Source organism: Cupressus sempervirens, chromosome 5, assembly GCF_028749045.1.
Source record: "Cupressus sempervirens isolate cs-2001-9-10 chromosome 5, ASM2874904v1, whole genome shotgun sequence".
In the NCBI taxonomy this organism is placed as follows: Eukaryota; Viridiplantae; Streptophyta; class Pinopsida; order Cupressales; family Cupressaceae; genus Cupressus; species Cupressus sempervirens.
The window spans coordinates 395,801,361-396,089,718 of NC_143122.1; the positions used below are offsets into that span (position 1 = coordinate 395,801,361).

Consider the following 288,358-nt stretch of genomic DNA (forward strand, 5'->3'; position numbering starts at 1 on the left):
ACATATTCAATCCTCACTTCTTTATCTTGCACTAACTCTATCAAGTAATGATACTTGATCTCAATATGCTTTATCTTTGTATACATTACAAGATTCTTTGAAATATTTATAGCACTTATGTTGTCACAATAGATCACTATAGGTTTAGTAATCTCTTCCTTCATACTTTTTAACAATTGTTTAATCCATACAATGTTTCAACAATTCACTACTATAACAACATACTCAGCTTCTACTGTAGATTATGAAATGCAGTTCTACATTTTTCTCGTCTATGAAATCAACCTCTTTTTTAGAAAGAAAGTGCTTCCATTAGTGTATTTTATGTCATCAACATTACCAACCCAATCAAAATATGTGTATACTTTCATCTCAAACTTTTCATTCTTCTTGTACCATAGTCCATAGTCTTATGTGCCTTTCAGATATCTCATTATTCTTTTCACATTCATCATGCGACTCTACTTAGGATTAGTAGAAAATATTGAAACTATTCCAATTGCTAATGCAGTTTGCTATGAATAACATCTTACAATTTTCCAATCATTGATATATACAATGTCTAATTTACTTCTGTAGAATAACATTCTTTGAAATTTTATGTCCATTGGCCATAGGTGTTCCAACTCGTCTTGAATCTTCCATACCAAATTTTTTTAGTATCTCCTTGATATACTTTGATTATGTAATGTATATTCCTCCTTTATTTTAATAGACTTGTAAACCAAAAAATAATTTAATCTCTCCAAACATTGAAATTTCAAACCCTTTCTTCATTTCATTTGTACAAGTTTTACACAATTAATCTTGTCCTCCAAATATGATATCATCAACAAAAATTTCAGCTAGCAATATCTTGTTCTCATATTCACTCTTCAACTACAGATTGTTGTTATCATTAGTTTTTGCAAAACCAATCCTTACCAAATAAATATGTAACCATTCATACCATGCTCTAAGGGATTACTTCAAATGATACAAAGCTTTGTGTAACTTACATACCATGTTTCTCTTGCTAGGCTCAACAAATTCTTTAGGTTTTTCAATGTAGACTTCTTCTTCCAGTATCCCATTTAGAAATGCAGACTCCACATCTAGTTGATAAACTTTGAAACCTTTGTAAGCAACATATGCAAGAAAATTTCTTACTCCTTCCAACCTTGCAACTGGAGAAAAAGTATCTCCATCGTCAATCCCTTCTTCTTATGGATATCCCTTACAATCTAGTCTTGCCTTGTTCCCTGTGGTTTCACCTTTCTCATTCATCTTGTTTCTAAATGCCCACTTTATTCCAGGCACATTCTCATTCTTTGGTCTACGTACTAGTGTCCATGTCTTGTTCTTTTCAATTTGATCAATTTACTCATTCATAGCTCTTATCCAACCTTCATTTCCAAGTGCATGCTTAACTATTATAGGTTCAAACTCACACAAAAAACATGTATCATTCTTCAATCTATTTCTTGTCATAACTCCTAAATCTTTATGTCCAATGATTTGATCTGGCGTATGATGTCTTCTTACTTCTTGTGGTAGTTTATCTGTTTATGTATGTTCAATCTCTTCATGTCCCTCTTGTTGAATTATAGGTTCATCCATTTGATAGTCGACAATCACTACCTATTGCTCGGCTTCAATAGTTTGACACTTGACATGTTGCTAGTGCTCAATAAAACTCCTTTGTTGAGACTCAACAATGTCCTCAATCTACATCACTTCAGTTGGTCTCTTGGGTTTAGGAATGGTACAAGGTTTTTCTTCATAGACATATACAAAATTTCTCTAATCTTCATGTTCCTTCTTGAATTCCTCTTCATTATTTTTTGCAAATTCATCAACTCTAACATTTGCACTTTCCACAATCTTGTTAGTGTTAGAATTCAAATACTTATATGCCTTACTCTTTGTGGAATATCCTAGAAATCTACCTTCATCACTTTTTGCATCAAGTTTTTCTTTCCTATTATCTTTCAGAATATAAATTTTTCTTCCAAAAACTTTGAAGTAATTCATATTAGGTGCATGACCATACCAAAGTTCAAAAGGTGTTTTATCAGTAGCTTTCTTGACTTGTACCCGATTTAAGGTATAAACAACAATACTTACAGCTTCTCTCTAGAATTTTTGTGAGATACTCTTTTCCTTCATTAATGTTCTTACACAATCCATGATAGAACTATTCCTTCTTTCAGCTATACCATTATGTGGTGGAGTTCTAGGTGCATACATCTTCCTTATGATACCTCTATCATTATAAAATATGTTGAATTATTCAAATACAAATTCTTGTCCTCTGTCAAATCTCAAGCATTTCAAACTCTTACCCATTTCATCCTCAACTCTAGCCAAATACCACTTGAAAATTTCAAAAGCATTACATTTTTCTTTGAGCAACATTATAGTTATCATCCTAGAGTAGTCATCAACAAATATGATAAAGTACTTATCACCATAGTAGTGTTGTACTCCAAAATGGACCACATTGACAATTTTTACACATCACTTTATCAGGTTTACTCAACTTTGGAAATCCTCTTATTCTCTTCTTCTTAATAATCTCAACAAGATTATCAAAGTTCACATGACACACCCTCCTATGCCATAGTGAAGCATCTTCAAATTGTGCAAACAAACAAGTTTCATTAGATAGGTTTAAATAGAACAAGATACCTCTTTTTTTCTCTCCACTTCGAATTATTTCACCAATAACATCATATATCTTTGCTTTCCTATTTAGAAACTCAACCTGAATTGATCGACTATGCCGCACTCAACATGTTATATTTCAGACCTTCAACCCATTATGCATTACCACATTTGATCTTATCATTTAGTACAATCAATCCTTTTCCTTTCACATAACATGGTCCATCATTTCCAAACTTGACACTACTTCCTCTATAATATAATAGCTTATAAAACTTACATGTATCACTAGTCATTTTATGTGAACATCCACTATCAATTATCCATCTATCATTCTTTTTTATATGTGAGATTAAAGAATTTTTCTCATACATTTCATCATCAAATTCATCTTTCACAACAACATAGACAAAAATTTCATCATTTTCATTAGTATCACTATCAACAATTTCTTCAACAATGTAACAAAATTTCTTACCTTTTCCCTTGTAGTCTCTATTTCCTTAGTTGTCTTTGTTGTCTCTCCTTCCTTGGTATTTACTGTCCTTCCTTTCATTTTTTTCTTCTTTGTCAGGACACCTTGCTGCAATATGACCAACCTTGTTACATGTAAACCAAATAATAAGGAGTTTACCTTTGTATTTGCACTTTCTTCTTGCTATCCTTTTAGCTAATAATGTCTCAAGTTCATCAAGTTCATCATCTGATTCACTATCACTGTTCAAATGCTTTCTTTTCTTCTTTCCTCTAGATTCATCAAGAGTTAGTTTTTCTTTGAAAACACTTCCCACATTAGTAGGTGTGTAATTATCAAAATTAGCAAAATCAAAATCTATGAGTCTACCAAATAGACTATCCAATGATAGATCATTACCAGGTGTACATCTAAGTTCTTGTATAGTAGAAAATCAAATAACATAGATAGGAAGTAAAGTTCTCAATACCTTGTTGATCATTGTTTCCTTAGATATGATACCACTAACACTCCTGGTTGCATTCATCACTTCTTTGATTCTCCCAACATATTGTACCATATTTTCACCTTCCTTCATCTTCATGTCATCAAATTTTCCTCTTAAAATTTCTTCCTTGGCTCTCAACACATTTGTGTCTCATCCATGAATTAATGCCAACTTGTTTCATACTTGCTTTGCATTTTCATAGTCTTTCACTTCTTCAAATTCAAAATAGCTTAGGGAGGATGCAACTTCAATCATCATTTGCTTATGCTCCTGCTTCTCTTTCATTTTCTCGACTGTCATAGGTTTAGGAACTTCAATAAACTCATTCTCCAGATAGTAAAGTGCATAATCCCCAATACCAGATGCATGCAACTATATTAGCCTCTACCATGCTAAGAAATTCTCCTTTCTCAACTTGGGTACCTCTCTCTTATACATATTGATCTTTAGCTTTAAGTCATTCAAACTTTTCACACAAGCACCAATGCTTTGATACCAATTGTTAGAATATTTAGAATAACTGAGAGGGGGGGAGGGGTGAATCCGTTATCATTAGGTCCAAATGTATTTAATTGAAAAAAAAAACAACTATAGCAAACTTAATCAAACTCATGAATAACATAGCAAATAAATATGTCCATCACCATTCAACTTATTCATTTCATTTTAGCTCCCTATTCAATATGTGCCGACTAGCAGAATAATATCACAATTAATAATAAAATTCAAAATTAAAACAATAAGTAGCATAAACACATAGAAAACATCTACACAAATGTTTGACACCAGTATTAATGTGGAAATCCAATTTGGGAAAAACCACCAAGTAAATGCTACCAATTTTTACTCTTCTAAAGTTAGCTCTGTAGGAGTCAACCTTGTTAAAGGTTACAAAAAACATTGTTAGGTGTGACCTTGTCAAAGCATTTAAATCACCCTATTAGGAGTGGCCTTGTTAGAGGATTTTAGAGCATTTCCTTAGAATGTCATCTTGTTGAAGGATTTACAAATGACTGTTGGGTCAACCTTAATCAAAAGGATTTTACTATTGCCACAATGATTAGAAAGTAAAAGCTAGGTTTGATCTGATAACATACAACTCACTTTGCAAATCCAAATCTCCATTCATCTCAATCTTGGTTCATTGAATAGACTCCATCTCTCTCAAAAACTTAGATCTTCTTGATAGCTCTTCAAGCAATCTCCCACATCACAAACTTCATACTTCTCTTTTGCAAGTCTATTCTCCACTTGTCGACAAATTCCAATCTAACAACCAACCTAAAACATCTCATATGCCTCCTTAAATAGGTAGCTTATATCCTTTTCCTCTTAAACATAATTGTAGATCTTAGGGTTACAATTAGATACAACAGATTTAATGAATCTAGCCATCTTATGTTCTTCTTCTTCCTTCTTGAAATTCCCAGAAGTTTCCTCAAATATTATCCTTTGATCACAAAACTAATCCTTTTCATGTATTAAATAATCTAACTCATCAATTGTTATCATCAACATATTTTGATTATTTAGAGAATTCAACTATTTTGGCTAGAAATCTTGATTCTTTCTCAAACTATTAGTTTGCTGACATTCAGTCATAACGACATTTTGTTGCTTGGTCATCGCTAGATCACTAGGTCATCACTAAATTGTCTTGCTTAGTTTACATTGTACAACTCAGTCGTTAGTGTCACTCAGCATTCTCTGTCACTCAAGATTATCTATCATCCAACCAATACTAATACTCAACCAACATTGTTCTGCTCGACAATTCTTAAGTTCATTAATCATTTTCTTTATATACTCAATTGCTTCACACATAATCTTTCTTCCTTTCCTACTGTAATGAATGAAAAACACATCAACTTGTCCAGTATTAACTTATAAAGTTCCCATTGTAATTCCATCATACTTTCACATCTCAACTCAACCTTTCATTAGGTCATCTCATGATCTCTTCTTTTCAAATCCTCTTCATCAATCAAATGATATGGAACTCTACATTGTTAGTAAATGTCTTACTAGTAAGGTTTGACATCAATGAAAATATAAAAATTGTTCCAGGTTTGTATTTCCAACAGTAGATGTGTGTCAACATTATCATATTTTAATCCAAGTCCAATAATTCCACACAAATATCTTATGATATGTTTTGCTGCGACAAGATGTATTTTCCTTGGATCAGACATGAACTAATTGAGAGTGTTTGTAGCATAACAAACGTATGGCTTGATATTCACCAAATACATTAAAGATCCAATTATCTGACTATAGAGAGTAGGATATGATAACTCTAACTTAGAGGATGCATCTTTTAACATATTATATATTTTTTTTCCACAGGTGTAGATATAGGTTTGCAATCCATTATTTCAAATCTACTTAGATTCTCTTCTTTCTATACTTCTAGTCTTGGGAAGTAATGCAGAAGACCAGGTCCTTCATATCAAAGTCATATGCAAGATCTTGTTTACATTTCACAATGGGATGATCTTCACCTAATATTAGTAAATCATCAACATAAAGAATGAGGATTAACATATTACCATGTTTTACCTTGAAGTAGAGGTTAGGATCTACTTCATTTTCCGATAATACTAACTTAGAGAGATAACTATTGATCCTTTAATATCAGGCTCTAGGGGCTTGTTTGTCATGACCCCTCCTAAACAGAATCTTATAATTAGATAAAATATAATAATTCATATACTCTTACTCACAAAAAGAATAATAATGATAAACTATATAGATCAATACTTATGATTTATTTATTATATTACCATAATAATATAATTTATAATAAAAATCTTATTTAATTATTTATATTATTCCTAAATTAATATTATTCATAATAATAATAATAATATATAAACATTATTAGTCATATAAATCAATAAGTACATAAATTGGATAGCATACATATTTTAATAAAGTCTAACCGATGAGATTTACATATAGATATCTAAATATAAATTAAAAAAGCACAAAATAAACTAACCAAAAACTAAACTATATATATCCATATCTAACTAATACGATAGACTATATACCATTAAATCGACACGCCCATTCAAATCGGTATACACATGGATATAAAGGCAAGGTGGCAGTATGACTTGGGGGGATAGGGAATCACAGCAATGACTACACAACCAATTATTTCGACTAGCTAGGTAGGCCATGGCCCCCATCCTTATGCCATAACATCATCCCATCCAGCCTCCTATGTGCATTCGGCAACTGTACTCTAACAGATATTGACAATCGCGACTCATGCGCTCTGTGCTCTGCTCCTCTGATTTGACATGGACACGTACAACTTAACTTCTCCCCCTTCCTTCTCTGTGTGGGAGGATAGACTACGTTACCACTATTCTCTATATTGAATGTGTTTTACTACTTATATTGCTTGTTTGTTTAGACATCAGTATCAAATAGAAAGTAGGGCATTTTTTATTGTATTCCCTCTCCAATAGTTTTATTAAGCAAGTATGAGTTATGGGCTCATTGGTTTCTTTTAATTGGAGGAGATATTTTTATATTGAAATAATGTAAATAATAGTGTAATAACTATTTTGAAAAAAGATAACAAAGATTGCCATTAGTCCAAGATCCATTGCTAATAATAAATCAGTAGAGTATTTTTCTGCATGATAAACAGGGATTGTAATTTTGGAAGTTAATTTTAAAACCTTTTTATGATTTCTAATGTTTTCTATATCAATTTTTTTTGTTAATTTAAAATTATATTTAATAAAAATGAATAAAATAGATTATAGATAAATTAAAAAGTCAATCTAATAGATCAATGGACTATAGTTTGAATTTTTGTGATTTTTTAATTAATTTTTGTTGTGAATTACAATAAAAATATTAGTGATATCTAATGTGGATGTGTTTTAGTTAATTTTAATAAGAAAATCAAGCTAATTCTTTTCCTGGGCAACTATGTCAAAAGTTGCTCAATATGTCAAAAGTTGTTAGGGGTGGTCAACTAAGGTATTTAGGTAGCTAATAGGTCCTACAAATTTTAAGTAGGGTCCTAGAATAGTCCTAGATGGACTCATTTGATCAAAAGATGTAAAGAGCAAAAATTGCTCAAGAGTTGCAAAGTTGCTTAAGCAACTTTTGAAATTTTTGCAAAAAGTTGCAAATGGAGGTTTGAGAATTTGTAACTACCCATGCTTGGGTATTTGAGCATGGGAAGCATAATTTGGAAGGTTATAATGTTTCCATTCAGATTACACACATGTGAGCCTGTTATACAGACTGTTGCAACATTTTTCACTATTTTGCAGAGCTTTAATGCCCTAGTATGGTTATGTACAGATTGGGATAGATGATCCGACTTCTGCATATTGTAGAGTATTGTTTCATCTTTCTTTTTCATATTCAAACTTATTTTAAAATTGTTAGGTTAGAAAGTTGTGGAATTTTCTTGGTGACTGGTCCGTAATTCACATTCATAGGGCTGCTACCACAATAATGGCTCTAACTTGATAAACCACAGTGGAAAATGTTTGAAACCTTGTGGGATGATAGGTTAGACTTTGTAAATAATTTTTTTTCTTTGTTTCACATTTTTATGATTGGTTTCCAAGCTATGGAGTGATGCCCTAGGCTAACTGTTGGGAGTAGGTGAGGTAGGACAACAAGAAGAAGTTGTTGCAAACCATGCCCATGATCTGACATGGCCAATTTAGTGGAATAGTTAGAAGCCTATTGGTAACCAAATTTGATCTTTTGATTTTGACTCTTAAATAACCTGAAGTTCTGAACAATATCTAATTACAAAAGTTGAAAAGCCATCTGTAAATGAACATGCTTTTCTCTGAATTGATAGGTAAAACTCTCTATGATTGATTTTCAATGAATTATGTTTATTCTTGCCATCTAATTGGGGGTGTGTTCTTAACCTGAGAACAATAGAGGTATAACCAAGCTAGACTTAGATAAGATCTAACTCAGGTGAATAGAATTTTTAAATAATCTATTTGGTTTTATGCATCCACACATCTTATGAACTCACAAAACTTTTCCTACGAGCTAAACTACAAGAACTTAGATCTATACTTTAATTGTTAAATTGATAACACTTAAAATTCCTCTCAGAATGAACAATAACAATACTTATCACGTTCATTCATTTTATTACAAATAGGGGACGTAAAACTCCATTTCTTCCTCATTCCAATCCAAACCATAATAGAAAGATACAAACTTCAACTAACACCAACTGGAACATAAAATAATCAATATAAAATACTCTCGATTGTCTACAACAAAAAGTATTTCACACCAAAAAGTTTGCTGACCTTCTATTCATCATTCAACTTCCTACATATAGGGTTTGAGAGATGACCATTACAATAGGAACTTATTCGGTTCATCTTCTAAAAATGAAAAATGGCAAGATGCCAATTTGTCACATTACAAAATTTACAAAATTTGCAAAAGAAAGTGAAAAAGGAGGCATCATTTGAATCACTTGGACTTCTTCCCCTTTTCAGCTTTCGCCCTATATGCCTTGGTAGCAACTATAATTGGAACTAGCTCCTCATGACTAGGCATGTGTACATTAGTGAATCTCAAGAGCCACTTTGAGTGCTCTCAAGCCAACTCCTTCACAACATTTAACTGATTTGGCAATTCTTCCATAGCCATGTGTACGCATCCACCAAGTGTTTGCAACTCTGCCACTCTATTTTGACTAATTATATGTTGATATAGAAAACATTAGAAATCATAAAAACATTTTAAAATTAACTTCCAAAATTACAATCCCTATTTATCATGTAGAAAAATACTCTACCGATTTATTATTAGCAATGGATCTTGGACTAATGGCAATCTTTGTTATCTTTTTTCAAAGTAGTTATTATACTATTATTTACATTATTTCAATATAAAAATATCTCCTCCAATTAAAAGAAACCAATGAGCCCAGAACTCGTACTTGCTTAATAAAATTATTGGAGAGGGAATACAATAAAAAATGCCTACTTTCTATTTGATACTGATGTCTGAACAAACAAGCAATATAAGTAGTAAAACACATTCAATATAGAGAATAGTGGTAACGTAGTCTGTCCTCCCACACATAGAGAAGGAAGGGGGAGAAGTTAATCTGTATGCGTCCATGTCAAATCAGAGGAGCAGAGCATAGAGGGCATGAGTCACGATTGTCAATATCTGTTAGAGTACAGTTGCCAGATGCACATAGGAGGTCGGATGGGATGATGTGATGGCATAAGGATGGGGGCCATGGCATACCCAGCTAGTTGAAATAATTGGCTGGGTAGCCGTTGTCGAGAATCACATTCAACAAGCTTTCATCGAATTCATATTTTGTCAGGGCCCTTATCAAAGTCAACCACAGGATCTCATTGGATACAAAGATACACGAAAGGAAGATATAGTGTAGAAAAAGGGTAATGAAAGACATAGTGGAAGAAAGACATTCACCGAACCATTTAGTGAAGAATTGGATTAAAAATACATAACGTGGAAGGAGCATAGGAATCAGCATCCAAAATTGTGGAGGAGGATCTTCTTCATTACGTTAGTACAACAGGGTAAACTCCAGAGCACGAGTTACATAGGACGTTCATCAAAGCATACAAAAAGGTACAAACAAATACCATGTATTAATAAAGGTTACATGCATAACAATAAGGCAATAAAGTTGTATGAACCTCAAGAGTATTCGACAATCTCCAAGGAAGCCCACATGAGTGTGAATAGACATGAGTAGAATTAAGGATAAAAGGGGTACTTTATTTATTAAAGGAATTGGATGGTCAAGTAAGTTCAAATTACTAATAAAATCATAGATTGTATTTATCATTTGTGAGATAATACACATAGACCCCTACATTATTAAGAGATGCATACATATTTTTAAGAGGAGCATAACAATAGATATACTTCATTATATATATATATATATATATTGAAGAATCTATATATAATTGTGGACCTCTTCCAAACTCAAGGGATAAATCATGAACGTTGCCTAGTACGAATTGTTTATAAGATCTATGTTAAACCATAAATTGGAAATTTAAAGTGACCAACAAGGTAAATCCAAAAAGGGGACATTACATTGTTTGAGGCCATAGAGTGTATTCTCCAATTTGCAATCAAGAGAAGTTCTATCATGAATAATAAACTCTTCAAGTTTAGTAGTAGACTGTGAAATGCAACTTTCCATTCATAGTCTACTGCTAAATACAACACATTCATCATTAGTAGTAGACTGTGAAATGCAAATTTTCTTTTTTCTTATCCATGTCACCACATTTTCTCTTAAGAACAAAGCTCCTCCATTTGTGTTTCTTCTATCGTCCATATTTCCTCCCCAATCAACATCAGTATACACTTTCAATTTGAAGTCTCCATTCTTTCTATACCATAAGCTTTAAACCCCAGTTCCTTTCAAATATCTAAATATTCTCTTCACAATAGTCATATGTGACTCTTTGGGATTAGAAGAAAATATTTTCACAATACCAACATGAGCAATATCAAGTCTACTATGTATCACATATTGTAGCTTACCAATCATTGATCTATACAGTGTCACATTTACCTTGGCAGAGTCATCTTCCTTTGATAATTTGTATCTAGTTATGATTGGTGTACCAACTAGTCTTGAGTCTTCCATCCCAAAAGTTTTTAGGATCTCCTTAATGTGCTTTGACTTTGTTATGTATATCCCATCCTTGGTTTTTTGAACTTTTAATCCAATGAAGAACTTGATCTTGCTTATCATTGACATTTCAACATTTCATCAACAAATGATCTACACATTAGCTCGTTTCCTCCAAATATAATATCATCAACAAAGATTTCAGCTATTAGTACTTTATCCTCAAATTCACTTTTCAAGTACAAGTTACTATTCTCACTAGTTCGAATGAAACCTATCCTTATTAGATATGAGTGGAGTCTTTCATACCATGTTCAGAGTGCCTGTTTCAAACCATACAATGCCTTGTGGAATTTACATACCATGTTTTTTTCATTTTTATCAACAAATCCTTCTGGTTACTCAATTTATACCTCTTCTTCTTGTATTCCATTCAAAATTTGTAGACTTAATATCCGTTTGATAAACTTTGAATCCTTTATAAGAAACATATGAAAGTAGAATTTTTACACGTTCTAGCCTAGCAACAGGAGAAAATTTCTCACCATGATCAATGCTTTCCTTCTGTGCATATCTTTTACACACTAGTCTTTCTTTTTTTCTTATCACATCTCCATTCTCATTCAACTTATTCTTGAAAATACATTTAGTACCAATAACATTTTAATCCTTAGGTCTTAGTACCAACGACCAAGTGTTGTTCTTTCCAATCTGATGAATCTCTTCCTTCATTGCATGAATCCAATCTTCATTATCTAGTGCATCCTTAACTAATCTAGGCTTGAATTAAGAAATCAAACATGGATTGTCTCTTAGCTTACTTCTTGTCATGAATCATGCATCTTTATTTCCAATTATTTGGTTTGATGAATGGTTCCTTTTGACATACTTTGCTAAGACAGGCTTGGTTCTTTGTTGTTCAAAATTTTCTTGACTTGGTGGGGTTTCAATTGGTTCCTCGATTTTAACCTATTGTAGCTTGGGTAATAGGAAACCTTTCCTAAACATATACAAATCTTTGATAATCTTTAGGTTCCTTTTTTCTACCTTCTTCATTTTCATCTACAAACTCATCAACCCTTACATTTTCACTTCCCATGATTTTATTCAAATATTTATAAGCTTTTCTCTTTGTGGAGTATCCTAGAAATATTCCTTTATCACCTTTAGAATCAAACTTTCCATTCCTAACAAATTTTAGTGTGTAACACCTACTTTCAAAGATTTTAAAGTAAGTAATATTAGGCATATGCCCATACCAAAGTTCACAAGGAGTCTTATTTGTACATTTCTTCAGCTGTACTTAGTTGAGAGTCTAAACAACACTAATGGCTTCTCTCCAAAATATTTGTGCAACCTTCATCTCAATTAGCAATGTTCTAGCACAACCAACTATAGATCTATTCCTTCTTTCATCTATGCCATTCTATTGTGGAGTTTTTGGCACAAATAGTTTTCTTTTAATTCAATTTTCATTGTAGAACATAGTAAATTCATCAAAATTGAATTCACCTCCTCTATTAGATCTTAAGAACTTCATTTGCTTACTTGTTTCCTTTGCAACTCTTTCCTTATACCATTTAAACATTTGGAATGCATCATATTTTTCCTTCAAAAATATTATAGACATCATCCCAGAGTAGTCATCAATAGAAAAATGAAATACAAATCATCGTAATAGATTTGCATTCTCATAGGACCACAGAGATCAATATGAACCAACTCAAGTATATCACTAGATGAATAAGACTTTATTGAAAAACTTGATTTAGTCAACATACCAATCTAACATTCCTTACACATAACTTTGTAAAACCTTTAATAACATTACTAAACATCTTCATTTCTTGATTCACTTCTTTCAATAAGACATGCATTTGTAGAAAAGTTCAGATATAATAAGTTACCTTTAGATTGACTACCGGTACCAATCAAATCTCTAGTAGTATCATAGATTTCCACCTTTTGGTTTAGAAATTACAGTCAATGACCTTGTGTTATTCAGTTACGACACACTAAAAAAATTAAAAATTAGTCCTTGAACTCGATAAGAATTTATCTCACATAATCTTTTCATTCAGAATAATGAATCCTTTTCCTTTGACAAAATATGGAACATCATTTTCAAGTTTAACACATCCTCCATCATATTCTTCTATGTTTTCAAACTTCTCAACATCACCAGTTATATGATGTGAACAACCACTATCAGTAATCCATGTATCAATTTTATCAACTTGAGAAATACAAGATTTTTCATCTTCACACCTTTCCTCTTCTAAATCATCCTTTATAGAAACATAGACTGCTTCCTTGATTTCTTCTAGGTCATTAGATTCATCATCAATTTGACCTTCCTCAACTAGGTAACACGATTTATTTCCTTTGTCCTTGTTGTCTCTGAATTCTCGGTATCAGTTTTCTCTTTTGTCCTTATCATCCTATCATTGTTAGGACACCTAAACACAATACAACCAATATTGTTGCAATTAAAATATTTTAGAGGAATTTTACCTTTACACTTTCCTTTTCCTCTCGATAACCTTTTTGCCTACAGTGCTACCATTTCTTCTTGTTCTTTCTCCTTTAATAGTATGGTGTCATAGCTACTTCTACTAGAACCATGGTAAACTCTTTTACATTCTTTCCTTGAACTAACAATTTTTGGAGATGTCTTCAAAGCCACTTTTATCTTTGGTACACTATTATCAAAATTATTAAGCTCAAATGTAGTCAACCTACCAATCAAAGCATGACATCATTGCAAGTTATGGATCTCAATTCTTGAATAGAAGATACTCCAATGGTGGATATAGGTAAGAGAGTTCTATGAATTTTTCTTACCACATCTTATTTACTTATGATTCCATCAAATCCTTTGATAATACTAACCACTTCCTTCATTCCGTTAATGTTTTCTACAATATTCTCACCTTCTTGCATTTTTATTTCATCAAACTTTCCTCTGAGACTCTCATCCTTTACCCTTAGTACATTCCAATTACCTCCATAAACAAGTGCAAGTTTCTCCTACATCTCCTTTGTTGTAGCACAATCCTTGATATCATCATATTCAACATCAGTCATAGAAGAAGCTATCTCAATCATTAAGGTGTTGTATTCTAGCTTTTCCTTCATCTGCTCAATTGTCATAAGTCCAAGTGGTGGTGAAGTATAGTGATAATCTAGGTAGTATAATGCATAGTATCCAACTCCAGATAGATATAGCCTTATCCTTCTTTTCCATGAGAAGAAGTGTTCCTTGTTTAACTTGGGTACCTCTCTCTTATACATCTTCAAATCTTTAGCTCAAGTCTTTTTTAACTTTTACCTCTAAGAACCAAATTCTCTGATACCAATTGTTGGATAATTGAGGTGGGGGGGATAATTGAGGTGGGGGTTGTGAATCAGTTACCTCAGGTCCCTCAAAATATTTTTCACCTTATAAAACTTATCAACAAATTATCCTTCCTAATCAAATTCAACATGTAACCGACCAACAACAATTTACAACTTTAAACATATGAAAACATGAAATAGCATGAAACACATCCAAGCACACACTAACACCAATATTTAATGTGGAAAGCCAATTCGGGGAAAAAATGCTGCCGAAATTATCAAATAAATTAACTCTTCTAAAGTGAGATCGGTTAAGAGTCAACCTCGTTAAAGGTTACAAAGAAATTTGTTAAATATGACCCTGTTAGGGAATTTTCACCAAAGATTAGCTAGATCTTTCACTCCTCAATGAGTGGCTTTATTAAAGGACTTAGTAAATTTGTTAGAATGACACCTTAAAAAGGATTTACAAATAGGATTTTTATATCCACTCGGTTAAGATATTTTATGCTATAATGGTTGGAAAGTAACAGTGAAATGATACTACCTTTGCCTATTTAGATCTCCTTTCTACTCTTTACTCTTCTTCAAACTCTTCCTTGCTCTTTCCTTCACACTTTACTTGGCCTATGTTCTTCTTGGTGACTCTTTTTTCTTTGTTCGGTTATCACCAACTATCAACAACATCAATATTCTTTCTCATTCTCTATATAGGTGTTGTTTTTCCTCTTAATCGTATTCATTAGGGTTTCCCTAATTTCTTCCCATCCATTTGATCACATCTCAACTTACATACAATGTATTTGGCGCTTGAAAAAATATTTTATGTATCGTGCCAGTTGTATTTCACCTTGGAACTTGAGCTTTTCCTAGATTACAAACCTCTCCTTGAATCTGTTTCATATGATCTTACCTAACCAACTTCATCCATAGAATTCACTAACAAACTTGTTTCCTTCCTTAGAATATTCTAGATTAATCCAAATTCTCCCTCAATTCATCTCACAATTGATTTGATCAAAACTATTTATCTTTATCAACATGTGTTCTTCTTTCATCGAATAATCTCATTTTCTTGGTTAACACTGTTTACTTGGTTCACATTTCCTTGTTCGGTAACACTTTCTTTCTCAATAACACTTTCTTGCTCAGTAACACTATCAAAAACTTGGTTCTTTTATTATATATTTGGTAACCTTCATGGAACTATTCCTTTTCTTATCTTTTCACTTCACAACTTCAATCCTTTCTTACCAACCAATATTTTTGATGTGTACATCTTCCTAACTCTTCATCAAATCATGTAAAATGATCAAACCAATATTACCTTGTCAAAGACTAATTCATCAATTGCCCATTTAAATGCATACATCTTCTGTCTTTAAAACCATTTCTTTTCTCAACTCCACATCCTTCAGATGATTTGACAACTTACATAAATCAAGTCAACAGTCTTGACATCAATGAAATAACAACAATTGATCCAATTTTCCTAGATTCCTTTTAGTAGTCGGTTAACTAACCTTGTCTATCATCAACATGATTTTGGGTATCGATATCAAATGTAGTAACATAAAGAATATATTAAAGTATTTGTATGCTCACCAATAGAATATCCATAAAGATAGGAAAATTATGGAGTCCGGGGGATTTTAAGTTGAACAACATTGTCAATATCATAAAAGGCATCCTTGTGGCCCTTGGAAATTGCTCTTTAGTCGGAGGTGTTAGATTCATATATCTTATAACTTCCTTGAACAGGGGCGTGGAAGTAGAGTCAAAACATCAGGTTTGCAAACACAAAATTTCTATAGAATATTATTATAACTAATATAGTCCAGTAGTTTGGTTCTTATTGAGATGACCATTATTATTCAATTGTCTTCAATTAATATGAATACTTGAAATTCTAATCACTAAACTATTAGTAAGCTGTCTTTATGATTTTCCTCAAGGTAGTATCTGTCCAACATGATTTTTTCATGAACGTAATCAATCATGAGCATAAAGACTTAAGGAAAAAATAGGAAATTATAGGTTACCACTCACTAGAAAAAGCTCTATTGACGTCTGAAGCCCTAAACATAAGTCCATTTTTTTACCTTATGTGAGTAATAAAGGAAATATGGGAATGGAAACAAACATACAAACAATAGAAACTTATGATAAATTTTAAATGTACATTCAAAGATAATTAAAAAAAATCTAAACATGTAATGATTCTCACCAAGAGCCAATGAAATATTCAAACATTTTGCATGCTTGCATGCTTAATATAGCTAAGACAGGGAAAATATAGATGACTCTAACAACAAAACCCAAATCCTATATGTAATATATCAATGTGAATGCAATAAGGGTTCCATATACCACCACCAATCAATTTACATTATTTCCTTAATGGTGGGAAAAATCAAGAATAAAAAGGGTATTTTCAACAGAAAAAGAAACTATCAATTGATAAAAATATTAGCAAAGCCAAGTAGAAGACATTTTAATTTTGTGTTATTATTATTTTTCTTTTTCTACTATTAATTCATAATTGCTGATTTGGATTTTTTGAGTTGACGAGGCTTGGGTCTTAAACACCAACCCATACATATTAGGATGCCAAAGCTTAAAGCTTGGCAATAGGAAAATTTCCATTTTGGTCTAATCTCTCATTTCCAATAAAAACTTAAAAGTGACTTCCTACTAGGAAATTGGTCACAGTGAACTGACTCCAATAGGTTTCCACTTTGTACAAGTTTAGAAAACCCAATGCATAATCCTATATTGCTTAGACCATTATAAATGTGGGGCATTAATGGCTTGCATCTTCTTTTATAGTTTTGGTATCCAAAGGTTGACTACTAAACCCCTCATTATTTTGCTTCAAATTTATATGTTCAACACAGGGAGAGTTATTTCTCATACCTTCGCTATTGGGAGGCAATTCCATCTCAATATTATTTTTTCCAACCTTAAGATTGATGGAGTGTCCAGTAACATTTTTCTCATCAGTGAAGGTAGAGTCCAATTTGCATTCATTTCCTTTAAGATTAACATATCCAATGCATGAATACTTATGCTTATCTGAGTATTGATAGGAATTAATTTAATTTCATCTTCATTCTGTTCAACCTTAACATGACAAGTGCACTTAGGCTCCATATTCATTTCTTTGTCATCGATATGCAACTCTCTTTGACTTCTATCATCTTCAAGCTCAACATTTTCTACTTGCCAATCCTTGATCACATATTGAAGGTACCAAATCATTCTCAATTTCTTTACTCTTGGCATGTGTAGGCATAAAAGGTTCCCTGTTTAAAACTTTTTTAGCATATATATCACATTCCTTAGGGGTTGTGTAGTTTTCTCTTGGTGACACTTTTAAGGTAGGTTGTCTGAAGAAGTCAATGAAACAACATATAAAGACTTCGGAATATTTGAATTCAAATAAAGAAAAACAACAAAAACACAATGAGATTTAACCCTTAAGTGGAAGGTCCCTTGTCATCTCGACATATAAGCGAAATATTGTCATGTACAATTAAGAGGAATTAAAACACAATAGCAAAGAGAGGAATTGATTTTTTATCATTGCAACAAAACATCGTATACCTCTAGTGAACATGAGGCTAAGTTAAGACGATCAATATTGATATTTGTGCTAGATTAGTTATCTTGGTTAAGCCATGAGTAGATGATTTATCACCAAAATATGTGTGGAAGGGCGGTATTTTTTTCCACATTGAAATTTCACAAGGATTATGGATTTAACTCATATCCTTGGCATTGCTAAAACCTACCAATTTGAAAATAAAAATGAAAATGCCATCATTCTATTAGTGCAATTTAAGATTCTAACCTAAACTTACAGATCTTAATAATGTGTCTTAAGCTCATCGCCTATAACTTCACCCAAATTTTAGGGCTTGGAAAAAAAACCTTGAATAATATAAATTTTGAAATAATGATTTAAAAATTATCTGAAAAAAATGCAACGATGTATTGCTAATGACTTCTTGGTTGTGATGTAGCATAAATGAGGAGGGTTTTTCAAGATTCTAAGCTCATTTTCACTAAATTTCCTCCTTGAACAAGTAGTGATGTAAAATGAATGATAATTTTGATAGCTTTCCTTTTAGGCAAAGAAAAATTCAAGTTTGAAGAACGAGCTTGAAAATTCACCTATGTGTTTAGTTTGCCACTTCATTGATTTGTGTCTTAATAGCCGAATTGAATTCCATCTACATCTAAACATTGAGCATGAATGAATTCAAACTAGAGATCAGAAAAATGGGGAATCCTAACAACATAAAATGATACAAATTTTAGTTTAAATGGTTGAAAAACACCTACAAAAGCTGCAAAACAATGGTCGTAAAAATATTCATAAAAATTGTATTGAAAAATCTTCCAAACCATAATTTGCCAAAAATCTTAATACTATCACAAAACAACAAAAATATCATCTTTTTAGTTGGAAGCCATTGTTTGGACAAGCATATTAATTACGCCGAGAGGCCTTCTATACAATGGCAGCACAAATGCCCAGCACGGGAATATGCCAAGATTCCTTGTCAATAAAAAAGAATTGGGAGCAGTTACAAACTTCCAAATTAAATATTAAAAAAGAATTCCCGAAATAATAGCTGGCCGAAATAATAGGAAGCCAAATGGAGGCCGAAATAATAGGCTCGAAAAAGTAGGGCCCGAAAAAGTAGGACCCGAAAAAATAGGGCCCGAAAAAATAGGGGCGAAATAATTTCAATATGATTTTTTTTTTGTTAAATATAATTTTGCATGCACATTCATGCTTTTTTTTTGCGGGGAGTGGGGGAATTTGAAACAAATTCGTGGAATGTGAAGAGACGTCTGTTGGGGGATATGAGGAGCCTCTCAGAAGTTATAAAACCAAGGCTCCTCATTTCATTTTCATTTTATGTTTTTGCAGGAAGGAAGAGGTGGAGGTTATTGGAGGATTAGATTGGAGTTTTTGAATAGGAGTAAATTGAAGTTTTGGAGTAACATTTTTGCAGGTGAGATTTCTATTTTTTATTTACATTTTCATTTAGATTTAGATGTAGAAGTAAATTGAAATTCAAAATTAGTTATAATATTCTACTTTGATTTATATTTCAATTTTAATTAATTTCATTTAGATTTAGAATTCTGTTCATATGACCGAAATTGAGGCCACTGGAGGACCTGTGCAGAGTTTTTCGTGGAGATAAGCATGTGGGTACTGAATCAAGGCACATTAGGCCTCTTGGAGATGTAATTGCGGTGACTTCCATGGCTTTTTGAATCGAATAGGGAAATCTAAACAATCTCAGATCTGAAATTCTTTTTTTCCTTTTCAGCCGAAGACAAAACAAAGATTGCTTGCAAGAAATTTTGCAGAGTTTAAGATTTGATTGCTTATGGCCGACTATTCTTGGTAACTGATATTTCTATTGTATATTCCCGTGCCCAGCACGGGAAGTTTTAATCTATACAATTTATTTTGTGCATTTAGTGCACAAACTAAAGAATGCATATGCAATCAATTTTTTTATCAATCTTTATGATAGCTTTTCTTTAAAAATAGAAAATAGAAATTATTCTTTTATGTATGTAGAAAAAAATTAGAAAGATTTTATGTATGTAAAAAATTAAAAGAATTCTATATACATCTAGATTTATTGAAAAGAATTCTATTTACATCTAGATATTTTGATTGAAATAACCATAATGTAAAAACAAAATATAAAATAGAAATGTTAATATATGTATGTAGAAAAAATTAGAAAGATTGCATGCATCTAAAAAAATTCTATTTACATCTAGATTTTTTTAGAATGGAAAAAAATGGATAATAGAAATATCAGTTGCATGCTTGTAGAAATAAATTAGAAAAACATGTATCTAGAAATTAAAAAGATTCTATATGTGTCTAATTTTTAGATTTTACTTTATTCTAAACTAATTATTGATGGATATATATTTTAAAAATATTTATGTAGTTTAAAGTTTAGATTTTAATTAATTTGTATGCAAATAGGAAAAAGAATAAATATTTTATATATATGTAGATTAATTTCTATTTTTAAAATTTACAAGTAAATGAGTACTTTATTCATTTAAAGTAAACAAGTTTTTAAGTAATATATTTTTATTTTAGAAATATATTAATCATAATGTTCATTTATTATTACTTATTTAATATACTTACTCTCAAATCTAAGACAATAGAAATGATATTTTATTAACTTTGAAGTAGGGAAGTGTTAAGCAAGTTCGTTTACAAAAATACCAAAAATATATTTGGTCTTTGATCAAATTGGAGTTAATATTAGAAATATAAATATGATCATTAACAATTAAGCTAAATTCAGTTCAAAACAATAATGTTATTTAAATTTAAATTAATTTTTTTGAAAAGAATTCTATTTACATCTAGATATTTTGATTGAAATAACCATAATGTAAAAACAAAATATAAAATAGAAATGTTAATATATGTATGTAGAAAAAATTAGAAAGATTGCATGCATCTAAAAAAATTCTATTTACATCTAGATTTTTTTAGAATGGAAAAAAAATGGATAATAGAAATATCAGTTGCATGTTTGTAGAAATAAATTAGAAAAACATGTATATAGAAATTAAAAAGATTCTATATGTGTCTAATTTTTAGATTTTACTTTATTCTAAACTATTTATTGATGGATATATATTTTAAAAATATTTATGTAGTTTAAAGTTTAGATTTTAATTAATTTGTATGCAAATAGGAAAAAGAATAAATATTTTATATATATGTAGATTAATTTCTATTTTTAAAATTTACAAGTAAATGAGTACTTTATTCATTTAAAGTAAACAAGTTTTTAAGTAATATATTTTTATTTTAGAAATATATTAATCATAATGTTCATTTATTATTACTTATTTAATATACTTACTCTCAAATCTAATACAATAGAAATGATATTTTATTAACTTTGAAATAGGGAAGTGTTAAGCAAGTTCGTTTACAAAAATACCAAAAATATATTTGGTCTTTGATCAAATTGGAGTTAATATTAGAAATATAAATATGATCATTAACAATTAAGCTAAATTCAATTCAAAACAATAATATTATTTAAATTTAAATAAAATAAGCCATGTTTACTTTGAAACATCAAACAACTAATTAACTAATACAATAATTAAAATAAATGAATCTATTATGACATAGAAAAATATTTTCGAAGTATAATTTCTTTGTTTTTGAATCAATATGAGTTTTTTTTTTCTACTTGAAAAGATAAACCATCCTAATTGTCATCCTTAGTTAACCCTAACAACAACCCCTACCTTAGCCCTAACCCCAACAATGATGTACAATATAACTATAATCCAACATTAAACTATAATTATAGCACTAAAACATATCCCTATTGATATAACGAAAATCTCAGTCCAAATCATAATCTAAACCAAAAACCTACACACTAATATTGGTTATAGTCCTAACCCTAAAATCTAACCCTTAACCATAATGTAAAAAAAAACTCCAAAATATTGATCAAGATCCTAAACCTACCTATATGGATAACTATGATATTAAACTCTAAATCCAGTCCCAAGGTCCTAACCATGGTGTAAACCTATAACCGAACTCTTAAAAAATTTACTAATCCCTGATCCTAATCACATTCCCAACTTTAAACTTGAACCATAAACCATAGTTGTAACCATAATCATAAACTTAAACAAAACCCTAACCCTAAAGGTACAATCATAAAATTAATCATAGCTTAGACCCTAATCCTAGCACAAACCACAATCATGACCAAATATAAATCTTCACCTTACCCCTAATCATAATTTCAATGTTAACCCTAACATTAGTTTCAATCCTACCATGATATGAACCCTAATATAGACTTCACCTTGATCCTCACCCTAATCTTAAGTCTAATTAAACCCTGACTAAAACCTAATCTAAATGATATATCTAACTATAATCCTAACTGTAATTATCATACAACCCAATGCTAACCCTCATGTATATTTAATCCCTAATCTTAACTCTAAATATTCTATAAACTCTAGAATTGACCTTGATTCTAACCATAACCCTAAAATCTAAATTGTAACCATAGCACGAAAGGTGGGGACCCCCGCTACATGGCACAATTCTGGGTCTTGGAGCCTTGCAAAAGCACTACAGAGTGAGGAAATGTCATAAAGGTGACATGTAGTAGCATGATGCAATTTTGGGCTTTAGAGCATTGCAGAAACAATGCAGCTTAAGGAGGCGCTAGAATGAAGACTCATGGAAAGAAGAGGAAAGACATTCATGTCGCTGGCAAAAAACTATGAAAAGAGATAACATGATGTCTTAACCTCCCACAAAAAATGCAAGGTTGATCCCAAGGGGGAATTTGGTTTCCCCAAAAATGAATGATGGTCATCGATGAAGGTCTTCCTCTCGAAATAGATGGCATAGATGCATCGTGAATCCTCACCAATGAAGGATTAAGTCGCAACCGTCGATGTAGATTCTCCCCTCAAAAAGGATGACTGAGATGCAACAAGGTAACTCCTCCCAATGAAGGATTAAGTCACATTCGTCGATCAAGATTGGCTTTATTTCCAATGGATGACTAAGATGTAGTGAAGAGATTCCTCCCAACAAACGAAGCAGATAGCACAAAAGGTGTGAACCCCCTCCATGTGGCACAATTTTGGGTCTTAAAGACTCATGAAAGCATTGTGGAGTGAGGAAATGTTGGAAAGGCAATGCGTGGTAGCATGATGCAATTTTGGGCTTCAGAGAATTGAAGAAATAATGTAGCATGACGATGCATCAGAATGGAGATGCATGGCAACATCTTGTGCAATTCTAGGCTTTAGAGTGTTTCAAAGACACTAGCATATAAAGAAACGTTAGAATGGGAATGCATGGCAACATCTTGCACTTTTGGGAAGATGGGAAGATAGCTCGCGAAGAAATAAGAGTTATCGAATCTCGCAGCATGAATCAACCCGACCAAGAAAAAATGATCCAGCGTGGTCAATGAAGAAACCAAGCCAACACAAAATGTTAGCCGCCAACTTTAGCGATGTTAACCCTCTGCAAAGAACCTATCCCATTTAAGGTCTCTCAGATCAGACATTAGTGATGGGTTGAATAGGGGGAAAAAATAGCACACAATGCCCTCCTAAATGAAATTCTAAATGTAACACTAATAAGCACAGTCCTACTTCTTTCCCTAACCTTATCCATGAGCATGGGAATATACATATTATTATATAGGGCACCTTATATAATAATAAATATAATCTAAAATCCCAACCCTTACTCCCCTCCTAACTATAACTGTGACCATAAGAAAACTTCTAAATATAACCCTTCCTCTAACTCTAACCCTAACCCTAACCCTAACTATAATTGTAACCCTATCCCTACCACTAACTGTAACCCTGAATCTAACTCTACCATAATTGGACTTTAACCCTAACTATAACTATAACCCTAAACCTAACTCTAACCTTAACCGTAACCATAACCGTAACCCAAAACCTAACCCTAATCGTAGCTAGGATTCTAATACTTTGTCTACCCCTAACTCAAACTATAGCCCTAACTATACCTCAAACTCTAACTGTAACTCATATTCTAACCCTAAACCTAACCCTAACCTTGACCCTAACCCTAACCCTAAGCCTAAGCCTAACCCTTTGTCTACCCCTATCTCTAACCCTAACCCTAACCCTAACCCTACCCCTAACTCTAACCCTAAATCTAACTCTTTCTGTAAATCTAACTCTACCATAATTAGACTCTAACCCTAACCCTAACTTTAATCCTGACTGAAACCCTAACCCTAACCCTAACTCTAACCTTAACCATGACTCAATCCCCTTACCCTAACCTTAACATTGATATAACTCTCTCTATATATAACCCTAACTCTAAATATAAACCTAACCCTAACCCTAACCCTAACCCTAAATCTAACTCTAACCCTAACTGTAAGCGTAACCCTACCCCTACCGATAACTCTAACTGTAAATCTAACTCTACCATAATTAGATTTTAATTTTAACCCTAACCCTAACTCTAACCCTAACCCTAACTCTAACATTAACCCAACTGTAAAATTAACTCTATTGGTAACTCAAACCCTAAAACTAACCCTAATTCTAACCCTAACTCTAACTCTAGCTCTAGCTCTAACCCTAACTCTAACCATAACTCAAACTCAAACCCTAAACCTAACCCTAATCCTAACCCAAATTATAATGCTCTATCTACCCCTAACTCAAACTATAACCCTAACCCTAACTCAAACTCTAACCTTAACTCATACTCTAACCCTAAACCTGACCCTAGCCCTAACCCTAACCTAGAACCTTACCCTAACCCTAACTCTAACCCTATCTATAACCCTAATCCTAACCCTAACTCTAATCCTAATCTTAACCCTAATTCTAATCCTAACACTAACCTTAACCCTACCCCTAACTCTAACCATAAATCTAACTCTACCATAATTAGAATCTAACCCTAACCCTAACCTTAACCCTAGCTCAAACCCTTACCCTAACTTTTTCCCTAACCATATATCTACATATGACTATAACATTTTACATTACAATATCCCAAAAATAAAATATATATTTTTATCTAAATTAAACTCCTTATATTAAATTTAAAATAATATTTGACTCAAACCTTAACCGTAACCCTAACCTTAACCATGAGCATTACTCTAACCCTAACCTTAACCATAAACATAACTCTACACCTAACTCTAACCCTAATTCTAACTCTACCATAATTGGACTCTAATCCTATCCCTAACCCTAACTATAAGCATAACTCTAACCCTAGCCTTAACCATGAGCATAACTCTAACGTTAGCCTTACTATAACCCTAACACTAACCCTAATCATAACCATAACCATAACTCTAACCCTAACCTTAACCATGACCATAACATTAACCCTAACCTTAACCATAAACATAACTCTAATCTAAACCATAACCATAACTCTAACAATAACCATAACCATAACTCTATCCCTAACCTTAACCATAGCTCAAACCCTAACCCTAACTCCAACCCTAACTCTAATGCTAACCCTAACCCTAATTCTATCCCTAAGGTTAACATTAACTATAATGGTAACTTTGTCCCTAACCATATATCTATGTATGACTATAACATTTTACATTACAATATCCCAAAAATAAAAAATATATTTTTAATCTATATTAAACTCCTTATATTAAATTTTTAAAAATATTTTGAAGCATAATTTTATACTAACTTCATACAACTCTAATTAAAAATTAATTAACAATTTTATAGTAACCTTATCAAAATAAAAAATAAAAAGTAAATATTTTTCCTATTGCGGCGCGACTGCCACTAGCTATATATACCTCTATATATATTACGCCGAGAGTAATCGTTCTCGAGGCGCCTATTTTTATTTTCATTAATCCCAACCTCGATTAAAATAACTTTGGGATTAAATAAAAATAGGCGCCTCGAGAACGATTACTCTCGGCGTAATATATATAGAGGTATATATAGCTAGTTATTGTTTTCCCATCATGCAACTAACTTGATACACATGTATGCAAAAATGTGGCAATATAGAGAAACCATGTGGATTTCTTATGGAATGACACTTGTGGAGATTTGAAGAGGCATGATGCCACGTCTCTTTTTTTTTACTAATTCTCAAGCTAAAAAAAAAAAGACTATAGAAAAAAGCCCAGAGCCAATAAGAAAGAAGAAATAAAAATATCAAATTTCAGTTCAATAGAAAAAATGCTCAAACTATAGACTAAGTGAAATAATTTAAAGTTTACATATATTTCAAGAGTCCAAATAATACTTAAAAAAAGCTACTAAAAATTATAGTCTCTCACAAAAAAAAATTGAGATAACTTAACTCCCAACCATAATTTTTAATTTTATATCATTAAAGTATAATCCTTAAGTTTTGAAAAGATTAATATATTTAGACATGTTATTTTTATATCATTAAAGTATAATTGATCAATTTTGAAAAGATTTATATATATATTTAGAAATGATGTTTCCTTTCACCAATACATACTCAAAGTGACTTCTATTTCATTATTTTATTATCTCTAAAATGGAGAATACACAGGAAAACTTCAAAAATTGATCTTTATCAGCCTTTTCAATTTGATTTGATTGTTGTTTCCAAGTCCAGCTCAAAAATCGATTTGCCCGATCTGTGCCTACAACTAGAAGAGTCGACGTAGAAAAATAAAATCTGAAAATAGGTTGACTAGATCCACTCTGGCCCTGTTGGCCCCTTTAACTGCCTAGTCTGATGGATCCATATACTACACACATCAGCAGTAAAATTTACACCATCTCTCACGGTGCTCTATCCTTTTACTTAGATTCACATAATCCATTAATATCCTGCAGTCTCCTCTCTTAATTCACGAGGTCTCAAAATTGTCATTCAAATTGAGATATGATTTGTGCTCAATGAGTCACAACTGTTTTTGTCATGTATTATGTTTTATGATCTTATGCATCTCTTTCATCGGCATTCTGATGATGGACACACAGGGTGATTTGAAAAGTTGATGTTAAAAACTTCACACACAATCTAAACCAGAAACTATTTAAAAAAATGCATCATCCCATATCACCAATAGTCTTTGCATGAACACAATCCATCCTTGAAATGATGGAAGCGATTATTATCTCTTATAACAATTTCTCTCTGAACAACCTTTGAGATAAACTTGGCAGCTTCATGACAATCACCACATACACAAAGATTCTTGATGATTCGGATGGGTGTCCCATCAGGTGTACTCATGAGCCCAAATGCAATGGCCATTCTCTCACTATGTGTGTAAAGAGAGTTTTCCTTCTGCCCTTGCTCTACATCATGTAACACAGATTCTGTGTTGGGTTCATACCCTGCCTCTTTCATCTCAGCAACAAGTTTCTCTAAAGTCTTGTAGATCTCTTCTGCCTCTGGATGTGATCTGTCTCCGGCAACAAAAGCATGCACCTTGTTCTTGATAACAACACAACTACGTGCTGGTTCTTTTATCACTCCTCTTTGTTTCATTCTGTTCCACACATTTTCTGCCTCATCCCACCTGCCAGCCTTGGCATAGATGTTTGAAAGGAGCACATAACCTGCCGAGTCGTGTGGTTTTAGTTCAATAACATGTTCAGCTGCAACTTCTCCTAGTTCCATATTACCATGTACCCTACAAGAACCAAGTAGAGTCTGCCATACTAAAGCGTCAGGTTTAATTGGCATTCTCTCAATAAGGTTCTTTGCCTCTTCCAAACATCCATTACGCCCATAGAGGTCTACCATGCAAACATAGTGTTCCATTCTTGGAGTGATGGCATAATCATGAATCATGGATTCAAAGTAATGGTAACCTTTCTCAACTAGGCCAACATGACTACATGCGGAGAGTACTCCAACAAAGGTTATATGGTTTGGCTTGATACCCGCCTGTAGCATTTGATCAAACAGTTGGATTGCCTTCTCGGCAATACCATGCTTTGCATATCCTGTGATCATTGCTGTCCATGAGATTATATTGGGGTTTGATATGCTGTCAAAGGCATTCCATGCGGCCTCTATGCTTCCACACTTGCTGTACATGTCAATGACAGCATTCTCCACACATGAATCCTGTTCAAATCCCATTTGTATGATTTGGGCATGGATCTGCATCCCCTGTTCTATAGCTGCTATGCCAGCACATGCACTTAAGATACTAGCAAATGCAAAATTGTCTGGTTTCACTCCTTCCCACTGCATTTCACAAACAAGTTCCAGGGCCTCATTAGCAAGCATATTTTGACCATACCCTACAACCATTGTACTCCACGAAATGTGATCTCGGTTTGGCATTTTGTCGAACACACGGAATGCATCGTCTATGCATTTGCATTTAGCATACATATCAACAAGTGCATTTGCTGCAAAAACAGAGAACTCAAATCCAGTCTTTATCAAACAGGCATGAAGTTGCATACCTTCTTCCAAACTCATTCTGCCCGCACATGCTGCGAGAACACTTGTGAATGTAAAATGGTTTGCATTCGTGCCTTCCTCTTGCATTTTAACATACAGCTTCAAGGCTTTCTCTCCTTGATCTGCCTGGGCATATCCTGCAATCATAGTAGTCCATGAAATGAGGTCATGTTTGGCCATTTTGTTAAACACTTTGAATGCATTCTCAATACTATCACATTTTGCATACATGTCAACGAGTACACTCCCTAGAATAACATCCAACTCAACCCCAATTTTCACAACATAACCATGCACTTGCCTTCCCTGTTCGATGCTGCCATGGCTAATGCAACCGCGAAGAACACTGACAAAAACATACCGATTTAACTCCACATTTCCTCCTTGCATGTATCTAAAAAGGTCAAAAGCTTGCTTTATTTTTCCGTGTTGAACATACCCAGCAATCATAGAATTCCAGGATACCGCACTTCTTTGAGGCATTTTGTCAAACACTTGACGCGCGTCAGCCAGAGTTTCACTTTTTGAGTACATGTTAACAAGATTGTTATCAGAAAATATGTTTGACTTTAAGCCTGTTTTAATCATGTGTGCATGTACCAATTTTCCCTCTGCTCTGGATTTTTTAATTACACAACCTTTCAATAAATCTGCATAAGTAGCTTCTTCTAAACACATGCCTGATCTATTCATAACATACAATGCCTCTTTCAATCTGCCATGACTGCAGAGTTTTACAATATCTTCGTTGATTTCAATGAATGCTGTGTTGGGTTCAAAACATTTTATATGTTTCTGTGTAATACGGCTTTTAACATCAATGAAAAACTTTCTTCTATGATGCCCACTAAAAACTTGCATCATCTTTCCTCTGAGCTACTTGAAATCTTCGTAAGAAGAAAACATCGGTTTAAGGTTTTTTACAGCCATTTAAAAAAATGGGCATTCGTTTGTCATTGACATTTTACAAGATTGATCAAAGTGTTTTGAAATTTTGAGAAGCATGATTTAGATAAATAAGAAATTAAATAGCATTTTTCAATTAAAATGGTTGATGAATTAACCCATGCCATCGCGTTGGAGCGAAAATAATAATCACTGAACCGAATAAATATTTATCAGACATGATGAAATACTTCATATTTTAGAATAGATAGAGACGAAAAAACGTCTGGCAGAGGTAAACTGAAGTTGTGAAATATGTTCAATGAATGTCAGTTTTTTTAATATACAGTATCGTTTCTTGTTGTGAATGTACATACTAAGAATTCTTTTTTCTTTTTTAAGTCTATGTTAATGCTTTTTTATTCAACACTACGAAAGAGAATTGGATATTCAATTAATTTTTTCTTATTTGAAAGTGGTATATTTTGTATGAATTTGACTGGTGATACTATTATCTCTTAATTTTTTTTCTTATACCATTCTTCATTCATCATCTTATGTGGAATATATGGGCCCAACAATTGAAAATCTAAAGTTCGAACTATTGAAATTTAATTTGTATATAATTATATTGAATCCCTTCTTATATCTATTCTAAACAAATACATCTTATGGTATTTAAGACCATTCGTTTACTGCTTTGAAAAACGCTAAAGAATCTGTTGTGTGCTTCAAGAATTCAATTTGTTAAAAAGATGAAAAACATCACAACACATTATCATGATATTTTATGAATACATATCATTCTAAGTTGATTGCATGTTTGACTATTGTCTTTAATCCTTACTCAAAGTTGTAAATTTGGTGCTTTAGGGGTGTGACTAAGGAGAACTAAACCCTCACAATTAATAAAACAGATTCTCAAAGATGTTCTTAAAAAAAAGTCATCTTCAAGAGTATTGGCATAACTGATGCAATAATGGTGACTAAGGTTTGTTACAGGCTTGATGATAGGAAGATCAATTGTTATGTTGTCATTGATGACAACTTGGTTATTTGCATGTTGACTATGTTCTTGACATATTTGCTTGGTAGGTAGTGTTTGATGTTGCAGTTTATTTACAATATAAATTTGTTGATGTGGTCATAAAGTTTGGTAACATAATGTTTGTAGTGATGTTTTGTATGATTGCACATGTTTATGAGAAAGTTGGATTGCAATTGATTTATGTGTAACAAGACAATTTGGAAGCAAAATGAAGAACACATAGTGGTAGTCAATGAATGATTTGAATGAGTGACTAAATCCTCATTGATTAAAGTGATGTGGTCATATTATATTTATCTTGACTTGTTTATCTATGATATTATATGATCTCCGCAAGAATGGAATACTACAACATGTATGATTTGCATATAGAAGATCGATGAGTGAAGAACAAAAAAATGTTTGAGAAAGCATGAACAAGTGATGCCAAATCAATGAGCGTTCATGATTTGATTGGTTGCAGTGGATGTTCGAGATTCCCAATTTCCATGATGACATGGTTGGATGATCTTTTGTAATATTTGATTACTGCAATGATTGTTTTTTGAAGGCAATGGGTGTGCTTTGAGGAAGTTAACAAATGACTAATTGTTTATGTATTTGATTGATGTGTGTTAGAATCTATGGCTAACAATGACTAACAACAAGAACAAAGAAGCCCAACAAAACTGTGCATCAACACCAAAAAACATAATTAACTAAGACCATAAGCCTTAATACAAACAACAAGAAAATACAACAAAGAGAAAGCAAAAGGACAACATTATGACAACTACATGGTCTTCAGTACATTAGCAACCTGATCAACAAGGATATTCATGTTAACTGCAGAGGCCTTCAAATCATCCATTTCTTTGGCTTCCATGACCTCAGTCTTCTTAGAGTTAGCCCTCGTTCGTTTGCTAGGGTCGTGGTCCTCTTTCAAGTCCTTCAAGATGGAGCAACTCTGGTCAACAAGTTTCTTAACCGCCTTCTCAGTGTTGACCACTTTGTTATCCATGTCAGCTAGCCTTTTCTACAGATTCTTCATTATTTTGTTCGATAGCTTTGTTATTGGCTTCCAAGGGTGGTATTCTCTTCATAAGATTATTAACCTCTTCTGCATTACCAATCACCTCAAAAAGTCTATCGAAATACTGACCAAGAGTTTTCTCACCTCTAGTGGTCCTGCTTAGTTGATTAAACTCTCTCCTAATGTCCTGCATTTTCTCCTTCATTCTATTGATATCCCTTTTCATCAGACTCGAACTACCAATGATACCCTTCCAATACCCTTGTTTGCCGTAGTCCTTGTTATGAACCAAGTAATCTTCATCACTTTCCATATTGTCTCTTTTAGTATCCTCCTTAAAACCTTTGTCATTAGCCTTCCTTGAGAAAACACATTCTTACCTTTCCGCTCCATCCTATTTTTTAGTGGTTCATCATCAGAGGGAATGTTTAAAATGCTATAAGTTTTCTTCTCCTTTCTTCTGGTAGCAATACCAAAATTGCCTATGGTTTTCTTCCCTATATCCTCCTCCAGCTCCTCCTTAGACATTGTTTCCATCTTAGAGTCCACCTCCTTAGTCTTCTTTTTCTTTATAGACGAGCTCCTAGGAGCTAGCCTTTTTCTCTTCTTAACCTCCATCTCATCTTCCTCCTCCTCTATATCCTCATCTTGTTCACTCCCCTCAGTATCACACTCCAAATTTTTCTTACTAAAACAGTGTTTGTCCACTTTCTTAGCTTTAAGAAGATTCATAACCAGAACCATCAAGCCCTCATAACAAGCATGGTCACCCTCGAGATTGTTCTGTATAACTAAAATAGTGTTACCCAATGACTGCCTGAGGTAGAAGGGGAGATTAAGTCTAACACTATGCCTAAAATGGTTAACAACCATAAAATGATGCCCACAAATCATAGTAAAATGACCCTCCAGGGTTAGGTATTCAATCACCACAAACATGACAAACCTCCAAGGATGAGAAATGGAACCAGGGCTAAAATAAGCATTGGAATTTTTAACCAACCTGTTACGCTCCTTAGTCATCTCTGCAAACTCTTCAACAACATGATCAGACAACTTCTTATCCCTGTAGAAGTTGATACCCTCCATATCAAGACCAGTAGCTTCCACTATAATGTCCTCTGCGACATCCATTCACTAGTTTCCCACCAAAATACTACCATCCTTCCAGGTCTTAATAAATTGGTGAGAAATGGAAGGATTGCTTCCCTTTAACTTCTTGATGAAGCTCGTAAATTAACCCTATTCCAAAATATCCCAAATATCCATCTTCTTCTTCCATTCCTTATAGCTTGCAAGCTCAACCCTCTTTCTTTCTACCAATCGTAATAGAACTAGACACTTTAGGGATTGTTGTTCAAGCAGGAATGCTCGTAAATCATGAATTGAGGTGGTTGTGCTTTATTATGTAATGAAATATATAAATAGGGATGTAAGATGAAATCCTAATTGTAGATTTTGGATGAGAGGATTCTAGACAAGTGTAATTGTAGAAGTGATTGTGTACTAGTGTATTGTTGAGTTGAGTTGGATCTAATCAAGTAGAGGAGTGTTGTTATTCATAGATCATTGTACTTGTTGATCCCTAATAGTTTCTTTAAGAAAATAACATAGCTGGGTAGATCCTATCAGGTCTATCTTGTAAATCCTTTAAACTTGGGTTTAAATCACCTTGTAAGGTTGATCTTAATAGATGAAAGCTTCTAATAGTGTTGAGGTAAATCTTTTAACTGAGTAGCTCCTAACAAGGTATGTTAATAACCAGATGTTTTTGTTAAGTTCCTAACAAGGCCAAGCCTTTAACATGGCGCATTTCAAAATACCCCATATTCATGTGTACCAACCCCCATTGTGGTTTTCCCTTTATTCTTAGGGTTCCATGAGAAAAAACATTGGTGTCATCTTTGCATTTGTGTGGATGGTTGTTTAAGTTGATTTCTCGTTAATGTCTTTTATTTGAAATCTCAAGTTCATGGTGAATTGATGAGAAGTGATAGGGCTTTTAGGTCTCTAACTCAAAATGTGATGAACTCCATGTTTTACCTTCTTGTCCTAATGACACGAAAAGGCTTCAAATGAACCAAATCTTAAACCAGGCTTAACCAAAGGTTCTAAATGCTTTAGGATATTTGCTCCAATATAGCTTGAAGTGATTCAATAGGTTTTAGAACCCTATTCCTTAGTTTTGATAGCAAACTCCAACTTTCTCTTATAAGGTCTAATAGCCCACAATTAGCCCTTCTGAAGCTATTTTTGGCCACATTTTCAAAATGTTTTCAAATAAATTGACAACAATTACATTTTAGACACAAAATATTAAAAACTTGGGTACTCTTATTTTGGACTATATCCTATTGTTCCAAACTTGACATTATTTTAAAGTACAAAAACACCCTCTTTTACAAAGGAACCACTTTAAATACTTATCCCCAATCTATAAAACTTTGTACAGTATTGTATTTCATCCCAAATCAAAAGATTCCACAATTAATTTCAACCCAAAACATCAGTTTGTATGAAAGCCCTAAAACCCTCACCAAAACACTAAAAAAATAAGGATTTTTCAATATAGTGTCATACTGATGCTTCCAAACTCAAATGAAGGATCCTATACCTTTTCCTTGATCATGAAAAAAATTCTCCAATCATCAAAACATGGTCTTGTCAAAGTAGATCCTCTGTTTCTATAGGCGAGCCACCAAAATCACACCCTTTCCTTCACCAGACTTATGGGACACTGAGGAGTCCCATATAGTAGCAGTGAAAACGATACTGAGATCTCTTAAAGAGGCTTCATACTATGGTTTATGATATACTCAAAATAATGATTTCTCTTTGAGAGTATTCACTGATGTAGATTGGGAAGGAAATATTGATGACAAAAAGAGCACAAGTGGAGGTGCTCTCTTTCTTCATGAAAGATTGGTGTCTTGGACAAGCAATAAGAAAAAATGCATATCACAATCCACAAGTGTGACAGAATATGTGGTAGAAACAAAATATTACACTCATATTTATTGGATGGTCTTAAGGAAAAGGTAACTAGTTCGATAACTATTTACTGTGATAATACTAGTGCAATAAATATTTCTAAAAATCCTATTATGCATTCAAAGACTGAACATCTCAATCAAATATCATTTCTTTAAAGATAAAGTACAGGAGGAGGTAAAGGTGGAACACATACCAACCAAGGAGAAACTCCCATATATATTCACAAAGTCATTGCCTAAGGATACTTTTGAGTATCTAAGAGGTAGAGTAGGAGTCATTCCCCTGCTTGATCACAAGTAAGATATTGTTGATGGAATCAATCAAATGAGGGTAATTCATATAATAATGATCGGGTTGATGTTATGGGGACTACTCCTTAGGGGGAGAAGTCTACAAGAGATGGTGCTTTTGCAACACCTTTGGCATTGTTGTTAAGATGGGGAGAATAAATAAAAAAGACAACAATTGCTTCAGGGAAAGAGAATTAGTAAATGGTAAGGGAAAAAAAAAAATAAGTAAGAACAATGATGTAAAAGTTAAGGGGGGTCAATTAAGATCAAGGATGCTATTAATTATTATGGTGTTTTTCTCAATTCCAAAGGGGAATATTTTTGGTATAGTTGATGCAGTGATGATGACTACATTTTGCTACAAGTTTGATTATAAGATCAAGATAAACTAATTTGTTGTCCTTGATGTCTACTTGGTTATATTCTTACTGGTTTTGTTCTTGATAGACTGCTAGGTAGTATTTGATGTTTAAGTCTATTTGTAGTAAGAATTTTTTGTTGTGGTCATAAATTTTGGCAAAGGATTGAATCCTTGTTAATTAAAGTGATGTGGTCATAGTATGTTTATCTTGACATGTTTGTCTATTGTGATATTGCTATTAGGATTTAAATGTGTATTTTTTGAGTCTAACTCATTGACCCATATTTCATGAGTAGTGATTCAACACGAATCCATCTCTTGTGAGAATAAATGGAACACTTAGCACTCATCGGATCTAGGCGATGCTCACAAATATGAAGCCTTGGAACTTCTCGGGAAGTCATCCATCCCAATACTACATCTTGAGCTCACTTAACTACAAAGTCTCCTCCATGGTTAAACCCACTCTTCTTGCAACCTCATTTGCAAAACCTTTACCAAGTGTTGTGCCTTATGAACCATTCATTAGAAATCCCCTTGAGCTCATCAATTAATAAGTAGTAGATAATTTCCACATCAAGCCAAATTGTGATATTGCTATTAGGATTTAATTGTGTAGTTTTTTAGTCAAACTTATTGACCCATATTTCACGAGTAGTGATTCAACATGAATCCATCTCTTATGAGAATAAATAGAATACTTAGCACTCATTGGATCTAGGTGATGCTCACAGAGGTGAAGCATCGAGACTTCCTAAGAGGTCACTATCCCAGTACTACTCCATCTTGAGTGTGCTTAACTACAAAGTTTCCTCCATGGTTAAACCCACCTTGCTTGCAACCCCATTTGAAAATCGTTCACCAAGCATTGTGCCTTATGAACCATTCATTAGAAATCCCCTAAGCTCATCAATTGATAAGTAGGAGACTGTTAAACTCATTGACCCATATTTTATGAGTAGTGATTCAACATGAATCCATCTCTCATGAGAATAAATAGAACAACATTGAGACTTCTTGGGAGGCCACCCATCCTAGTACTACTCTAACTTGAGCACATTTAACTATGAAGTTTTCCTCCATGTTTAAGCCCACTCTGCTTGCAACCCCATTTGCAAAACCTTCGCCAAGTGTTGTGCCTTATGAACCTCTCATTAGAAATCCCCTTGAGCTCATCAATTGATAAGTAGGAGATAATTTCCACAACAAGTCAAATTCTGATATTGCTATCAAGATTTAGTTGTGTAGTTTTTGAGTCAATTGATATTATATGATCATTTCCATAATGGACTACCACAACATGCAAGTTTTGGATGTCGAAGATTGATGAGTAAAGAGTAATAAAATGTGTTAGCAAGCATGAACATGTGATACCCGATCAATGAGCGGTCATGATTGAATTGGTTCCAACGGGTGCTCATGATTCTCAGTTGTCATGCTGATGCAACTAGATGAGTTTTCATAATTTTTGATTACTTCAATGATTGAGGTAAAATGATTTTGGTGGTTACGTCACACATTGGAGAAATCAACAAATGACTGATTGTTTATGTATTTGATCAACATGTGATGGATTATATGGATGAATCATGAATGAAATCAATTATTGTACAAGTGTAATACATTTTAGAGTTTTTTGTTTGAGCGAGAATGATTGTAAATCATGAATCAAGGTGATTGTTCTCCATTATGTAATGAAATGTTTAAATAGCAATGTAAGATGAAATCCTAAATGTAGATCATGGGTGGAAGGATTGCGATCAAGTGTAGTTATAGAAGTGACTATGTATTGGTATATTGTTGAGATGAATCACATTTGATCAAGCAGAGGAATGCTACTATCCATAAATCATTGTGCTTGCTATTCCCTAATAGTTTCTACATGAAAATGCATAGTTGTGTAGATCCTAACATATCATTATTGTAAATCCTTTAATAGGGTGACTCATTAAATTGGGTTTAAATCCCTTTATAGGGCAAGTCCTAATAAATCAAAGATTCTAATAGGGTTGAGTTAAATCCATTAACCGAGAAGCTCCTAACATGTTTTGTTCTTAACTAGACATTGTTGTAAGATCCTAATAGGGCCAAGCCTTTAACTAGGTGTATTTCAAAAGAGTGCATATTGGTGGGTACAAAATCCCATTGTGGTTTTTCCCTTCATCCCAGGATTTGTACAAAAAATAATACTAGGGTCATCTTTTCATTTGTGTGGATGGTTGTTTAAGTTGGTTTCTTGTTGATGATTTCATTTGCGAATTTATGTTCATGGTAAATGATATCAATTAATTTGTGAATTTTGGTTAAAACCTATAGATCTAATAGATTAATGATTCACCCTTGAATGTTAGATTGGGGAGTGGTTATGATTTAATTGGTTGAAGTGGATGTTCATAATCCCTAGTTGTCATTATGATATGCCTAAATAATTTGTTGTAATATTTAATTACTTTGATCAAGGTGAGCTACTTTTTGAAGGGTTTGGGTACACATTTGAGAAGCCAACAAATGACTAGCTATTTATGCATTTGATCAATGTGTAATGGAATGTATGGCCAACTCATGTATGAAATCAATTGTTGTAGAAGTGTAAAACATTTTAGGGTTTTTTCTTTTAGTGAGAATGATTGTAAATCATGAATGCAATTTACAAATAGGGATGTAGGATGAAATCCTAAGTGTAGATTGTGGGTGAGAGGATTGCGGTCAAGTGTAGTTATAGAAGTTACTGTGTATTGGTGTATTGTTGAGATGAATCAAATTGAATCAAGAAGAGGAACATTGCTATCCATAGATAATTGTACTTGTTATTCCATAACAATTTCTACAAGAAAATCACATAGCTAGGAAGGACCTAATAAATCTTTGTTGTAAATCCTTTAACATGGTGACTTATTAACTTTGGTTTGAACCCCTTTATAGGGTACATCCTAACGTATCAAAGTTTGTAATAGGGTTGAGGTAAATCCCTTAATCGAATGACTCCTAGTAGGGATTGTTCTTAATGAGACATTGATGTAAGCTCCTAATAGGGTTGCACCTTTAATCAGGCGCATTTCAAAAGAGTGCATATTCGTGGGTGCAAACTCCCATTGTAGTTTTTCCTTGTTCCTAGGATTTCCACAAGAAAAAATATTAGTGTCATCTTTGCATTTGTAAGGATGGGTGTTTAAGTTGGTTTCTTGTTGATGCTTTCATTGCAAGACTATTATGTTCATGGTGAATGATATCAGTTAAGTTGTGAAGTTTGGTTTTAACCTATGGATCTGATAGAGCATGGATTCAACCTCCCATATGCCAAATTAATGACTAATCATGATTTAATTGGTTGTAATAAATGTTCTTGATTCCCAGTTGTCATGGTGATGTCCCTAGATGATTTCTTATAATATTTGATTACTTAAATGATCGAGGTAAACTAATGTTGTAAGGTTTTGGGTGGGCATTGGAGAAGTAAACAAATGACTAATTATTTATGTATTTGATAAATGTGTGATGGAATGTATGGTCAACTCATGTATGTAATCAATTATTGTATGAGAGTAATATATTTTAGGGTTTTTTTTGTTTGAGTGAGAATGATTATAGATGATGAATCAAGGCGGTTGTGCCCTATTAATTAATGAAATGTACAAATAGTGATGTAGGATGAGATCCTAATTGTACATTATGAGTGAAATAATTGCAGTCAAGTGCAGTTATAGAACTGACTATGTATTGGTATATTGCTGAGATGAATTGGATATGATGTAGCAGAGGAGTATTTCTATCAATTGATCATTGTACTTGTTATTTCATAATAGTTTCTACAAGAAAATCCCATAGCTAGGTAGATCCTAACATACATTTCTGGTAAATCCTTTAACAGGGTGACTCATTACCTTGGGTTTAAACCCCTTTACAAAATAAGTTCTAACTAGTCAATGCTTCTAGTAGGGATGAGGTGAATCCCTTAATTGTGTGGCTCCTAACAGGTTGGTTCTTAACCATACATTACTGTAAGCTTCTAATAGGGCCAAGCATTCAATCAGGTGCATTTCAAAAGTGTGCATATTTGTGGGCACCATCTCCTATTGTATTTTTTCCTTATTCCTAGGATTTTCACAAGAAAAAATACTAGTGTCATCTTTGCATTTGTGTGGATGGTTTTTTTAGTGGGTTTCTTGTTGATGCTTTCATTTGTAAGTTTATGTTCGTGGTGAATAATATCAGTTAAGTGGTGAAGTTTGATTTTAACCTATAGATTTGACGGATTGTCAATCACCCCCACCCCCATTTGCAGATCAAAGAGCGGTCGTGATTTAATTGGTTGCAGAGGATCATGATTCTTGGTTGTCACGATGATGTGCCTATAAGATGATTTTTCCTAATATTTGATTACTTCAATGATTGAGGTGAACTGATGGTGGAAGGTTTTGGGTACACATCTGGGAAGTCAACAAATGACTAACTATTTATGTATCTGATCAATGTGCGATGGAATGCATGGATGACTCATGTATGAAATTGATTGTTGTAGAAGTGTAATACGTTTTAGGGTTTTTTGTTTGAGCAAGAATGATTGTAAATCATGAATCAAGGTGGTTGTGCCCTAATGTAATGAAATGTATATATAAGGATGTAGGATGAAATTTTAAGTGTAGATTGTGGGTGAAAAGATTGTGGTCAAGTGTAGTTATAAAAGTGACTGTATTGGTGTATTGTTGAGATGAATAGGATTTGATCAAATAGAGAGGTGCTTCTCCACATAAATAATTGTACTTGTTATTCCCTAACATTTTCTACAAGAAAATCCCATAGAAGGGTAGATCCTAACATATCTTTCTTGTAAATCCTTTAATAGGGTGACTCATTAACTTGGGGTTAAACTCCTTTATAGGGGAAGTCCTAATATATCAAAGCTTATAATAGGGCCAAGGTAAATCCCTTAACCAAGTGGCTCCTAACATGGTTTTTTCTTTACCAAACATTATTGTAAGCTCCTAATAGGGCCAATCCTTTAACCAAGTGCATTTCAAAAGAGTACATATTCGTGGGTACCAACTCCTATTTTAGTTTTCCTCTTATTCCTAGGGTTTCCACAAGAAAAAATATGAGTGTCATCTTTGTATTTGTATGGATGATTCTTTAAGTTGGTTTCTTGTTGATGATTCTTTAAGTTGGTTTCTTGTTGATGATTTCATTTGCAAGTTTATTATGTTCATGGGGAATGATATTAGTTAAGTTGTGAAGTTTGGTTTCAACCTATAGATATGATAGATTACTGATTCACAACACCCTAGATGTCAAATCGATGAGAGGTAGTGATTTGATTGGTTGCAGTGGATGTTCATGATTCCAAGTTGTCATGATGATGTGCCTAGATGATTTTCCATAATATCTAATTACTTCAATGATCGAGGTGAACTATTTTTTGAAGGTTTTGGGTGTGCCTTGGAGAAGTTAACATATGACTAACTGTTTATTTATTTGATAAATGTGCGATGGAATGTATGGTTTACTCATGTATGAAATCAAATGGTGTAGAAGTGTAATACATTTTAGGGTTTTTTGCTTTAGACAGAATGATTTTAAATCACGAATGAAGGTGGTTGTGCCATATAATGTAATGAAACATATAAATATGAATGTAGGATGAGATCCTAAGTGTAGATTGTAGGTGAAAGGAGTGTACTTTTTATTCCCTAATAGTTTCTGCAAGAAAAACCCATCGCTAAATTGATAGTAACATATCTTTCTTGTAAATCCTTTAATAGGGTGACTCATTAACTTGGGTTTAAACCCCTTTATAGGGTAAGTCCTAACCAATCAAAGCTTCTAACAAGGTTGCGGTAAATCCCTTAATTGAGTGGCCCCTAAAAGGTTTTCTCTTAACTAGACATTGTTGTAAGCTCCTAATAGGGCCAAGCCTTTAACCCAATGCATTTCAAAAGAGTGCATATTCATGGGTAAAAACTCCCACTATGGTTTTTACCATATTCCTAGGATTTCTACAAGAAAAAAATACTATTGGCATCTTTGCATTTCTGTGGATGGTTGTTTAAGTTGGTTTCTTGATGATGCTTTCATTTGCAAGTAGATTTCAATAACATACATTTTTCTAGATCAAACCCACAAGTTATTATTCAAGTTTGCACTTGCACAATTAATCGAGACACGACATACTCAATTATGAATACAATTTTCAATGAAAGATCCCTTTGATGTAACATCACACAACCTTTTGGTATGTAATATTTTGATTTAACTTTTACCACATTGATTTGTGGATACCAACTTTTCCAAAATATGATGATAAAGGTGACTCATTACTACAATTAATATACTTTTGAGTTATTTGACTTCCTTATTCTCAAGTTTTAAGTTAATTGACTCCCTTATTTTCAAGATTATATCACTCACCAAATCATTTTCTATTGGCTTGTGAGGACATACACACATGAATTATTTATAATTGCATGCTTTTATCACTTCTTTAATAGATTTAGGCTAATGTTTCCATAAAGCATATTCATTATAATACTGAAACTATGATGTATTGACTCAATGACACACAAGCAAGCAACACGAGTGAATTATAGATTACACATTGTGATTTCAATTGTTAGCTATTAACATCTTAAAAGATGATAAACTTCAAATCATATTTTATTGATGGTTTACTTCAGCTCTTTAGCAACCCCCATCATTCCTTTTAAATTAATGTAAATTTTGAGTGTACTTTATTTAGGAGATCCTCATTGATATCAAGGGTTCTAGCACTTTATCTTATGCTCACAGGTTAATATTATTGTTATGTTGAATTAGAGAACTAACAAGGATGTGCTTAATCATGATTATGTATAGTCAAATGAATTATTTGTAGAGGCCATTACATTAGAGAAGACTACATACGTTGTATTGTAGTATTTCTTTTTCTTTTTCACTTTATTTTATTTTACTAAACTTGGGTGCTCAAGGAATGCTCAAAATGGTGTTTGTGCTTGATTGCCCTACATTTTGAAAATGTGTGAATATAGTAGACATAGTTTTTATTACTATATTTTCAATAAAGTTTCTTTTGTGCAGCCTATTTATCTAGATGCCAAAAACATATGATTATTCATGTGCTCCATTATTAACTGATTGTTGCTCTAGATTCATATAGGTTCAACCACAATTTCCATTTAGTGTTTTGTCTATTTTTTTAATTTTGTAGAAGCGTGTACTTTTCAACTTGTGAATTGGGAATCACTAAATTCCATGGTGGGTATTATTTTTTTCCCTCCCTGTCTTTATATCTTGGTGATTCCTTTAATTTGTCTTAAAGGATTTGTAAGTGTTAATGAGTTCTTTTTAGATTGACAATTCAATTTGTTTTTCCATCATAAATGTGTACTATTATATTGCCTAATATTATTCATAGGCTCTTCTTAGTCTTTTGATCTTAGGTTATCTTTGAACATGTTATTTAGAAGCCTTGTCATGGTTCAAGTTAAGATCTTACATCATTAATATTTATTTCGAGTGAATAAAGCATGACGTTATTTTTATTATTAACATATGTATTTTTTCATGCTACTTTAAACTCTTATTGGATAAGCAACCAATGTTGTTCTATTGGGCCATTGACTTGTACAATAACTCTTGAATAGTATTCATATCCTCTTGCCTTGATTTTGGATTGTGTATTGTCATTATAAACTATTCCTTAAATTATTCCATGACTATTGTTCTATGACTGGCAACTTGTTATTGTTTTTCATGAACGTATTGTAATGGCTAATATTATCTGTAGTTGACAACATTTTCAACATATTTCCTTTGACATCTGATAAAAAATTGTGGTCAAACTTAATATACTCATCAAAAGGTCTTACATTATCACTTCATGGTGTTTGAGCATTTACCTTCTCACACATTCATCATTCCAATCCTTTGGCATAAATTTTATAGATGTTTGTGTCATTGTCATGTTGTTATCCTTATTCTCTATAGAATTTTGATTATGATTGATTACAATTATCATAAGCTTAATGTTTATAATCTACGTGATTGTCCTTTTGGGATGATTGTGCCTCCAATCATAATCATTCTTGACAATGACAACTGGTATATAAAATATTTTCTATTCATTGTCTATCAAGATGTTTGCTACTACAAAGGATGTTTAATATTTTCAAGTTCAACAACCTCCTTATTGTCTTTACTTATGTCTTGTCATTGTCATTTTATTGTGAATCTCAAAATTTCTTATGTTACTCGTTTGTATCGTCACAAGGTTATAAATGCATTGTGATACTATCCACTATTCCTTAATATGTATAGGGTCAACATTATGTATTTATCCCACATTTTCTTTTATTGTTATTCATAAGGGTACACAGTCTAAACTTATCTAGATATCAACTAGCATTGTTATAGCAAATTTGTAAACAAAACTTCATACTCCATTGTTTCATGCACTCCATATTAGACCCATAAATCATTATCCTCATCAATAGTGATCATTACTATCATGTGATGAATCATTTGTCTCTATCAATTTTGATTTACTTTTTACCACATTAAAACATAATGCTTTCATTTCTTGGACTATAGTAATCCCTAGGGCATTAAGAACCCTCGTCACTTGTCATTGTTATTTGGTCATTATCACTTATAAGCACTAGTATATCATATGATCATTGTACCATTTGATCTATATCTTTCTTGGTTTGACTTTATGAATCCCTTCTAAGAACTTCAAATCTCTTTGATTAAATTGCATTCATTGTTTTATATTTACCCTGTAGGATGGCATGATTAAACCTCTCATACCAATTATAATGACCCGTAGGATTTACCTAGATTTAATCTTGAAAGATTAATTCCAACTTAAGATCAAAATTGTATTATCTATATTAACTTGTAATAAAAATGCCAACTATAACATCCCTCTCAGAAGATTTTGCATTTAGGGTTTGTAAACACCATTTATCACTAGAAACTTATTTTAGGGGATTCCATGATAACATTTAAAACTATATATATTGATCACCAATATTTGATTCAATACAACATATAAGTAAGTAGTATTTGATCAAAGCATATTCCTATATTCAATTGTACTAGGAACTCTAGTGGCATACTTGGGAAGACCTTAAGGTCGAGGTGGATCCTTGATTCTCATCACTCGTTGCCCACAAATACGACAAGACTTGAGGTCAACTACATCCTTCAATCCACTACTCATTCGTTTCTTACGCTACAAGCATGGCATAACCTTCAATCCACCCATCTCTATGAGGCATACTTGATAGGACGCTCAAGCCTATGAGCATGATTGGATTTTGATCCTCTACATCCATTGGCCCATGAGCATGGCAAGATCTCTTATCCATCCATCTATAGTTTCTCTTAAATGAGAGAATAGTAATGATGACTGAACTTCTTTATACTTTATTAGTGAAAGGGTCACCACCTTTGATAAGAATTGAGTCAACATTTGTTCTTGCTATCTTTTAAGAATACTAAAAACTTATTTTCCCAAATTGATCTTCCAATGTGAGGAAGTCACACCTCTTCATCATATTTTTTCTTCTGCAAGAATCACAACTTTTACAATTGCCACCCTTTGATGGAGAACAAGACTTCATAACTCTAACTCTTAAAAAGAAATAACCTTATTTTTTGTCCATTCATTTTTGCTTCCATTACTCTTTTGTATTTTAATTTTATTATAACTTGTTATTAAATCCTATTTCAAAGCTATTCACACCATTTTTTCTTCTTTCTAACCATTTAGTATAATTACTGACCTATACATGTTTATTATTAAAATTGATATCACATAGCAAGTGACAATTGTTCGTATCCTCGAGTTCATATGTATTTATTCCTAAGTACCATTTTGTCTAAAGCCTAAAAGTTTGAATGCCTTTGTCTATGTTGTAGCCCTTAGGCATTTGTTTTAATAACCATTAATTTCAATTTGTTTGAAATTAAGTTTAAGTCTATATGTTGTTATCAGTGTTATGGGACTCTAACTTGTGTTTGACTTAAAAAGTCAAAATTGGGCCCAGACTTGGACTCAACTAGGATTCAAACAATCAAAAAACCCATGAAATTCAAAGATTTTTTTCATGCATCTTTTAGTCAATTAACATCAATTACACAATAATTGAGATAAATAGAAGCTACTTAACACACATACACACTTTTGCATAGATCACATAAGTATAAAAGCGAATTTCTGAAGGAAAAATACACAATAACATAGTATCAAGTTAAACATAGTGTCACTATTAAATGTCTACAATATTCATGGATTATGAAATCCAAGGGATCAAAATTTCAAAACATATATGAAAATAACAACTAGAGAGTAGAAGACTAAGGCTCGTAATAACCTATGTCCTAGGAATACACCTAAGATAAGTCATGGAAGACTCTAGAGCCAACCTCTCTCCTTGTGTTTGAGGCTGAACCTCAAGGGGTATCCTCATCCTCGTCTCCATCCTCACCCACATAATTTTCATCATCAAACTCAAATCTATCACTCCTAGCCTCAAGGTCCTGCACTTGGTCTCCTTGTGTTGTAGCCTCCTCAACTACTCTCGCTATTGCCTTTGCCTCCTAATCCACCTGATCAACCCACTCCACATCTTCATCACTGAAGACGAGATCAACAATCTATGTGTTCCACTTTGCATGTGGATCAATAGTCTCTAATACAATCTGTGATATATCAATGCCCTAAATTGTTCTATGGTGAAGGCAAAGGTTGTAGTGAACAAAAACAAGATCATTCAATTTTTGCACAAACAATGGCAATGCAATTTTGTAGAAACCTCCTCCAAATGCTTCCTTTAGCTCCTCTCAATACATAAGTGCAAGCTACAAAGTTGCTCAAACAATCAACAATCGATATGGGAAAGCCAACCGGTTTGCTAATTTCTCTCTCAAAATCCCAATACTTTTCCCTAACTCTTTTCTCTCTATCACAAGCATTAGCAAAGGATGGAATGCCATTTTTAGGTCAAATAGATGTTATACAAAGCACAAACAATTCACTCAACTCTTTTATTTTATCATTTTTTGCACTTTATGAGTCCTACTGTAGAGAGTCTAGAGTTTGGGACTAGGCGAGTCAAGAGTCCCTGGACTCGAAAAGTCCATGGTGACTCTATGGAGTCTGAGGCTAGAGGCAATTTTCCTCATTTTGATGGACTCTCGCTCGGACTCAGCAAGTCTTGCTCTGGCTCGCAGAGCTCAAGAACTATGGTTTTTTATATTTTAATACTATGAAAATTATATTCTCTTTTTTCTGTTTTAGTTTTTAAAAAAAGACAATTATTTACTACAGTTCTCAAGATTCTTTTGATCTTGTCACGTTGAAATAACTTTGTTTCTATTACTTTGATGATCTATTTACAATTCATTGTAATTCCCTATTATTCAATTTATCTTTATGACATCCATTCATGGGCTTGCCCATATTATTTGGAAGTTCTCATTTCCATTGCAAACTCTCCTCTCCATGATAACTCTTTGATTTATGAGTGATTAAGACTGTTTATTGAAGAATTTAAGCATGATAGACTTCTATAGCATATTAGTTGTTCCCTTGTTATATTGACTATCTTTAAATTAATCTTAGAAACCTTACATGTAGAGTTGAAAGCAGGTTTTATGATTTCATATACAGCATGTCGGTATCCAGAAAGATAGCCAGAACTGACTTTTTTTAACCTAGGAATTCAGCTAACACTAACATTAATAAAATCACTTTAAATGGTCAATATAAATAAGTTATTATATATCCTTATTTTTAATTAAGGAAAATTGTATGAAATTTGCAGTTCGACCAAGTGGTCCTTACAATATCACACACTAGCTATTGTTATTACTTGGACATTCAGTGAAAACTACCTTTAATCAATCTCTTTAAATGATAAATATAAATAGGTTATTATTCATCCTTATTTGTAATTAAATAAAAATTTATGAAATTCGCTATTAGACCAAGTCAGTTCTTACTATATCACACTACCATTGTGCCAAAGGAATTTGAAATTAGAAATGCATGACGATAAAGATCTGAAAAAATGTTCTTTTAAAGAATTATTTTGTAGGAGCATACCAAAACTTGAATAATAACAAGTAAACACTACAAAGGTCAAAATTGTATTCGAGATATGCAAAATATCATTGTGGCATCTTGACACTTTTGTTTCGTTCTACATTACATATGCCCTCAGCTGCGATCAAGAAAGGAGCTGAAGCTGATTGCAAATATGGTGACTTGTCTATATAGGTAGAACGGTTGTTACCGTTCCAGTATAAAATAAGTCTGTTTGTGCAAGCATGGGACCAACTCTCACCTGCAAAAAATTGAAAATAGACTCAGAGATCAGTATGGATATAAAAATCAGAAAGATTTCTTTAATGCGAGGAAAAGCATGAATGTCTGAACTTGTGACAGTTGTTAATCCTATATCCAAAGCTGTTTTACATGATGAAAGCAAACTGTTTAGCTTCTGCTGATTTAAATCGCACTTGAGGGATTTCCTTCTGTAATAAATTACACATGCACCATATATAGCTTAAGCATATATTTCCTGAAGTTTCAAAGGACATCTCTCTCTCTCTCTCTCTCTCTCTCTCTCTCTCTCTATATATATATATATATATATATATATATATATATGGGGAAATGTTGGAGTTTGACAATCAGATGATTGCATTGCATATGTATAAGAAATGGGCATATAGTACAAAGGCCACTAAAATTCTACTGCAATAATTATATGTATCTAAAAAGCCTGTTTGGAAGAGAGTTGATTGCATTTCTAATCCTATCTTGTATTTTTCTTCCCCTTAACCTTCCGCTGTATATATGCAAGAAATGCCATTGAGAATCAATGACAATAAAAAGAGATTTTTGGAGATTTCATTACACAATGCTACTGAAATATTCAAACAATTAGCAAAGGGTTGGCCTTAGCAGGTCAAAAATTGGTTTCACTTCTCACTCTGGAGACTAAGTTATAACCCCAAAGTGACATCTAAAGCGAAAATCTAAGTTTCAATTCTTGGACTAACATTGTTGACTTCTAATATTGACATCTTAGTTATAATGTAATCTTAATATCCGAATGACTTAGTCTTCTCATGTTGGTCCCATGTTGACATATCAAAGTATCTCTTTGTTGGGGATATAACTTTGGGAGATATTTTTCTCCCAATTTCTGAGGTAGTCATCTCTGTGTTGCTGTTATTCCTCCTATGTGATAAGTTTTTTTGTTATGTATTCTACTGATGTCATTTCAACTCAACAGCCACTCTTCTCTCCTTTTTTGGCAGACATTACAAGTAATTGATGAGTATTTATTATGATAAGTCATCATCATTGTAACTGCAGATGTTTCAAATGTCTTTCGGCAGACACATCTGACATATTTTGTAACAGCAGGTCTGGACAATGAAGAGTCCTACTCTTCATGAGGAAGAGAACTTGATAAGTGGGCATTTGATTGGGATATTAAAGCTTGATATTCTTTGAAAGTGAGATGACATGTAATATTATTTATTGCCTTAGAGACATTAATATTAAATGTGAAGATGGTCTTGATCTGTGCATGAACAGTAAAAGAGGTGCTATTATTTCTCATTGTAAGTCAGACTTCTGATTATTCATTAATGAAGCTCTATATTTGTGGCTGGGCTTTTCTCCCTCGAGTAGGAGGGCCCAGGGTAAACATTGTGTTCATTGTCTTTTGTATTGCTTTTTTTCTGATTACTTTCATTTTTTATCGTAAAAACTAACGTAGTATCAGAGCATATATGATCCGAGATCTTAAGAATTTATAATCCCAGTTGGGAAGATTATATTTCCAAGACTTGGTCTTATTTCTGTTGTCCCCGTGGGTGTGAATATTTTTGGGCTTGTCTAGATAATATTGTTTGGGATAACTTGTGTTGGCCACTGGCATAAATACATAAATACTAATGAAGGGAAGATAAATATTTTAATGACCCAATTAGCTTCATGAAGGCATCGATATTTCAGATTGTGCAAAAGGAAAAGAACAGTATCATGTTTTCCATGTGGGTCTCGATCAAGATTAATTCGCCCACTAAGATTTGCGTATCTTACTGTGAATCGCCAAAGGGATAGGATTGAATAGCATAGTGGGCTTGCGGGCCTGATAGTCAATCCTATAAGGGGTAGGATTAAATAGTCTAGCGTGGTTGAATAGTAAAAGGAGATGAAAAGGAGGTCTAGGTGAGCGAAGTGTAGGATAACTATGAATGGGAACAACACCTAAACCATTTTTATGTGTGTGATGAGGAGGATTAATAGGGAACTTTATGCCATGTTCACTAATACCAAGGTCTGAACCCTTATAACCTTGTCTAAAGGTAAGATTATAGCCACTAGTATAAGTCATTCTGAGGGTGGATGAAGAAAGTGATTGATCTTGAGATGAATGGGTATATGTAGTATATGGAGGAATAGTAGAAGGAATTGGTTTATTTGTGGGAGATAATGGAGGAGATGGCTCATCTAGAAAGTGTTGGCTAGTCGGATCATGTGATGAGCCCTCCTGGCTCTCAACTCAAACTCCAATAAACTCTTAAGTCTTATTGTGTTATTTTAGTTTTTTAGAGAAAAGTTCATAGACAAAAGAGAAGGGGCATAGCATATAAAAGCTTATAAACTGAAATACAGAGCAATTTCCTATAGAATGGAAATGCAAAAGACATTAATTTATTGAAACAATGAGATCATGAATGATAAACATACCAAAATGTTTCCAGTATTTTTATTTAAATCAGTAAGCCAGCTCGCCTGCCAAGAATGCTGATAACTGACAGTAAAGGATGCCTGGCCTCCAGATTTAGATTCTCCTGCCTCAAAAACTGGATACAAGTCTCTGAAAATACTAGATGACGAGGATGGAAGTCAAAAGGCAACTAAAAGGAAGGTGTTTCAACCAAACCCTTCACACGCCTCTGTAGAATGCACATTTCCCACTGCAAGTCATACGACCAAGAAGAAGAATGAGTAATAACCTTGCTGAAAGCCATTGATCTGAAGAAGAAGGCACCACAAGGAAGAAACCCCTTTCTTATTGCAATCAACAATAAATCTTTATATAATACTCTGTCTGAATCATGTAGAACCTTTGAATGAAGCTCTCAACTACACTAATTTGATTGATCTTTTACAATCTCAAGAGTGCTCAACACTGAAGAGGTATCGTTCTCCAATGGACCAAAAAAATGCTCAAAACCCTATCATAGGAGAAGCACAAGAAGAAGCCAAAGGCAAAGTCAAAATATTGAAAGATGAATTTCTCATTGCCCAAGATGCCCATAAATGCTCAAAAGGCACAACTTCCAAGAAAAATACACTACTTTTGATATTTAAATCTTTTAAATTATAATTTAAGTCACCTTCAATAGTTTTTTACTTAAAATAAGTGGGCACACTTTATTAATTTAAGTGATTAAATATTAAATCACTTTTAGAGAATATTTAAGTGATTTAAAAAGTATAAAGCCAATTTGACTTTATAATAAAATATTAAGTTAATAAATAACTTAAATCACTCAAATAGCCATAACTTCCACAAATCTTCATAGAATCCCGTGCCGTCAGAAGCTGTTGACTCCTAAACTGCTAACGCCTACTGTGAACCAACACAGGGCTCTGAACACGAGAACGATCCAACTCTCTAGAAAGTAGCACTGACCCTCTAACCAATCCAACTAGCCCACAAGGGTCCAATAAAAGGGCTAACACACTTTTCCTGAGAACTGACTAGAGCGGGGACATCACAGTCCGCCCTCCTCGAATTTGCTTGTCCACAAGCAAACTCAAAGCCGGATGCTGAAGAATACTATCACTCTCCCAAGTAGCATCCTCTGCTGGTAGATCTTTCCACTTTACCAAGTATTCCCTAATAACCCACCTCCGAAGATGTTTCTCTTTGGAATCCAAAATGGCCTCAGGTATCAAAATCAATTCCCCCTCATCATCCAGGGGTGGTAAATCAATAAAAGGAGTGAACTGTGGTCCCAATGCCTTTTTGAGGCGTGAAACGTGGAACACATTGTGAACCTTACTGTCGACTGGAAGATCTAACTCATAAGCCACTTAACCGACACGTCTAAGAACCCTGAATGGTCCATTGTATCATGGCTTAAGTTTCTCGGCGTCCTTACAAAGAGTGGACTGCCTATAAGGCTGGATCATCAAATACACCAAATCATTGATCTCAAAAGATCTCTCCACTCGCCTTTGATTAGCATATTGTTTTTGCTGATTTTGAGCTTTCTGAATATTCTCCCTAAGTGTTCTCATAATGTCTTGATTCTCTTGCAACAAATCACTAGCACTGGGTACCCTACTGTCACTCAGCAATAAATCTAGAAAGCTCAGAGCATCATATCCATATAATGTTCGGTATGGTGTCATCTGAATACTCATGTGATGAGTGGTATCATAGCAATACTCACATAGGTATAACCACTTCACCCATGCCTTCTGCTGTCCTAAACTGTAATTCCTCAAGTATCCGTCCACCCATTTGTTGACTATCTTTGTCTGCCCATAAGTCTGTGGGTGGTAGTTGGTGCTTAGAGTGAGTTCTATCCTGCAAAGTTTGAATAACTCCTACCAGAAGTTACTCAAAAATCAGCTATCCCTGTCATTGACTATACTCCGAGGCAATCCATGCAATCTGAATACCTCACGGAAAAACAAGTCCGTCACCTAAGTAGCTGTGTGTGTAGTAGTGATTTAGAAAAAATGTGCATACTTCGTTAATCGATCTACTACCACATAAATGTTGTCTTTCCCTTGAGCTTTTGGCAAGCCCGTGATGAAGTCCATAGACAAGCATTCCCACTTCCTCTTAGGAATAGGAAGCGGCTGAAGTAAACTTGCAGGGTATGTATGTTTTTGCTTGTTTTGTTGACAAACAAGGCATTCCCTAACATACTGGAGAACAAATGATTTGAGACCCTTCCAATAGAATCTCTCCCATACCTTCCTATAGGTCTTAAAGTAATCGGGATGTCTTGCCATCGGTGAATCATTGAATGATCTCAATACTCTGCCCCTCATCTCAAAACCTGGGACAAGAAATATCCTCCCTTTGTAAATGATAAGATCATCCACAAGTGAGTATCTGTCGTCCTATACTGTGCCATCCACTATGCTAGAAGCCCACAGATTCTTAACATATTCTGCTACTATCATGTGTCTCCAGTCCTCTATAATCAATGAAATGGAGCTCAAGTGAGGATGGCGAGATAAAGCATCAGCAACCACATTCTAAGTGCCCTTGACATAGGTAATGTCAAAATCATAGGACTGAAGTTTGTTGATCCATTTCTGTTGCCTTTCCTTCAAATCTCGATGTCGAAGAAAATGTTTCAAACTATTGGGATCGGTTTTCACACTAAATTTACTACCAATCAAGTATTGCCTGAATTTGGCCATGGCATGCATGATGGCCAACATTTCCTTATCATAGATACTGAAACTCGGTTCAAGACCTCTGAGCTTCTTGCTTTCAAAAGCTATAGGGTGTCGATTCTGCATGATAACTGCACCAATACCCTCACCATTGGCATCACAATGTAACTCAAATGGCCTGGCAAAATTCAGGAAAGCCAATACTAGACAAGTAGTCATAAGAAGTTTAAACTTCTCAAAGCATGCTTGTGCAAGAGGTGTCCACACAAAGGCTCCCTTTTTAGTCAAATCAGTTAGTGGCACAGCATGTCGCAAGAATCCACTAACAAACCAACGATAGAAGGCACACAATCCTACAAACCCTCTAAGTTGTGTCAACGTTACAGATGTAGGCCAATTGATGATGACTCGAATTTTTTCTGGATCCATGTTGACTCCCTCTCTAATGATAATGTGACCCAGATACAAAAGCCCAGCCATGCCCAGAGCACACATGGACTCCTTGGCGTACAAGGACTCCCTGTCAAGTATACTTAATACCCCATCCAAGTGAACAATGTGTTCCTCCCATGATTTGCTATAAATTGGGATGTCATCGAACAACACCAAAACAAATTTCCTCAAGAGAGGATGGAAAACCCTATTCATAGTAGACTGAAATGTAGCTGGAGCATTGGTTAAGCCGAATGGCATAACCAAGAAATCAGTGTCCACAGTGACACTTGAATGCGGTTTTCTCAATATCGTCCTCTCTGACCCTAATCTGATGGTAACTAGTCCTCAAATCAATCTTCGAGAAATAACAAGCTCCATGAAGCTCATCTATCAACTCATCTATCCGCGGAATAGGATACCTATTCTTAATAGTCTTCCTATTAAGCATCCTGTAGTCAATACACATCCTAAGTGTACCATCCTTTTTCTTCACCAAAACAATTGATGAAATAAAGGGTGACTTACTCGGCCTAATGTGCCCCATAGCTAAAAGTAACTTAATGGTTTTCTCAATCTCATCTTTTAAACATTTCGGGTGCCGGTAAGGAGTGATCATAATAGGTTTCATGCCCTTATCCAGCTCAACGATGTGCTCAATACCTCTATTAGGAGGTCTACCTGGTGGAATAACACTGAAAACCTTTGCATGTTTGATTCAGAGTTCCTGTAGATCCGGATGGTAGGGAGGAGCTTGCTGCTCTAATTGTGAAGGCATTAATTTGCACTCAGCAGCCCATTCTACCATATCATGTTGAATCAAATGTTTCATTCTCTGGAGTGAAATTTCTTTTAGATTGCCGGCCTTGATGGCTTTAAGAACATGATTTGTGCCATCAATTTTGAATTTCATCCTCTCATGTTCACAACATAAAAATCTACCTTAAACTCAAAATCGTTAAGTTTCAATGGTAAATCAGGAATCATCCTCTCACAGGTGAGAGTGTGACCATCGACAACCTTCACTCGAATGCCTTCAAACTGCTGAGTTTGAATTCCCCTTTTCTCCACTAACCATGAATCAATAAAGTTGTGGGTTGCACTTGTGTCCAACAGAGATATGACTCTTTGACCTGCTAGAATCCCATGGAGCCTGAAAGAACCTTCTCTCTGCATGCTAGACATATGAGCTTCCTGTAGCTCACTTTCTACTACAATTTCTACCCCATTTTCTGATTTTTCTTCATCTGTGTCATAAATAGCAGCTTGCTGATCAGAAAAATCAGTCAACGTTTCTCCCTCAAAAAACCATTCCATGTGCCTGTTTTGCCCTTTAGGCTTGAGGGGGCAGTCATGATTTAAGTCATATGGACCTTTATAGTAAAAACAGAGCTTCCTTCTACATAGATCATTCATTGTGTCCCGATCTAATGGAGCTGCAAATCTTTTCTTTTGATCAGCATTATCAGCCTTCTTTGAATCAGATTTGTTCTCAGTGTAGGAGGAAGAAGGTTTGGTGCCAGATTGCTTACGAGGTGTAGTGAGCTTCATATTGCAAGCTTTCCTCATGGTCTCTTGTAAGGTAGGTGGATCAAATGCTTTTATCCAAACCTTTCATGGGCTCAAAAAGACCCTCAATAAACAATATTATCAGTTTTCTCTCTGAAATGGCTGTCACCATTACGTATAGTCTTTGGAACTCTCCAGTGTATGATTCCAAGCTACCCATTTGTTTTAACTGTGCTGGATCCCTGAAGAACAGTTCAGGATCACGTTTATCAAACCTTTCTACCAATCTATCAGTAAACTCCTGGTATGAGGTAATCTAGTCATGGTGAAGAGTAACCATGCCATGAATCCACCAGTCATGTGCCACCCCATCAAGGTGTAGGGCTGCAAATCTAATAGCATCTTCCTCTGCAATAGGACGTAGTGTCAAGAATGTATCCAATTTACTCACCCAGGCACGTGCTGTAACTCTGCCACTGCCATCATAGTTTGCTAAGTTTAGCTTATTGGTAGCTTGTCATAGATCATTATGTTTGTATATAGGCCCCTTGTCATTCTTGTTCTTGGTGTGTTCTCTTTTCTGACTCAAAGTTAAGATGATCTTTAACTCGTGGAGGCATTGCATCCCATTCATCATGCATAGCTAGGATGTTGTCAGCAAAGGTTCCTTCACCACCTTCTTCCACCTCCTCTTCCTCCTCAGCGTCATTTCTGACAAAAGTAGGGCATGGATCAATATACCTACGATGCTCTCCATGTATGCTACCTTCCTGATCTTGATCAATATTTGGCCTCCTCGAAATTGTCAAGTTTTGCACATTGGTGCTAAGTTGCTGAAGGATGTTTGCCACCTGTTCTTCACCAACCACCATTCTCCTCAGTACTTCTCTAACATCCCTGTCTTTGTCATTAAGACGAGTATCATCATTCCTTTCAGCCATATTATCAAAATCAAAATCCTCTTCCTATTTGTACAATGGAGGTGCCTGAAAAGGTGCAAAAGTATTTCACTGATTTTTGGGACCCCTGTGTGTGTAGTGCCTGTCAAACCTATTCTGGTATGGCCAAATAGAATTGTTTTTCCCACAAGCTAGCAAGATTAATAGGCTTTGATACCACTGTGATGAACCTTGCTGGCTCTCAACTCAAACTCCAGTAAACTCTTAAGTCTTACTGTGTTATTTTAGTTTTTTAGAGAAAAGTTCATAGACAAAAGAGAAGGGGCATAGCACATAAAAGCTTATAAACTGAAATACAGAGCAATTTCCTATAGAATGGAAATGCATAAGACATTATTTTATTGAAACAATGAGATCATGAATGATAAACATACTAGAATGTTTCCAGTTTTTTTATTTAAAATAGTAAGCCAGCTCGCTTGCCAAGAATGCTGAAAACTGATAGTAAAGGATGCCTAGCCTCTAGATTTAGGTTCTCCTACCTCGAAACTGGATACAAGTCTCTGAAAATACTAGATGCCAAGGATGTAAGTTAAAAGGCAACCAAAAGGAAGGCATTTCAACCAAACCCTTCACACGCCTCTGTAGAATGCACAATTCCCACTACAAGTCATACGGCCAAGAAGAAGAATGAGTAATAACCTTGTTGGAAGCCGCTGATCTGAAGAAGGCACCACAAGGAAGAAACCTTTTCTTATTGCAATCAATAATAAATCCTTATATAATACTCTGTCTGAATCATGTAGAACCTTTGAATGAAGCTCTCAACTACATTGATTCAATTGATCTTTCACAATCTCAAGAGTGCTCAATACTGAAGAGGTATCATTCTCCAATGGACAAAAAAAATGCTCAAAACCCTATCACAGGAGAAGCAAAGGAAGAAGCCAAAGGCAAAGTCAAAATATTCAAAGATGAATTTCTCATTGCCCAAAATGCCCATATATGCTCAAAAGGCACGACTTCCAAGAAAAATACGCCACTTTTGATATTTAGATCTTTTAAATTATAATTTAAGTCACTTTCAATAGTTTTTGACTTAAATAATGTGGACGCACTTTATTAATTTAAGTGATTAAATATTAAATCACTTTTAGAGAATATTTAAGTGATTTAAAAAGTATAAAGTCAATTTGACTTTAAAATAAAATATTAAGTTAATAAATAACTTAAATCACTCAAATAGCCATAACTTCCACAAATCTTCATAGAATCCCGTGTCGTCAAAAGCTATCGACTCCTAAACTGCTAATGCCTGCTGTGAACCAACACAGAGCTCTGAACACGAGAATGATCCAACTCTCCAGAAAGTACCACTGACCCTCTAACCAATCCAGCTAGCCCACAAGGGTCCAATAAAAGGGCTAACACACTATTCCCGAGAACTGACTAGAGCGAGGACATCACAGATCATGAATAATACTTTGAAGATGTTGGAAGGTTGGAGACTGTGATGTCCCCATTTTGGCAAGTAATTTAAATAATAATAATAAATATTTTATATAAAGTAATATTAATAAATAATATTAAAATAATAATATTATGCTATAAGTAATATTATAATAATTATATTATGTCATATTATAATAGTAATATGAATGAAATAATAAATAATGATAAAGACGCGCTTTAATATAGCAATACTATATTAGTAAAAGTATTATAATAATATTATAAGTAATACTATTATAATCCTATAATACTTTATAATCATATTAGACTTATAAATTCAATATTATATTATAATCATATAATAATGTCATATTATGTATAACGTATTATGATATAATCAATGAAATAATAATAATACAATATAATGATATTATGATTACTAAGATATATTTCAATGTAACAATACTATATTAATAATGAATTATAATAATGTATAGTTGATATATTATTAAATTAATATATATTACAATATAATTATTAATATAATATAATTATTATTATGAAAAGATGTGTCTTTTACTATTAAAATGTATATATGTGGAATAGTAACTTTGAAAGGGTATCATACGGAATCAGATAGAAATTATCCAAACCATTCGAAGAAAAATAGGGCAAAATAATTTATAGAAAAGGAAAGACATAGATAAATGATGGACCTCCAATTTGGGTTCATTACAGAGACGTTGAGGTGATTGATCATGAATATTTGGCATGGAATTAGGAGCATTAGGCATACGATTAGGAGCATCATTAACAAAATCTCTTATGCAATCTAGGTTGTGAATAAGGAAACCACGTGAAATGCTAATGATAATCTTGAAATATACCTTTTTGGGAAACCTTGAATCAGTTGATCTCATCACTATATGCAAGAAAACCATTTAAGGGCATGAACATCATGAAATGAAAGAAACTCTCATACACATAATAAATATAATAAAGAGAAGTAAGAAGGAAAGTGACTAGAATGATTGAACACCAAGCTATTTTAGAGAACTCCATGTTAATAAACACAAAACTAATTCCTACCTATATATATATGCTCATAGAAAAGGAATGAAGATCTAAAATACAATTGTTTTTGTAATTTTTCTCTTTGTATAATGCAAAATGTGAGTTGACGCTAAAAATTAAGAAGTTAAGCAGTAAATGAATTATTTTTTGTGATTTTTGATATAATTGAAATGAATGCAAGGTCTAACTAGGTTATGCAAAATAGTTGAAATGAATGCAAGATCCAACTACCAATTCAAGAAGGTGTCAAAAGCATGAAAGGTTCACCAAATGTAAAGGAGAAAATAGTGGTCTCTTCCACCCTTACAATTGGGAATCAAGAGGAAGAGATCAAACCCACAAAGTAGATGTGGCTAAAGCCACTAAGGGAAAAGGGCTAAAGCATGGGACTTCAACTTTGCAAGTTTGGTGGTTTCCTTGGCATTAATCCCCAAGTATGAAGATATGTGTGAATCTAATATAGAAAAGGAGACGTAGGGGTTAGAGATTGGAGTGTGTGCACCTTTAAAATCAATGGACGAAAAAGGCCAGATGACTAATTTGCTGCTGATCAAAAGCTAAAAGTGACCTAATTTCTGCTCTTAAGCCTCCAGAAATTGCGAAATCTGAAATGGGTTGGCATCTATTTCTGATGCTAGATAGGGATGACTTCAACCTTGACCCAGGGATAGAGACGACCTCGTCCCTTACTTAGACCAAGAACTGATGCTAAAATCCCCATATCCACACTTCAGACTGTCAAATTTGCAACTAGTCTGACCTCACCCCTTACCTTGGAATGTCGTATCTCAGAATAAAAATACAGATCTAGAAAGTGCTTCAGTGATAGCCCTTGAATATGTGCTTGAAACTTTGCTCTGAGCCTACACTTGCACAAAATAGAGGAGGGAAATTGATTGGTAAGGAGGGGCTTGCCTCGGTCGAACCCCAATTGAGGAATCAACCTTAAATTGAGAGAAATTGATAAAGGAATGCTAACATGTAGTAAAAGTAAATATAACAATGTAGAATATCATAGCAATGCTGATGCGATTAAGTTTAATATGTGATCAACTATGTTAATGCAATAGTCTTAACACAGAAATAAAAAAAGAAGTTGTGTAAGAAAAAACCTCATGTAATATATGTTTGCAATATGCCTCAATGATGAATGCTTGGGCGAATGTAGATCTCCTCTTTAATGACCAAAGCTAGATCTAGAAGAGAAACACATGATGGAGGATGAAGATCTTGAATACTTAGATGAAGAATGCCTTGATTGCTTGAAACTCCTTGAATACACTTGATTGGTTTCTTGTTTTGGAACTCCTTGAATGCACTTTGAGAGCTTGAACATGGATAGCATGTGTGTGTAGAAGGTTACCAAATGAGGATAGAAGGCCTTCTTTTATAGAGATTTCAAAGAAAACCTTGAGAAGGGCTAACTTAGGAAGGTGGGAAGAGCAATATTTGACATAGTGCCTAGAATTTATTTAGGAAAATGACCTTCATAAAGAGTGACCTTGTCTCTTACCCTAGGAGAGGAACGAGATTGTCAATGACTTGGAGTTGAAAGGGCCCAGAAATGGGCTTTGGATCCAAGAAATATTGTAAAATCAAGGAAAATGGTGGTATATGCAGCAAAACGGTCAGAAATGCATTTAAAACATTAATTATGCAATTGGGGGAACTAAATGGGAAGCCATGCATAGAAATCAATGTCATCATTTACCATCTTAAAATCGGTAGCTCAAGGATTGGGTGAACCACATTAAATCTTTATGTCTTCAATTCATTTATGTGTGCTTTATTCCTTTGTGATATTGGTTATATTTACATGTAATTGTTATTTTTGTTTCACTAATCTTAACAAGCAGTGTCAAAGCCCAGTTGTTTCAATTAGTCTCTGCAAGAAAGTCTCACGGTTAAGTGAGTCTCACAATTGAGTGGGAGCAATGATAGACAAGGGTAAGATAAATGTTGAGAAGGTTAATGGGCAGAACTTTTAGTTATGAAATATGCAAATAGAGGATTATAATTTATCTTTATCAGAAGGATTTGTGGCGACCATTAGGAGGAAAATCCAAGAGAGACCCAAATATGACTGACAAGGACTGGGATATTTTGGATAGAAAGGCACTTGGAAGTATTCGTTTATACCTAGTACAATTGGTGGCATTTAATATTACAAAAGCGAAGACAACTAAAGATTTGATGGAAATCCTAGCAAAGTTGTATGAAAAGCCTTTGGCTTTGAACATGGTATCTCTTATGAAGCATTTATTTAATATGAAGATGGTAGGTAGGTTTGTTGCTGATCATTTGGGTGAGTTTAATAAGTTTACCAGTCAATTATCTTTCATAAATGTCAATTTTGATGAAGAAATTAGGGCTCTCTTGATTCTTTGTTCTTTACCTATAAGATGGAATGGCTTGGCAATGGCAATGAATAACTTTGTTTCTAGTTCTAATGCCCTAATATTTGATGATGTTATTGTTGTTATTATGAATGAGGAAACTAGTAGGAAAAGTTCAAGTGGCTACATTAGGAAGTGACTTGAATGCACAAAGCAGAGGTAGAATGAATGAGAAAGGAAACAACTCTGGAAATCATGGAAAATAACAGGAAAGAGGTCTCAATTTAGAGGACCAAGAGATTGTTGGTACTGTGGGAAACCAAGACATAAGAAGAAAGATTGTTGGTTCCAAAAGAACAATTAAGGAGACAAACAAGAAGGAAAAAAAGAGACAAACAAGAAAGAAAAAAGGAGGCAAATGTGGTAAGTAATAGATTCTAAGAGGATGTTTGCTTCTTTCCTTGGAATATGTTGATGATTTATTTGCTTTAGATTCAGGGGCTTCATTTCATGCTACACCCCATAGAAGTTATTTTGTTGATTATGTCAAAGAAGATTTTGGGCTTGTTTATTTGGGAGAAAATGAACGTTGTCAAATTGTCGGAAGGGGAAGGATTAAGAGTAAGTTGCATAATGGGAATCATTGGCTACTACAAGAGGTAAGACATGCTCCAAGGCTAAGTAATTTAATTTTACCAAGGCAGTTGGGTGATGAGGTTGGACAATTACTTTTAATGATAAAAATTAGAAGGTTTCAAAAGGTTCCTTATTAGTAGCAAAAGGTGTGAAAGTACGCACCTTATATCTTTGTACAACTCATATTGTTTCTTCTACTTTAATTGTTTCAGAGAAAATTCAATGTTCGAGAATAGCTGCAATAGGTGAGCAGGAAGAACATCAAATGGTTGGTGTAGATTTTGAAACAACACTATGACATAACAAACTTGGGCACATGATTGAAAAGGTATAAAATTACTTCATTCAAAGAATGTTTTACGAGGTCTAAAATGTGCCAATATGGATTTCTATGAAAGTTGTATTGATGGAAAACAGAAGAGAGTTTCCTGAAGGGTGTGAAGGAAAAAATAAATAAGAAACTAGAGCTTGTGCATACAGATGTATGGAGACCAACTCAGGTATCTTCCCTTGGTGCCTCACTATATTATGTTACATGCATTGACAATGCAACTAAGAAAGTATGCATTTATTTCCTTAGACAAAAATCAGATGTATTTGAAACTTTTAAGAAATGGAAAAGTTTGGTTGAGAATGAGACTAGTAAAAGACAAATGTTTCATTTCTAATAATGGTGGTGAGTATTATAGCAAAGAGTTTGAAGATTATTGTTTCTCTAATGGTGTTTGCATGTAGAACATAGTTCCAAGGACTCCACGAGAAAATGGAGTGGCTAAACACATGAACAAGACAATAATGGAGCACACAAGGAGTATGCGGTTGTATGTTGGGCTACTTTTAAACATGCGAGCAAAGGATGTTAATACTATTGTATATCTAATCAATAGGGGTCCGTCTACTCCTTTGGGTTGTGGTATTCCAGAGGAAGCATGGACAAGTAAGAAGATGAGTTATTTTCTCAAAACTTTCGTTTATAAAGCATTTGCACATATAGATTCTGAACATAGAACCAACCCGAAAGCTAAATCTAAGAAATGTATATTTGTTGGATATGGTATTGATGAATTTGGTTATAGACTTTAGAATTTTGAAAATCATAAAATTGTAAGAAGTGTTGTATAAAGATTTGTTTAGTGACATTAAAAGAAAGAAAATGATTATGTTGGATGATACTTTAAAGGATAATATTCCAACAATCCCTCATACTCCGCAACGACAACAACAACCACAAACCCCAGCGAATGTTAGACTGTCAACAAGGCTAAGTAGACCTCCACAAAGATATTCTCTTCGTAGTGCCTCTCCCATTTGATTTTTGTATGTCATCTTGAGGGATGCAACCTTGATGATCTTGCTTGGTGAGTGATCATGATTGGGACCATGAGTGGTCTACACCCTTGAGGTGATTTGATTTATGTTACTGTATCAGTTACTTTGATTATGCTTATGGCTGATTTTGAGATTATGATATGTTAGATGGTTCACTGAGGTTTGTGCCAGTGGTTACCAGAATTGATGTGGTATCATGATGTTGTTCCGTGATTACCCTGAGATGTGTGCAGAGATTGCACTGTGTATTACTATCTTGCTACACTAGACTAGATTCCTGTAGTAGTGGTTGGTCATGTTTATGACTATGTTCGCTTATGTGTTTTAAAGTGCTTGTTTATGTTGTATAATCAACCATTATTAAATGCTTAAATGATTAGAAATGAATTGTCCATGTTAGATTTCTATGTTGTTTAGTTGATCATATCTGCATGGTGATGTTTTCTTTTGATATGACAGTATAGTTTTTGAGGATATCTGGTTATCTGGTATTTGGACATATCTTTGATTATGTTAGATGTTGATTTAATGTTATGGTTATTTACTTCATTCTTGCATTGCTATGCTTTATGCGAACGTAAGTGATATAAATAGATTATTTCAGTATAATTGAATAAATAGTTATATTAAGTGATTTAATGCATTTATTGCTCCGGCTATGTTATTATATGCAATTGCACTTCATCATGTTGTTTAGTGTGCAGGATTTATATCCTTGGTAATGGCACCTGGAGTTAGTGATTCAACTATTCATATTTTACCAATGTCATCCCTGTATGGTTGACGTATCATTTTAATTGTTTAATTAATCCTTTCAGTGATTATTAAATCCAAACTCATTTGCATTATGTGATTAGACCCGTGAGTGTGTTTGTGCATTTACAGGTTCGCATTGTCGCGAAGGTAGTTAAGGAAATTTTATGATTTTTGGGGTTTTCGGGCTTTATTTTATTTAACTTTAATTTCTGGCAACTTTGCCATAGATGAATTCCTATTACTAGGAATAGTCTGTTTTCGTTTGGGTGGATTTGGGGTTTAACTAGGTTGGTTGGTTATTTACCCTAATCAATTATTCACTTGAAAAGTGAATAAGTATCTAAAAATGAATTTAATTCCTCACTTCTCACTTTAAAATTAGAAAGTTTGAGAGCAAAACCCAAAATCCTCTTCATGAGGATTTACTGTTCTATTCATTGTGGGAGCTACGGGCATGGGATTGTTGCAAGGATGGTCTCGTTGGATCCAACTCGGGGAGACCTTGGTTTGCCACGACTTTCGGCAACTTCTGCAAGATATTTATTTTATCCGACTGGTTTTTGTTTTTGCCCCTTTTATTGTCAGGTAGGGTTCTCCTGTTTTATTGTTTCAGCTCCATTTTTGCTTTTGTTTTTGGTAGTCATTTGTTAGAAGGTTGAGAACTAGTGTTCCCCTCCGTTTCTGTATGCTAGTTCTACCCGATTGGGCGGGTATGAACATTTCCCTGTTTTCCAGGATGAGGGTTTGGGTTTTTGCACCGTTATGCTGGCCATTTTTGCATACAGACTCCAAACCCAAATTTTATTTGATATTTGTGGTTTTTGTGCCCTACCAACAAATAGGTTTTAATTTCCAAGTTTTTGAGTTTTGAGGTTTTTACCTCGATTTGTGTGCCACTCAATTTTCTCGAGTTTTCTTGGCATGATGTTGGTCATGGACTTGGATTATCTGTAGGATGTCAGTCAAACCTTTATTGTATCTTTTTATGTTTGCATTAGGATGCATGTTGCATCTGTACTCTTGACGTTGTGTTCGGTTGAGTGATTTTATACGTGGTGTTATTGTTTCTTTTGGACCTTTGTTGTTATTTCATGGACACTAGGATTCGTGTAGAATCCATACTCCCAGATTGAGGTTGATTGAGTGTGTTCATGATGTTTGGTCTTATTGCATCATTGGGATTCGTGTAGAATCCATACTCCCAAATTGAGACCGATTGAGTGAGTTCATGATGTATGGTTTTATTGTTCTTTGGGATTTGTGTAGAATCCGTCCTCCCGAGTCTGTTTTTGGTTGAGTGTTTTCTTTGCATCGTGTTCTCATCCAGTCCTTGTGTTATGATCTTCGTCATGGTGGTGTGCCACACACGAGTACGTGCGTGTACATTTGTCGGGTGATTTGCAAGGCCCAAACTTCCGTGGTACTTTTGAGAGTATGATCATTGGGGTTGGGTTGGGAATATGCATGCCTACGGGCACTCATCGTTGGATGAGCATGGGTAGGGTAGGCTAACATATGGAGAGGGTCTCTACCTTCGCAACCCGGTGACTACTTCCCGCGGGTTTGCGTGCAGAGACTTTAAGTGAAAACTAAATAAAACATTGTGTCATAATAAATTTAAGCTAATAAAATGTGTGAACACCTGATTAAATTCGAGGACATATTGTGTGAGCCTTTCGTTGAAGAGCTGAATCAACATGCTTGTCGATGCCAAGGGACTCTCCATGATGTCAGCCCCTACTTAGTAGCCCATAAAATGTCTAACTAGGACCTATTCTATTTTGCATTGTCTTAGGTTCTTGGTTCTGTCATCATTATTGCTTGGCGTGAGTGATAGCCATGGATGTTTGCTTTGAGTATTTGTGGTTGGATCATTATCTCCATCAACATGGTGGGAGTGGACCTACGGGTTTCATGTGGTTGGGAGGTGTAGCTACCTTCACCACTACTAAGGACAGGTGTATAGTGATGGTCTCTTGTCTTGGTGCGGCCGTTGCTAGATGTTTTCACTTGATACTTCGGGTTCCGGAGTATGCTTTCTTGTGATTTATGCTTTCATTGGAATGCTTGGATATCATGTTTAGATGATGTTAGTTTATTTGATGCATTCCTATATTATGATGTTTAGCATATGATTAGATGATGTTATTCGCTTAGTTGGAGTATCTATTGCTTATTGGATTAGCATGCTAGATTTCATGTTCTTATGATGTTATTACACTTTAGTAGTGACACCCTCATAAGACAGCTCCAACAATCTAGTTGTTAGTTTGGAATGTTATGTGCGAGGGATGGCTAGGACTTTCGAGGCCTCATGATGCTATTATAGTTGGGAGGAACTGCGCATGGGTTCTGTTATTTTGATACAGTGCGATGTTGCTTTCTACATTTCCTTCTTATGATGTTCAGTTTATGAACCATGTATAATGCAATGTTTCTTTCCGCATGTTCTTTCTTATGCTGTTATGGTTTGGATGTTAGAGTTGTTTGTTCTCTTTTGTGCTCTCAAGTGATCATTCCTTCATTTACATGGATCCGATACTCCCCGGTGTGGAGGCTTTCATGTTTTTATGCTTTTTTAATCTTGCCTTGTGTTGCGCTATTGTGTTTTCTCGCATGGGAAGGATAGTTTCTCGTGCGAGAATGTACTTTATCGCACGAAGAAATAGAGCGATACTCGCGCAAAGTGTTGAGTATCCTTGCGCGGCTGGCTGCGAATCCTTGCGCAACAAGCTGATAATCCTCGCGCACAATAATGTATATCCTCGCTCGGACTAATGCACTTTCTTGCGCGTAGTGATGTAAAGTCTTGCGCGAGACTTGAGACCAGTGCACTTCCTCGCACGAGAAACAAGGAGCAATTAGGCTTGGCTGAGGAAGTTTTGAAAGTTGGTTTTGGACTCGTTATTGGATTTCACACCTTTCTAGTTCAAAACAGTCTTTCTATGGGGTTTATAATATAAGTATTATACTTAAGATATATATTAATATATACGACGATTCATTTGAGATAGGTTCCAGACCTCTCTAAGTTAAGATAAAGATTCTAAGAAATTTCAAGGTTTCAGAAATTCAGACTTAGCCAAATTTCAAGGCTTCAAGATTTTAGACTTAGCTGAATTTAAGGAGTCAACATTTAACTTTCAGCATGGTGTTTAGGAGATGAGTGGTGGTCACTTTGTGCCCCGTCTTCTGCATGACCACTATTGGTCTCTGCATAATATTCTTGATTATGTTATGTTTAGTGGATATGGACTTGTTTGTTTAACCATGTTAGGAGCTTTTACTTGGAGTTTGGAAGAGGATGTCTCCTTGGTTGATCTCATGATTCATGTGGTCTTTGGTTTGTAAGTCGTGGTTTTGTGCTTGCAGATCTTTGGAAGTGTTTGTAAGACTTCCACTAGTGTAGGTGAACATGTGAGTTTAGCCATTTTCTCTATTCTCGTCACCTTGTCCTGGTGTTTCTTTATTGCACCTGGTTACTTTATATTGTTGTTAAGTAACTTATCTTAAGAAAAAAAATTATTCAGTGCATTGTTTATCCTTATATTCCAAGGATCTCCGGGCAGGGCATTACACTCTCTCGTTGAACTCAATTTTATTAACAAATGTTAGTGAACTAGAAAGATATAATGTTGTGTAGGTGGATACAAGAATCAATAGGAGTTTGCAATGACAGAAGGAATGGACTTATTGCTGAAAAATCAGACTTGGGATTTATGTAAGTTATCTGTACATAAAGGGGCTTTACAAAATAAATGGGTTCACAAGCTAACAGAAGAGAATGGAGGTACGAAAAGATTAAAAGCCACGTTAGTTGTAAATGGACTTGCACACATTAAAAAACAATGATTTTGATGAGATCTTTTCTTCAGTTGTTAAAATGACTTCTATTCACATTGTTCTAACTTCTAACCATTGTGGCTATTGAAGATTTGCATTTGCAACAGCTTGATGTTAAAACATTTTTTCTTCATGGTAATTGGATAAAAAATATATATATATATATATGGAGCAACCATAGGGATTTAAGGTCAAATGTAAGGAAAATTTAGTGTGCAGATTAAAGAAAATTTTGTATGGCTTGAAGCAAGCGCATCGGCAATAGTATATTAAATTTGACAATTTTATGAATGAGCATGGATACAGTCGGTGTCATTCAAATCGTTGTGTTTATTTTAAGAGGTTGGATGATGAAAACTATATTGTTTTATGTTTATATGTTAATGATATGTTTGTAGTTGGGTCTAACATGGATTACATCAAGGGAATAGTTAGCACATTCATTTGCTATGAAGGATTTGGGCTCAACAAAACAAATCCTTGGTATGAAGATTCACAGAGATAGGAAAAATAGAAAATTGACATATCTCAAGTTGATTATATTGAGGTGTTGCAGCATTTCTATATGGCGAATGTCAAAGCTGTTAGCAAATCTATTCCTAGTCATTTGAAATCGACTAAGGAGATGTGCCCAAAGACACATGAAGAGAAGGATAAAACGTCCAAGTTACCTTATGCTTCAGCTATAAGAAGTTTAACATATGTCACAGTATGCACTAGGCCAGAAATTGTACATGTTGTGATAGCCATTAGTAAGTATATGAGTCATCATGGAATTGAGCATTAGAATGCAGTCAAATGGATTCTCAGATATTTGAAAGGTACATCCACTAAATGTTCACATGTTGGGGGCTCTACTACTTATTTACAAGGTTATGTTGACTCAGATTTGACAGGGCATCTAGATAACAAGAATTGTACTACAAGATATGTATTTATTGTTGCTGGGAGAGCAATGAGTTGGATTTCTTGGTTACAAAAGGTGAATGGTTCATCCACTATAGAGGCAGAGTAGTGGATAGTTAAGAATTTAATTTCTGCTAGGTTGAATTTCTTGATTGTAATGTCCCCTTATCAGGTTAGTCAAGATTGATACTCATCTAATCAATCGTAATGTTCATAATAGTCATTCAGTTATCAAATGATGTTATTATTTGGCTTAAGGACTGGAAGTCATAGACGTTATCCAAGTTGCCTAGACACCATCCAAGCACTCCCTCAAAGTTTACAGGTCCAAGTCCGTTTCATGAAGATTTATGGAACACTATCCCTACCCTTGATTGGGATAAGATCCGAAGACCGTCATCCCTATGGCCATCTTAAGGTACACTATCTCCTGTACTTCCTTAAGGGACGTCACTTGGAATATACCGTCATCCCTATGGCCGTCTTCATGCCTATTCAGACATGTTTATTTAATTAATTTGGTTTGTTATAATAATAATATTTTAAGGTATAGATAAGATAGGACTTAATTAAGGTAGGGTTATTGACTTATAATTATGAGTTTATAAATTGATGCTTATTCATTAGTTTATACTCATCCATTTAATATTTCAATATTTATTAATATTATTTATTTAACTACTTAATTGACATTTAATCAGGACATACAAATTATTAATTGTCTAATAATCAATTAGCCATTCTATTCTTTATTTCAAATAAGGATATTGATTATGATGATTTAACATTGTCATATGGTGTCATCCACAAATCGTTATAGAAAATTATTCAGCATAGAAATACGATGCAGGAGATTTTTTTTAAAGCTTCAATTTGCTCATCTTGCAGTTTTCTGTAGGTGCATGTCTGTCAAATGAGATCAAGGAGGCATAACCAGATCCAGAGCACAAGTTTCCATGGTAGGATGCCTAGGTTTGATAATTTGATTACCAACCCACACAAAGTTTGCACTAACAAGGATTGAACTTGTGCCATTCATGTGATGAACTTACTAGTTTGAGATTAAACAGCATGCACCATCTTATCAGAACTAATTGCATGATAGATTGCCTGCAATTCACTACACTAACAACATCCTAGGAAGGTTTCTAAGTTCTTTTATTCTGTATGTAATGGAACAGTAATGCTAATAAAACAGGAAGTTTTGATGATGAAAACTACTTATATTCTTCCATGTGATATCCATTCTTCTTTTAAGTTTATCCATCAAGAGTGATGAATTTACAAAAAACCTTACCATGGCTTATATCAAATTCTATACTTAGAAATTAGCATATCTCTCTTTTTGGCACAAAGACAATCTGTAAGAACAGAATTACCTAAAGCGGGAGCTAGTTGGAATGAACCTCCACTAACTTTCATTGTCACTTGATTCATTAGAACAACCTGCAAAAAAAGAAGAAAATCTATTTGTTATTCTGCTGAAGGATACAAATTTATGCAAAAACAGAATGAAAGATATTATACAAAAATAACACTCTCTCATTACTCAGGTTGATGGAATACCTACATTCAACCAAGAAGGATGCAGTTGATAGATCACTCTTAGTCCAACGGGAAAATGAAAACAATGATTATTTTGGTTTCCTGCTGAAGGATATAAATTTAACAAAACAAGAATGAAAGATGTTATACAAAAAAAACCATTCTCTCATTCCTCAGATTGATAGAATATCTACATACTCCTGAGAAGGAAGCATTTGGTAGATCATTCTTAGCCCAATGGGAAAATGAAACTGATAAATCATAATTATAAAGGGACTAGGAATTGCTTCCAACAACGAAGCCAAAGGCTGTTAAAAGATATCAAGAAGAGATCTATTGTATGGTATTACACCTCGACCATCAAGTTCATCGAAGATATTAAAAAATCTCCAAACAACAAAAGATTTTGCAGAAATGAATCAAGAATAAGCGAGGAGACCAAAGAAAGTTTAACTTAATTGCATTCTCTATAAACCTAAGCAAGATAGCTGATAAAATGAATAGCAAATGGTTAGTACAATAGGCCGAATAAACAGAAATTTAACTTTTAAGCATGCAAACAGGACAAGGCGCAGGATACACATCTAGGGAGATATGACAGTGGCTAAAAGATCCTCTTGTTCTACAGACAGAGAGAAGTCAATATGTTTAAAAAAGATTGAACCGGGCATAGAAAATCCCTCCTGATTTTCGAAACAGGAAGAATATCTTCATGTCAGGAGCTAAGATACTTTGCTATGTGTAAATGAAAACAAGTGAAACCTCAGAGGTGAGCAGAAATAGACTGATCCTCAAAAACATGACAGAATATCAGTCACAGCTCCTACAAATAGGGAGGGTTTGAATCAAAGAAAAAACCCATCAAAACAACAGGAGATCTGAGAGACATGTTGTAACCCAAGGGAGACAAAAGGAAGGTTTGCAATGGTAGCAAAGCAAGTTGGAGAGCAGGTTCCCTTGCCAAAGGAGGCTCAAAAATGATAACAAGGAATGCATCCATAGCAACACCTAAAGATACTCTGGATTTTGCTCCAGTATCAGATGAATCCCATGATTCACCTTTAGGTGTTGCTATGGATGCATTCTCCAGTTGAATTGGAGAATACATCCATAGCAAGACCTAAAGGTGAATCATGGGATTCATCTAATACTGAATTGGAGAATACATCCATAGCAACACCTAACAGTGAATCATGGTATTCATCTAATACTGGAGCCAAATCTGGAGTATCTTGCAGCGAGAACTTCAAGGGGACATGAAGCAAGAGTTGATGACTCATTTGATTTCCTTGCTTGATGACTTGAGTCAACTTGAATTGATTGAGATTCAACCCTTTTGACCTCAAGTAATCTTGAATCTTTTCCTCCTTTGATGGAAAGCTTGCACAAAGTTTGAGCATGAGGCTCAAATGTAGATGAGGATGTGTCATCTTTAGCTTTACTTTTAATTTCTGATCTCAAACCAATCAGACCAGCAGGATCAAAATCTTACTCAGGGTTTATTTTGATGCATTAGAGACCCCTTCTCTCCATCCGGGTATTGCTATTAGCAAGAATAGACTGGAACCTATCCCAAATGGAGGTTTTTTCTTTGCATGACCACGTAGGAAGAAGAATGGGTAACTTCTCCATGTCATGCTGAAAATATTCAGGATTTAGAATTTGATCATCGTCTTCAAAACTAGGAGGAATTGATGCCAAGTTGAAATCAACAGTCTTCTTTGCAGTCAACCGAGTATAATCCATACGTCGTATATCCACCTCGGTATGTACATCAATCCAAAGATCTTCTAGATGATGTATGTGCAAGAACTGCTTCCTCATCTTCTCATGCAACCCTCTCCAATCAAAACAACTCCCGGCTGCAAACTTTTTTAGTGTGATCCTTTGGAGTTCAAACTCCATGTTCTTTGCTTTAGGCGCAATGTCTATTGAGTATTCTCCAATCTTCGAGATGAGATTCCCACTCTAGGCTGATGCAAACTAGATTGATAGCTCTGGACTTCCATAAGTTGCCTTGCTAACTCCATGAGTATGATTTCATCGGTAGGGTAACTTGGTAGTGTGTATGGCCCTCCCTTGAAGCATCTAACTCATAGATATGTGAAGTTGGGGAACTATGAAAACATGCAACTATAGTCATTTACCTTGTTCCATGCTTCATCAGATACTTGCCTATTAGGAAGCTCCTTATCAAACAAGCACATAAAATGCCCAAAGAAGGCATCATGAACCCTTCTGAAGTGTATCCGACTTTGCTTTAAAGGTAGTTGCTTATAGTATTCCCACACATGAACTATAGACCTGTTATGTCTTGTTGATAAACCAAAAAAGGTGCCCAGAGCAGCAGAAATGTATACCATGTAGGAGTTCATGTTGAACACACCAATAGATAGTACATTCACCAATTGTTCACATATTGAGTCACTCACCAATTCAGCCCTAAACACATTCTTTTTTTACCGTATTATGAGTGAGATGTATTTACACATCCAAGTCAAAGGTGTTTGATCCTTGAGCCTTGCCACACGACTGAGAAGTGTGATGAGGTCATTGATTACTTCCTTAAAATCACATCTGTACACTCCTTTGACTCGCCATCTGACAAGATTTGACCTCTTGGTACAATAAGGTGTATCTTCATTTCGTCGTTCCATAGCCTTCTTCCTGGTGATATTTGTAACAACTGGAGTATAAGGAACATGAAATATACAATCAATAGTCTCAGGATCGAGACTAATGATAGTATTTCCATCTTGGTCTTTGACGGTTCGTGAAGCTGCATCAAAGTGTCTTATACATGCAACAATGAATTTTGGTTCATGTGCTGCCAAGGGAAAAGTGGATAGAAATGAATATGATTCTGCTTAATCCACGCCATATCTTTAGTAGCTGCAACATCAACTCTTGCAAGGAAGTCTTCAACGTTCATATGAGAAATATCAGTATCCCATATTCCATCACAATATGAGGTTACTTGTGATGAAGGGATAGAGTTATGATATTAATCGTATTGGTACTTCATCTTCTTTCTGTCTTTGCCCTTTGCTGGAGTAGATTCTCTTGACATTGAAAAATGGTACGCTTGAACAACTATTTCATGAAATCCCATAAAATGAGAACGTCTTAATGTAAAGGATCCATAGCAAGATTTTGACAGATTTTGGAAAAGGTGTGAACGGGCAAAATGAATGGAATGAACAAATGGGTCAAGGTTAGAATGGCTAAATAATGAGTAAAATAATCTAAAATAGGTTTTTTAGGATGAATTACATATGCGAACAGCAAGCTTAGATTTAAGTGAGCAAGGAGAAAAATGAATAACACATTGTGCACCTCGCGTTTTAAGAAGTGCAAACTATGAAATTCTATCCGGCAAGCATATGGGAAAGACTTCAACTATAGGGCAGCCATATGGAGGCACATGAAATGCGTAATGGTGGGTTTTTAACTTGCATTCACATGTAAGGGAAAAACAATCTTATCTTTCTTTTTTGGGAACGAGATTTTACACCCAGCTGCATATGCATGTAAGATGAGACCTTACATATGCAACTTTGGAGAAGAACACGAAAGATAGAAGGAACAACTTCAAATGCACAACCAAATCTAAAAATGGAAGTGACAATGACTTGCAAAAACATTCAGCAAATATATACAAATGCCTTAGAGAAAATAACCAAGGAAAATTACCTTAACTCCACCAAAAATGAGAAAGACAAATCCTTGTCCAAATCTTGAGAAAATCTGAAAAAAATCCAAGTGATTTTCAGATTTTAGATTTGTCCAAAGCCAAGACTTAAATGGATTTCAAAATCTTCATAACATGGTTCGAATTTGGACATGTGGATATGGTTAGAGAAATGCAATGGCCAAAATGTGGAACAACCTTTGACCTAGCAACTTCAAATGCAAAGGCATATAAAAACGGCACCTAGGGCATCAAAATAACTTCCAAAATAATGAAAAACAAGCTTGGAAATGAAAACCCTTACCCTAGAAAGCTTTTTGATGAGATTTGATACAAAAACACCTTGAAATGGAGCATCCATGCAATGAAAACCATGCCCAAAACGGGTTGTTTTGCCCAAACGCATGTGTTGAGAATACATGCAAAAGCTTCTAAAATCGCCGCCTATAGTCTTGCAGGATTTAAACACACTTTAGAAAGGCATTAACATGCTAAGAAATGCATGTATTTCTCCAAAAAATCGCCATCTATAAAAGATAAGGCGTTTTCAAAGCAAAACACATGTATTGGATATCATAGCATATTACAAACATATGCATTTCCTTTCAAAAAGCCGCTCGGCCCTAGATAGAAGAAAAACGGCTTTTAGAAGGGTAAAACCATGTTTCAAAAGACATGTAGATGTAACAAAAATCGTCGTTCAAGACAAAACACGTTCTTAGTGACTTGTGACATGTAATGAAGAAAATGCATTCCCTTTAGGAATTGCCACTCTTAGCATTATAATGATAAAGGCATTTGAAGAAGGCAAATACATGTGTTTTATAACATTTGTAATGGCAAAGAAAATCGCTACCATGAGCTATTATAATGATACCTTCATTTGATGCGTTTTTGAAAGTAATAAACATGTTTTAATGCATATATAATAGGGTAAGAAATTGCCACCCATAAGTTTTTGACCTATGACTTAGTGTATAATGCACTTTTGAGATGTATTGTCATATTTCAAAAATATGCCTTAGAGGAAAAAATCACCACTTTCCCTTTGATAGGGAAATGTAAGTCAAAAACGCATTTCTCAATGGCATTTACGTGTGTTTATAAAACATATGCATTTGCCTCAAAAATCATCACTTATGCTTGTAGACATAAACGAAAGCATCAAAAACCTATGCATTTGGGTCCAAAATCACCACTTTGGCTTAAAATGAATAAATAATTCATTTTAATTCTTCATTTATATGCAAATGATTTTCAAAAACCCACTTTTAATAGTAATTTAAAAACACATGCATTTAGAAATGAACTTTAAATACAATTACATATGCAATCGCATTCAAAAAACACACTTTTAATGATGTTGGGATTTAGAATTTATTGAAAGTGGATTTTCATGGAGTATTTTGCATGTGGATATATGCAAGATGAAATAAAAATCCCACTTATACACTTAAGTTGTCTTATGCAATTATATTTAATATTTAACTATAGTTGTAATAAAGTAACATGAAAAATAACCTTGAAATAAGCTATTTTCATAAAACATAAAAAACTATGGTCAAATCAACTCAAAATGAGTTGAAAATTTTAAATGGGCTATAAAATCCACTTTGAATTTCAAATATAACTTTACATCATGTAATTATTAATAAAAACCCACTTTTATGAGGTTTTTAATAAAAATATGTAGGTTAACCTGAAAAATGCCACTTTTTCCCTTATAACTTGAGCTAGATAACTCCGATTTGGACCTAACTTAGCTTGAATCAAGTGGAATTCCAAGGGCTCTTCACCTAAGGCAAAAACAAGACCAGAAACTATTTACAACATGAATAAAAATTAAAGAAAAGACACTAAAGTTTATCAAAAATTGAGTTTTTGTAATGTGAGAAAGAGAACTCTTACCAATAAACAATTGAGGATAATCTCGATGGAAAACTTTCAAAAGAACACATAAAAACAACTGCATAAAGAACAATTCAAATAAATTGTTTTCATGATACCTTATAAATGCGTTAATCAAAGAGGATGCACCTATGAATCCATGGGAAAATTGCGTAGGGTTGCCTCAATTTTGTGATGTCAAAATTGAGAACATTATTCCCGAGCCAAGTTGTTAAAGTTAGTAGGTAGTTACCAATAGTTGATAACCTTAACCAATGTCCATCTACTATTTATATGTTATTGTTCATACTCAGGGACCTCATTGAAGATATTGTACTTATTGCTTATCTGACAATATCTTCTGAATATGTTCCAAGTTACTTATATTCCTCTGTTTTTGCAAATCTATATTTTTGTTTACTCGGTAATCTTGCAAGTAGAATAAGCAAGTAAACATTTGGCATCATTACCAATTCAAACTTTGGCATATCATAACTCACAAGCAAGAACCATCATCGAGATGGGGCAGCCCATTGATGAACTAGTACAAGCCAATGACAGATGAGAGGATCGACTTGTTAGAGCTCTCAAGATCTATAAGTAAAAAATAGAAATACTCACAAACAATAAGCAAATAATCAACCTAAATGATATTAGACAACATCAATAGGTCATCCTAGGAAGTCGTTAATTACAAACTAGTTATGTAATGACTCTATTTATACAAATGCCCCTCCTTAATTGCAACTTAGGAAACAATGTATATAAAGATGTAATGTCCCCAATTTAGCATGATCATGATAGTGGATGAATTTAGCCTATTATGGGGTCCTTGTAAGTTTATACTAACGATTAGAGGACCCTGTTGAGGGTTATGGCTTTGTTTGGTAGGAATTACTATTTATAGTAAGTCAATGGATGGTTCTCATGAGTTAGAGTGAAACAATGCTCTCAGTTTCTTTTTTTGGCTTCTAGTTTGGACTCCAAGAATCTTGGAGGGAATGTATATTTTTAGTAACTCCCCCTGTTAGGTTCATCCATCCTCTTTCTTCATTAGGATCACTCATGTGCTATCAGATTTCAATTTTGATGCTTCTTCGGTCATTTTTGCAAGATGGGTGAATTATGATTATTATTTAATTAAATACATTGAGTTTGCTATTTTTGTTGGTATTGTATATTGGCCACCTCAGTATCATAGCTCATTGGAACTGGGTTGAAAACTTTTGAAACTTGGGCATAGGAAACAATGACCTTGTGTTTCAAAATATCATTATATGGTTGAAAAGATCATTTTTGGGGCCAAAGGGAATTAATAAATTGTATTATTCAAATATGTGCCTAAGTATAAAGCAAATAACTTTTGAGTGAAAGGTGTCTTGAAGAAGTCGTCTTTATTAATTATAAAAGAAATGTTCTGTGAGAAAGGAATTCATTCTATTGCTTATGTTATTTTGATAACTTTGTGTTTGGAGAACAGATTGAAACAAGGGTTTCAACATTATTGGAGAATTGTGAATTCTTCACCATTTCAGCACTTTGAATCTATGAAAACACCAGGTGAATTGTGCTCTATTTGCTAAGTATTGGTATGAGATTTATCTAAGGATTAAATGGTGTTGTTGTATACCATTCAATCAATTATCTAACCGTGTTTTAAAGGGGGTTTGGAATGAGTTCCATAGTGTTGAATTTGTTGTACAATTCATGAAATCAAACGCCATTTTGTGGAGTTTAATACCTGTTGCAACTAAATCATAACTTGCAATCTCCTTATTAGGGCAGCATTGAGGGTTTTATTAGTAGTGTTTGATCCATAGTCACACTGCCTTAGGTAGGGGATAGGGGGATGACGGAACGGGTGAGGAAGTTTCTGGGACAAGGGATAGAGGGGCCTTAATTTATTTAGTAATTTACTATACATATGGTAATTAAAATGCTAGTTATGAAAAGATGTATTGCAATATAAGATATAGAGATAAAGAGTAAATGCTAGAACATTGCATTCATTTGGAACATCGAACATTGAACATAAATAGTCGAGTCAGCAAATAGTCAACACCGAGACGTCCCTCCATCCTCGGTAGAGGTGGTAGAATCTGGTGGCGCTGATAGGGACAAGGGAACAGAGTCCCTAAGTCCCTAGTGTGTCCCCATCTCTGGGACGTGGGGCAAAAAGGGGTAAACTTCTGCTATAAGTGTTTGGAGTTCAAGAAAATGTGATTTCCAAATCTGCAACATTAATCATCTAGAATCAAGCTTTAATTAAATTGAATTTCTTAAGTGTCTTGAATTGTAGTAATTGGAAATATGGATCATTGCAATTGGAATTAATGTGTTGGCATTTCACATCTGTTTTAATTTTGTGTTTAGTTTTATGAGCATTTCTAAATATACTAAAAACAAAATAGTGACTTCTACAAGAGAGTTACAACACAAAGATGATGATGATGGGTCCCAACTACTAGCCATGTTAGCCACCCATGTACAATGCAAGTCTCCCATAAAGTGGTGAAAGGTATAAAACCTTGCGGGGAAATACTACCCTCCAAAAGAGAGATGATGCAAAACATGCATGAAATGATCCCCCAAGGGAAAGATAAAAGAGAAACTATGAATTGCACCCAAAACATGATGCTCAAATGCTCCATGTGTTATTTATTGTGAAGAACCTTTGAATGCTCTTGATTAAGCATCTCTGATTTCATATGCAATAGTTGATGAATGATGATGGAGATGAAAAATCTATACTAAAAGTTGAGAATCTTGAACCTTATGTTTATCCATTGCATTAGAAGATTCTAAACTTGATGGAGACTCTATTCTCGATTTCGTAATCCCATCATTCTCAAGAACATGAATTAGGTGATGAATCCTTTTATGCATACATATGTTCTCATTATGTCCCGACTCCTTGCAAAAGGCACATTTCAATTTTTTTTCTAGGTTTTACCTTGATTTGAATGAGTGTCTTAATTGGAGCGTTTTTTGTCTTCCTTACTTTCCTTTATTGATATTTGAGTTTCTCGCCTATGTTTGAAGCCTTTTGTTTAGCAATTCCTACATTGAGGGTTTGAACTTCGAGGTTTAATGGTCTTTAAGGTGCTTGTCTGAATTAACTTATCTCGCTCCCTTATTAAGCCTACAATGAAATTATTCAAATATGACATTTTTCGTTAGGCTCCAAGAGCTTATTGGAATAAAAGCTAGATACAAAAGTCATAATAGTCAGGATTTAGTCTTGAAGGACAAGTTGATCATGTTTCTTTTCTATGCCACATTCTTTATGTTACAACCTCAATGATATGAATTTTTCCAAATAGTCCTTAGGGTGTCAAAGTTCCTTAGACTAAAACTTAAGAGTTTATTAATGGCCGAGTTTAAACCATTAATGTCAACCTATTTTGCTTTGGACTCCTCTTTATTAATGTGCTTCTTAGAAATGAAAATTTTCATTCTTCTAAAAACTTTAGATCTTTGCAAGTGTACCCTCATTCTCTTGCTCTTTCTAACTCTTCTAATCCCAATCCTCATTGAATGACAAATAATGTTTGATCACATAAGGAAGAGTATCATACTCTACCAAAGCATTCATGAATTCATTGATAATCTATTGAGTGGTAGAACTAGTTTCATCACCATGTGTTTGATAACCCTGTGCATTTTTTGATCAAATTCATCTGCAAATTGTAACGTCGGATAGGTGTGACCTAGGTACCCTTTGCTCTATCCCTTATTTGATAGCTTAAGGTTCTTCAAGGTCTTGCTATATCTCTAGAACATCCCCTAAATGCTCTTAAGAACTCACTTTCTCATCTACTCTAGGCCACCTATCAGGAGTGTTTTGCATTCTTCCTCCACCATGCACTAAATTGCTCAAAACCATGTATAACCTCTATGAGACTTACAAGAGCATTGCAGGGGTGTGGAGGTCTTCACATACACCTCATAAGCTTCCTTGAGGTTCAATTTGACTTGATCAAGAGATCTTTTTCCTACCAATTTCACAAAAACCCCTAATTAGGCCTAGTAGCCTTTTAGCCCCAATCACATCTCCAAATTAAATTTTCACGGTTCAATTCCACAAATCCCCAAAAGATCCTCCAAACAAAGTTAACTTCTAGTTACCCTTTTGGATTCTTCACGAGATTTTACCAATCCCACTTTCTGACATTATCTTTACATGCCTGCACTGGAATGTGAGGGTTCTTTAAGGGTTTCAAGGGTTATACTGGTAAACAGTTTCATTTCCTCCAAAACCTTAGTAAATGGATTCAAAGACACTTGATTCTCAACATGTGCCTTACTCAAACATTATCTTGACTCGATCAATCAAGAAATTACACTTTTGATTCCACTGCTTAGTTTGGCTTCTATCAAAAACATGATATAGTACACCCCCCCTACTTTCATTCCACCAAGGGTCGTACAATTTCAATGGTGGAAAATGAAATGGGAGACCATTTTTCACAGATCACTCAGTTCAGGCTAGTAATTGACAAAGAACTTGAGGAATTTATTGGACACACCAAAACTTAGAAACTAAACACACCACTTTGTACAGAGATGGAAGATGATCTAATCTTCTTATTTACAATAAGAAAAGAAGCATTTCAATGCATTAGACCATCGACGCTTAAGTTGCGATGGAAAATGGTTATCAAAATCTTCTTGTTCATTCATTCAACTTCTGCATCTAGTAATCCAACCACACAAAATGAACATGGAGGGCTTAAAAACACCTATGCTTACTATTCTAACTGATTCTTAGGCATTGGTAACTACCTAGGCAATTTTCTCCATGACTTGCAAAAATTTGTCACCCGATAGCCAAAAGTTGCAAAGTTGTCAATGACAACTTTTGCAACAATTGTGCAACTTTTCAATTTTCATGCTTCCTTGCAATCTAATGGTGTAGAATGGTGTAACCTATTCTAATGTTATGTAGACCAAAAACAAACCCTCCTACCACTTGGACACTCACTTTGACTATTAGGCCCAATTTGGCAACATTGACAAGATTTTGCCCTTACAAGCAACTTTTGACCAAACTTGGCATTATCAACCCAAGGACATCAAAAACAACCTAACACACACTTGGACTCCTTTATGAGCCCTTATTACATGTTTGGCTCAACCATGAGTCATCAAGCCAAAACTTGACTAGGGTTAACATCACATGTATCATGGCATTTAATTTTCTTCCCATCCTGATATACAACTACTGAATGCAAAAAGAGACCATTGCCCATTAAGCTGGCAGGAAAAATACTCCATACCATTGTCATTACAAATAACCATCCCTGATTTATTCTTGAAATGTATGATGCAAGATATAAACTAATGAAGAGCAACATGTTCATTGTTAGCTTTAGACACATGCATGATAATAAACCCACATATGCAAATGTTCACAATAATGAACTAGATGAAGTGGGGGTTTGTCACCATTGTCACTCAATACATTAGCATAAATAAGAAAAGGAAATCACAACTAACTAGATGAAGTGGGGGTTTGTCGCCATCGTCACTCAGGTACGTTGTCATAAAAAATATCATAGCATTACCAGAGTAAGTCCTTCACATCAAGCATATAATAACCCAATGACATGATCAAAGAGATTTGATAAACAAATTGAAATCAGATTCTTGAAATTAGTGTCAGACCTGTTCATAAACCAAATAATGCATATTCAGTCCTTCAAAGAAGTGGCAAACTCATTCCCGCTCCACAAGAAAGAACTACTACAAATGCCAAAAAAAATCCAAACTGTTCTTTATCATAGACCAACCATTTGCAATGTAACGACACCTCAAGGAACAGACTGCAAACCTTTGATAATGCAGATTTCAGTTCAGTCTGAAACCCCAAGACGAGGAAATGTAGGCCTTCTTGTAGAGACAGTTTTGTCTTAAAAATCAGTTTTTGGACAAATGCTATAAATGAATAGTAGAAAGAGATTGGCCAGCTATGGTAAATAACATCACCCAAAATGATATCTCTATCAACAACTGAGTTACAAGCATAGTTCTGATTTTATGTTATTCTAAAATAAGGCACACCAACACTCAGAAAAAACTCCTATGCTCTAACAATCTCAAGAACCACTTCAAAAAAGGCACACAACACATCAACCCACAAAACCTACATCAAAATCCTATAAATAACATCATCTTCCTCAAACCCGTAATCACCCACAAAGCTAAAATAACAGTAAAATCTTTATCAACAAATAGCAACCAGCTAGGGTCAGTCTCTCAGCACTGAAACTAGAAAGAAAAGAAAAGGGTTTTTGTCGTCAACCAATAAAAGAACTCCTTGAGCTGATTCCAAAAGCATACTAGTCCTCATAATATTCAAAATACCAATGAGATCCCCAATCTCCCTTTTGTTGTTGGCAATTAATGTTCACATGCATTATAATAATAATGTGGTGCTTAAGGTAAAAGTAATATTGTTGGGAAGGTGATATGCATAAGATGTGAAAGAGTAATTTCCGGAGGCATAAACCATCTCAAATAAAACCTTGCAGGCATTAGGAAACATGATCCAAATCCATTTGACAAAGCAACAAAAGAAATAAAAAGATTTATTGAAACCCTACTTGCAGCTGAGGAAGAGAAAAAATTGAATAGGAAGAGGGGAAGATTAGCTATGACAGAAGCCATAGATTTAACTCAAGGTGTTCCTATTGATCTTGAAGAAGCAACCCTTGAGAAGATAGTGGACTTTCTTCGTGACCCATAGATCCACAAACAGAGTGTCCCCTCTTTTACCGGTTTCATTTCATCTATTAGAATACCTAGTTCTTTTGCCAAGGAACACACCTAGAGCACAACGAATATTAGAGGCGATTGGATGGAACAAGGAGTACATGAGAAAACTGATACTGCATGTGCAAATTTTTGGTATTTCAATAATATCCCAATAATTGTGGTTGAGAGTCCCTACTAGTTGAATTTGGTCACCTTAATGACACATTTGGGAAAAGGGTACAAGGCCCCTTCTCGCAAGGATTTGAGTGGAAGGTTAGTAAATAATTAGAATCCACTTGAGTTCATTTTTATATTTTAATTGTTATTTCTTGTTTATTAAATCGAAATTGTGTACTGAGACTTGATTTCACTTTGATTTTGTAGATTACTTGTAAATGTGATCGATAGAGCAAGAGAAGTGGTGGGAGAATGAAAAAAAAAGAGTGGAGGAAATATGGCTGCACTATTCGATCTGATGGATGGACAGATGGGAAATTATTTATTTTTTGGTTGCTTGCAAAGATAATGCAGTGTTTTGGAAATCTGTTGATGCCTCCAATAAGGTGAAAATGCACACAAATTGGCATTAATGTTAGAGGATGTTGTCATGGAGGTGGGAGTAAAGAATGTCATGCAAATCATCCCTAATAATGAGGTAACATATGTGACAGCAAGTAATTTCATTTTTTTTATGTTGCATATGATTATCATTAAACATTAATAAGTGATAATTATTATTTAATTTAGCTTTGATATAAAATATGGAAAGTTGAAAACTAATTATTGAATTTTTACTAATATGTCAGGTAGAATCCTCCAAGAGAAGCACCCCACTCTTTTTTGGACACCTTGTGCAACACATGTCCTTGACCTTCTTTTGAAAGACATAGGAAAACTTGATTGGCTGACTACAATTGTGGAAGATGCAAGGCGAATCACCAAGTATATCTATAATCACCTTGGGTTCTAAATTTGTTGAGACATTTCACTAAAGGGAAAGATTTGGTGAGACCCGATGTCACAAGGTTTGCAATGGTTTTCTTGAGTATTATCTAAACAATGTCTCCTTTGAAACAAACATTTGTGAGTCCACCACGGCTTGACTCACCTTATTCAAAGAAGTATGAAGCAGAGAGGTTATGGCACACATAGTCTTTTACCAAAAAAATTTGGACATGGCTACTAAGATCGTGAAGGTAACTTCAAAACATTAAATTTTTAATTATTCTTGATTCAAGTCTTTCATTATGAATTTGTAACTCACTACATTAGTAAACTCATTAATTAATCTTTTTGTAAACTTAGTTAATGGGTAAACCCCTAGTGGGATGTCTTTATGAAGTCATGGATAGGGCCAAAGATTCTATTAGAAATTACCACAAGGGGAATAGACTCAAATTTGATCCCATTTGGGAAATAATTGATCCTTTTTCTTATTTCCTATGTTTTCTAAATTTTAGATTTTTTTTAAAATCATTTTTTCATCATTTTAAAATTTCAATGTATATATCATTTCCTTGACAATCCCACTTTTTGGGCAAAAGCAATGATTAAAATTTTTGCTTATCTTTAAAAAAGACCAGTAAATTATATGTGGAGTGGCAAAGTTGAGGATCTGCAAGCTGTAGAATGTTACTTCATAGAATCAGAATATCAATAGCCAGAACTTTCGACTGCTTCTCTTTTTTATTATAAATAAGAGTTTTACAAGAACAATTCGGATTATAGAACACCCTATTAGGACTCTTGAAATAGATAAATAGGCTTATCTGTTTACCCAGACAGATATACTTACAGCGTTATCATATTTTACAGCTAGTTTCATTAGCTTCTGTGCCATTCCACCAAGAAGACGAGTCCTGAGAGCCAAATCTTCAAATTCTTGCCGAAAATGGAAGGTTACACTGTCGACTATTATGATCTTGACCTGCAAAATAGAAACAGAATATCAAACACATAATAGAAATGCTCTAAAACCAGAGATCTGTCTGACCTTTGAAGTACAGCCTAGTACAGAAGCTTTTAAACAACACAAGCCATGAGAATTTCCATATCTGGACAGAGAATATTGATGTTGATGTTGTAAAAAAAAGCTCTATTGATGACCTACAAATTTCTACTTCAAGGCATAAGCCTAGGATAAAAAAGTAACATTATTCATTATCTTTGCCTTCACAAAGTTAACCATCCCAAAAAATTCAGTGGGTCATACAAGATTGTTTTACAGCCTATAACAAGTCCCTGCAAGAGGAACCTCTAATTTATTTAGTTCGTGTATGGATCACATGTAAAAACATTTCCGTATGACATTCCATAAAGGAAACATGAGCATTACGAACATACTGTACAGACTGAATTGTTTTTCAGAGTGCCCTTTTACCTTTCTATGCCTTATGATTAATGGTAACCTAGGTTGCCACTTTGCCAAATCTACCCTTTTCCATGATCAGTAATTTGACCACACTTCTGCTTGCGAATCAGTTAAGACTGCAAACTTTACCTTTAAAGTCACAAGTTTTTCAGAAGCACCAAATGAGATGGTGCAAAATAAACAATGTTATATTCCTCAACTACAGAAGTAAAATATGTTCTGCATAAACATAGCATTGCCAAGTCAAGAACAAGATTGATCAATAATTACTGTAGGTGACAAAAAGTGTAACAACAGTTTGGGCATCACAAGACAGAAAGTGGGGCAATGCCACTGAATGCGGAACAAGAACCTGCTGGATATCTTATAATCTATTATAGCATTTCTTGAGTTGATTTTATAATCATCAGAAGACCATAGAAGATCTCAAGGCACTATAAGGCTTACGTGATTTGGCTAAAACAATTAGGAAATGGTAGTTGATGACTTCACACTTAAGGTTTCCTTCAAAATGCCGCAAAATGGCTTTAAATATTTATTTAAAAGTTAACTGTTCTAACGTCTGTGGGATAGCTCAAGATGTTTTCAAGTTTACTTCGAAATGGTTCCCCAAAGAAAATAGTTTAAGGCCATTCCTTGCTACATTCTATGGCAGAACATCATTTTATTGCTAATGATGCATCACAACTAATCCTATTATAAATAACTATCCAACCAACCAATAGACACATGCATAGTAGTAGTGGCCCTTGTTAAAATATCTTGTCATTGATGCGAAATAAGAAATAGACTGAAACAATATTTTATTTATTTGATCACAGTTATAAAACAGATAATCAGAAGTATAAAAATTGCAGAGTTTGTATGTATGTATGCATGTATGTATGTATGTATGCAGACGAACCCATACAAATCAAAATGGAAAAAAATCATAAATCCATGAACCAGGTCCTCGTATCCAAATCCGTCCCTGAACCCAAGTTTGAAATTAATTAGCAGCAATACCTAATATAAATCAAATCATTTTATTAAGTTGACTTTCTTGCCTGCACTGCAAACAGTATGTTGATCGGATTATTTCTTGTCATGGTTGTCTACGGACAGGATAGAATACCTGAATTTCATGGCTAGAACATTCGTTTTGACATCATTTTGCATAACTTTCAGAACTTTACAATTGGGCTGCCTAGGTGACGATCAAAACTCTTGAAGGATTCCTCTTCAGATTTCTTGAATGAAACCTTTCACAACATTTGTTTCAAATCAATGTAGAAGAAAAGGACATTATTCTTAGTCCCTCATTTTTCTTTACCAGTTTCTGATCAAAACTTCAATATTGAGCTGCCTGCAACAAAATATTCTTGATCGAGACTTTTGATCGAATTGTTTCAGGTTGATAATGAAGACTGTCATTTATAATAAATATATATATAAACTTTGCATTGGGATTCTATAGTTTAGAAGACTGCCTTGTAATATTATAAACATTTATAAGCTTTGGAAAGAAGTTCAGTTTCTCAGATAAAAAGCTACGATGGCAGGAAATTGGGCAGTAGTTGACAGTTGTGATTATAACTCCATAACTGATTGCAGTTAGCGACTCATTTGATGCCTTCTATATATAGATTCTTTCATTTGATTGATGAGAGATGTGTGTGTGTGAAAGTGTAGTGTTTGGGAGTGTAACATTGCAAAGATATCTCAAGTTTAGAACATCTTTAGAAAGAGAATTAAAGTGTGAAGGGTCAAATGCAAATTTGGAAGAAGTTTTGAATATTAACAATCTTTTGTAAGCATCGGTGATGATAACAAAAGGATTTCTGGGATTTGGAAATACTGTGAAAAGCATGTTTGTTGTAGTCTAATACAGCCTTGAGGAGGAAAGGTTAACTTGTTTTCAAAGCCTGATAATTAGATATGACAGTGAAGGTGATTAGATTTTCTTGCTCTCAAACTTGTAACCAGATCTTTGATTTTGCTCCTTCCAATTTGTTCTAAGATTGCTGACAAGTCATGTTTTAGAATTCCCTGATAGCACAGAGAAGTTTTACAGATTTATGTGAATTAGTCTTACAGAATTTATTGCAGTTCACATATCTGAAGTCTGTTCAAAATAAATACTTGTGCATTCATATTGTTAAGAGAAATTTCAGAAACTGTGGAAGAGTTGGTGCTCCTTTAAGGGATTTGCCGATTCCTTGGGTTGTGTTGTGAACTTTTCACACCATCACTCCATTGCAAATGGGGACCCCCTCTTTTGCTTGTGATTGTTAGGTTCGGTATATTTTGACATTGCATTATGCAATTTTGAGCTTTAAAAAAAGGAGTGTAAAAAAACTAGATGGCCAAGTTGTGATTTTAAAGTGGGAACTTTAACGAGTTTGTCGCAGTCATGTTATAATAGGTTGAACATAAATCGTAAGTGTACTTAAATTTCAGGTAGTCAATTAGTTCAAAATTCAATGTCAAATCAACTCCATGCATAAGGGCCTTAGAATCCTTACAAAAAATTGTTTTTCACAATCAAGATGGCCAAAATCCTAAGGAAAAACAATTTTTCTTTATAAAAATACACAGAATTTGGACTATACCTGAATTTCCCTTCGTATTTTGGTCAAGATCCGGACTATACATGAATTTCCCTTCATATTTTGGTCAAAATCCGGACTATACATAAATTTCCCGTCATAATTTGATCAAAATCTGGACTATACAAGAATTTCCATTCATATTTTGATCAAAATCCGGACTATGCATGAATTTCCCTTCATATTTTAGTCAAAATCTGAACTATAAATGAATTTCCTTTCATATTTTGGTCGAAATTCAGACTATACATGAAATTCCCTTCATATTTCGATCAAAATCCGGACTATACATGAATCTCCCTTCATATTTTAATCAAAACCCGGACTATACACGAATTTCCCCTTTACATTTTTGCATTTTCAGAAAAAATAAGTGTTGGATGTTAAAATCAAAGCATACCATGAATTTCCATGACTTTGCATAATGTTTGTTTGAAAATTTTCTAATAGTGAAAACCCAGACAAGGGGTGATTCTCCCTCAAGTACGAGCTTGAAACTTTTCAAAGTCTGGAAATTGTCCAAATTAGGGTCATTTTTCCCTTGGAGAAAGTTTGGAACTTGGCAATTTTTCCAAGTCTGGAAATTGTCCAAACTAGGGTCATTTTGCCGGTGGAGAAAGTTTGGAACTCGGAAATTCTTGTAACTCTGGAAATTGTCTAGACTAGGGCCATTTTCCCCACAAGATAGAGTGGAACATGAAAAAAAATTAAGTCTAGAAATTGTCCAGACAAGGATCATTTTCCCCTAGGCAGCAAGTATGGACTCCAAAAAAATTCGAAGTGTCAAATTTGTCCTAACACGAGTCAATTTTCCCTTGGAGATGAGTATGAAATGTGAAATTTCTTCCAAGTGTTGTAAATGTCCGGAGTCCGGACTAGGGTGTTTTGTCCCTCAAGAGAAGTTTGGATAAAAGGATTATTTCAAGTGTGGGAATTGTCCCCTAGGGTCAAACTTCCCTCTAGGAGCTATTCTGTTAAAAAATTCTGAGTACCAAGGTTGTCCCAACTTGGATTGATTTTTCCCTTTGAAGGTATGAGACTAACGAAAAAAAAAATTAAGCATGAAAATAATTGTCCTTACTTTGATGATTTTCCCACATTGCATGGATGGATTTAAAATGTAAATGCTTGTTTGGATGAATGAAGAATATGGACTTCGCCGAATTTGTAGAGTCCCACCATGGATAGATTTTCCTCTATTCTACAATATTTCATTAATTTAATTAGAATGTGTGAGGAAATTAATACAATAAAGTTAGAAGCTTCTAGAGAGGAGACTTTCTTTTATCCCACACTGCCTATGGAAAGCAAATAAGAGGCAAAAACAAGTATAAAAAGAAGGGAGCTGCTGTTATAAACATAAATATTTCTGGAAAACAAAGGCAAGACAAGCTGAAATCTGAAGCAAGACTCCATAAAGGGCACTTTCTCCCTTGAATGGCTCCACTGGCTCCAACTTCTCCTTCCATCCATGGCCGATTGCAGACATTCAGGCAACTTTTCTAAGGTATTGGAAGACATTTAAGGGGGCAAGAGCAAGGAATTTCCAGTCAACATCCGCAGACTCCTCAAAGTGGACGATTTATTTTTGGAAATCATAGAAATTCATTAAGAGCCCAAACTGCCATGCACTTGTTCTAAACCAACTTGCATCCTTAGACATCAATTTGGAAACCATTTGAGGGCCAAATCAGAGGTATGCAGACCCAGATCTGCAAATTACACGTACAGGGGTGATTTCCTTTAAAATCTACAGTAAATTTTCAGCCCTTCCAGCTCATAAATTTGACATTGTTGGGTATTCCCGAGGTTATTAGGCATCAAAACATTAAGTTTGATACTTGGATTCATACACAAAGGAACATTTGCTGGTATGTCTTCAGACATTTCAAGGTTGGCTTTAATGGTAAACATGGTTTTAATGCATGATTAATTGGTTCATCATTCATTAATGAATCCATGGACATGTTTATGATTACTTTTAATCATCGGGATCATCTTAAGAGGTATTGAAATGAAATTGCAGACTTTGTAATGTCCCCTTCTTGGGACATTAGAAAATTTAAAGACATATTCATATAATATTAAAATTGACTATGAAAGCGTGGATTAAAATTATAAAAGGTCAATTTAATATTATAAAGTGGGCTAAAAGTGACAAGGAGAGATAAGACAAAAAGACAGGGAAGGAGTCAACGAGTCACATCTTTGGGGATTAAAAAGGAGAGAGACTCATTCATTCAGCATGCTTGGTTTATGATTCAAATTTCAGTTTCTCTCTTGTGAAAGCTATTTGGAAAGCTTAAGCTTTCATCCAACAGGAGGACAAAAACCCTCATGCCAAGAGACAGTGGACGCAAACCCATCGTTCGTGGAGACGTCACTTCAGGTGTCTCGCATGTGCTTACAGGTTCTTTTCTACTGGTTTATATTGTTGGTTCATAATGCATCTGTCTATGTTTATGTTCTGAAAATTGTCATGAGTTAGAAACCGCGTAAATATCTATTGGGGATATTTCAGTGGTATCAAAGCTGGTCTTCCTACTAGCTTGTGTGGTTTTCTAAGTAATAGATTTAAAAGAATTGGCAGCTTCTAGTTTTTATCTGGTTTGAGAAGACAATTTTATTGCCGTAGGAAGGATTGAAATATTCTGGGAACAATTTCAAAGACCGAGAAATAACAAGTCACTAGGTGAAACATTGAGGGGTGCAGACACAATCTTCTCATCGAGCCTTAATAATTGTTGATTTCATGTAATGGAATTAATCAAGAAATCTTAATCACCGAAAATAATTGATGGGCCAATTTATATTGGGAAGGACTTAATTTTGTACACATGAATTTGTTTCCATAAGCCGTCAACTTTTTTGTTCATGGCAATAGCAATAACAGACACAATAAACTACAGGGCAAGAGTTAGGGTTTCCCTTTTGTGTCATTAGAAGTGATTTTTGGATGCGCTGTCAATAATTTGTTGGGAGGTTATCAACACAGGAAGTGGAAACTATTCAAATCATCTATATAAATTTTCAAAGCTTTTTGAAGCACAGAGTTTGGAGATTGAAATTATTTAGCAATTTTTTTGAATGAGATATAAGGAACCTGATGAATTTGGAATCTCCAAGTGACAACCATCTTGCAATATAACAAAGACTTTTGAAGCGTCGGGTATTCAATAGTGATTACAAACTTAAGAATTCACGTCAAGATTTTATCTAGGGTCGTGAATGAAATAGTTAGACTTTATTCAGGGGCAGTATTTGTAGCGAGATTTGTTAGCACCAATATAATATTATTGCAATGACGTTTTGAGTCCAATGTCGAGAGTTGTAATGCTTCTAGTAAGAAAGACAAGTTTGTAAGGAACAATCATGGGAGGTGTGTTGAGAGACATGTGTCAGTGGTAAACAAGAACAATAGAACACTCAGGAAACTACAGTGAGGGGGTCTTGCATATCTTCAATTGTTGTGGAAAGACTAGGTGATTGGTGTAATCATCTGTGTGCACAAACCAATTCAAGTAGTCATTGCACCTTCCAGCAATCATCGAAGTTGTTTGGGATTGTATAACGGGAAGGGGAACAAATTTTACATACACAGGACTAATGCAAATAGTTTTTCAAAGACAAATAAACATTTATAATCCGCAGTGAAAGAAGTCTGAAGACACCAATCTTGAGGGGGCATTATTTGCTATTGCGGTTATTGATTCCTATAAGAAGATTTCTAAACATGACATTTCGTCTCCCTATATTGTATTTGCTGAAAGGCTGAGTGTTACGTCCCAAATTTTGCCCTAAATTTTAATTTGATCATAACTATTGGTCTAACGAATTATCTCCTCCCTGATCATGTGAAACGAGTTAGTTAATTATATACGTTGTATCAACTGTCAACAAATTATTTCTCTTCTTGATCATGTGAACCGAGTTAGTTATTTATATATGTTGTACCAACTGTTAACGGATTTTTCCTTTTCATAATTGTGTGAAGTGAGTTAGTTATTTATAGACGTTGATGAAATGATCAGTAACCTATAACTAATGTTAGATGACTAGCAGTTGTTTTAATTGAATTAGCGATCAATATATTTTTGAATTAATGTTTTGCTTCGGTGATTGCAAGAGAAGACTAAAGAGAGGGGAAGCATTGCTAAACGAGATCATCAGAATGGGATGGTCGTTTGGTTCAGTCATCAAGATCGGCAAGTATGACCTAAGACTTCCTTGGAAAGGATACAAAGACTTGACCACAGGTTACATTACGGGACCGCATGAGCTATTAGAAAAACAATATATTAAAAACATAAAATAATCTAAATTGAATATAATTCATACCTTTAGAGGTTTATTATTGAACTTTCTTATTTTATCATTATTATAAACACTTAAATACGAACACATTTATATAAAAATGAAATGGCACCAATAAATTATAATAATATAATCTAATGATGTCACCTCATCAATATACATACGTGGACGTATATAAGAGCATATAATAAAAATAAAATAAAATTTAAAAACTCTTCACTCCTTATTCCTTTTCTCTCTTTATTTCTCTCCTTTTAAATTTGAATTTATGATGCATTCGAATGGCCTTCTTGATAACCAATGGTAGCTGAGCAGTCACGGCCGACTATTAAATGGAATATCATGAACCGTTTTGGACACAACTTTCTTTCCTTCTATATTGCCTTTACCTCTCTTTCCATCTACGGCGTCTCCTTAACAAGCTGAGTGAGAATGTTCTCAGAACGATAATTATTTCGAAGTTCTAAATCCCGATTCAATCCTTTCTCCCTTTAATCTATCAACGATAGAAATACAGAGCAAAGAATATACAGTAGGTGATCAATATTTCCGACCGCAGAAGGAAGAATCTGTTTCTATTACAAGTCATGTGATTTCTTTGCTGAGTTCAAACTGTTTTTAGTCAGCTTTCATTTCTTTCTTTCTTGAATATTACACCAAGAAGTCAGCACTCTATGTAGTACGTTTGCCATTAATTATTTTGTTGCTGCTGTATAATTTAAACATTGGACTGAAAGAATGTGTATTATATAAAACATAACTTCCATCCTTAGTTGGAATTACATACAGACTGATATCTTGCTTTTCTGATTTTTTCTATCAAGTAACCTTGAGATTGTTTCAATCATGGATTCAAAAGATTGATAGCTTAATTGAATTTCATGAGTCAATGTTCATGCCTGTGTTATCACCATTTTGCCGAACATTCTTCAGAGGTGTAAAAAAAAATATCATAATGCTCAAACACCGAGGAATTCACCGGCAAAGAAGCCATGAAGGGTGAAGAGGTGTAAATATAATAAAATGGTTATAATCTTTCAAGCGCCTAGGATTCACCAGCAAAGAAGCCATGAATGGTGAAGAGGTGGAGATAACCTGCAAGAACCAAGAATGGAACCAAATAACTGTGTAATGAAAACACATAATAGCTCATGCATGTCCTAATAGTGAAATCTGTTGTCAAGTCGAGTGGTGGAGATCGGGTTTACAAACCCAAATTGAAATCCTTGGCCAAGGTAGTTATAGGCATATGTGCCAATCATGAGATCTTTTTGTTTGTCCATAGACATCAGTTATATAGGTATAACTAATGGGGCACTCAAACCACTAGGTAGTTCAAATGGCTGGACTTAAGAACATCCCAAGTCCGATCCCAATGTAGGGAGGGTTGTTCTATTAAGATAGGATGAGTGGGGATAAGTATGGTCCGAGGTTGGGAGGTTAAGTCTATGTCAATGCTTCTCCTCTCACCAATGTCAAGGCTTGAACAACATGATGAAGGGATTCCTCCATTATTTCTGTATGTTTCTTTTTGCACTTTTACCTTTAAATCCATAGAAGAATAAATAGATAGTTTAGTTTTCTAATAGCATAAATTAAGTGAATTATATTAGTTGATATAGAAGATAGTCGTTACTTTATTTGAACATGTTATCAGTTAGTAATGGTTAAGATGTTAGCAATGTATTCTTTTATTTATTTCGTTATATAAGTTGAATATGAATTACAAGTTAGAATAGAAAATAGTTATTTAATCCTAGTTTAATCTAGTTAATGGAAGTCATAATCATGTGAAATCGAAACAGTTACTTATTAAATCAGATTATTAGGTGTTTTAAATTGATTATGAAAATCTATTTGTTAACTATGGTACCAAAGCGCTGGGTTTGACACTGAACCTAGGGCACCCTACCTTCTTTGAACCCTGAAAGATTTTGGACTGACTGTACAAGATGCAAGTACGTAAAACACCTCGCAAGAAGACTCTACACCCCATCTTTCCCTATCTCATTAAAAACATGAAAAAATATGACCACACCTATTGTTCCATACCCTGAGACAACGAAAATCTGAACCAGGCAATTCAACAGATGAAGAAAGGGAGGGTCAAGTGGACTCCTGCTAGCAAAGCAACATATATGTTGGTAAACAGATTTGTTCTTTCAAATTATAACTCTTAAATGCCCAACTTGGAACAATATCTGATTACAAACAGTTGAAAAGCCACTTGTGGATAAGTTGGCTTCTCTTTGAATTGGTAGGTACAACTCCCTAAAATAGATTTGCAATGAATTATGTTTTCTTCCTAAATTAATTTGGGGGTATGTTCTTGACCCAAGAACAGAAGACGTATAACCAAGCTAGACCTAAATAGAATCTAACTCAGGCGAATAGAAGTTTCTGAATACCAAAACAGTTTATGCATTCATACATCTTATGAATTCATAAAACTTATCTAAATAATAGTTAATACTGAACTAAGCGAATTTGAATCTGAATTGTGATTAATAAATTGAAAAATACTGAAGGGATTTCCCTTTGAATGAAAAATAACAACACCTATTACATTCATTCGTTGCTTCAAAATAGGGGAGGTGAAACTCTGTTTTTCCCTCGTTCCAACTCAAACAAAAGAGAAAACGTAAACTAAATATAACAGCAATTGGAATAGAAAATGATTGACATAAAATACCATTCAATTGTCTCTGTAATAGAAAGTATTTCACACCAAAAATTTGCCGACCCTTCATTAATCTTTCAATTTCATACATATAGAGTTTTGAGATGACTGTTACAATGCAATCTCAATCGGTTCATCTTCTGAAAATGACAAATGGCAAGATGCTAGTTTGTCGTATTACAAAATTACAAAGTAAACGAAAAGGGGGCGTAATATGAATCATTTAGACTTCTTCCCCTTTTCTGTTATCGCCCTATATGCCTTAGCAGCAACTATTATTGGAATTAGCTCTTCATGCCTAGGTGCATGGATATTGGTATACCTTAAGAGCCATTTAGAGTGCTCTCTAGCCAATTCCTTCACAGCATTCGATTGATTTGGCAGTTCCTGTTTGGCCATATGTATACATCCATTGAGAGCCTGTAGTTCGGTGATCCTGCCTTGACTATGGAAGTTTATATCTGACAAAGTATCCAAGAATTTGGAAAAGTTCTCCTTCATGACATTGACTCCAATAAGTGCTTTTCCTTGGCCACTAGCTTGAGAGTCTGTATGTAATCCCTTCATAAGTTCAAATCCTCTATCCTGTGTCTTCTTCACCTTTTCCTCTGTTTCTTTGAGCCCTTTTTTTGCAGACTGGATCATCTCAGTTTTAAATTGCATGCTTTGAAGCCACTCGAACAGAGGCTCATCTCCCTTTGGTGAGATTTAAGCTTCCACCGCTTCTTTGGCCTTCATTTGGATGATCATCTTCAAGAGGGAGATGCAATCTTCACATTTCACCCTTTCTCTAGCCAAAGTATTGCTATTTGATATAATGTTATCTTTTTCTATTCCCAATCTTAAGATAACATTACCAATCTGCTCCACGATGGTGACTCCTTCCGATTTGAGTTTCTCGATCCATTCTTTACCAATCTGGCCATAATGCCTATCTACTTGGAGCTGGGAAATGAGGGCTTGCACTTCAACTACAGTAGGACTCTAGATCACAAACACACCAGAGATAGTTGCTAGCGGAGTGACTAGTTGCCTGATGAATTTGTTCAATTCTTCTATCTCGGCTTTCATCCTGATCTTTGACAACTTAAGACTTTCTAATTGTCCTTCTATTACTTTATTACTTGACCTCCACAAGCCAACTTTTGTGTCATGTCTGGCCTCTCCAAGATCAATTGAATGCAGAGTGAAATCATCAAGCGTCATGTCTTCGATTCTCCCTCCTTTGTTTGGCTTGGCTATTTCCATTGTCAAGTGCCCTATTTTCGGATCTTGCCCAAGTATTGACAAAGTCTTTTGCTTCTTAACTTTTGTCAACGTAGTCCCAGAAAGAACTGCGAGAGATACCGTATCTTTTGTGGAAACACTTTCATCCTTTCTCTTTCTCTTCCTTTCCAAAGTATCTTCCAACCAAAAATATGTTCCTATCACTTTGGAAGCTGTTCCAAGTGATTCAATACTGAACATCTTTTTCTTAACTGGAGTTATTGTTATAGCAGTTGAAGAGAAAGAATTTTTCGAATCTTTAGAGATGAACTTGGTAGAAGTCTGGCCCTTCTCCATTTCTGAAGTTTTCTTCGCCGCATCATCTGACTCAGTAGACTCGCTGCTGCTACTCTTTCCATTCCCTAAGTCTACTATCTGTATAGGGGAACCACTTGGCCTCAGAAGCGAAGCACTTACTAAAGGGACAGGGCTATGATGAGGAGATGGAATTGGAGTGGTATGAGGGGAAGGAACCAGGGTAGTGTGAGGAGATGGAACTGGAGTAGTATGAGGGGATAGGATTGGAGTGGAGGCACGATGCTTTGGCTCTTCCGTCTTCTTCTCTTCAGTACTAGCCTGGGTTCCTATGATTGGGAGAATAACCATCATGATAGGTCTTAGCTATAGGGACATTCTTGTCCGGAGGTTGATCGCCTCCACCTAAAGGTTGAGCTGGCCCTTGAGTGGAAGCTATGGTCACACCTGGTGTAGCACTCTGAGATGAAGTAGGCATTGCAGCTGCTGGAGAAGCTTGGGTGGCTACACTTTTACTCCGGCTCTTCTTGGTTGTCCACTCAACCCATTTCCCTATTCTCTTGATGATCCTAGCCATCATGATATCAAGATTCTCTTCCACATCTACATATGGCTCAAAACTGATGGGAATCCAGCTTAACTTAGTCAAATAGGTATTGCTATACATATTTTGACCATCATCCTCTAATCCTTCAACATTGAGATCAATACCATATGTCTTTACTTGTCCCACCGTGAGCCTGGGGAAAGCATGATCTCGGCTCTCCAACTCATCTTTGCAATCTGCCCAATAATCTTCTACAGTGGTGACATGCTTGATCACACTCCCAATTTGTAGCACCTCTCTTGCATATCCATTTGGATCGAACATGGGTCTCACAACCTCATATTCTTCCAACTTGTACTTAGTCTCGAATGCCTTGAGCATGTTTTTGGCATCAGATCGAGACTCACAACTGTAAGCTCCAACCTTCATAGGGAATTCATACCCTTTCTTCCTCAAGCTTGCGCTCAACACGTTCACCTAGATCGCTTGCCTCACAATCTCTATTAGCACAATCAGATCGCTTGGGTATCTGGGAAACTTCAAAGAAAATCCGTCGAAAGCTGCAAGATGTAAATACGAAAAGGATGAGAACTGAATAAAATAGCTACCAGACTAACTGATGGCCGCCATTGCCTCTGGGCTAAACCTCCTCTCTGGGCCTCCTTGGAGTTCCCTGCAAATCCTCATTGTAAACGAGTCATTAACTCTGACATATTCTGCATAGCTATTCTGTAATTGCGAGCATGGATAAAATTCATAACTTTTCACATCATCAGGGAAGTTCTCTATTCTGGGAAGGCCTGGCCACAATTGTAGAGAAGCTAACATATAAATCAGGAAAGAAGACATGTAGAAGGTATTGTAAAACTTTGCGGCACTGAGGGCTCTAGATAGATGTTCACTTACCTCATATGCCCAATCAACATAATGTGTATTTGAACAGATGATTTGTACCAAAAAGAAATGTTGTTCAACAAAATTGAGTGCTTCTACCTCACCTTTCAATCAATGTAAAAGAACCAAAATGTCTACGACCTTGGGCTTGAGATCGGTGCCGAATAAAGTCTTAGGAACCTTACTTTTAGCTCCCCGTGGCTTTTGGAACCAAGACCTCATGATTTCTTTTCGCCACACCATTTTCTTCAAAGAGAACTTGGACATAGCTCCTCCTATGGTCAACTCTAAAAATTCTTCTCGCTCTGGAACTCGGAGGCAATTTACTACAGTTTGTCTGTCAATCGAGATTAAAACTGTATGGTCAGGCAACAAAATTTGTCTAGTGTCCAGATTGTAGTGATTTATACATTTGACAATCAGCTTGAGAGCGTGAACTGTCACTAGAAATCCAACTGCTTCCACTAGCCTGCTTCCTCGGAGTTTCTCTATTATTGGGTAAATTGGCTCCATCCTCAGCCTCCTTGCATGTCGAAGAAACGAAGTGAGGTGTCTATAACATTCTGTAATGTTGACTTAGTTCCATTCAGCCCATCGAAACCAGCGACTCTAGTTGCCATCTTATCTGAGATAGAAGTGAATTGAAACCTTACAACTGAAAGCGGTGCAAAGAGTAGGATTTGCAAGTATATTAGCTTTGAAAATGCTATACAATTCAACAACATAACAGTTCAATAAAGAAAGCGGTAATTTGAAAATTTGTTATGTTTCTCTCTATATAGAAATCTTAATTCACCCATTAATCTTCAAGATCCGCGCCACACGAGTGAATTAAAGCATAAATCCGTTGGATTATTAAATGTGGGAGTTTCTGACGGATTTTTCCATGTCATTTCACTGTTTCCATTAACTTTCTTTTATTACACAGTTACTTTCCTGTTTTTCACCAAGTTCCGGAGAATTAAGAACGGAGTACTCCGTAAGGAAATATCCGCTCAGTCAGATTCTGCTCGAAATACCTTTCCAAATGTGATTAACTCGTTTCCATTGCCACTTTTAAGTATCTTGTGATCAATTTGTGTGGCCGACATGCTTGTAGAGTTGATTTCTTATTGGATGCGAAAAATCGCCTTCATGGGTTGGAAACCCACTGAGGAGAAGGGGATTTCCATTTTTCCACCCTTGCCTTTATTTTCACTTTATCCTTTAAGTCAATGTGTCTCTAAGTTTCGGAAAATCTCAAAAGGGCTGCAAAAATGGAAAAGGGACCCACTTACTTGCTTTTCTCTCTCACAAATGCCTTTATTGGAAAACTAGCTTCATGGGTTTAAAGCCCGCCGTGGAGAAGCTACTTTGGAGTTTTTCACTAAATGTGATTCTGAGCACTATAATGAATCCCGAGTGACTCCCAAGGCGGAATACTGTAATATAGGGACGATCTATCCATAAAACAACTCATTTCCTTCTTGCTTTAGCCTGTAAACCTCATTTATTGATCTCTACGAAAACTAACCTTCATGGGTCGAAAATTCGCCGAGGAGAAGGCAATGTTGGATTTTCCGCAAGCTTCATTTTCTTTATGTGCAAACTATGACAAGCCGTGAACAAGTTCACCTTTGGAAATAACTTGGTGAAAATCATTATAAAACAAAAGAATCTCCATCGAATTAGGTTCTAGACTACCCACAAACTCACAACAACAAGGAAAACCAACCCGGTTATGTAATGCGGGAGAAGAGAAAAGGTGAAAAACCCGATGGAGAAACTTTTCACTTGAGGGAAAAGAACTAGACTTGGACATACCCGGACCAATCTAAGACACAAGATCATTTTCCACTTTGCAAAATGGGTACAGGATGAAAAGTGGGGCAACAATATAGAAACAAGCTGATCCAAAACTAGAACGCTCAGCAAAGCAATCCTCTTTTATAGTTTCATAGATCCTGGATGGTGCGGGGTATGTACCAATTTGAACAAAAAATAAGTGTTGCAAAGCAAGACTAAATGTTATTTTGATGTAAACATCCTCAATAGAGGAAATTTTGTAAATAAGGTTGCTCTAAGTGAAGCAACGAAGTTTGAGTTAAATTAAGCTATTTGCAATTCATGTGCTTGCAAGACTTCTTCTTTTTGTAAAAATGTCTTCTTCCTTCACTTGACTGACACAATTGTAAATTAACAGGTGGGAACTATAAACATAAAATGAACAGCAACAAGAACATTGTAGGTCAAGACATAATTCGTGAGAACACCCAATCTTCTAACGATTTGTTACTTCAGATCTTGCAAGAAACGCAACTGAAGTTAGAAAACATGGAAAGGAGGATGAATGAAATGGCAGCCCAAATGGGGCAGAACCACAAGGAAACTCAATCCTCACCACCTTCTAGAGCGGAGACAGAATTCTCTGAGCATAACAAAACCTCCTCTCCCAACCAATCAGAAAACAAAAGAAGAAAGAAATAGTGGCTGATTTGTCAACAGACGTTAAGAAAATAAAACCACCCAAGTTTTTTGGTTCTAAATCTGGGGAGGAAGCAAAAGCTTGGTTAATTGAGATGGAACAGTACTTTGAAATTAGGAATTTCTTTGAAACCTCAAAAGCAAAATGGGGAATATCTCTATGAGCATTTGTGGCACCATCTAGGTCTGCAAATATTCAACATAATCCTTGAGAACGATACCTCTCAAGAGATTGCATTACTGAGAAAGTGAAAGACCTTCTGAAGGGTTGCACATTGGATGTGAGGACTTGTGCTTCATTTATTCATCGAGAAGATCATTTTGGGAGCAATTTGGAAGGAAATTAGGGCATTTTTGAGGAGTATTTGACAGGGCCTGTTATGCAATGGAGAGACACATTTTTGCTCATAACTACCAATCGGCTGGGAGTCTGATTTTATAATTTTGGGAGGGCATTCTTCTAACCTAGGCGCCCCTTTTCTTGGCATTTTCGGCAGCTAAAACCGCAACATTTATTTTTGTTAGAAGCCGTATAGTTAGTACAGGTAGGGCTGTACCTGCTGGTCGTACAGGGACTGGTTTGGGAGCAGTTACGGGCTGCAGCACTGTTGTTTCATCATCAGCATTCGACCACAGCATTTTGGCAATAATCAAGTTACATTTTGATTGCACTTGATTATAAAAATTGCACCTGTTATATTCAAATATAAGGGTCTGAAAATTCAGTCACTGTGTAATAATCTTTGCACAAATACAGTCATTTTGTATTCAGTTAGAACCTATTGTGTGAGACAAGGAAATCCTAATCAGTTCATTCAATAAGGACTCTTAGCGTTGCATATTTTGTAATGGTTCAAGTGAAAAAAATCTGAAGCTGTAATTGACATCTATACTGAATGCATATATATTGGTACTGTTATTTGCATCATTGTAATGTGTGGATTTGGCATCAACAATTTCTACAATCAGTTATTTACTAACAGCAGTAGAGTTGCGTGCATGCTAAGTGTTTGATGGAATTTTCATAGTACATATCCAGTTTTATTCTTCAGCAGTACAGTCCAGATTGTATGCCAAGTGTTTGACAAAATTCCATACTTCAGCATTGGTAAGTCCTAGTGGCTTTTTAGCAAGGGTCCTTACACATTGGAAGGGGCGACAGTCAAATATCGACACAAGGACAGTTGAGCAACTTTTAGAGGCATCATTGATCATCTTGATTCTTTCTACACATAGGGGAAGTATCTCATATGTACCTATGATATTGTTTCTTCCAAAGGGGAGGAACATTATTCAGCATTCATGGATCAGCTTCTACATTGAAGTAGCTATCACTGAAGAACTACCTTGTCTCCTTTCTTCTTATGGGGTTTTGTCTTTTTCATACTTTTCTTTTGTATATACTTGATGTATGTCGTAATGGGGATGTCCTGATTACTCCATCCATCCATGCATCTTGATTTTTCATCTCTTTTTTTGGGGGAGAGTTTTTCCCATGAGGTTTTCTCTCTTTCTCCGCTTTAAGAGAGATTGCATTGCATTATGTACATGGGTACCTAACATGGCCTAGTAGTCGAGACCCATCTTGCATTTCATCCGAGTGTTCATAAGCTTAAGTGCATTCCCCTAAATTGCACTTAAGGAGGGGTGTTGTGTAAATAAGTATTTACTTATTACACTTTACTTAAGTTTACTTAGGTCAATGCATTATTTTATTATTTCTTAGGTGAGACACTTAGGAGTTTGCGTACTCTTATGAGTTGTCATGTTGACAACATTGGAGTAAGCAACTCTAATTCAGCACATGGTGTCTACAACACTGGAGTTTGCATAATTTACTAACTTGTCATATAGACAACACAGTTATTCGCACTCCTATTTTAGCACATGGTGTCTACAACATTATTTTGCATACTACACCTTTGTAGGCTTATCCTCTCATCATCACACTTACTCCTATGCGTAATGGAGGATAACCCACACCTGGTGGACATGTGTCTGGTTGTATGACTTATCATGTTGCTAACTTCTAGGCATTCTAGAAGCATTCCAGAGGCCTTTATATACAGGCACTCCTAGTATACTTTGATACATTGAATTGAATATCATATCGTTATTCTGATCATACTCTTTTAGTCTACTGTTGTGCTTGTGCTTGAGTTCATTGGTCTTGGCTGATTTTGCCCTAAGGAAAATTCTTACAAAGTGATGGATTAATACCCTAACACCAAGATGCTCAGTGGTTGGATAGTGGTGTCCCAAGCCTAATCCCAAGTAGGGAGGGTCTTTCTCAGTAGAGATTGTGTGGGGATACTTAAGGGTCCGCATTTGAGAGGTTAAGCCCTTAACAATACTTCTCCTTTCCACCAAATGCCAAGGCTTACACAAGACGAAGATATGATTTGCATTCAAATATCTTCTAGTAACAGATAGTTTACTTTTATGAATTTAAAATTGCAAGTTGAAGATATGATAAATGGTTAATACCGTTTAATCGATTATTTCTTTTCAATCGTTTTGTTATAGTTGTTGGTTCTCTTCCAGCTGAACATGTAAGTAGTTGTAAAACTATCTTGATTTTAAAAGAAATTATCTTTATTAGTAGAAAAAGATTTCTCTTTCCATTTAGTAGTGATTAGTTATGAAGGAAGCTATATATATTGCATTTGTTGGTTCAATGCTCTTTCAATTGTTGGTTAAGGCCAATGTAACCCAAATACTGGGGTATGTCGAGATGGGAGGACATCGGGACGAGTTCCCAGGACGGGGAGAGAATGGGCCTTATTTTCGGGACAGTGGGGGGACGACCAAGGGACGATGACAAGGGGAGGACGAGGCAAGGAGGGTTGTTGTATAGTATGAATATAAAACTTGAAATGCTTATTATGAAATCATGTTTCAGTAGAACATACCAGTCAGATCTATGAGATTTCCACAATCCATGCATATGAGTTCTAGTTTATGGGTTCGATTGTGTGCAGTTTTTTTAATCATCAACGTTTCGGATCATACTACATGATCCATCATCAGGATGCTAGAGAACATGAAGAACAAAAAATGATAAGATGCAGATGTAGCAAACTCCTAAAAAGGGGGGGGGGGGGGGGGGGTAGCTAGGTTGAGAGTACCAAGGGTGACAAGACACAAATTTACTGAGTGAGAGCTGCACCTCTAAAAAAAAAAAAATAATGAAAAATAAAAAGTCAAAACTAATAAGAAGAACAAGTAGATAAGGTGAAAATAAATAAATAAATAAATATCTTAAAACTATCATGATATATATATATATATATATATATATATATATATATATATATGCATAAACCCGAATAAAATAAAGAAAATTGAAAAGGAACCAGGTACAAAAACAAGGAATATATATACCTATTTACATTTCTTGTAGTTTGCTAAGATATATATATATATATATATATAAAAGCAAATGCGAGAAACTATGCAGGACGACAAAAAAATAATAATAATAATAATAATGATGAAAAAGAGAAGAAAATTAATAAGGGAATAAGGAGCCAGAGAATAAACACCCGAATCTACAAAAATGTAGATGGGTAAAAGAAAAGACTAAATAATAAGTAATAAATTATATAAATATAAATATATATGTAGGTGCTAGACCCAAAAAACAAAAAACAACAATTAAAAATAAAAATAAAAATAAAAAGGGGGGTAAATACAACCGGAGAAAACTAGAAAAAACAAAAATTATATATATCTATAAATGGGCGAGACCTAATAGAAAATATTGATAAAATAAAAAGGAAAAAACTCACTAGAAATAGCAATTAAAACAATAAGGAAATAAATCTGCGAGAGAAACCAAGCCAAACAAGACAATAAAGCGCCGAGAGGTGACCTACAGAAACATAAAAGGGGGGGGGGTAGTTGGTAAGGGGGAGAAACAAGATGATTAAAAAAACTACACACAATCGAACCCAGAAACTAGAACTCAAAACATACCAAATTAAAATACTTGAACATATCAAAATTGCAACATGAACTAGAACAAATGAACATTCAACATAGTAACATATTACATACCGAATAGTAACATTAAAAAAAAAATTCAAATAGAAATCCAAGTACCCATTCCAGCGGAAGCATGGTTGCGAAATGATGGAACTAGGGGTACTTGGGTGCGCAAGTACCTGGTGCAGGGACGTCTCGGGGACAAGTACTTCGGGATTTCGGAGGTGGGTGCGAGTCCCTGTGTTACACTGGTTAAGGCAATTCAATTTATTTGGTATAATCGTTGATCTCTTTTATATGGACATGTAAAATACTTGTTATAACTGCCTTCCCATTCTCATCAATAGGAAAGATAACTGTGCTCAATGTCCTCAATAGATATTGTGTAGCCGACGGGTTGATGTCGTCGGTAAATATTGTGTAGCCAATGGGTAGATTAGCATATAGTCGTTAATTGTTATGTAGCTAACAGACCCTTCAAGAAAGTTCTTCGGAAAATATATGTACCCCATCCGAGATCATTGTAATTATCATTGTAAGCATTATGTAATCTCTTTGGTATATCCGAATAATAAAAGGGGTATATTGTCTGTAATATGTATGCATAAATCTATTTACCCCATACGGTAAACATTTGGCGCCATCGCCCAATGGACCTAGAACAAAGGCAAAACAATGAAGACTAATGCTGAATCAGCTTAACAAGGATAGAAATAAGATAAACAGAAAAGATGGAATACACACTGCACAAGAAAATTTAATTTTGGCACAATAGGCCGAGCACAAACGGAGGTTTCAGCAAATTGCCGACGAACACCGAAGCACCGAAGAATTGTTAGAAGAGACTCTATAGCTGTTGGATTTGGTGGAAGAAGCAAGGGAGGAATTTCTAAACCTATATACGCCGAGGGAAGAAAATCCAGACGGAAGGGAATTAACTCGCACGGCTTGGAGTGTTGAGGGAGCACGAGCGTGGAGTGAACTCTTCGTCCACGATACACTTCCAGAATGGACAACTTCGCTTAACGAAGACCCTTCTTCACCAAAAAACATAGCTGTTGGAAGTAAAATGACTGTCCAAAATAGCACCGGTGTTGGAGTGCAGAACGCTGGTGTGGGAGTACAAAGTGTCGGTGTTGGAGTGCAAAGTGCCGGTGTCGGAGTGCAAAGCGTCGGTGTGGGAGTGCAGAGCGCCAGTGTTCGAATACAAAACAGCGCCTATACACAAAATCTAGTAATAATGGCAGAACCAAAGGAGAAATTGTCAAAGTTTGATTGTGGAACGGCCGATCATCTGACTCAGATGACGCGTCTTCAGAAGAAGATAGCAGTGATGAAGAAAAGGGCAGCAAGAAGGTCCAAGCTCTCCAGAAGGATATGCTCCGAATGATGAAAGAATTTAAGAATATGCAGAAAGAGGCAAAGGGAAACGAGCTATGTGGCACAGAATGTAAGACAGAAAGTCACACAAAGGGATCCTGTCTGAAGAGCAAGTTCTATGAGATCTGTAAAATTATGGGACATTCCTTAAAAGAATGCCCCTTCAATATGAAAACAAGAGGACCTCAACAAGTGCTTCTAACATAGGAGGCTTCCGCGTCAGGAGGGAGCGGAAACACCAGCAATGAGGGTGCCACATAAGGAGGGTACAAAAGTAATAGAAAAGGGCAAAACAACAATACCAACAACAATGCCAACAATAATAATGGGACCCGCAGCCGAATTCAGTACGATGCGAATGGTCGCCCGATAGTTCAATGCCAAGCATGCAATTTGTGAGGCCACTTTGCCCGAAACTGTACATCGGCAAACGCACCAAAGTTGTTATGCAAATGGTGCAATCTTGGAGATCATGAAGATACCAAGTGCCCGAAGTCAGGAGTGAATTTGATCACCATCGAGACGGACAAAGAGGAGGTTCTAGCAATCACACGGAAACAAGCAAAACTATACTCAGACCTGACGGAAGAAAAGAAGAGATTGGAAGAAGTGTGGACGAAAATTGAGAAGGTAACGCAGGCAGAGAAAGCACACTTTAAGGACACTACTGGTACCTCAGCAAGGAACTGCACAGAACAAAACATCATACGACAAATATTACGAACTGAAGTACCAGTCAAAATAAATGATCTACTACTCTCAATGCCTCAACTCCGATCGGCACTCACAAACATCGCTCCAACTGCTAAATTACCAGGAGAACAAGGAAAAGAGAAGGAAAGTGGAGCAAGTACAGAGGACCCAATGCTGCTAGCCCTTACATCTGGACGACATCCAGCGGTCATCGAGATGAGAATTTTGGGAACTATTCTAATAGACACAATTGTGGACAAAGGGTCCGGCGTGAATGTGTTACTGAAGGATACCTGGAAGAGGTTGGGACAGCCGATGTTGTGGGCACCTACATTCCAATTGCTAACAGCGGATCAACACGGCATTAAACCTCTCAGTGTTCTATTGGCACAACCAATAACTATTGGAACACAGTCATTCCTACTCGCTTTCATCATCATTTAGCTAAAAAGGAGAGGATATGATGTCATTCTAGGCCATGGATGGCTCGTACAAGCAAACATTAAGCATGATTGAAAGAAGAATACACTATCACTAGAAAGCAAAGGGCGAAAATTCATTATTGATTTACACACACAATTGGTAGGCGAAGAAGCTCTATCATCTGATTCCGAAGAAGAGGATAAAGGAAGGCAACGAATGGAACCGGATCTAGAAGTAGTCCTACAGTTGGAAGGTGGGTCAATGGACGATGATTTGGATTCAATGAATGGATTAATTTACTGGCAGATGGAGGATTATGAGCTATTTTAGAGCTGCAACATACTAACGATAGAGGAAGGGCACAACAGAGACGGATTTCTAAAAGAATTCATGAAAATAAAAGAAGGGGACACAATGCTGGATGAAACACTTGCACATGAATTTAGTGAGGGAAACCAGATAAAATATGATGAAGCCAAAGTACAAACCATGAATTTAGAAGATGAGACCGAACCTAAAAACATACTGGTGGGGGATAACTGGAATCCAGTACCAAAAGTAGCGGCATTTAAAATTGGAATACAGAGATGTATTCACATGGACATATAAGGATTTGAAAGGAGTTCCGCTAGAGCTGTATGTTCATCACATTCCGCTGGTCGAAGTTGCAATGCCCGTACATAAGCGACCTTACAAGATGAATAAAAATTATGCGACGTGGGTTACAAAAGAAATTAATCGAATGTTGGAGGCATGTATTATCTTTAAGGTTCAAACAAGTGAATGGGTGTCACCCATAGTCATATCCCTGAAGAAGGATACCACCCAAATCAAGATATGTGTCGACTTCAGATGTCTCAATGCAGTAATGATCAAGGACCCCTTTCCAATACCATTCACAGACAGCATATTAGAGGAGGTAGCTAGACATGAAATTTATTCATTTATGGACAGGTTCTCGGGATATAATCAAATTTGCATAGCAGAAAAGGACAAGTTGAAAACGACGTTTGTGGTAAAAGACAGGGTGTATGCATACAACAAATGTCATTCGGCCTGTGCAATGTGCCGGCGACGTTCCAAAGAATCGTACTGCACATATTTGACAAAATGTCCGTCGAAAATTTCAAAGCATTCCTGGATGACTGGTCTATATTCAGCACCAAAGACAAACATCTGGCGGCGTTGGGCGAATGCATGGAAAGATGTCGAAGGGTGTGCCTCGCTTTAAATCCAAAGAAATGCAAATTTTAATTGGTCCCACGGAGAAAATTACTCGGACATATAGTCTGCAAGGAGGGATTGAAAACAGATCCAAACAAAATCAGAGCGATAATGGAAATGCAACCATCTACAAATGTAACAGAGGTAAAGTCATTCCTAGGACACATAGGATATTACAAAAGATTCATCAAAAAATTTGCCAAAGTATCATACCAACTGGACAAGTTAACATGCAAAGGGGAACCATTCAAATGGGAGAAAGAACAGGATGAGTCATTTGAAGGGTTGAAGGTACAATTGGCCACAGTACCTATCTTGGTGTACTCGGATTGGAACAAGGAATTTTATGTTCACATAGATGCATTCAACTATGCAATAGGAGCAACTCTAGCGTAGACAGGTAACCACGGGCTAGATCACCCGATGTATTTTGCCAGTCGACTACTGTCAAAAGAAAAACAGAACTACAGTACAACAGAACGAGAAGCCCTAGGAATGGTCTATGCAGTGCAGAAGTTCCGAGATTACTTGTTGGCAACACCATTCATGTTTTATGTAGACCATCAGGCTCTGTTGTACCTAGTGAATAAACCTGTCATCCAAGGAAGAATCAGTCAATGGCTACTTTTGTTGCAGGAATTCACCTTCAATATCATTGTACGGCCCGAGAAGCATCATGTCAATGCAAACCATCTGTCACGAGTTAAAACAAGTGAACCAACGAACGGCAGCATGAATGATGATTTCCCTGATGCACAGTTATTTCAAATTGCAGTACTGCCAAAATGGTACACGAGTATTGGGGAGTACCTTTCCATGGGACAGCCACCGAGGGAGATGCCAAAGAATGAAAGACGGAAATAGGTATTAAGGAGCCGTACATTTCAATTAATTAATGGATTATTGTACAAAATGGGGTCGGATCACATCCTGCGATGGTGTGTGTTGCAAGAGGAAATACCAAAAGTATTGAAGGAAGCGCATGAGGGACCAACAGGAGGACATATGGGACCTAACACCACGGCAAGGAAGATATTACTGTTAGGACTGTGGTGGCCAACAGTGTACAACGACCGGCGGGAATGGGTTGTCGGTTGTGATACTTGCTAGAGGGCTAGAAAGCCGCTAAAGAGAGACTTCATGCTGTTGCACCCCTCACATGCGCAGGAATTATTCGAACAATGGGGATTGGATTTTGTGGGACCCCTGAAACTAAGCCGAACGCACCGATGTCGATATATAGTTGTAACTACAGAATACTTGACGAAGTGAGTGGAAGCATGGGCCCTACCGAATAACTCAGTAGTCAGTACAGCAAAATTCATCTGTGAACAAATAATCACTTGGTACGGGATTCCACTTCAGATAACGAGTGACCATGGATGGCATTTTGTCAATCACGTCATTAAATTGTTAACAATGGAATTCAAGATATATCGTTCTCTATCAAGCCCGTACTACCCACGAGCAAACGGATAGGCTGAGGCTACGAACAAGATCCTGGTAGCAATCATCTACAAGTCATGTGCGGTCAAAGATGAAGACTGGGAGGAAAAACTACCCTCTGTCCTCTGGGCATACCACACGGCATACAAGGTGACAAGGGGACACACCGTTCCAGTTGATGTTCGGACAGGAGGCAGTGGTACCAACAGAATTCATGATACTGAGTCTAAGGATCGCGCAGGAGAATAAGTTAGGCGACATGGAAAGCCTAAGGGAAAGGTTGCATAATTTGAACAAACTCGAGGAGAAGCGACTATTGGCACAATGGGCCACGGAGGTGACACAGAACAGGCGCAAGACATGGCATGATAAACACCTGAAACTGAACAAGTTCCAACCAAGACAACTAGTGTTGAAGTATGATGGACGAAACGAAATCAAACCGGGAAAGTTTAAAGTCAAATGGGTCAAGCCATACCAAATTCGGGAAGTGATAACAGAGCAATAAAGTTGTGGACCTTGGACAGGTTGAGATTCCTAGGCCCGTCAATGGATCGAAGCTAAAAATTTACCAGGAGCAACAACGAGACGAAGTAAGTAATAATCGCCCTACCAAGCCAAATTGAATAAAGAAATATTTTTTTTTAAATTGAAAAGTGCAAGTGCGTCCCAGGGATGGGGTGTTTCGCGGACTGTTCCGCGAACACAAAGTGTCTCGCGGTCGCGTGGCCACGGGCACAAAGTGTCCCATGGACGCGTGTCCGCAAACACCTCTTCCCGCAGAAAGGACCCACGGGTTATGCCTCACAAAAGTCCGCGGCTCTTGTTTAAAAGCCTACGGCTATGTCTTCACAACTTATCTCTTCCACTCCGCGGCTTACGTTTTCCACTCTCGCAGCCTCTGTTTATCTCCGCGGATGTGTTTTAGATTCCCGCGGATTGCATTCTAAATCTCCACGGATGTGCATCTGGCTATGCTTTAAACTCTCTGTGGGATGGGCTCTCGACTGTGTTTTAAATCTCCATGGGATATATGAGCTTCCATTCAGGCTGAATTTATGAAGGGCATGCAGCAACTGTGCATTTGTAAATATATCGAGGCATATTATCTGCAAAGTTAAAAGCGATAGGAGGAGAAACTCTACATTATAAAGGGAAAGCAAGAAGCCGTTATTATGGAATCCGCAGGGAAAAGGAAGCAGTGGAAGAACTAGTTGAAGACAAATATGGAGAAAAATGCCAGAGTATTGGCTTCTGAAATTCAAGTTGCAGGGCCATCAACAGCCAGTAGTAAGAAGCAAAAAGTAAAGGCTGACCTCTCACACCTCACGGTTTATTTTGAGGGACTAAATGGCAGCGAGTGTCGAAAATAGTGGCAAGAAACTCCGAACACAGAGGTAATCAAACAAATCTTGGTACGAGCACAAGTGCATTGGGCCATACAACTTCCAGTATTTTCTATTCGATTGTTTGAAACGGTTCTGCGAACCATGATAGAATCATACAATAGAAACAGCAGAACCAGTACATTTTTGTACAAGAAGCACCACATGACAATTCCTTTCAAACCGAAGGATTTCACTAGGATTTTTGGCATCCCTAGCCAAGGAGGTCAGAAAGTGGAGATTAAGAAACACAAGCTATCACAAGAACAGAAAGAATATTGGGTGAAATTATTAAGCCGCGATCTTATGCCAGAGGAAATGGAGTCAGTGGTTAAGGGTGCTAAGTGCAGAGGGCTTCGGAGAGATTTTATTCGGGAGGGCCACTGAAGATGTATCATGGATGTCATCAAAAGCAAGTTGACAAGGGCAAGTCGGGTGTCGAATATAGCTTTGCCGCAAATTGCATTCATGAACGGCATCATGAATGCCACAGTGCACGATTGGGCCAAGGTCCTCGCCGACATGATGGAGGTGTTTATGACACTAGCACCGAACGTTCTTGATGTTGTACCATGTCATTGGGTTGTTCTTGGAGGCAACAGTTAATCAGGTACCACTTGATGATTTTGAAGTTCCACCAAGGGAAAAGTTGGCACCAGGAGAGCCTCCAATATTCTATTGGAGACATTTGGACACGGGTGGAACAACAGCCAAGCAGAAGAAGGTATTCCAAGGATTGGAGGCATACGGAGACACGGACAGCAGACAGGAGGACACTTCAGAGAGTAGGGCCGAGTCCGACGAAGAAAGTACTTCTGCGGAAGTTGGTAACCACGCAGCGGGTAGCGAGTCCACATTCTTCACCCCTCCTCAGTTGCCAACTTCGGCACACTTGACCACCACCACTTCACTCATTCCTTCGTTTGGCCAACGTCATGCACCGGTCATTATGACTCCACCAACGATGGCAAATGTCCCACGGGCAATGGCAGATGTTGTCCCACGGACAGCGATAGATGTTGTTTTCCCAACGGCCACGGCAGATGTTGTTTCTCCTATGGCCACGACCGAGGGCATGCCTTCCTAGAGTTGTTCACCAGGCCCTGTTGCACCAATTACCAGCGCCAGAGCCCAAACCTCATATTCTATTAGATGTGATTGGCTCTGATGTTGTGGTCACTATTTCGTCCTCCTTGTTGGCGAATGCGCAGCCAGCACAGTTAGTTCAGCTAGCACAACAAGATGAGAGCATTGAGCCGACACAGACAGAGCAGCCCGAGAAGATGGAGATGATGGACGGAGTGAGCGCATTCCTGCGGCAGCAGTTCCGACTCATTCCTGCAGAGGTCAGTCCGTCCATTCAGTCCCCAAGGCATGGAGGGGTCTCTCCAAGACCAACTGCCGTATCGGAGCCACAGGAGGTGGCAGTTCCACAGTCCGAGGATGCACCCAGGGAGAAGGCGACACTAGACGTGGACATGGTTACTGCAGGAGTGGCAGAGATGGATAGTGATGGAGAGTGGACGATGAACAATGTGGCGAAGCAGGATGAGGATAGATGCAAGGACTACCTTAGAGCCATACAGGTGGCGTTGAAGAAAGGACACACCATTGCATTACAAGCTTTGACTCGTCAAAGAGAGTTGCATTTGATCTGGACTTATATTCGGGGAGTTTGTCCTCAGGGATTTCGCTCCTGCTTTGAGGACAAGGGTTGGCCAGTAGTTGAGACACCAGAGATGTTGGCCGATTGGGCCACTAAGCCTAAGTTGGAACCATGCAACACTCCGATGGAGAAGTTGGCGCACGAGATAGTGGGGTTGTATAAAGAAGTCTATTATGCTCATAGGCGTGCAAAGGCGGACAGGGCATCAAAAAAGATCATAGCTGAGTGATCTCTGACAGTAGAGAGGGAGACTAAAGAACAGTTGACTGTGGACTTGGCCAACCAGTAGGTAGCGTGAGCAGCGGAGCGTGCAACACTTTTGCAGGATAAGGAAGCAGCCGAGCAGGAATTGCAAATAGATAAGGCCTAGGCTATGGACGCAGTGCTTCTTTTGAAGGAAGCCATAGAGGTTAATACGCAAACTCAGAAGGACTTGCGCATCCAAATAGATCAAGTATACAAATTGCGTCGGCGACAAAACTCTTCAGGGACGCAACCTCCTCTCTAGTATATATTATTTCTATATTGTATGTTGTTGTCTCCTATTTTGTTAGTTCTAAAGTCGCCAGGAGACCACTTTTCTTTTTGGGGGAATGATGTCGTCGGTAGATATTGTGTAGCCGACAGGTTGATGTCGTCGATAAATATTGTGTAGCCAACGAGTAGATTAGCATATAGTCATTAATTGTTATGTGGCCAACGGCCCCTTCAGGAAAGTTCTTTGAAAAGTATATGTACCACATCCGAGATCATTGTAATCATCATTGTAAGCATTATGTAATCTCTTTGGCATATGCGAATAATAAAAGGAGTATTGTTGTTACATGTTCTTGTTTATTGTCTGTATGCATTAATCTATTTACCCCATACGGTAAACACTCAATGACATGTTAGTTGTTATTTAAGGTTGGGAAAAAATGGATGTTACATATGGTATCAGAGCTCTGGGTTCGACACTAAACCTTGAGCCCAACACTATTTCAGGAAAGCTAAAAAGGTAATGTTGAATGAGACAGGATGAGTATTTACTTTGCATAACTAAATATTTTACAATATAAGTTGGAAAGTAATGACAGAGATGATCCAGGATAACCAAGAAGGGATGAGATGAGTGGTGTAGTCTATATGAACTGGACAGATGGATAAACCTAGGAAAAATCAGAAAGATGAATAAGAACTATGAAAAATAGAATAATTGGAATATAGTATGTTTGTCAAGTCAAGTGGTGAGTATCGGGCACATTATGTCCATATAAATCCCTAGCCAAGGTAGGTTTAGTGGCATGCTTGTTGATATGATCACTAGAGGTCAGGTTGCTAGCAGTTGGCAAATAGGTTAGCGGAAGGTATCCAAGACCTAGCTAACTACCTAGTTGACACTCTAACACCAAGATGCTTAGGTGCCAAGACCAGATGGTATACATGTGCCTTATCCCAAGTAGGGAGGGCCATTCTCTAAAGAGAATGAGTGAGGATAACACTACGTCCAGATGCGTAGATTTGCACAATACAGACCAATTTCTACTTCTCTTGGTGCGATGTGATCTAAACCTTGTAAGTAACTAGTTATTTCTTTCTGTTGCATGTTTATCTCAATTTCACCATTATACTTTATGCAATTACAATCCTATTCAATTGAAATGGCAGTTAAGATTTTGTTATCCATTTTTGGACTTAAATTGAAAATTGTGAACCATGATTTTGATATAATGTCCCCATCTTTTTAGGCCCTCAATAGAGTTCTTAGATTTTCATTCTTCGAAGGCTAAGTGAAGGAATAAGGAGAAATTGATTAAATTAGTTTCTTATAAAGTCATTAAATAAATTTAAATTTAAAGGTGACTTTATAATTAATTAATTTAATTAAAAGTGAATAAAGTTAATTAAATTAAAAGAATCTTCTAGGAGGAATTAAATATTATTTTATTTGTTCTAGAAGGAGGTCCATCTATTGGAGGAAAAGAATAAATAGGAAGGGCAGCCTTATTGTTAAGCATCGAATGTGTTGCTTTCTACTCTTCCAAATAACTTGTGGAGCCAAGGCTTTCTGCAATTGCTACATTGATTGTTGGGAACGAGCACTCTCATTGATTTGCATAACTGATGTGGTGAAATATCTTCAAAAGGGTTGCAGTTGTTGAAGACAAATCAGTCTTTTCATTGTACCGAATTTGTGGCCTAGGGCCAGATTTGTGGAGTAAGGAATGAGTTGGATATTGCTATAGTAACTCTGCTGCAGTGACGCTGCTACAGTACCACTGCTACAATGACTTTTCTACAATACCACTGCTACAATGACTTTGCTACAGTGTCCTCACTATAGTAACTTGCTACATTGATTTGCTACAGTAACTTGCTATAGTGATTTGTTACAGTATCGTCGCTATAGTAACCTGCTACAGTAATTCACTAAAGTGACATTGCTACTACAAGAACTTGCTACAATAAAAATCCAGATTTCCTTGAGTAGTTTTCCAGGTTTCTATATATTTCATTTATATTGCATGGAGGATAGATTTGAATATTATAGGGCATGTGAAGAATTTAGAAATCATTTGTAATCTGATTTATATCAGAGTTTTACATTAGAATTGTTGCCCTAATGTCTTATTGATGTAGATGCATATTTTCTCATTTATAGTCAATGCTCTATGTTTCAAAAAAATACAAAAACATTTGTTGTTGGTTGTTTGGAGTTTTGCAAGTGTATCAATTAAAGTTTGGCATTTAAAAAGAAATCATAATTTAGATCTGCAATATATATATACGAAATTCTCAAGTTAGCAATCACGAAATAAAAATCAGAATTGCACAAGATATTACTGTGGTATCAGAGCTTGCTTGTAAACTGTTTGACGAAATGTAAAACAACTAAATTAAAGAAGAATTTAGTGTTTCATGAAGTTATAACCGGTTGGGGTTACTACATTTGAGATTTCTTTTGATCTTGAAAGTGATGATCTCTTCTAATGATGATTAAAAGGCAAGAAGGCCATACATCACATTTTGTGTCCTTCAATAGCTGATGATGTAAGGTTCATCAGTGAAAACATTAAGGATATTAAGGGATGTATAGATGAAGCGAAGGAAGTATATATTACTTGTGTAAATTCAGTAAAGAATGTGCAAGATGTAGATAAGGGTATCAAGGAGGAAGAAGATAATCAAGAAAAAATTGCAGTATTTTTTGGTATATCTAAGCAGAATGTTACAGACTTTGACAAAGTTGCGAGCAAGACATTTGACAAGATCAGTGTGCTTCAGCAAGAAAGAGATAGGAAAATACAAAGATTTTCAATTTTGCAAAGTCTACTTACACCTAAAACGGAGATCATGCAGGAGTTAGATCTGTTGGAGACCTCAAATAAATCTTATGAAGTATTTAGGCCTACAGACCTACATATAGCTGTATGCACTTTGTGAAGATATACAAGTTGCAGAGAACTTGAAGAAGTCATGGGATACTGACTTTGCATCTCTCAAGACAAATTTCGCAAATGTATTAAGTAGTATGCTTTTGGTTGGACAATTTTGCTATGTATATAACACTTTTTGGATTCTCGCCTTTGCCACTGATGTCAAAGAGGGTGTAATATAGTAGCAGTGAAAAATGAGAAATCATGTAGCATGATATAAGGAGATACTATACAGATAAAGATTTTGAGTGAGTTTTTGATTTGTCATTGACAGCCATTTTCCACCAAGTGTTGCCAGAGTGCCAAAGGGGGAGATTGTTGGCAAGTGATCAAGTATTAAGACTTAGATGTTGTCATTGATGACAACTAAGATAGTAGGAATGATCATCTGACTTAAGATTCAGTTTTCGACATGTTCTGGTTATGAAATATGTCTAAGTATTATGCAGGAAACAGTGAACAGTCAGAACATTTTTGGAATATCCCTCCTCTAATGATGAAATTTGATATTTTGATATCCCTAAATGATTGATTGAAAAAATGGAATCAGATATTTCGATTAGACATCAATTGTGAAATTCCCCATCTAGAATAAAGTATTTGATAAATAGATTCATAGAATATATTTACTTTTCTATAACTAAATAGTAATTTAAATATAATTAGTCATTTAATAAAATATAAGTTCATAAAAAATAAACTAATTCTTAAACATGCATAAAGTGAATTAATAGGAGAAGACATGCTAAGGGGACACGTCCCATTAAGGGGGTATGGATATTATATATACCACGTAGACCCGAGAGGGAAAGATACCAAAAAAGCATATGACCAATCATTTTTTAAAAGGGCGACTGCTCATTTTTGGTCAAGGCCATTATAACATGAGGAATATAGACCGAAAAAGAGGAAGTTATTCAAAATAAACTAAGCCATTCGATGATGACATGGAAAGGTAACATCCTACTATTTCATGCATTAATTAATGAAATGGGAGATAGCCATTAAATTGAAAGAAATCGTAAAAAGGAAAAATTGTCTTTGTTAACTTGTATAAGATAAATACTCAAACTGCCATTCATAAAGGTTGTCCTATGTGGATTTAAAAGGAAGGATACAAGTAAAGTAAGGAGCACAATATTAATGCTAAAAACGGCTGAAATTGTACGGGGGGGCTTAATTTGACCATGGAGGAGTAAAAAAGGTTTTGGGGTGTATATAATTAACACTCAAAATCAAGTTATATATTGATGTGCATATTATATGTTTATGACAATATTAATAATATTGCATATCAAAATGAATAAATAATGTTTATATGAATAGAGTTAAATCTTTGTGTTGTTACTTTTGAGAATTGGATCAATATTATTAAATATAAGTATTATTATCATCATTATAAATGACTAATTATTTGTAATATTATTATACTCTTGTATTTAAGGGGGGATTCTAGGATGTAATCAAGGAGAGGCTCAAGTAAATTCCAACCACTCGGATGTATCCCAATAGAGGGTGGGGATCAACATTTCATAAATCTTTGTGAAACAGACTTGGACATGTAAACTTTGAGGGAAAACCCATTGAGGGTTGATGTTTAAGCAACTTGATTACACCTAAAGTCTCCTTCTTAAAGCTAAAAGTAATCTCCAACAATATTATTATCTGACTTGTTGACTATATAAGTATCAATCATGACGATCCCCAAAAAGGGGTTGTTACAATTTTTGACAGTGAGCTTAGTAGAATAATCAGTAGTTTCCACAGTTTTGGATGATGGTAATATAAGGTTGCATATGCTCCAGATATGTTCACTTATGATCAGATAATGTTTGGCACAAGTTTTGGATGGAAAATATCTTGACTAGCTGAGATCATAGTATTCAGATAAGTCTTGGTAATCGATCAAATTGGCCTAAGGAATTGAATTGTTTTACCAATTCAATTACTTAGCATTGTAGGGATGACATTCTAGATGTTAATCCTAGGATATCAGATTTTAACAATGATACCCAGGTGCGCACACCCAGATCAAAAACCCCACTCACTGGGTGTGTGTATGTCCCTGACGCGGGTACTTCGCGTACCTGAGTAATCCCACCGCAGCCAAATGTTGGCCAAAATGTTGTCACACAATAGCCACACCGGTCGAAGCACCCAGGTGGGACGTGGGGATGTGGGTGCATCCAAGGTGCGAGGGTGCGGGGGTGCGTACTCGGGTGCGGGCGGGGTGTGCCCAAAGTGCGCAAAGGGTGCGGTGACGTGTTGCATGAAAAGTTAGAAAACAAAACTTTTTTGCTTTTCTTTTTTTATTGTTTTTTTAAGCATGGGAACATTATTTATTCATATTTGAACAATGAATTTTGAATCTTTCATCTTTGTAATTTGATAATCTGATAGTCAATGGTTGACTTACAAGGTACATAGTACTATTTATGGTTTATATTTTTCATTTTTCATTATCATTACTATGTTTAAAAGTTTTGGTATTTATACTTTCACTAAGTTCAATGGTCATTGGTAATGGTTATGAAGTTTCAAGTTTGAACTTATGGTTCATGAATCGTATTTCAATTTTCTATATTCAACTATATTTGGTATGTTATATTCAAGTATCATTTCATAATTAGTGTTTTCAGTCATATATGTATACTATGCAACAACACCCCCTCCCCCCCCCCCGCCCCTCCCTTCCTCCGCACCTCATTGCCACACCCCCGCCATCCCCAAATTGAGGCCTTTTTTTTCCTGCATTGGAAACTCATCCCAACGTCCCCCTGCACCACCACACCCCCGCGCCAATGTAACATTTGATTTTAATAACTAGGTTTGGTTATTGTGCCACATGTTTTGTGAAGACGATTTTTGTTAGCTGATTGGGAAAATAATTTGGAATAGTATAAAGCAAAGATAGTTTTTGGAATGCAAGCATGGGATATGATATGCGAGCTTGGTATGTGATATACTAATGATGCTATGATGCGATATTGATGGTCAAAGGCAAACCTTGATGATTGATCAGATCAGATGTGAGCTACATTGTGGACTAATCAGGCATTGTGATGTCAAAACAGTCAAATTGGTATTGTAACTATTATCTTTTGTATTTTGGACAGCAAGTCCTCATTGGGCAGTGAGCTCCCATTATAATGCATTGTTTTCTACATCGTTCAATTCATTTTGTAATTATTAGAATATATATGATTTATTGGTCCTATCTCACATACATTATTAGAACATATATGGTTTATGGGCCCTATCATGCATACATCATTTGCTAAAAAGAACTAGAAAATAGGAACAATTAACTTCAAACTTCGATTTTCTTATAGAACTGTACAAAACAGATTGTAACATTTTTCTTGAATGATAAATCTTTTAATGATTGTTGGAGTTTGCAAGCTACTTCCAAGTCTATATAGAAAATGGTTCCCTGAAGTAAATGATTAATGGCCATCTCTTGCTACTTGGGATGGATGATAAAATGATCTCTAATTACAGATCTCTTGTTAATCATGCGACAAAGAAAGTCTTAATGCAAGCACATACTGAACAGATCAACTACAGACGTATGAGATTTCTAATAATACATCATTTGTTAATCATGCATCGCAACAAGTCTCAATGCAATATGCTTCTATTATATTCATAAAGCCTATAACATGAAAATGGAATGCTGACTCCCACATTGTTGCTCACTTAAATGCATACACAATACTATCCCCAACAATATAAAAAACATTATGTTTGTCACATTAACTATCAAATTCACATCTCATTATTCATAACCAACAAACTATTACCAAAAGTTGCTTTTAAACCCACTTTGTAGGACAATTGAGAAAAATAATATGTTTGTACAATACAAAGAAATTGTACGGTCAAGAGCTATTATTTAAGATGTAATTAGGGATCCAAGCCTTGTTAGAGAGAGTGTTAGATGGCATAGCAAATAGTGGACTAAACATCAGTTGGTTTATTTAGTATTAAAAGGATTTAGTCCACATATATTATGAAATATTGAATCATGGGACTTCTAGTTGAGACACGACATCTCGTGCACGCTTCTATAAATACCTATGTAAGCTGAGATGACATCTAAACTCGTGTTATTCAGTAATCAAAACCCAAAGCTGCTGAAAATGTGAGTTGTTCGAACAAGGTTGCATAAAATCAACAGCCATGTTTCTGAGTACCTTAACATTGATAGATAATTTGAATTTAAAATCACTAAATTTCAAGCAAAATTACTAAAATGGTTAGGTAATTCTTTGGCACTCAACACTTATAACCACCACAAGAAGATGATAGTCAAATAACCTTAACTTAATTTACAAAGTCCAAAATTAATAAAATTCTTGATTACTTGTGTTAATAGTTGTGCACTGTCAATAAAAGACTGGTCTTCATTTTCCAACTATGCAGTTAAGGATGGCTTCAGCTTGGAGCTTATACTGATGATTTTTTACCTCTTTATGCTCTTCAATAAACTTATTCATGTGATTTACTGCAGCAATTTGTTCAGTGTAGTTGCAAACACGAAAATAGAAGATGTTGGATAAGAAGTCATCAATGTGTAGTTTTCCGTGATCTTCTTCCTTCCTTTCACTAGAGCAAGACATGCCTTTTAGTTTCTGTATGCAAGCTTCTGCGATCTGAATAACACGCTCAACCATAAAGCTCCCTTCTGTGTCTGTCATTGCCAAACTCATTAAGAATTAGTTTATGTTTCCACAATTTTAGAAAGAAGTTCAACATATATGCTATGCACAAAAACAAATGTCCTCTTTAGAAATCAACCAGAACATTACCAATGTAAACTGCTTGCCCACCAAGCCCTCCATACACTTTAGGAATCTGCACATTGATTGCAAGTTGAATCCTGCAAGCATTATCATCAGCTTTGCCTATGGGCATGGAACCAACACTCATACAGAAAATTTCAGATAGCATGGATCTTGCAGTTCAAAAGAACAAGATTTAGTACCCAAGCTGTGTTTTACCGATACCTGGTACACCACCTATCAAGGATAAATCAAATCAAATCATGAGGCTTAAAGAAATTTTAAAACTCCTCCTCAAGTTCAGTACATTCTAAATCATCACTAGAGACATGAAGCAGATTTCATCAAACACTTTCTAATGGGAATCTTGATTATTTGCTTCCATTCATTCAATTCCAAAAATAATTAATTTTAGAGAAGAGAACATTAATAAGTGAATAGAAAAAGAGCTTAGATCAAAATATGGTTAATCTTACCAACTTCAGTAACTTCCTTGAATTTGATGCCCCCGTCCAGTATCAAATCTAAATCCTCACAGGATGTAGTAATGTGCTTCATGGTTTTTTCTTCACAAAGTAAATCCCATGCAGTCTTTGCACCTGCCAAACATGACAATCAAGTTTAGAGTGCTTACATCTCCTATTGAATTGAATTAATCATGTAATATGACTCATTTGAGTGACTTTCTAGGTTCAGCAAGAAAGAAGAGAAATGCCACAAGATATGTGTGTGTGATTAGAAAGCCATATACAACACTGTTTGTTGGACTAGCACTTATGTGACTGGTTTCCCCCATCATTTTTGGTTAACTAGTGAAGCAGTTCTTTTTTAATCTGACAAGGGAATTCTAAAGTCGATATATATTAGCTATGGTGGTAGTAAGATATTCACCTGAGATACCCCCCATCAATTGAGGTGGTTGAGGAATTCTAAAATTTTCTTTTACATTTTTCCCCCCTTTCCGTAATAATGTATTCATGCCTGAGACCCCAATCAATTAAGGCATTTGGGAGAACCATATCCCCTATCTCTATGATTATCTGTGGAACATCATCTTTTACCAATGCTACTGCATCCCACTCCTATATTGACTGATGCATTGGTGGTTGTGTTGGTTGTGTTCAAGCCAACTGTGTTAAACAATATATAAGTATTTGAATGGTAGACTGTGATCTCATGGCACCTGTTGCATTGGATTGTCTTTCTTCTTTTTCTTCAGATTTTAACTTTTATTGTATGGTCATCAAGATCTTGTATCAAGTGGTGAAGCAATTATATATCACTACAGCTAACTTTTTATATTCCTAACAGCTTGTATGATATCTGGAAAGTATCATTTCACAACATGCATGTCGAGCTTTGTTTTCTTGGCTGCCATAGTAACAAGTAACAAATATTATTCATCTTCCTATTGTTCACTTCCAACTATATTTTATGACTTTAGGAGCAACCATCATATAATTGTTACTAACTTATTAGGACCATGTTTCAAATAAGATTGACACTTGTGTTAATACAATGGGATCTACTAGTTTAGCTTTTTTATCCCTCTTAATTGATTTTTCTGGACCTAACTTTTGCTACTACTATAGTTTGATGATCTCAGATTTATTTGATCCTAGAGCCTCTCCTAGGTGGTGTTTTTGCAATGTCCCCTTTGGGACTATTAAGATCTTGGGGACTATTCGCATATGATTCAAGTTGCAGATGATTTCTTTCTCAAAAAACTTACTTTGATAATACTTGGAATGATGATAATGATGCTGCATGATTGCATTGATGATAGATGGTGATGTACTTGATACTATGATGTTAAAGGATATATAAGATAAAGTATTATTGCCATCTTGCTATATTAATTTAGATTTATGAAAGGATGTTCTTTGATCTTAAATTGAGCAATATGGATCATACAATTGTAATGTACCCTGATAAGAACAAACAGCAATAGACACTTCTCTTGTTCACTTGAGGATACAGTTCTTTCAGATAACCCTAAATCTCCTTCTATGAGGACAGTGTTCTATTTGAAAGAGTTCTTGATCTTCTCTAAAAGCGACATAGAGAAGTAATGACTCCAATATCTCACTAGAAGAAAATCTTACATAAGATCATGAGCACATAAATAATCTCATACAATTTGGTGTACTTGCTAACATTTCAATTTCAAGAATGAACAAATGTATTACAAGTATATTCTGTAATGTCCCCATCTTTTTAGCATTTCAATGGAGTTCTTACCCTTTACATTCTTCGAAGGCTAAGTGGAGAAATAAGGAGAAATTGATTAAATTAATTTCTTATAAAGTCATTAAATAAATTAAAATTAAAAGGTGACTTTATATTTAATTAATTTAATTAGAAGTGACTAAAGTTAAATTAATTAATTAAAAGAATCTTCTATAAGGAGGAATTTAATATTATTTTATTTCTTCTAGAAGGAGGTCCATCTATTGGACGAAAAGAATAAATAGGGAGGGCAGCTTCATTGTTGAGCATCGAATGTGTTGCCATCTCCTCTTCCGGATAGCTTGTGGAGCCAAGGGTTTCTACTGTTGTTATATTGATCGTTGGGAATGAACACCCCCATTGATTTGCATAACTGAGGTGGTGAAATATCTTCTGAAGGGTTGTGATTGTTGGAGAAGACAGATCAGTCTTTTCATTGTGCCAAATTTGTGGCCTAGGGCCAAATTTGTGGAGTAAGGAATAAGTTGAATATTGCTACAGTAACTTGCTACAGTGTTGTCGCTACAGTAACTTGCTATAGTGACACTGCTACAGTATCGTCGCTATAGTAATTTGCTACAGGGAATTCATATTTTTGGAGCAATTCTAAGTTTTTATCTACTACATTTTGCATTGTTTGAGAGTAGATATTTAGGGCATTGGTAGGGTTTGTAAAATCTGTTGTAATCTGATTTATATCAAAGTTTTATATCAGAATTTGTTGCCCTAATGTCTTATTGATGTAGATGCATATTTTCCTATTTCTAATAAATGTTATTCAAAAACAATTGCATCTTCATTGTTAGATGTTTGGTGTGTTCTTTGCAAGCATATTTATTAAATTTTGGCATTTAGAAAGCAATCAGAATTTAGATATGCAATATACCTTTTGCTTGCGAAGTGTTTGACGAAATGTCAAACAATTGAATTAGAGAGGACTTTGTGTTTGACGAAGTTATAACCTGTTGGGGTTATTACATTGGTATCAAAGTTAAATACTGTCATCCTGAGGGTTCAGCAATCACATACAGCCACCTTTGTGTTGGCTCTCAAAGATTTTACACTCGTAGGCGAGATTTGTTTGATAGGGAACAAGATTTTGACAGGCAGCCAGACACCATGGGTGACAAGCAAGAGCGTAGCCCACCAAGAGACAATAGTAATGAGGATCAAGAAACAAGAGAACTGTTCAAAGCAATGGTTACAGGACAAGAGCGGATGGCCCAGGCTTTGCAGGCACTCACCACCATGGTTGAGCGCATGAACCCACAGGATAGACAGAATCAAGAACAAGGGGATAACAGGAGTGCAGTGGGATCACCCAGAGCTCATACAACTCTTTCCAAAATAGCAGACATGCCCACACGTACTACCTTTTTTAGAGAGGAACCAGTATAGGAGCCAGCAGAGGAAGCTAAGGATGGGACATTTGCAGATATCCTTATGGTTGCTAATGATGAATGGGAATTATTAGCACCGCAGGTATGAGAGAGAATGACTTTTGAGAGGTTTGTGAACCAATGAAGAGAACACTACCGTGCAGTCAGACAAAATAGGAGACCTCATGGCAAGGATAATGAATTAAAGCATGCTACAAAAAAGCTTTCCTTGACTACCTTTGATGGGAGTAGCAAAATGACAACACAAGCTTGGTACCTTCTTAGTACTGAGACCCATGCCAGAAGTGGAGGCAATAAAATATGCTATGCTACATTTAGAGGGAGCTGCACATGATTGGTGGTACCATGGGATGGTTACCCTTCAACATAAGCAAGTGACTTCATATCAAGACTTCGTGGACAGGTTGGTAGAGAGGTTTGATAAGAAGGATCCAGAAGTCTACTTCAGGGAGTTGGCATTGTTGAGACAGACAGGCGGATTGGAGTATTTCATGTGATTTTCAAAGGCTATCTGTTATGGTGTCAGATATATCAAATAAGAGATTGGATGTTTTGTTCACTGAGGGATTATCCGAACCACTAAAGGGTTGGGTAAAAGCCTTTGATCCATTCAATTTGCAAGAAGCGATTAAGAAGGCTAGAAGTATGGAACAAGCAGCCCCAGTAAATACATTTCAATCAAAGGGTGCATCATCTAGCAAAGACAAACCATTCTTCAAAAAACTTGAGAGGAATGAAACGAAGACTAAAAATAAAGATAAGTCATTTGCTCCTTTGGTTAGAGAGACATTGAATGATTTAAGGAAGCAAAATCTCTGTTTTTATTGCAAAGGACCCTATGATATAAACCATCACTATCCTTTGAGGCCGAAGGGGAAAGCAAATAGGGTTATGTGGGCTTATTATGAGGATTCTGATTCTGAAAATGCAGATCAGCAATCAAAAAATGAGGAATCAATTGAAGAAAAGGAAAGCACAGATGATATTGGTGATGAGAAGACTGAGGGTAGACTTAAGGAGGCCCGTCTCACTTGTGTACAACAAGAGGGATCATTCAGGATGAGAGGGGTATTGGTTGTTCAGTGAGTTATTGCTTTGCTTGATACAAGTGCTACTCACAATTTTACTGATTTCAAATTGATTGAGAGGCATGGGATACAGACAGAGCAGTTTGAGGGTCTGAGAGTGAGGATAGCTGATGGCTACATCCTCAAATGTGACAGGAAGGTTTACAAGTCTGCCCTAAAGATTCACAACTTTGATTTCAAAGCACTGATACAGATTTAGTTATTGGCATAACTTGGTTACATGATATAGGGGAGTTCACTCTCAATTTGAGAGATATGGAGATGCGGTTTCAATCAAAAGGGAAGACCCATATACTTAAGGTCATCCATGACAATGGGTTTAGGATGATGTCTTGCAGACGCATGGAGAGCTTGTTGAGACATGACCAAGTTGAGTGGTCAACCCGTTGCACTTTAATGCCATCACAAGGGCAACAAAAACAAAATATCACTCAAACATACAGGAATTGAGAATTAAGCACTATAAGGTTTTCAGTGAAATACCACCAGGTAGACCTCCAGATAGAGGTATCGAGCACAATATTGAGTTAGAGGAGGGTGCTAAACCCATCATGATCACACCCTAAATACATCCAAAGAGATTGAAGGATGAGATCAAGAAAACCATCAAGGAACTACTTGCTATGGGGCACATTAAACCACGTAAGTTGTCTTTCGTTTCTTCTATGGTCTTGGTGAAAAAGGATGGTACTCTTAGGATGTGCATAGATTACAAGGTCCTGAACAAGAAGACTATCAAAAATAGGTATCTTGTCCCACAGATTGATGAGTTATTAGATGAGCTACACGGAGCATGTTTCTTCTCCAAAATTGATTTGAGATCAAGCTATCATCAGATCCGAGTCTGAGAGCAGGATATAGAGAAGACGGCATTCATGTGTCATTGTTGCCATTTTGAGTTTATAGTTATGCCATTTGGGCTAGCTAATGCTCCAACTACTTTTCAATCCACAATGAACAGGGTCTTTCAGCATTAATTGAGGAAATTTGTATTAGTCTTCTTTGATGACATCCTAGTGTATAGTAGGACATGGGATGAGCATGTGCAACACTTGGACACCATGTTGAGCATTCTGCGCAGAGAGTCCTTGTATGCAAAAGAATCGAAGTGCGATTTAGGATTATCAGAGTTATTATATCTAGGTCAAATTATCAGTACTCAAGGAGTACACATCAATCTTGAAAAAATTCGTGCTATTATTGAGTGGCCCACTCCAATGAACCTGACACAGTTGAGAGGATTTTTGGGGTTGTGTGGCTTCTACAGGAGATTTGTTAGTAGATATTCCAGGCATGCAGCAACTTGAATGGACTCGATGAGAAAGGGAGCTTTCTTATGGACTCTTGAGGCACGGGAATCTTTTGATAAATTCAAGGAGTTGATGACTTCTTGTCCAGTGCTAGCATTACCAGATCTTAGCAAACCTTTTGAGTTGCATTGTGATGCATCTAGCGAAGGTGTTGGAGCGGTGCTTATGCAGGACAAGCACCTGATTGCTTATGAGAGTAGGAAGCTCACAAGGCCTGAGAGGAGCTTCAGCATTTATGATAAGGAAATGTTGGCCATAATGCATGCTTTGGCCAAATTCAGGCAGTATTTAGTGGGTACAAAATTCAGCATAAAAACCGACCACAATAGCCTACAACATTTCCTGGGCCAGTGAGATCTTAATGACAGGCAGTGGAAATGGGTAAGTAAATTATAGGCATATGATTTTGATATTACCTATTTCAAGGGGACACAGAATGTAGTAGCAGATGCCTTGTCATGAAGACCCCACTTGAGCTTGATGACAAATATATCAGAGGATTGGAGACATTTGATCATTGCAGAGTATGCAACGGATACATGGGCATTGGGATCCATAGATGGATCAATCCAGAATAGTGATTTCACCCTTGTGAATGAGCTCATCATTTACAAAGGGCGCATTTATTTGGTGCCAGAGTCAAAGGTGAGGAGGATGGTGTTGAGAGTTTATCATGACTCACCTATAGAAGGACATCCAGGTTTTTACAAAACCTACTAGCAGATTCGTGAGCATTTTTCTTGGAAAGGGCTCAAAGCTGAGGTATTGCAATATGTTAGCGAGTGTCCTACTTGTCAATAGAATTAATAGGAGCACTCTTACCCAGTCGGCTTACTTAAGCCACTTCCGATTCCTGACAGGAAGTGGGAGTGTTTGTCCATAGACTTCATTATAGGACTACCGAGAGCCTAGGGCAAAGATTGTATATATGTTGTTGTCGATTGGCTCACAAAGTTTGCCGACTTCTTCCCAATCACTGCTACGCAGGTGGTAGATTTATTCTTCAGAGAGGTATTCAGGTTGCATGGCTTACCTTGGAGCATCGTCAGCGACAGGGACAATAGGTTTATGAGTCACTTCTGGCAAAAGTTGTTCAGATTGTGCAGGACAGAGCTTACTCCGAGTACTAGCTACCACCCCCAGACAGATGGTCAGACGGAGATAGTAAACAAATGGGTGGAGGGATATCTCCGAAATTACATAGCAGGGCAACATAAGGCTTGTGTTAAGTGGATATATCTATGTGAATATTGTTATAATTCCACTTATCACATGTCTATCCAGATGTCACCATTCATGACATTATATGGATATGAGGCACCCAGCTTCATGGATCTGTTGCTATCAGATAGTAGAGTACCCAGTGCTAAAGACTTATTACAGGAGAGCTAGGACATTGTAAAGGCTCTTAACGATAATATCACTAAGGCATAGAATCAACAGAAGAAATATGTTGATTAGAAGAGGATTGAGCGAACTTTTCAGGTAGGTGATATGGTATATTTGATGCTGCGGCCTTACCGCCAATCCACTTTCAAGAAGAGTGGTGCCAAAAAACTTAAGCCACGTTATTATGGGCCTTTTAGGGTGACCAGAAAAGTTGGAGAGGTGGCTTACGAGTTGGATTTGCTGGCACAAAGCAAAGTCCATAATGTTTTTCATGTATCACGTCTCAAGAAGGCATTAGGACACCATATTGTTCCTTCTACAGTGCTTCCACCCTTGGACGATGAGGGGAAATTGATTTTAGTACCAAAGGCTATCATTGAGTTCAGTGAGAGGAATTTGAGGAGACATACTATCAGGGAGTACTTGGTGAAGTGGAAGGACTTGCCAGTAGAGGATGCCACTTGGGAGAGTGAAGAAATTTTGCAACATCCAGAGTTGAGATTGCTTGGGGACAAGCAATTTCAAGAGGGGCGGACTGTAATGTCCCCATCTTTTTAGCATCTCAGTGGAGTTCTTAGCTTTCACATTCTCTGGAAGCTAAGTAGAGAAATAAGGAGAAATTGATTAAATTAATTTCTTATAAAGTCACTAAATAAATTAAAATTAAAAGGTGACTTTATATTTAATTAATTTAATTGAAAGTGACTAAAGTTAAATAAATAAATTAAAAGAATCTTCTAGAAGGAGGAATTTAATATTATTTTATTTCTTCTAGAAAGAGGTCCATCTATTAGAGGAAAAGAATAAATAGGTAGGGCAGCCTCATTGTTGACCATCGAATGTGTTGCCGTCTCCTCTTTCGAATAGCTTGTGGAGCCAAGGGTTTGTACAGGTGTTACATTGATCATTGGGAACAAACACTTCCATTGATTTGCATAACTCAGATGGTGAAATATCTTCCGAAGGGTTGTGACTGTTGGAGAAGACAAATCAGTCTTTTCATTATGCCAAATTTGTGGAGTAAGGAATAAGCTGGATATTGCTACAGTAACTTGCTACATTAGTGCTACTACAGTGTCGTCACTACAGTAACTTGCTACAGTATCGTCGCTATAGTGTTTTGCTACAGGAAAATTCATATTTTTGGAGCAATTCCAAGTTTTTATTTACTACATTTTGCATTGTTTGAGAGTAAATATTTAGGGCATTAGTAGGATTTGTAAAATCTGTTGTAATCTGATTTATATCAGAGTTTTATATCAGAATTTGTTTCCCTAATGTCTTTTTGATGTAGATGCATATTTTCCTATTTGTAATCAGTGTTATTCAAAAAAATTGCATCTTCATTGTTAGATGTTTGGTGTGTTCTTCGCAAGCATATTTATTAAAGTTTGGCATTTAGAAAGCAATCAGAATTTAGATATGCAATATATCTCTTGCTTGCAAAGTGTTTGACGAAATGTCAAACAACTGAATTAGAGAGGACTTTGTGTTTGACGAAGTTATAACCTGTTGGGGTTATTACAGATTGATCCAAAATGTATAGGAGACTTTGAGGTATTGTAATGTCCCCTTCTCCACACTAGGCTTTTTGGCACCTTGTTGGTCTATCTTTCCATCCAGATAGGCTAACGACATTTATTTTGAGGATGCTAGCCAATCACAAAATTCTATTTGGTTTCGTTGAGGAGATATTTAAGTTGTGACGCTTCCTATAGTTAAGTCACTTTATTTTATAAAGTTACTTTATGACTTAAAGTCATTTTATAACAAAAGTAACTTAAGTGACTAAAAGAAAAAAAAAACTTTTATCCCACATTGCCTAATTGTTTGTATTTCCCCTCATATCGAGGTTATAAAAGCAAAGAGCTACATTGAGATTCACACTATGAAATATAATATTATGCAAATGAAAGGTTGCTTAAATGTGACTGGTTGCTTTGAGGATGAGACCCCTTAAGGCAATGTGAGGAGTTGGATGTAACTCCAGCCTCTCATCTTAGACTTTACTCATCTTCAGAAGGTGGAGTGCATTACGGACATCACCATTACGTGGAATCTGCTTCTAAGAAGTAAGATATTGGCAAGTAGTAACAGTTGTGTATTCTGTAACAAATGGAGAGTTAGCTTGAATCGATTTTCAGTTCAAGGCAGATGTGACCAATGTAGAGGCAAGAAACTCACAGCAGTATTAGCATCCACGTGAGTAGCTAACAGCAGCATGGCATTCATTAGACAGATACTCACCATTATTGCAGCATTAGGGGACCAACAGTACTAACGCTTGAAGGAAGGAAGTTGTTTAATGTGTGTGGATACTCCATTCAGCAGAGAGCACAGTATAGACTGGGTGCGTTGAGTTACAAGTTGATCCAATAAATAAGATTGACAAATGAGTGTCAACACACTTAACCATTTTCACCATACATGTCGAGTACACAATGGGAGTCGAGCCAGAATTTCTTTATGTGCCGAGTCATAGATAGTGCCGAGCAAACTACAGTTGATGCCGAGCAGAACACATTTCAGTATATGCCGAGCTATATAGAATTCAACATGTGTCGAGTAGATCAGAAGACAGTGTGTGCCGAGCATTGTGAAGTTAATAGGAGCCGAGTGATTCAGGAATCAGTAGGAGCCAAGTAACGCAAGAATTCTATAGGAGCCGAGTAACACAGGAAACACAGTGGATGCCAAGCAAATCCAGAATAGATGGTGTCGAGCATTAGTATTACTTTATGAGCCGAGCGATGCAGGATTAGCATAAGAGTTTGTGCCAATACAAACCAAGATGTAAAACGATTATGCATGACTCATGACAGGATAAGGAGATAAGATCGAATCCTTTCATTTACCTATGCAATCCTCATGCAGCCAATCAGAAAATTGGAGTTGCATGCAGCCAATGGGTGAATTTCTAGGGTTTGAGAGGGAACATTTTATCCAAGGATGCATAACGATCCACTTATCTTTATAAGGGAGTCCTGACGCCATTGAAAGAGAGTTGAAGAGAAGAAGGAATAAAAGAGCCTTTTAATAAGGTCGTTGCAGAGCTTTGGTGTTAAAGAGATTAAGTGGAAAGGACAGTAGTTAGACATTCAGTTGATCAGAACAAAGCAAGGGATACGAACGAATATCAGATCTCAGGAGATCAAGATCAAGGAAAGTAGATCAAGCGCCTATATTCAGCAATCAAGGATTGTAAGCTATCAAGTTTATTATACCTAATACTCTTTAGTCATTGTATTAGAAAGGAAACCCTATGTTGATAGGTTAGCTTAACAGCTATGTTGTAGATCCTTTAAAAAGGTGATTAAATCCTTTAACAGGGTAACACTTCATGTAAAGTGTTTGTGAATCTTTTAACCAGGTCACTATTGACACAGTGTAAAGCCTTTAACAGGGCAAACCATCAGAAGTGGTTGAAATTAATTGCTGCAGTAATTTTGTGGGTATCATCCCCACCCCAATTTTACCTTCTTATTCCTGGAGGGTTTCTGGGTCACCAAAATCTTAAGTGTTATGTGGTGATGCATGATTGTTTCTCATGATTGTTTAATGTTTATATGCATGCATGTCAATTTCAGTTATATGTTATTAAGGGTATAAAAAGTGGATAAAAAGCCAGTACTTCTGATTTACCCCCCCTCTCAGAAGATCTCTTCCCATTAAGACATTCCAACAGTTTAATGTGTGCGGATACTCCATTCAGCAGAGAGCACAGTATAGACTGGGTGTGTTGAGTTACAGCAGGTTGCGAGCAGTGGTGAAAGGTAGGGCAGTAATCTATCGGGCACTCATAGCTATCCTAAGGTGTGCTGGCAACCACTTTCAGCAGTCCAATATCCCACGGCAGCCAAGTCTTACCTGTACGTGCATCACCGGCAATAATTATCAGGCACCCAACCACGTCACTGCAATACCAGGTTCCCTTGATTAATTTGTCTTGTAACTTGTTAGATACTATTATGGTTTTAAACATCTGAATGTGATCATAGGATCTTTCTATGCCATTACAAGTCTACTAGTAAATATTGACATGGAAGAGTAATATACATAGTTTAATATTCTGTTATTGCTGAAGTTATCTATCCAAGTATCCCTACTTTGTGTGTCACCATTGCTAAATTTTGGAAGGGTATACAAAGAACTGGGTTTGGATTCTCACAGGTATATAATGTTCTCCCTTATCAAAGAGTTGAATAATAATGACTCTTATTGAAGTGATATATTGGTCAAGAGTAATGATATTATTCTTTGATATCCCTTTATTATGAATGCAAGCTTATCGATTAAGATCAACAGATGTTGCTAAGGTTTCTTAGTGTACATACAATGGGATTTTATTATAAAACAGAGTATATATTGTCCGTAATCTCTTCTATATGCAAATTACATTGCCGCTGATCAACCCACTCTGTTCATTTATCTGACAGAGTATTTGTAATTGTGACAATCTGGTTTTATGAAGTCGTCGTTTTTCATATGTATGTCCTGAAGCTTTACGTGACACTAGATCATTGTCTCTGATTGCTTGCTCTTAATCTTATGTCATCTGCTCTCAGTCAGCAGTGGACTATTTCCACTTGAATTTTATTAATTCTGTATTGAATATTTTATTTGATTGAACTAAAACTGAATTGAGTTAATAACAGAAGCAATCACTATTTCCAAAATCTAATATTATCATCATGTAATCTGCAATTAAATGGTGTCGCCTCTGATAATAGTTTTCTTTTAAATTATGTCCCATGATTTGATTAAATAACTTCTTAGTCTGGACATTCTAGTTGATATTAAATGCCTATTTTCTCCAAAATTGGTACACTGATCGAGTGAGATCTCCCCTTTTATAGCTATGAGGAGATTCAAGTGTGGGTGGCACTCTTCAACATATCACCACTCTTTCAGATCAATATAAATATCACAGTTACTACTTTAATTAACTAATTAATTATTATTTAATTAGTGCACTCCATGTTAAGGCTTATACTCTCGAGTCTCGTTCTGTGGCAGACAAGTATTGGTTAATATAAAGATGTATTAAATCTGCATTAAATATCAAAGGCTTGATGCCAAAAAGTAATATCGTAAATCACTTTGTGACTCTATGGAGCAGGTTGATGATTACTTAAAATTTTAATTGTTATTTATTTTTCTTTTAGTATCATTATTCATGAGATAATAATAGATTAATAATAAAGTTTGATGGCGGAGCACAGGAGGAGACTAGGGTTTCATACCAATGGCAGCAGGCAGCGATGGCAGGTGGGGAGGGTAGCTCGAAATGGGTTGTGGCGACCTTGGAAACCCCCCCACAACCAGTATGGTTCGTGGGGAGATTTTCTAGATCGGAACCAGAGTGGAGAGAATCGACGAAAGTTTGTGAAGCACCAGAACTGGAATGAGATTTCGAAAAAATCCAAAGGAACGCGATAGGGAATAACTGGAAATGGGCAAGGGGGAATGATGAACATCCTTTGACAAATGTTTCACTCACAAAAGACACCTTGGTCACAATGGATAATAAGGCAATCAATATCCGAATAGATACGGACGAATGGATGGTCACAGTCAATATGCTAAGGGAGAGGGCTTTCTTCATGAAGTGGGGAGGAGGATGGCCATCTCTACCTAAAATAAGAAAGTGGGTAGACGATAGTTGGGGACCCTATCAAAACCCTAACTAATGGTTTCTTTCTGATCACTATGGTTTGAAAACATGACTAAACAAAGTTTATGTATAATGGGCCTTTCCTGATGGATAGAGTAGGCTTCTTTATCGAAGATTGGGTCCCTAACTTTAACCCTAAACAAACAAAGGTGGAAGAGGTCCCCATCTAGATCAGCTTGTACAATCTCCCCCCATGAATATTGGAACAGTGGGATTTTTAAGAAGATAGGTGACAAGCTAGGGAAGTTTATCAATGCTGATGAAGCAATAGAACAAAAAGATTTTAGCCAATACGCTAGAATTTGCATTATGTGGAAGCCACATCCGCTGCTTCCACATGCAATTGAGATTCAAACGGCTGAAGGATATTGGTGGCAAGCAATAGAGCTTGAGGAAGCAATTAGTTGATGTAGAAGCTGTAAAGAATGGGGACATGCGACCGAGGATTGCATAGTGAAGAACAAAGGCAAGGAAAAGGTAGCGGAAGAGTTGAGAAATTTTACAGTTTCTAGGGACCAAGGTCCTTCTAAAACTTGGGAAAGGGAGGCTCCCATGACCGATGCAGTAAATGGAGAAAAGAGCATGGACATTGAGCTAGATAACGCAACTAAGATTTGTCCGGGGAAGGAAGATGATAGAAGGCCTAGCACAAAAGGCTCGGTGTTACCTAACAGGAACCCTTCTCAAGAAATGCAACAAGCTTTGAACTTGGGGACAGTAGTTTTGGAAGTAGAGGAAGATCTTCAAAGGGTCTTGGAGGGTAGGGTGTTATATCCCAATTTTTGACCTAATTTGAAATATAGCTGTTGAGGTTCACATGTAGTCAGATGGCAGTTTAATTTGTTATAATCTGGCAAAATGGTAAGATGGTTAATCGTTATGATTTCAAGTGAAGATGACATGTTAGTTGATCGTTTATCATGAATTCATGGAATTGAGAAGATGGTTAATCATTATGATTAATTATGATAATATAATTTAACTGGGAAGAACTTCCTTGCAGAAAACACATCAAAGGGGTGGAAGCATAGTCAGAAAGGAATTAGGCACAGGAGCATCGCCATCACTAGGCAAATAGGTTGAGGATCTAGCGACTTGAAACAGGATATATCTATGGGATCCGCATGAACTATTAAATAATAATTTAAAACGTAAAATAATTTAATTAAAATAATGTAATTGAATTATAAAACGTACCTCAAAGGACTTTAATTGATTTTTCACCATATTATTATAATATATATGTATATACATACATATTTATATATATATAAATGAAATGGCACCATTATATTCTAATAAGATAATAAAATGATGTCATCACATTAATATATTTACATATACGTATGTAAATATAACTTATAATAATATTCAAATTATAACCTTCCAACTTTCTTTCCATACTTTTTATTCTTTCCTTGTTTATAACCGATTAAACACTTGGCGATTTGTATTTGCATATAATCTTTTATGTTTGGAAGCCAAGAAGTCACGGCTAGTTGTTTATAATGAAAGTCGTAAAGGAGTCGAGAGAATATATATATTTTTGCTATGTTTTTTTCCTTTCAAGATTTATTATTGCCTCCCAAATCATTCTACCTTCATTAATTTTTCTCTAGAGTCGGGTTAGACAAGGGATGCAAGAACTCTCATTCCCGTTTTTTTTTTCAATCAAAATCTTCTTTATTATTGGCGGCTCAATTCCTAATCAGGACTCTGCTTCAAGTCTGTGTACACTGTTATTATTGCTGGAGCCATGAGAAGAGGTAGGGATGCTTTTCAAAGCCACCGATTACTCTACTTTGGCTATGTCTTCCAATATTCAATTCCGTCTTTCCATAACTCTCATTCTTATATTTCACATGCCAACTTTCTCTGCTGGAACGAATCTGCACTCTACTCACAATTTCATTCCAATCGGACATACTGCTGAAAATTCGTAGAGTTATATGAAGCCGTGTGTAGTTGATGGATATTATACTCTCACCCAAACTTGTCTCTGATCAAGCAATTCGTTTTATGCACCCTACCATACAAGTATTTCTGCCTGAGACTAATAGATCATATGCATTATGGTAACGTCCTCAAGCAACTGGAATGAAACTGATTTCAAATCACTTTGCAAGATTTCAGGTGACATCAAATTCATATCAGGTCTTGAGTTACCTGTCTAATGTTTTTTTTGGAATTCAATAGCAATCGGCTAGGCATAGGAATCTCTCTACTTTATGACTGTATTCACGATATTTATCTTGCTGAATAATCCTTGTGAATTATAATGATTTTCCTTCTTATTTTCAAAGTATTCAGATTCATCATAATGAAGTTGGATAGTATCTCTTTAAGAAGAGTTTCCAAGTGTAACTGGAACCACAGTATGGATTATTATATCACTGGATATTAGAATCAATTCTGTAATCTTTAAAAGATCATAATCATGTAATCACCAAATGTGATAAGTTGAAATATATATTAATTATGGAACAGTTGAGAATCATCAGAAATAACCAGTTGTTCTGAAAATTCTGAACACCTAGGACACACCCGACAATATAGCCAAGGAAATCGGTGATGAGGTGAGAGAAAGGAATCTGCAATAACATGAAAACAATATCAGTTTTGACATGACAATGTTTATCATTTTTAATATGAATTATTTATTAGTTCATGCTTGATCCTGTTATTGTAACTCCTGTTGTCAAGTCTAGTGGTATGGTTAGATATCGAAATGCTCAGTAGATGGCAGATGCTCCAAGTCCAATTCTGAGTAGGGAGGGCCTTTCTCATTAAAGACTATGTGGGGATAAAGTTGAGGTCCAAGGTTGGGTGGTAAAGCCCCTGACAATGATTCACCTCTCCCCAAGATGTCAGTCATGAGTTAGACAGAGATAAGCTATGCAGTCAATTGTTTAACGGAAACAGTTAAGTAATCAGAAGGAAAGGAATCTGAAGCCCTAATTGATTAAGTGACAGCTGGAACCCTACATGATACAATGGTATCGGAAGCCCTAATTGAATCCGTGGTATTGGAAGCCCTAATTGAGTCCGTGGTATCAGAAGCCCTAATTGAATCAGTGGTAGTGGAAGCCCTAAGTGATATAGCGGTTTTAGAAGCCCTAAATGAACTGATGGTAAATGACGGCTTAATTTTATACAGTGGTATGTGATGCCCTAATTTAAAATATAGTGGTATTTAATTGTAATTATCATAGCAGTTTGTAGATGATAGTCATCATATGAAATTGTATAGTGTATTTGTGGACTAACCCGGGTGGTTGCAGAAGCATCCCTAGTTTGATTTCGATCTCAATTTTCCGAGGTTTGTGGTTTTCAATTTTTGTAGTAATTTCATTTGTTGGTATTTCAAGTTTTTAGTTAAGAAATTTTGTCTAACTAATTTTAATGGTAAATCTTATTCGCATGAACATGAATGATATAACTGTCTTCCTACGAAATGAAATAGTACCTGTATTTCTTCGAGTATGGTATTTGTTAATTTAGACCCGAGAAAACCAGAAGTTACGTAGGGCAGATGTTAACAAGGAAGCAGAGAATGTATCTCAAATGGAGGTTGTGGAGAAAGTAAACCTGTTGGAGTCAAGAGAAACAGAGTGTTATAAGCATCATGGTCCAGAGAATAGGGGATCATACTCTTTTACTTCTCCCTCAAGGTTGTTCGTACCCTTTTTGGGAGATTTACCGGAAATTCAAGAGTTGTTGGAAGAAGGAGAATTTGCTGACATGGATGAGATTGGGCTCTCAGAATAGTGCACAATCTCTCAATCAAAGATTAAGAAGAACAAGACACAAGGGGGATCACAGAAAAGAGGCAGAAAATCAACTCAAAGATTGCTAGAGGATGCTGGTAACATGAAGGGTCAAACCCATTTGAGATCCGGAAGGGACATAGTCTCTCCTGGACAGCCATGAAGTTCCTTACATGGAATGTTATGGGTTGCAATGCCCTTGACAAAAAACGTTTGATCAAGAGAGCTCTTGATCAAGTGAAAGTGGAAGCAGTATGTATTCAAGAAACGAAGATAGAAGTAGAGGAAGTAGCAAAGGTTTTAAGAGTTAGACAAAGGTGGTCAGGCTTCTTTGTGGAGGCAGTAGGGGCGTCGAGAGATTTGGGAATTTTGTGGAACCCAAGACTCCTTTAAGGTGAGCCCTTAATTAAGAAGAGGAACTGGCAAGCTCTTCGTTTCTCTTCATTCACAAATAAACTTTCGACAGTCTTGATTAATGTGTATAAACCCACCAAACAGATGAGAAAAAGGTTGTTTGGGAGGAGATTGCCCTTTTTGTGGCTACTTTGGGGAATGAATTTCGAATGGTAGTAGGAGATTTCAATGCTACTCTTAGTATGGCGGATAAACGAGGGGGTGCCTGTACCCTTGGTTTAGTTCAAGCTGACTTTCAAATCTTTGTACAACACAATCAACTTTGGGAAGTTCCTGCCAAAGGGGGCCACATTACGTGGGCAAATAGGAGAAAAGGTTTTTCTCATATAGCTAAGAAACTGGATAGGATTCTTTTAGCAGGTGAATGGCAATCATTACCAATCATTTTCGAAGGAAGAATTTTAGGGTTGTCAGGTTCAGTCCACTTTCCTATGTCTCTAGTGGTTCAGCAAGATGGGATCCCTATCAGGTGTCCTTTTAAATTTGAAAAGAAGTGGTTTAGGGAGGAGGGTTTTCAAGTGAAGGTGGTTGACTGCTAGAACAATGCGCCTGGGGTGGAAGGTAATGTTGCCTTTTAGTTTTTTTCAAAACTAAGATATCTCAAGGAAAAATTTAAGGAGTGGAACTAAGTCCACTTTGGTAATATTTTCAAGACAAGAGTAGAGCTTGAGGCAGATTTGGCAGCTTTGAATAACAAGGTTTCGGAGCAAGGGATGGATGGAGTTGATTATTAAACAGAACAAGACTTGATGGGCAAGTACTTGGAAATCTTGAAGAGGGAGGAGGTTTATTTCAAACAGAAATCCAGAGAGAATTGGTTGAGTGCTGGAGACAAGAATACAAAAATATTTCACAGCTCGATGAAGATTAGGCGTAGTCTAAATTGCATTCTTTCAATTGAGGATAAGAATAGGGTACTAATGGAAGACATGGATAACATAAATAGGGAAGCAGTGGAATTTTTCTCAAATCTTCAGGAGGAACAAGTGTAGAGGAAGGATGCTTAGAATAAGGTCTTGGGGGTTATCCCATGCATTGTCTCAGAAAAGGACAACAGGATGTTGATGGAGACTATCAAGATGAGTGAACTTAAGGCAGCTTTGTTTGGTTTGGGTGGAGATAAGGTACCAGGGCCAGATGGTTTCCAGGCTTTCTTTTATCAAAAATTTTGGGAAATGCTTAAGGTGGAGTTATTGACTGTGGTGGAGGAGTCGAGAAGGGAGGGATTCATCTTGAAAGAATTCAACAACACACTAATAGCACTCATCCCAAAGAAAGGACATCCATCAAGTTATGATGATTTTAGACCTATTTCTCTTTGTAATACAATGTACAAAATCATTACAAAGATAGCTGCAAATAGGTTGAAAGTTTTATTAGATTCCATTATCTCGCCAGAACAAAGTGGTTTTACTCCCAACCAAAGTATAGTTGACCGCATCATAGTGGCTCATGAAATGATACATTCTGCCAGTAAGAGCAAGGAATGGAAAATTATGCTTAAATTAGATATCTTTAAAGCATATGACAGAGTTGATAGGATCTTTATGTTGGAAGTGTTGAGCAGATTTGGTTTTGGGGAAAGATGGCTAAAATGGATCAAAAGCATGATCTCGGATTTCAGAGCATCTGTTTTAGTCAATGGCAGTCCACAAGGTTTCTTCAGCACTAGTCAGGGAATCAGATAGGGTGACCCAATTTCACCTTTTTTGTTTATTATTCTGGCGGAGGTTCTGGGCAGATCAATTTCTCAAAAGAGAAGTGGTGGATCTTGGAAGGGCATTCTAATTGCGAATGGGATTGCAACTACCACTCACTTTCAATTTGCGGATGGTACCTGTTTCTTTGGTATGGCCTCGATGGCGGAGGCAAATGTGATTAAACAAGTCCTAAATGATTACAGTTTAGCCTCGAGACAGTCAGTCAACTAGGGCAAATCAGAAATATACTTTTTCAACACAGAACTGGGGTCGCAAAGGACTATTGTTGGTTTCTTTGGGGTGAGAATTGGGAGGCTCCCAAGTAGATTTCTTGGAACTCTTCTGTTTGGAGGAACAGGCAAGGGTCCAATTTGGAAAGAGTTGGTGGATGATTGCAAAAAAACAATGGATAGCTGGAAAGGATAGTAACTTAGGCTGGTGGGGAGGATAACTATGCTTCAAGCTGTCATATCAACGATGCTGATCTATTCCACGTCTTTTTTCAAAAATTCCCAAGAAAGATGTTCAATTGACCCAATGTTGTATGTGGAAGTTCTTGTGGAATGGATCACAAGAGGGAGATAAAATACCTCTGATGGCATGGTCACAAGTGTGTCGATCGAAAGGTGGAGGAGGGGCGAGGGTGAAGGACCAGATGCTCTTTAATATGGCTCTAGTGGCCAAACTAGTCTAGCAGATTTTTAGTGTTGGTAATCAGCATTGGGTTAAGATATTAAGAGCAAAATATCTAGATAATTTGGAGGATGAACGCATTTTGACTATTGCTGACCCTCTTCGCAGTTTGGCTATTTGAAATTTCCTGCTAAGCTGCAGGGAGTTGATCACAAATCATTTGACCTAGAAGATTGGGAATAGAGAAAAGGAAAACTTCTAGCATGATTCATGGGATGGATGTCAGAAGCTGGAAAGCTGAGGGGTTTCTCAATGTTTGATTGAATCGATGCAGCAGATATGGGGCACCCAAGTAAAAGATTACATTGATGTGCAGCCTGCTGATAAGGGTTGTCCAAGGAAATGGAAGGACCCATCTTCCCTTGCTCTGAGCAATGAGAATAAGGAACAGATGAAGCAAATCCTTATGGATCGAGAGTTGGTTGCTTCCATTACAGAGGACTAGCTTATTTGGTGCAAGTCCAAAAGTGGAAAATATTCAATCAAGATTGGATATCAACTACTAGAAGGGAATCATAACAAAGTGGACTGGGAGTGGAACCTATGTTGGGATAGAGAGTGTCTACCAAAGGCAAGAGTTTTCACATGGCTAGTAAGCAATGGCAAAATCCTAACATGAGAAAGACTTAAAAGAATGGCTTTTTAGGGACCTTTTAGATGCCCTCTGTCCAAGGATGCAGAAGAAACAATTGATCACCTCTTGCTCCACTATAGTTTTTCCCAAGAGGCATGGACGATGGTTAGATCAAAACTGGGATGGGCAAGCCCATTGACGGAAACTTTAAAAGGTTGGCTGGAAGCTTAGCCGGAAAAGAAGAAAGGACATGTCTTTGGAGCAGCATGAGGCATAATACCGTCAACAACACTCTGGGAGCTGTGGAAGGAAAGGAATAGGAGAGTGTTTCAAGATAAGGTAGAGTGTGTAAGTCTCTTTGGAAAGAGGTTAGAGAGAGTCATAGCAGAAGTTATTTCATCTACAACCCCAGCTTCAAGCTCGCAAAATCCATCATTTACGAGACCAAATGCTCGATTGCAAACTAAGTTCCCAACTATTAAATTTCGGCCTATTAATGGACCTTCAAGGGTTAATCCTCAACAAAGAAAAGAAATGTGTTGTTGGCAACCACCAGAGGAAGGGTGGATAAAAATAAATTTTGATGGGGCTACTCGAGGAAATGCGGGGACATCAAGGTGTGGATGTATCACATGAGATGACAAAGGTAATTCAATAGATTTTGTGGCCAAAAGATTAAGGGATGGAACCAACAATGTGGCAAAATGTGAAACAGCTAAAGAGGCTCTAGTGCTCGAAGTTAAATTGGGTATCAATCGAGTGCATCTAGAAGGAGATTCAGAGATTATTATTAATGGGATCAAGAAAGGAAGATTGGAGTCTTGGCATCTTGACAAGGACATTAGCCAGATAAAGTGTCTACTAAAGGAGTTCAAGGACTTCAAGATTTCCCATGTTTACGGGAAGCAAATAAGGTGGCAGATAGGGTGGCCAACTTGGGAGCGAATGTCTTTATTTGGAACCAGAATGAAATTTTCGAAGACTTTAGGCTTTTCAATTTAGACTAAGGATGGTGTGATATAAGTGGCATTATGATCGTCAGCTTCCCCTTTGATGGAGTAACTCCCAATTATTTAATTTAACGCCCGGTATAAAGGACACTCATGAGGAAGTAATCCCCTGCGCGTAACAAAGGATCCGCACTCATTAAACTCTCGAAGTAAGGGCTTCGAGATCTTTCGAGGGTGAGTTTTTAAGAAGGGCGGGGTCTCTTTTTTGGCAAGGAAATTTGCAGAGTTTTCAAAGATGGAAGCCACCTTCACTTTGGAATCTAATAACAAGACACAGGCATACGAAGGAAAGATCTCAGCGAAACATCCGCAGAATTTATTTCTTTTCGACAATGAGGTATTTATGAGTGGCATTGTGGAGATGTTCGGCCCGGAGTACTTGGACACCTACTAGAGGAGGAGGTCCAACCTGGATATAGTGTCCCTCTTTGTGGCACTGGCACTGCAAGTTGGAGAGACAAAAGAGGAAGTATGCAAGGTCATTGCAATGTATTTGGACACGCAATGCTTGCTAGGAGTAGACGAGGTTATTGACAAAGTCGTGCTCGGTGTAGAGCTGGAAATGGGGTAGGAACCGTGGAGGTTGATTGGGGACGGAGATTCGTTGCTACAATCTTTGGTTGTTTGGTCTTCTGCAACTCCCCAAGGGGTACACTTGCCAAAAGCAACAGAAGGATGGAGGAAGGTGGTTAATTTTTTGTAGGAGAAGATTTGGGTGTCGGATGATGTGAAAAAGGGTTTTACAAAGACAACACCAAGAAAAAGTGTGTGACTACCTGGAGAACCGATGAGTCGCCAGCTGGAAAGAGAAGGACACAAGGCTGTTGGGGAGTCCACAAGAGCAAGAATGTGGGTCGATGTGTCTATGGCAGAGGAAGCAGGCACAAGTGGAACTGGCGAAAAGAGGAGATCAATGGAGGACGACCGTTCCATCCCGAATTTCACAAAGGAGGATGCTGCAAATTGGTTCAAGATTTGAGCAGGCCGAGACTTTTTTGGATGTCTGGTAGCTTCTCTAGAACATGCAATTACCTTTTGTAGTGGGATGGGTTTTGTTAGTAGGTGTTAATGCCTTCCTTATGTATGTATAAACTTTTATGTCAAGGGGGGAGTGTATTGGAGGACTTTTTTTTAGTGGCCACTTAACACTATGGAAAACTATTGTAAACATCATCTTTTTATAATCAATACAAAAAACATGTTGCCTATCAAAAAAAATAATAGATTAATAATAATATTTGATTATATACATGTATATATTATCATATTGTATATAACATTTTATTTATTTATTATGAATTATTAATTTATTATTATACTTATTAATTCTAATTCTCGAAAAGGGGACATTACATGTTTTGTCAACCTTCAAGATGCCCTGGATCAATTGCCAATCCACTTAAACTACTTGAGCATGCAAACTGAAATAACATGTCCTACGCAAAGAATTTTAGTCAACCCAAACTCACATTTGGATTTATTAGGATACAAGGATTACTGCTCCAAAATCCCAAGCAACACATCCAGGTTCTAAAACGTTCCTCCCATTTCTTGCTATAAATTAATTTATCATTGTAATGACCCCTTTTTAGCTCACCATAGTTTGTGGTTTGAATTAAACTATCAATGGCCCTCATAGGCTAGGTACAACATTTGGGGGGTCTCAATTGGCAAAACCGAAGGCCAAATCCCATTTTAGTGGACAAGAGAGTTCAAGATTGTTCTTCATTTGGTTCAGTTTGGCACACTTACTATCATCGTAAGTGTCTATTTTAAGAAAAACAACATTTCTATCTTTAGTAGAGCACCTGAACATGTTGTGTTTTAGTATTGAGATTTGGCATCGTGGGATTGAGCAGTTATTCAAGGACTTACTATTTGTAGCAAGTTAGTTTCGTGCAATTTTTATATTTAGTAGAGCACCTGGACTAGCCTCAATTGTAGTATTGACCTTTGGCATCTTTGTTGATGAGGTATTCACGGATTTACTAATTATAGCAGGTCAGAGGTTGATAGATGACCGTTACTATTTTTAGTAACACAATTGGGTGCACAACAGACGTATGGTTAACTCTTAGGTTCAAACGGAATTGAGAAATTAAGATTATTTGTAGAGCTATATTATTTTGATTATTAATAAAGTGATTACTTTATTAATAATTATTTATAAAGTTAAAAATTCACTTTATATTCAATGAGGCCATGACCCTTTATTGAAGTGACTTAAAGTGCAATTAATGGACTATATTTTGAAGGCCAAAATATTAAAGTATTTTATAATGTCAATGTGCACTCAAGTTATATTATTTTAATGATATTGAACTGCATTAATAATTCATAAATATAAGCACCCAAGTTTGAAATTTTACTATTAAGTCTTATTAAAAACTTAAAAGTGAATTTAAATGTTATCAAGCAGATTGGAGTTATAAAAGCACATCAAAAAACAAATCAACCTCATTTTGATGATCATTTGACTATTGGGAATTTGTGACTATGGAAGAAAAACCAAGGGTTTCAGCCATTTTTATGTTTTAAAGAATGAAAACTCTTCGTTGTAATTGCAATCTTGAGGCTGTGAGATCAGCTGAATCATTTTCATAGTGTGAACTTCATCCAAGAGCCCAATCTGAGCATAAAGTGCAAAATTGTGCAAGGGTTTCAAGCATTTTTAAAGTTTCATTTTATAAAGTCAATCTGCACCCGAGTTATATTATTTTCAATGATATTGAAGTACATTAGTAATTCATGAACATGAGCACCCAGGTTTGAAAATTTATTATAAAGTCTTATTAAAAACTTCAGAGTGGATTTAAATGTTATTAAAGAGATTGGACTTATAAAAGCAGGTCAAAAAAGAAATCAACCTCATTTTGATGATCACTTGACTATTCTTTTGGGAATTTGTGACTATGGAAGAGAAACCAAGGGTTTCAGACATTTTTATGTTTTGAAGAATGAAAACTCTTTGTTGTAATTGCAATCTTGAGGCTGTGAGATCAGCTGAATCATTGTCTTCATGTGAGCTTCATCCAAGAGCTCAATCTGAGCATAAAGAGCAGATTTGTGTAAGGGTTTGAAGCATTTTTAAAGTTTCATCTAATGCAGACCTGTAGCTTCATTATTACAGCCATTATTGATCAGATCCTAAGATATTCATTTGTTGTTGTTATTCATCTTTTCAGAGGGTTTCAAGGCATGTTTGCCTGTGAGTTCATTAATTGTAACCGGGTTATATTATGGGTATAGTTGATTAGGATAATAGGGAATATTTATGAACTGGATTCTTGATATTTTGTGAAAATAACAAGTATCGAAGCTGATGTAAAAATCTGGAATGAAACAGCAAGTTTGGCCAGAAACGGATAACAACTTCCAAATCCTCCTGCGATGGTGTGGATTAGTTAGGGACATTAACCAAGATTGGTTTTTCAATTATCTCAGGGCATTCAGCTATCAACCATTGCTGCACGTAGATTATAGTGACCTGAACATGCTTGCCTTTATTCTTCCGAATCTGAATAAGTCCAGTAAAAGGAAAAGATCAGATGACCATCGATCAGGACCAGACAATCATGACAATGAGGAAGATTCTAAAGGAAATATCATAGTGGTTAAGCGACCAGAGTAATTCTTTCCTCCAAGCTTTTTCTCAAGGTCAGTTTTGGTAGTTTTGTCAGGGATCGACAAATGTGTAAGATTATGTTCTGTCTGTAGCATGTTTATAAAGTATGTGTAGCTAAACTCTGTAATATTTCTAGGGCATTTATACGTTGTGATTGATATTATATGTACATTCTGTCTATAGATGTGGGTGGGTTCCCCCATTTTTTGATCAAATTAGGTTTATGTACAAAGTCTAGATACAGTCTAGATCGCTATGCTACAAATGTATCCAATGTAACTATACAGAAAGTATTAATAAAACTTTGACTTTTGTATTGTGATCAATGTGTTTTGTGATGAGAGGAAATTAAATTAAATCCTTCTAGATTGGTAATCATTAAATTGACATCTGGTAATTAATTGCCAAAACAGAGTCTTAATTTTTGCATAAAATTGGAGGATATCTTAGATATAAATTGCACAAATGGAACTTTTTTGGATTAGATCATGAAAACATCCAACCTTGATCAATCAAACAGCTTCATTACAATAAATATAAATTAAAATAGGTCATCGGTACAGCTACTCATCTATAATATTATTTGATAAAAATTTAACAAAGTGACCATATGCAGCAAAATTTTGAAGATGTAGTAAGGACGCATCTCACAGCAATAAGATATTGATTAGTTGACCACGATTAATTAGGCATAAATATATTAACTAATTCCAATGAAGGTTTTGCATGCTAAGATGTTTCTTCTACTTACAGTTAATTTGATTATTATGTTTGGCCTTCCTCCTTGGTAAGTTAAGGTATCTAGTATTCAGATTGTCTGGATGGGATAACTTATATTTATGGACATCTCTGCATCCCCATCCAAAATTAAGACTAAGCTTAGCAAGCTAGGTTAATCTTTTCTCTTCAGCCACTGATATGAACATTAGTTTTGAGTATTTTTCGATTTTTTCAGGAGCTTTCAGAATTGTCCGGATTTGGCTTCCAATGGGTGTCAATATGTCATAATTATGGATTAAATTAGCTCCTAATTTGGCTGAATTTATGAAACCTTAAATGACATGTCTTCAGAACTAATAAGAAAGCAAAAGCATTGAACTTAATGCCAATTTATATAGGAAATTAACAATCAAAATACTAGTAAGTAGATAAAGTAACTCAATAAATACTAAGTTTAATGCATCTCCTTTACAGAAATCAAATAGAGTAACTCAGTAAACAGACAAAATCAGAATACTTTAATCAACAACAGCATACAGAAAGACTAAAACTACTCAGAATTAAGCTTTCATGAAATTAAAAACAACAATCAAGGATAATCAATAGACGGTATTAGAGGTCACAATTAGAAACAGAAATCTAAATTTAAAATTTAAGGAATTCAATCTATACGGTGACAAGTCTTGAAATCTGTTTTACAGAAAATTTGCATAAATATCCATTCTTCTTAGCCCATTCAATGATGCAAGGATTTCCATTAAAACCAAGCAAAGGAAATTACAATTAATCTAATATGATATGGTCAGAATAATGAAAATCAGACATTCCAAGAATCTCCTCGATCAGAGGTGAAATTAATCTTCTAAAATAAAGTAAAGGGCTTTAAATATTGGATAAATCCACTAATAAAATTGCTACCAGAGGATCAATCTTCAATTATAATCCCTACTAATGTTCTTTATGGTCATGGTAAACAATACATGATACTTTTACAATCTACATATCCAGAAGCATGAACAAATGTTTTTTGTTTTCAACTTGGTATAATTACTATCAAAGATCTTAGCCGAAAGAAAAATGCAGGTTCAAGATTTGCAGATATGGAAATCAGCTTTGTCAATTATGAGTATACGAAGTAGAAGGGAAATATGAAAGTGACCAAAAGCAAGATGGAAAGCTGCGATCCAGATATTATATTAATTAAGCTTGGAGATGATTTCTCAAAATAAATAGGTGTAGTTTCATATATGAAATAATGATGCATAAAATATGGACGCATTTGTAAGAAAAGGTATGCCTTCTCCAAGACCTCTGTAAAGAAACAGAGGTAAATGTATTATTAAGTAAACAGGACATTAGCATCCCGGGCAAGACTGGGGGTTTTCTTCCCCGTTCTTTTTCCCCCAGTGCCCGCACTTTGAACAGGGAATAATAAACAATGTAAATTATATAAAATTAATGAAATATTGGTTGATGCCTTTTACCAATCAAAAAAATAATCTGGAATTTTCATGTGTGTATTTTCAACGCAATTTCAGTTTTAAGTTGGAAAATTATTATTTGAATATCTTTTATTTGATACATTATATTCCCATATCAAACATTGCAAATATACCACTCATTCACCAAAACAATCACAAACAAGATGAAAAAAATTGTACTCACAAGAATCTGCCTGCAGGGGGCTCTTACAATCATCAAAATACTAGAGCAAAGTTTTGGAGCTTATTACTAATATGTGATTCATGCATGATTTAAAACTGGCAATAGCATTGTTGACATTAAATGGCATAAGAGGAAGTTCAAGTGTCTGCGGTAGCAATGGAAAGTTGTTTTGGGTATATCTTCAGAGATTAAAATTTGATGATAGCTGAATCTCAAGTCAATTTTAGAAAAATACACTAATCCATGCAGTTCATATTAGCTCATCAACTTTGGGAATTGGATACCTGATCTTAATAGTACTCTTGTTCAGTGTTTTGTAATTGACATACATCCCTATCTTGCCATCTTTTTTCTTCATTGTGGTTACTAAACATAAAACATTAAAAATGGACTAGATGTGATATAATGTTCCTTGCTGCTAACAATTCCTTCATTGCCTTTTCTATTTCTTCTTTGCTCATTTGCGGATTATAGACTTAGCCCCTATCTCCAACTCTATCATGTACTGAAATGTATTGTCCCCACTTTCTAGTTCTCTTGTAGGCAGACGGTGTTGGTTTTCTAGGCTGGTGTCAGCAGAATCAAAGGGGCATTTCAATGTTGCCACTTTGTTCAAATGGTTATAATAAGGGTAACACCCTTTTCTAGAGCTTTTTTTAATTTCTCTTATGCTTACTAATTTCAATAAGTCGGTGATGAGAACTGGCAAAGTCAATTGCTATTTTTAGTAATATTAATTATGTTAGTTTTGATGCTTATCTTGGGATGTGATATAGTCTGGAGTCGTTAAATTCAATAGCGATGTTATTGATTTATAAAGCTAAATTAAATATTTAAATTTATCATTATTTTAAATTATTTTATAAGGGACTATGGAAGGCCAAATATTTAAAATAACGTGTATAGTTTCGGAAAAAAAAAGAGAAAAAACATTCCAAAAAAAAAAGGAAAAAGCAGTTGAAAGCTATTAAAGGAGGATCAGGGCTCTAATTTTAGGTTGTTGAAGATTTGGATATTGTTATGCTTCTAATTTTTGAAGGAGTTGCAACTTCTTTTTCTTGGTTGTAAGGACAAAACCCCTAGCAAACATCATTTCTCACATTGTTGACAGAGAGAATTTGGGAAATTACTTATTGATTTCATACGAAGATCATAGTTGTGTTTCATGGGTGAATGGATTCTCCATTCTCCGTTACTTTGAGGTTTGCGACAAAAATCTACTATTCAGGAGGCAATTTGAGTATAGTTTGATCTGATTCTTTATGCTATTTCAATTTGAGAGTTTTGAGTTAATCATCTAGGGTTTTGATTGATATTTCTTATTGATTTCCCACTTATTAATATGTGTTTGATGACCACACCAACCAAAATAAAATATTAAAGTATCTTTTCTTTTCTTGAGCAAAATCATGTATATGCTAAGATTGTGAAACATCATACAATTGACAACAAAGTTCTTTTATGTCAGCACTTGACTATGGAAAATCTCAATGGTCGATATGATATTTAGGTATTGCGAGGGGACTTACATACTCGCTCTCAAGATGAATTAGACAATACTGGCTATAGGAAGTATTCAAAAGATATGCCAATGAAAGTTTTTTTTTTTTGTGGGGGGTGGGGGGGGGCGGAAGGAGGGTTCAAGAAATATAACAATTTCTCGCTGAAATGAAGAATTATATTTGAATAAAAAATGGCACTTGGATTTTCCAAATTAAATCAAAGTAATCCAATAGGTAGTCTAATATGTAAAATAGGGTACGACTAAAATCCACTGAAACTGCACAAGCCAAGTAGGGAAAATCTTCCACCTCCAAAATGGCGGAGAGAGGAGAACTCCAACTGGCTTCCACCTCCAAAATGGCGGAGAGAGAACTCCAACTGGAATTCACAATCACAATGAACAAATTAAGTCGCATACCTACAACAACTAACCTAACAAACATATATACCCCATTGGAGGAAAATTCCCAAGGGAGAAACTGTTAGGATTAAACCTCAAACAAAAATAACAATTACATGAAAATATAAACAATATCAGAAAATAATAGATCACACAGAAAAGAACACAACTAGAAATCTAGCTCACGGCTGCCCCACCAACAGTAAATACATAACATGTACTACTCCGCCTAGTATCAATATCCCCTGCCAAATCTGAGTCAACATAGCCCTGTAAGTCAGTAATAGAGCCCCCAAAGTGTAAACACTTACTGGATGTTCCTCTCAAATATCTGAAAATCCATTTGACTGCTTTCCAATACTCAATTCCTGGATGACTCATATACCTGCTAATGACTCCCACTACATTATTTGGCCTTGTACATACCATAGCATACACAAGCTTTCTACAGCTGAAGCATTGGGTACCTTGGACATCATATCCTCCTCTTCTTGTGGCTTGGGACACATCTTCTTAGTCAACTTCAAATGACCAAGTAAAGGTGTGCTGACAACTTTAGCATTCTCCATAGAGAAACATTGCAACACCTCAACATAATCAGCCTGAGATAGCATCAATTTCTTGTTCTTCCTATCTCTGCAAATCTTCATACCAAGGATTTGTTTTGCTGCCCCCAAATCCTTCATAGCAAATGCATGTGCTAACTGTCATTTCAATCCCTTAATGTGATCCATGTTAGACCCAGCTACAAGCATATCATCAACATATAAACATAAAATAATGTAGCTATCATCATCCAACCTCTTAAAATAAACACAATGATTTGAATGACACCTACTATATCCATGCTCATGCATAAAACTATCAAATTTCAGATACCATTGCCGAGGTGCTTGCTTCAAGCCATATAAACTTTTCTTCAATCTGCACACTAAGTTCTCCTTACCTTTGACCTCAAAAACCTGTGGCTGAGCCATATATATCTCTTCATCCAAATCACCATGAAGGTTGTTTTAACATCAAGCTGCTCCAAATGCAAATCTTCAATAGCCACAATACTTAAAACAGTCAAAATAGAAGTCATTTTAACAACAGGAGAGAATATCTCATCAAAATCAATGCTTTTTTTTTGTGCAAATCCTTTTACAACTAACCTGGCTTTAAATCATTTTTTACCTCCATCCTCTTCTTTCAATCTATAAACCCACTTATTTTGTAAAGCCCTTTTACCTGCAGGCAATTTGGATAAATCTCAAGTCTTATTTTTCAGCAAAGAGTCCATTTCATCTTTCATTGCAGACTCCCATAGAATCTTAGTATCCATCTACACAACTTCATCATAACATTCAGGTTCACTAGCATCAATTAGTAGAATAGAATACAAAGAGGGAGAAAATCTTTCAGGAGGTCTAATTAGCCTTGTTGACCGTTTAACATTCACTGGTGTGTGTGGTATTTGTTGTTGCGGTTGTTGCACATCATGAGGAATTGCTAGAACATCATCTTTTGGAGTATCATCCAGCACTACATAATCATCTTCTTTCTTCTCATGTTGCTGCAACAGATCTTTGTACAACACTTTCTCATCAAATATGACATCCCTGCTTCTTACAATTTTACGATTTTCAAAATCCCGAAGCCTATAACCAAATTCATTAATGTCATATCCAACAAATACACATTTCTTTGACTTAGCTACCAACTTGGTTCTATTTTCAAAATCTATATGGGCAAATGCTTCACAACCGAAGGTTCTAAGAAAAGAATAACTCATCTTCTTACCAGTCCATGCTTCCTCTTGAATACCACAACCCAAAAGAGTAGAGGGACCTCTATTAATCAAATATAAAGCAGTATTGACAGCCTCCTCTCACATGTGTAAGGGCAACCTCATGCTCCTTACACACTCTATTATAGTCCTGTTCATGCATTCAGCCACTCTATTTTCTTGTGGAGTCCTTGGAACAATTTTTTGTCTACGAATACCATTTGTGGAGCAATAATTTTCAAATTCATGGCTGCAATACTCACCACCATTATCAGATCTGGGACATTTTAATTTCTTACTAGTCTCATTTTCAACCAAGCATTTCCATTTCTTAAAAGTTTGAAATACATCAGATTTTTGTCTAAGGAAATAAATCCATACTTTTCTAGTTGCATCATCAATAAATGTAACATAATAATGAGAGCCACCAAGGGAAGATACCTAAGCTGGTCCCCATACATCTGTATACACAAGCTCTAATTTTTCCCTTTTATTTTCCTTCCCAGTCTTCACAAAACTCACTTTCTTTTGTTTTCCATACACACAATTTTCACAGAAATCCATATTAACACATTTCAGACTTGGTAAAACTAGCTTTTAATGAAGTACTTTCATACCTTTCTCACTCATGTGCCCGAGTCTGTTGTGCCACAGCACTATATCAGAATCTACAACAGCTATTTGTTCTCCCTGCTCAACTGCAGCAACTGTTCTTAAACATTCATGTTTTCTCTGAAACAATTAAAATAGAAGGAACAATATGACCTGTACAAAGATATAAGGTGTCTACTTTCACACCTTATGCTACTACAAGGGAACCTTTTGAAACCTTTCAATTTTTATCATTAAAAGTAACTACACAACCCTCATCACCGAGTTGTCCTGCTGAAATTAAATTCCTACTCAACCTTAGATCATATCTTACCTCATGTAGTAGCCAATGATTCTCATTCTACAACTTAATCTTAACTTTTCCCTTTCCAACAATCTGACAGGATTCATTAACCCCCAAATAAACAAGCCCAAAATCCCCTTGGACATAATCAATGAAATAACCCCTATGAGGTGTAGCATGAAATGAAGCACCAGAATCTCAAATCCATGAATCATCAACACTTTCTAAAGAAAAAAGCAAAGCATACTCTTCGGATTTGTTACTTACCACATTTGTCTCTTTGTCTCCATCTTACTTTTCTCCTTCATTTTCCTTTCGAGTCCAACAATCTTTCTTCTTATGCCCTAGTTTCCCACAGTACCAGCAGTCATTTGGTCCTCTCAATTGAAACCTCTTTCTTTTTTACTTTACTCTTGATTTCTCACGATTTTTAGAATTACTTCCTCTTTTAGTCGTTCTGCCTCTGCGTTGTGCGTTCAAAGCACTTCCTAATGTAAATCCACCTGAGGATTTCCTACAAGTTTCCTCACTCAAAATAACACAGATCACATCATACTTTTAGAGTATTAGATCCAGAAATGGAATTACTCATAGCCATTACCAAGTCATTCTAGCTTTCAGGCAAAGAGCACAAAATCAAGAGAGCCCTAATTTCTTCATCAAAATTAATACCCACAGAAGATAACTGACTAGTAACAGTATTAAACTCATTTAAATGATCTGCAACAGATCCACCTTCTGCCGTTTTCATATTAAATAAACGCCTCATGAGAAATACCTTGTTTGAAGCGAAGGACTTTTCATACAATTTCGCTAAGGTTTCCATCAACTCTTCCGTCATCTTTGCTTTTGTAATATTAAATACCACCAATGGTGCCACACATAATCGAATACTTCCAAGTGCCTTTCTATCTAAAAGATCCCAATCATCATTTGTCATAGATCTCCGAATTCTTGGTTTTTCCTTCCAACGGATTCCATAAATCCTTCCGATAAAGATAGTCTTCCATTTGCATCTTACATAATTGAAAGTTTTGCCCAGTAAACTTGTCAACCCTTAGCTTACCCTCGTCTTCCATCGCTCCCACTCAACTGTGAGACTCCCACTCAACCATGAGACTTCCTTGCAAAGGATAATAGAAAAACAACTAGGCTCTGATACCACTTGTTAGGAATAAATCTCAGACAGAAATAACAATTACATGCAAATATAAACAATATCAAAAAATAATAGATCACACAGAAAAGAACACAAGAAACCAAGATTTAGTGTGGTTCACCCAAACCTTGGGCTACATCCACCAAACAACAAGTCTAATATTATTATGATCTAGTGATTACAACCTGATTACAATCCGTAATCTAGCTCAATACGGCCGCAAGAAGCAATTGTACTCATCACACTTTATGAAACAATCCCTAACCCTAAGCCCTTTTATACAAGTATTTTTGCCACTTTAGGGTTAAAACTAGTTACAACATGTCGGCCATGAATTGCCAAATATAAGCAATAGCCAATTGCCGAATAGTAGCCCAAAAAAAAAGATTATGAAGTATGTACAATACTTCCTAGATCAATTACCACAAACTAACAAAAACAACATACCGACACATGACACGGCAAATATCTACACTTACAAAAAATTTAAGATGGGCCCAAAATATACATTAATCAATCGAGACCCCAAATAAAAGTTATTATTTTATTTTTATTTTATTTAATGACCAATCCCAAAAATTGCTTGCCCTCAAGCAATTGCAAATTCAATTCTGTGAAACCTTTTGTAATTAGCCTCTTTAATTTGAAATTAGTCACAAAGTAGATCTTATCACTTTGGTAAATGATATCATCAATCACTTTGTATCTATCATCCGGTATATAGCTATCCATCAGCTAACATGCAAAAGTGTTTTTGGAGTACTCGACCAATAGATGGGCTCGTCAATCATTCAAGGAATAGAGTAAAGTGTTGATTGTCACATTTTTACTTGCCTTCGAAGTGTCAAAGTTACATTCTAGGGTCATATTTTGTTAAAAAATCGATTCCATCTTCTTGATTATGACTTCCCTCAATCCTCTATTTGACATCCCTCTTAGTAGCACCTTTTTGCCATCTGTCTCAAATGTAAAGTCCATCCTCTTGAAACTTTGGCTAAATTGATCAAGGGTCTCCATCCACTAGATGCCCAATATGATATCTATGTCAACCAAATCTATGACGAAGAAATCATTTGTTAGGCTATAGTGTCCCATGGTAATATTGAGTCGTGGAATCACATGAGTGTAGGATAACAAAGTTCCTCCCGCAACCTTAACCTCAAATCCTCCAATCTCTACTGTGTGCAAAGCCTTATTAGCAACCAATGATGAATCGATGAAATTTAGTGTGGTGCCACTATCAATCATGATTGTGACTAGTTTTCTATGAACTATGTCATGGACACTGAAGATACTACTTCCAATCATCGTAGTGAGGGTAGCAATAATCCCCCTTTTTGTAAGAGTGTGGTGATTCTCTCTACTTCAATAGTTTTGTCACCTTGCCTTTGGGAGGCTGGACCTTATTCGTCCTTGTCAGGTAACACCTCTCAATGTGGTAAATCTTTCTCTTGCCAAAACAGCAGTGGCCCAGTCCCCATGACTCCTTACAAGTGAAGCAAAGTTTCTTCCCTCGAAGCTCTTGTTGGGAGTCTTCATCCAACGAAGGCTTTTTTTTGAATTGGCTCCTTGTATGTCTTCTTGTGGAGGAGATATCGGAGTGGCTATGTGGGTTTCGGAAGAAGATACGACCATGTCACACACCTTCTTAATATCTTCCTTGAGTGTGCGCGAGTTGAACCCTTTGATCCAACCTCTCAAAGTTTCCCTCAACCCATCCATAAATAACATGATCTAGTGCCTCTCTGAAGTACTAATAGACTTTGGAACTCTGTGATGTAATTGTCTACCATACCAATTTGCCTTATTTGCGCCAAATCTTTAAAGCTTAGTCTAGGGCCCTTCCCGTCGAAATAGTCGATGAGTCTCTCAATGAACTCAGCATAAGAGGTCACTTGGTCGTGGCCGAAAGTGACCAATCGGTGGTGCCACCATTCATGCACCACTCCTTCCAGACAGAGTGCAAGGAACTTGATTGCTTCTTCTTCAGTGATCGGGTTGAGCTGAAAATAGTTGTTCGCCTTCAAAACCCATGCCTTTGCGATGATTGCTCCAGATCCATCAAATGGTAATAAGTTCACTCTTTTGATCTTTCTCCTGAGGTCATCATTAAAATAACCATGATTTCCCCCGCCTAAATATCTCATTCTCAGATAAGCATAGTCTTTTTAGGATATATCACCTTCCATATTAGCATTCCTCCAATTTTCTCGAAGTTCTTGCATTTCTTGGAAGGTGATCTCTTGTTGTCTGTGTGATGCTCCCGTCCTTGGAGAGAAGTTTGGTACCGAAGGTCGAGAGCGAGAGGGTGAGGGCTTGTCCTTACCATAACAAAGTTGTCGCTATGCCCATTTAGTTCTTTGATTGCTTTTCCCTCAGCCAATTTTTGTAACCTTTCTTGCATTAGTCATTAAGTTTCATTGATATGGATTTGTTTTTAGGCGAGATCTCTTAGAAGATTCATGACTTATGTCATAGGATATTATGGATCCCCCATTCTACTAACGAAGTGATCTTGCCTTCTTCTTCGAGTATAAATTTGCATTCACTTCTACAACCTGGCAGAATCACTGGCTTTGAAACCACTATAATGCGATGCAGGAGCATCTATAAAAATGCACAACAAGAGGCTCCATGAGAATGAAAGACTTTATTTTTAAATGTATTTTAAACATTTGATTCAATATGTAAGGTTAAATAAAGCCATTTGTAATAGATTGTCAAAGTTGTCTAGTATGGTCAAATTATGTAAATAAACCCATGAAAGGGTAAAATGTCATTTATATTTCATTTTATTATGTTAGTAAAGGTTTTATAAAGTTTTATATGTCATTTGTAGGAAAATACAAAAATTGTCAAATATGTAAGTAAATATTGTCATAAAATGTGACAATATGAAAAAGATGATGTAAGAGAGAAGGTGAAAGGTCATAAGAGGTATCTAATAGGTTAGAGGAATTGAAAATGCATTAAGATATCATGTAATGGTCGTGATTTATAGATTTGAATGGTTGGTAAACTTCTTGAGGAGAATAGAAATGAAAGGAGGTTTTGTTTTGCAAGTTTTATGTTAATTTTGTGTGTAATTTTCCAGAAACACGACTATTGTTTCTATTGGTACGAATTCATATGAAAAGATACAGACCTGAAACTTATATTTTTGTAAAGGTATTTGAGTTATCTTTATTTTCGTTTTAGTTTGGTCTAATTTCATTGTGATTTGAAGAAGTTATGAGCAATTGAGTGCAGATTGGTCTGAACCTGATTTTTATGTAAGCAGTTTTGGAAGAAGAGTAATAACTTTTACTCTAGCAATCATTTTGAGCTATAAATTTGGAAGAATGTGTTTAACTAATATATACACTCTCTCATAAAAGGAATTAGTTTTATCTCTTCATTTGTGAAAGTTATCAATGGTTCTTTGGAGAGTTTATATTCTATCCTAGATGATTAAGTTGGTTAAAGTTCCCTAATTGCCTCTTGAGTAGTAATCCCAAAAGAGATGTTTAAAAGGTGTATCTCTGCATCATAATGTTACTGATGACACTCAAAACATGAAGCTGGGTGCACCAAAATTTGTTCATACGGCGAGGCTTTGATGTCGCACGTAACTGGCCAAATGATCGTACGGCTAGCTGAAATGATGTACAGCATAGACAAAATAATCGTATGACAAAATAATTGCAAATCTGTGAACTGGAGATGGTTTTCTTTCATTTATATACATGCAGACCATGTCGTACAGCCCCAAGGCTTTAAACAAACCCTCCCAGCTGGGGTGTTGGATATGGGAATAGAAGATCAGTACATATAATTCAGTTTTGGGGAACTGTAATGTCCCCATTTTAGTAGTTGACCAAGTGTGTGTGCGTTAGCCTTGTTCTACATGGTCCCGAGGGCTAACGAAGGGTTTAATGGGATCCTGGAGTGTTTTGGCCTAGTCATTTCTAGTTTGGGCCAAAACGAAGTTGATTTACTCAGTTTCAGGCATACTTACTATTTTTAGTAAGTCAGCAGGACACAGTGCAGGTCAATTTTGGTGATTGGATTTGATACTCCTCGGTGAGAGCTTTCCGATGAGCTATCACTCGCATTATTTGGAATCCGATTGCTAATACATTTTAATGCCTGAAGTTTTATTAAAGTAATGTCTAATTTAATTGTAAACTATTAAAGTGTTACTTTAATATTTATTTTATGGGGATGTGTACCCAAGAGAGACATAAGGGGTATTTTAATATATGTTTTATATACTACACATATTTTATCCCACATTGCCCATATGAGTTGAACGGACCCTTGGAAATAGAATAAAAGGAAGCATTTGTGGCTTCAATAACTAGGTTGAATATGAGAATAAATTGGTGTGTGAGTTGCAGCTCTGTCCTTGGAATTTGAGGACGTCTATCCTCTCTTGTAACATTCTAAACGTCATTCCCTTGGGGTTTGGCCTTTGGAATTCTTTGTTATTGGCTTCATTATCAGGCAATTTAGTTGCATTTCCAACTACAGGCAGATTTGGTATTTTGCTCATATCTTCTTCACTACTTTTCCGACACTTATGCCGCTTTGAGGGAATGATATTACGAAGGTAATGGACTGATTGAAGGACAAAGCATTGTAGCAGCAAGTTCAAAAGCATGGGCTGGAGTATTATGTCAATACTGCTGAAGTAATTAGTGAGTTGATAAATCTGCCATGTATTTGGTTTTATGAATTCTGAAAATAACATTTTATTAGCAACAGTTCATTTCCACTTTGCATATTATTGTAGTTTCTTTCTTGTTTATGTTGTATGATACCAATTCCATGCACAAAACACAACAAACAAATAAACATTTGATTTCCGAAGTTATAAGGGGTTTAAAACATTAAACGGAAAAATAAGAGGTTGAATGCAAACTGTTTGACAAAATTCCTTTCAGCAAATTGGTTTAGTTTTTTGGGACATCCAGGGGTGCCCATTATAGTGGTATCAGAGCTATAAGTCTTGCCATCCTGTGGAGGTCTTATAGGGAATTTGGAACAGCCGGATAGAGGGAAAAGTGTTTGACAAAATGTCAAAACACTAAAATCAGAAATAAAAAAAAACATAGGCTAAGCATTTATGTTTGAGCATGCGACAAGGGCCTTATAATTTCTGCGATACCAGAGCAAGACAAAATAGGATTTCAGACTTGCAAAGCAAACAGTCTAGTACATCCGTGCAGGGGGACATTGAATCCAGCCATACAGACACAGAGGAGATATTCTTTGATCAGGACAACAATATGGGTGATCTAGATGACAGGAATACAGGATTAGGCGGAGGCGGGAATGCCGGTCCAGATCAGGAGGAGGTAATGTTCAAACAATTACTGGATACATTAGAGCAGGGGCAGCGTATGCAGCAGGAGCAGAATAGGCGAATGGAGATGATGTTGCAGCTCATGGCTAGACATATGGGTGTCAATATTAATCCAGGTGATGCCAACAACAGAAACAATAGCAATGAGGGAAACAATAACAATGGGGGAAACAATAACCCTGGAGGCCAAGGCAACAACAATGGTCTTGAGAATAACATTAATGGTAATAATGGACACGGCAACAATGGGAATGAGGCTGATAACTTTAGACACGTTGCACGCCCAGCGCGGACTGCGAGCTCGAGACCTCTTCTACCCACCTTCCCACCCAGAGATCCGGTTCAACCAATAAACGAACCGCAGATTACCGAGTTACAGGATCAGTTCAGGAGGGACTGGGAGGCTAGTGGACTGGAGTTTCAGGCGGATATTTCCCTCAGAGATTATATGGACTTGAGGATGAGACACATGCTTAGAGCAGGAGGGAGGAATCAAAACCTTGAGCTGAGAAAGAAAGTTGGAAAACTTTCCTTACCTTATTATGATGCTTCAGGGAAGATGACTGCACAAGCTTGGGTGCAGAAGATAGATACATACTTGCAGCTAAATCCTATGCCTGAGGAGGAGGCTATCAAGTATGCGGCTATGCACTTGGATGGCGTTGCACATGAATCGTGGCATCATGGCATGGTGACTTTGGGGCATAATCAGATTACATCCTATGAGGAATTCACTGAAACATTGATTGAGAGATTTGACACTAGGGATCCCGAGTTACATTTCAAGGAACTAGCACAGTTAAAACAGTCAGGTTTTGTGGATGCTTACATTGCCGAGTTTCAGCGCTTGTCTGTACTTGTTACTGATATCTCTCCTAGGAGATTGGTGGTGTTATTTTGTGATGGTCTTGCTGATCCATTACAAGGTTGGGTGAAGGGACATGATCCACTCATCTTAGCTGAAGCAACTAAAAAGGCACGAGATTTAGCCCCTTTGGTATATAAAGGAAAAAACCATTCAACAGATTCTTCCTACCACAAGGAGAAAAACAAAAAACCGTTTCAGAAAGAGTATAGCAAACCCAAAGAAGGATCAAAAGGACTAGACAATGAAACTTTGAATGAACTTCGAAAGAAGAAGCTATGCTTCCATTGTAGAGAGCCTTGGGACTTATCTCATAAATGTTCTCTCAAGGCTAAGGCAAATCAAATGGAGTATTTTTCAGCAGAAGATTCAGAGTCAGAGGGGAGGATCAGCACTCCGATTCAGATGAGGGTAACACTATAGAGGAGAGCAGCATTCCTGAGGATGATAGATCGTTGGCACGCTTGACAAGGGCCCAAAAGGCAATCACATTTAACGTCAGAGGTATTATCCAGGGGCAGAAAGTGATATCTCTTATTAACACTGGGGCTACACATAACTTCATAGATGCACAGTTGGTAGCCAGGAGAGGGTTACAGACAGAGGAGCATGATGGGTTTAGAGTCATGGTGGCTAACGGTGATAAATTATTATGCACTCGGAAGATATCTAATCGTCACATCAGGTTTGGAGATGGCTACGAGTTGAAGGATGAGTTCTATGTTGTGGACATGGGAGATTATGATGTCATCCTCGGCATGACATGGATGGCTTCACTAGTGGAGTTCACACTCAACCTAGCGAAATTGGAGATGAGATTCCAGCATGAGGGCAGAACTGTGGTACTTAGAGGTCTTTCAGATGGAGGTTGCAGAGTAGTGTCCTTGAGGAGAATGCAGAGACTTTTTCGTCATGATGACATAGAGTGGGCGGCAGAGTGCTACATTATGCCAACTTCACCAGAGCCACAAGAAAAGAGTCATCCACTAGATATCCAGAAGATACTTGATAGACACGCTAAAGTATTTAGCGATATTCCTCATGGGGTTCCTCCTGACAGAGGGATGGAACATGTTATTGAGCTCGAGGAGGGAGCCAAACCAGTTATGATTACTCCCTATCGTCATCCTAAGAAACACAAGGATGAGATAGAGAAGGCGATTAAGGATTTGTTGGAGATGGGGCATATCAGGCCCAGTAAAAGCCCCTTTGCTTCAGCAGTAGTATTGGTAAAGAAGAAGGATGGGACGATGCGCATGTGCATCGATTACAGGGCACTGAATAAGAAAACAATTAAAAACAGGTATCCCATTCCTAGGATTGATGAGCTGATTGATGAGTTGCATGGGGCATGCTTCTTCACCAAAATTGATTTGCGATTTGGATACCATCAGATCAGGATGAGAGCAAAGGACATTGAGAAAACAGCCTTCCAATGTCACTATGGCCACTTTGAGTTCATGGTTATGCCTTTTGGTCTAACCAATGCACCCGCTACATTTCAAAGTTGTATGAACCAGGTATTCAGGAAGCAGCTGAGGAGATTTGTCTTGATCTTCTTTGATGACATCTTGGTCTTCAGTAAGACCTAGGAGGAGTACTTACATCATCTAGAGGTGTTATCTATTCTGGAGAGAGAGTCATTGTATGCCAAGGAATCTAAATGTGAGTTTGGCATGACTGAGCTCCTTTACCTTGGGCATATCATTAGTGCAGATGGCGTTCGGGTTAATCCCAGAAAGATTAGAGCTATTGTAGAGTGGCCTACTCCCACAAACCTTACACAACTTAAGGGATTCTTTGGTTTATGTGGTTTTTATAGGAGGTTTGTTAAGGGATTCTCACAAATTGCTACACCCTTGACAAATCTTACCAGGAAAGGAGCCTTCGTGTGGACAGGGGCAGCACAGAGGTGTTTTGAGCATTTCAAGCAGGTAATGTCTTCATGTCCAGTTCTAGCTCTACCGGATTTCACGAAGCCTTTTGAGCTTCATTGTGATGCATCAGGTGATGGGATTGGAGCAGTATTGATGCAGGAGAAGCATCCCATTGCATTCGAGAGTAGGAAGCTCCGGGGAGTTGAGAAGAGTTATTCTGTCTATGACCGAGAGATATTGGCCATAATGCATGCATTGGCCAAATTTCGATCATATTTGGTAGGTGGACATTTTGTGATCAAGACTGATCACAACAGTATTAAATACTTCATGAGCCAACATGATCTTAATGACTGGCAACAAAAATGGGTGACTAAATTGTAGGCTTATGATTTTGACATAGAGTTTGTCAAAGGTAAGAAAAATGTGGTGGCTGATACCTTGTCTCGGAGACCTCACTTATGTGCTCTGGCAGAGATTTCAAGAGGTTGGAGAGATCGGATTATAGCAGAATATGTCGGAGATGCTTGGGCTTCTGGATTGATTTCAGGTACCATATAGGATGATCACTATGAGGTGATAGATGGATTGATCAGAGTTCAGGACAGGGTTTATTTGATTCCATCATCACATTTGAGAGAGGCGATACTGAAGGCATTTCATGATGCACCCACAGTTGGACATCAGGGGGTCTTCAAGACCTACAGGCAGATTCGAAAGCAGTTTTCATGGAAAGGGCTCAAAGATGATGTTCAGAGGTATGTCAGGGAGTGTGTGGTTTGTCAATAGAATAAGGGAGAGCACACATTTCTTGCAGGTTTATTACAGCCCTTGCCCATTCCTGATAGGAAATGGGAAAGTATTTCGATGGACTTCATCACTGGTTTACCACGAATGCAAGGAAGAGATTGCATCTATGTGGTGGTGGACCGTTTGACGAAGTTTGCTCACTTCTTTGCTATTCCGTCCACTTACACAACAGCACAGGTGGCAGATCTTTTCTTTAGAGAGATATTCAGGTTACATGGACTTCCCAGATATATTGTCAGCGACTGGGATAGTAAGTTTATGAGTGTTTTTTGGCAAGAGTTGTTTAGGTTGTGTGGTAGAGATCTTACACCTAGCACTAGTTATCATCCACAAATAGATGGGCAAACAGAGATTGTGAATAAATGGGTGGAAGGATATTTGAAGAACTATGTAACTGCACAACAAAAGGCTTGGATCAGATGGTTGCATATGGGAGAGTATTGTTATAACACCACTTATCATATGTCCATCAAGATGACTCCTTTCATGGCACTCTATGGTTATGAAGCACCTAGCTTCATGGATTTAGTTTTGGGGGATAGTAGAGTGCCCAAAGCCAAAAACTTATTGCAGGATAGTCAGGACATCCTGAAAGTGCTCAAAGAGAATATACAACAAGCCCAAAATCAACAAAAATTGTATGCTGATCAACACCGAATAGAGCGTAGCTTCGAGGTAGGGGATATGGTTTACTTGAGGCTACAACCATATAGACAGTCATCGCTCAAGAAGAGCGGAGCTGAAAAGTTGAAACCTAGATTTTATGGTCCCTACAGGGTGATTCGCAAAGTGGGCAAAATCGCCTATGAGCTTGAGCTTCCAGAAGGCAATCGAGTGCACAATGTGTTTCATGTGTCTAGGCTTAAGAAAGCCATTGGTCATAATGTAGTGCCTTCTGCAGATTTACCCCCTTTGGATGAGAAGGGGAAGCTTGTGTTAGTACCGGAGGCTATTCTGGACACCAGAGAGAGGAAGCTTAGAAACAGGATAGTGAAGGGTATTTGGTCAGATGGAGAGACCTGCCGGAGGAAGATTCTACATGGGAGAGTGAGCTGGTTATTCAGTAGGCTGGACTGAGATTGCTTGAGGACAAGCAATTTCAAGGGGGGCGGACTATAATGTCCCCATTTTAGCAGTTGACCAAGTGTGTCTGCGTTAGCCTTGTTCTACATGGTCCCGAGGGCTAACGAAGGGTTTAATGAGATCCTAGAGTGTTTTGGCCTAGTCATTTCCAGTTTGGGCCAAAACAAAGTTGATTTACTCAGTTTCAGGCATACTTACTATTTTTAGTAAGTCAGCAGGACACAAAGCAGGTCAATTTTGGTGATTGGATTTGATACTCCTCGGTGAGAGCTTTCCGATGAGCTATCACTCACATTATTCGGAGTCCAATTGCTAATACATTTTAATGCCTGAAGTTTTATTAAAGTAACATCTAATTTAATTGTAAACTATTAAAGTGTTACTTTAATATTTATTTTATGGGGATGTGTTCCCAAGGGAGACATAAGGGGTATTTTAATATATGTTTTATATACTACACGTCTTTTATCCAACATTGCCCATATGAGTTGAGCGAACCCTTGGAAATAGAATAAAAGGAAGCATTTGTGGCTTCATTAGCCAGGTTGAATATGAGAAGAAATTGGTGTGTGAGTTGCAGCTCTGTTCTTGGCATCTGAGGACGTCTATCCTCTCTTGTAACATTCTAGACGTCATTCCCTTGGGGTTTGGCCTTTGGAATTCTTTGTTATTGGCTTTATTATCAGGCAATTTAGTTGCATTTCCAGCTACAGACAGATTTGGTATTTTGCTCATATCTTCTTCACTACTTTTCCGACACTTATGCCGCTTTGAGAGAATGATATTACGAAGGTAGTGGACTGATTGAAGGACAAAGCACTGTAGCAGCAAGTTCAAAAGCATGGGCTGGAGTATTATGTCAATACTGCTGAAGTAATTAGTGAGTTGATAAATCTACCATGTATTTGGTTTTATGAATTCTGAAAATAACATTTTATTAGCAGCAGTTCATTTCCACTTTGCATATTATTGTAGTTTCTTTCTTGTTTATGTTGTATGATACCAATTCCATGCACAAAACACAACAAACAAATAAACGTTTGATTTCCGGAGTTATAAGGGGTTTAAAACATTAAACGGAGAAATAAGAGGTTGAATGCAAACTGTTTGACAAAATTCCTTTCAGCAAATTGCTTTAGTTTTTTGGGACATCCAGGGGTGCCCATTACAGGAACATTATCAGTCATTTCTTATCTATAGGATACAACAGAAAATTACGAGGAAGAGAAATTAGATTAGCTTCAGCCATAAAGAGCCCTAGATGGCAGTTCTTGTTAGAAGCAATTTATATAAAATTCAGAGTTTGTGGAATAGTATCAGCACTTAGCATTGCCAGAGGAGAAAATCAGAAGTTTCCTGGAGTTGTTATGAAATCTGTGAATGCTGCCATACAGATCTGAACTGTATGTTTAACTTAGTGTGGTTATATTTGTTCATTTTCCAGTCAAGTTCAATTTTCCATTTCTTGGCATTTGGTTTTGTTGGGAGTCACTTTAGCATTTTTGTTTACCATACAGGGTAAACGGATAATTATCTCATTAATATATTAGAATGTAACAATGAACAAAGACTTTATTCATATAAGCAGAGATGCACTTCCAATTACAATGACGATTCGTAAGTCACTCGAACGATGTACATATACTTCTCGAAGGGGTCACTCAACTGTCAAGCAACCTTTCAGATACCAACTCAACCCGTCGGCTACAATATAGTTTTTTCCGACAACATCATCCCTCCCAAACAATAAAGTCGTCTTTGGACGAAAAAATAGAGACAACTTACACATCAAAATTCAAAATATAACTCAAACTACTAATTACATCAAGACTAATAACAAACTAAGAAGAAGAGGGATGCATCCCTGGTGTGGTAGATGTCTTCTGTGCCCTCACCTCATTCAGTTGCGCCCGCAATTCATGCACCTGTTGCGTTCAAGCGTCCAAATTCAGTTTGACCTGCATCTGTAGTTCAAGTGCCCTCTTCATCATGTCGGTTATCTTCCAAAGCTCTACCTCCTTTGTCTCTGATTCTTTCTTCGCATCCCCCAACTGGGCTACAACTGCTGCCTTCTCAGCAATGAGTATTGTGCTCTCCTTTTCCTAAGTTGTCTGCTTGGTGGCCAAACTCGCTTCCACTGAGGCTGGTCTGGTAGTTGTCTCCTCTCGAACCCTTGTTGTTGCTGCCTGATCCACCTCACTCTTGTGCATAGCATAGTACGCCTCCCAATATACCTTTACCATCTCTCGCATGAGCTGCTCAATCCTGTTCTCCACCATAGGGTCCTGAGTATTCCACTCTTGTTGCATTTCTAAGGTCTCTATGTTTGGCCATCCCTTCGCCTCAAAACATACTCCGAAGGCTGCAGGACAACCAATCCGCATAAATGCAAAGACCTGTTCTAACTCCCGTATCACCAACTCCAAGGCACGTCTCTATGCCGAGACTACTACTCATCTACCTCAAGTCAATACATCTGCTAAGTATGTCTTGACATCCTCCTCCTCTATCGTTGTCAAAGGATCAAATGGTGTGGTGTACTCTATGGCCATTGTTGTCTCCACCACCTCCAACATCCTCTCAACCGTGCTCTTTGTCTAAGGTGGGGGTGGCGATGGCTCTATTGGGACAGTGGGATGACTCTTTGCTAGGGCTAGAGGGTCTGTCGCCTCAAGTATATATCTTGTGGGTGAGATAGTGACAAGTGTCATCATTACCAGTCGGATGCTAAATCTTCTACCCAAATAACCACTCAGGTCCTGCTCACTTAAGTCCTCAACTTCAGCATCCTCACTTGAGGCCAATAATGTATCGTCTATCATCTCCACTGCATTAGATCCCACTACATCTAAGTGAACTCTAGGTGTCCTTGAACCCTCAGCCACTTCTGCCTGTGTAGTTACCTCCATCACTACCTCCTATGTCTCTACCTCATCATTGGATATAACTACAACTGTATGTGTCTCAGCCCCTATCTCTGGTAGAACTACGACTGTCGCTGGCAAAGTCTCTCGTTCAACTTAAGGCTCAACAACCCTTGGAGGTGTTAATGCTGGTCAGACTAATAGTCAAGATGTTGGTTGCGCTACTGGTCTGGCTGCTACAGTGACTGGGGTCATAACCACAAGCTGCCTAAACTATCCAAATCCCGGAATGTGAACGTCTGTTGGGACTAAGTGAGTGAGATGTAGCTACGAGGGACCTCAAGAATAATAGTGGTGGTGATGTGATAACCTCAACTGTCCAATGGCCTTCTGCCCTCCTAGAGTATCAAGGTGCTTCCACTGCATGATGGGAGGATCCCCTAATTCTATCAGACCTAGCTTGATCTCCAATCTATCATTAGGTATCATCTGCGTAGTGGCATCGAGAAATAGACCAATCGCGTGGTGTGGCATATAGAATGTTTTGCGCTGCAGTGTTATGAACTCATTCATGCGCTCAACCAATAAAGATGCCCAATCATATACTCTTCCATTCATGATGTCATTCATCATGATCACCTATAAAAATGAGATATTTGATGCCCTACTTGATCCAATGAGTCTACTTTTTACTAGGTCCATCAAACAACGCCAGTGCTCTTCCTATACATCGGATTTCTTCAATCCTCTTCCCTTCGAAGTTATCCATTAAAGCTTCGCTTTCTGCCTGAGGCCGTTTACCACATACTAGTTCTACGAGCTGCACCTTCACTTCCCGACTTAGTTTCTCTGGCTTGTTGTTAATTTTTCTCCCTCCCTACGCATGACCAGGTATGCCGAACACCCTAGTGCAGTCTACTGCTCTAAAAGATATCACGAGGTTCTGTCCCAAATAAGAAAATGAACTTGTTCGAGAGAATCGATCATAGGTTTCTAGCATGGTGCGGAGAAAACCCTCAAAATCGTGAATGCAGAACACGGGCATCCGCAACGCCCATTCCACATGTGTCCTTTGTATGCTTTCCTTTGCAAAATGGTCATTCAAGGCCTCCTGCCACCACTTCCTACACTCCGACCTGTTCAAACCCTCAAACATCACATTCTGAGGTGTAAGGTGCGTAGTTGCAGCCAGCTGTACTTGTGCCCTTGAATTCGTTTTGCCTGTACTTTCTACAATACGCACTCCCAATGGTAAAGCCTATAGGTTCCTGTTCATTTTGCTACTTGTTGAAACTTCTTCTAATTTTTTCTTCCTAGCCCTCCTCCCTACACTCTCCATGACTGTCCTTTTGTTTGCAAAAAACGGTTTTTGAAATAGTTTCACAACTACCGTACCTAAGTCTACCAATCTTCTACGTGAGTACAATCATACGATAGGGTTACAATATGGTACTATGGCACTTTGCCTTAGCGTGTACTTCTCCTAGTCTGTACGATGTTCGTACGGTAGTGATTTGTATTCCTTCTATGCTTGTACGATGCTTTCTCACTTTTGCTCTCTCAATCAGCCATGCGATGTCTTGTGTTGTGTATGGGTGGTACGATTTCCATGGTGGCCATACTATATTTGCAACGGTGGTGTTTTCCAGCTTTTTTTTGGGTTGTATGGTGCTCTGAAAAGGCAGTGTTGTATCCTAATTCGATTTTGTGTAAATCGTACAACTTCAAAATTTAACAAAGCAAACTCTAGACCACACTTCTAACTATATGGTAGTTTATGTTTAGACAACTTTATTTTTCCCACAGTCGTACAGTAGTCAAAGCCGTACGAGAGTTTATGTTTAGTCCAAGTTCTATTTTCCCATGACCGTACGGTAGTCTGCATCTAGTTCTATCTTCTGGCTCTCCATGGTCGTACGGTGACTCGCTTAGTACAGGCCTACACTAATCTCTACTAAGTCCATACATCATACAGTATAACTCTATTCTCCCTAAGAAGTTCGTACACCGTGCGTATAACCCCTTCTCTCTGTGAAGCTTGTACGCCATACGGTATAACTCCTTTTTCCTGAATAGTTTGTATGTAGTTTGTACGATAAACAGCTACAATGAGCTTTCTCCTCAGTCCGTGCGGTGTGCTTGCCTATCCTTACACAAAATATACAGTATGTTTATTGCTCCTTACACTGGTCGTACGGTATTTGGGTTCTCATTTTATCTCTTTCCTCTTGTTCTCTTCTCCATATAATTATTATAATTAACTACATTTTATTTACTAATTTTATATATATATATTTATTTATTACTACTATTTATTATAATTTTATACTACCTTTGAGTTATTCATTTGGGGAAATCTCCTTTTCTCCCATAAACTTTTTCCTTTCATAGCAGATTTTTAATTTTGACTCGTTCACTGCATCCGTCACCTCATTTCCGTCCAGCGTCCATAGCTTTATTGCTTCATTATCGCCTAATTCACGAATTTTATATGGCCCTACCCATTTCACCTTGAATTTGCCCAGTTTGATTTCATTGTGCCCATTATATTCTAAAACTAATTGGCCTGGCTGGAACTTGTTTAGTTTCAAGTGTTTGTCGTGTCATACCTTGCGTTTGTATCATGAAACTTCAATAGCCCATTGTGCTTGTAATCGTCGTTTGTCAAGTTTATTCAAGTTGTGCAATCTTTCCCTAAGACATTCCATATCTCCCAATTTGTTTTTGATTGCTATTCGCAGACTTTGTACCATGAACTTTGTTCGTACTACGTGTTGAAGATGGTAGCTGCAATGGAGATCTTTATCTCTGAAAATATGAACGTTATTACCATTATTGTTACGTTTAGCTAAAAAGGACACTTATGTTTAATTGTAATATTAAATGTAAACGACACGTGTCATTAACAGACATTGAGGCATGAATATTTGATGACTTGTAATTTACTATAAGAGTTATGGGAATCTCAAGAGAGCTTCGGTTATCATGTGAAGAGTCTCTTCTATTGTTATATATTTGCATCATGCAAGGGATATTGTACACTCGAACATTTCATTATCAATAAAAATATATTTCTGTTGTGTGGCTCGGTTTTTCCCTTCATTCTCGAAGGGTTTTCCCAGGATATATCTGGTGTTCTTTGTTTCAATTTTGTCTCTTTTATTGCTGGTTATCTTCATGAATTTCTGGGCTTTAGATTTAACATGGTATCAGAGCACGGTTCTCTTGATATCAGCAATAGGGAATCTTTCTCTTATATTTGGGGTTCAATCTGGGTTGTGATCTATTTATTTCGTCTTCTAAGTGATCTGTGAAGGAACCAAAATGGTTGTTGCTTCAACAACAATGATGATGTCTTCGACAAGTCCTCGTTGCGCCTCACAGAACAAGATCTCTTCTTCCGCAAGGAATGCAACAGTGAAGGTGGGTGCTCCGGGTAGTGTTGGTGTCAAGTCAAAGAAATCATCACCTACCTGCAAGGGAGTTCAAGTTAATGGAAACGCTCATTCAGGTGTGAAGATCAATGGCACCAAAGTCAATGGTATTGCCCTAGATAGCTTAAACATGAAGAATAATATCGGGTTGAAGGATTTTGTAGAAGAAGAAAGCCCTGCTAAAAGCAAGATCAATATGCTCCCAAATTGGAGTGTCCTCCTTGCAGCTATTGCTACTATAATATTAGCAGCTGAAAAACAGTGTACAGATTTTGATTGTAAGCCGAGGAAACCGGACATGTTCGGTGATGTTTTTAAGCTCAGGAGGGGATGGGTTTGGCACTACCATTAAGATGAGCCGAAGAAATCTTATGTGGGTTGTTGCTCACATGCAAATTCAAGCGGAAAGCTATCCCTCCTAAGATAATGGAGGATGTGCACAATGTAGTGAGAAGGGATTACTGGTGTACAGGGCAGGCAACAGCATAGTGATAATAAATACGAGATCCATGCAACTAGTGAGCATATTGCCCTTTGTCTCCACTTTCTTCTTCTCCCTGCCCCCTTAGTCACTCATTGGATGAATTTCGAGTCGAAGAAGGGGAAGCTGGACATCCAGGATGTGTGTTGGGGGAGATGCACGGGAAGCTGGTTTTTGATGGAAATTCACGGGCCATCACCCTTGGCCATTTGGAACACGTAGAGCACTCTCTACGTCTGAAAATATGATGTGGCTCTTCATATTCTTGTTTCTATCCACTTTGATGCTTTTGATTTCAGGTACCTTTGTGTCCTTGAACTCAAACGCTTTCTTCTTTCTATCAAGATCGCAGGTAACAAACATTCTTGCCAACCACTTCTTCAGATTCTTGACTGTTGAGAATCTTAGTCAATTATAAGCTTACCTCATGATGCCAATGGTTATGAGCTTGTCATTACGGCATATTAATAGACCAATCGATTTCTTTAATTTTGTGACCTGACTCAATTAAATCACATGGTGCAAATGAGCCTGAAAGTTCATTTCTAAATCGAAGAATGATTGGGGTCTGTGGAAAAAGAAAAGGTTATTTGTCAGGTATTGCATAGGAGTTGCAGGACAGCAAAGCCATGAAAGTTTTTTTATCTCCAGCTCGTCAACATGATGTTGTGTTGTAACGGCAGTAGGAAAGTCGTAGAATTTTTCAACACACATAGGCTTAGTAAGCGAAGGAGTGTCTAGGACTTCTCAACACGTAGGAGGCATTTGTTCTACTCATGGCACCCACTCTTAATGTCAAAGGAAGTTTTATTCTTATTTTTTTATATGTCTTGTCAGTTACGAGTATAGACGAAAGGATCTCCATTTTGTTTGAGAATAGTGGTGGAGTTTATCTTTTCGTGGGCTCCAGCTCTGCCAAAAATAAGAGCATCATATGCAATCATAAAGGATGAAGCCATAATCACTAGCTTTAATGCCAAAAGAAGGGGAAAAGAGAGAGAGAGAGATAAGTATCCTATTATTTTTTTAAATAGTGGTTACCTTTTAGTATTTATAAATGTTGATTATAAATTTTGATTGATCTTTTATCTCTCATCGTTGCAGGATACAACGAGAGAGGCAATAGGTTTCTTTAATTAAGAGGGAGATGTTGAGTCTTAGAGGGAGCTTTTAGCTTCAGAGGGAGGCTTCATAATTAAAAGGGAGTGCCTTTGGAATTCCCTTCATTCTTATATATGCTTGTGATGCTTATGATATTTGTGAAATTTGAGACTTAAATGGAACTAAGTCTTATTTTGTTATGTTTTTTATATTCTTGTGTGAATATATAAGATTTTAAGATCAGCTATAATAACTCTTTCACTATGCGATAGTGAATGTCATGTTGAGAGAGTCCATAATGTCATCACGTTGAGATAGTCCATGAACATCATGTTGAGAGAGTCCATGATGTCATCGTGTTGAGAGATTTCGTGATGGGAGTTGGATGTCATGTTGAGTGATTCCATGAATGTGATTAATTGTTACAAGGTTTCATGTTGAGTGATTCCATGAATGTGATTATTTGTTACCAATGTTTCATGTTGAGTGATTCCATGAATGCAATCAATTGTTACACGGTTTTCATGTTCAGGGTTTCATGTTGAGTGATTCCATGAATGCAATCAATTATTACAGGGTTTTTCATGTTGAGTGATTCCATGAATATGATTAATTGTTACAAGTTTTCATGAATCTTATAGGATATATGGGATGAGATTTTATCATTAGCATTTTGGTTGCAGTTTTCTGTGCTAAAGATTTCTCTCTGGCTAAGGAGTGTTGAAGATGGTAGCTGCAATAGAGATCTCTGTCTCTGGAAATATGAACATTATTACCATTATTGTTACGTTCAGCTGAAAAGGACACTTATGTTTAATTGTAATATTAAATGTAAATGACATGTGTCATTAACATGCATTGAGGCATGAATATTCGATGAGTTGTAATTAACTATAGGAGTTATGGAAACCTCAAGAGACCTTCGGTTATCATGTGAAGAGTCTCTTCTATTGTTATATATTTGCATCATGCAAAGGATATTGTACACTTAAACATTTCATTACCAATAAAGATATATTTATGTTGTGTGGCTAGGTTTTTCCCTTCATTCTGGAAGGGTTTTCCCAAGATATTTCTGGTGTTCTTTGTTTCAGTTTTGTCTCTTTTATTGCTGGTTATCTTCATGAATTTATGAGCTTTAGATTTAACACTACGGCATCCTAACCATACATCAGCTGGAACGGAGTGTCCTGTGGTGACTTTGTACGAGGTACGATATGCTCATAATGTTGATGGCAGCATTTCCTCCCAATCCTCACCTTCAACTGTGCAAGACTTGTAGATTACTGCAACCAAGATTTTGTTTGTGGCTTCCACTTGTCCGTTTTCTCTAAGATAGTACAGGCTCGATAGAGAATCGTATATTTTGTACCCTGTGGTTAGTAGCTGGATGACGTGATTGACAAAATGTCCCCCACGGTCGCTTGTCAACTGTATTGGGATCTCGTAACTTATGATGATCTGCTCGTAGATGAATCTTGTCGTGCTCACTGCAGAGTTGTCTAGTAGGGCCTGCGCCTCTACCCACTTAGTAAGGTACTCCGTAGCGACAACAATGTACTAGCATCTCCTGGTTTTTCTCACCTTGAGGGGTCCGACAAAGTCCACCCCACAACATTCGAATAATTCTTACATGTGTAAAGGGTTCAGAGGCATGAAATCCCTCTTCAGTGACTTCCCAACCCTCTAACATGTATCACATGCAACGACCCATTAATTGGCGTCATTGTGCACAGTTGGCCACCATAACCCTGCCAGAAGTATCTTTCGTGTAGTTGTATCTACCCCATATGTCCTCCTATGAGTCCATGTGCTTCCTTCAATACCTTTGGGACTTCTTCATCTAGAACACATCTTCGTAAAATCTGGCCGAGTCCCATCTTATACAACCCATTAATCAATTGGAACATTTGACTTCTCAACACTAGTTTCCTCCTTTCGCTTGGCAACATTTCCCTAGGAAATTGCCCCGTCGAAAGATATTCCCCGATACTTGGGTACCAAGATGGTAGTATGGCAATCTGGAATAGTTGTGCATCAAGAAAATTGTCGTTGACTCTCTCCAGAGGTTCTCCTAATTTGATCCTTGATAAATGATCCGCACTTACATGGCTTTTCACAAGCCCTACCACAATTTTAAATGTAAACTCGTGCAACAATAGTAGCCATATGCTTATCCAACCTTGGACGATTGATTTGTTCACGAGATATAACAGAGCTTGATGATCTACGTAAAACACAAATGGACTCGCCAATAGACAATGTCTAAACTTCTGCATGATGTACACCATTCCGAGAGCCTCCCCCTTTGTTGTACTATAATTCTTTTCTGCTTTAGACAAAAGTCTACTTGCAAAGTACACCGGATGGTCCAATCTATAATCACCTGTCTGTGCCAAAGTTGCTCCAATTGCATAGTTCGATGCATCGACATGTACATGGAACTCCTTGTCCCAGTTCGGATAAGCCAGGATAGGTGTTGTGGCTAATCGTATTGAGTCCCTCAAAGGCTTCATTATACTTTGTTGCCCATTTGTATGGTTCTCCCTTGCAAGTTAGTTTGTCGAGCAAGTAAGATATTTTGGCAAAGTTCTTAATGAATGTTTGGTAATATCCTGTGTCCCAGGAATGATTTTACCTCAGTCACATCTGTCGAAGGTGGCATTTCCAAGATTACCCGGACTTTGTCAAGATCCGTCTTTAATCCTGCTTTGCATACGATGTGTCCCAATAGTTTCCCTTGTAGTACCATAAATCTGTACTTCTTCAGGTTTAGTGCTAGTCTTGCTCATCTACAGCATTCCATGAATTCTCTGAGTATGATCAGATGCTTGTCCTCCGCACTGAAAACCGACCAATCATCCAAAAATACTTTTAAGTTTCCGATTGACATCTTGTCAAAGATGTGCAAGATAATTCTTTGAAACGTTGCCAGAGCATTGCATAGACCAAACGACATTCTGTTATAGGCATATACCCCATCTTCTACTATGAAGGTTGTTTTGAACCAATCTTCTTCTGCGATGGATATCTGATTATATCCAGAAAATCCATCCATGAATGAATAATTTTGATGCCCCGCAACTTCTTCCAAAATACTGTCAATGAACGGTATCGGAAACAGGTCCTTAATCGTTACCGCATTCAAAAATCGAAATTCTACACATATACTTATCTGAGTGATATATTTTTTCAAAGATATCATTAATGGGAATACCCACTCACTCGTCTGTACCCTAAAAATAATGCTTGCTTCAAGCATCTGATTAGTCTCATCTGTAACCCGTGCAGCATAATTTTTGTTCCTCTAGTACGGTTGCTTCTATACAGGTACTGCTCCTATCATGGGATATGATGGACACATAATTCCGACAGTACCCCTTTCAAGTCTTTATACGTCCATGCAAAAATATCCTTATATTCCATAAATATTTTAAACATTGCTGCTTTCAGAACTAGATTCCAGTCATCCCCTACACATGTTTTTTCAGGTTAGCCTTGTCCCCTAAGTTCATTGTTTTCACTGTGGGTTCTTTGTATTTAATAGGCTTTTCCTCACTAAATACATGTGCAGGTGTTTCATCTATCTATGCCTCTCCTTTCACGTCTTTATATTCCTTTGGGAATTCGTTTTCCTCTCCTTTATTACCTTCCTCAACCCCTAACATGTGACAACTCGGAAAAAGCTCATAGTCCTCCATTTCCCAATGGAGAAGGTCGTTCACTGAATCCAAGTCGTCATCGTTGGACCCTCCCAATTTAGGATTCCTTCTTCGTTGGGTTTCATTCGTTTATTCCCCTCATCATCCCCTTCGTATTCAAAATCTGACGATGTTGCCTCCTCTTCTAACATCTGTGTATGTAGGTCAATTACAAAATCTACAACCTCCTCCATCCATGAACAGGGTGTTCTTTTTCCAGTCATGTTTTACTTTTGTCTGTACTAGCCAGCCCCTTCCTAGGATGGCGTTGTACCCTTTTCTTTTAAATGGTATAACCACGAAGTCAAGTAAGAACGGTTGTGTCCCGATTGTTACATGTTGTGCCATTAGAGCTCCTAAAGGTTTAATCCTATCTTGATTGACGGTGACCAATTGAAATTTAGGTGGTCATAACGTAGGTTGCCCAACTTCTTCCATGTTTCTTCTAGCAGTATGTTCAATCTTGACACTCCATCTACAATGGTGTCCATGAGGATGGTTTCGAGAATACCCATCTCTACTACTGTTGGGTGTCTTCCTATGGTGAGCGCAAGTAGCATTAGGTCCATCGCAGTCGTTTTGCTTCCACCTTATGCGTCTTTTCCTGGCTCTTCCATTGCCTTAGGGACAGGTGTCATGTTTAGGATTGCAGTCCAAAACTGAGGCATTACAAGAAGAAAGTCATTCAGCTTCATCGGAACCTCAGCTTGCATTACCTATCGTATGATATTTTGTTCTGCTTGGTTCCTCCTTGAGGTGCTGGTAGATTCCTTTGTCTGCAATTTGTCAACCTCCATTTCTTTTTCTAATTCTGCTCACGCTTGCTGCAAACTCTTCTTTTCCCCTTCTGGATCTAGATACGTTGTCTTCTTCGTTTGCGCGTGAGTGATGGCTAATGTCTCCTCATCACATGTTGTTTCTATACTTAACAAGTTCACCCCGGGTTTAGGGCATTTTGAATCCTCATGGTCTCCAGGACCACACCATCTACACAATAGCTGTGGTGTTCCCTTCGTTCTACAATCTCTAGCGAACTGGCCCTAAAGGTTGCACGCACGACATTGTATCATCGGCCGTCCACTTGAATCATATTGTATTCGACTATGGCCCCCGTTATTGTTGTTATTATTGTTGTCGCCTCATCTGTGCCAGTTGTTGTTTCAGTACCCTCCTGAGGTTGCCACATCATTGTTCGTATTTGTTCCCCAAGGTGGATGCTTCCTGCATCAGTAATACTTGTTGGTGTCCCTTCATTTTCATATTGAATGGGCACCCCTTAGTAGAATGTCCCGCAATTTTGCAGATACCACAAAATTGTTTCTTAGGGCAGGAGTGTAATGTTCCTGTCATAAAATAAATTATTATTCAAACTATTGTTAATGGGCCAATTGATTTAGTAATATCTCGGACCCATTTTTATTTTTGGTTCTGTAGGTATGTGTAGTCGTTGGCTATCTTTGTACACCCTCGGAAAGTTTTCATCGACGGGTATTTAAGCACAGCTTACAAGTAGTCGTAGATATGCAATTTGGTTTATTTCTTTGTACTACAAATTCCTGTTGGGATTCTCTGTTGTTCACCATTTTGGAAGTGAAAGATCTTCCCTACTTGGCTCACGTGGTTTCGATGGGATTCAACCTTCACCCTATTCCATTGCATGTAATACTTCGCTCAGATCTGGCAAATCGGAGCACCATTTGGTGGAAAATATAAATTGAAGGACCATATGTGTTCAATCTTCATTCTTATTTGGATTTATTTCATGAATTCGGCTCTACAAGTTCTTGGTTGCAGGGCTAAGCTTTTCACTTCTATCCACACACCATCCGTCACCCTAACTTAGCACAACTCGCAATACATCTGCCCGTGCACCATCACCATACCATATGACCATATGGGCCTACCATACGGCCACTCACCCCTGTTGTCTCCACCGTACGGCAGTCATTCAATTCACCATTGTACGGATTGCCTCATTAGTTGTATAGCCTACACCACTAACCGTACGACCTTCTTGTGTGCCTAGTTTGATACTGTACAGCCTGTACTACTCTATCGTACAACCTAGTACTTCATCATCGTACAACCTTATCAATTCCCCCCACATACACATTTTCACCTACCGGATCATTAGACGCGATTTCTAAGGTGATTACTAGACAAGAACATTACAGTGGTATCAGAGCTTCAATCCTGCCAACCTGTAGATAGTGAATAAGAGTTTATAGCCAAAAGAGAAGAACCTATTTGGTTAATAGAATGGTTGTTGAACTGAAACCCACAGCTATCGAACTTGTGACACTACTAAGAAAACTTGTGAGGAATCAAGCACAGATCAATGATACTTAGCAACTCATGGAAGAAACTCTCAAGAAATTGGCAGACAATAAAATATCCGGTGAACAAAATAGTCACAATGCTGACTCGATGTCGGGTAAAGCAAACCCTTGTCCAGCACACTCTCGACCTTCCGTGTTGTCTTTTCCCCCACGGACGGAGGCACCACACAGATGGAAGTAGACAACCTTTAAGGAAGTGCAAGAACAGTTGAGAGAAGACTGGAAGAATGCAATTTGGAGTAAGATATATCCTACAAAGATTACACAAAACTGAGAATAAAATATTCAGAAGGCGGAAAACAAGGATATTTTAACGATGATCTGAGGAGGAAGTTAAGTAAATCTGTCACCATTTGACAGATGCGGATCTATATCTATGCAAGTGTGCGTAATGAAGGTCAATACTTACTTCCAACTTAATCCAATGCCAGAAGAAGAAGCAATTAAATTTGCGGCATTACATTTGGAGGGAGTACCGCATGAATGGTGGCACCACGGCACCTTCACATTGGGGCATGACCAAATAAACACCAATGTAGAATTAAGGGAGAGATTGATAGATTGATTTGATGGTAAAGATTTGGAACTCAATTTCAAAGACTTGGCACAATTGAGGCAAACTAGATCGGTTGACCAGTACATTGCGAGATTTTAGGGACTCTGTTTTGGTCATGGACATTTCCAAAAGAAGACGAATAGTGCTCTTCATGGACAGACTAACAGAACCACTAAAGAGGGTTGGGTAAAAGGTTTCGATCAGGAAACCCTGTCGGAAGCCGTTAAGAAGGCTCAGAATATGGCATCATCATCGACATCATCCTCTCGAGGGTACTCACATTCCAAATCGCCAATGTTTTCGAGGGACAGAAATAATAAACCTCTGTCGAAAAAGCCGTCGCTAGACGAAGCAACCCAACAAGAGCTCCGAAGGAAGAAACTATGTTTCAACTGCAAGGGACCATGGGAACTTGGGCACAAATGCCTCGGGAAAAGAAAAATTCACTACATTGAAGTCATGTCCGATGATGAGGACAAACTGGAAGATGTACCCTCCAAAGAAAACTATTCCCAAGAGGACACCAAAATGGTCAGTCTGAACCATACGAAGAGAATCACAACTTTGGTATGGTGTAGAGGAACTATTGCCTTAGCCGGGAGCCCAAGGTGTACGATGTTTCATGTACGGGAAACCCTTCAAGGACAAAAAGTCATGGTGATGCTCGATAGCGGAGCCACTCTAAACTTCATAAACCCCTCTTTGGTGAAACATAGAGGTCTATCTACTCAGTCACACGTAAGATTCCAAGTCAAAGTTGCCGGAGGGACTCTTCTGCCTAGCACACACCTTGTTCCTTAGCTAGGTATCACAATGGAAAATCACAAGGTGACAGAGGATTTCTTCATAGTGGACCTAGATGATATGGAGGTTATTCTGGGCATACAGTGGATGGAGACACTTGATGAACACACTCAGAGCTTCAAATGAATGGACTTCACTTTTGTTGTCAATGGGAAGAAAGTTGTTCTCTGCGGAATGGTCAACGAGGGACCGAAGGAATTTTTAGCACATTGGATGGAAGCAATCTTTCGATGTGATGACATTGCTTGGGCTGCACACTGTTTTGTCTCGGCAAAACCTGTAAAAGGGCAACGGACACCTCCCTAGGATGACGATCTTCAAAATATCTTGAGTGCTCATGATGAAGTTTTTACGGACATTCCTCAAGCATACCTCCCCATCGCAGGTATGAACATACAATCGAGTTGGAAGCGGGCGCCAAGCTAGTCATAACTACACCCTACTGCCATCCCAAGAAATTTGAAGATGAGATCAAAAAGACAATTCAGGAACTACTTGAGAAAGGATGGATCTGTCCCAATTCTAACCCATTTGCATCATCAGTGGTATTGGTTAAAAAGAAGGACAGGACGATGTGCATGTGTGTGGACTTCGGTGCATTTTACAAAAAGACGATAAAAAATAGGTACCCTATTCTGAGGATCGATGAGTTGTTGGATGAATTACATGGCGCAATTTATTTTTCAAAAATAGATCTTCGTTTTGGATACCATCACATCCGCATGAGGGAAGATGTGGAGAAGACGACTTTTTGCTGTCACTATGGGCATTATGAGTTCCTAGTCATGTCATTCAGATTAACGAATGCATCCATTACATTCCAATAATGCATGAATCGCATTTTCAACAAACAATTGCGTAAGTACTTACTAGTATTTTTCGATGATATCCTTATTTATAGCAAGACATGGGAAGAGCACCTGAAGCATCTGGATGAAGTCCTAAGGATCATGAAGGATCAATCTTTGTTCGCCAAGCGATCCAAGTGTGAATTTCGTATGACAGAAATAGTATACCTGGGGCACTTTGCCAGTAAATATGGAGTACAGGTTCATCAGGAGAAGATTTAAGCTATCATTGATTGCCCCCACCCCAAAATCACTCTTTGAGTTGAGGATTTTTTTGACTGTGCAGTTATTACCGGAGGTTTGTAAAAAGATTCTCCCAGCTCAGTGCACCATTAATAGATCTGACAAAGAAGGGTTCCTTCCAATAAAATGAAAAGGCGCAACTCACTTTTGATAAATTAAAATAAGTAATGAGCACTTGTCCCGTACTATCCTTACCTGATTTCACTCGACCTTTATTTCTGGAGTGCGACGCATCTAGAGAAGGCATTGGCAAGGTACTGATGCAAGTTAGACAACCCATAGCCTATGAGAGTCAGAAGCTTACACAAACCGAGCACTTATATTCCATTTATGGCAGAGATGTTGGCCATCGTAGATGCACTGACCAAGTTCCCGGAGTATCTAGTGGGTGCCAAGTTTGTCATTCGTATGGATCACAATAGTTTGAGATATTTTTTGGAGCAACGGGATTTGAACAAAAGGCAACAAAAAAGGGTAAGCAAGGTTCAGGCTTTTGATTTTGACATTGAATATGTGACGGGAAAGAATAATGTGGTTGCAAATGCTTTGTTTAGGAAACCCGCCATCTGCTTACTAAGCCAAATTTCAGCAGACTGGAAAGCACATTTATTGGTGGAATATTTCAAAAACACATTTGTCTGTGAACTAATGGATGGCAACACCCAGGATGATCGATACAAAGTGGTGGATGACATCATTTACTATAAGGTAGGTGCCAAGTTTGTCGTTCGTACGGATCACAATAGTTTGAGATTTTTTTGGAGCAACGAGATTTGAACAAAAGGCAACAAAAAAGGGTAAGCAAAGTTCAGGCTTTTGATTTTGACATTGAATATGTGAAGGGAAAGAACAATGTGGTTGCAGATGCTTTGCCCAAGAAACCCGCCATCTACTTATTGAGCCAAATTTCAGCGGACTGGAAAACACATTTGTTGGTGGAATATTTCAAAAACACATTTGCCTGTGAGCTAATGGATGGCAACACCCAGGATGATCGATACAAAGTGGTGGATGACATCATTTACTATAAGAATCGGATATACTTAGTGCCGAAATCCAAACTGAAGCAAAAAATCTTGAAGGAGGTACACGACTCACCCTTGGCGGGACACTCAGGTTTCCTCAAAACTTACAGACGTCTCAGAGAGAGGTTTTCATGGAAAAGTCTTAAAGGAGACGTATTGCAGTATGTAAGAGAGTGTGCGGTCTGTCAACAAAACAAATCCTAACATACTCTACCCGTCAGGTTACTGCAAACTCTGCCTATTCCATAACAAAAGTGGGAAAGCATATCGATGGACTTCATTACTGGACTTCCCAAGGTCAACGGAAAGGATTGTATCTTCGTGGTGGTTGACAAACTTATGATGTACGCACATTTCTTCACCATCCTATCAAATTATCAAGTCGCACAGGTAGACGATCTATTTTTCAAAGAATTCTTTTGTCTACATGGGTTACCCTGAAACATTGTTAGTGATCGAGATGGACGACTTATCAATATCTTCTGGACAGAACTGTTTCAGCTGGCAGGAACAAAATTGTCGCCAAGTACTAGTTACCACTCTTAAATGGACAGACAAACGAAGATTGTAAACAAGTGGCTCGAAAGCTACCTTCGGAACTGCATTTCGACACAACGAGTGTGGGTGAAATGGATGCACATAGGGGGATATTGTTATAATACCACTTATCACATGTCCATTGGGATGGCACCTTTCAATGCACTATACAAGTACGAACCCTTTTCATTCATCAACATAGTCTTGGGTAACAATCATGCACCGAGGGCAAGGGACCGGCTTCAGGAGGAACATGACATCTTGAGATGCTTGAAGGAAAACTTACAACAAGCGCAGAATCAACAAAGATGTACACCGACAAACACCAAATCTAGAGAAGTTTTGAAGTGGGAGCCTTGCTATATCTCAAACTTCAACCATACCAGCAATCCTCATTGAAGGAAAAGGGGAAAGGAAAATAAAGCCACGATTTTATGGCCCCTATCGAGTAATTCGTCACATCAGTGTAGTTGCCTATGAGCTGGAACTTCCAGAGGGGAATCATATTCATAACATTTTTCGTGTCTCCAACCTTAAGAAAGTCGTGGGACAAAACATCATGATAGCTACAAACCTTCTACCACTCAATGAAGAAGAAAAGCTCATATTGGAACCGGTCGAGATCATCGAAGTACGTGAGAAGACCTTGCAGAACTGCACGGTGAAGGAATATTTGGTACGATGGAAGCACTTGCCATTGGACGACGTGACATGGGAGGGCGAGAACACTATAGCATCTGACATTGCATTTGCTCGAGGAAAAGAAAAATTTGGGATGGGAGGACTAGAATGCTCCCATCATTAAGTAAATTATTCATCAAACTATTGTTAATGGGCTGATTGATTTAGTATATCTCAAACCCATTTTTGTTTTTGTTTCCATAGGTATGTGTAGCCATCGGCTGTCTCTGTATACCCTCGGAAAGTTTTCACCGACGGGTATTTAAGCACGGCTTGTAGGTAGTCGTAGGTATGCAATTTGGTTTTTTTGTATGTACTGTGAATTCTCGTTGAAATTCTCTGTTCACCATTTTAGAAGTGAAAGATCTTCCCTGCTTGGCTCACACGATCTCGGTGGGATTCAACCCTCACACTATTCCGTTGCGTGTAATACTTCACTCAGATCTGGCAAATCAAAGCACCATCTGGTGGCAAATATAAATTGAAGGATCATATGTGTTCAATCTTAATTCTTATTTTGATTTATTTCATGAGTTTGGATCTATAAGTTTTTGGTTGCAAAGCTTACCTTTCCCATTCTATCCGCACACCATCCGTCATTGTGGCTTAGCACAACTCGCAATACATCTGCCTGTGCATCATCACCATACCGTACGGCCATCTAGGCCTACCATACGACCATTCACCCCTATTGTCTCCACCGTATGGCAATCATTCTCTTCACCACCATACGAACTGCCTTAGCAGCCATACAGCCTACACCAACGACTATACGGCCTTCTTGTGTGGTTGGTCTAATACCGTACGGCTTGTACTACTCTACCGTACGGCCTAGTGCTTCATCACCGCACGACCTTATCAGTTCCCCCCACACACATTTTCACCTCCGAAATCATCAGACGCGATTTCTAAGGTGATTACCAGATAGGAACATTACAAGGAGTCCTTCGTGTGGCCCTCCTCTTTGCAATCCGTACACCATAGTTCCTCTTCTCTTGCTTGGCCAGGATTCTTTTCCATGTTTTTGAACTCCATCATACGTAACATGTCCTTCTGTAGTGCTCGAACCTTTTTACTTAATTCCTCGTCGTTGTTGCTTTCAAAAGATGAATCTTCTAAGTTCGAGGATCTATTTTTCTTCTTTTTGTTTGTTATCTGTTCATCTCCAAGTCCACTGCTCGGTTATATTCATTGATGTATGATGTCGAAGGTACAATTTTCACCTTTTTCCTCAGTGTCTGTCATAGCCCTTCGATGAACCACCTTTTCTTCAACCCGTCCGCCAATTGGCTTTCCATTTTTTCTACTGGCTCTTTCAGCCTTCTTGCATATACATGGATTGTTTCATTCTATCCTTGCTTGGTATTGTAGATTTCCACTACTACCTCGTTATCATCCCTGAGTAGTCGAAACTCTGCCATAAATTATTTCTTAACATCCAGCCATGAAGTTAACTTCTATGGATTGGGATTTGAAAACCAATCAATCGCTTCACAGCATAAAGTAGCCAAGAATTGTCGGACCTAGTCATCTTGGTCTGTTACGTCATTCGCAACCCAGATTGTTTCACATGTTTTACAATGTCGAACTAGATCGATTGTTCCATTGCCATTAAATTTCGGCAGTTTTTCCTTTGGTCCTTCCATTATTAATTTCTTCTGAATTTGTGGTTTTTGTTGTGCACCCGCATTGTTCTACGTACCCACGTTGTTCTGAGTACCTGCATTGTTCTGCACAACCGCGCTACTTTGGACAACCGCTCTACTCGATGTGAAGAGATTTTCTTCAAGAAAAGTTGTTCAATTCTATACTTGTATTCGTTTGTCAGGTGTATCGGGAACGAAGAGTTCACCCCACACTCGTGCTCCGTCGTCACCTCGAGCCGTGCGGGTTCCTTCCCTTTCGTTTGGATTCTCTACCTTTGGCGTATACAAGTTTAAGAACTCCTCCCTTGTCTCTTCTACCAAATTCAATCTCTGTCGTGTTTCTTCAAGCAAGTCCTCGGCACTCCTCGGTCTACTAGGCGAATGCACTCCATCGGTCAATGCTCCTTCAGCTCCTCGGTGCCAATCGACAAGCTGAAACTTTTGTCTTCGCTCCACCTATTGTGTTAGAATTAATGCTTCTTGTGTTGTGCGTATATCATCCTTGTCTTATATTTTATTCCTATCTTTATTGAGCAAATTCTGAATTAATCTTCATAACACCTCTTTTGTACTAGGTCCGACCGGCAACGGCGTCAAATGTTTACTGTACAAAGTAAATGAATACTTATCGCATTAATAGACTAAAATGTAACACAGAACAGAAACTTTATTCATATAAGCAGAGACGCACTTCCAATTACAATGATGATTCGTAAGTCATTCGAACAATGTACATATACTGCCTGAAGGGGTGACTCAACTGTCACACAACCTTTCGAATACCAACTCAACCCGTCGGCTACAATATAGTTTTTTTCGACAACAATTTTGTAACGTTTTGGCATTGTATTTCATCATACAAAAAACACAAAAAGTCCTAAAACCCAAAATTTCAGAAAAAATCAGAAATTGCAAAGGGCACACCAGGGGTACCTATTACATTAAATGAGCTTTTGGGTCTAACTTATTACTATAGATACATAAAAAATTCATTCAGTTGTCATCTTATCAATTTCAATTTTGAGTGAATTCATTATTTAATCATTCATTATTCCATTATCATAATCTTGTCATTCACTAAAAATCATTACATTATTCATCTCATTAATACATTAATAAATAATATATAGTCTAATCCTATTAATTCATCAATTCATTTAAAAGAGATATCATTCTTCACTTATTATTGTAAAAATATCTTAATTATAAATCCTCTTACACTTATCATTTCCCATTTACCACTCACCTATCTCCTTACCATTTTTCCTCCTATACCACTAATCTTATATTATCCTACATTCACCCTAATATGGGATTCCCTCCCGGGGACATCTATTTAAGCACACCTCCTCTCATCCTTTTGTATCCATTGTTGGATGCATCTATTCGTATTCTGCATCCGTGTAATGTCCCCTTCTCCGTGCTAGACCTAATGGCGCCTTGTTGGTCTTTCCATCCAAATAGGCTAACGACATTTTTTTTTGAGGATGCTAGCCAGTCACAAGAGTCTATTTGGTTTCATTGGGGGAGATATTTAAGTAAGAACTCCTAAGGTTAAGTCACTTTATTTTATTAAGTTACTTTATCATTTAAAGTCACTTTATGACAAAAGTAACTTAAGTGACTAAAAGACGAAATTGGCTTTTATCCCACATTGCTTAGTTGTTTGCATCTTCCCTCACATCGAGGTTATAAAAGCAAGGAGCCACATTGGGATTCACACCATGAAATATATTATTATTCAAATTATAAAAAGTTGCTTAAATGTGACTGGTATAATCTTGAGGATGAAACCCCTTGAGATATTGGAGAAGCTGGACATAGCCCCAACAGATCATCGAAAGCTTGCTCACCACTAAGCATGGAGTAAGGTAGGAGGGATTTCATCATAGTTGGACGGCAGTCAAAGTAAGTCATTGTTATATATAATAAGCAGAGATTCAGGGGTCAACATATGGTAGCATAAGTTAGCCTACAAGGCCTGGAAGCAGCCTTCATCGATACCAACGTAGCAGGAGATTATATCGGCAAGTATATGTCCAGGCAAGCAGCCGACTCACCATGCAGAGGCAGGGAGGCATGAGTAACTGGCATCATCACCATAGGGAGAAAGTGGTGAAGGTAACTCGACTGTCTCAGTCTGCGGGTGGCTTAACCGGAGCACGGCTCAACGTGGCCATCAGTATCTATCACAGGTAGTAGAGGGGAATTCATTACAGACCGCCACGAGTCTAGACCAAGCTAACAAAATACAGACCGATCCCAGTCTGGAGCGGGTGAAGAAGCAGAACATACTCAGTGTCACCAGGTGCTTTATTAAACGTTTATGTTATTTGTGTAAATCATCCAAACTTCTAAGTCAGTCCAGTTACATATTAATGAATGATACTGCTGAATGTCTTGTATGGAATATAGCTCGGGTAGATGGAACTGTGGTTAAATGTAATTGAATATTAAATGAAAATCTCCAAGTCCCTTTGAATGATTTATGCTATTACCTTGTTATTCACATGTATTGCGGCAGAGTTAAGGTTGTCATTGTAAACTGTGATCGTCATTTCTAACAGCAGTTCTGATTTTGATTAGAGGATATTCTTCTGTTATATGAATTGGATTATTCAAGTTCTCATAATGTTTAGGTTAAAAATATATCATATTGCTGCATTACAGGGTATGGTTTCTTACAATCCGTTATTTGCATCCACTTTTAATTTTATCCATTATCATTTGCATTCTAGCTTAGCATCCATTCTAGTGATTTAGTGATCTTGGCTTTTTACCTTGTTTGCATTCTAATTCTAGTCCAATCTTGCAATTATATCCATCTTTGCATCTCTCTCCATCTTTTGATCATTCATCTCTCGAATCTTTGTTCTTCATAGCTTCTCCTGCATGTGCTTCTGAAAGCATCCATTACTAAGCACAAAACCTTGACAGATAGAAGGGCAATGGAGTGAGGTTTTTTTGAAAGAATGTGTGTTTATTTATTTGATTTATGTTTTGCATGTGTTTTTATCTAGAATGCCTCCATTGTTGCATATTCAAAGGGTTTGAAAAAAATAATTCCCAATTTCCTACATCTTCAGTTACATGGGAAATAAATAACAAATTGAAGGGTTTTCATTAACAGACACCAATGACTTCTAATTTCTATAAGATAGCAATGAAGATTGATTTTGAGAGGTTAAAAAACATTAAGCTATATATGCACCATAAAAAATGAAAGAAATTTTCATAACTCAATCCTATGACATCAGACTGGATGCACATACATACATATGTGTGTGTGCTATATACATAGAAATATTTTATACATACTTGCAATGGAAATGCATAAGGAATATTTAATTAATTATGACTTTTGGCCAGTTAAGATATGATGACATACCAGCAAGAAGGCTACCAATTTGAGGTGACTTCACATCCATCCCCTTTCTATGCCAAGCAACCTTTAAGATGTCTAATGCCTCTTCATGGGAAACATTGATTTCTGCAACAAAACCAATACCAAAGTTTAGGTTCCTTTCATAAATAACAGTAACAATAATAAAGGAGCTAGTTTCAAAATCTACCAAAGAACAAAGCAAATTGGGAAAGAAAAGAAGTTGAAAGGCTTAGTGCATGTATTGAAAGATGTTCTATCATTTTATTACAAAAAGAAGAAACTTGTCCCTGAAAAAACTTATGTCAAAGTTTGAGGCCTTCAATCCAATTGGCCATGCAACAATCTAGATCATAGATCCAATAGTCTTCAATTGTAATGTCTCCTTTTTAGCATTCATAGCATGATGTTGTCGTTAGCCTATTTCCCCACGGTCTCGTAGGCTAACCAGGACATTAAAGGGACTTAGAGGCCATTTGGCCTAGATAGTTTCAGTTGCAGGTCTTTCTAAGGGGTTTTGAGGCAACTTTGGGCATACTTACTATTTATAGTAAGTCATCTTGGATATGGTCGGACATCCAGTGGCAGCAGTATGTCGATGGTAATTGTTTAAAATCGGCAAGAAGACTTGTTTATCATTGATAAAATTTGTTATGCATTGATAAAGCTATTTTATAAAGTTAAATTTAAATATTTAACTTTATTAATGCATAGACTATAGTTTGTGGAAAAAATTTAAATTAAAAGAGTCCCTTTTATTTTATAACACATTAGAGACATAAGTTACATAAAAGGGAGTGATGTTTTATCCCACATTGAGAAAACGAAGGATTGAGCCCTTGTGAGAACACTATAAAAGAAATGGAAGAGCTTCTTTTAGGCATGCTTGGAAATATCAAAAAAAATTGAAAAATTTTCTGGAGATTATGTCTCAATAGTTTGAAGGACGAAATCCCTTCAAGCTGGAAATCTTGACGCCATTGAAAGATATGGTCTTGAAATTCAAAAGGGTAGCAATCTGAAAAAGCAGATACGAAAAAAGCAATCCGAAAAAGCGGAACCGAAAAAGCAGGCCGAAAAGCTGTCCGAAAAAAGCGGAACCAAAAAAACAGGCTGAAAAAGCAGGTACGAAAAAGCAGGCCGAAAAAGTAGTTTGAAGAAAGCGAAGTAGAAGGGGCAACATAGGAGAAAATTATTAAAGCCATCTACAACCAAGTTCTTTGTTATGTATTGTTTTTTAGGGTGTTATAAGCTTTCAGCTGTAAATGTTCATTATACCAGCATTATCATTTTGTAATCCATGTAAATGCCAGTCTTGGCCATATTTCATGAGCATTGTAATTTTCATTGCAATTAAGAAGATAATAGTTGCTGGTGCCATTTAAGCAATTTAATATCATTATTTATCAGCTAGTTAGTTTGCATACCAACTGTTTGTAAAAATGCCAGTTGGCTGTAGGTGTTCATTTCTCATGCTTAGATCATATATATGCACTGAATATTGTCAAAATTAGTAGCACACTCATGTTAGGTCATTGTGTAGTCCATTGTAGTCTTCTAGCACAAGATTTTCATTGATGCAAATTGAAGAAAAAGTCATTTGAAGCTAGCTGAAGTACTATATCAGTCATACGTCCCTTGCATGTGAATTGTTTGATGAAATTCCTTGAGCTTTCATCAGCATTTTTAAGGGCAGATTTGAGCAGAGTCATTACAGTGGTATCAGAGCTTGCTTGCAAAGTGTTTGACGGAATGTCAAACAACTGAAGTATTAAGATTTTTTGTGTGTTTGAAGAAGTTATAACCTGTTGGGGTTATTACATCAATAAGTTCTTGTTTGAGGTCCATTAGCTTAAGCATGAGCAATTTATTGGCACTTCCTTTGCTCATAGTTAGACATCCAAAAAATAAGTGGATGCCATACATATCCCTCTTCTTTCAACTAAATATATGTTATAAATGTATGGCATCAGCTTGCTAAATAAACTCAATAGCCAAGACCTAGTCTAAGACATACTTTGGAAGCCAATAGGCTTCCTCTTTGAAATTATGCAATCAAATCAGTATATACTGAGCTCCATAATACCAATCTACCAATATTTTGATATTAATTAGCAATACTACTTTGCAGAAAGAAAAGTGAGTTATTCATAGTTTAGATCTAGAAGAGAGGCCACAAATAACCCCTCTAGATGCATAATAGTCTACTGTTTGGACAAGCAGCAAGGTCCATGCAAACACAAGAATAATTCTAGGAGTGAATGACTTATTCAGGCCCTCCATGTGAAGAAATGACTATAGGAGTAGGAACTTTGATACATAGAAAATGCAAAAGAAAGGAGTACCTGAACATCCATTGTGAATTAAAGTGGATTGGTAATCAGCAATGACTTCACAAAGTCAAACAAGAAGAATCATTTCTAAGTAATTGATTTAAGCTTGTAGAGAGCTCCTAACTAGAATTCCTACACCATTTTGTGATCATCTAGGCCAAGGTAGAAACCTAGCATTGAACACATGTCCCAAACATCACTTTTGAATTTCAATTGAGTGAGACAATTGCAATGGTTGGGAGCTTTGTAATTTTCCAATTCCCATTCTCGAATATGTGTGCTTCGGATACCAATTTCTTTGATGTCAATTGAATAGGTAGTGTGCACAATAGGGGAAGGAAACAACTGAAGGCCTGGAAGGAACTATACTATGTTGAAGCAAATGCCGTATGATGAGGATGAAGAAAAGGCCATACGGAGAAGACATGTAAAATGTCATACGGTGGGAGGAAAGTGACGTACGGTGACCAAATTGCAAGCCATACAGAGTCCAACATCGATGTAGTGACAAGGTGTTCGTACAGTGATGGAAATAGTGAGGTCGTACAATGGAACAAAGGGCCGTATGGTAGGAATCTACTTGGCCGTACGGTGCAGGATGGAAATGGCCGTACGAGGGGCAAGGATGACCGCACATGAGGAAGAATACTAGGGCCGTACGGAAGGCTTATGTGGTGAGAAGATGGATGCCTAAAGTGGATCACACTATCAGACTGAAGTGTACGAAAGGGGGGGTACGGATAGTGTGACAACAAAGAGCAGATAAACAAAGAGATTAAAATTACCTAATACAAATACCAGAGAGTTGATCAAATTAAACAAAGTGATTCAATTCGCAATATGATAGTGCTCTGACTTGCCAAATCCAAGCGAAGTATTACAGGCAATAGAATAGGGTGAGGATTGAATCCCACCTAAACCGGACAAAACCAAATAGGGAAGGTCTTTCACTTCTGAAATGGTAAACAATAGAGAACTCCAATAGGAATTCACAGTACAGAAAAGATAATCCACATTGCATACCTAATGACTACGTACAAGCCGTGCTTAAATACCAGTTGGGTTAAACTACTTGAGGGTGTACAAAGATAGTCGACAGCGACACAAACTACGAAAACAAAACAAAAATAGGTCCGAGATATATTAAATCAATCGGCCCATTAACAATAGTTTTATTAATGATTTATTTTATAATGGGAACATTACAGTCCTCCCGTCCCAAATTTTGCTTGTCCTCAAGCAAACGCAATACTGAGTGCTAAAGAATGTGCTCACCCTCCCACATCGCATCATCCAACGGCAAGTGTTTCCAACGCACCAAATATTCCTTCACCGTGTGGTTTCGTAGGGTCTTCTCACGTACTTTGATGACATTGGCCGGTTCCACTATGAGCTTTCCTTCTTCATTGAGCGGCAGAAGGTTTGTGGCTACTGTGACATTCTGCCCCATGACCTTCTTCAAGCAAGAAACATGAAAGACATTATGAATACAGCTTCCCTCCAAAAGTTTTATCTCGTAAGTGACTTCACCAATGCGATGAACTGCGCGATAGGGGCCATAAAATGGTGGCTTCAATTTTTTTTTTCCTTTTTCCTTTCATGAGGATTGTCAATATAGCTAGAGCCTGAGATAACCCAAGTCTCACACTTCGAAACTTTTCTCCATTCAATGTCTATCGGCATACATTTTTTGTTGATTCTATGCCCGTTGTAAGTTTTACTTTAGGTATCGTAGGATGTCCTATCCCTCCTGAAGCCAGTCCTTCGCCCTTGGTGCACAACTGTCTCCCATCACTGTGTTGATGAAAGAGGGGGGTTCGTACCCGTACAGAGATTTGAATAGTGTCATACCAATGGACATGTGATACATGGTGTTGTAACAATATTCTCCTAGGTGTATCCACTTGACCCACGCCCATTGTTGTGCCGAAACATAGTTTCGAAGGTAACCTTCGAGCCACTTGTTCACAATCTCCATTTCTCCGTCTGCCTGAGGGTGGTAACTAGCACTTGGTGACAATTTTGTCCCTACCAATCGAAACAATTCTGTCCAGAAAATACTAATGAATCACCATTTCCGATCACTGACAATGTTTTGAGGTAACCCGTGCAGCCGAAAGACTTCTCTAAAAAACAGATCAGCAACTTGTGCAGCCTGAAAATCTGAGGGGATGGCGAAGAAATGTGCATACTTTGTCAATCTGTCAACCACCATGAAAATACAATCCTTTCTGTTCACCTTGGGAAGCCCCATTACAAAATCCATCGAGATACTTTCCCACTTATGTTCTAGAATTGGCAGAGGTTGTAGTAACCCAACAGGAAAAGTACGTTCGGATTTGTTCTACTAGCAAACCGCACACTCTCTTACATATTGCAATACGTCTCCTTTAAGTCCTTTCCATGAAAACCTCTCCCTAAGACTTCTGTAAGTTTTGAGTAAGCTCGAGTGTCCTGCCAAAGGTGAGTCGTGTACCTTCTTCAAGATTTTTTGCTTTAGTTTGGATTCCGGCACTAAAAATATCTTTTTCTTATAGTAGATGATGTCATCCACCACTTTGTACCGATCATCCTAGGTGTTGTCATCCATTAGCTCACAGGCAAATGTGTTTTTGGAATATTCTATCAACAAATGCTGAAATCTGGTTTAATGAGCAGATGGCAAGTTTCTTGGGCAAAGCATCTGCAACCACATTGTTCTTTCCTTTCACATATTCAATGTCAAAATCAAAAACTTGAACCTTGCTTACCCATTTTTGTCACCTCTTGTTCAAGTCCCATTGCTCCAAAACATATCTCAAACTATTGTGATCTGTACGAACGACAAACTTGGCACCCACCAGATATTGCCAAAACTTGGTTAGTGCATGTACGATGGCCAACATTTCTTTGTCATAGATGGAATATAAGTGTTCTGTTTGTGTAAGCTTCCTGCTCTCATAAGCTATGAGGTGTCTAACTTGCATCAGTACCGTGCCAAAGCCTTCTTTGGATGCGTCGCATTCCAGAATGAACGGTCGAGTCAAATTAGGTAATGCAACTACGGGACAAGTGCTCATTGCCTCTTTCAACTTATCAAAAGTGAGTTGTGCCTTTTCATTCCACTGGAAAGACCCCTTCCTTGTCAGATCTGTTAAGGGTGCACTGAGCTAAGAGAATCCTTTAATGAACCTCTGGTAATAACTGCACAGTCTGAAAAACCCTCACAAATCCGTGAGTGATTTTACAGGAGGCCAATCAAGGATAGCCCAAATCTTCTCCTGATGAACTTGAACTCCATATTTACTGACAACATGCCCCAAGTACAATATTTGTCATACCGAATTCACACTTGGATGGCTTGGTGAACAAAAATTGCTCCTTCATGATCCTTAGGTCTCCATCCAAATGCTTCAGGTGCTCCTCCCATATCCTGCTATAAATAAGAAGATTTTCAAAAAATACTAATAAGTACTTACGCAATTGTTTGTTGAAGATGCGATTCATGCATGATTGGAATGTAGCAGGGGCATTTGTCAATCCAAATGGCATGACCAAGAACTCATAATGCCCGTAGTAACAATGAAAGGTCATCTTTTCCACGTCTTCCTCCCTCGTGCGGATCTAATGGTATCCAGAACGGAGATCTATTTTCGAAAAATAGACTGCGCTATATTATTCATCCAGCAACTCATCTATCCTTGGAATGGGATATCTATTCTTTATTGTTTTTTGTTCAACGCATGGTAGTCCACACACATGCGCATTGTCCCGTTCTTTTTGACCAAAACCACTGATGACGCAAAGGGGCTGGAACTGGGATGGATCCATCCTTTCTCTAGCAGTTCTTGAATCGTCTTTTCGATCTCATTTTTGAATTTCTTGGGATAGCGGTAAGGTGTGGTTATGACCGGCTTGGCTCCTGCTTCCAACTCAATAGTGTGTTCAAACCCTCGATGAGGCGGTATGTCAAGAGGAATGTCTATAAAAACTTTATCATGTTTACTTAAAATATTATAGAGATCATCATCCTGGGGAGGTGTTTGTTGCCCTTTTATAGGTTATGCCGAAACAAAACAATGTGCAACCCAAGCAACGTCATCATGCCGAAAAATTGCCTCCATCCGATGCGCAGAAACTTCCTTCAGACCCTCATTTGCCATTCCGTGGAGAACAACCTTCTTTCCACCGACAACAAAAGTGAAATCCATCTGTTTGAAGCTCTGAGTATATTCATCAAGTGTCTCCATCCACTGTATGCCCAAAATAACCTCCATGTCATCAAAGTCCACTATGAAGAAATTCTTGATCACCGTGTGATTCGCCATTGTGATACTTAGCTAAGGAACAAGGTGTGTGTAGGGCACAAGAGTCCCTCTGGCAACCTTGACCTAAAATCCTACGTGCGTCTCTATAGGTAGACCTCTTCGCTTCACCAAAGATGAGTTTATGAAGTTTAGAGTGGCTCTGCTATCGAGCATCACCATAACCTTTTGTCCTTGAAGGGTTCCCCGTACACGAAAAACTATGCACCTTGGGCTACCAGCTAGAGTGATAGTTCCTCTGAGCCATAACAATGCTGCAATTCTTTCCATGCGGTTCAAACTAACCATGTTGTTGTCATCGTGATGTTGGTTGTCTTTGGCGGGTATTTCTTCCTGTTCGTCCTCATCATCAGACACAACCTCAATGTAATGGATCTTCCCTTTTCCGAGGCATCTGTGACCAAGTTCCCAAGGTCCCTTGCAATTGAAACATAGTTTCTCCCTTTGGAGCTTCTGTCTGGTGGCTTTGTCCAACAACGGCTTCTTGGGCGGAGGTTTATTATCTCTGTCCCTTGGAAACATCAGCGGTTTGGAATGTGAGTAACTTCACGAGGATGATGTCGATGATGATGCCATACTTCGTGCCTTCTTAATGGCCTCCGAAAGGGTGGCAGGATTGAACCCCTTTACCCAACCTTTCAGTGGTTCTATTAGTCCGTCCCTTCACTCTATTTACAACCACCATTACAACTTCTTGGTAGGATCCAGAGTTTTTGCTGTTGCTGTTTCTTCATTCACATTTTCTGCATTTTTGAAGGAATACACGATTTCTTACTGTTATCTCGTGATTCCATATGTGGTGACTGGAACTTAGAGTCACCATATTTGATTCGTTGCCCTTTTCGAGCTTGGAGGTTTAATCTTGAAGGCAATATGGGTTTTCCTCTTGTTTTTCTACTTAGTTTGTAGTTGACCTTGTTGATTTAAGCCGCCAAGGATGAGTGAGATTGGAATCCTACTACTGCTGTAGCTTCTCTTTATTTTCTCTTTGTTGGGCACGTTTTATCCAAGCCACCGTATGTGGGTTTCGAAGAAACTTTCTGCATTCCTGAAGGCAATGCATTATTGCTTGTGTTAGAGGCCTCTGGAGCTTGAAGCCATCGTGTCTTCAAATTTGGAGGTATTAGGTCGTTATTTTTTGATTGCTAAGGAAGGCATTGTTGTTGTTCGGCTGCCATGGAGGCATGGAGACTTTTAACACTCAGCTTCATTACTTGTTCCATTGTAGCCGTGAGATTTATTTTGGTTCTTTTATGCCGCCATTTGCATTCAACTTCCTTACTTGTGCCAACTGGTAAGCCATCATTTCTTGTCTTTTGGCACGATTTCTTGCAAGTATATAACATACCTTAGTTGTACATGTTTAAAAATGAAGATGAAACCCATGCTTGATGTTGTTGGGATTTCATTTCCTTCATTTGCATCTTCTGTTGGGTTTTCTATGTTATTCTTCATTTGGAAGCTTTGACGTGAGCTATGATTCTAGGCATTTTTTGTTTGATTTGATCCCACCATTGAAGCTTTTGCTCCAGCTTCTTGCTTTTTCTGATATTGAGTTGGCTTCATGAGCTGGAGTAATCTGAAAAACATCATTAAATGCCTTTTCTGTTTCTAAGATTCATGATTCCTTATTTTGGGGTTTGCAATATTGTAAAATGACATGATTTTAGCTTGGAACTTTACCACCATGGCTGCACATCTATTGGGTATCTGTGTTATCCATCATGTATGAAAGAAAGCTTGTTGATGTCATTCTTCCTTTACATATCTTACCATGTTGCTGCAAGTCTTTCAAGGCATTATTATTCTCTTTGAGTTCTATCACCATATGTTGGTCATGTGACATTATTATGCTGACTATTTGCTTCCAACAAACATAGCTCTATCTTGTAACGACAGAAATATCCTCTTTGCTGTAGATGTTATCTCTTTGTTGCTGAAAACACCATCTTTAAATAGTGTTGGGATCTCTTGCATATATTTTTTTTTATTTACTTACAAGCTGAAATCCAAGTTAGAAAGTGAGACGACATGGATATATTTTGAAGGTTTCTTGATAACCTGCACTTTTCTTTGTGCTGTTTAGAATTAGAAATCTGATCTTTGAATTAATCTGCATTTTCCAAGTGATGATAATGCGAAGATTGGGGAAATTCCTGTTATAGCAATATGCCTCTGTTATTTCATAATCTGCCCTATCTACATATATGGATTCTTTTGTTACATAGGCACGTCGGGAATTTCTTTGATAGAGTATATCTTGCTGTTGTGAATAAATTGCTTTCTAGAAAAAATATAGTTCTAATACATGTGATTTCCCCTTTGAAATCTGTTGTCATTTTGTGAAGAAAAATGGAAAAAATATCACAATTTATCATAATCCTAGCTTCTTGTTTCTCATATTTCTGAAAGCATTTTGATCCTCCTTTACTACTGGAAAATTTATGATTCCTTTTACTGAAAGATTTAGCTCTTTTGCTCTTTCCACCTTTACTGAAAACATCATAAATGAAAGAATGATGACATTTTTCTGATTTGATATTAAAATGCCTTTATGACCATTGCTGCAACATCTTTGATTCAATTTATTACCACTGATTTAGTGCCTCTCTTGTAACCTTCTGTTATGCAATCTGCAATGTGATAATAAAAAGGTTTCATGCATGATGAACACACGTCCATTTAATATTATGTTTTCTCTGTTTTACTTTCTTGATCAGCTTCGTAGGTTTTGTTTCTAAATGGTACGCTGGGCTTAATAACCCTTGAGGGAGCCTGTTGTTATATCCGCGTACCCATTAGAAATAGAACGCTGCACAAGGAACAAACATGTTAGTAGTAAAGCATTTTGTCTTATTTGGATTTCCTTCCTTGCTGATATGTATTTTATTTATGAAAATGAATGGCATGTTAGGAAAGATAAATGAGGCAAATGAGACGCTTGCATTGCTTAGATCCATTGGATCTAACAAATTGTCTTATGAATGTAGGACTTGAATGGGTGGATGGAGCGCAGCTCAAGGCAGCAGATGGATGGAGGCGAATGGACGGAAAATGACCAATCATTACAGGCAATGACTGGTGCCCATGACTTCTACTCTTTGCTTTCTTTTTTGTCATTTACTTTTGTAGAGTAGAATATATATCAGCAAATAGGAGACTACTCTCACGGTCATTTTGTGTGAGAGATTTTATTTTCAGCACTCTTCTGTAAATATCAATTGTATATTCGAAAAGAATAATACAAGGACATTGTTATTCTTTGGTTCATAATGAACATGATTTCAATATATATGAACTAAATAAAATGTAAAATGCTTATGAAACTGTATGAACCCTTTGAAATCAAAACTAAATTTCAGCATGTGTAGAAATTTAGTAACAATAACATAAGAAACAAAGATCAATTCCAAGTATCTCAACACAAAGTTTGGGATAAACTTGTTTCTTTATTCACTTCAGAAATTTGTAACAAGAAATACAAAGCCTTCTAGTCACAAGCTCGGTCTTCTCCTCTATAGCAAAAGATGACTATTTTTACAATGAACTCATCCTTATCCTATCAACTGCTTTGACTTTATTCAAAAATTCTACGCCTAATGCGATTGCAATTAAACTACATGAGCTACTTGCACAGATACATGTTATCATGTACTTACAACAAATTTATTAAAAGCATATAAAAATGGAATTTGGAGTTTTCACATGGTATCAACCAATTCTCCAAATTTACGTAGGGATTCTCGTACAATTATAGCATCCGGTTTACCAGTGTGTTGCAAAATCATGATGACCTTTCTGAGTGTGCTTTCTGTCCTAGATGTTTACTTGCTTGAATCTTCCACTTGATTATGCAAATTCTTCAATGAAAACTTCCAATTTGCAAGCATGCCAAGCACATGGATCTTGAAATCATCCGACTAAAGTTGTAGGTTAATGGCCTCTGCAAACTCGATGAGAACTTGTCGTTCGTTCCTTATTGTGTTGTCTACATCAATAACTTCACATGGCAATTCTTTCAAAACTCTTTTAATCTTATCTTCCTAAGTAGACATTATGAATATCACTGCCTTTACCTCTTCAATAATTTTTTTGAGAACTTGTTTCTTGTTTTCCATAACATGCATGAAGTCATGATACATTTCAACAAATGTAATAACATTATACTCACACAAGAAGTCTAAATCAACTTCCATCACGCTGGTCCAAGCACCAAAATCACCGTCTATCAATTCAAATTGATGATTAAGTGATTTCAACGTGTCATTGAGTTCAACAAAGATTTCACCTTCTTTCTTCGACTCTCAGTACACCTCGAGAAACACTCAAATTCCCTCATTTTCAATATTGTTGCCCCATTCATCAACAGCATGTGCCTTTTGCTTCTCCCTCTCTGTGTATTCAACTGAAACAAGTTCACTAGCAACAAATGACCTGTTCATCTCTTCAATGATTCTCAACAAGTGTGCATTCTCTTCGTTCAGTTTCTCTTTCTTTTCCCATATTTCATTATTCGTTCGAGAAAGAAAATTTACTACCTCATGCACATCTTGTTGATAACCCAACCTCGTATGTTTACCAAGCTCAACCCTTGTGATTCTATAATCAGTAGGTTGCATGTCTTCAGTAGATTTCTCCATAAGTGGTTCAACGACCTCAACAAATTTGATGTGATTTACATTGGTCCTCACTCGAGAAACTACCACTGCTTTTTTATTGTTGGAAAGCCTTGATTTACTTACTTGATTATTGGCCTCTTCAGGTGGGATTTCTTCCTTCTTTCTCTTTTGTGTGATAGTGCTCAACCATGGAGGAAGACTGAAAGAAGATACATTAGCTGAAACAGTAGTCATCATAGTTAATTCAGGATTATCTTGCACAACAGTAGTAACTATAGCCGGTGTCTCCGTCCGAATAGCCACAAAGAATATGTATCAAATACATTTTCAAAATCATACTGATCTCCTTGTGTCTCTAATGCAGGAGCGGTTGATGATATCGGCAAAGCTAGCATAATAGTCACAGAATACTCGAAGGATGATTGCGTAACAGAGAATGCTCCCACACCAACACCTAAAGGCGAATCATGAGATTCATCTGACACTAGAGCTGAATCTAGAAGAGAGGTTGCAGCAAGACCTTCCAAAGGATATGAAGGAAGAGGGGATGATTCTGTTGATTTCCTCACTTCATCACTGAAATCAACTTGAATTGATTGAGATCCAATCTCTTTCACTTCAAGTACTCTTGAATCTTTTCCGCCTTTGATAGACAACTTCGGAAAACTTTGAACAAGAGGTTCAAAAGTAGAGGAAGATGTATCATCCTTTCCTTTACCCTTTATCTCCGATCTCAAACCAATTGGACCAGCGGGATCAAAATCTTTACCAAGTTTTATCTATATGCATTTAAGACCCCTTTCTCTTCATCCATGTGTTGGTATTAGCGAGAATAGACTGAAATCTATCCCAAATGGATGTATTTTCTTTGCATGACCATGTAGGAGGAAGAATGGGTAACTTCTCCACATCATGCTGAAAATATTCAAGATCCGGAACTTGATCATGTTCGATGCCAGGGAGAATCGGTGCCAAATGAAAATCTACAATTTGCTTCGCAATTAACCAGGTATAATCCATACGTCATAATTCCACCTCAATACGCACATCAATCCAGAGATCTTTTAGACAATGTATGTGTAAGAACTGCTTCCTCATATTGTCATGTAATCCCCTCCAATTAAAACAACTTCTGGCTGCAAACATTTTCAACGTGATCCTCTGAAGTTCAAACTCCATATTCTTGGCCTTAGGAACAATGTCAATTGAATATCCTCCAATATTTAATGGGTTTCAAGATAAAATTCCCACTACGAGCCAGCGCAAACTAGACTGATAAGCATGAACTTCCATGAGTTGTCTTGCCAACTCCATCAGTATAATTCTATTTGTAGGATACCTTGGTAATGTGTATGGTTCTTTGAAACATCCAACTCACAAGTGTGTAAAGTTGGGAAATTGTAAGAACATGCAACCATACTCATTGACCTTGTTCTATGCCTCATTAGATACTCGTTTGTTAGGGAGCTATTTATCAAACAAACACATAAAATGCCCAAAGAAGGCATCTTGAACTCTCCTAAAGTGTATCTAACTTTGTTTCAAAGGCAACTGTTTATAATATTCCCACACATGAACTATAGAACTATCATGCTTAGTTGATAACCCAAAAAAGGTACCTAGTGCAGCAGCAATGTATACAATGTAGGGGTTCGTGTTGAACACACCAGTTGATAGAACATTCACCAATTGTTCACATATAGAATCACTCACTAATTCAGCCCAAAACACGTTCTTTTTTTATAGTATTATGAGTGATATGTACTTGTACATCCAGGTTTCGAAGGTGATTGAATCCTTGAGCCCTGCCAAGCGGCTAAGAAGTGTCATGAGGTCACTAATTTCCTCTTTAAAATCGCATCTACAAACTCCCTTGGCCGGCCATCTGACAAGATTCAGTCTCTTAATAGTCAACCAATTATCATTCACAAACCCGGCACGAGATGAAGTTCCTCATTCCACTGCTCCATAGCTTTCTGTGTTGTGATGTTTGTAACAACAGGAGTGTGAGGAACATGAAAAATGCGCTCAATAGTCTCAGGGTCAAGATTAATGATAGTATTACCATCTTGATCTTTGACGGTCCGTGAAGTTGGATCAAAATGTCTTGCACAAGCACGGATGAATTTCAGTTCATGAGCTACCAAGGGGAAGGTAGACAAATGATGAATATGATTCCGTTTGATCCACACCATCTCCTCGGTAGCTGAAGCCTCAACCCTTGCAAGAAAGTCTTCAATGTTCATATGAGAAATATCAGTATCTCGTACTTCATACTTCATCACAGTATGAGGTTACTTGTGATGAAGGAATGGACTTATGATATTGATCATACTAGTACCTCATCTTTTTATCTTTGCCCTTTCCTAGAGTAGATTCTCTTGACATTGCAAAATGGTATGCCTGTGAAACTGTTACATGAAAATCCCATAAAATGAGAACATCAACATGTGAAGAATCCATAGCAAGATTTTGATAGATTTTGAACAAGGTATAAGTGGAATAAATGGATAAAATGAACGAGAATGAATACTGAACAAATGGGTCAAACTCAGGATGGACGAATTGTGAGTAGATTTGCCTAAAACGAGATTTATGGGATTTTTAAGATGAATTGCACATGCGACCAGCAAGCTTGGACTTGAGTGAAGAAGAAAAATGAATAACAGCTCATGTTTAAGTGCAAAATGTGAGATATTATCTGGCAAGCATGTGGGAAAGAGTTTATCCATAAGGCAACCATACAATGATACATGAAATGCATAATGGTGGGGTTTTAACTCGCATTTAAATGTAAGGGAAGAACCAAACTTTTCTTTTTAGAATGGGATTTTACACCTGACTGCATATGCAAGTAAGATGAGATCTTGCATATGCAACTTGGAGAAGAAGACGAAAGATAGAAGGAACAACTTCAAGAATGAAAATCATACAAATCTGAAAATGGAAATGTCAGTCACTTGCATGAACATTCAAACAAAAATATACAAATGCCATAGAGATAATAAGAAAAATTACCTCCACTTCACCAAAAATGAGAAAGACAAAAAACCTTGTCCAAAGCTTGAGAAAATCTGAAAAAATCCAAAAGATGTTCATATTTTAGAGATCAAGACTTAAATAGATTTTGAAATCCTCATTACATGGTTCGAATATGGACATGTGTATATGGTTAGAGAAATCAGAAATGCAATGCCCAAAATGTGGAACGACTTTTGACCTAGCAACTTCAAATGCAAATGCATATAAAAATAATGTCTAGGGCAAAGATGAGTTTGTAAAATGATGATAAACAAGCTTGGATTTAAAAACCCTTACCTTAGATGACTTCTTGAAAAGATTTGATACAAAAATGCCTTGAAAATGCAAGGTATTTGATAGAAATCAGACCCAAAACGGGTTGTTTTTGTTCAAACACATATGAAAATAACATATGCAAAAGCTCCCAAAATCGTCGTCTATGAGAAGATATGGTGTTTGAAAGACTAAACGTGTTTTTTGAAGATCATAGCATATTGAGATATATGCATTTTTACCCAAAAATCACCATTCAGCCTTATGCAAATGACAAATGCTCTTTAGTAGATCATTTACATGCTACAAATAACATGTATTTCATTTAGAAATCGCTACTAGAAGAGTTGACATTTTAAAGTCAAAACGCATTTTTTGGGAGGTATAGCATAATATAAACTTCATGTGTTTTCTTCCAAAATTGTCATCCAGCCCTATAGACGCTTTTTAGAGGAGCAAAGTCATGTTCGAAATACATGCATTTCTAAGGAAAATCGCCACTTTTGGGTTTATGAGGAAAACACATAATGGGAAGTAAATAACATATGCTTCAAGTCATGTATATCTACTAAAAAGCGCCACTTTTGAAAATCAGGGCTCTAGCTACTATAAAACGCACTTTTTGGGAGGCACAACATATTTCAAAATACATGCATTCTCAAAGAAAATCACCACTTTTTGACTCTTTCCTCCAAGACCAAAAACATAACACATTTTTGAGATGTAATGACATGTTATAAACATATGCATTTGGCTTTAAAATTCCTACTTTTGCCTTAAGCTTCAAAGGAAAATATATTTATAACTAAAAACATATGTATTCGGGTCCAAAATCACCACTTTAAATCAAAATAAGAAAACTCATTCTAATTCACATCTACATGTAAATGAGTTTCAAAACCCACTTTAAATGATGATTAATAACACATGTATTTAACAATTAAAAATGAATTTTAAACACAATCACATATGTAATCATATTTTAAAAGTACACTTTTAATGATATTGGGACTTAGAATTTATTGAAAGTGGATTTTCATGAAGTATTTTGCATGTGGATATATGCAATATGAAATAAAATTCTCACTTATATACTTAAGTTGTCTCATGTAATTATATTTAATAGTTAACTATAGTTTTTAATAAAGTAATATGAAAAATAGTCTTGAAAAGGGCTATTTTCATGAAATAAAAAAAACTATGGTCAAATCAACTCAAAATGAGCTAAAACTTTAAAATGGACCACAATATCCACTTTAAATATCAAATATAGTTTCTATATCATGCAATTGCCAATAAAAAGCCCACTTTTATGAGGTTTTTTAATAAAATATGCAGTTGACCTGAAAAACCTCACTTTTTCCCTTATAACTTTAGCTAGACAACTCCGATTTCAACCTAAGTTAGCTCAAAATGAGCAAAATTCCAAGGACTATTCACCTAAGGCAGAAACAAAAGCAAAAACTATTTACAACACAAAGAAAAACAAAGAAAAAACGTAAAAATTCACCAAAAATCAAGTGTTTAAAGTGCAAGAAGGAAAACTCTTACCTACAAACAATTGGGGATGATCTCGATGGAAAACTCTCAAAAGAACGCATAAATAAGACTACACAAAGAACAACCCAGGGATAATGAATTGTTTTCATGATGTCTCACTAATGCATTAAAGCAAAGAGGATACACGTACAAATCCATGAGAAAATTCCGTAGGGTTGCCTCAATTTTGTGATGTCAAAATTGAGGACAACAAATAAATATCTTCAGCCTCTTCTTGTTGTTGAGCCAGCTTGGTTTGTGAATGTGTCATAACTGCTTAAGCTTGTGTGAAATCCATTTCATGATCCACATCATCATATTGCACGTACCCACTAGTAGAGTCGCCAGCTGCTTGAGAATCATCCTGATAAAGAGCAACAATCTCCTCAAAACAATATTCATCTTGATTATCATGCATTAGATCAACTTCGAAGTAACCAGTACCTGTGTTACTTGGTGGTGCTTCAAGAGAAAGCCTCTCCAAGGGAAGAGGAAGCTTATTCTGATTCTTGGCTGCATAACTGCATAATTATTTGCAGCATTAGGATAAGGCCGTCTTGGAATAACTTTGTATGGTGCTGCATATGAACCTTGAGATATCTGCTTCTTGAGGGCAAGTAGCTCATTTGTCAGCTTTTGAACCAGTGAATCAGAGGTACCCGATGAAGAAGATTCTAAGAAGGAATTGTTCTTAAATCGGCTAGCATCTTTACGAATCTTTCCTGCAAGTATGAAATCATCTTCAATCTCAGTTGCCAAAGATTGTGCGAGAGCCAATATTGCAGGGGCAACCCTTCTCAATAAAAAACTGACTTCAGGAATTTGAGTGTTCATGAAAAAACACTTTAAATTTGTGGCAGTGGGTTGATAAGCAATAGGAATGCTATTAGCTAATTTATTGAATTTAGCAATAAACTCGCACATTCCATCATTTGCCTCCTTCATTTGTGTGAGTTGTGCTAGGAGAGCATGCTCATTTCTACAAGTTTGAACATTTCAAGAAACTTAGCGTGCAGAGACGCCCAGTCTGTGATGGAATTAGGTTCCAAATTATAGAACCAATCAGCGGCTATACCTTGTAAAGTCTCAATAAAGAGCCTTACAGATGTCTTCATGTTCAACACCAAAGACTCCTACAGCAATGTAGAAGGCTTTAATGTGTTCATCTAGGTGTTGCTTACCATCCCCGTAGAATTTGGGAAAACTCTTATGAGAACCTTGAGGTAATGCATGCAGCGGTGCTGCAAGATTTAATGGACCAAAAGTTGCTCCCCACGGACCAGCAACCATATTGATGACTAGAGGATTAGTAGCAGCAAGATGTAATTGTCTCTTTGACACAAGGGGTTTGAAGAAAAACTGATAATCTTCACTAGGTATAGCAGTCTTCTTTTTAGAAGGAGGATAACTTCTAGTATGGGAGAGAGAAGGAATTTTGGTAAGTAAATCAAAACGAGCCTGTTGCGCCCAAAATGATCCAGTAGAACCTGAAGAACTATCACCCTTCTTTCTCTGGGAATACACGTGCTCAAAACTTGCCAATGTGATAACCGATAATGCCAATCAGATCAAGGAACCAAACTTCAAACGAAAGCAAGAGGTTTCCGAATGTGTTCGCTCCCCAGCAAAGTCGCCAAAAAACTATTGGGTGGATATCTTGCAACAGACAGTTTTGGGTAAAAATCCAATCGCAAAATAGGATGACCAATCACAGCATGTGAGACAGAGTCTCTCCTACCTTAAACGAAGGGCTCCCCCTTCTCACCGTTCCTTGGATCAACTCAAGGCAAGCAAGAAGTCAAGAGATTTTATAAAATGGGTGTTACCAATATCTTTTCTTCTTATCTTTCAAGAAAGAATCCACTTACTCGTGGAGCGAGTAATAGGCAGGTTGAATCTCTAACTACACTTCTATCTAGAGTTGGAAACAGTGATACCGATAAACTGTCACTAACTCAGAGGCTAGCTGAAAATGTACCAGCTTGGCTCTAACACCGGTCATACTTCTATATGGAAAAGATTTACAATTAGGGCACAAAGACTCCTAAAAATAAGAATAACTTAACTATTTTGCGAATTAAGAAAGAAGTATAAGTTATAGACAAAGCTTCTAGCTATACACTTCCACAATTGCTCCTGGTCAAAGCTCTAGCTCCAATTGCTTCTTAACTCTTTTATATTTAATTCACAAGATACAATTACCAATAACACAAGATAACATGAATCAAAGATAACTTAGATGAATTATAGCCAAAGCGTATAACTCACACAAATAACAATCTCACTTAATCAAAGTTAAGTCTCAAATGCTCCTTTATATTCACTTTCTCTCAAAATAGTGCTTACACAAAAAAAGTTCTGCTAGCAAAATTTCTCAAGAGCTCTCTTGCATAAAGATAATGATGATTTTACAATGAGGGGGCACTCTTTTATATAGGCATAGGAGTTGAGAAAAAGGTGGAGAAAAAAGTGGAAGCAACTCAACCAACTTTGACCTAGTCTAACTAGAAGAGAAATTATAGTTTACATGCAACTCGCATTACATCCTTTTACATACATGTAACTCGCATTACATGTAATTACACTTTTTCATGTAATGCATCCTTTTAAAACCACTAACATAAAAAACAAAAACAACAATCTCAAAGATTGTTTATCAATGCCTTGAATTTGACGATGATGTCACGCACTGTGGGAAGATCAGCAATTTCCATGGTCTTTAATATGTCTTCTACTCTCACTACATTTATATACGCTGATTGCACAACTTTGGAATTTGCCACCATAGTATCTAACAAGTGTTTTGTCAAGGATTTATACAAGACAAACTTGTTCATTGTATGTGAACCAAAGTCTTCAGAATCTACATCAGCATTGATCCTGATTGTATATTTTGATTTTACACTTTCTATTGCAATGAGATTACCAAATTCATTTATAACATGGCATCCCGTCTGTTCCAAATCACAAATAGCACTTATTTCAACTGCTTCACAATCTCCAAAGGCCACCTACAACTTTGTGATCAGCTTCCTCAATGTTTCTTCTTTATCACCAATAAGCCCTTGAAATTTGAAGAACATTTCACATGACGAAAGAATGTCACATAAGACCAAGGCATCCAAGTCAAATATTACCATTTCATCTCATTTATCAAGGATTTCCTTCAAATTATACGCTTCTTGAGTCAAAGAAGAAATTAAGTTTCACTCCATTTCATTCATCTCTTTGACGGGCCTAAGACCCGCAAATGTCTCTGTGATGGCTCGAACTCCTTCAGAAATGATTTCTTGTATCCAAGACTTGGCGGCTTCAATCAGCTTTCTCTCCTTAGATGTTTGAGACATAACAACAACACTCTAAGAAGATTGTTGCCGAATGACCTCCATTAGGCGAGAGACCTCCTATTTCAGTTGATTTTTCTTCTCTTATAGCTCATGATTTCTCTTTGATACATTAGCCAATGCATCTTCAACATCTTGCAAACAACTCAAATGTGGTTGTTTCCCGATTTCAACCTTAGTGAACTTGTAATCAGAACGAGTAAGTTCTTCAACAAGTTTGTCCACCAAGGACTCGACAACTTCAACAAATTCAGTTCTATCTGAAACCAAAAAACTCCTCAAAACGATCTTATCTTTCAAAGGTTTGAATTTGGTCTTCTTAATAGGGAGATTGTCCGGAGGAATAACCACTTTTCTCCTCTTCGTTGTGATTCTACTTAACCATGCAAGCAAGCTCAAACTTTCTTCTGTGGAAGCAAGTATAGTGGAGACCATTGGCATTGATCCTGATTGTATCTCCGTCATGACTGAACAGGAATAAGTCTGCACAGCTAAAGGCATAGGAACATGTTGAGAAGATTCTGTCATGAAAATCTCAAAACCTGTTAATGACGTATCAAGTTGGGAAACCTAACCATTTGTGAGAAATGGAAAATCCTCAAGTACATTTGCCAAATGCTTAAATTGTTCATTTGCATCGATGAGAGGAGCAACAGATTAAATAGGAAGGGTCGTTGTATTGCCCTCAGAAACTGGAATAGGAGTGAAAACTGTGGAGAATGAATCCACATCGTCACCTACTTCATCCAGAAAAGGTGCTTCATGAATAGATGGTGCATGAGTTTGTACAGGCTTTGGGGGAGATATGATCATAACTTCCCCTTCTTCATTTGTATCTTCCTTATCCGATTTTGTCTCTAGTTCCTCTTCTGATTCTTCCTGACTCTTGAAGTAGTTCAGAAATCTGAGAAGACTTGGAACCTTTTCCACCCTTCAATTTGAATTTGAGGGAACCCTTAGCATTAGAAGATGAGGCACCATCTTTCCCTGTGATTTCCAGCTGTGAATTTCTTCCAGGAGGGCCAAAACTTCCACAATCCAATCCCATCTTGGGATTAACTTTTTTAAGGTCTTTATTTTTCAACCATTTGTTAGTGTTTGCCAAAATGAATTGAAATCCATCCATGATAGATGTTCCTTCCTTCTATTGCCACTAAATAGGGAAAGGGCACTTCTTATCAAAACCGACCTAATGAAACTCCGGATCAAGACTGTTGCCGTCATCTTTAACTTGAATATCTAAAGGGATCTCCAACATGTAGAGATCGATTCTCTGCTGCAGGGTTAATTTACAGTAGTCCATCTTCATGATGTCAAGCTCTGTTCTCATATCAATCCAAATATCATCGATGCAATGAACATGTGTGAAAGCTCTTTTCATCTAAGAATTCATCTCTCAGTAATCAAAGTCAAATTTGGCCTTGAACTTCTTCAAGGTGATCAACTGCAACTCTGCTTCCATGTTCTTTGCTTTAGGCACAGAATTGATTGAATAGTTGACAATAGTCAAGGGTTTCGTTGAGGTAATACCAAAACCAAGCCTATGCATAGTATGTTGTTCACTCTGCACGTCCACGAGTTGTCTAGCTAGCTCCATCAAGATGATCCAATCTGTAGCATACCTAGGTAAGGTATACGGCTCATCTTTGATATATCCAACTCTTAAGTATGTAAAAGTTGCAAATTGAATGAAAATACAGCCGTATTGATTCACCTTTTCGCATGCAGCATCGGACACTCTTTTGACAAATAATTGTCTATCAAATAAACACCGGAAATGCCCAAAGAAGGCATCTTGGACCCTTCTATAGTGCCAGAGTGAGCTAGTCATAGTAATCCCGAATGGGAACTTGAAGGCGACCTCCCTTAGTTGAGAGACCAAAGAAAGATCCCATGGCAGTAGCAATGTAAATAAAGTAAGAGTTCATATAGAAGGGCGCTGAAGTTCTCACATTGCCTATCTGCCAATAGAGCGCAGTGCAGATGAGCTCTCCCCAAAAGATGTGTTCTTTGTTTTCCATGATTTGAAAGATGAACTTATACATCCATGGCTCGAAATCAATAGAATTTTTGAGACCGCAAATTCTACTAAGAAGGATGATGAGATCCTTATATTCTTGTTTGAAGTTAGACCAATGAACGGTCTTTGGCCATTTAGAAAAGTTGCTCCTTTTATTGTCTAACCAGTATAGGTTGACAAACTTCTAATAATCACCCTTTTGCCCATTCCAGCATGCCAAAGATGATTCTTTGGTTAAATCTACACATTCTTCTTTATGTGGTACTTTAAAGATATGCTCAATAACTTCTGGATCAAGGCTAATGATAACCTTGCCATCAACATCCTTGATAGTCTTTGTTTTTGGAGTAAAACACTGTGCACATCCAAGAACAAAATCAAGTTCTATGGCTGCCATAGGAAATGCAGACACCAAATGAATGTTACTGCTTTTGATGTGCTTCATCTCATGACCAACAGGATTTTCTATCCTTTGCAGAAAATCAACTACATCAATGTGACCAATCTTTGTATCCATCACATTGTTAAGAACGGATGCAACTAACGATGGAGTCGCATGAGCCAACTCTTTATCGTATTGATATTTCATCTTTCCTTCGGATTTTGATGGTGAGGGCATCTCTTGTGTTTGCACTACAACACCAAAATCCCAAAACATAAACACATCGTGTAAAAGAGGAAAATGGAAGGTGGAATGAAGTGTTATGAAAGTGGAAAATGGAAGATGGAATAAAACGAAATGAAATGAGAATGTGTGAAAGTGGAACGCATGGGAATGTGTGCAAATGAAGATTGCTGATTTTCAAACGTGACTTAGGGTTTTCAAAGCATTATTACGTGAAGAATGAGTACATGTAAGTGCAACATGTATCTCGAGATGAAAACTGACATGAGAAGCGAATGTGGATGATGGATGCACTTTACATGTAAGTGTGAATGAAGGATGAGATGGAAAGCATGGAAAAATGCGGAAATATGTATTTGCTCATGAAGGCGCAAATGCAGATGGAGAGATGGAAATGGAAAATGGAAGAGAGATAATGAATTTTATAGTCACCCTTGGTAAAATGATGAAGTCAAAGTACATGAAAGATGAAAATGACATCTTTTTGACTTTTCAACAAGTGACTTTTAATCAAAATCAGACCTTTTGGATGAAATTACAGGTAAGGCATTTCGTGTAACCGTGTCGTGTGAGTGGATGCAAAAAGTGAGATGAGTGAAAATGAAAGTGGAAAATGAGATTACATGCATGTGCGGATGATGAATGAGATGGAAAACATGTAATCGCATTTGTCAGATGAGATGCAAAGTGTTGTGACATGGAAAATGGAAGTGGAATATGATGATGCTTTCACATGAAGTGAAATAACAAGTTCTTGGAAAAGAATTCTTGACTTCTCCAAAGTGGAGAAAATCGGCAAGCAAGCACAAAACACAAAAACACAAAAGAAGAACGTACTTTTGGAAAGTGACTCAAACATGTCAAGATACGAAGCACTTCAACACACAAATTCGAAATTGGAACTTGGGAAAGAACCAAAAATATGAAAATGAACAAATTCTTCATTTTTTAAGAAAAAATGCACTTCCCATGGCATAGATTTTAACAAGTGGCAATCATCAAGCAATTATGTGCATAAAATCAGCAAAATAAGCACAAATTAAATAGCAAGAAAGAAGTCCACTTACATGAAAATTAAGTGTCAAAAATGAAGGAAAAAGATGCTCCAATGTTGAAAAATTCTCCAAAAAGGTAAGACTTTTTCCAACTTTGCAAATTCGAATGGGAGAGGGCAGCAAACAAGGAGTTCTTGTTAGAAGATGCCAAAACGTGCCCTAAAAACACTCCAAGATCCAACGTTTTGCATATGGAAAATCATGGGATGTTTTTGGTGAAAATCGTGTTTCACCAAGGAGCATGAGTAAATCGATTTGGTGTTTAAACACGAAAACATGCACCAATATGCAATGCAATCACCAAATAAGACCAAATCGATTCATATTGGAGCAAAAAAGTTGATCAAAAATGATGTTTTTTGAAGTTTTTCTCAAAAACGTGCCCTAGGATAGAGCTCAAGAAAAGGATTTTCAGCAAGATGAATTCATTTTTTATGCAAGAAAACTCATTGCCAAGAAAAAACGCCTTCAATGGAGAAGATTTCATTCAAATCCACCAAGAAAATATCTCTCAATGATCAAAATCAGGTTCTTGGAAGGCAAGTGCATGCATTTCTTCAAAATCGGATCTTTTGGAGAGCAATACACACATTTTAAAATATGTTTTTAGTTAAAATCGAACCTTTTTGGGTGTATGGCATGTTTTAAAATATGCAAACAAGGCAAATCGGACCTTTTTAGGTGCAGAGCATGTTTTAAAATATTCCAGTGATCAAAATCGCACCTTTTGGAGTGACTAGCATATTTTAAGTTACATCTCACATTTTGGATGCAAAGACATAAAAACTTACCTTTTAATGCAATGACATCAAAAAGGTCCACTTTTGATAACCTTTTGATATAATGACATCGAAAAGGTCCACTTATGATTCCAAGTTGAGCTTTATATGGAGTGACATGTAAAATGTCCACTTTTGATGGATTTTACATGTAATTGCATACAAAAAGTCCACTTTTGATAACTTAAAGTCATTTAATCAACTTAATTTCATAAAAATGTTAGTAAATGGGTCATAAACAACATTTATATATCATATTTAAAAATACAACACGTAAATATCATTTAAAGAGTAACATTTAAATGAGCATTTGATTTTAAAATCAAAAATTAAACTGAAACTATATAGTTGTATAGTCACTTTAAGTGAAAAATCAAAAAGTGACTCAACTTAAAATTATAACATAAAGTGCACTATAGTCACTTTAAGTGAAAAATTTAAAGATAAAGTAACTTAAAAGCATAACAAAAAGTATATTTAAGTTATATTTTAAAGTCAAATTGAAAATATAACATGATATTTTTAATTCGTGTTGTTGCACCAAAAAGGTCCACTTTTGAGGCATAAAAACGATCATATCATTTGACTTACAACTTCGATTGAGCTCTAAGTTAAATCAAATTGAAGGGTAAAACGAAAGACATGAAATGAGCAAAACCAAAGGACTAAAAACCAACAAACTCAAAAGCAAAGAAAAGGGCGATGAAGGCCTCAAGAATCAAGCATAGGCTCGACAAAAAGCAAAATGAAAAAGACTTGACGAAAGCCTTCAGTAAAACAATTTGATATACAAATTGAAGTTGATTGATCAATCAACATTAAACAATTGAATATCAAATTCAAACTTAGAGATAGACGAAGCTAGCTTGAAAAAGTTTGGTGTTGTTATCAACATTTTGTGGTGACAAAACGTAGGACACCAAAACTATAAATCCAAAATCAAATAACAACTATATACATTTCATATGAAAGATAGCTAAATTAACTTCCATAACTGACTACTACGATTACATTTTAAAAGAAACAAATCAATTTAACCATATCTACGACTATACATTTCAAAGTAATATAAAGGTACATACAAGTAAAAGGTTTAGGATTTCATACATGAAATTAAATTAAATATAAAGGTACATACAAGTAAAAGGTTTAGGATTTCATACATGAAATTAAATTAACTGACGGTGTGTTGTGTAAGACTCAGCATCTGGCAAAGAGGAGAAGCATTGACATAGGCTTAACCTCCCAATCGCAGACCTTAACATATCCCCACACAATCTCTTACAAGAAAGGTCCTCCTTACCCTGAGTTAAGCTTGGAACACCATAGTCCTACCATCCTGAGCATATTGGTGTTAAAGTGTCGGCTAAGCAGTTGACAAGGCTGAGGAATTCCTCCGTCAACCTTCCCTCTATTAGCTAGCACTCCTAACCTCTAGTGATCATTTATAGCAAGCATGCCTCTATTCTACCTTAACCAAGGATTTAGGTGGGTATTAAACATCCCGATTACCACCACTCGACTTGACAACCAATTATATCTTGGACAACTATGAGCTGACTTGGACTTAAGCAATTTCTTCCTTTAATTGATCATATAATTAAGACACTAGATAATAGTTTTATTTTTCTCTTGCAGGTTTCCTCTCATCTTCACACATTTACACTTGGCTTTACCATCCTTGGGTGCATCCTAGAGGACTGTTGATAATCATGAGATTCTTTTCAATCAGAATTGTTTGTGAGAGTCATTTTGAATTTAATCACAACTATTAGATATCAATATCAGAGAAAAACAAAAGATACTTCAAACCAAAGGTACGGCAGATTTTACACAACATAAAAGTACTATGCGTTAAAATTGGTTGAGCATTCATTTCCAAGGAATTATAGCAATTTTGTCCCTATGGGCACACACCCAATGCATATAAATAGGGACTTGTCATAACATAGAGCAAAGTTGATGATTCAGATACGAAATCGAGCTCAAGCTAATACTGCATTTGAATATAAAAAGGAGCTTTCTTGAATTGTAAGGCATTGCATACAATGCAAATAATTTGTAAAAAGATACATGGCCTGAGAAAAGAGAGAAACAATGCAAATCGTTGATGCGGTAGCATCCACTCTGCACGTTATGGCTTCACTCATGCGGCTCAATATGCAATAATAGTGTGGTATTATTGGCTTCACCTGAGCGGCTCAATATTGTAGTAATAGTATGGTATTATACTCCAAATATCAGACAGAGAGATAAGAGGATACTTAGTTTATAGAGAAGTTGTATACAGAAATGAGAGAGAGAGAGAGAGAGCGCATGAGACTGCTCTCTCAGCCGCCGGGAATAGAAATATAGCCCCCCGCTGCAGTTACAAGAAGGAGATTGATTATCACTTACAAGACTCCTTAAGTTCAAATTTTAAAAAACATCGATGCCGATAAAAGGTGGCAATGCTCACGTTTTGAAATCATATTAAAGTATATAGTTTATATTTTCTCCAAGATTTTAAACAAATATATCTTTACATGTATATATATATATATGATGTCACCATAATACTCTGATAATGTCTATATCAAAGTATCATGGTGGCATCATATATTCATATACAATTTGAACAACAAACGAAATCAAGATGGATATTGAAATGTGTTGGAGATTGTAGTTGTGATAGAGATCTTTATCTCCACGCGTTAATAATGTTATGGTCACCTTCTGTTGAAAAGGACATTTATGACAAATTGTAATATTGAATATTAAGACATGCTTCATACAACTTGTGCTGAGGCATGGAAATATGAAGTATTGTATTTAAAATAAAGTGTCATATTTTGGGAAACTCAAGAGACCTTCAATTGTAATGTGAAGAGTCTCTCCTCTTGTTATATATATCACATCATGCGAAGGACATTGTACACTTGAACATTTTTATTATCAATAAAAGAAATTTTTTGTTGTGAGGTTGGCTTTTTCCCTTCATTTTTGAAGGGTTTTCCTAGGGTAATTTTGTGTGTCTCTTGCATCTTGTTTGGTTCCTTCTTAGTGTTGGTTATCTTTATTTTTTGGGCTCAAAATCTAGCATGTTATCAGAGTCAGGTTTAGAGCCAAGTTTTATAGCAACAAGAAAGTAGTTTGAGAGAGTCCATTCATCATGTATGTTCGCTTCTACCATCTGTGATTGCTTTGGTTCTCTATCTCAACCATCACAGCGTATATTAAATGAATGGTCAGTGAATGTATTGTTGGGATAGAAGGTCAAGTTGTTTTCCTTATCTAGAAATGCTAGAGTTAAGTCATCGTTAGGATTCTTTTCCTTCTTGTATGATTGTGTAGATTGTATGCCAAGTGTCTCATTGCTTTTTATTGTGATTTCTAATTGTTTTCTTCTTGGCAACTTGGATCAATTGCTTTGTTATCTTTTTTGCCTTTGTTTAGGGTTTGGTAATGATGCAGTGAAATTTGTCCCGAGTCTTCTTTCTAAACTCCTTGGACACGAGCTATGAAATTTTCAAAAGAGACAGGCTCATACCTGTCCTCCATATCTGCTTGGAGCTTGCCTACAAATCATCAATATTTGGGTTACATGTATAGAAGTTTTTCTTTTCTTTTCTTTTTTCGTTCTCTCTATTTAGCATGTTAAGTAAATTGTTTATGTGTAGCTCATGACTCATTATCGGTTATGACCATAGTAACACGGGGACGCGTCCCCCCCCTTTTTGCCCGACGTCTCGGAGACTTCAACGCACCGGAGACTTGGGGACTCCGTCTCCCCGTCCCTAGCGGTGCCACTAGATTCCACCACCTCCACCGAGGATGGGGGACATCCTACTATTCACTATTTGCAAATTCAACTATTTATGTTTAATGTTCGATGTTCCAATTCAATGCAATGTTTCAAGTATTCACTCTTTTACATCTTTACATCCTATATTGCAATACATATTTTCATAACTAACATTTTTAAATACCATATGCATAGATATATACACCCCTCTTGTCCCCTACCGCCGTCCCCCCACCGTCCCCCCGCCGTCCCCAAATTAAGGCCCCTTTGTCCCCCCGTCCCGGAAACTTGTCCCCCCGTTTCGCCGTCCCCCCGTCCCCCAGGGTGGTGTAACTATGGTTATGACTACCAAGCGTTTTTTTCTTTCTAGCATCAGTCTTCAAGTGCACTCAAGTGAAAACCCTTTGGATTCTTGGAGACTCTAGTTAAGATGAGCAAAAGAATGTTTAGTCTTCTTGATGGCATGCATGGTGTCTTAATGATCTCGTCTTTCATTTTGTATAGTTCATTTCTGCAATGTATATTTTGTATTGCCTTCTTTGTATTGCATTGTTACTCCGGTACTTAGTTGCCCATCTTGGATAAGTTTGGACGACATCCAATCAAGAGATTGGATGGAGGGCTTCCCACTGTCGTTTATCAAATTCTAGATTTCACATAGACATAACCAAAGAAAAGAGCAAATGTCAAGTAGTCATGGGAGACCCTTGTTCAATCCCGATTCATCGAGTGAAGACAACACTACAGTTTCACTTGTCGAGTTGGATTGAAAGACCTAGGGCAACTCAAGATAGAAGTTTTGAGGTCTCCAACCAAAACAAAAGATGCCCAAGTCCAGGCCCAAATTCCCTCTGAATGCAACAACTTTCAGTAATGTGATGGAGAAAATGCAAATGCAGCAACTGCATCTAAACTTGAATGCCAAAGTCATTCAAGACAATAGGAAGCCCAAACTGGAGAACAAAAGATCTCTCAAATAACTCTAAGCATCAAAGGCGACACCTACTAGTCGAGGCAATCCATCAAGTACTACAACCATATTATGCTCTATGTCCAGCAAAAGGGCTCTTAACTCGAATATGATGATGGCAATTCTTTTTCTACAACTCTCAGAAGAGAATGGAACCGAGCAGTTGTGGATTTGCAAGTGGTCTTTCCACTATCGATGGTGACTATGAAATGAACGAAATCAAGAAATAGGTCCATGTTCTTTAATTAGAAACAACTCATTCTCACTCAATGAAAAATGCGTTTCTCTTTCTATTCATTCTTCAAGGTTAAAAAGTAGCGTCCATTCTTGGCAACTGAGCAATGAGAGTCTTCTTTATGAAAATTTATTATGTGTAAAGTTTTCTTTCTCCATGCATGAGTTGCATAGTTTAGAAATAGTAGGCATTCTTGGCCGTTTGAAAGATACAAAAAAATCTCTACCATTTATAGAACAATCAGATCTTAATTTGTGGTCTCTTTTATCTTGGAAACATCTGTATGCATGGTGTTTTGGACAATTTAGCACATTTTGTTTTCAAGCAAAACTCTAGCAAGCTACATATTTTTGCTTTGCCTCAGAGTTTCTAACAAGGCATCTTTAATGATCAGAGGGTGATTATCATATGCAAAATTTCTCGGAGGACTATCAAGTTTATCAAGCCGAGTATTTAATTATTGTTAAAAAGCATGCCTGTATTATTTAGCTGAAATTATTTTTTATCTTCAGTTACAGCCTATGTGTAACGGTTGCATGCATTACATCTAGTACTAATAGTTCTATATATAATTTATGGTTCATATTTGTATGCATGATCGAGAAGATTATATTGTTGCAGGATGCAACTAGATAAGGTTTTTGTATTCAATGGGAGTTTGTAATTCAGAGGGAAGTTTCATTTGCCATCTTCTTATGAAGATCAAAGGAATTATTGATTAAGAGGGAGTTCACAAGGAATCCCCACCTTTCTTATACATGCTTTTAATGCTTCTGGTATTGTAGAATTGAGGCTCTTATTTTTTGTGTTGATTACGAGTTCTAATTCATGTGAAATTAATGATAGTTTTAAGATCAACCTTATAACTGTTTCACTTCTAAGAGATTCATAGTGAACATCCTATTGAGAGAGTCCATGATGTCATCGCGTTGAGTCATGTTGAGAGAGTCCATGACTGTATCATGTTGAGAGAGTTTGTGATAAAATGTTGGTTGTAAACCTTACTAGCTTGTCATGTTGAGAGATTCCATAACATCACGTTAAGTGAGTCCGTAATGAAAGTTGAATGTGATTTTTGCAGGTTTGTCATATTGAATGATTCCATGATTATGAGTAATTTTTATAGGTCTATCATGTTGAGTGATTCCATGATGATTAAATTGTTCTCTTAGTGTCATGTTGAGAGATTCCATGACAACATCTTATTGAGAGAATCTATGATGAAAGTTGGTTGTGTTTCTTGCAGGGTTTTCATGTTAAGTGATTCCATGAGTTTTCTAGGATCTATGTGATTAGATTTTGTCATTGACATTTTGATTGCAGCCTTGTATGGCTGTTCAGCTAAAGATCTCTCTCTCACTTAGAGGGAGTGTTGGAGGTTGTAGCTGCAATACAAAGCTTTATCTCCAGGCATTAATACCGTTATAGTCACCTTCAGCTGAAAAAGACATTTATGATAAATTGTAATATTAAATATTAAGACATGTGTCATACAACTTGTGTTAAGGAATGGAAATATGAAGTATTGTATTTAAAATTAAGTGCCATAGTTTGGAAAACTCAAGAGAACTTCGGTTCTAATGTGAAGAGTCTCTCCTCTTGTTATATATCGCATCATGCAAAGGACATTGAACATTTGAACATTTTTATTATCAATAAAAGAAATCTTTTGTTGTTTGGCTGGGTTTTTCCCTTCATTTTTTAATGGTTTCTTCAGGTAATTTTGTGTGTCTCTTGCATCTTGTTTGGCTCCTTATTGCTCGTTATCTTTATTTTCTAGGCTCAAAATCTAACAATATGTAACTCATGTGCACTTGGGTTGCAAATATCAAAGGATATCATGTAAATTCTGCCCACAACATAGACAAAAGCTTTATTCATGCAGTGTAGCGCCAATGTTCACGGCATTATGGCACCAATGTTTACAGCATTGTAGCAACACAATTCACAACATTATTCATTCCACCTTCAATCTGATTTATAATTTCTGATTTGAACTGAAACTTTCACCATTAATTCCAGATGTGAACTCTGTATGAATCCACAAGCCTTGAAGGAGTGTGTTTTCGTCCAAACCTTCTTGGTTCCAAGGCTTTCCATCCTTAGAACAATCCAGTCATTGTATCTTACCAACAAGAAAAAGGCTTGAATAAAATAATCTCATAACATATTCCTAAATGAATGAAGAGTTTTGCTTATATAGCTTCTTAAATCAGTGAACACTCTTACTTCTAGCGATGTGGGATTAAAGTCGCTTTTAATTTACAAAGTCACTTTCAATTTAAAAAGTCACTTTAATTTTATAATATCACTTTGTAATATAAAGTGATCTCAACTTCACAAATCATTAATAATTTTAAAAAAATCATTTCACCCCAAATAAAGCTGTGACTGGAAGATATCCCTATTAAAGTAATTTATTAGCCTATCGGGATGGGAAAATAGGCTAAGCAAGCTATTTTAGAGATTACGGAGAAGGGGACATTGCAAGTGCACACTCAAAGTTGGTGATCTATCATGGATGATATTCTCGTTGGATGTGGGTTCTAACAAGATTTTCATTTTTGTGCAGTGGTTCCAAAAACAAAGTGAGAATTGATAACCTCCTATTTTGGTCTATGAAATTTGTGGGTGGACAAGACTGCAGGGATATTAATGACTTTTACTTCTTGAGGTACAATATTACTCAGACAAGCACATAAAGTGAGCTAGATCATTAAGGATGTGTAACATTTGAACCCTTCACATCTAATTGCATTATCCCTTTTCTCCATTGGTTGATAACTATGTTCTTACGCACCAGGAATGCTCTTAGCCATGATCATGGTCCTTGCACCAAAGTCCATCATGGAGTTACATAATCATTTTTTCCAAATTATTGAAGTTGTATAGAAAGGCATTAACTTTGGTTTATTTATCTCTATGCGAACATTGTGGAGGGCAGCATGCTAATCAGTTGGAGTGGTTTTAGATCAATCTGTTGCATTTCTTCTAGTGTTAATGAATGACACTGTCAACTTAATAGGATTCTTGTGTCTTCAAAGCTTCCCATAGCAAACTTATTTTCTAAGAAATGGACAAATTATCATGTAAGTAGACATTTATAGTTGTTTACTTCAGCTGTTCCAATACATTGATTGTGTGAAAGGCCAAGTTCTTACCACGTAACCCTAAGTAACCCCAGTTCACCTAATATCTTGGTCTTTCAATCCCAACATTAGTTGTTGTTAGTGGACCTAATTCCTTGGTCACTTAAGACTACTCATCTGAATGTTTAGTAGCCCACCTTTGTATTATGGGAATGTTGAATTTCGGAGTAGTTGAATGATTTGGATAATAGAAACAGTCCTTGGTTTTGATTCTTCATCATCCTACGTTTAGATTGGGTAGATTAATCAAAATATATCAAATAAGCTCTAGGGGTAGAAGGAACATTCAAAATGACTACTTTTTCTTCTCCGTCAATGAGACCAATGCATGTTCCTAGGCAGTCTCTTCCTTTTGTTGCATGGACACAACGCATGTTCCAAGGCAGTCTCTTCCTCTTGTTGCAAGGACATTTCTTGCACTTAGAGTTATGAGGACCACATTTTGCACTCTTACAAACTATTTTTGGGGTTTCCAATAGTAGAATTCCTTCCATAGCTACAATTTGTCAATTTGTCTTTGTGCATCAATTCTTTGCTCTAAGTTTACCCTAAAGTAAACTCTCATAGCATGAGCAGCATTGCAAGGAAAATGCCACATATCAGTGTCCTTTTCAAAACTGTTCTATCCTAGTATGAGATCTCGTTTACTGGATCATGCAGAATCTATTGCAATGGTGTATCTACCAGGACAATCTAATACTGTAACTGCATGTGAGATTGATTCTATGCTTGGCTTTGATTTTGGCAATGAGGTTGACATCAATTTGATTGGACTGGGGCCTTGGGCATTCATTGTTCTATTATGCAGGCCTAGGATATCCAACTTGCTGCCTTCTGAAATTGATGATTTCAATTGAAAAACTCCTCAAACTGCTGTTTATATCATCCGAACTCTAGAGTAGCATGAGATATAGATGCTCTTCATGTTACCTACCTCCAAAGTAGCTTGAGACATGGATGCCTAGGATATGCAACTTGCTACCTTCTGAAATTGATGATTCAATCGAAAAACTCCTCAAACTGCTGTTTATATCATCCGAACTCTAGAGTAGCATGAGATATAGATGCATGCCTAGGAGAGTAGACATACATGGATGGAGGTACTTGTAGAGAACTTAGAAAAGTAAGTCTTGTACTTGAAGCATAAACTTGTACTGGGAGTGAGAATGCAGGGAACATAGGCATGGGTAATCTCGGAGAGAGCCTTCCTACATATTTAGATTATTCTCTGCTATGACCACCAGCTCATTTCATTAGAAAAGCCTACCTCCTACTGATTGGATCGTCACTGACATGTGGGAATTGAAAAATTTGAGATAGAATACAGATGCCATTTTATCTGGAAGTCGTGCAAAAACAGGTATCCTCTCCTAAGCCTTAATGAACTTGGTGTCGAAGTTAGTTGCAACTTCTTGTGGTGCTCACAGTACAGTAATCAACAGCAACAACAATGAGGACTTATCTCCTTTTTCCTTCCCCGTTGCAGCTGGGTCCATTTTATCCCTGTATATTACCACTATGCAGTGTATACATGGTGCATACTTCCGCTTACACACTATAATGTAACAATAACAATTACGAAGCACATTCCGGAGTAGCTTATATTAACTTATATTTCAAACCATTACAACGCATACCTCTTATCAAAGATTAGAAGATATAATATGTTGCTAAAATCAAGGACATTTTACGAATTCGAGAGCAATATTACAATTGCGACGAATAAAAGAATAGCAAAGTTACTGGAAATTAAACAGAATTTGAAGATTCTTTTAGAAATTGACTGCATGATTTTAAAAGGTCACCAAATAATTGCAGCTTAAAAGAGGGCAAATGAGATAACCTGAGGCGAGGTCATACGGAGAAAGGCTGTGAATGGAATCAAGCGTAGTGTAGCCTGCTGAAGCGAGTTTTGCCCTCTGAGAAGGCGCCAAAGGAAGGCATATAATGTCCATTTCAGAAACAACGAACTCGCAAAGAACTGACGAGGCAAATGCACATATTCTGCCGCCAAATAAATCACCACAAATCTCAAACTGCTTGAAAGGAACATGGACATTTGAAATTGGTTTTTCCAACTATACTATGTGCTTCGTTATAAATATTTAATTTATTAATATATAAAAAAATGGTTATAAATATTTAATTTATTAATATATAAAAAAATCCTTGTGATATGAGGGGATATTTAGGAAAATAAAAGAAAAATTAAATTATAGATATATGTAAAGAAAATAAATTAGTATAGATGTCTTGAATAAATATATTTAAAGAAATGTCAATAGATATCTATTAGTTAAAATTTAATTTATTAGATCTAAAAAAAAAAAATTCTTACATTCTTATTTATTTATTTTTAGTGAAAATGATTATTTTTATCTACAAAGTTTATAATTTTAGCAAATATTTTATGTAGTGTTTATTTTTATTTTTTAAATACACTTTGCTTATAATTAGTATTAAGATTTTGATGAGTACAGGGAAGTTCGTAGTTATGTGTGTTCGAGGTGGAGTAGTACTGTGAGAATCACCTAGATCCAATGAATGTTAAGTGTTTCATTTATTCTCATGAAAGATAAATTCATGTGTGAATCACTACTCATGATAGCCGTGATACATGGGTCAATGAGATTGACTCAAAAAAACTACAAAGTTAAATCTTGATAACAATATCATAATATAGATGGATGTCAAATTTAACCTAAAAAGTAAATTTTAATTAATTTCGATAAGCATTCTACAATGGGAGAATGGAGGAGTGAGATTGTGTGAGCGTGTTAATGTTAACTTTTATTCTTCTAGGTTAAATTTGACAACCATCTACATGTCAAAAGTTTAAATCTTATTATAATTAGAATATACTTTTACAAATAATTTAATAAATATAACATAAAATATTCGTTTAAATTATAATATTTGTCGATATAAATCATCCATTTTAAAAATAATTTTAGATGTAGTAAATTAAATTATAATTATTTTGTAGTGGATATCTATCGGCATTTTTTAGCAATATCATAATATAGATGGTTGTCAAATTTAACCTAAAAAGTAAATTTTAATATTAACACACTCACGCCATCCCACTCCACTCGTTTTGCCATTGTAAAATGCCTATCGACATTAATAAATAAATCTTCTTATAGTGTGAATTCAGTTTAAGGAAATAAATGTATTTAATTAACAATAATTGAAAACTCTCTCTCTCTCTCTCTCTCTCTCTCTCTCTCTCTCTCTCTCTCTCTCTCTCTCTCTCTCTCTCTCTCTCTCTCTCTCTCTCTCTCTCTCTCCACATACACAATGAGTAGATGTATCTAAATCATGAAGAAAATTATGTGATCAATCTAATATGTTATTTAGAATTATTTTATATGTATTAGTTAAGTATGTTGAAGCCTATGTGATCTTTGTGTTGGTAGAGAACAAATTCACATGTATGAGATGAAATCACAATGATGGTTGTACTTTAGCTTCAAACTTGAAATGGAAATCAAAGGTGTTATACTCAACAAATTTGTCTAATATGTGATAATTCACTCTACTGTTCCTAGATACGCAAGGCTTGGCAACGTTAAGAAATATTTTAAGGGCTAACAGTTTGTCACAAGGAGGCATGTTATCCTATATCATCAAGTAAGAAGAAGTAGTCTTTGATGGCATGAGATAATGTCTCTAGACTCAAAGAGGAAGGTGGTTTTGGGATTAGAAACATGCAAGATCAAGGTAATCCTTGGGGGATAAGGTAATTAATTTGGAAAATGTTTAGATACCCACATTAAAAATGGGTAAGGATCCTTGATTACAAATACTTGAAAACTATAGGTCAAGCTTATGTCCTACGTGTAAAAAATCCTCCAAAGGGATCTAGAATATGGAATTTCATGTTAGAATATAAATTCACTATTTGTAAAAATTAACTTGGAACATAGATTATGGGCATCAAGCAAGGTTTTTCTCTAATTCTTGGGAAGGATTTAAACCTATTTGTGAGCAAACTTTCTTTTATACGCTTTTCCTCTCCTCAAGTCCTTATGGGGTGTTGATGTTAAGGATTATATTGAAATACTTAATGAAAGCCTCTCCTAGGGTTAGAAATGGAAATCTTTCAAAGGATTGGGGATTACCTTGAAGAGATTATTAGTAAAATAGCATCTCTTTTAACTTGGGGCTAGATATCCTAGTCTAGGATGGCTCCAAATTTGGTAATTACAACACAAAACATGGATATACCTACCTCTACAATAAAAAAGGTAAGACCTAGAATGGACCTCCCACTAACAATTCATTACGATAAATTGTATATCCCTAAAGTTGTCTAGTTTTCTTGGCTTGGTCTTCAAAATAAATTCCTGACATTTGACAAATTAAGAAAATGGGCTTTGAAGAGCCTAGCATTTTCCCTTTATGTGAAAAAGTAGAAGAATTTGTTGATCACATATATTGCTTAGTTGTGAATATTCCTTTCAATGTTGGACTTGGTTGCTAGAAATGTTAGGTTTAAAAATAGTCTTTCCTCCATCTATCCAAAGTATGTTTTTGGGTTGGCCTCTACTAAAAACAAATTGTGTCTTTAAAGGCTTGTGGATTACTGCTCCTTCAATATTGATATGGGAACTCTGGAAAGAAAGAAATAGTAGATTTTTTAAAGGAAACAAGTATACTAGTGGTTAATTAACTATTAAAATAGAGGCTGTGATAATTGAGAATCTTAATGGGCATATGCATCAAGTTGTGGTGCCAAAAAGGTGACGAGGTTTTTTTTTTTCCCTAATTTCAATAGCGCGTACGCGTTATTTGCGTAATCAAAAAAGTATATATGATGGGCTGCAGACCCACAACCCATCATTTTTATCATCATTTTTTGCTATTCCCACAGAGAACAGCGCGTACGCAAGTCAAAAACCCAAGTTTTCACCATCATTTGCCAATATGCCTCCTCACCAACGAAATTGAAGACAACAAGCACACCCACGACGACGCCATAAGTGATATAAAATTAACTTTGCGTTGTTTAATATGTTTTTCATATTGTTTTGTAGGTTTTTTATATTGTTTTTTAGGGTTTTTACAAATTTCATTTAGATTTGTTTATTTATTTGGATTTCAATTGATTTTTTATCAAGAAATGTTCATAATGAACCAAAAAATCCACAAGAGCCTCAAAACCCTCAAAACCAAAACCTCCTCCAGAAGAACAACAAATTCCATAACCTGAACCAATTGCAAGACCTCCGCCAGGCACACAAGAAAATATAATAAATGAAATAAAGAGAGGCAAAACTGAATTAGAAAGACTCATTGCTCGGTTGAAAGAATCCGGACAAACCAATCCAATGAGGGCTCAATTGGCATCATCCCTCGAATCCATTAACACCTAGATAGCCTTAGTTAGTGGTCAGTTAGATATTTGGCGGGTTAAGAGGGATGAACAAAAAATATTTTATGCAAATAAATTGTCATATGAAGATGTTAAAAAAAAAGAAATACCAAAAGGTATTATATGTGCATTATTTAGAAAACCCAGTGAGAAAAATACTATTAGAGAGGGTACTAAACGATTCCCCATCCATTGGTGCATACATGATGCTATTAGAAACAATTTTTGGGATAGATGGTGGATGGTTTTTGATGCCCCTCCTTGCAACAATCACGAGGTCCCCATGTATTTTTTGAAGAAATTATATTATGAGTTTTTCCTTGGGGAGATCCCCAATTATTTCGATATATTAGACTCCCAAGGTAGAGGTGGGGGGTCATCATTTGACAGGCCGAGAGCACGTTGTGACCCTAATGTAGTTAGGGCACCTATGGTCAAGCCACAGCACGAGCATGTGACTATTTCTTCAGTTGTGAAGGAAAATGTAGAGGCCAACACTCTAGGGACCATTAATGCTTTTACACAGACCCTCATCCATTCCATGAGCCCATTAGTTGAGGGGGAGCCTTCTATGCGTTGTGGTCACATGTGCACTTCATGCAGATCCCTATGCACATTTGGCACTCATGCTAGAGATGGTGTGGATGACGGGCTTGTCACCGATCAGTTCCTAAACGACACATTTGGCATTGACACACAGGTAAATTACAATTATAATTTACTAATTTGATCACATTTCATATGTATAGTGAATGATTAATTAATTAGCATCTATTGAAATTGTTCAAAATTCAGGGTCAGAGTGTTGTTGGGCCTAGCAGTAATCCTTTAGGCCCATTTTTTGTCCCTTCCACGAGTCCTGAGGTATGTATCGATTTAATCATTTTAATTAATACATATATTTATTGCATAATCATATTAAGGATTGACAAAAAAAATTATGCATGTGCATCAGTTCTCCGCAGGACCCTCAACCTTTACCACAGACTCGGAGCATAGACATCGTTCGAGCTTCACACAGGTACAGTTGTTTCATGTTAATTTAATTCATTTGATTATATTTATTTTATGTTTCATATTAGATGTAACGTGTATTGTATGACATGTAGCTCATGATGTCGGACACACCTCCTCATCTGCGACAGTCTATTGATAGTGGAGTGGTTGCAGTTGTGGCTAGCTCACAGCCACTGACGGAGGTATGAAAGAATTTTCTTCATTTTAGTTGTTGTTTATAATAGTTAATCTCAAAATTTATAATGTTATTTATAAGTGATTATATTTATTGAATTTTTGTAGGGTCTCATCATGTCTGATCGTCCACGAGCATTTGAGGTGAACTTACAGAGTGACTATTTGTTGGCGGCAAGAAAATAATTGATTTTGTGTATACATATATTTGATTTCAATGTATAATACATATTGATTCATATCTACTTTCTTTGTATCAGTTGGAGCTGGAGAAGAGCCTCAACAAGAGGTCGAGTGAGCGTGTCAAGAGGGCCCCATCATCTCTACTGTCTCCCTCCACACGACAACAGAGGACATCAAGAGACTTGTTTCCTTCCCCTCGTGGGAAGGAAAATATGTAGTTGATCTAGAGATGTATATATATAGGCATCAGTGGACATATTCGATACACATTTGATGTATATGACATTCTATATTTGATGTATGACATTATTCGACTTATGACATTATTGGTTAATATATGATATGTTTGTTCATATACGACATATGATATGATATGATATGTTTGTTCATGTATGACATTAAATTAGATATGTTCATGTATGACATTAAATTAGATATATGCATGTATGAAATTAAATTCAATACCTAATCTATTCAAAACTTTGATAGAATATTGATTAACAATAAACTTTATCATTGTTTAAGCATAAGTTAATCATTTGCAATATGTCATCGTCATATGATTTATGATCTTGTTCATGTTTAAAGTTTTCCTTCTCTATCATTTGTTTATCAAGTTTAATTCAATACCTAATTAGTTTGAATTTTTGATACAATATTGATTGGCAATAGACTTTATCAGGCAATATTCGTGGACCTCCTGGCAATTGGTCACCTAAATGAGAACCTTGAGATTTATTAGGAACTCCATTAAAGAAATTAGTATTTTGAAATTACTCTACCCAACAAAATTAGATCAAAAGTTCTCTAAACATTTATGTTAAAAATAAGAAAAAAATTTGATCACAAGTGGTCACAAAGTTTGTGTAGAAGAAAAAATCATTGTTACAAAATGAACATAGACAAGAAGAAAAAACACAATTATCTTGTTGAGCTTCAATACATAACCACCATTCTTTATAATCAATTGAAAAATGTTAGAGATAGTAGAGAAAAGATGGATTATTTGCAAAAAAAGTCATTTTAAAAATCATAAATGTAACATAATAACTAGTTGATTGGAATGTGTTGTTATTATTCTATAGTAACTAGATTAAGGTAAAAATAAAAGTTTAATAAATAGTTGTGATGTATAAGAAAGAGAGATATCTCACATGAGAGGGGGACGAATCTAAGACGACACATAAGATACTTGTAAGAGGGAGCTATACTTGTTAACAAATTTACAATGCATGTTATGGAAAATCATAGAGCATCTTTAAAAGGAAATAAAAGAGTATGACAAGTGGAAGGAACATGTTGTTTTGTAGACTCGTATTCAAATTTGGGTGTCGATTTTCTAATGAAGGATTCAAGCACTGCAATTTGGTAGTTTTGGCTCATGTTATCCTTGTATCTCACTCTCTCTTATCCCCCCCCCCCCCCCCACCCTCTTCATATTTCTATTTTTTCCATATCTATGTAGCCATCTATCCTCTTCATCTCCCCCTCACTAATGCAGAGATGTTGAGCAAGAAGTGAGGTTTAAGCACTTTCTTCTTCCTAATCTACCAAACTAAACTTGTGGCCTTCCTAATATCTTACTCCTTTAGGATATCATTTTTGTGGCCTATCTAAAGTGATAGGGTCATTTGTGAACTCCTCCAAGGTGAGTATTCCTCCAATCAAGATCTTGCGCCTTTTTTTTTTAGGGACACTAGCCCTACTCCAAGCCAATAACTGTAACTCTTCACCAATGGCTTCACTAACCCCAAGTTTCTATTGGGATACCTTCCTTATGTTGAACTGATTGAGAATCAACTCTTGGTTTATCCCTCCAATTGTCATACAATACAAAATGTTGACTATCATAGAATTCCTTGTAGGTCTCTTAATTTGATTTTCTGGACTTAAATTCCTCTTAGGTTGAAATCTAACTATTCTATGGGTAGATTCAGACACCCTTCTAAAATTTATTTAAGACTCCAAAGCCTAGATTCTCAATTCCATTCCTGTAGCACCTAACCCATGTAAAGTACATAGACCTAATAAAGTCACACTAGGTTTGGTTTTCAAAGTAATTACTAGATAATTGGTGCATGAATTGGTGCATGGCCTCAGACCTCCTCTATTCACCAATATTTATCATCTTCAAATTATGATGAAACACAATAATGTTTCCACTTTTTTCTATTATATATTCCCCCTTATGAAAATACTCATAGAACTAATAAACCATTCATCTCCTCCTTGCAACACTTCTCTACTTCATGTCTTTGCTTGACTCATATCTTAACTATAACACTTCTCTCCCTGAGCAGCATTCACCAATAGTTCATTTATCCCCCTTTGACTCATATCTTCTATTTTTACATCACTACCTTTGATATAAGTCCATTCAATATTTTATCTTCATTAACAATTTATCAATGTTTTAAACTAAATTTCCAATTTTGTTAACTAAATTTCCAATTTTGTTAACTAAATTTCCCCTTTTCTTAACATCTTTAAAGTTAGTCAATATTGATTATCCATTGTCACATAAGAATAGGAGGAGGTTGGGGATAGGGTTTACCCGGCCACCTGGAGCTAACGAAGTAGACAATTCGATCCCACGACGAAAGGTGAGAGAGATTTGGCAGTTGGCAACTTTGTACTAGCCAACACTGCAAGTTTCAATATCACCCGAGATGGCATTTTAAAATGAAAACAGAATGTGATCTCCAAAAAGTGAGAGAGGTTATTGTAGGTCTCTACAACACGGTCCTGTAGGAATTGGAATCACATCCATACCTCGCACGAGCTCCAAGATATGCCCTATCAAAGATTGCAGCCCTATGGGATTTAGTGACCTTTGGGGACATTCCGGTTCAGCGTGCCCAAGAACATTCAAGCACTGAAGGGGATAGGACGAGGTTGAGGATAGGGTTTACTCGGCCACCCGAAGCTAACAGAGTAGACAGTTCGATCCCATGATGAAAGGTGAGAGAGATTTGGCAGTTGGCAACTTTGTACTAGCCAACACTGCAAGTTTCAGCATCACCCGAGATGGCGTTGTAAAATGAAAATGGAATGTAATCTCCAAAAAGTGAGAGAGGTTATTGTAGGTCTTTGCAACACAGTCTTGTAGGAATTCAATCGCATCCATACCTTGCACGAGCTCCGAGATATGCCTCGTCAAAGATCGCAACCCTATGGGATTTAGTGACCGTTGGGGACATTTTGGTTCGGCATGCCCGAGAACGTTCGAGCACTGAAGGGGATAGGAAGAGGTTGAGGATAGGGTTTACCCGGCCACTCGGAGCTAAAGGAGCAGACAATTCGATCCCACGATGAAAGGTGAGAGAGATTTCGCAATTGGCAATTTTGTACTAGCCAACACTGCAAGTTTCAGCATCACTCGAGATGGTGTTGTAAAATGAAAACGGAATGTGATTTCCAAAAAGTGAGAGAGGTTATTGTAGGTCTTTGTAACATGGTCCTGTAAGAACTAGAATCGCATCCATACCTCGCACAAGCTCCGAGATATGCCCCATCAAAAATTGCAGCCCTATGGCATTTAGTGACCCTTGGGGACATTCCAGTTCAGCGTACCCGAGAACGTTCGAGCGCTGAAGCAGATAGGACGAGGTTGAGGATAGGGTTTACCTGGCCACCTGGAGCAGACAGTTCGACCCCACGATGAAAGGTGAGAGAGATTTGGCAGTTGGCAACTTTGTACTAGCCAACACTGCAAGTTTCACCATCACTCGAGATGGCGTTGTAAAATGAAAATGGAATGTGATATCCAAAAAGCGAGAGAGGTTATTGTAGGTCTCTACAACACGGTCTTGTAGGAACTAGAATCGCATCCATATGTTGCACGAGCTTCGAGATATGCCCCGTCAAAGATTGCAACCCTATGGGATTTAGTGACCCTTGGGGACATTCCAATGCAGCGTGCCTGAGAGTGTTCGAGCACTGAAGGGGTAGGACGAGGTTGAGGATAGGGTTTACCCAACCACCCGAAGCTAACAGAGTAGACAGTTCGATCCCACAACGAAAGGTGAGAGAGATTTGGCAATTGGCAACTTTGTACTAGCCAACACTGCAAGTTTCAGCATCACTCGAGATGGTGTTGTAAAATGAAAATGAAATGTGATCTCCAAAAAGCGAGAGAGGTTATTGTAGGTCTTTGCAACACGGTCCTGTAGGAACTAGAATCACATCCATACCTCACACGAGCTCCAAGACATGCCCCGTCAAAGATCGCAGCATTGTGGCATTTAGTGACCCTTAGGGACATTCCAGTTCGGTGTGCCCGAGAATGTTTGAGCACTGAAGTGGATAGGATGAGGTTGAGGATAGGGTTTACCTAGCCACTTGGAGCTAACGAAGTAGACAGTTCGATCCCACCACGAAAGGTGAGAGATATTTGGCAGTTGGCAACTTTGTACTAGCCAACACTACAAGTTTTAGCATCACCCGAGATGGCATTGTAAAATGAAAATGAAATGTGATATCCAAAAAGTGAGAGAGGTTATTGTAGGTCTCTGCAACATGGTCTTGTAGGAACTAGAATCACATCCATACCTCGCACGAGCTCCGAGATATGCCCTGTCAAAGATCGCAGCCCTATGGGATTTAGTGACCCTTGGGGACATTCCAGTTTAGCGTACTCGAGAACGTTCTAGCGCTGAAGTAGATAGGACGAGGTTGAGGATAGGATTTACCTAGCCACCCAAAGCTAACGAAGCAGATAGTTCGATCCCACGACCTTTTTTCCATTAAGTTGCAAATTTGAGCAACTTTTACAACTTTCAACAATGCAACTTTGCACAAAAAGTGCAATTTTTACATTTTTCACTTTATTCCAATTCTATGACTTAGAAAAGGTTCAAAAATAGTAACACCTCAAAGGAATATAGGAATATAGAAAGTTTTATAGTTATTTCCTAAAAGTTGCTAAATTGTTGCAAAAGTTGCTAATGCAACTTTGCAATTTTTGCATTGACAACATTTGGGTGAATTATGCATTTTGGCTTGGAGGGTATGGAAACTGAAAGGTGTTGATGGGAACATGCTAGATAGGGTAGAACAAACCTATTAAAGCCTAAAAACATCTTAGAGTTGACTGTTTGTATGATTTTCCCATTAGGACCTAGAAGGGTCACTTGGCACATTGTTACAAATTTGCTCATTTTGGGTTGTTACTTGGGTCCATGACCCTATCCTCTACATTAGGATCGATCCTAGGTTTGGGGGTGGATAGAAAAGACCTATAAAGGTATTAAATAATGTAATAAGGCTATCGAAGCCTCTAAAAAATGTAAAAGGCACTAAAAGTGCAATATTTTGTAAAATTGCCAACATTGGCAATATAAGCCAAAATGGACTTAATCAAGTCATGTAAAGGGTCCAAAGGGAGGTTTCATTTGGTTTTGAAAGTCTAAATGAGTTTGAATGAATACACAATATATATCAAATGACTTGTCAAATTTCTAACCATTCTGAAATAACATTTCATTCAAACATACAATTTTCAATCAATTCACTATATATTAAATAACATGTCAAATTATAATCAAATTTGTATCTATATATTGACAAACAATATTTAAAATGGATTACACTAACCTTTTCTATACAAGTAATATTCAAAAAGTCTTCAAATCACGTATCCAATGATTGAATTTGGTGTTTGCTAACTTCCAAAAGTGTTGAAATAGTGTTTTCTATGTTGAAACCCGTGATTTCTATCAGAATAACAGAGTGCATAACAGACCAAAAGCAAAAAATGGATGAAATGGGCCCTAAGGTTGGTTTTTTACCATTTTTAGGTGATTTGAGATAGTGTGTACGCCCTATAACACGTACGCACTATGTGAAATCACATCACTCCCCATCCTCCCTACTCCCCATCCTCCCTACTCTCTATCCTTCCTACTCTCTCTCCCATCCCCTCCCTCTCTCTCTTCCTACTCTCTCTCCCCTCTCCCATCCTTTACTCTCTCTCACTCTCCCTCTCCCACCACCTACTCTCTCTACCTCTCTCACCCTCTCTCCTCTCCCATCCCTGACTCTTTAGATCTCTCACACACACTCTTATCCTCCCTATCTCTCTCCCTCTCCCTCTCCTACCGCCTACTTTCTCTCCCCCATCCCCTACTCTCTCTCTCCTCTCCCATCCCCTTCTTTGTCTCTCTTACACACATTCCCATTCCCCCTATCTCTCTCCCTCTCCCTCTCCCTCTCCCACTCCCTCTCCTATTGCCTACTATATCTCTCTCAAGTCCTCTCTCTCTCCCTCTCTACTCTCTCTCTCTCTCCCATCTTGTACAAGCTCTCTCTGCCACCACCTACTCACTCTCACACTCTCTCCCATTCCCTACTCTGTCTCTCTTACACACACACTGCCATTCCCCCTCTCTCTCTCTCTCATCCCCTACTCTATCTCTCTTACACACACACTCCCATCCGTCCTCTCTCTCTCTCTCCTCTCCCATTCCCTACTCTCTAGATTTGTCACACACTCCCATCCCCGTCTCTCTCCCTCTCCCACTCCCTCTTGCACCGCCTACTATCTCTCTCTCTCTCTCAAGTACTCTCTCTCCCTCTCTACTTTCTCTCTCCCATCCCCTACTCTCACTCTCTCTATTCCATCCCCTACTCTCTCTCACACTCTCTCCCATCCCCTACTCTCTCTCTCTCTCTCTCTCTCTCTCACCCCCATCCCGTACCAGCTCTCTCTGCCACCTCCTACTTTCTCTCAAACTCTCACACTCTCTCCCATCCCTTACTCTATCTCTATTATAAATAAATACACATTCCCATTCCCCCCCTCTCTCTCTCACAGTCCCTGTCCCACTACCTACTCTCTCTCATACCCTACTCTATCTCTCTTACATGCTTCCATTCCACCTCTCTCTCCCTCCCACTCCCTCTCCTACCACCTACTATCTCTCTCTCTCTCTCTCTCTCTCTCTCTCTCTCTCTCTCTCTCTCTCTCTCTCTCTCTCTCCCATCCCTTTGCCATTGCCTACTATCTCTATCTCTCTCTCCCTTCTCTCATTCCCTACTCTCTCTCTCTTTCACACACACACACCCATCCCCCCTCTCTCCTCTTCCATCCCCTACTTTTTCTCTCACTCGCTCTCCCTCTCCCACTCCCTACTCTCTCTCTCTCTCTCTCTCTCTCTCTCTCTCCACTCTCTCTTACATTTTCACACTCTCTCCTATCCCCTACTCTCTCTCTCTCTCTTTCTCTTTGACACACATTTCTATCCCCCCTTTCTCTCCCTCTCCACTCCCTCTCCCATCACCTACTCTCTCTTCCATCCCCTACTCTCTCTCGAACTACTTTGTCTTCCCCCTCTTCCATTCCATACTATCTCTTTCACACACATGCACTCCCATCCTCCTCTCACACACTCTTCCTCTCCCACTCTATCTCCCATCGTCTACTCTCTCTCTCCCCCATCCCCTACTCTTAATTTCTCTCTCCCAACCTGTACTCTCTCTCACACTTCCTCTCTCCCCCATCTCCTACTTTCAATCTCTTTCCCCCATCCCACACTCTCTCTTTTCCACCCCTACTCTCTCTCACACTTCCTCTCTCTCGCATCCTGTACTCTCTCTGCCACCCCTACTCTCTCTCCCATCCTATACTCTCTTTGCCACCCCTACTCTTTTCCACTTTCTCTCTCCCCTCTCCCATTCCCTACTGTCTCTCTACCTCTCTCTCTCTCACACACATAGCCATTCCCTTATCCCCCCCCCACCTAGTTCTCTTATACAATTTAGGTCTTAATAGTGCGTGCGCACTATAGTGCGCATGCGCCACTAAGAAATCATGTTTTAGATAGCGCGTGCATGCTATAGGGTGCACGCGCTATAGAAAGCTTATTTAAACCCAAGCCTAAGGCTTGGTTTTGCCTTGGAGATCCAACCCAAAGGTTTGGAGTTTATGAACAGGTCTAAGACATGTTTTTCAGCAAACATACCAAAAATAATTTTTTTTCTTGTGTGCTCCCCTTCAAGATTCCTCGTGGTTGGGTATCGATAAGATCAGGTTACATAACATTATAGGTCTCTATGTTAGCTATCTAACCATATAATTTATTTTTAATTTGAACAATTTCAAACCTTTCATCTATAATTTCTTTTGAATGTATGTTCATTTTTCTGTCAAAAACCACCATGTACTAATTGGGCTATAGATTTTAGCTCGTTCATCAAATTTTGCAACAACTTAGTTTTTTAGAAACTAGACTCCATTCTACACACTTTGAAAAAAAAAGTTTTGATTTTAGATTAGTTTTCAATTATTTCTAGGGGGAGCATATAGATATTTCACGTTTTTGGGATGTGTCTAGTTAAAAAATTCATTTAAAAAAAAATACACATTATAAAATTACCCGAAAAATCTAGGATAAACGACATAGTGTTAAGTAACTTTTGACCAGAGTGATTAAAGAATTTCAAAAAAAAAGTTAAAATTTTAGGGGGGCCACACTTTGTACTGTGTTATGTTTTTTTTGGAATAAACAGTACCACTTTTTGTGGCCCCTTTTTTTGAAGACCTAAAACTAAACCATTTTGAAAAAAAATTAGTAGTTTAGAAACTAGATTCAAAGGACTACGACTTTTGTTTTTTTCATATCTTAAAATTTTGAGCATAACTATCTTCAAATTCTTGTTGAAGTTCAAAATTTGTAGATTTTAGGGAAAAGGTGTCCACTAATACCCCCCTTTTGGCACCACAACTTTGTGCACTTACCCCAATAGAAAAATTTATCATACTGACAATGATCTTAAACTAACCACTTGGGATGAGAAAGTGAGACTAAAATGAGTGGGACTAAAAATCCCTCCTTTCTATGGCTAGGGCAGTGTTAAGATAGAAAAAATGAAGCCATGTGTTTGGGAACCACCCAAATTAGGCTATTGTAAATTGGTTTTGATGGGACTTCATGAGGAGACCCATGTATTATAGATATTGGATCCTACATTCATGACTACCAAGGTTATGGAGTGGCTTTTTTAGCCAAACCTATAGGGATATAGTCTAATAATGAAGCATAATTATTAGCTCTAATTAAAGGACTTCTTATTTGTTCCTAAGATAGGGGTTGAAAATGTGAAAATTGAAGGAGATTCTACCATAATTATTTATGCCCTCCATAAAGGTTCTATGCCTAATTGGAAACTTGATTCTCTCTTAGCATGAGCAATTAATATTTTAAGGAAGTTTTAAAAATCAATAGTTAACCACATATATAGGGAAGAAAGTACTGGAGCGGATGAATAGGCTAATAAATGGGTTGATGGGTTAGTATCGAGCATCCCTTAAATCCTGGAGTGATGTTCAAATGACCCATAATCAAGTTGAGATATAGTCTAAACATATTTACATATGATAAAAAGAAATTTGATGTTGCCTTTATTTAAATAAATCAATGAATTTATATCTCTCTTGAACTGATATTAATGTTGTTGGATAAATGATCCATGAAAACTTGTCAATACCAATGTTTTATAGGTTTCGGTGGTTCAACTAGTATGGAAGATCTTTCTTGATAGTGTCGGGGAATGTGTCAAGCCTTCCATATTCTAGTGCCTCTAGGAAATCAGCCCTTTATATTTAATTTTTCTGATCTAGTTTTGCTATTGCATAGTTTTTGCCATAAAGTCTATGATTTATTTTGTTGATTTTGAAAGCAAAATAATTGACACTTTCTTGGGTAGAACACTCATTATGATATTTGTTAATTGACACTTCCTTGGGTAGAACACTCATTATGATATTTGTTAGTTGAAGATCTTATAGGTTCAATAGCATTGAAATATAAGGAAAGGAAAAAAAATAAAAATTATCATTAGGAAATGTGTCCATCTCCATAGGTTCTGTTTGCTCCCAATCAATAAGTTCATGATGTATCGGGGTAAGAATTATATGACTGATTTGGTCTAATAGAAATAATGGTCATAATAGATACATGGTTCAAGTAATACATAGTTTTTGCTAGGTCTACAACGTAACTCTCCTCAAGGTGATCCATTGTGTTCAGAATCTAATCATTCTCACTAGAGTCATTATGTTTCTAAAATGTTATTATTCAATTTCCTTGCAATATCTGGACATTTGTTCTTGGCATACATGACCATGAGAGAATTTGGCACATTTATATCTTAAAACATCCTGTTATTAATCATTTTTGCATAAGCTGATTACGAGCATAACTAAATACAAATCAATACAGCAAACCATAAACAAGGCGACATTGACTAAATTAAGTAAACAAACTAAATTAATCAACTCCAATGAATGTATTCTGATCTTTATTTCTAAATATATCTAGATTTATTGCTGATAACATGGCAACTCAATAGGAATAGATAGAATTGATCTCCTACAAATCATGGAAAGTTGTGTAATATGAGTAGTATAAGTATCTATTCTATTCTACATTTTTTTTTTGTGCCTCCATATTTCTACTTTGTCAGCCATGGCTTCTCACAATGCTTTCTCAGCATTTATCTCTTTAATGTTTATTACACCCATCATATTGGCAGCTCATGATTTGCACACTAGTACCATCAATGAGATGTCCAAGTTGCAGAGCATGACAATTGATGAGTATATAAATTATGTTAATCCCCCAGCAGTGCATAAATTTCAGGTTTAATTTCTTCTTAAACTCATTTGTTTCCATTAAGTTATGAAATCCCATTTTTTTTAATCTAACCTCTGTTTTCTACTGTATTTTTTGTTTGTAGAACAAACATGGACAGACCATACGTTGTGTAAAATATGAAGATCAGATATCTCTTCAATCTGGGCATATTAGCGTATGCTTTTACATCCTTCACCTTATTTTTTAGTTGATCAATTCGTGAATATATAAGATTAATCTTAGAATATGAATATATAAGATTAATCTTAGAATCCAAGGTTTTTGGGTTGCAGAAGGATACAAAGAATAATTTTACATACAATAGTTCGTCAAGCAAAGATTGTCCAGAAGGAAGTGTACCCATCTTGGAAATATCTCGTGAAAGTGTTGAAAATTATGGATCTGTGAGAAAATTCTTAAACTCAAGAGCAAGAAAAAGATCAGCAGGTGCCCACACAGATGCTCTCTTCGGAGAGTTTGATCACGAGGTTTGCTATTACTCATCTAATTAGAATGATAAATGGAATTGAATAAAGGTTTATTTTGTATGATCTAACTTTATTTTTGTGAGAGTTGAGTTTGATAATTAAGAAATATTATCTATAAAAGGTTAAATTATGATATTGTTATTAAGATTTATTTGTGTGGATTTTTTCATCAAACTCAATGATCGAAGTTTCATGAGTAGTGGTTTACAAGTGAGTAGTGGTTCACAAGAACTCATGAGATAAGAACTCATGTCTTATGAGAACAAATGAAACACGTTTACACTCATTGTATGGGATCCGACTATCCTCCAACAAAAATGTACAGTTGACCAATTTTCAAAAGATAAAAAATATCATGGATTTTTTTGAAAATTTCAGCGTCTGATATTCATGATCTGAAAACAACAAATTTTTTTGAAAAAATTCACTATGTTTTTGTGAATTTTGGTAAAAAAAAGTTTGACTTTGTTTTGTCTTTGGTGTTTTTTTGGGAGATTAGCTTGTCCCCATTGTATCTAGGTCATGTTCATAGAGGTCAAACATAAAGATGTTTTGGTAGGTCATCCATCACACTACTACTCCAAGTTGAATACGTTTCTGAGGAGTTGTAAAACTCTTACATTTGTTATGACAAACACAAATATACAAGCCAATTCAAGCCCAACCTAAATCACCACAAATATGTACTATTTTATAAATAGACTAAAACCTCTTTTGTTTTATTTTATATATTAACTTAGATGAAACAAATATAGATTTCTTTTACCTGATCTAATTTCATCTCTAATTTGTAGTTGGCAACAGTTCAAATGAGAACCACAGAGAAAGTTCATGAAGTGAAAGCAAGGTTTAATGTGTGGCAACCATTCGTGGCAGTCGGTGATGCTTTTAGTCTCAGCCAAACATGGCTTATTCATGAGCAACCCGATCATTCATACAATGAAACAATAGAAGTTGGATGGCAGGTTTAACAAATTTATTTCTCTTAATTGATAGCTTTAGTTATGGACTTCTATTTTTTTTTATTAAAAATATGTTACATAATATTAATTTATTTTTACTAGTTATTGACATCTAATTTAAAAATAAATAGTAGATATTAAAATATTAAAATATTTTGCAGGTTTATCCTGGTATATCTAATACTTCACACCCTACATTATTTGTTTATTATACGGTAATAATTTAAATAAATTTTACATTATTGAAATTGAAATTTATAATATTATAATATTATAATTGCTTGAAATTATTCTAAAATTATATCTATCAGTTGGATAGGTATAAAAGTACAGGTTGCCTCAATCTACAGTGTTATGGATTTGTTCAAGAAGGAAGATTCTACCCAGGATCAATTATCGATCGTGTTTCAGTATATAATGGTAGACAATTTGATAGTCTAATAAACATTAAAATGGTAAGCATATGCCATCTCTTATTAAATTTTTCTAAAACCTCCACATGACTACAAATTATTTTACATCTTTTAACTATAAATTTTTCTCCATATTGTTGTCATTTATTTTTTATTTTTTTATGATTATTATAGATAAATTACTTTTATCATTTAGTAAATATACCTATATGATGGTTGACTCTAATTGTGATGTATTTGTTTTAGGAAAGAAGGGGAGAAAGTCAAGTTTTTGCAGTTTATTTGCAAGATGAGATAGTGGGTCATTGGCCCGCAGAGCTTTTTAAACAATTGACATCTTTTCCTAATCGAGTTGATTTTGGAGGAGAAGTATCAGTGAGAGCTAAAAAATTGGGAACACCATTCTCAAGGACAGACATGGGTAGTGGACACCACCCTCGAGGAAATTCTGAAAATTTTGGCAAAGCAACTTTTATTAGGAATATAGAATTATTTTCTGCTAATGGGGTTATAACAAAATCAAACAAACATTATGCAGCATTTAAACCAAGTTGTTATGACGTAAAAGGATTTCATACAAAAGATTGGGGGGATTACATATACTTTGGAGGTCCAGGAGGTGATTTACCTGATTGTAAAAATTAAAATATTTTAATATATAGTCTATATTTGTTCAAATTTATCTTCAAATTTATCATTTACATTAATATACGTACATTTTCATCTAATGAATATTTAACGTTAATTACCTTTCTTACCATTAAGTAATATTTTTCTTAGGAAACAATAGCTTTTAAAGGTTCTTGAAAATTATTTTCAAAAAAAAAAAACTACCAATGCCATTACAAAATAAAATGTTGAAGAACAACTAGCCAATAGTAAATCAAAAGGAATTTAAAATGATCAATAAATCTAACAAATTATAATCGATTATTTAAAAGTTCTTTCTTTTTATGAATAACAACAATACTATTATTCAAAGTTTTATGAACACTATTGTCTTGAACATGAACTTACCTTTGTCATGGCTATGAGTCTTTGTAGAAAGACTAAGAGTAGGAAGCATGCTTGTATCATATTGCACCATAACATATGTCTTTCCTTTTATTTTAACACTCACTATGGTTGAGAGAGGGGGTTAGGGCTTAGTTAGAGAGAGAGGTTAAATTAGTTACTGAGAGAATTAGAGTTTAGGATATTTTGAGTGAGTGAGTGTGTGTGTTTGTGTGTGTGCGTGAGAGAGAGAGGGGGGGCACGGTGGGGGGGGGGTTAAGGATTTCGAGGTAGATAGAGAGATGTTAGGAGTTAGTGAGAGAATGAGAGGTTACAAATTCGTAAGAGAGAGATTAGAAGTTACTAATTGAATGAGGAAGTGAGTGTGTTTATTCTCGTGAGAGAGAGAGAGAGAGAGAGAGAGAGAGAGAGAGAGAGAGAGAGAGAGAGAGAGACTATGATAGTACTCTTACCTACATATTCATTCAATGTTTGGGAAATAATGACTACCTATTTTAGACCATACTCGATTGAAATAGTTTGCAAAGAAAATATTGATTTCTTAGGATTATTTTAGTTACATTATGTTGTAGATCTAGTCAATAGCTTTCCAACACATTTTGAATGAAGTCAATTCGACTCTGTATGTGAAAGTTATGGATTCTAGTATAGAGCCTATTTTTATTTCTTCAAAATTGATTAGGTTTTGAAGAAGTGAGATTATGATTTCTCTTCTTCAAAACCTGATCGAGTTTTGAAGATATTTTCATCCTTGGAATATAATCAAGTTTTAAAACTCCATCAGGTTTTGAAGACTCTTTTTGTCCTTGGAACCTAACTTGGTTTCAAAATCTGATCCAATTTTAATTTTTACTATATTTTGACTAGGCTTAGTAACCAAGCCTAGCCACTTTTTTAAATTTCAAATAATCAAATTGGGTTATTCATATCCTAATTGGATTACTTACATTTTTGGTGTTTTTTTTCATGGTGTACACCATCTTGGTGCACATACCCAACTAACTTAATAAAAATAGAATTCTTCCACAAACAAAAACTATGTATTAAAATAGCCCATATTGAAATTACAAAAAATAAAAAATAGAATTTTTTTTGGGTGATGCAACATTTCTCTTACACCCGGGATGCTTTTACACCAAGGTGATGGTAGACAGTGTTATCACATTGGTTTCTTTTTTTAAGGGAAACAAACAAATAATTAAAACAAAATGTCAATCCGTTATCGATTCTTATAGTCCATTCTTTTCAACTATTTCTAAGAGTGATGATAAATTGAAGAAGGCTACAAAGTGGGAGGAAGAGTGATGCAAAAGCATCTTGGGTTTCTTTGCTATCTTGTATCTTGGTAGCTTGGTAGTTGTGCTCAATTACCTTTTACTTGGATTTTCTCAATCATTGTTGTGATACGCTCAGTAGAATGTTTCTTTTCACCAAGTTGCTCGGTTACTATTGCCACCAAGGTGGTTGGTTTCTGTGTCACCAAGTTGGCTTCACATCTTCTATTTCTGGTTGCTTTTGTTGGTTCCTTACTTCATCGAGTGGTTTTGCGTTGGTTCTTCTTTTTGGGCTAATTGCACATGTAATCTGGGTTATGATTAAATAAAGGGATCATTCCTTGGGAAGTGTGTGGACCTATTTTTGGAAATTTCTTTCTCCTATGTTAGAAATAAAAGGTTCTTTGAGTTGTTTTGTCTAGTATGTATAGGGATCCATATTGTAGGCTCAAGTAGGGATTATTTGGGAGAAGAAGTTAGATTTTAGATTCTTGAAATCACAGATCTCACATGTATAAGGACAGTTGTGTAATTGTTTCATTTTGTATTGACCACAACCGAGAATGCCTCACATCCCAACATGTATCAAGACTTTGAATAAATATATGAATCAAATTTGCATTGCTTTCTCTCCTTTCTTATATTGTTCCTTTGTGTTTGTTCAAGTAGGTTGGGTTGGGTAATTGGTGAGCCTCGAGCCCAAGTATCTCTACTCCTCCCTACATCAAGTGGTATCAACACAAGATATTAAAGATATTTGATAGTGGAAGTTCTTATGAAGTTGGAGTCACCTAATGAGATGGACATATCACCTATATTCAACATTGTAGATTTGTATGAGTATCATGAGTCCAATGAAGAAATGAAAGTACTAAGTGGTTATCCTAAGAAACATGTAGAGGAATTTGAAAAGATTTTGAAACAAAGAGTTGGTAGAAGCACAAGAGGAAAAGACTACATGGAATATATTGTAAAATATAAAAATAGACCCGTTGAATACTCTTCAAGGATTTCTTAGCTGAAGTTAGATTTATCTCAAGTTGAACCTCCCACATTATTCAGATTATCATTTCTTTTCAACCCTAGACGTCTAATGCAAGAGCATCTTGGGTTTCTTCTCTATCTCTATAGCTTTGTATTTTTTCTTCGTTACCTTTTGCTTGGGTTTTCTTGGTCGCTACTATGATGTACAATATGGAATGTCGTTGTTCACTTAGTTGGTTGATCACTATTGTCATTGAGGTGGTCGGTTGTCATTGTCATCAAGTTGGCTCAATATGTTCTATTCGTGGTTGTTGTTGCTTAGTACCTTACTTTACTAATTGGTTCTATGTTGGTTCTTCTTTCTTGACCAGAGGTGCATGTAATCTAGGTCATCAATAAATAAGGGGATCTTTCACTAGGAAGCGTGTGAAACTGTTTTGGGTTATTTCTTTCTCCTATGTTGGATCTAGCATGTTTTTTGAGTTGTTTCATCCAATACATATAAAGATTCATGTTGTAGGTTCAGGATGATTTTTGTTGGAAAGAATAAGAAGTTAGAGTTAAGCTTCTTGAAATTGTGGTTCTCACATGTATAAGGACAATTGTGTAATTGTTTCATTATGTATTGGCCATAATCAAGAAGGCCTTACATCTCAATATGGATCAAGAATTTGAATAAATATATGAATCAAATTTGCTTAGTTTTTTCTTTTTCTTGTATTGTTCTTTTGTATTTGTTCAAGCAGGCTAGATTGGGTACTTGGTGAGCCTCTGGCCCAAGTATCTCTACTCCACCCTATGTCAAAGAGGTTAGAAATATTGTCAATAATTTTGAAACATTTTGGGAAAAATAGTGGAAATTGACACGGTAGAATTTAATAAAATTCTAGATTGTTTGTTTAGGGCAGAAATAGATATGACAAAGTCTATTGTAGACACAAGAGCTATGGTAGATGCCCATCAAGGAGTAAATATGTTCAACATTTGGAATACGTTAAATTATTTATTTGGCCAACATACGTAGATGTGGTTTTGTGGGAGGTGACAATGAATCAAAAGTTGACCTAAGGAGTTTATTGGTGATTTTTGTCCTTTTCGAGTAACAATGTAGAGTTTGGAAGGACATCATCTACAGGAGCACTTTGAATAAATGACTCATGTACAAATTTATCAAGCACAAAATTTAACACTATAGGAGTCAAATCTAAACTTCTAATTGCTCAGTAACTTGGTACATTAATATATTCATAGCATACTCCCTACAGTGGACTAAGACTAACCCTACAACAAATGACTTCAAAATTTATCATCTATATGAGCCATTTGTTCTTGCTTTTCTCTTAGCAATTAATTAGCTTTCAATTTTTCTTCTTTTTCTATTCTTAGTTCTTGGGTGGCTTGATCTCTTTCTGAAATGACATTTCCTCTCTCAGCCCAAGCTTTACTCATCCTTTTGATCCTATTGGTTAACTTCTCATTATCCCCCATGAGGTCTAATATTTCTTCTTCTAATTCCTCAAAACAATTGTTTCTCTCTACCTTTTCTATTAGCTCTTGGCTATTGCTCAATTTCCTCATGAGCCTTTTCCTCTTGACCAATGACTATTTAAGTTTTTCATTCAAGACCTTGATAGTGTCTAGAGTCGAATCATCAAGGTGTCTGTAAAGTCTAGTTGGTTGTTACTGTTGCAGTCTAAGCTCTGATACAAAATGTTGGTCCCATAGGGTAATTATAGTACCACATTTGAAGATAATAGGATAGAGACTGTTATCTTAAAGAATGGTCATATTGAAAGATGGACCAACACTAATGGATGGGATCTTATTCATGATTGGCAGAACATTGATACTGAAATAGAACACATAATGAAAATGGATGATATTAAAGATGTGGAAAACATAAAGTTTTTGATTTGAAATTTTGATCCTATATTGTAATTTGTAAATAACTATGTCTATGATTTTTTAAGCATCAACATAGTATTCTTGTAATGCTTACACCTTGCTCATATAATACTCACTCTATAATGTTGATAAACTAATTTAAATAAGAAAAAAAGTTATGACAAAATGAGAACATAAAATAGATATAACAAGACAAGAACATAACATAGATAGGACAAAATAAGAACATAACATAGATAACATGGGGTTTTTCTTTTTCTTTTTCAACTAGCCCTTGAAGATTAAATTTATGCCAAAAACATTATTCTATTAAAATTAAATAAAAAATAAATTTGAATTAATAGGAGAAGAAATTGTAATGGTTACAATGATGAAAATCAATATGTATAAATGTAAAAGGGAATGACAATGGGACATCCCTTCGTTTCGGTAAGTGGCAATGCTATGTCCTCTCATTTGGATAATTTTTTTTTAAAGTAAAAAAATGTCAATCTTTACTTTTATTTGGGTAAAATGATGAGATGCAGTTCTCTTTTTAAGAGAGTGCAATTTCCCCCTTCTGTGTGATGTGCACTACATTTCTAAAACCCTGTGATTAATATTTACCATGCCCGCACTCTAGAATTAAACAAATTCATATATCTAGATTTTAAACACATTAAGAAGAAGGAAATGTGTTGGTGTAAATAAGTATTTACTATTTACACTTTACTTAAGTTAATGCATTATTTTATTACTTATTAGTTACTCACCTAGGAGTATGCGTACTCTTGTGAGTTGTCATGTTGACAACACAGGAGTTACCACTCTAATTATGCACATGGTGTCTACAACATCTCTACACATGGGACACCTTGTCATACTTATCCTATCATTGATGCACGTATATTCATGTACAATGGAGGACATGTGCTTAGTTGTCATGCTTATCTCCTAGTTTTTTCTAGAACCATTCTTGATGCATCTTAGAGGCCTTTATATACAGGCACTCCTAGTGTGTATGGACACAACATGCTTTGAGATATTCATCCTCATAATTGATCATACTCTTTTGATATATTTTTGTGCTTGTGCTCGAGTTCCTTGATCTTGGGTGAATTTTGCTCTAATGCAAATTCTTACATGGTATCAAAGTTATACCAAATTCTTACATGGTACTAGAGCTTGGGGAATTTCTCTTCACTTAGTCGTTCGAGATCATCTTGCTTTCGCACCTCGACCCAGATCTAGAGTATTTGCAGATATTGGGAGTGTCTAGAGCCAAAGCAAACCTCATTGTTGCGTTTGAAACGTCAATTTGGTGAAATTTGACTATAAATTCACCTATGTTGGGCCATAGTGAAAATTGAGACAGCATTTTTTTTGTAAACTAGCAACCCAAAGGCCTGATTTGCGGAATTGGTAATGATCATTTTAGATCTATACAATTAATTTTTAGATCTACATTTTTCATTTGCATCTCCTTTCAAATCTGCATTTTTTTTTGAATTTTCATTATTTTTTTCCACAAAAATTGGCCATCAAGCCTGTAGGAGAGATTATTTGCAGGCAAAGATTGAAGCTTGTTGGTGCAAATCAAATATTTGCATCACATTTAGAAGGTTAAAAAACTCCAAATCAGATTTTGTTTCATCCAAATTAGACATTTGAGGCCAAATCTAGAGCCATTTGATTTTTGGAGGCGTGACAACAACAATTCAAGAAAAATAATTACAGCAGTGATTTTCAAACATCGATATCTCCCTCATATGAACTCCTTTTTTCGAGCAAATTTTTTTGTTTTGGGATAGAATTTTGTGATCTACACATTGGTGCAGGTGGTTTGAGATCTTTATTCTTGAATTTTTTGCAACTCGCATATCTCAATTTTTTCCACTTCAAATGCTTAGTATGGGCTCATTTGGACACATAATCAGTGCTTGATATCATATTTGAGTCTCAAATGGCAGTTGCAACAAGCAAAATCAGAAGCTCACATAAAGCACCAAATCATATATTTGGGGGGGGGGGGGGGGGGGGTGACTGATTATTTTTGCATTTTGGGGGTGCATACATTTATTGATCTCATGGAGGAGTTTTGTCACACATGTCGGCGTGGAATTAGACCCCTGTTGACAAAAAGGAACTATAAAAAATGGAGTGCTTTAGTCATTCATCATCTAAGAAGAGAGCACAAGGAAGTATTTCCTTGTTTATGTTCCAACAAACTTATCTCTGATACTGAAGAATAGCCACCTATTAACAAACTCTTGGATGGCATTATCCTCAATATCAGTTTTGATTGTTGGTCTATCATTAAAAAGCTCATTCACCCTTATGATATGTGGATGGCTCTTTGGAAAGAATATGGAGATCCACGAGTTCCTCCATTTCCAGAGGAAATTCTATCTTTAGTCACTTTAGCTATGGTTTCTTCAACTCCAGATGAGATCACACCTCCTGTTGCTACTACTGATCTAGTTCCAGCCATAGATGCTTTTGACTCAATGCAGCAAGAAACATTATGTCTTCCTACTTTAGCTTCATGGGATGACTTCCTTCCAGATATTGTAGGTTTGTTCATGGAGTCTCATATTGAATATGTGGGAAGCATCATCAATGATATTTGTCTTTTCTTTGTTGAGGTGAATAGTTCATCCATTGCCATAGTGATAGGTCTAGCACAGTAGGGTACATTTTGTCTTCCAGCTCTAGCATCAATGGATGACTTCATGACAGATATTTCAAGTTTGTTTGTGGAGTCACACACAACAAATTTGGGAGATGTCTTTGATGATCTATATCTTCTCTTTGATGAAGAATGATCTTCTTTAGTTGATGTGAGGGCTCACTTTGACCCTCTTGTCCATTCTCTATATGATCAGTCTTCACAGATTGATGTGATTGTGGATCCTTATGAACAACAATTGCAAGAGGTCTCTTTATCATTTGAGGAGAAATTTTTTTCTTTGGAACATGTTCTACATACATCCTTGCTCAATCTACACATGTTCTTTTCCACAGTATTAGAAGGAGCAACCATTAGTATCAACACATGGACAGTTGAGCAGGTTTCAAAGACATCATTCATCTTCGAGATTCTTTCTACACATAGGGAAAGCATCTCACCTGTACCTTTTCCATTGTTTCTTCCAAAGGGGAGGAACATTATTTAGCAATCATGCATCAACTTCTACACTTGAGTAGCTATCACTGATCGACACACTACATTTAGGGGGGGGACTACCTTGTCTCCTTCTTCTTCTCTTTTATGGGGGGGATTTTTTCCTCTTATGGGGTTTTGTCCTTCTCATTTTTATGTATTGTATATACTTGATGTATGCCATAATGGGGGGGGGGGGGGGTGTCTTGATTACTCCATCCATCCATGCATCTTGTCTTTTCATCTCTCTTTTTGGGGGAGGGTTTTTCCCATGAGATTTTCCCTCTTTCTTCACTTTATGAGAGGTTGCATTTCATTATGTACATAGGTACCTAATATGGCCTAGTAGCCAGGACCCATTATGCATTTGATCCTAGCTTTTGTGAACTTAAGTGCATTCCCCTAAGTTGCACTTAAGGGGGGGTGTTGGTGTAAATAAGTATTTACTATTTACACTTTACTTAATTTTACTTAGGTTAATGCATTATTTTATTACTTATTAGTTACTCACCTTGGAGTGTGCATACTCTTGTGAGTTGTCATGTTGACAGCACAGGAGTTATCACTCTAATTATGCACATGGTGTCTACAACATAGGATTTAGCACTTCATTTGAGCACATGGTGTCTACAATATCTCTACACATGGAACACCTTGTCATACTTATCCTCTCATTGATGCACGTATATTCATGCACAATGGAGGACGCGTGCTTAGTTGTCATGCTTATCTCCTAGTTTTTTCTATAACCATTCTAGATGCATCTTAGAGGCCTTTATATACATGCACTCCTAGTGTGTATGGACATGACATGCTTTGAAATATTCATTCTCATAATTGATCATACTCTTTTGATATATTGTTGTGCTTGTGCTTGAGTTCCTTGATCTTGGGTGAATTTTTCTCTAAGGCAAATTCTTATGAAATGTAATGTACACATGAGAAGATTTGGTGGAAATAAATTTGTAAACTAAAGAATTCAATTTTACATACCACTTCAACATAATGCAATCTTTCAACCTAGGTGACAAAATTAATAGTTCTTACAACTGTTTGGCTGGAGTGAGGGGTTTGATATGGAAAAACTTGGAAAAATATATTCACAAATGACTTTTTTTATGTTTAATTTGATTATTCCAATAAAAGTACTTGAGAAAACACTATTTTACCTTGCAATAGTTAAATAAAACACAAGAAAATTTTGCAAGAAATATTGTCTTCGATGGACATCCACAATATCATTGACAATAGTCCACTTCTTCATAATTCCAATGATCATCAAGGGAAATTTTTAAACATTTGAGAATTTCATGCTTCCTAACCAACAAAAAGGATAAAAAAAGGGATATCGTCAGAACCTTTTGTCACATTTTCATGTCAAATGCATTAGTGAATGAATCCAAATAATTTTTTTGGATTGGATAGGTTCCCGACTCTTTTTTTCAAAATGCTAGTATTTTATGGGTGATGCCATCACCTTGGATTTAGAAGGGTTAAGGAGCTTTGGCAACCTCCTTAGAGAACTAAATAACACTTTCCTTTCTTTGGATGCCTAAAAAAGAAAACTCAGACAATTTTAATTACTTCAAAACTATAGCTTCATGTTATACTCTTTACAAGCTACTGACCAAAACATTAGCAAATATGCTCTAGAAGCTTCTTCCTATTATTATTAGTGAGGAAAAAATGGGGCTTGTTCCGATAAGATCAACCTATGATGGTATTGTTATTTCTCAAGAAGCTATCCACTCCCTCCAAAAAAATGGAAACTCAGTAATGTTGATCAAGTTAGATATTAGCAAAGCTTACAACAAAGTATACTGACAGTTTCTTTGTAAATTCCTAAAAGCTTTCAATTTCTCAAGAGCTTGGATTAATTTAATCTTTGAAGGTGTCTCTACTGCCAAGATGTTAATTTTGGTTAATGGATCCCTAGAAGGATTTTTCTCTACCTTTAGAGGTTTAAGATAGGGAGACCCTATCTCTCCCTTCATATTCATAATAATGGTTGGAGGTTTGGGTAGATATATTTCTCATCTTAAGAATTGAATTTCTTTAAAGGCGTTAAGCATAACTAGTAACCTAGAATGACTACAACATTTGGGGTCAAATTGTGATGGAAAATTGCAATGGTAGTGTAATTTGTGTGTGAGTTTTAAGTTTTTTTTTGCAAGTGCACCTGACTTTGTCATCATAATTACAATGACCGCATGATTATAAACACACACAAAAAAAAATTGTCATTTCCCCCAAATTTGGCTATGCGCTAAGAGGAGCTAGGGTGAAGTGCAAAACTTGATCTTGGAGGTTTCATTTGTGCTAGAACTTGAGCCATGAAGTTGTGTGTGTGAAGATCTAGAAAATATCGATGCCACACATTGTGCTTCTCAAATCTTCCCTATGTTACAGTTTGTTTAGGGCATAATTGACACTATATTTTCTTTACATTTATACTTTCTTATTTCAGTATTTTACTACTTTGGTATGTGAGATGAGATTTATGAGCTCATTTGATTCTTGAACAAAATAATCAATGTATTTCTTTGTCTGTATTTCATCTAGCCTATTTTCTACATTATATGGTTGTCGTTCTGCCAAGAACACATCTAGTTCTTGAACAAAATTATCGGAAACATTGTTTGCATGGGGTTCATCTATAGCTCCTCTCTAGATCCTCCCCAACATTTTATCTATCTACTTTTGCAACATCAAATAGTTCATCTAAACCTTCCATGATCAATGAGTGGCATTACATGAACAAATATTAGATCCTTCTCTTCTCTACATCTTCTTTTCTTCTCTCCTTTTCTAGGGTTCCACTCTTCTTGTTTTGGACACCATTTTTGGATGTGACTTCTGGTAGCAAGATTTTTGGTTTTTGGGTTGTTTGTAAATCTTCTATAGAGAAAATAATATGGATCTATGTTGAGTTCTTTTAGTTTGCAAGATATTGTCATGCCCTCAATTGCACACTTTTTTTTTCTACAAAAGATTTTTAACTATCTAAACTATTTACTTAACTAAAGCATCCATTCTTATGTTCTAGAGATGTTATTGAGCTAGGGTGTGTCGATCTCATTTTGGTTTTGACAAGGCAATGACAAAACACTTAAGTCATATTCTAGTGTAAACATAGTGTACGACGAGTGATCTAAGCAAGCTGAGCAACCATTGCGAAGCAAGTGACCAAAGCATGTTGAGAATCGGTTGTCAGACAATGCATGCCAAGCAATATACTTAGTGTCAAGCACCAATATGTGTTGAGTAGATAGTATGTGTCGAGTCACTCAAGTGATCATCAAGTCTATACATGCAAAGTGATTTAGGTGCTAAGTAAATAATGTATGTCGAGTCATTCAGAAGTCAAGTTATAATATTGAAGATATAGTGACTATCGAGAATTAAAGCCTTTGGGTGCCAAGTAAACAATTTTTGGCATAGTTGTTTATAATGACACAACTTCTATGTAAACCATTTTTGGACCGACCTAAGGATTATTTTATGATTCTAGAAGATAAGTTTGAATGTATATTGTGAATACCTATGAAGTACATGCAACCAATCAGGAAAAAAGGATAAAATAAGTTGCAATATGGATCAACCACAATCGTTGATCAAGCCCTAGCCTACCCATGAAGATTCTTCTATAAGGAGGAAAAACCCTAAAAAATTTGTGAGCCTAGTATGTGAAGGAGACAAGGATATGAATGCTAAGTGAAGAGAGAGAATTCATGGTGGCTAAGGAGGTTTAGACAAAAGTATAAATTGTAGAATTAGTTAGAGAGAATAAAACAAAGCAAAGAAAGAATAGAGGAGACATGTTTGATCAGAAGGATAAAGGATACATTAGGAAAGAGAAGATTTGACATCTAGTAGTAAGGTTCTAACTGAATAATCATGGCACTGAATCATTTTAACAGGTGATGCAGACTAAATATCCTAACAGAGTAACCTTAATAGGTTTTGAGTTCTAACATGCTCTTGTAGATCTCTTAATTGAGTGCTTACTTCATTGTGAGTTAAAGTCCTCTAACAAGGTGAGACCTAACAGTCTTTGTAGCCTTTGACAAGACAGATCCTTTATATGATATATCATAGTTTACAATCAAACTGATTGTAACCATAATTGGGTACACTTTACAACTTCAATAGTGAAGATTTGTGGGTGTCATCCCCACCCTAGTTTTACCTTCTCTTTGGAGGGTTTCTGGGTAACCGATATCTTGTGTCAAATGTTTTTTTATGTTATGTATCAAATGCATGCATAATTATTTCAGTTTACATATTTAATTATGAGATGGATGTGTGGTGAATATGTTATTTGAAGTGATGATTCACCTCCCTCTCATAATTCACTTTTCCAATAAGTAATTCCAATAGGGAAAAGTCACAGAGCTAGGGCGAAGAGCTAGGGAAAATTCACAGAGCTAGGGTGAAGTATCAACATTAGCTACCCCATTCACAAGAACCGCCCCCCCAACCCCCACCACCACCACCCCCCCCCCCCCCCCCCCCCCCCCCCCCCCCCCTTTTTGCGAGGCAAGGTCATAGGGCCATATAATCAAATGTTGAGTTCTTCTCACATTATTATATCTCTCAATGTTAGTTAGAGATATATATTCCCTTGTAAATTTGTAATATTTTCCTTCAATTTGAACATTTGGGTGGTTAACAATAAGAAAAGGTTCAAGATCTCATAGCCATTGGTGACCTAATTTGTTCCATTATAAATAGTCAAATCTATAAAGGGAAAAAATAGGTATGTAACATTGCTAATGAATCTCCCTACTACCAGAGGATATGTCGAATGGGTCATTTTCCATAGAACTCCTTTCCTTATTGTAAAGTGAAAAAAGGGACCCAAAAAAATCTTAGGTTGTTGGCTTTCAAGAGGAGAAAAAGCATTTGGATTTGGTGGCCAATATATTTGTGGGCTTAATTATATTGAGTAAATAATTTTTTTTCCAAGTTTTATATTGTTGTTAAGTTACAAATTCAAAGGTATTTGTGTATGTAAACTATTTGTTAATGTGGAAATAGGTCGATAATATATGAAAATAGGTTTAAAGTAGTTTTGGAGTTATTTATAAATATAAATGCTTTGTCAAGGTAAAAATAGTGTGCAAGATTTTAACTCACCTGATTGAAGAGATTATTGTTTAAGTTGCAAAAATCTCCATCTTGTCACAAAAAATCTTCAAAATATTCTATTGAGTACTACTTCCCTATTTTAAATTCCATGAGAATTGAGATCTAATTTATCTTCTACATGATAGGTTGAGGATCCTATTCTTCAATTTGAATATTTTTATTTAGTACCTCCAACGCCAATTTGATCTATACTTTATCTATGTTACATTTATTTTCTAATATAGTTGAACACTACTATTCATATACACTAAGGGATTTGCACAATCCTAACAAGTATTTACTATTTTGCTTCTCGATCTAAAAATCTATGACAATTAATATCAAGCTCTCTTCAAAATAGGTTGATTGATCCCATTCTTCTATTTGAATTTTTCCATATAGGACCTCTACTATTGATTTGATCTATAGTTTCTCTACATTACATTAGTTTTTCAATATATTTGAACACTAATATTTTGTTTATCCACATATAATTTATATCAGTATTTTGATATGCTCCAAAATCTAGGAATTTGTAAACTTTGGAAAATCAACATGGGCTCATTGATGATTGATGCTAATAATCTTGTTTATCATTTAGTTCTTCCATTAGCCACTTTTTTGGGCATGCTCTTCATTCCTTGCGTTTCTTAGACAGTTTTGGTTGAATTTTTTTTTTCTCAAGTACAGTTAAGAAGCATTATTTTTTCATTTCCTCCACCAACAAATAATTATTGACAACAATTTTTTTTGTAATGTATAATAAGTTCCTTTTGATGCTATCAATCATTCCTTTGAATGTTCTTTGATGTGTATGAAAACCTTCTAATGGTGAAAATAGAGGATACTTCCTTTGGTAAAATAAGTAGTGTCATGCATGTTTGTCTCTTATCTATGGAGGATACCGTTTCTATATATTGCAATAAGGTTCTAGTTTCTACTCACTAGACTCAACAAGAGACAAGTCCATCTCTGTAGAGATAAAAAAGAAAAAGCTATGTATATATGAAGTCATGAAATATTTACTTCAATAAAGCTAAGTTAGTTAGTAATGTAAGCATGTCTTCACTTTATTATGATAGCTCAAACAATTACAATAATATTTCATGATGTTCAATATATTTTCTATTTTCATGCTAATCATTCACTCAAAATGAAACCAATAAATAATTCATACCGATTTCTACATCTGATGCATTATATTTAAATGTAGCTTGAAATGGGTCTATGATCATTAGTGTTTTGTTATGAAAACTTAATATATGTTAGTTGCATAAGAAGAATTTGAGGCATTTGGTCTCAAAGGAATGGCTATTACTAAAGCTTCCCCCGACAAATATGAGTCATGGGTCCTCTGTGTACACAAATTCTTTGACATGTTCATCTATGGTAGTGCTTTTCCTGCACATGCACACAAATAGTTTTTAGTAGAAACAACATTCAATGTTGTTTATTCATATACCTTTTGGAATTAACATATCACTCATTCACAACTCCACGCATGTGATTCAATGAAGGAAAAATAGGTGAAGAGTCTTCTTATTAGCCATTATTCTTCTCAATTCTTCGTCAGATGTTAATTTTTGCATTTGTGAATGATCCTCAATTCCTGTCATTCTATAATTTGAAAATATTTTGGGGTTTCTACCACAAACCCTCAAGTCTCATTATTGAATATAATGGTGATATCTAGAAGTAATTGTTCAATGCTATTTGTTTGATCTTCCTTTCTAGATCCCTTATTTTGATCACAAATTCTACCTTTCTGAAATTCTAGTTTTACATACCAGCTTTCTTCTTCTATTATAATTTTTAATGATTAAAGGAATTTTACCTTTGGATTAATTTTAATTAATATTTCTACCTCTCTTGGCATGTTTATTATATATTTGGCTTTAAAATTAGACAATACCCTTGAGAGTCACCCATGCTCTCTATAGTTTTGAAGTGAAGGTATTATGTCAGAAGTTGTCCCATCTTTACCCATTTTGGGAATTTTACTAGTTCATTAGTTTTTGTATTAAAATTTAATTGCCACTCTATTCAATTGAAACTATATGCTTAATAAATTGGTAGTTACCCATATAAAATTCCTTTCTTGATGTTTTCATTTTTTTAGTCAATCAACAAAAAATTGCTAGCTAGGGTTAGTTTTGTTAATATTTTGAACTAGAATGCAAGAATGCAGTAAACATATTCTCAATAAAATAATGACACAATACATTGTCTTGGGAAAACCCTCCACTTGAGGCTGAAAAAAAATAGGGAAATTGGATGAATCAATCGCTGGCTCATGCTCCTGGTCTTCTTGAGAACTTCTAAGGTATTTTTGTCTCCTACCCTAGCACCTATAAGACTCTTTGTTCATTAGGACCCCCTGGTCTCCTTTAGCTAACCTACTTACCAATAAGTATTGCATGCTCATTCCACTTCTTGCTGCATTCTTTCTCACTTTCTAGAGCCCTTAAACTATCTTTAAAGGCCTAAATCCTTCATAAGCTTCAACCAACCTTGCAGAGGTGTGGAGGTGTACTAAATTCTATTTGTGATTTCCATGGTTTTCTTCAACCCTAAGGTTTCTCCTTGTCATATTGGCATAAATTTTGTTCCATGATTTATTCCAAAATTATCTTTCAAGGTAAATGAATGGAATGTGATGATTCTGAGCTTATTTGCGTAAACACATATTATGAGGTAAAAGTTCTATAAATGTCATAAATCTATTCCCTTTTTCCATGTTTTGTTCAGTCCTAAGCTATCTTCTATTTATATTGGCATACAATGACTTATCCTAAAATTAATTTTAAAAGGAGGACATTGGGAATTTTTCAGGTTGCTTTTTTATTGTAGACTGTGCAATGCAAAAGTTTCATTGAGAAAAGAATGGAAGCAAATTGCATGAATGAAAATTCTGATTTATATTAGTATCTATAGCTTTTCCTCTATTAAATAATTGATAAATAGGAAATATAATGCTAGGTTGATTATGTGAGTTTTATTATTATACAAGTTCTATTTTGTTGTTGTTTAATCTATCTTTCTAGCTAGCTAGAAATTTTTATTGCTCAATCTATCTTTCTAATTGGCTGAACCTTTTCTTAAATCGAGACCATGAATATGACTCCTACTTAGAGGAGTTCTCTTCTAAATTAGCTTGTTTCTATTTAGAAAACCTAATAAAATCATGCTAGTCTATTCGTGTAATCCTTTCTTGTTTTTTATTAAATTAAGTGTGGTAGAGCCTCGAACTATTATAAATCTAATCAAACCATCTAGATTTAAATTCAAACTAAAAAGAAACCAAATCCAAAAATAAAAAAATAAAAAATAAAAACCCAAAAGCAATATAACTAAAGGCAAATTAGAACAAATAGAATGAAACAAGTTTATTTCAAACAAGCAATTTTAAAAGCAAATCAAGGAGCATCTAACAAGGATCAGATTTAAGACCGAGAATTAGGCCCAATAGAATAATTTGTGATTACTAGGTTGAAATAGATTGGTTTTTTTTTCCTACAAAGAACTATCCAAGGAGTTTCATTAGACTTTGGGGGAGAAAGGTGGACAATGTTGTCAAAACCAATAGGACTGGTGGACAAGTTAGACAAGTGAGTCACCAAACACAAAAGAGAAATTCTAGAGTCCAAAGAAAGGGGGTGAAAAATAATAATTGGATCAAGTCGACGCTGAAGAGAGTACTAGAAGGACTACAAACAATACAAAATCATGAAAAGAAAGGACCACCGTAGAAAGAGACGTGTGTCTAGGTGAGTGAGTTGGTTCATTTAAAGAAAGAGATGCATAAGCATGTTAAACAAATATAGTATGTAAGATTGCTAAAGGACTATAAATTTAGAAATGGCTATTGCCATTTCATGCCCTCATCTTCCATTTGTGTAAATAAATTACATTGTGAAAAGTGAGAAGACAATGGAAATACCTGTTATGTCACTTCTTCTTGGAGTTTTAGTCATATCAACATGTTACTTTTGTGATGTAAAAGGAGCGCCTACATACTTTGTATTTGGGGATTCATTGGTGGATAGTGGAAACAACAATTATATTGCCACCACTATAAGAGAAAACACATAACCTTATGAAAATCATTATCCCATTAGAAGACCTAGCGACTGATTCTCCAATGGACTCAATATAGCCAATTTTATTAGTACATATCAAGATATTACTATTTTAGAAACATTTTATCTAACTAAAATGATCTCATATCATTTTTTCTCATCTCTATATATTGAATTTACTAACACATGATGGGATAAATGAGTAGAGAATGACACATTATCCCACCCACAACTTCAAAAAATTCTACAACCAACAAAAAGGAAAAAATCTCCAGGGAGCTCCAGAAAGCCTCAGAAACAACTGTGCTTGTGCACTTCTTGGAAAGCTAAAAACCTACTCTATTAGGGGTAAATGTAACTATACATACATAATACACGTGTCTCTCTAGAGGACGGTGTATTGATGAAAGCCTTCTATGAGGTCGAACCAAAACTCATATCTCTCATCCTTCCCAAAGACAACATTTTTTGTAAAATGTCACTCTTTGCCCCTGCTATTCCCAAGGAACTCAAAGTCCTACTCATCATGATTCTACTCATATATGTATGAATCATGACATAGGAGTGCATATTTTTGTTTTACTTCTGTAATTCAAGTTCACTCATAAAATTAGTAACATGTGGATGATGTATTAAGGCATTTTGGTCAAGGTAGTTAGTTTTGCATAAAATTTTGGAAGTCATATGATAGATACATTTGGAAGTCAAACTAGCATATATTTTTTCACACATAAAAATGAGTCATGTAAATCATTAGATTGGAATGAACATCCTCTTATGCACAATTATAGCATCATAGAAATTGACAAATATTGTTGCTTTTGGTGGTATTGAAAAGTTGACTATGTAACTACCAATATTTTGAATTGTTGGTTTTGGTGATACTGAAAATTTGACTGTGTAACTACCAATATTTTGAATAGTTGGTTTTGGTGGTGAAAAGTTGACTATGTAAGTCAATTGATAGTACAACACCGCTTGTCATCCATGGCCACTTTGTAACAAGCATGGTATGCACCCTCATTTTCAACATTCTTTCTTGCTTCCGATTTTGATAATGCACATTTAGTAGTGGGTTTCTTCTTTCATGAACTCCAATAAATTGCAACACCAATTTGGGTAATCAATTACTTATTTATATGTCAACAGATATGATTGGTCAATTGAAGGATAAGTCTACAAAATGGATGACATTTAGTCAAGAGGGCTCCCAAACTGATGTATTCAACTAGATTGTACTCAATAAGCCAAAACTAGGACATGGGAAAGGTGTTTTGGTAATGTAGGATTAGAGGATGAAAACATATATTTACTTTAGCTGGACTTCTAACCCGAAGACAATTTTTAATGGGATGTCCAACTGTTAAATGTAGGAGGGAGTGGAAGCTTCGAATGCTAGGGATGTTATTACAGGCACAACAATGAAAATGATAATTATTTCTTGGATTTATGTTCTCTTCTTCTCTATAAGTAGAAAATATTTTATACATGTATTTTGGACAATACTGTAAGTGAAGTTCCATTGATTAATGTCAGAAAGGAAAACATATGCACATATTTTGGACAATATTATAAATGAAGTTTCTTTAGGTCAGTATGGTGCTTTATTGTTCGACCATAATATTTTGTGCAGGGATGCACATATCATCGAACCAAACATCCGAGAGGAAGACTGTTCTATTTCTATATGTACAGAGCATGTGGGAGTTTATAAGGTCATAGGTTCTAGGATGTTTAGAAGACTCTTTTATTTTTGTATGTAAGAACAATGATTTTGATGCTTCTTGTGATATACAAGTTTATGGACCTGATGCAAACATTGACACACTTTGTGTTGGGCCTTTTCATACACCCCGAGAGGTGATAAAAAAATCAAGTTTTGAATAATGGGGAAATTTGGGTGCCCTCTTCTCAAGTGTGTTTTATTTTCTATGCCACATTTCTCTTTAAGCTTGAGTTTTGCATTTTTGCTACTTCATTATTTCATGGTGCCCTTGTTTCCTTCGTAGGAAAAATTAGGAAGCAAGAATGCAAAGAACTTAACATTATTTCCAATGGTTGGATTCACAATGAAGAATAAAATGTAAGTCTCTTCACTTTTCCCTTTGTCTAGTAACACAAAAATTATTCTATTATCGATTATTTTTGCAATACTACAAGGTTAAGCATCAAAATTATGCTTTGTTCTTAAGACTGAGAGAATTCATTTATGAGTTTTTATAGCCCGCCTGCATTAGTTTTGCACTTCCTTATGGTTTTTGTTCATCTTAAACATCTAAACTAGAAAGATTTATTTACATAGGTTCAATATTCTTCTTGTATGTTGGTGCTCACAACTCCACACTATATTTTCCTTCGTTAAATGCTCATACTATTTTTATTAGTTTGGTATGTACTCCTTATCCATAAAGGTCATACCCATTATTAGTTTGAACTGAGATGATTCACTTGATCATCTCCTTTATTAAATGCCCATACTGTCTATTGGTTTGGTGTTTATTCGTTAACCATGAGGTTTGGAAAGAGATTATTTATTTCCTTATATTCTACCTTAAATGATCATATTGTGTCTTTTGATTTGATGTTTACTCTTTAGTCATCAAATTTTGTTGTGGGATGATTGACTTGTTCATATTCTACATTATATGTCTTGTTTTCATGCTTAGGGCTCCTATTTTTAGTGTGGTCTCTAGGTGATATAAATAACAAGAAGTTAACATGCTAAAGTTGTGGTTAATGTTTCATATTATCCATTTTCGCTATTTTGGAAGGCTTACTTTCATTCCCTTTCTGAAATAGAGAAAATCGCTATTTCAGAAGGCTTACTTTCTTGCCTTTTCGAAAGAGCAAATTTTGCTATTTCAGAAGGCTTTCTTTCTTGCCTTTCCAAAATAGAATTTTTTTCTATTTCACAAGGGTCATTTTTGGCGGTCCACGAAATTGCAATTTTTAAAAAATAATTTGACTAGTTGTCACAATTATGATAGCTAGTCCCGATGGATAATTGTCTCTTCTACAACATAGTTGTCACAAATACGTCACAATTGTGATGTTAGAGTTGAAGTTTAACCATCATAATTACAATGGACTACTGTCACAATTGTGATGTTGTGAACATGAACTCTTATGAACTTTTATTTGGAAAGGACCATTAGATAAGAAGAAGTACTCGACGAGTTGAGACAAAATCTCCACGCTCAAAGATGAAGGTGGTTTTGGGATAAAAAACATGAAAGATCAAGGAAAATCCTTGTGGGAAAATATAATTTATGGAATTCTTGAGTCCTTAATCACAAATACTTACAAATTGTAGATCAAGCTTCTTTCGTGCGAGTTATAAATCTTCCAAGGGGATCTAGAATATGGGATTTAATGTTAGAATGTAGATTCATTATTTTGGAAAGATTAACTTGGAACATAGGTGATTGACATCAAGAAAAGTTTTGGTTTGATACTTGGGAAGGATTTAAACCTATTTGTGAGGAATCTTGTTTTTATACAGTTCGTCCTCAATTCATCCTCTCCTCGAGTCCTTATGGGGTATCTATGTTAAGGAATATATTGAAATCCTTAATGAAGACCTCTCTTAGGGTTGGAAATGGAAATCTTTCAAAGGCTTGGGGATTTCAAATAGGGATCTAATTCACCTTGAAAAGGTTCTTAGTAAAATAAGCATCTCTTTTAACCTAGGGCCAAATATCCTAGTCTAGGATGACTCAAAATTTGGTAATTTCAACACAAAAGATAGGCATATTTTTATCTCTGCCAGAAAATATTAAGACATAGAATGGACCTCACACTAATGATTTGTAGGGATAAATAATGTATTCCTGAAGTTGGTTGCTTTTCTTGGCTTGCTCTTTAAAACAATATCCCAATATTTGGCAAATTAAGGAAATGGGCTTTGAAAGGCCTAACATTTTCCCTTATAAAAAGTGGAAGATTTTACTAATCACATTTATTATTTAATTGTGAATATTCTTTTCAATATTGGACTTGGTTGCTAGAAAGGTTAGGACAAGTTTAGCCTTTCCTCCAATTACCCAAAGTATGTTTTTTCCCTAGCCTCTACTAAAAACAAATTGTGCCTTTGAAGGCTTATGGATTACTGCTCCTTCAATATATATATGATAATTATGGTACTAAATAAATAGAAGAATTTTTATAGGAAACAAGCTTACTAGTGGTCAATTAATTATTAAAATAGAATCTATGATAATTGATAATCTCGATTGCAAAATGTCTCATGCTATTAGTGATCTTACAATGACCTCTTGGGATGAGAAAATGAGACTAAGATGGGTGGGATTAAAAATCCCCTTTCTATGGCTAGGCTAGTGTTAAGGTAGACAAAAGGAAGCTATGTGTTAGGGAGCCATCCAAATTAGGCTAGTATAAATTGAATTTTGATGGGGCTTCGTGAGGATTTACCCATGTGTTGTAGGTATTGGATCTTGCATTCATGAATGCTAAGGTTATGAAATGTCTTTTTAAGCCAAAACTATAGGGATAACACTTAATAATGAAGCAAAATTATTATCTTTAATTGAAGGACTTCTTTGTTCTAAGAAAGGTGTTGAAAATGTGGAAATTGAAGGAGGCTCTTTTATAACTATTAATGCCCTCTATAAAGGTTCTATGCCTGATTGGAAACTTGATTGTCTCTTAGCAAGAGCTATTAATATTTTAAAGAAGTTTAAAAAATCAATAGTTAGTGCATATATAGGGAAGACAATCATAGAGCGGATGAATTGGCTAATAAATGAGACAATGGGTTAATATTGACCATCCCTTAAATCATGGAGTGATGTTCAAATGACCCATAATCAAGTTGGGATCTAATCTAAACATATTTACATGTGACCAAGAAAATTTGATTTGCCTTTATTTGAAGAAATAAATGAATTTATTTCTCTCTTGCACTGATATTAATATTGTTGGATAAATGATCCATGAAAAAACATCTATACCAATGTGTAATAGGTTTTGTTGGTTTGACCAATATGGAAGATCTCTCCTAATAGTGTCAAGGAGTGTGTCAAGCCTTCCATTTTCTAGTGCCTCTAAGAAACTTTCACCATTAGATATGTCCATTATATTTAAGTTTTTCTGATCTAATTTTTCTATAGTGTAGTTTTCGCCATTAAAATTTTGATTTATTTTGTTGATTTTGCAAGTAAAAGAATTGACACTTCCTTGAATAGAAGACTCATTATGATATTTGTTAGTTAAAGATCTTATAAGTTCAGAAATAAGAAAATAATTATCATTAGAAAATGTGTCGATCTCGATATGCTCTTTTGTTCCCAATCAATTTAAGATATGAATGCATCAAGGGTAAGAACAATATGACTAGTTTGGTGTAATAGCAATAATAGTCATGATAGCTACATGGTCCAAGTCAAAAATAGTTTTTTCTAGATCTATAATGCAACTCTCCTCAAGGCGATCCGTTATGTTTAGAATCTAATCATTCTCACTAGTCATTATGTTTCTAAGATATAATTTTATATTATTTAATTTCCTTGCAATATCTAGACATTTGTACTTACATGACCATGAGGGAATTTGGCACATTTATATCTGGCTCAAAGCCATTTAGAATAAAGTAATTATAGCCCATCTCCTTTCCCTCCCTAAGAACTCCTAAGTGACCATTTTCTTGACTTATACCCACAATGACCTTAACTAAGTGGGTTTCAAATATTTCAGTTTAATTCCATGGAACAAAATTTCTTTTCTTCATTTAGTTTAGTAGCATAACTTAATACAAATCAATACAGCAAACCATAAGGCAACATTGACTAAATTAAAGTCACAAAATAAAATCATCATCTCTAAATTAATCAACTTCAATGAATGTATTCTGATCTTTATCTCTAAATATATCTACATTTATTGCTCATAACATGGCAACTCAATCGGCTTAGATAGAATTGATCTCTTACAAATTATGGAAAGTTGTGTAATATGAGTAGTATAAGTATCTAAACTATTCTGCTTTTTTTTTTGTGCCTCTATATTTCTACTTTGTCAGCCATGGCTTCTCACAATGCTTTCTCAGCATTTATCTCTTTAATGTTTATTACACCCATCATATTGGCAGCTCATGATTTGCACACTAGTACCATCAATGAGATGTCCAAGTTGCAGAGCATGACAATTGATGAGTATATAAATTATGTTAATCCCCCAGCAGTGCATAAATTTCAGGTTCAATTTCTGCTAAACTCATTTGTTTCCATTAAGTTATGAAATCCCATTTTATTTAATCTAAGCTCTGTTTTCTACTGTATTTTATGTTTGTAGAACAAACATGGACTGACCATACGTTGATTAAAACATGAAGATCAGATATCTCTTCAATCTGGGGATATTAACGTATGCTTTTACATCCTTCACCTTCTCTTTTACTTGATCAATTCATGAATATATAAGATTAATCTTAGAATATGAATATATAAAATTAATCTTAGAATACAAGGTTTTTGGGTTGCAGAAAGATACAAAGAATAGTTTTACATACAATAATTCTTCAAGAAAAGATTGTCCAGGAGGAAGTGTACCCATCTTGGAAATATCTCGTGAAAGAGTTGAAATTTTTGGATCTATGACAAAATTCTTAAATTCAAGAGCAAGAAAGACATCAGGCGTCCACACAGATGGTGTCTCGGGAAATAAGTTTGTTCATGAGGTTTGCTATTACTTATCTAATTAGAACGATGAATGGAATGAATACGGTTCATTTTGTATGATCTAAGTTTATGGTGAGAGATTATTTATTGTTTTTTTTTGAGTTGATAATTAGGAGGTATTTTAAAGAAAAAGTTCAATTATGATATTGTTATTTTGTGTAGTTTTTTAGTCATATTCAATGATCTAAGTTTTAAGATTAGTGGTTCACAAGATCCCATTTTTTATGAGAACAAATGAAGCACTTTTATATTCATTGTATCTAGGTCATGTTCATAGAAATAAAACATAGAGACTTCTTGGTAGGTCATTCATCACACTACTACTCAAACTTGCCTTAGGAGTTGTAGAACTCTTACATTCTAGACTTAAACATGATGGTTTAACACATATACAAGTCTATAAGTAAATTCAAGCCCAACGTGAATCCCCACAAATATTTGTACTACCTTATAATATATAGAAGCACTAGTCTATAGACTAAAACCTCTTCTATATTATTTATTAACTAGATGAAATAAATACAAATTTCTTTTACATGACCTAATTTCATCTCTAATTTGTAGCGGGACATAGTTGAAATAAAAACCAAAGAGGAAGTTCATGAAATCAAAGCACGGTTTAATGTGTGGCAACCATTTGTGGAGGCCTCCAATGATTTTAATTTTAGCCAAACATGGCTTGTTCATGAGAAGCTAGATGGTTCATTCAATGAAACAATAGAAGTTTGATGATAGGTTTAACGAGTTTATTTCTCTTAGTTGTTAGCTTTACTTACAAACTTCTGTTTTTTATGAATAATATGATAGATTCTATTAATTTATTTTACTAGCTATTGACATCTAATTTTTAAAACAAATAGTAGATACTAAAATATATAAATATTTTGCAGGTTTATCCTTCTGTGTACAGTACTCCACGCCCTACATTATTTGTTTATTATACGGCAATAATTTAAATTTATAATATTATAATTTTAATAGTTGTTTGAAATTATTCTCAAATTGTATCTATTTAGTTGGATAGATATAAAACAAGTTGCCTCAATCTAGAGTGTAAAGGATTTGTTCAAGAAGGAAGAATCAACCCAGGAATGGCTATCGATCGCTTTTCAGTATATAATGGTAGACAATTTGAGAGTCTAATAAACATTAAAATAGTAAGCATATGCCATCCTTTATTCATTTTTTTCTAAAACCTTCCACATGACCTACAAATTATTTTTCATCTTTTAACTATAAATTTAGCTCCATATAGTTGTCATTTATTTTAATCTTTTATTAATAATTATTATAGATAAACTACTTTTATTTTTATAGTAAGTGTATCTCTACGATGGTTGACTCTAATTGTGATGTAATTTTTCAGGAAAGAAGGGGAGCAAGTCAAGTTTGGGCAGTATATTTTCAAGATGAGATAGTGGGTCACTAGCCTACAAAGCTTTTTAGACAATTGACATTTTTCCCTAATCAAGTTGATTTTGGAGGAGAAGTAGTAGTGAGATCTAATGCTTTGGGAAAACCATTCTTAAAGACAAACATGGGTAGTGGATACCACCCTCAAGGAAATTTTGGCAAATCAGCTTATATTAAGAATATAGAATTATTTTCCGCTAATAAGGTTAGAATAGAATCAAAGAAAACATATGCGGCATATAAACCAAGTTGTTATGATGTAAAAGGATTTCATACAAAAGATTGTGGGGATCACATATATTTTGGAGGTCCTGGAGGCGATTCACCTAATTGTAAAAATTAAAATAGTTTAATAAGCAGTTTATATTTGTTAAAATTCATCGCTTGCATCAATATATGAGTAGGGTACATTTTATTCTAATTAATATTTAACATTAATCATCTTTCTTACTATTAAGTAATATTTTTCTTAGGAAACAATAGCTTTCAAAGGTTCTCCAAAAAAAAATTCAAAAAGAAAAAACTACCCATGCAATAGTAGATTAAAATGTTGAATAACAACTAGCCAATAATAAATCAAAAGGAACATAAAATGGTTGATAAATCCAATAAATTATAATTAGATTATTTAAATTTTTTTTATTTTTATGAATAACAATGATACTATTATTCAAAGTTTTATGAACATTTTTATCTTGAACATTCTTACCTTTGTCATGGATATGAGTTTTCATAGAAGGACTAAGAGTAGGAAGCATGCTTGTATGTCTACCTTTTTTTCACTCATTGTAGTTGAGCTAGAGTTATCTCTAAAAATCCCTTGGAGGGTTTGAGCCTTCTTGTTCAATTCATGAGCCCTTCAATATTGTTTTGCATAACAACTCTACTAACCACTACTAAAAACCTCAACTTATCTTGAACTTTCTAAAGGAGCTTTTCAACTATTCTGATATAGTCTCCATGGTCCCTTTTCATGGCCTTGACATCATAATCAACATTCTAAATACGAGAAAAAAAATTCTATCCACATTCTTCAAACTTGGTTATTGTTCAATGTTTTTTCATAGTGAGGGAATGGACCCTTTCTTTGAGTGCACAAAATTTTCAAACCATCCAACTAAAGAGACTAGTATGAAAATTAGTGACATCCTTAGCAATATTCATCATGTCCCCTATTTTGTAGGTAGAGAATCCTTTTTCCACAAGTGTTCTATTTTTTATATCAACAATGATTTTAATATAAAAATCCATCTTTGAAGTATCCATAAATGTAGATTTTCAAACTAGAGTCATTGATTTCATTCATGTTCGAGCTTCCAAATAAGTTTTCTTTCTAGATTCATTTATTCAAATGAGAATGAGTTTTTTTTTTCTTTTTTTCCCAATAGAAGTGTAGGATAATATTAGGTTTTTGTGCTTACCCTTATTTGATGCTTTTGAGGATTCCCTACTAGAGATTTGTCTTTTTTTAATAGAGGTATGATTAGGGAAATCTAACACATAATTATATAATTTCATAGTCACCAATTAAAGAGACCTCAAGGAGATTAGTCCAATCACACAACAAGCGTAAACACAATGCTATCAACAAGAATTTGAAGAGAATCAATTGAGATTAAAACATTCATTAACAAATAAATAGATATACATACATCTAACGATTGTCTTTCTTACATGTCAGGTTGATACGTGCATAATTTCTTACAATCTCAATTAGAGAGTTTAGATCCAATTACAAATATTATAATATTGATACTAAGAATCTACTTAACTCCTCCTCAAGAGATATACTAAATTACAATGTATAATGATATTGATAAATGAATGATTGAATACATGTAATGCAACGATGATGATAATGAAATGGATTGATTGGAATGACATTATAATGATAATGAATTCCATCAAATAAACTAAAATGAATAGATAATAATAATAGTTATGGTCACATTCAATAATATAATAATGATAATAAATGGATAATGATAATGAAATGAATTTGATAAGATAATAATAATGATTTGATAATAAGGTAATCCTATGATGATTGGGTGTGGGAGAGTGATAAGAAATAATTTTGGCCAATGCTTAACTATGGTGGCACTTCCCTTAGGAAAGTAGACCAACTACTATGCAGAGTAAAGGCTTCCCTTCAAGCTCCAAAATTAGCTAGAGACATTGGCATCGCTAAACTTTGGTTGGAGGGAAACTTGAAAAACATTATTAATTGTTTAAAGGGGATATGTAAACCCTCACAGATAATTGAAAATATTATCAAAGAGACCTTATATATCCTAAGGACCATGGACAAACATCACATTTCACATTTGTACCAGGAGTTGAATATGGTTGCTAACTAAGTGGCTAACATGGAAATGAAGATTAACCAAAAGATGATTTGGTCCTAGTAATGTGTCTCTCCCCACAAAGGTCATGTCGAGAACTAATTGTGATTTGATAAATGGAAAGGAGGGATTTATGAATAATGAAGATGGTGATACCTAGATCGGATGGTTTTATGATTACAAGGTGCCCACGAGACTATAAGGAAGGATGTGTTTATGATTTCACCTTTTGGTCGCACATTTTGTGGGTGCTTTTGAGTACCCTGGTTCTTATTATTACTCACCATCACTTGGTTTCACGTGCTAAAACTTTTTTTTTTGTGTGAGATCTTTGGTGAGTGAGTTGTAGAGAAGAAACATGGTTGGAGAATGCAGGAGAAAAGAGCCTCCAAACTGTGATAAATAGAGAAGGAAAACTAAGGTGTGGAATATTTTACATAAGGGTGGCTTGACTCCATTCATGGAAATAATGCATGGGGGGAAGCTTGAAGTTACAAATTTCTTTTTGAGAATTTGGTATGAAGGAACTTTAAATGTGGGTGGTTAGAGATGACTATCATGGAGGATCTCATTTCCAAGGTGACAAACATTCCCAATGTGGGGAAGAAATTCTACATGGATAGGAAAATTTTAATGCTACCATTAAGGAATTCCTAAAGGAGATCGAAGAAAGTGAAGCCTAAATCAAGGAAGTTAAAACTTTCTACCATCCTAAGTGCATTAAAAATATTTGGAGATTTATCCAGTGTGCTATAGTGTATTATGTTACCAAGTTGCTAGTCAGTTCACTCATGTTTAATTACACCACTTTGTTCTCCTAAACCACTTCAGGCATGATATTAAAAATATATGTTCCCTTCTACCTGTATACTTCTTTGAATTCCAATATTAATGGAATTGGGGAAAATGTTCTTGCTAACCTGTCCCTACATGATGGCCTCATATTACTAATTTATGAGAATATTAAGATCCATTCTATTGGGAAATCCATTGAGGAGAAGGGTGTTTCAGAGGAAGAAGATGAGGAGTTCAAGGTTATGTAGGTTTATTAGAAACTAAACATAGTGAGGGTATGCACTTGGAGGACGTAGAGGTCACTAATACTAAGCGTAAGGGGAAGGGCTCTTCTTCCAAAGCTCTTGTGAGCTTTGCTAGGAAATAAACGAAGGGTTCCTTGGCCAAAAGACAAGAAAAAGTGGTTGTTTCCTCTAATGAAGAGTACAATGAGGAGGGTAGAAACAAGATGACATGTGGAAAACATTCCAAGAAAAAATAAAAGAAGGTTTAGGGAAGTGAAGGTAAAAAGTGCGCTTTTGACTCTCCTCTGAAGCTTGTACATGAACAATTTAGAGTTAATTCCCCTATGAGAGAGGATAATCTTGATATCAATGATTCTCCTTTAAAGAATTCCTAGGTGCCCTCAGTTGATGTCCCTGTTCACTCTCCTTTGAAGGAAACTCCACCTAGTGTGAGAAAGTCTGTGTGAAAAAACCTACTTATGAACATGGTGCAATTGGGTATTTCTAGGGAGTAGATTGACTTGATGGTTGGTGGTGAGGAGTGAGGTAAGTTTTATATCAGGGAGTTGATTGATCCTTCAATGTTGATTCTTAGTGACTCCAATGAAGAGCCTAAGATGAATGTTATTAACAAGGTCAGTAACAACTTCTTGGATAATTTTAGATCCATTAAATGGCTTTATCATGAAATTAATGGAAAGATGGCAGCCTTGGAGGAAAAAATTAGCATTCAAAAGGACTCTAAGAATTCTAATAAGGATGGCCTAAATATGGGTTCCTTAACTGATATGGCTTCCTTTTATGGGATGGGGCCCAAACTACTAGAGTTGGACAACAAGGACACTAACATTTAGAAAACTCAGTGAGGTATTATGGATTAAAGTTTTAATATCCTAAAGGTGTCCAATGAGAACCTAAGGATTATCATCAACAATCGTGAGAGAACTCGACAAGGGACAAGGCCATTTTCAAAGTCTCTTATGATCAAGCCCCCCCGTGGATAGTTAGGATGGACTTGGAAAAAGAACTAGGGCCAACACTAGAAAGATGTCCACTACTACTTCAAGAGAGAAACAACAAATTGAGAAGGTTATTGAGAAGATGGATCAGCGAGAGCTATAGGTTGCATATCTCCTCAAGAATATGGGATAATGGTCCTCTTTGGTAATGTTTTCCTTTTTTTTTCTCATTCAAGTCTTTTAGGTCTATCTATTTGTTTCATTCCTTTTGTGGTTGGGCCTATCATTTTTTTATGTTTTATCATATGGATTGTTGATAAAGGGCCAAACCACCCTTACCAACTCACAACTAAAATCACAACAATTTGGAGACAAAGAGATGACAAAATGCTTCACAAAGCACACATTTATTACACTTGAAAATTCTTACAACATCAACAATATGACATCATAGGTATGACTTCTTCCAAAAGAATTTTACAAATGCTTCAACATAAGAGAACTCCCAAATAAGAGCTTCCACAAGAAGAGTCATCATACCAAGAGCTTCCACCAAGAGAACCTCAACAAAGAAGAACTTCACCAAGAAGAAACTTCCTCTCAAGATCTTACACACTAAGATCTTTCACCTCCAATCTTGCTTACAAGAGATTACACCATGAGAGCTTCTACACAAGAAGATAACACCTTGAGAGCTTCACTACAAGAGCTTACAATTGAAGAGCTTACACCTTGAGAGCTTGATTACAAATGCTCATAAGCCTTGCTCATATAGGCACTTACCACCCAAGATATTACAAATACAACCAATGTGGGATAAAAGGTAAATGAAACTACTTTCCAAAAAATATTAAATTCCCACCCAAGTACAACTAAGCAACACCATGTGGCCAGTTAGAAAATTACTTTTCCTTTGTGGGTCACAACAAATATTAAATGCATGATTTAAGGAACTTTCCACAAACTTCGAAGATGCCACCTGCACACCTCGATAAATGGAATGACAACTATTTTTCTTATTTTTCTATTTACACCACCTATGCACCTTGAAAATAGAAATTCTCCTTTCCCCTCTGTTCTTTTTTTTTTCCCTATTTTTTATCACACCCCCTTTTTCGTGATGCAAGATGCTCCTGCATCAGTTGTAATGGAGTAAATCTTTTGATCTTTTGTTCAAGGTCTCAAGGGCCCTTCAAGACCTATTTTATTTAATAAAAAATAATAATTAAGTGATGAAATGTCACAACTAATGAGTACTTGTAACACCCTTTCCATATTTCACTTTTAAGTATTGACATCAGACTCTTATGGACCACTTTCCATGTGTGTTGGTTATTTTCATGATGATTATGTATAAGCTATAATATTACTTACCCCATGCTTGCAAGTGTAGGGTGTGTGTCTATTTTATATTTTTGTTTGGCATACCTAATGTAATTGAGGGAGGACGTCATAGTCACCTACAAGTTAGGATCTACATGATGTAGTACTCTTCGTTTTGGGTGTGTGTATACATATATGTATACACAAGCATACACATATATATCTACACACACACACACACACACACACACACACACACACACACACACACACACACACACACACACACACACACACACACACACACACACACACACACACACACACACACACACACACACATATATATATATATATATATATATATATACATATACATATGTACACATACACATACACATACACATACACATATATGTATGTATGTACATTCTCTTCTTTTACACAAGTTTGTAGATACTGGAATTGACTTCCCTTAACTGTGAGAAAGAGTGTTCCCTATCACAAAATCTCAATGGGGGAGACAATATATAGACTCAAATCATATCCTCAGTCATAATTGTCTTGAAATATAGACAAGTGTATAACTAGCTACCTATCTAATTTTTTCAAGGTGATAGTCTTTTTAAATTATTTTCATGTGGTTGAGTCATGTGAGTTTTATCATATGTTTACTTGGCAAAATGAAATAAATTTATCAAGATTAATTATGAATTAGGAATAATTAAATCTTATGACTAGTGAAGTATTAAATATTAGAACATTTAATTCTGATAAAATAATTAAATACCTTAAATCAATTAAACAGAATTAATTAAAATTGTAATTGTGGAGAATATGGAATAATAGAGAGGAGATGGTACAACGAGGTCTAGGGAGAGGATTCTAGTTTCATAGATTTGCAAAGAAAAATCAAGTGCGTCAAGGTACCCTAACATAGTCATGCAAACAAGAATTGGAGGATTTTCAAAAGATTTCTTTAGGTAGGGTAAATTTTCAACTCACCAAACCATTGTTTATCAACCCTAGGTTTATGTTCAATCGATCACTACACCAAGAGAAATCAAAGGTGTAAAATATCAAAAGGCAAATAGAATCAAGAAAAAATTAGATGCATCCATTGATTTTGAACATTGGGTATGTGGATTTGATTCACAAAATATCATTTTTTGAGATAGGGGAATCTTCTAGGGCCATACAAGATGCTAGGAATGATACTAATTGGAAGGATCCCTACAACCTTGATCCAGTCAGTTGGCACACAGATTTGCAAAGAAGAAACATGCACATAGATTTATCATGGAAGCACATATGCAATTCTTCCTTGGTAGTTAATCATAACTAGGCAAGGCATGTTAACCCTCTAAATGATGACTATATTGTGAGTTTTCGGAAACATGTTACTCATCAATCAAAGGTGGGGAGTCATAGAAACAATTTTTCATTTAAAGGAAAATTATGGGAGAGATCCCAAGATGGTAAGCATTGCAAGGTTTTTAATTTTTCCCATGTTACTCCTCCAGGATTACTTGCAAAAATAAGGGATTTGGAGCCTAGTCATACCATGGGGAGTAATACCTAACGTAATGAGGATAGTGGTAGTCAATTTGATAAGAAAATATCACATGTAATATTGTCAAATTTGACTAAAATAGATGATTATTCAAGGACTCACTTGGTCAGAGTGAATAAGAAGGATATTTTTGGGAAAAGGGCTTAGAAGTTTGACATGAAAAGTGTTTAGAGACTAATGAAAAGGAGTCTAGCAAAGAGATAGATAGGCTTGTTTGAATTGGGCCTCCACTTTAGGATCAAGAGATAAACTTGCTAGATCATGTAATCCTTTCACATGTTGGCTAGTTGAGAAAGATGATTTTTATAAGTAATTTCTCATATCTTCATCTGCATTTTTTTACAAATTATGGACCGGGAAAAAGAAAAATGACAGGGGTTCAAAGACATGTTTCTCTTAGATTCTGAGCAAAAAATTTATGTTCTAATTTTTCAGTCTAATAAATTAAGTTATGAAGTTTATAATCTTAAAGGGTGGTTTTATAAAAGCTTGGGGCTCACAACAATACCATGGGTCCCAAATTATAAACATGATCCCTCGTTATTCCCATTTAAACTACAATGAATTTCGTTCCCTACTTTGCCTCTTTAGTATCGAGATCTGACAATTATAGAAATGGGCTAATAAATTAGGAATATTTCTAAAACATGATCTTATAGTTTATGAAAACTTTGATTGCAAGGTGAGAGTTTTCCTCCTTATTAGTAAGACTAAACAACTGCCAAATTAGATTATTAATAATTCAAGTTTGGTTTCTTGGGTTCAATAGATTATAGTGCAGGATGAGAATACCTAATTGGCTACGCAGCCAACATAATGATTAATATTATAATTTATTAATTCTTTGAAATTTACAAAATAGTGAATTTATAATTCTAATTAAATATTAAATAATAATTTAATATCCATTCGTTTAGTTGGGTAGACGCTTCCAGTATTCAAATATTTGATTATGGTCTTGGGCACTTTAAGATACAATGTCAAAATATGTCGCATGGAGAGATACTTATTTGTAAAGATTGCAAAACTGATATGTTTAAATGCTCTTTTTCCCAACAACCAACTAGAGTTATTAAGGAGGTTCAAAATGAGAATATATATTTGTCTAACCAAATGCCTAATGAATACTTTAAAGAGAAAGACAATTGTGACTGTCTTCCACAAGGGACTAAGTTTTATCTTCAAGTTCATGAACTTATATATATATATATATATATATATATATATATATATATATATATATATATATATATATATATATATATATATATATATATATATATATATATATATATATATATATAATCATGTTTAGAATTTTTTGGAGTCCTAGGAATTGGAATTCAAATGCACCAATTATTTATCACTACCACCTCATCTGACTATGATTCAACAAGTAATGAAATGAGGGAATGTATGGATTCAATCATTCATGAGATAATGTTTGTTAATAAGCCTATCCACATTCCTCAAGAAAAATTAGTTGAAGTACTACAACAACCTACAGAGGCCCAGTTGCACTTAATGGTAGATGAGTGGCTTACATGACTGCCAACTATAACAATTCATGAAATCGTTGATGAAGAAGGAGTTTTCCTTATAGAAGATGAATTCTTACAAGCTTTTGAACCATTAGATCTAAATCAAAAAATTAAGTTTAATATGGAAGAATCTTTGTTGTGAAAAAAGGTGGTTGATTTTTCTTCTTGGGTAGTTAATGATCAAGTTTTTCATGACATTCAAGATGCTGAGAAGTGTATTGAGGACCAAAGGGTTATTCTTAATCCTCCCTATAATCTTTAGATTAGTGAGGAATTTAATTGTAAAATCCCTCGATTGGAAGACATGGAGTTAGAACATAGAGATGCAACCAATGTATTAGAACAACTGATAATATTTGTAAGAAAACATATATAGAGATATATCATATAGATGCAACTAATGCATTAGAGACAACCATCAATATTAGCAAGATAAATTTTGACTATTCTCGAATTTTGTTAATAGGAAAGACCCCTGGGTGGATTGTGGAAGGTAAAGAGACACCCAAGCTGAGAGGTAGACCTCCAAAAAGTGCCAAAATAAAGGAAGAAGTAGAGGTAGGTATCCAAACAACACTTGATGAAAAGTTCTTGTCATTGAAAATATCGACAAGGAGAACAAGAGGTTCTCCTTGTCAATCATTAACATTATATCGTGGAATGTTAAACGCATCAGTAACTCTAACAAACGACTTAGGATTAAGCAACTTGATTCCTCTAAAGAAGATATTGTTCTTCAAGAAACAAAACTATCTCAAGATTGTTATAATAAAACTATAGGAAAATGGAATAATTGGAAATCTATGCATATGTTAGGATAGGATGTGTCTACTAGAATTCGGGTCCTATAAAACCCTAAAGTTATTCAAGGACAACTGTTGGATCAAAATATTAATTGGCAATTATTTAAGATTCAAAGATTTGAAGATTGTGGGACACTTTATCCCAAACTATTCAAAAGCACCAAGATCTATAATTTATATTGGGAAGAGATTTTAATGCCATGCTCAATGCAATAGAAAAAAGTGGTGGTATAAGCCCCCTAATAAATGTTATTCAGGATTTCTCAACAATAGTAGAAGACAACGAACTATGTGATGTATTACAAAGTTAGGATCTTTCACTTCGACTAATAAAAGGATTGGATTTCTTCATATTGCAAAGTGACTTGATAGGTTTTTGATTTCATTATAATGGAGAAATCAAGGAGTCTCTATTGAATCAAATATTTTATAATTTTCATAATCAAATGATTTCCCAATTGCTTTAAGTATCTCTGCTATTGTAGTTGTGGACCTTCAAGGTTATATGTCATCCTTCAAGTTTGAAAGGATGTGGTTTTGTCATCCTCAGTTTTTGCCTTTGCTAAAGCAGTGGTGAGTGACTGCTCTAAGAGTGGAAGGCACAAAGATGTTTCAATTTCACAGAAAACTAAAATGCACAAAGTCCCAAATTAGGGAATGGAATGTTAGAGTATTCAATAATATATTTCACAAGAAGGATTAGGTTAAAGTATTAGTGAAATTATTATGAAGCATGGAATAGACAATGACACATTTTTACTACAAAAGAAGATAGAAAATGAATGGGAGGAGCTTTGTAAAAGAGAGGAGGTGTATTGGTTTTAGAAGTCCCATGAATTATGGCTCAAGGAAGGAAATAAGAATAGTAAATTCTTTCACACCTCTACCAAAGAAAGCCAAGCAACCAACATCATTTTTCGAGTCCAAGATGTTGAGTATGGTAATGTTATTCTTGACCAAGTTGGTATTCAAAGAGAGGGTGTTAATTATTTTAAGAATTTGTTGGATCCCCTCCATCTTCGAATACAACTCAGCTACAGACGAATGAACTCTTAGATAGTATCCCGCATTTGACTTCTGACCAAGATAATTATAAAATCATGGCTCCATTTACAATGGATGAACTCAAGCAGGTCGATTTTTCTTTCCCTACTAAAAAAATCACTGTCTAGATGGTTTCACATCTCATTTTTTTCAAAAATAGTGGGATGTTCTTACATGCGACTTATTTTTAGCATTGGAAGAATCTAGAAAGGGAAAAGCTATGTTGAAGAATTTTAATACCACCAATATAACACTTATACCTAGAGTCAAAGATCCCAAAACCATTGCAAAATTTTGGCCAATCTCGCTTTGCAATACCAAAAAAGGGAATGCTTAAATATATTGATGGCAATTGATCCAATGAGAAACCTAAGATGTGGATAATCCTACTAGAAACAATGCCCTTTGTGTTGAACAAACAAATTTTGAACTTTTGTGAATTTACATTTTGTCCCAATTTTGATGTGTTCACATCCATAATCTTTTTGATAATTTGTGCTTCTTGGATTGTGGCCTTCCCAAATGACAAAGTGTCATTTGCAAATAAAGTGTGTGTCACTAAAATATTGGTTTCCTCAATACCATTTATAATTTTTTTACAAAATCAATATACTTTAGATTGAAGATGAATATCATTTCCTCTGAACATGGTGACTTTGTGCTTTGGAGAGATACCACAAAAGGTGCAATAGTAGCACATGTAGTGTTGCACTCTAGAAATGTTACACATTCTACAAATTTTGTTATTAAACTTGATATGATGAAGGCTTATGACAGAGTTAACTGGACCTTTTTATTCATAGTTCTAGAGAAAAGTTTGTCTTTTCAAATAGGTGGTGTAAATGGGTTAAGACATGCATTTTAGGAACTTGGTCCTCAATTGTCATCAATGGGGTTTCAACATGTTTCTTTCCTTCATTACAATGGGTTAGACAAGGGGATCCTTTGTCTCTCATTACAATTGCAGAAGTAACAGGGTTACCTTCTGTCAGAGAGCATTATTCGAGCTCGCATGACGCTAGGTTAGCAAGGGCCTAGTTCACTACTCCACATGACCCTTCGTTGGATGTTACAAAGCAGGGGTGCAAGAGATTGTCTTTGATGCCTCCATACCCTGACCCAACAATGCATGTCATCAGGTATTTTACTTGTGAAGGCAGATTTTCTCACTTACATGAACACCATTTTAAGTTGCTTAGTTGTATAAGGCACAATATTGCCGTGAATCTTCCAAATTTTATGTATAATATGCTCTGTATTAGTGCGGAAGAGACTCAAAAAGGAAAAGATAATTCTGTCACTCACCATGCCTTGATTAAGTTGTTAATAGAAAGGTCTCTTAGGGATGTATCCCCTTTGACAAGGGATGACTTTGTGAAATTTAAAACCCTACAACCCCAAGTTGACCCTAGTGAACAGTAGGGTGAGGAAAACGTAGTTCCCAGTAGTGAGCCTGTAGAACAAAATATTGAGGGAGCTGAAACAGAAAACGCACAAGGGATTGAGCCAAAATTTTCTTCCACTCAAGAGAATGTGCCTCCCCTTGAACAGGACATCCCTAAACCCACTACTAGTCAAGCTAAAAGGAAATGGAAGTCACCAGAAGAAACCGCTGCTCAATAAAAGCCTAGTCCTACAGTTAAGCAACAGAAGAAAACAAAGAAGGTTCCTGCAGCAACTAATCCTGTAGCAGTGATACCGAAACAGAAAAGTAGGCAAAAGACAGTAGTACAAGAAGAGACTCCTTTGCGGAGAAGCCCTAGAATGAGAGGGCAGATTTTTAAAGATCCTATATTGTCTAAAGCACCTGCTCTAGAGTCTCCTGTGCAGATAATTCCTGACCTTCACACTGAGATGACAGAAGCTACTGGTAATCCTCCTGCAGCATGTGAGCAAGAAATTAACGAAACCTTGATGGATTTACCAAGTGTTTCAAGCCATGAGAATGAAATAGTTCTTGAATGTCATGATTTGAATACTGCCTTAGTCCCATATAAGTCAACATGGATCAATAGTTTGGCGGAACATCTATGGCGGGAACAAAAAAAGAAAAAGGATTATGAAGAGGATAACAGTGTTGTCACCTTGCAAAAACTCCTTTTCCAATTATATGGAAAACATTTATTTGCTGAAGCACTATGGAAAGAGGAGAAGAAAAGAATGAGTAAGATCATAACATCACAAAATGAGGAGATTGAAGAATTGAAAGAACATCTTGAAAGAACAGTTAGAAAGACAGAAACAACGCATGGAACATGCACTTAAATTAGCTGATCAAGCTCTTGCTTGTAGACCACCTCGTCGAGTATATGCTTTTTGTTTGGAAGAACAATATCTTTTGTTTCAGTTGATGTTAACCCTAAAAAATGTAAATGTAGAATTCAAAACCGCACAAGAGTTTTATGGGTTGTATCAAACCTTACCACCATGGCAGAAAAATTTATTGTGTGAGTTGTATATTCATAATTTTGTCATTCCTACAGAAACTGAGTGGAATCCTTTGCTCTATAGAGGAGATGTGCATTTGAAAGCTTTAATGTCATGGATGTCTAATGAGGTGAATTATGACAGACAACTGGTTAATTACAGAGATGAGGAGAGAACAAAACCTTTACCCTTGAGGGCAGAAAGTAAACAACCAGAAGAAATGCTTCGAGACTGGTTTACATTAACCTATGGGAAGAGTAATCCAGAAATTAGAAAGAAGGTATTTGCTGCTAGAGCCAAAGTGTATGCCGAATATGAAAACTTGCCCTACTTTGCATTCCAGAGAGCTATGACCGGAGTAAGAGGTAGATGAGCACGGTTACCCGATTCTCTCAAGAAATCAAAGCCGCACAGTCCTATTAATTTGGAAGCAGCACTATATAGAGTTCCAAAATATTTAGAACTGGGAAAGCAACTAAGGCTAGAGCTATGGTGTCCTTTAACCATGAAACCTCCAATGCTTTTATGGCCCCTATATGATATTGATGTTGACAAACTTGATAAGTTGCAGGAAGACCACAGGCGAGAAGTATGGGAAAGGACCAGAGGATTTTAGTACACCTTCAAGAGTAGCAAAAAGGGAAAGACAAAAGTTGGGGAGCTAAGATCTTTGACAAAGAAGTGTAATGCTTGAGGACAAGCATTAGTTTAGCAGGGGGCAGATGATGAGTCTAAAGCATTAGTTGTAACAAGCGGATGCTGCGACTTTATTGCTCCATCCTCAATTCTGTTATCCTTCCTTTCCGCTTTCAGTTGTTCTCCTATATTCTCTCTTGTGGACTTAACTTAGGATAATTACTTTTCTGTTATGTAATAAAGAGTAGATTCCCTATATATGTTGGGATCGACTCTTGTGTGTGAAGTTTTTTAGTTTTTGGTTTTTGATAAGTTTTATCAAGTAAGAGAGAACACTGATTCACAGTTTGTTGCAGTTGTGTTTTACAATTCTGAATCATGTAATGACTGATCAATGAAATGAATTAGTTCTCTTTAGCTTCTATCCTGCGTTGGTAGATTAGAGAAGCCAACCAAGGGGGCCTACTTGGAAGGTGGATTAGATTAGGATAGAATAGATTCATTTTACTAGCATTAGTAGTATTTTAAGTAAGACATAGCTAGTTAATTCCTTCCTGTAGCATCACACTTCATAAACGTTCCTGCAGCATCTGTAAGAACAGTCTAATGGATGAGTCAAGATGGAATCTCTGTTATCTTGTCATTGTGTTTTCAACATTCATAGATTCAGTAGTTTCCTTTCCACAGTAGTAGTGTAGTTTCCTTTCTGTTATTTGTCAAGAATCAATCATCATGATACTGACACTACTCTAGTAGATGATGCATTTTCAGATGAACATTTGTTTCATATTGTTGTTAAAGTTCCATGGTATGCAGATATTGCTAACTACATTGCAGCTAATAAGACACCAGCGCATTTTTCTTATAAGGAGAGAAAGCTGCTCATACAGAAAAGCTTCCATTTCTCATGGATAGATAATTTTCTGTTCTATACTGGACCTGATCAAGTTATGCGCAGATGTGTAAGAGAAGATGAGACATATGATATTTTGCATGCATGTCATAATGAGCCCTGCAGAGGACATTTTGCAGCCAAAAGAATAGCTTTCAAAATCTTAGCCACTGGTTACTATTGGCCTAGCCTTCATAAAGAGGCAATCAATTATACAAGGAAGTGTGACCAATGCAAAAAAATGGGTCACCCAACCAAAATAGATGAAATGCCTCTGAATCCTCAAGTGGTGTTAACACCATTTGAAAAATGGGGAATGGACTTCATCGGTCCTATTGATCCTCCATCCAATGGGAAGTCTTATATTCTGGTTTGTACTGACTACCTAACCAAATGGGTTGAGGTTAAGGCTATGAAGCATGCCCATGATGAAAAAGTTGCCAAATTCCTGTATGAAGAGATTTTTACACGCTATGGAGTTCCTAAAGAATTGGTTACTGATCAAGGCACACAGTTTACTTCCAACCTAATTTCAGAATTGATGAAATAGTATAACATCAGGCATCGCAGTTCCAGTCCTTATCATCCACAAGCCAATGGACAAGCAGAAGTTACCAACCGTGAGCTAGAAAATATTCTAAATAAAACAGTCCATTTGCATCGTCAAGATTGGACCAGTCGGTTACAAGAATTTGTTTGGGCTTATAGAACAACTTGGAAAACCACTACTGGATTCACACCATTTGAGATTTTGTATGGGAAAGTGGCAATGCTTCCAATTGAATTTGAACGCAAGACTTTAAGAACAACCTTGACCTTAGATATTGATCTTCCTGCAACACAAAGAGAATGCCTCCTGCATCTTAATTCTTTGGATGAAATGCACAAGACCGCTTTAGAACACACTGAACTGGTGCAAAAACAGAGAAAACACTAGCATGATTCTCATATCCTCAACAAACAGTTCAAAGCTGGTGACTAGGCATTATTGTATGATTCCTGCTTTAAGGATATGCCAGGGAAGCTACAGACGCGATGGTTAGGACCATATCAAATCATCCATGTCTTTGACAATGGAACAGTTCAACTAACCACAATTGATGATGTGCCTTTCAAAATTTTGATCAACGGTCATCGACTTAAACTTTACAAACAGCCTCAAACAAAAGTTGAATTCATGCAACAGTTCGAACAACCAAATCCAACAACAACTCAAGTATCTCTTCCTGCAGCAGAAGGTGAAAACCTTCCGCCTGCTCCTCTTCAACATTAATTCTAATTTGCATGTCCATAATAATAACTTTATGTTTGCATAAAGTCCATTTTCTTTTCATGATATTTCTTTTCATTCATATCTTAATCTTCCATCCACCCACCCCACTCCATTTCTTAATCTTCCATCCAATCACTTTCTACATAATTAAGTTTTTGTGTTTTCAATCAAATCTACACATGCTGATGGATGCTGCTGTTTACATTATTTCCGCCACCTTTTTTTGGAGCATGTGACAATCCACTTGGCAGGTATAAATGTTTTCAAACTATTATTCATTTATAAGTTTGCAGATTTTGTTAATTATATATAATACTGCATAGTCTCTATAATTACGGCGTATTCCAGTCCCTCACCCATACTAGTCTGACAAGTGAGGACACTTGTCGTAAAATTAGCAGGGGGCAGGGGAGTGTCATACTATCCAATGATATGCTTGATTAACTGTGATGATTTTCTAAAATCTTGGCATTACTCTTTAATTAATGAGAACTTTTTTCCATAAGTATGCCATGTCAAGTGTTGTACTCCCACTTTCTGAATGAATTTTTTTTTTCCTTGTTTGTGTCGAATTTTTCGTGCTAAGCCATGATATGACCTATTTTTAAAATTTTGGCATTTGAACCATGTTTTCGGATGATTCTCACGCAAATTTATGATTTACTTTTAGCTAAAGTTTAATTATGGCACATAACAATTGGTTATGGCAATTAATGTTCCCAAAAAGAAGTGGTGAAGCGTCTGAGAAATAACGCAGAGTTTTGAAGTTTGCTTTCAGAAAGGGAGAGAGAAATGGAGTAGCAGAAGAAGTATCAAGAAATGGGAGGAGGTTTACAGAGAAAAGAGCCGGTCGAGCACATTTTGTTGCTCTCTGATGTAGAAGCAGTAAGAAGATTCAATGCATGCGGGTGGTTAGGTTATTGTTTGAATTTAACAGCATATGATGAAGAAGCAGCTGTAGAATTCACCAGGACATTTGATGAAGGTGAAGCTTCTATTTGGGGTTTGACAGTAATTGCAACAGAAGAACAAATTGCAGAAGTAACAGGATTACCTTCTGTCGGAGAGCATTATCCGAGCTCGCATGACGCTAGGTCAGCAAGGGCCTAGTTCACTACCCCACATGACCCTCTGTTGGATGTTACAAAGCAGGGGTGCAGGAGATTGTCTTTGTCGCCTCCATACCCTGACCTAGCAATGCATGTCATCAGGTATTTTACTTGTGAAGGCAGATTTTCTCACTTACATGCACACCATTTTAAGTTGCTTAGCTGTATAAGGCACAATATTGCTGTGAATCTTCCAAATTTTTTGTATAATATGCTTTGTATTAGTGCGGAAGAGACTCAAAAAGGGAAAGATAATTTTGTCACTCACCATGCCTTGATTAAGTTGTTAATAGAAAGGTCTCTTAGGGATGTATCCCCTTTGACATGGGATGACTTTGTGAAATTTAAAACCCTACAACCCAAGTTGACCCTAGTGAACAACAGGGTGAGGAAAATGTAGTTCCCAGTAGTGAGCCTGTAGAACAAAATATTGAGGGAGCTGAAATAGAAAACGTAGAAGGGATTGAACCGAAATTTTCTTCCACTCAAGAGAATATGCCTCCCCTTGAATAGGACATCCCTAAACCCACTACTAGTCAAGCTAAAAGGAAACGAAAGTCACCAGAAGAAACCGGTGCTCAACAAAAGCCTAGTCCTACAGTTAAGCAACAGAAGAAAACAAAGAAGGTTCCTACAGCAACTAATCCTGCAGCAGTGATATCAAAACAGAAAAGTAGGCAAAAGACAGTAGTACAAGAAGAGACTCCTTTGCGGAGAAGCCCTAGAATGAGAGGGTGGATTTTTAAAGATCCTATATTATCTAAAGCACCTGCTCCAGAGTCTCCTATGCAGATAATTTTTGACCATTCTCCCCTTCACACTGAGATGACAGAAGCTTCTGGTAATCCTCCTGCAGCATGTGAGTAAGAAATTAACGAAACCTTGATGGATTTACCAAGTGTTTCAAGCCATGAGAATGAAGTAGTTCCTGAATGTCATGATTCAAATACTGCCTTAGTCCCATATAAGTCAACATGGATCAATAGTTTGGCGAAACATCTATGGCGGGAACAGAAAAAGAATAAGGATTATGAAGAGGATAATAATGCCGTCACCTTGCAAAAACTCCTTTTCCAATTATATGGACAGTATTTATTTGCTGAAGCACTATGGAAAGAGGAGAAGAAAAGAATGAGCAAGATCATAACATCACAAAATGAGGAGATTGAAGAATTGAAAGAACAGCTAGAAAGACAGAAACAACGCATGGAGCATGCACTTAAATTAGCTGATCAAGCTCTTGCTTGCAGACCACCTCCTCGAGTATATGCTTTTTGTTTGGAAGAACAATATCTTTTGTTTCAGTTGATGTTAACCATCAAAAATGTAAATGCAGAATTCAAAACCGCACAAGAGTTTTATGGGCTGTATCAAACCTTACTACCATGGCAGCAAAATCTATTGTGTGAGTTGTATATTCATAATTTTGTCATTCCTACAGAAACTGAGTGGAATCCTTTGCTCTATATAGGAGATGTGCATTTGAAAGCTTTAATGTCATGGATATCTAATGAGGCGAATTATGACAGACAACTGGTTAATTACAGAGATGAGGAGAGAACAAAACCTTTACCCTTAAGGGCAGAAAGTAAACAACCAGAAGAAATGCTTCGAGACTGGTTTACATTAACCTATGGGAGGAGTAATCCAGAAATTAGAAAGAAGGTATTTTCTGCTAGAGCCAAAGTGTATGCCAAATATGAAAACTTGCCCTACTTTGCATTCCAGAGAGCTATGACCGGAGTAAGAGGTAGATGGGCACGATTACTTGATTCTCTCAAGAAATCAGAGCCACACAGTCCTATTAATTTGGAAGCAGCACTATATAGAGTTCCAAAATATTTAGAACTGGGAAAGAAACTAAGGCCAGAGCTATGGTGTCCTTTAACCATGAAACCTCCAATGCTTTTATGGCCCCTATATGATATTGATGTTGACAAACTTGATAAGTTGCAGGAAGACCACATGCGAGAAGTATGGGAAAGGACCAGAGGATTTTATTACACCTTCAAGAGTAGCAGAAAGGGAAAGACAGAAGTTGGGGAGCTCAGATCTTTGACAAAGAAGTGTAATGCTTGAGGACAAGCATTAGTTTACCAGGGGGCAGATGATGAGTCTAAAAAATGCCTTTATTTTGTTATGTTTAAGATACTTTGTGATACTCCGTTTATCCTTATTTTAACACTTATATGCCTATGTTTGATAAACCTTTGATGATTTATGGGGTAGAAAAACTATGTCATCTTTTGCCTAAATTATATCTAATATGCAGTATTTCATATAAATATCCAAATGTGTGTTCTTATGCTTGAATTTAGTTTGATGGATGTTTATTTGCAAATATGTCTTATATCATAACTAACCTAATGATAAGGATTAAAGGATGAGCAAAAAAATTCAGAAGTTGGTTGTCGACAACATTTAAGGAGAAATGAGCATCAAGGAACAACCACGAAAAGGAAGTTATAACCACTCCAGGAAACATGGCAGTGAATAAGGAGGAGCTTTTACGAGCCATTACCTTCTATGCATTTACGTTGTAACAAGTGGAGGTCGTGACTTTATTGGTCCCTCCTCAATTCCATTATCCTTCCTTTGCGCTTTTAGTTGTTCTCCTATATTCTCTCCTGCGGACTTAACTTAGGATAGTTACTTTTCTATTAAGTAATAAAGAGTAGATTCCCAATATATGTCAGGATCGACTCCTGTGTGTGAAGTTTTTTAGTTTTTGATTTTTGATAAGTTTTATCGAGTAAGACAGAACACTGATTCATAGTTTGTTACAGTTGTGTTTTACAATTCTGAATCATGTAATGACTGATCAATGAAATGACTTAGTTCTCTTTAGCTTCTATCCTACGTTGGTAGATTAGAGAAGCCAACCAAGGGTGCCCACTTGGAAGGTGGATTAGATTAGGATAGAATAGTTTCATTTTACTAGCATTAGCAGTATTTTAAGTAAGATGTAGCTAGTTAATTCCTTCCTGTAGCATCACACTTCATAAACGTTCCTGCAGCATCTGTAAGAACAGTCTAATGGATGAGTCAAGATGGAATCTCTGTTATCTTGTCATTGTGTTTTCAACATTCATAGATTCAGTAGTTTCCTTTCCACAGCAGTAGTGTAGTTTCCTTCCTTTGCATTTTTACTTTCCTGCAGCACAAGCATAATGACTCATTAAGGTACCTAGTGCACATACTGTGCCGACCATTTCAAGTATACGTCCTTGGGTTGACAATCTAAATGCACCTCATGGTAGGGGAAAAGTAGTCCTTAGCTTGAATAGATTATTCCTAAGCCAAGCCTAGTGCATGACTATGGAACACCTATTGTGAGGCGGTTCAGGTAGATATGATCTTTTCCGTGCAAACCAATTCTACAAGTGTATGCGGGTGGGTTAACAGTGCAGGTTATTCATTCCCAAATTTTTTGATAGCAACGTGATTTGATCTTTTGCATCCAACACATGTCCTTAAGGCCAATTCTTTAACATTGTACAACTTTTTGGGGCTGTTTCATAATGCTAATGTATTCCCATGACTCTTTATTGCTTGTAAGGATATAATTCATTAGATTTGATCTTTTATTGTTGGGTGCACATTCTTTTGGCTCTTCTTGTCACTTCATCAAGCAAGTTGTGTTTCATGATCAAATTTCTTTTTTATTTTCATTTATTTTTTTCTGTAATCTAACTCTAGTCTTGTTGGAGTTTGAACTTCAATGCTTCATTTGAGTTATGCCCGATCTATTAAGACAATTTTGTAAATAATTTTGGGGTTCTTCTTTGGTTCTTTTACAACAACATTATGCTTTGTGATTCTAAATTTCTTGTTTTGCCTTGCATTAATAGAAACCCATGTTTCCTCTTCTTACCATTTAACTATCTTGTGCATATTTTTCCTTGTGTTGAATGTTTCTATTTTATCTTTTGAAATTGTGTGTTTTATTAATCTTCTCATGGGTGTTGCATTGTGAATATTTTTTTCCTTGCAACATCTCATTTATTCTAACCTACATATGAATCCTTCAAGGGTGAATTAGATTTAAGATTCATATAACTTGTGGTCTTTTATTAATGTTATTTGCATCTACAAATAGAGATTATGACCATGTTTCAATTTGGTACATCACCCCCTTTCCCTTCAACATTTTATTTTCATTCATTCCTTCTCCCTTTCCTTGAAAGTAGTAGTTTAGGTGCATCTTGATTGTAAGGAATCCAACTTTCTCTAGAGATTCAACGTCAAAGTGTAAGTTCCACACTTGGAGGTTGTTTTCATGTTATACAAGGTTGCTTAAGGGTCATAGCTTAAGCAAGAGTGCATACTTTTGTGTCAACAGTTTTTGGCATGCCCGGTGGGACCACATTTAAGCTTACTAAGAAGTCTACTTGTTTATTAATTAAAGGACTTTAACTTCAAATTCTAAGAGGATAGTGATTATCTTAGCATTTCAACCTTTAATATACTCACATTCAAGCACTTGGCAACTCCATCTCTATATCTTGGTTTTAGACCATATTTTCTTCGATTCATGCCCAAAATGTAAACAAAGGCATCTCCTAGAGGTATTTTTTAGTTTACCTAACTCTCACTTTCAAGTTCCAAAAGAAAAAGAAGAAACATGCTTTCTCTATCAATAGAAACATGTATAAAAATGACTTCTCCATCCCCATGATCTCTTTCTACTCCTCTAGTTGTCAGATAACAACCTAGGATTCCATCCATTCATTTGAATAGACCATTATTTCATATGGCTCTCCCTAAGAATTAATTTTTTACCACATTTAATGGTGGAAACCCTACCATATTGGCTCAAAGGCATGATATACCTATAGGTGCACTTAAAAGTGTTCTAAACTTCACTAATGAAACCTCCATTTCCCCCATAAAGTATAATCAAGAAATTTAAAATCTCTATAAGATTCATGGTATTATAGAGGATGATGTTGATGTTAGAAATTTAGCTTCATCATTAAGGAAAAGGCTTTATGGTGGTACAAATGATTACCACACAACTGCATCCATAATTGGGATGAGTTATGTGAAAGACTATGCAAAAAAATTGAAGACAAAAGTGACAACTTCTCACGTTTGGAGCAATAGACTACAATTAAAAGAGCACAACATGAGTGCATAATAGACTTCAACTATAGATTTTAGAAAATGTGGGATATAATTCTTGCTGCAATAAAGCCTCTTCCTAGTAATGCTTTCTTGCATTATATCAAAGCTTTCAATAGAAAAATTGCAACTACATTACAAACAATGGGAGGAGATACTTACCAACTACATATGATTTTGCTATAAGAGCAAAAAAAACCTTGATTCAAAGTGGGACATTGTCTCCAAGACCTCCAAGACCCCTCTTCCTTGATATGCCTATACATAAGCCTATTGTGGCTCATGTTCCAATGGTGTCTACAAGTCAACTTCTCGATGTTTCTCAATCGACTTCTACATCTTCCAATGAGTTAGAGGAACTAAAAATTATGATGAAGAGTACGATGCAGAACTTAGATAAAATCCTTTAGGATCAAAATTCCAAACTAGATAGGAGGTTTCAAGATCAAAGCTTGGAGATGCAAAGTATTAAGCAGAATATTGGTCAACTAAAAATTATCATGAAGGGTATGATGCAGAACTTAGATAAGAAGTTTTAGGATCAAAATTCCAACCTAGATAAGAGTTTCAAGATCAAATCTTGGAGATGTAAAGTATTAGAAAAATATTGGTCAAAAAAATTTGTTAATTCATACCCTTGGAAATGAGGTGATAACTCTCAAAAGAAAACAATCTTAAATTGTTGGGTCCTCTCAGCCTTATAATAAAAAACTATTATCAAATGGGCCACCACATCAAGCACAAAACTCATGGAGCTAGAATAATTTTTTCAACAATGTAGCCCTAAATCAAATCAAGACACTTGCTCATCAAAATTAATATGCTCAAGAGCAAGGATGGTAAATGTGTAATTATCAATCCAATGATCAAGGCACATTTTCTGAGGCTTTGACTGTACAAGAGGAACCAATAACTTCAAGACAATAGTACGATATAAATTAGTTCAATGTTGGATACCAAGCTCAAACACATGGAAGTGCTTCTTATGCCATTTTTGGTAAGGACTTTGGTGGTAGAAACCAAGAGAGCAATAGTGTTTTAGCCATAAGTGCCACCAACCCAAGGACAATAAACAAGGCAACTACCCAAGTTCAAAGTTAGAATAAGGAGCAAAGTTGCAAGAAGCTAGACAAGTCTAACGCTGCTCATGTATTAATGGATAGTGGGTCAACAAATTTAGCCATACCTACACAACCCAACGAGGAGGAAAATCAAAGTAAGAAAATAAAATCACTTCCATTTTATATATCTTTAGTCAGAGGAATAAAATAGTTCATAATTGCATAATAGACTTTGGTGCTAGTACCTCGATCATGCCTAAGAGGGTTACTAACCAGCTAGGTGTAAATTATAAGCCTCTAACTAAAGGGGTTACTTAATTAGATGACACGTCTTGCAAAATAGTACGGGTATTAAAAGACTTAGGAGTGGCCCTACATGCATGTCCTAGCTATACTATTTTGCAAGATATATCTTTTATAGACCTTCCTAAGAACTTTTCCATTTTCTTATCCAAAGATTTTATTGATAAAATAAGTGTTGGGTATAGAGCTATTGATTGGGCACACATGTTTTTTAGAACTAGATGTGGCACAAAGACTTCCATAAAGGCAAAGCCATTTTATACCAATCATGTAGAGCCTTACACAGTTACTCTTGAAAACATGAATTGTACTCTCTTTGATGAGGTGGAGGACTACTTGGATCCATTGAAGCTAAGTCTAGAATCTATGTGATCCATAAACATGATGTTATCATTCCAAATTTGATCCAAGGTGTGAAAGAGTAGTAGGGGCAAAAAAAATTTTGGTTCATGAGAAGGAGGATGAGATGGTAGCTAATTTATTCAATGAAATCCCTATTTTTACTACTGGCAATGAAGAGGTTCTACCTGGGCTAGGATTAGCTGAGGTTTTTGAGAAGCAAGAACAAATTGATCAACTAGAAAGAGAATTGTTCTCTCAAGGGTTTGATGATGACATTTTGGTCTTCAAGGACATAAAGGATGATTTAATTCATCAAAGTAAGAAACATGATCAAGTAGAAGGCTCCCCTCTTACATCAGGTCCATGTGGAATGTTGTATTGTAACTAGTTGAGTAGTGGTGGGAGGATAGTGCTTGGATATGTCAAGAACTCCAAGATAAGGAAAAAGGACAACTAAATCAACAAGTCAGTCGATGGTTTTTTTTTTATTCATTTTAATTGTAAATATTTGTACATAGTAGAGTAGGTTTTTCCATCTTTTCAAGAAGTGCATAAGCACAACTATTCCCTTATGGAGATAGCAAGTTTTTCCTTTTTGCTAGTTGCAAATTGTGTAAAGTTACAAGTAGTTTAATGTGTTATTTTGTTTTGGTGACTTCATGCCTAATGGATTACTAAAGGCCATTGATCTTATGCTTAGCATTCCCTCCAAGTTGCCAAAAATGTTTGCTATTTTTGCCCCCATTTAACCCATGATTGATAACTGATATGAGAGATCTTCAATTGGATGGATTCTTTGGTGGGTTAACATGTCTCTTGGTAGTTAACTTTTTGTGTTGTCTATGGTGTTCTTTGGTTGAGTGGCTTGTTCTATTCTTATCTCAAGTAGCACAATTACTAACTCAATCTATTCTTTGGCCAAGTGGCTCAAGTTGTTCTTTTATCAAGTTTTGTGTTCTCCCATTGCACTATTTTGCAAAGGTCATTGTAGGTGGCCTACAAAATAGTGAAAGTGTTTTCTATATCTTCCACCATGCATTGGGAAATGTGTCAATGGTCAAATTAAAAGGTTTCTTCATTAATGGTTGTGTTTTAATAATTCATTGGGATATTTTTTTCAGCATCTAGGCCAACCATTTCAAATGGAAAGATGTACATTGATGGTCCATCACTTTTGGGATAGATCTAACCTTTTCCATGTGGGTCAACTCTATAGGTGTATGCGTGTGGGTTATTCCTTCTCACATGTTTTGATAACATTGTGATTTGATCTTTTGCATCCAACACACGTCTTTAAGGCTAGTTCTTTAATGTTGTGTAACTTTTTGGGCCTTGTTTCATGAGGCTAATGTATTCCAATGCCTCTTTATTGCCTTTAAGGATACACTTTATCATATTTGATCTTTTACAGCTAATGCACATTCTTTTGGCTCTTCTTGTCACTTGATCAATCAAGTTCAATGGAGGGTGCTCCCCTTAATACCATAAACACATAACAGAAACAATGAAACAACAATTACTGAGAA

The 288,358-nt window shown here is 36.0% G+C and overlaps 2 protein-coding genes, 1 long non-coding RNA gene and 1 pseudogene across 5 annotated transcripts; 2 read left to right on the plus strand and 2 right to left on the minus strand.

Annotated features, from left to right (window-relative positions):
- The first annotated feature begins 19,155 nt into the window (after nt 1-19,155).
- Nucleotides 19,156-20,164, plus strand: LOC149556472 (uncharacterized). The gene is made up of 2 exons (XR_016352351.1): nt 19,156-19,631; nt 19,761-20,164. It is a non-coding gene; the product is annotated as an uncharacterized LOC149556472 (long non-coding RNA).
- Nucleotides 20,165-27,277: 7,113 nt separating this feature from the next.
- On the minus strand, nt 27,278-29,506 carry LOC149556473 (pentatricopeptide repeat-containing protein At4g13650 pseudogene; annotated as a pseudogene).
- A 17,787-nt stretch (nt 29,507-47,293) lies between these two features.
- Nucleotides 47,294-220,236, minus strand: RAD51C (RAS associated with diabetes protein 51C). Of its 3 annotated transcripts, none has more exons than XM_089830792.1 (9): nt 220,018-220,236; nt 186,131-186,232; nt 119,994-120,116; nt 119,721-119,742; nt 119,545-119,615; nt 119,203-119,426; nt 83,531-83,662; nt 69,236-69,302; nt 47,294-47,576 (listed from the first exon to the last, which is right to left on the minus strand). In XM_089830792.1, the coding sequence occupies exons 1-9, from the start codon at nt 220,127-220,129 to the stop codon at nt 47,401-47,403; spliced, it is 1,029 nt and encodes a 342-aa protein (XP_089686918.1). In that variant the 5' UTR covers nt 220,130-220,236; the 3' UTR covers nt 47,294-47,400. The 3 variants fall into 3 exon arrangements, with proteins under 3 accessions (XP_089686918.1, XP_089686917.1, XP_089686919.1); XM_089830791.1 differs by having other exon boundaries at nt 119,721-119,754; nt 220,018-220,235; XM_089830793.1 differs by lacking the exons at nt 47,294-47,576; nt 69,236-69,302 and adding an exon at nt 69,447-69,503 and having other exon boundaries at nt 119,721-119,754; nt 220,018-220,235.
- Nucleotides 220,237-235,391: 15,155 nt separating this feature from the next.
- Nucleotides 235,392-238,067, plus strand: LOC149556475 (protein neprosin-like). Its single transcript, XM_089829854.1, has 7 exons — nt 235,392-235,565; nt 235,663-235,734; nt 235,853-236,047; nt 236,842-237,012; nt 237,171-237,224; nt 237,321-237,464; nt 237,669-238,067. Exons 1-7 carry the CDS (start codon nt 235,392-235,394, stop codon nt 238,065-238,067), a joined length of 1,209 nt encoding a protein of 402 aa, XP_089685980.1.
- Nucleotides 238,068-288,358: the final 50,291 nt, after the last annotated feature.

Excerpts from the sequence above, each read along its gene's own strand:
- RAD51C (XM_089830791.1), bottom strand. The coding sequence starts at position 220,129 with ATGGACATTATATGCCTTCCTTTGGCGCCTTCTCAGAGGGCAAAACTC. Across the intron at positions 120,117-186,130 it reads AATTGGTAGCCTTCTTGCTG|GTGCAAAGACTGCATGGGAT; the intron begins GTATGTCATCAT and ends CATGTTTGGCAG. Across the intron at positions 83,663-119,202 it reads TTATTGAAGAGCATAAAGAG|GTCAAGATCATAATAGTCGA; the intron begins GTAAAAAATCAT and ends TCTATTTTGCAG.
- LOC149556475 (XM_089829854.1), top strand. The coding sequence starts at position 235,392 with ATGGCTTCTCACAATGCTTTCTCAGCATTTATCTCTTTAATGTTTATT. Across the intron at positions 235,566-235,662 it reads CAGCAGTGCATAAATTTCAG|AACAAACATGGACAGACCAT; the intron begins GTTTAATTTCTT and ends TTTTGTTTGTAG. Across the intron at positions 236,048-236,841 it reads TCGGAGAGTTTGATCACGAG|TTGGCAACAGTTCAAATGAG; the intron begins GTTTGCTATTAC and ends TCTAATTTGTAG.